The sequence below is a fragment of the Schistocerca americana genome, chromosome 6 (assembly GCF_021461395.2).
Source record: "Schistocerca americana isolate TAMUIC-IGC-003095 chromosome 6, iqSchAmer2.1, whole genome shotgun sequence".
Lineage (NCBI taxonomy): Eukaryota > Metazoa > Arthropoda > Insecta > Orthoptera > Acrididae > Schistocerca > Schistocerca americana.
This window is the reverse complement of record NC_060124.1, coordinates 386,347,330-386,635,687: the sequence shown is the minus strand read 5'-3', so window position 1 is coordinate 386,635,687 and position 288,358 is coordinate 386,347,330. Positions and strand designations below refer to the sequence as shown.

Below are 288,358 nucleotides of genomic sequence, written 5' to 3'. Positions count from 1 at the left end.
ACGGTCAGAATGGTTTTCTAATAAGTTATTTATTCTTTATTACGAGGATAACTCATAGTTGTGTGTATTGCCGACGTTACTGAGCTAGAGTTCACACGGTATACCGCAGCTCAAGCGAAAAGTCTGATGTCGACTGAAACCTGCCCTCTCTCTCGTCCAGGTGTCTTTATTTCCATTTTGCGGTGGATTAGCTGCGTATGTCTTCTGACATGCACAGACACTGCTATGAAATGGTTCAAATGCCTCTAAGCACTATGGGACTTAACATCTGAGATCATCAGTCCCCTAGACTTAGAACTAATTAAACCTAAGGACATCACATATCCCGAGACCGGATTCGAACCTGCGACCGTAGCAGCAGTGGGGTTCCAGAGTGGAGCACCTAGAACCTTCGGCCACAGCGGCCGGCCATTGCTATGAATGTATTTAATTTAATTAAATTGGGACCCACAGCATGGTATATGCTCGTATATACTCCAAATTCTGTTAACGAATGTGTGTACCTTTAAGAAGATATCTTTGTTCAGTAATACACTGAAGATGGTTCAAATGGCTCTGAGCACTATGGGACTTAACAGCTGTGGTCATTAGTCCCCTAGAACTTAGAACTACTTAAACCTAACTAACCTAACGCTGTGGTCATTAGTCCCCTAGAACTTAGAACTACTTAAACCTAACTAACCTAACGACATCACACACATCCATGCCCGAGGCAGGATTCGAACCTGTGACCGTAGCAATGGCGGGGTTCCGGACTGAGCGCCTAGAACCGCGAGACCACCGCGGCCGGCAATGCACTGAAGAGCCAAAGAAACTGGTATAGCCATGCGTATTCAAATACAGAGATACAGAAACAGGCAAAATACGGCGCTGATGTTGGCAACGCCTATGTAAGACAACAAGTGTCTGGCGCAGTTAGTTGTTAGATAGGTTACTGCTGAACATTGGCAGCTTATCACGATTTAAGTGAGTTTCAACGTGGTGTTATAGTCGGCACACGAGCGAGCATCTAAAAAAATGTTCAAATGTGTGTAAAATTTTATGGGACTTAACTGCTAAGGTCATCGGTCCATAAGCTTACACACTACTTAACCTAAATTATCCTAAGGACAAACACACACAACCATGCCCGAGGGAGGACTGTAGCCTGCGCCGGGACCAGTCCGAGCGAGCATCTCCGAGGTAGCGATGAAGAGAGGGTTTTCCCATTTGACCATTTCACGAGTGTACCGGGAATATCACGAATCAGGTAAAACATCTAATCTCTGACATCGCTGTGGCCGGAAAAAGCTCCTGCAAGAACGGTACCAAGGACCAATGAAGAGAATCGTTCAACGTGACAGAAGTGCAACAATTCCGCCAATTGCTGCAAATTTCAACGCCGTGCAATCGACAAGTGTCAGCGTACGAGCCATTCAACGAAATATCATCGATGTGGATTTTCGGAGCCGATAGCCCGCTGTTGATGACTGGACACATGTTGCTTGTTCGGATGAGTCTCGCTAAAATTGCATCGAGCGGATGGACGTGTACTGGTATGGAGACAACCTCATGAATCCATGGACCCCGCATGTCAGCAGGGAACTGTTCAAGCTGATGGAGGCTTTGTAGTAATGTGCCGAATGTGGAGTGATATGGGACCCTTGATAGGTCTAGATATGACTCTGTCAAGTGCAAGGATGTAAGCATCCTGTATGATCACCTGCATCCATTCATGTCCATTGTACATTCCGAAGGACTTGGGCAATTACAACAGGACAATGCGACACCCCAGAAGGTCAGAATTGCTACAGAGTGGCTTCAGGAACACTCTTATGAGTTTAAACACTGCCGCATTCCACCAAAATCCACAGCCATGAACATTATGGAGCTATCTTGGATGCCTTGCAAAGTGGTGTTCAGAACAGGTCTCCACTCCGTCGTACTCTTATGGATTTATGGACAGCCCTGCAGGATACATGGTGTCAGTTCACTCCAGCACTACTTCAGACATTACTTGAGGCCATGCCACGTCGTATTGCGGCACTTCTGCGTGCTCTCGGGGGACCTACACGATATTAGGCAGGTGTACCAGTTTCTTTGTCTCTTTAGTGCATTTTATATTGTCTTATGTGATTGAGCGGTCGTGCATGTAACTGAATAACTACTTATTTAGACATGCACGTAGGTAACTTGGCAGAGTTGCTAGTAGACGGTGCCTTAGTTGTCAAGCGTTGGTGGTAATCGCAAGGCAAGGTGTAGTTATCTGCTGCATCTCCGATACAAAATAAGTTTAAGTATTATCTTTCCTCGTGAGTTTTTGGATCGTCGTATGTGATGGTGGCAGAGTGCAAGATGTTTTAAACTGTTGTGTCGTTTGTTTTCTCGTGTAGGCCTAAACTGAATTTATTCTATATTTGACCTTGTTCTGTTGTTGTAAAAAGGATATTTTATGATTGATTATTTCAGGCTAGAGGAAATATATTGTTTTACTATAAGTAGTTTCTGTTTTGTTAATTGGAGTTTTTGATGCTAAATCAATTATTGTTGTGCCCTGTATCAGCACGTCCCGAGCCCGAACTCCGCTCGATCTTAAATCCCACGCTGGAACAAATTCCTTCTACAGTTGCGTCCGCGCCTCCGCAAACACCAGCCCAAACCCCGCACCATCCAAGCTGTGCGCTACAGTCTGCATGTCGTTGCACACAGCTGTCGACAGTCCGCTGTTGGCATCGTCTTTGCTTCTTTGCAGCGCTATCGATGGCAATTGACGCGATAATCAGTTGTGTGTTGGGATCTCCACAGACTGAGAGATGGATTTGCTTGCTCATCAGAACACGAGTCGTAACGCAATGTTAAAAGATTTGTTAAAGAGGTAAAAAGGACGTTATGTGGTGGTGTATGTATGAATGTATATTGTGCCGCCTAATACTTAAAACGACAGAATTTAAGATACTTGGCGCGTGTTGCAACTTAAAGTGCTTCATCAGAAATAACTCCGAAACTAAAATGAAGTGAACTCCTCCACGCCCTTTTTTCAGTGGTGACCGTCACCAAAGTCCTGCTGTCACCTTTGCAAAACTGTTGGTATTTCTATCAGGAAATCACAGGAAGTGCGCCTGTGATGATGTCCATACATCTGGGTGCTATCATCCGTCAAAATAATCAAGGCTGGCATACAGAACTGTGTATGGTATTGAGTGTTATAGGCTACGTTGCCTATTAGCGTATCATAAGAATAATTATGTGTCAACTGATTTTTGCAGTAGAAAGAACTTGGTAATGCTTGTGTGATTTGGCTGTGGAAGTGATTCCGATTTATCTACGAGAATAGCGTGTGAACAGTGGAACTCTGTGAAAATACAATTTTCTGAATAGAGTAGATATTACCAGAATCGTTTTTAATTGGTGTAGTAGCATCTGTTTGCTCAGACTCGTACTTTTGTACTATTTTGGTACATTTCAGCATTCCTACGAACGACAGGGCCGCGCAGGAACAGCCAAAGCTCAAGCTTCAGGATAGGTGGTTTGGAGTCCGGTTGTTAAATAAGTATTACAGTTGTGTCTAGGCAAGGCAGCCTAGACACAATGAGAGGAAGCCGAAAGGCACGCGCTTAAACTCACGCAGGCTGGCGTGAGGTCTAAAACAGGATACGTAATGAATGCTATAAAGAAAAGTACGTAGCTTCTGGAATACTTAACTTTAATCCATAATTGTAGAACATCGCTCTTGATGATACATGCTTCATGATATTAATTAGCTATTGAATACGGCGCCTTTCTAGGTCGTAGCAAATGTAACTGAAGGCTAGGCTAACTATCGTCTCGGCAATTGAGAGCGTAATTGTCAGTGATCCCCTTCTGGCAAAGTCTTCTGTACAACTGGGGCAGAGTGCCAGGACGTCTCTCTAGACCTGCCATGTGGTGGCGCTCGGTCTGCTATCACTGACAGTGGCGACACGCGGGTCCGGCGTATACTAATGGACCGCGGCCGATTTAAAAGCTACCACCTAGCAAGTGTGGTGTCTGGCGGTGACACCACAATTACCATCGCCTGCCTGGGCTACATCGAGAAGAACTGAAGCAGGATAAGACTGTAAAATACCGGCAGCAGACAGATTTTGTCTTATTCTTCCATCCGAGCCACGTAATACTGTTTCCAGTGATTTTTCGCTAGTATTAATGCTACTGGTTGATTGCTTCACCTATTGCACAATATGTTACGTTTATTTACTGTCAGGGTCAACTCCCAGTCCATGCAGCATTCATCAGTACTATGCATTTCAGTTACAATTTGCTGAAAGTCTTCTGGTGTTGCTACCTTCTTAATAGACAACTGCAACGACTACGGACAGCCTCATGAAGATTGTAAGCACCCCTATCGATACTGGTCTGATTTAATCAGGTGTACCCCTTATGCGTCACTGGCTCTCTGGAACATTCGGAGCTGGGCGCCGTTGTAGCACCTTTGTGAGAGGCAAAACAGTCATTGTTCAAGTTTCCCTTGGAATGTTCGCTCCAGAAACTAGGGACACACTGCAGATGTTGATAATTACATGAGTTTGGAAGTTTTCTGTCGAGTGGTAGGGCACAGTGAATGCTCAATCAGTTTATTCGCCAAAAGTGGTAGTAATTACACACGAAATCGATAGACAAATCAGTATCGTCATGCGTAATCAACAGCATCCATTGGTGGGTGATCTTATTACTTGAACAATTACTTAGGCAACCGCGAACTTTTATAACGTGTCAGCTTGGTTTGGAAAAACAATACACCAATGACAAAAAAAATTGTGAAAGTGTACCTCAGTTTAACTGTTATTAGGAACATGGTTGCATTTAACCATAGCTAGAAATAGTGTTACTTACGAAACCAATAAACGAAGTAAATAAAAGTTCTGACAAATAAAAAATGAAGCACCCAGAAGGGGAAAAGGAAACGAAATGAAACTTGACAGACTGAAAGGGTATGTGACATTATTTCCGTGATAACAAAATCGAGTCAAATTCGCAAAGAACTTGGCAGTCCCAGCATCAGGATGACGTTGCACCCTGTCTGGTCCGAATGCAGGCAGTGGTTCGGTTGGGAAGTGGGTCATAAAGCTACTGTATCCTCTCCTGAGGCAAGATGGTCCACAGAGGTTGTTACTGGTCCTTGATAACCGGGATGCTGGCACTTGGGCAGGGTTGACGTCCTATCTGGTCCCACATATCATCCGTCGGGGACAAATCGGGGGATCTTGCTGGCCCTGGAGTAGCTCGACATCATGGAAACAGTCCATAGAGACAGGTACCATGTGTGGACGAGCACTGTTCTGTTGAAAAATGACACCATCGGGAGGCAGAATGTCCGTCAAGTAGAGCTGTGCCATCTGACTTCCTTCAGTCAGTACCAGCCGCGATCTGAATCCATACCTGGTGGCTCCCCACAACAAGACGCCAGGAGTAACACTGCTACGTCTCTCGGAAACACTGGAGGAAAAGCACCTCTCTTCAGATAGCCACTATACTCGCCGACGATTATCATCTAGGGTAGTGCAGAACCGTGATTCGTCGCTGAACACAGTGAGATCCCAGTCATTAGCAGCTCATGCTTCCAGGTCGTGGCGGTACTCAAAACGAAACCGATTGTGGTGTGGTTTTATCGGCAGCGTACAGTAACTCCCTATTCCCGCTGTTGCATGTATCCGTCAGATGGTGGCTATGACACACAGTTACTGGGAGTCAGGGAGTCTGTTACTTGTTCCCCGACAGCAGGCATCAGACGTGAAAGGGTAATGACGCGCTACGTGCAAAACATGGCGATCCTCCCTTCTGGTGGCCAGATGTCGCCCACCGCAACGTTGACTTGAGTGTACTTGTCATGACGTTCTTATGCAGTCGAACATGGGGCCACTGTTACACCTGAATGCACCGCAAATCTCTATACTGTACGATTCGACCAGTCGGCGAAATGTAAACTCACAATGAGGCCCTTTTCAAACTCTGTCTGGTGCTGAGAACGTCATCTCAGGCGAGTACTGTAACCGCTCTTTACAGAGTGGTTATACAGAAACGAGTATTAGATTAAATTCTGTAGTACAAAATGAGCTAAGAGCCAAAAAACGGTAGTAGTATTTCGAAGTAATAGTTAGTTAAAATTTTACAAAGAGTAGATATTCGAAATAGAGTAACGCAAAGTAGTACAAAGGGAATCCAAGGAAGACATAACAGAGCTGCGTTTTTTTTAATGTAATACATAAACCAATGCGCAGTATTGTTAGCTCACTTGAGTTGTTGTTTTCAGCGGTGGCGAGTGTGTTCGCAGTTCTTCCGTGGTAGTCGGAATTTTGGGATTAGAAGCCTAATTAAATTGCATTCTTAGAACTGGATTAGACATTGGAGTGGTCGAGAATAGATTATTTTGGGATAAATTCAGAGACAGAGTCAATTGGAGGTGATTGGGTGTACGAACATTGATATTCAAGTGCATGGTGATTGTACGTGTTAAACGAAATGCTGCCATCGTATACTGACGATTGTGTAGAGATTTATTGGCAATGCGGAAACTTTTATGTTGAATTAGGACTTTATTCGCTGTATGCGAATTATTAAATAGTTTTGGGACCTAAAATAGTTTGGACATTTTCACCCTAGTATCTTTGCGCTCGTTGTCAAGGTGATTCCGCTAATAAACGAGAAGTGAAAAATAGTGCCCGTTAAAAGATTAAACTTGTGCAGAACAGACATTGAAAAGATTCGAACCCATAATTAATATCGCGTCGTGAAAACTGAGAAGCTTAGACATTGTAAGGCCCAGAGACGTATTTATAATTTATCGGACATTAATGGCAAAGGACAGTTTCATGGGAAAGCGTATCTTTGGTGATAGGTACACGAAGGAATGTAGTACTGACTGACTGTTATCATACCGAAACAATACACACTATGATCAACTTTCCTTTCATTGATCCCCCTGTGCTATCTCTAATTAATTTAAGAACTTCATTGTGTCAATAAAATAGAAATATACGAGACATTCCCAGTGTTTACTAAATTCAATAATCAGATAGTACATAGACAACGTGGTGTCGCCACCAGACACCACACTTGCTAGGTGGCAGCCTTTAAATCGGCCGCGGTCCGTTAGTATACGTCGGACCCGCGTGTCGCCACTATCAGTGATTGCAGACCGAGCGCCACCACACGGTAGGTCTAGTCTAGAGAGACTCCCTAGCACTCGCCCCAGTTGTACAACCGACTTTGCTAGCGATGGTTCACTGCCTACATACGCTGTCATTTGCAGAGACGACAGTTTAGCATAGCCTTCAGCTACGTAATTTACTACGACCTAGCAAGGCGCCATATTCAGTTACTATAAGTAATAGCTTCAGGAATGTATTCTGAACAGATAATGTTGTGAATCATGTACCATCAACAGCAACGTTCATCATTAATGGATTAAAGTTAAGTATAAAACTAATTACGTCCGCTTTCTGAATTCTCATTTGTCATGTTCCAGACCTCACGTGAGGTCTGCGTGAGCTAAAACGCGTGTATTTCGGCCTCCATTCGTAACACGGTGTTGGCTCTTCTGCTAACACAAAAGACAATAATATCTGTGAACATTCAAAGGTTGTTGAAGGAAGCTGATAAACCTTTTACAGACATACTTAACAGGATTCAACGAATGCATACAGACTGCTAAAGTAAATAAATCAAATTACTCACGGAAACAAATTAGGAAAAATGTACTGGAACTCAATTGATATCTTACTCCAGAGCAATAAGAAACAAAACTGTCTTTGGATCCGTCGTGGTTGAAAGTGTATGCGAAAACGTTATCAATTTTCAAATGCTAGTTCACACGACAAGATACACATCGTGATTCAGAGATGTTTTATGCCCGTCCCACATGGCAGGCAATAGTTCTTAACTAGCCGGAACAATATGTAACACAAACATTTGAGATCAACTCCGCTGCAGGGGGGGGGGGGGGGGGGAAACGATGGAGCGATATCTGTACAGTCGCGACGACTGTGGGTGTGCGTGCATAGTGCTCAGTATCTTCTTGTCCTTCGCAGAGGTGACTCAGCATCTGTATTTCTTCATGTCCCTTTATATACCCTACCAGGATAATACTCTCACGTAAAATATTTTTAAAGGCTTTAAAGAATCTTTAAAATAATTCTAGAAAAAAGTTTTCATGTCAGTGGATTGTCATATAAGTGGAAATCTCAGCGTTGTTAATCCTTCTTGATTTATTGTTATGCAAATGGTCACCTGAAGATGTGGCTTAGTGCCATGAGACAAAACTAAATACCAATAACACTAGCTGACTCTGATGTCTGTTCCACCTATCACGGAGCCTTGCAACTCTAATGTTGCTTCACGTTTTTCTTTGGTAGTGTTCTCCTTTAGAAGCAACTGTTTTACTTAAACTGAAGAAACGATGACTTTAACAGTGGTAAAAAGAATTGACGGCAACACGGTCAGGTTCTTTATGAAGTACCTTTCTTCTGTTAACCATCTCTTACCCACCTTCGATTGCGACAAGGAAGACTTTTCCAACAAAGAATCAGCGACATATATGGTGGGCGGATGGTTAAGAGCTTCCGACGTTATCTGATGGGTTATGTATACATATTGTGAACAACTACGTCCCTGCAGGCAACCTACCTAACTCAAAATCTGATTTGAGTACCCACTTTTGATTCCAGAGCCATTCCGTCACCGATCTCCCAAGTAACTTAAAACTTTTACATCAATAAAACAAGGATCGCACTTCAAACATTTTAGAAGGCGTCGTTACGCACACCAAACCCCAAATGGAAGAAATGGAGTTAAAAAACCACCGAATTTTCGCAAATTTCCAGTACCTAAGTTAGTTGAAGTAATTTTGTGTTCCTCTTTCTATCTACTCTCCCTTCTTTCCTCCTCGACCTTCCCATTTTCCTCCCCGCCTCCCTCCCCCCATATCTCCCCACTTTCTACACCTCCTACTCCCTTAGTATTTTAGGTTGCTTATACATCCTACTTTCTAGTCCATTTTTAAAAACTTTCTCATTTTTTATCTACACTTAAAGGGTATCAGAATTCATTGTTACCTTGGAGTTATCTTAACTGTTTGAAGTTTTTTAAAACAAGTCTTTAAACATTTCTACAAAAGAATACTTTTAAAATTTTAAATTTTTTTGACGTTTTTAATGTTAATTTAGGGCACACTGTCGGCAGATCTGTTCCTTGGCCGTAATATATGGACACAGTGGACACAGTGATCCGCCTTTAAGTCATTAATCACCCTTGTTTCAACAGTTTCTTTTACGTTAGCGTAGCTTACAGGCTTATTATTGAAAACTGTTACTTTTATAGTCTACGTATTGGTTTTTAAAAAAAGTATTTGTGTGTGGATATCCCAATATTCTTTGTTCTCATTCATCATTCATGTGTTACTTGGATAGACTACCGATCATTCGGTTGTTCCCGCACGTCATCTGTTGTGGACTGGCAAGACAGCCAATCCACAGTGACGGGTAGCCGAAAGGCACGCGTTTGAGCTCACGCAGACTGGCGTGAGGTCTGGAACAATTAAAGGAGTTGAGTCTAATAAATAAAGAACGTAGTTCATTGAATACTTAACTTTAATCCATACTTGGAGAACATCGCTCTTGTTGATACATTAATAGCAATCTCAATATAAACTGGTAATGGCGCCTTGCTAGGTCGTAGCAAATGACGTAGCTGAAGGCTATGCTAACTATCGTCTCGGCAAATGAGAGCGTATTTGTCAGTGAACCATTCCTAGCAACGTCGGCTGTACAACTGGGGCGAGTGCTAGAACGTCTCACTAGACCTGCCGTGTGGTGGCCCTCGGTCTGCAATCACTGACAGTGGCGACACGCGGGTCCGACGTGTACTAACGGACCGCGGCCGATTTAAAGGCTACCACCCAGCAAGTGTGGTGTCTGGCGGTGACACCACATCATCAGCCATTCATTGGTAACGCTGTTTACTTTCACGTCGTCAGTGAGAGACAGAACGCGGTCGCGTCCCCTGTTCCGCGACTGCATATGAGAAGAATTAAGTGTGTCCTTCATGTTCTGTTTTTCCATCAATAAGCTATCTTGTTGACTTATTTGATCTAGTCTACTTAGAATAGCCTTCCATCTTTCTGCAACCACTCCTTGACTTTTCAAGCTAGCCCCGTATTAGGTCTTAATAGTTTCTCATATATTTTCACCTTACTGATGGATCACTGTACTATAATTTGCTTAGCCCTCATCCATCGTATTAGATTGGAATCCATGAATCCAGCATTTCTTTCATAATTGACACTTGTGAGTTTTGTACAAATATTAATTACGACTGTATTGTAATTGTTGTAAGTTTGGTTATTTTATACATATAACGATTTGTGTCGACTGGACATCTTTGTGATGTTATCTTTGAGGCTACAAGTGCTTTGACTATTCATGCTATGTCCAGACCCATACGTCCAGTTTGCTGTTGTATGAAGGATGAAGGTTACTAACGTATGAAAATTGTTTTTCTTCTGCATTATTATTCATTAAATTGACAGTTAATGCCATTTTATCGTGGAACATGATTGACATATGACTGGCAGTAGTCAATCTTTTGTGCATTACCTTTTATACTTCGTTTAGTTGTGACGTTTTCCACACTGAGCTTTTGTTGTTATTTCTGTTTTCTAACGTTGACCTAGGTGCCAGATGATGGTCATGACCCAAACCGGTAGCAAATTAATAAATTGTTCTAATGTAACCCATTGTCATGAGTTTCCTGAATAATCTAATGATTTGGCTATGTGAGTACAAATATTTTCAGATTCTCATGTAAAATTTTTAACAGTTTTTTTAAGAACTTTAAAATAATTTAAAAAAAAATTAGTGGATGTCGCACGATGCTAATCCTTCTTGATTTATTGTTATGCAGATGTTCTTAGTGATATGAAACGGGTAATGATTTACAAATAAACAGTTAACTGTAGCTGAAGCAGTTTATTGATACCCGATATAATTGCGGTCCCAGTACACTTCCTTGTGGTACTCCTGAAATTACCTTTACGACCACCGATTTTATTCCGTTAAAGAGCGAAGTGTAGAATTCTATCTGCAAGGAAGTCTTGAACCTAAGCAGTGTGCTAGCTGTCAAAATCAGCTACTTATGTCGGAGCCTAAACGTCGACACTTCTGCCTGATCATTGAAGTGCCCCGCAGCAACTGATTAGTAAAGATTGGGCTGAACCTCGTGCTGGAGACGCCGTGGAGGAGGAGTTATGCGCCGACTGTCTCTCTCCCTCTCACCCTCCTCTCTCTCTCTCTCTCTCTCTCTCTCTCTCTCTCTCTCTCTCTCCCTCGCAATTAGCCAAGTTGTCAGGCCGGCGGCCCGCGGCGAGTTGCGGCGCGGTTCGCAGCTTTGTAAAGCGCCATTGGAATTCCGGACGGCTCAGACCGCGCTGCGCTCTCAGAAATGTGCTTCTCCCACTTTGCCCAAAGGCTGGCCGCCCTCTGGGACCCTTTAAGTGCGCACGCACTGCACCTCTGCTCCCAACTCGCCTTAGTAAAGGCCGCAACTGCCGATCCCGGCTCTCGGCGACCCGACACCGTACTCGAGCACTGGCGTGAATAAGATAATGGGAGCGGGAGCGTAGAGGAGCGATACCGTCAAGGTAGCTCTTGTTCTTCTCATAGCGTTAATCTGATTCAGCTCGAAAGGTAGATGCCACCCCTGTTTGAACTTGCTTGTGCACAGGTCCAATAATTTGTGTCCTTTTTTCATTTAAAACGAATGCTCTGGAATAGATCTTGTTTTCAGGAACGTTGCTGCAAGCTGCACTTATGCACAGCGTTCTCGCAATCTTTACTTTATTCAATATTTGATTCACGGGAACAATGCCTGGATCATATTAATAATTACATCCCATTCTTCATCAGTGACTTTACAATGAATGTTCTTTTGTGAGTTTTTCTTATGATTAAATTAAGTAATTTTTCCGACTCAGCGCAACCTCTTATTTATCGTGTGGTTAGAGTTGCTGGCGACCCAATCTTTTACGTTGATTTCACTGTCAGATAGCATTTTCTTATTCAAAGTGCGCGTGGCTCTTTTAGCCATCAGGATACATTCAATGTGCGCTTCACGCTACTTACAATAGTACACCACTTATGGCCAAATGGCGCTATCTAAAACCGGCGATGAGGCAACTAAGCTGCATCACGGGCCATAAACGACAGTCGTGAACGTCGGCTGTGGAGATGTGTACGGCCGAATAGACGTGCAACTGTTCGGCAACTGTCCGTCCAGATAAATCATGGAACATTTACCATTGTCTCCTCAACGACCATTCAGCGAACGTTGGTGCGTATTGGACTCTGTAGCAGACACCTGGTTTATGCACCCATGATGACTGCTATTCACTGGCAACAAAAGCCGGAATTTGCACGCCAATACCGTAAATGTACTCCACTGAGTGGCGACAGGTGGGTTTTTCAGATGAATCACTTTTATGTTCCATCATACAGATGGCCGTTGGCATGCATGATGTGAAATATCTGAAGCAAACACCCTGCAACAATCGAGAGAGCGCTATGGTCTAGGGAGTGGTTTCGTGGCATTCCCATGGGTGATCTCATCATTCTGGAAGGCGCACTGAATCAGCACGAGTATTCATCTATCCTTGTGGACCATGTCCACCCTGAAATGCAGTTTGTTTTTCTTCAGCACGATGGCATCTACCAGCAGGGCAATACAACGTGTCACGCAGCTCACAGTTTACACGCATTGTTCAGAGAACAGCAGGGTGAGTTTACCGTACTCTCCTGACAACTCCCCAGATTAGAGCCCAGTCTAAAATCTATGGGACCACCTCGATCGGGCTGCACACATCATGGATTCTCAATCGATATGGGTCCACGTAGGATATGGTGGCCGACGCCCAGGGATCATTTTCGTCCAAAGCACTGGGCGAGCACGTTTGTTTGTTCGGACGGAGAGACCGACAGTGTTGTCCACCTTTATGCCTGTCGGCGATGATGGAATCAAGACGCATGCCTTGCAATCTTCCACAAACGATTCTGCGGAAACTATTTGGTAAAAAAAATCATTTTTGCTTTATTTATAACTAATATTTCAGGTTTATGATGATGTGACCTTCATTTCGTTAATTGCGATATTTACATGGGAGTAAGACACTGCGAGAAATTCGAAAAAGTTTGCAATGAAAAATAGGGGTCGTTATGATTTTGCATTTGGTGCATATTACATAATATGTTGCCACGTAAGAAATGTAGCTAACGTATAGAACTTTTCTTTAGACATGGGTGAAGGACTCAATCTGTCACCAACCTCGAGGAAATTAATCTGATGTAGCACACTCATTTAGATCGCGCCACACCAGCAATAAGACCAGAGTGAAATGTTTACAACATTCCTCATATTTCATAAACCATCTGAGACATCGCAAAAAGATTTTGGCAAATGATTCCATACAAACATGAGAGTATTTTGCCATGTGTTTATTATGCAGAGACTATCTAACGTGTTTTCCACTAACTATAGACTTTCTTGATGAAAGAATTTAATATTTCAGGGCCATAGATAGCTGGCAACGACCTTGCCGCAGTGGATACACCCGGACTCTACCTATCGCAGCTCGCCACGGCACTGGATTCAGCATGGATCCACTTTCCTGTAGGTACCTTTCAGAACCTCAGTGACTTTCTTCCTGGATGTCTCGCGGTGATTCGCACTGCAAAGGATGATTATTTAGGTTTTTCAAATTACAGTGAAATGAAAACCCTTAGCTGCTTAGAGGCGTTGACACACGCCAACGGGAACAGATGAAAATGTATGCCCCGACTGGGATTCTAACCCGGGATCTCCTGCTTATATGGCGGATGCTCTAACCATCTAAGCCACCGATGACACAGAGAGCAGTGCGTTTTCAGGAATTTATCTCTGGCGTGCCTCCCGCGAAACCCACATTCTCAACGTATTGTCCCGCACTACATTCGTGGTGCCCCCACACATTATTCTCATGTCAACGCCTGTAAGCAGCTAAGGGTTTTTATTTCATTGTAATTTTATTCTAACGAGCTGCATGGTCACCGATGGTATGTATTTTTCGGAGATGTCCGAAAGAACAGATACCATCTTAGTATATATTTAGGTTTTTGACAGCTGATCTTATTAATGCAGTCCGCACCTTGTGGTCTTGCGGTAGTGTTCTCGCTTCCTGCGTATGGTGTCCCGAGTTCGATTAACGGCGGGATTAGGGATTTTCCATGCCTGGAGATGACCGGGTGTTGTCTTCATCATCATTATTCATCCCCATTACGGTCGGAGGAAGGCAATGGCAAACCACCTCGGCTACGACCTTGCCTAGTCGGCGGTGCGGGTCTCCCGCATCGTTCCCTACGCTCCTAGGAATATGGGACCTCATCCTCATCATATTAATGTGACTGGAGGGTGTAACTCATAACGTGTGACCTAAAAGCATGTTCCATGTTTTACGATGGACTGATGTCGGCGTTATAGACCAAAAATTATGTGCCTCAGTCTCACCACCTGTCTCGAAAAAGGAATGACTTGTGCTTTTTTTTCAATCGCTATCTACCCCTCTCTACTCCAGTGACCTGTTCGAACGGGGCACATGGAAACGCTGTGGATAAGCTAACAAGGAAAACTACAAGGTAAATGGCGTAGGTAATGGAGACGTAACATCGGTACAATGGATAAGATTGGAGGCAAAATTATTTATTCCTTAAAACATTGATGTAATGCATCTACAGAATGCTGTTGCCTGGTATGTTTCACAACAGACTCGTGTGCCCACGTGGTTCTTGGAGACACAATTTCTACGTACGTGGCCAAATTTTAGTAACATCAAACCACGCAGTCGCGAACAACTAACACCTTACAGAGGACACATTTGAATAGACAAAGGATAATGGCACGGGGACAACAAACTCTGATATTAACCCATGTGGATGGTTTCCACCGGACATAAAGTAAAGTAATGAGATAAAGAAAATTCACAAAGAGCAAAAATTACCAATATCCGGAAAAGATTAGAATGCAGTTGCAGGTACACAAACATTCACAATGAACCGAGGACGCTTCAACATATGCAACATCTTTGTCCTATGTTGTTCTTACGGATTGTAGTTCAGTATGCGTTAGGAATCAAACTGAAAGTCTGCAAAAGCCTTGCATTCCTTGCTGCGACCCAGCAAATCAATCTTTATAAGATGACACGCGAGACCAGAAGCTGAAAGCTCAGCTCTTGCTATGAGACAACGGGTCACGCGGTTGACTCAACTCACCCATCTTCGAAGAGACTTTGGCTACAGACCCTCTCACACACTCCAACGTCTCCCTAGGGACCCTGTGGCCAGGAAAACCCAGAGATGAGGGCTCCGCCACCAACCTAACACCGGTAACTTTCACACAAGGGGAGCAAACCTCTTTACCTACCTGAAAACTACAAGGGTTGGCCATTCTTCACCACTACCGCTGATTCTGTGAAGCAGACTAAGCCACTGTATAGCAAAATGAAACACACCCGCATTCATTCATTCACTCACGCATGCCAGAGAGTTCTGTATCATTGGGAAGCAAATAAAATGATAATGAAAGGGTACTACAGGATCCTTTCACTATAAGCATGGCGACACACGAACAGTTTACAGACTTAGCCGTTTCGAAAATGCTTTCATACTTGTCCCAAAAGCGAATGATCATGCCGTTTTGGACGTCAGATAAATCGCTGCTTTTCCGCATAACGACGTAGACTGCATTGTTTGCCGCATTCCTACCGACACGCTTTATACTGTATACCCTCCACTGCTACTACTGACACTGCCTTCTGTGAGTAGTTCCTTCACGTTGACATCGAACATAGTCGGTCGTCACATAAATGTGACTGAACACTAAAAATCTCCTGTGTAAAGAACCAACATGGATCCCGCAACTGAGGTCTTGTTAAACACAGCTCGCTCTGTTTGTTCACTAAATACAGAGCGTCACAGGCAAAAGTACCAATGTTGGAAGCCATGTTGACTAGTGAAATACGAATGTTGTCGTTTAGCTGGAAAAATGAGAGCTCATCGTATCTTACACGAGATTTGCAGGTACAGTCATGACTTGTTTGTAGTTAAAACTTAGAACTTCGCTCTTAATGGAACAAAATCGGCAGGTTTTGCTCCAGCAAACACGGAAAGACATTGCAGACAACGCACACAATATGCAGTGGTACAACAATCAAACGTATATCCATTATGAATCATGAATTTTGTCCTACTGCAAATAACACATAAACACTGATGACCGCCGGTTGTAAGTAAGTGAAAAACCAACAAACCTGAAGACAGCCACTGACAATCACAGTAATGACCTGTGTGCATTACGAAAATGGGCACAGGACACAGGGTTAAAGCTCAACCCATCCAAAAGCAAAGCGGTACTGGTCGATCATCTAGGCACATTAGCCCGAAATATCCAAGTCCCTACCATCTTTATCGCTAAATAGGATAAATATCAACTCCTCTCTCTCAACAAAGAGTCTAGGAGTAATAAAAGATGAAAATCTTTATGGAACTAAGCACGTAACTTCAAGGTGCAAGAAGGCATCTGAAGCTCTCCAAACCCTACAAAAATATCCTCTTGACCTTAATAGGAAATTTTTTACAAACACTTATACTTCCAATTATTGATCACAGCGAAGTTATCCTGCAAGGTTTTTTACAGGAAGGCTCATGTCGCCCGAAACCGTTTGGGAATGCCTGTGTTGTTTTATCTGTGATGTTGGACTCTTAGGTCATATTTCATCATCATATGCACAGCTGTTTTGACTGCGTGCAGAGAAGCGCACAGATTTCCATACCCTCTGTCTTCTCTGTCTTAACAACGTATACTTTACCTCAAATCTCTCCTCGACCTTTACGTTCTTGTGTAAGCAATATGGAAGAAACACCTATTTCCCTCAGAAAAAAATCCTTTCTGTCTCACTCCATCACTCAACCACTTTCTCGCAGTCCTTCTCAGAAACAGGAACCCGACCATGGAATAATCTCCCGCATTGTATTAGAGAACTGAACAACATATCCGGTTCTAGAAGACAGTTAATGAATGCCAAAGCAACAACAATGATTCCGACTGTCCCTGCACGGACTCGTTACCTCTGAAAATCCTTTTTTCCAACCAGAACTTCTATATTTGCTCGCTGTATCAGAAAACATCTACCTTGGGCACATATAAATTCTTTTCGTATCTGCCGCTGTCATTATTGTTATTATTGTAATTATTATTATTATTATTATTATTATTATTATTACTATTGTCACTATTAGTGTCATTAGCAGCAGTAATAGTAGTATTATTTACTGACATTATCATCATAGACACTCAGATCATTTTAATACTATTTGTTATACAAAAATTATGTAACTATGATCTAAAACCGGTGCAGTGTGTGTGAAACCATGGTCCGATGTGAGAGAGATCATATGAGATTAAATAAATGAATAAATAATTATCAAAGCACGAACAGTGGCAACTTAACCATTAATATAGAATTCCACAGATAATTCAATGCTATATAATTTTCAGGGCAGAAACCGACCTCAGGGAAGATCAGTTTGGATTTTGTAGAAATGTTGCAACACGTAAGGCTATAAAGCCTTACGACTTATCTTAGAAAATCGATTAAGGAAAGGCAAACCGACGTTTCTAGCATTTGTAGACTTAGAAAAAGCTTTTGACAACGTTGACTGGAATACTCTCTTTCAAATTCTGAAGGTGGCAGGGGTAAAGTACAGGGAGCGAAAGGCTATTTACAGTTTGTACAGAAACCAGATGGCAGTTATAAGAGTCGAGGGCATGAAAGGGAAACAGTGGTTGGGAAGGGAGTGAGACAGGATTGTAGCATATCCCCGATGTTATTCAAGCTGTATATTGAGCATTCAGTAAAGGAAACAAAAGAAAAATTCGGAGTAGAAATCCATGGAGAAGAGATAAACACTTTCAGGTTCGCCGATGACATTGTAATTCTGTCAGAGACAGCAAAGGACCTGAAAGAGCAACTGTACGGAATAGACATTGTCTTGAAAGGAGGATACAAATGAACATCAACAGAAGCAAAACGAGGATAATGGAATGTAGTCGAATTAAATCGGGTGATGCTGAGGGAATTACATTAGGAAATGAGACCCTTAAAGTAGTAAATGAATTTTGCTATTTGGGGAGCAAAATAACTGATGATGGTCGAAGTAGAGAGGATATAAAAAGTAGACTGGCAGTGGCAAGGAAAGTGTTTCTGAAGAAGATAAATTTGTTAACATCAAGTATAGCTTTAAGTGTCAGGAAGTCGTTTCTGAAAATATTTGTATGGAACGTAGCCATGTATCGAAGTGACGCGTGTAAGATAAATTGTTGAGACAGTAAGAGAATAGAAGCTTTCGAAATGTGGTGCTACAGAAGAATGCTGAAGATTTGATGAGTAGGTGTCGAATAGAATTGGGAACAAGAGAAATTTGTGGCACAACTTGACTAAAAGAAGGGATCGATCGGTTGGTAGAACATTTTCTGATGCATCAAGGGATGACCAATTTAAGACTGGAGGGCAGTGTGGAGGGTAAAAATCGTAGAGGGAGACCAAGAGATGAATACACTAAACCGCTTCGAAAGGAAGTAGGTTGCAGTAGGTACTGGGAGGTGAAGAAGCTTGCACAGGATAGAGTAGCCTGGAAAGCTGCACCAAACCAATCTCTGGACTGCAGGCCACAACAACAACATAATTTTCAGGACCCACAAGACCTCACCATGTTTTATCAGAATACAATACACTTATAAAAGACACTTCTCCACAAATTAAAGGCCTATAGCGGCCACACAGTTTCATGAACTGAAATTCTTGGCACTACAATAATGCTAGAACAGACTCAAAGCGTAACAAAATGGCACAAGTCGCTTTAAGGCAGTCTTCTCTCGCCATAACAGAAGCCCTTCTTCCGCAAACACTTCCTGGCCCCAACTGCCGTATCCTCTTGACGTTCGGAGGAAAAAGTCTGCTGTTGGGCCCAAATGGTGCCACCTGTTAACATCAGGCTGTCGCAATCCCACTGCTCTGACTCCCGACGGCACTGATGTGCTTACTCCAGGATGTGTTTGCTTTTGCCGGTGGATTTCTTCTGCCGTTCCGCCGCGGCAGCCTGACGCCAACTAATGCTTGCCCATCCTCTGTCACACGCAACATGTACAGAACTCGGTGCATGCCGGACCGACTCCGCCAAACAAGGTCGGCATCGCACCGATGCCTGGCTCTCACAGGCACATAATAGACTTGTCAGCTGCTGCCTACGGCGCCGCTTCCCAGCACCAGAGGTCATCGTGAAGATGTGATCGTGCAACTTGTCAACCCAAACTGCATTTCACTGCGGCAACTCCACGCACCGGTCACAAAAACAAGCTCTATCCATGAGCCTTGAAAGGCCTCCACTGCCGCACGAAGACTGCCCAAGCTGCTCAGCGGCTCGGCGCAGCCTCCCAGTACATTTTGTCACTACAGTTCTTCCAGCTTCCCTTAGATATCTCGCACCACCACTGCAAACTGTGTCCGCCAGTTCGCTGCAGTTGTGTAACTGCAGGGCCCGACTCATTGCTGGCTCTGACTGTTGGCTGAGGCGGTAATTCAGACGTGGTAAGAAATAGCTATTTCATGGTAAAGCATAGTTTCTATGGGCCATGATTCTTCCGCTGTTGGACTCTATCATGTTTCGGCTGATATATCTGCTTCATGAGGAATAACATAATCTGGTCACAGACATCCAAAATGTAAGTACAACTTCTGAATAAGAAATCCACTGCATATTTATTCCTTGTATACAACATGTAAATGGCTTTACTTCCATCAGTTTGTGCTCAAATGCTAGATATGTGCTTATTCAACAAAGTGCTACACTTCATGTCGGTTTTTAGTTTGTTGCGTGGTGAAACATTCTTTCTTCTTTCTCTAATGCCTGAGATATTTGATTTTTCACAAGAGGTCGCGATATAAAAAGTTATGGAAAAAAAATCTGCATAGTTTGAATGCCGCGATGAGAAACAAAAAGCTCCAATGACGCTGAACAGGAAAATTAGTCTTTCTAAATAGTATGCTGGAAGTTCAGAATAATTATGAGCCGGTATGGGTTTACACGATGATTCATCGTCGTATTTAAATTAAGGTGCCACGTCACCAGGCCAGTGAGGCGACCGAGAGCGTTATTGTTCAGTGATAGTTGTCCAATCAGTTTATCAAAACTCTTACGTAAGAATATACGCAAGAAAATGGAAATGATCGGCAAATAAGCCTCAGGGCGATTCTTCTTTGCAGTAATGGATAGATAACGAAAGAAGACATAACGTATCCTATTGTTGCATCTCCGCTCATTCCACCCTCAATCTCTTCTTGCGATCACTGGTAATCTCAAAAGTAAGGTTTCCTATTTTTTTATAAGTACATAGACCTGTTTATTTCTAAAATGGTTTACATCAGTTTACAGCTTGAACATATAGCTATTTTTTGACATAATCATTTCTGTCGATGCATTTTTGTAGACGCTGTGGCAGTTTTTGTATGCCCATGTCATACCAGGTCGTCGCCATGCTGTTCAGAAAGTTATGAACCTCTTCTTTCACCTCGTCGTCGGAGCTCAATCGCTTTCCTGCCAAATGTTCTTTTAACCTAGGGAACAGGTGATAGTCACTGGGTGCCAAGTCAGGACTATAAGGTGGGTGCGTGATTATATTCCACTGAAACTGTTGTAGGAGAGCAACGGTTTGCCGAGCGATGTGTGGGCGAGCGTTGTCATGAAGAATGTGTACGCCCTTGCTCAACATTCCTCTTCTCCGGTTCTGAATTGCCCGTTTGAGTTCTTTCAGAGTCTCACACTACTTGTCAGCGTTAATTGTGGTCCCAGTGGGCATAAAGTCGACCAACAATACCCATTTCCGATCCCAAAAAACCGTTGTCGTGACTTTACCGGCAGACTGTGTTTGTTTGAATTTTCGTGGCGAAGAAGGATGCCATCATTGGCATGATTGTTGCTTGGTATCAGGTGTAAGGTGGTATGCCCAGGTTTCGTCACCCGTGACAATTGAGTCCAGAAAGTTGTCCTGTTCGGCTGCAAGGCCGTGAAGAAATGCACGGGAAGCATCAACTCGTTCCCGCATGTGGTCCACAGTTAGCATGCGTGGCACCCACCTTCGCACACCTTCCGGTAGTTCAATGTTTCCGTTAAAATTCTGTGAGCGGTGCTTCGGGAAACCTCAGGAACCAACGTGCAGAGATCATCCAGGGTGATCCGCCGATCTTCACGCCTGCTTTGCTCAACCTTCAGCTCCTTTGTTCGTCGTGAATTTCGGTCCAACCAGCTACAAACTCTCTACACCACTTACGAACATTTTTGACATCCATGCACGACACCACACACTTTCGTCAATTGGTGAGGGATTTCAATCGGCGCAGTGCCCTTTGCGTTCAAAAACCGAATAACTACGCGCAATACGCACTTGGCGGTAACATCCAACGGGAGCTCCATTCTCAACGGCTGTCAAGCCAAGACTGAGCACCTCAGCCCGGCGTGCGCATGTTTATGTACAGCGCGTGAAGCACTCTTCATAACAGTCTGACCAACTGTCACTCGAACAGAGTTCTGTACATATAAAAAAATTAGGAGACCTTACTTTTAGGATTACCCTCATACAAGACAGGAATCGGGAAAGGCAAACGGCTTTGAAGTAAGTACAACAATTGCAATAATTAAAATTAAAATACGATGTATTTCATCTCAGTAACACGAATTCCCAAATATTTTAGTACAGTTCAAGCTCACATCAGAAAAAAAGGCGTAAATAAGGGGATAGAAAAATTGAAGAGATGGAGTTCTCTTGCTAAAAAATTGATAGTATGTATTTCAGAAGCATGGTTGAATAAATTACAGTCTTTAGCTGCGGTTGAACTACCTCATCACTTTGGTTTTACAATTCAGGCTGTCTTAGAAACAGAAAAAAAAGATAATATACACGTTCTCTTTATAAAAGTACATTCAAGTGTACGAAATTCTTTCAAACAGATGAACAGATGATATTAGATTTCATATTTATAAAACAGGTATGTCACCATCTTCAATTTTGATGTTTAAGATAGTACATCAATCACGTGAAAACTACCGACATCTGCCGAAAATTGACGAAGTTAAAGCATCTGTTGTATAATCATTTGCTTAAATTTCGATCCAATAAAATAAAATTCTGAATGGCAGTCTGAATCATCTTTTTTCTTCTTTGTTTTTTATATACATGTCTCTCTTTCCTTATATACTCATAATCTGCTGCTCGTCTGAGCGTTGAACTACTTTAGTTTTTCTTTTTCATTTGTACATGCCGTTAACGAGTTCAGTGGGAGATATGCATCGATAGCATTACATTGGCACGCATATGATGGCTTAGTCAGAATAAACTCGCTAGTTCGTCACATCGCTTAAACATTACGAAACATTCCGAGAAATTATTTATGTTTTTGTAGGGACAACAAAATTCGGATGCACACTATTATTTTGTGATCTACGTTTATGCTGCCAACGGCCTTGAGGCAGTGGTAACACCGGGTTCCGTCAGATCACCAAAGCTAAGCGCTGTCGGGCTCGGCTAGCACTTGGATGGGTGACCATCCGGTCTGCTGAGCGCTGTTGGCAAGCGGGGTGCACTCAGCTCTTGTGAGGAGCTACTCGATTAAAAAGTAGCGGTTCCTCCTGTCTCGTAAACTAACATACGGCCAGGAGAACGATGTGTTGACCACATGCCCCTCTAATCCGCATCCAGTGACGCCCGTGGGCTGACGATGACACGGCGGCCGGTCGGTACCGTTGGACCTTCAGGGCCCGTTAGGACGGTGTTTAGTTTACTTCTTTATGTTTATGCTGAGTAATGAACTCCATATTTTACAAGATTATCGATGTTGGACACTTTTATTATTATTTTTTTTTTCAAATGATAAACTTCTGAAACATAACTGCTGTCTCCTTGAACATTCTTGATAAGTTAGCTTAACCTTCAAATATTTCTCCCAAATAACGCTAGCTACGTTTCTTTGCACAAACGATGTGGCGAAGACTACTATGTACAGCATTTAGACTCGTTTCTGTGATTTAGATCTATGTCCGTACAACGAGTTCTCTTAGTCAAGGTATGTTTGTTAATGGCACATGTGAAAGAGGTCAGAAATTTTTCTTTTTTTTTTTTTTTTGTATATTTGTGGTAAGATTGTATGGGACCAAACTGCTGAGGGCATCGGCCCTAGGCTTACACACTACTTAATCTAACTTACGCTCAGGACAACACATACACCCATGCCCGAGGGAGGACTCGAATCTCCGACGGTGGCAGCCGCGCAAAGTTAGTAAAACACTCATTTACCTGATAAATACTTCCATTTGCTGAATATAAAAGCAAATATCGAGCGACAGGATAAAATTTGCAAATGCCATACATTGCTTTACGTCTTCACTTGAAATGCAAATACATTCGAAATTTTAAAAAAATTAATGACTGAGCTGTGGATTTAATACCATTGAACTAAACTGCCAACTACACTAACTTCTGAAGTGGAAGTATCATCGACACAAACGTATAGTATACCGAGCGAGGTGGCGCAGTGGTTAGACACTGGACTCGCATTCGGGAGGACGACGGTTCAATCCCGCGTCCGGCCATCCTGATTTAGGTTTTCCGTGATTTCCCTAAATCGCTCCAGGCAAATGCCGGGACGGTTCCTTTCAAAGGGCACGGCCGAGTTCCTTCCCCGTCCTTCCCTAATCCGATGAAACCGATGACCTCGCTGTCTGGTCTCCTCCTTCAAACAACCCACCCAACCCCAAACGCATAGTAAACACAAATAAATCACACACATTTATTTAGTAATAAATTACAAGTAAATCAGTAAGTTACGAGAAACATATATATCAGACAATAGCTTTCACAATTTACAACAAATTCAAATGACACTGATGTCGCAGATGCAGTGGACGGTGCAGCCTTCGCAATCAAATGGCGCCTATGGCCTTGCTGACAGCTGCCTTCACAAATACAATGACAAAGGCCGCGCGGGATTAGCCGAGAGGTCTCAGGCGCTGCAGTCATGGACTGTGCGGCTGGTCCCCGGCGGAGGTTAAGTAGTGTGTAAGCTTAGGGACTGATGACCTTAGCAGTTAAGTCCCATAAGATTTCAGACACATTTGAACATCATACAATGACAAAGATAAAGATTCAGGAGAAATCTAAAACACACATACAAAATCATTGCAAAACATGGCACTAACAGATGAAGCGGTCAACAACACCGCAATTCAAATCCAGAAAACTGCATTAAAAGGATCAAAACTTACTCGGCGAATCTTGCCGTAATAAAAGAACTGCAATCAATAAAACTGAGCAGCCAGTACATGAACTATATAATCTCTACTAAAGAACTAAGGCAGAAGCGCAGTGACAAGAAAATTATGATTCTTAAAATAACATCCTCAGAGATCTTTCTTCAAAACAGATCTTAAAATAATAAGGTTAAGCTACTTTAAAACATATTAGCTCTTATTCTGGTCTCACAATAACCAGCCGATCCAAACCAATCAGAATTTTGCAGGTTAGCTAGAAACTTTCGGCTACAGTTTCTTCAAAACAGAATCATGAAGAAACAATTCAATTCTCTTCTCCGAGAGTGGTGGTTAGAGAAAAATTATCGCTACTACAATAAAGGAGCCAGCAAATGAACAGTTTAAAACATTACACCAAATAAACCATGTAATGAAACACGAAGCGACCTTCCTGCCCTTCTTAAAACTAAGAGAAAGTTCCAGAGTATGCGGGCGCCTTGTGCCCACTGAATATACGAAACCTGATGGTAAGGTCAAGCATCGTAACATCAAGCAAATAAGTGAGGCGCTTGTCCCTGCGCGAATCAAACCTGTTTACATGCACACATGACGCTCACCACTTCATGCACTGAAGCGTTGCTTGTTTTCCGCCATAAAAATGCGTTAGTGGTGTATCGGGAAGAATCCATAATAAGCGTCCATAACCCTCAGCTAGTAGAGACAGTGCCTGGCAGCTTCGTCTGATTCGCCCGATAGCACACAAATAACACCTCAATGCATTCGCCAGCCATACACTACTGTTCCTATGGCCGGTCCCCACCAAGGTGCACTGAATCGATCTTCAAACAACTACTACGTGTCCATGAGCTGGAGCAGTAGCTCTTCGCTTGAAAGGGAAGGCACTGCTAGCCAAGCCCCTCGTAGACAAAACACTAGCGGACGGCTCACTCAGTGACTCTTCACTCATGAGCAGAACGCGGCAAGTGCTGTAATCCGATTTCCCAGAAACTTCGCTCAGTGGCAGAGGAGTCAAAATAAGCGAATACGTGTCTCGGCTTGCACGTAGATAGTCGACCGTGTCTGGGAAACCGACGGTCGAAGTTTTCAAAAATGGTTCAAATGGCTCTGAGCACTATGGGACTCAACATCTGTGGTCATCAGTTCCCTAGAACTTAGAACTACTTAAACCTAACTAACCTAAGGACATCACACACATCCATGTCCGAGGCAGGATTCGAACCTGCAACCGTAGCAGTCGCGCGGTTCTGGACTGAGCGCCTAGAACCGCTCGGCCACCGCCGCCGGCTCGAAGTTTTCCTTCAAATTTAGATGCCTCTTACCGCGCAGTAATCGTAACCGAAATAACAAAACAATGTCTAACATCGCGGCTTCACGATTTTGCGATCCTTGTTCGAAAACCGATTATTATTATTATTATTATTATTATTATATCGACTCGCTAAAGCAAGACATCGCAATTCAGATGTTCATCGGTTCCACGGAGTCAATGATGAGACAGGTAATCTGCTAGTTGACTGGAAGAAGGCCAGAGAACGATGGCGCAGCTACTTCAAGAAGATCTCAACAGAAGAGTTCCCCCATTCACCAATACCCACCGGCCATGCTATTGAAAGCTACGTAAGAGAAATTGCAGTTAAGAGGTCAAGACTGCTTTAAGGAAACTGAATCCTGGGAAAGCCACCGGCCCAGATGACTTTCCAGCAGTGTTATGGTGTTCCCATCATTGGAAGGTAGCCGAATAGTTAACGGAACTCTTCAACAAGATCATTTACGAGGGACAAACACCAAATGATTAGCAGCAGAGCATCACTGTGCCTATCTTAAAGAAGAAAGGAAATCCCAATGAGTGCACCAACTACCGTCCATTTCAACTTCTCTGCCATGCCATGAAAATCTTTGAGCGTGTATCGGACCTAAGCATCCGTGAGATCACACAGATTTTCAGAAACCAAGTTGGATTTGTGAAGAAATGTGGCACGACTGATGCTATTCATGCTGGAAGATTCTTAGTCGAGAAACATCATGAGAATGCCAAGCCGCTGCATCTAGCATTCCTGGATCTCGGAAAGGCGTTTGATCAGGTGTCACACAGTATCATCTGGCTAGCAATTCGACATGATGTGCCGGAGCAGCTTGTTAACTGGGTGCAGTTACTTTATGCATAGCCGAGAAGTAGCGTCCGTCCAACCTCAGGACTATCCAAGGACTTCCCGATCACAGTCGACGTCCATCAAGGTTCTGCATTATCATCACTTCTGTTAATTCTCGTAATGGACACTGTGGCAGCTGACCTGCACCGGCCATTACCATGGACCCTACTTTATGCTGACGACGTGATGCTGGCAGCAGAAAACAAGCTTGATCTGCAGAGCCTATCTCAAGAACGGAGTGACCGGTTGGCGCAACACGGTTTTGCCTTAATTTGAAGAAAACCGAGTGCATGACATCAGACGACACGAAATGGGATCCATCACGATCAATGGTGCAGACCTGACTCGTGTGAGTAAGTTTAAGTTCCTTAGTTCCACGATCACCTTTGACAGCCGACTCCCTGAAGAGGTCAACACCAGAACTCAGGCAGCCTGGATGAAGTGGCGAACAACAACCGGAGTCACTTGCAACCTCAGGATGAAAGATAATTTAAAATCAAAAAGCTATCGTGCTGTCATCCGACCAGTCGCCTTGTATGGTTGTGAGTGCTGCCCGACTACAGTTGAGACAGAACGCCTCCTAAGTGTAATGGAAACGAAGATGCTAAGGTGGACAGCAGGCCTCACTAAGTTAGATCACGTTTCTAATAACAGCAATAGGAAACAGCTTGGTGTTGCACCGATCCAAGACAAGATGCGTAAGAGTCGTCTTCGATGGTTTGGGCATGTTTTACAGGCCGGTGATGACGCTGTTGCCAAGGCGGGTTACACACTTGAAGTCGTCGGCAGTAGACCCAAAGGATGACCTAAGCAACATTGGGCTGATACAATTCATAAAAACCTTAAATGCGTGAAAATCCACCAAGATGCAGTCCGTGACAGAGCGAAATGGAGACAATGGACTCATGTAGCAGACCCCGCAGGCACGCGGGACAAACGCCGAAGGAATAGAAGTAGGTTTTTATTTTTCATTTATGTACCCTTGTGCGTACAAGGTAACAACACGAATGTTTCTTATCAAGTTAAGAGATACAGGGGCGTTATATCAACTGTAAAATTACAACTGGGTTTCATGTTAAGTGTCATACATGTGCTATGTAACATAATTTAGGTATTTCAAATTGTTACAAACTTTTTAAATTCTCATATGCTTATGCCATTCTTAGATGAATGCATGTATTAATTTTTGTACTTTATAATTCTATAGTTATGTTTGTTCTTCAGGAAGACTTGGTGCGTTCGCTCGGACGATACCGATCGTAGAAACATTCGAAACAGAAATTTAGAACACCACAAGCATTGCGCGAAGGCAGGTTTGCCGCAGTGACGTTTCTTCGTACGAATCTCACTCGAGAAAGAAACGTCGTTAACATTGCTGAAGTTTACTTGCGTTGGTTATAACTTCGCGGCTTTACTGATACATTTTTATCTTACGACAAACCTTTCTACAGCACAGGAGACACTATACGCAAATATAATATGCCTAACCATCAACCTTCCAGAGGGCGCGCCTTTTTTTTTGCATGATAAGGTGCATGGGATATTCAGTATCCCCACCTTCTATCGTAAGTCATAATTTCCTTAGCTATCGGTTAAATATTTATATTTATACAATGAAATACAAATAGAATTTCTTTTATAGCTCGTTGCGTCCCTCAGGATGCCCACACCAGTACCGCTTGATTCCCAGAGTTCTTTCACGAGGGTAATCCCAAAGGTAAGATCTCTTATTATTTTATAAGTATAGACCTCTGTTTGTGTGGCAGTTGGTCACAGTTATGAAGAGTGCTTCACGTGCTGTGTGTAAACATGCGCACGCCGCGCTGAGGCGCTCAGTCTTGGCTTGGCAGCCGTTGAGAATGGAGTTCTCGTTGGATGTTACCGCCAAGTGCGAATTGCGCGCAGTTATTCGGTTTTTGAACGCAAAGGGCACTGTGCCGACTGAAATCCATCGCCAACTGACGGAAGTGTAGGTGAGTCGTGCATGGATGTCAAAAATGTTCGTAAGCGGTGTAGAAAGTTTGGAGCTGGTCGGACCGAAATTCACGACGAACAAAGGAGCGGGAGACCGTCAATTTCTGAGGAGACAGTGTTTAAGGTTGAGCAAAGCATGAGTGAAGATCGGCGGATCACCTGGATGATCTCTGCACGTTGGTTCCTGAGTTTTCCCGAAGCACCTCTCACAGAATTTTAACGGAAACATTGAACTACCGGAAGGTGTGCACAAGATGGGTGCCACGCATGCTGACTGAGGACAACATGCGGCAGCGAGTCGATGCTTCCCGCGCATTTCTCCACCGCCTTGCAGCCGAACAGGACAACTTTCTGGACTCAGTTGTCAAGGGGGACGAAACCTGGGCATACCACTTTACACTTGAGTCCAAGCAAGGATCACTCCAGTGGCCGCATCTTTCTTCGCCAAAGCCGCGGAATGTGAAACACACACAGTCTTCGAGTAAAGTTATGACAGCCGGCCGAAGTGGCCGTGCGGTTAAAGGCGCTGCAGTCTGGAACCGCAGGACCGCTACGGTCGCAGGTTCGAATCCTGCCTCGGGCATGGATGTTTGTGATGTCCTTAGGTTAGTTAGGTTTAACTAGTTCTAAGTTCTAGGGGACTTATGACCTCAGCAGTTGAGTCCCATAGTGCTCAGAGCCATTTGAACCATTTTTAAAGTTATGACAAACGTTTTTTGAGATCGCAAAGGGGTATTGTTGTGCGACTTTATGCCCACTGGGACTACAGTTATCGCAGACAGGTGCCGTGAGACTCTGAAAAAACTCAAACGGGGGATTCAGAACCGGAGAAGGGGAATGTTGAGCAAGGGCGTACACATTCTCCATGACAACGCTCGCCCACACATCGCTCGACAAACCGTTGCTCTCTTGCATCAGTTTCAGTGGAGCATAATGACCCACCCACCCTATAGTCCTGACTTGGGGTCCATTGCTATCACCTGTCCCCTAAGTTGAGAGAACATTTGGCCGGAAAGCAATTCAGCTCCGACGACGAGGTGATAGCAGAGGTTCATAACTTTCTTAACAGCATGGCTGCGAGCCGGTATGTTATGGACATACAAAAACTGCCACAGCGTCTACAAAAATGCATCGACAGAAATGGTGATTATGTCGAAAAATAACGAAACGTTCAAGCTGTAAACTGATGTAAACCATTGTAGAAATAAACAGGTCTATATACTTATAAAAAAATAGGAGACCTTACTTTTGGGAGTACCCTCGTACATTTACATGTTGACCTTCCTTTATATCTGTCAAAAATAAAACGTCGAGTAGTACCATAATTTCACATCTATCTGCAACTTTCAAATGGTTCAAATGGCTCTGAGCACTATGGGACGTAACATCTGTGGTCATCAGTCCCCTAGAACTTAGAACTACTTAAACCTAACTACCCTAAGGACATCACACACATCCATGCCCGAGGCAGGATTCGAACCTGCGACCGTAGCAGTCCCGCGGTTCCGGACTGAGCGCCTAGAACCGCTAGACCACCGCGGCCGGCTATATCTGCAACTTTACAATCTCTTGTTCATTTGTACCTTGCTCTAAGAAAGTCAATATATTCGTTAGTATGGCATACTATTATATCTATCGTATCAGTTTCTACAACTTGAAGAACGTATCAATTTCATTAGAAACACTGAATAGCTTGTGAGACAGGGTGAAACTTATATAATATAAATTTGTTTTTTCTAGTAAATGCTCAATTTGTGAACTTTTTTCTTCCTGGCTCTCGCTTTCGTCTTTCTCTTCGGAGTTAGTAGGTAAAGCGTAAGTGAAAATGGCATGCATATTCAGAATTGTCAGAAAGAAACAAGTAATAACACGAACAAGTGTGCGGTATACGGAATGCCCCACGCCCGTTTTCCTTGTGGAGCAGCGCAGTACTGAGGGCTCTGAGCCAATGAAGGAGAGTAGAGGGAAGCAGGGAGGGAAGGAGGCTCAGGTAAACAAATACCTAGAGCAGCTACGTCGCTTTTACGCTATAGCTTTTTGACGCCATTCTCCATTTCATTCTAACCGCGAGACACGAAATAACGGATTACATATTTCAGTTGTTTTTCTCATCTACTGCTTCATCAAGGGAGATAATATTTGTCACATCTGTGGCATTTGATAAACCCTACGTGTCTCCTGGATCGTGAAACATGGCGAGCACCTAATGTAGCTCAGAATTTGATTAGCAAAGGGTCTGAAGCCGTATGATAAACTAGCTTATCAGAACAAATGTAGGAAAATTATGGGGTTGTTGCACAAGTTCGTAGCCCTTTTCCACAAATTTGATAAACACACAGATACGCTTAACAGAGACTTCAGTCATCAATTATATATTGTCCTTCACTATTTACAACAGCGTTCCAACGCTGGGGTAACTTTTCAATTACGCGACTGTAGAAATCACATGGTTTTCAGGCGAATTACTTTTCTAGTCGTGTTCGGGGCGCATTTTCAACCGGAAAGGAAGCTTCGTGAAGGTTATTCGATACAGAGGGAGAAGGTGAAAATCTGGGGGTGCAAGACCAGGTGAACAAGGTGGGTGCGGAACGACTTTGAAACCCATACACTTTATAGCGTTTTTTGTCAACCTAGCAGGACGCTGGTGCTTGTTATCGTGGAGGAGCATCAATTCACGCTGTCTTCCTGGTCGTTGTTCTTGGACAGTGTCCACAAGACGTCTCAGTTGTTGACAACAAATGTCAGTAATGATGTTTGCACCTCAGGGAACCATTTTGTAGTATACCACGCCGTTACTGTTCCATCAATGCGTAATATAATCTTTTGTGGATGCACACTATCTCTGTATGGAGAGTTGCCACTTTGTCTGGAATCAACTATTCCTTTTCTTTCCTTGTGTTAGCCGGCAGTAGTGACCGAGCGGTTCTAGGCGCTACAGTCTGGAACCGCGCGACCGCTACGGTCGCAGGTTCGAATCCTGCCTCGGGCATGGATGTGTGTGATGTCCTTAGGTTAGTTAGGTTTAAGTAGTTCTAAGTTCTAGGGGACTAATGACCACATCAGTTATGTCCCATAGTGCTCAGAGCCATTTGAACCATTTTTTTCCTTGTGTTAGCATAAAGACATCATTCCTCGTCACCAATTGACAATACAGGATGGGAATGGTTAGTTGGGAACACGAGCCAGTTGCCGAAGAGCAAGCAGAGGTGCACATGTGGTCACCCAGTGATTTTTGTGATTTTGACATGGATAACGCGGTATCCATACACCCGGTTTCGAGTAATCCCCACTGCACTTCCCCCCCCCCCCCCCCCCCACTGCATAAAATATAGCACGACGATGGAACGGTCAGAGTTCATCACATTTGCCAAGTCTCGTGTATATTGAAGTGGATTATCGTGTATTAATGCTTTTAAAAGATCTTCATCAGACTCAGAAGAGTCATTACTGCCAAAACAATACTCCTCAAAACTAGAAAACCATTTTCTTGACATGATCTGTCCAATGGCATTATCCCCATACATGGCGCAAATATTTACTGCTGCCCTCCGCTGCTGTCATCCCTCTACTAAACTGAAAAAGAAGAATATGACGAAATTATTCGTATTTCTCCACTTGACACTCCATTTGCAGCGTCGACAGCTCCACTCACTATCTCCAAATGACAAAATGACAATATAGAGCCGGCCGCTGTGTCCGAGCGGTTCTAGGCACTTCAGTCCAGAACTGCGCTGCTGCAACGGTCGCAGGTTCGAATCCTGCCTCGGGCATGGATGTGTGTGATGTCCTTAGGTTAGTTAGGTTTAAGTAGTTCTAAGGTCTAGGGGACTGATGACCTACGATGTTAAGCCCCATAGTGCTCAGAGCCATTTCAAACATTTTTTGACAATATATAAACTCAAATAGCAACATTGAAATACAAATAAAAATGAGAATGGATAAATAAACCCATAACAACCGGAATATCAACATGCAAAACAAAACGCTACGAACTTATACACCAACTTATTTTCAGATACGTACACGGCCTCACGTTTTGTATGTGCTGCATATAACGAAGCAGCCGGCGGTGTTTGTTCAGAAGTAATTGATCCCGACCCACTTTCTCACCAGTTCTACACATTTCTCAGGCAGTTTTACGAAGTTTTTCAACGCCAAAATTAACAAGTTTTATATCACTGCACTCACCTTTTCAAAAGTCCTGAATGCCATTAAAAAGATCGCGGTGCCATTAAAAGAATATACTTGGTTCATCTCCTGGTCGATTGAAGAGTTAATAGCTATGATCCGGTAACAGTCTGCCACTGGTAACTGGGTGGTCAGCGCGACGGAATGTCATACGTAACGGCCCGGGTTCAATTCCCGGCTGGGTCGGAGATTTTCTCCGCTCACGGACTGGGTGATGTGTTGTCCTTATCATCATAATGTCATCCCCATCGACACGCAAGTCGCCGAAGTGGCATCAACTCGAAAGACTTGCACCAGGCGAGCGCTGTACCCGACGGTACGTGAATCCCATCGAACAATAATGGGACATAATGGAGAAGTCAGTTCGTCCACAAAAACGTGCACTGGAAACATTATCGCAATTGTGTACGGCTATAGGGGCAGCATGGCTGAAAATTTCTGCAGGGCACTTCTAATGACTTGTTGAGTCCATGCCACCTATATATTGTTGCACTTGCAACCTTATTTTCTGGATGTATTCCAGTCTGTCCCCCTCTAGTATCACAGAAGTTATTCCCTGACGTCTTAACAGATGTCCTATTATTCTGTCCTTTCTTCTTCTCAGTGTTTTGCATATTCCTTTCCTCTCGGTTTCTGCGCAGAACCTCTTCATTTTTTGCCATATCAATCTACGTAATTTTCAACATTTCTTTTGTAGCACGACACCTCAAATGCTTCGATTCTCCTCTGTTCCAGTTTTCCGACGGTCCACGCACTATACCGGGCAAAACGAGTACCGACACGATGTTAGGAGGTATCCCGTGATTTTCGTCGCCTCTCTGTAATGTGTGGTTTTTGTAAAAACGCGTAACGTTGGCGTCATCGCCGTCATTTCTCCACTGTCTGTATGTGCATGTACGTCTCACGTGTTCAGTTGAGGAAATACTCGTGCTGACCAAAGAAAACTTAAACAAGTCCGTTTGTTGTAAACATCTATCTAATAAATGTACTTACAGATTTCTGCATTAGGACTGGAAAGGCATGATAACGGAGGAGAATGTCAGTGTAGAAAGGAGGAATATTGTTCATCAAATAGTGGCAGTGCAACAGAGTGGAAGGAAAATGTATTACCTGATTGGATCCACCAACACTACGTTCTGCATACGCTGGAACTGTACACATTTTCTAAAATGTTTGAGTGACATTTCAGCCATTTTATGTCTGCTCAGTCTTCCATCACGCGAGAAGAAGTAAAGACAAAATATTAGCACTGAATTACCTGGCCGCCAACTTGCTGCAATTGCAGTGAGTATTCTTTCACTTATAAATGTTCCCCCGTCAGAGGTTCGAATCCTCCCTTGGACATGGGTGTGTGTGTTGTCCTCAGCGTAAGTTAGTTTAAGTTAGATTAAGTAGTGTGTAACCCTAGGCGTCGATGACCTCAGCAGTTTCGTCCCACAGAACATAAGAAAAATTTCCAATTTACTTATAGATGTTATTATTATTCTGTTTGTATGGCTTTATACTTATTGTTTTTGTTATTATTACAGCGCTAGCAGAGCTACTGGTCTACTGAGAAGTGGAGGTGTTCCACACGTCATAGTGTAACCAAATATTGAGCCAGTTACACCAGGTCTCCTGCCGCTCAGTTTGCCGGTAATAAAGTATTTATATATAATACATGTATGAGCTTAAATATTTAGTAGGATTAGTGTCAATGTTATTTGTATTGTTGTAAAGATTAAATTTTATATAGAATTTTTAATTTGTGTTTCATGTCGATGGAGAGGGCCATAACGCGACGGCAGCCTCTTCGGTGCTGCCTGCAAGTAGAAAGCTGACCGCTGCTGTTCACCAGATGAAGGTCACAGCCCGGAAAAAAATTCCATCGGCATTTGTTATCGCCCTCCGATTTACAGAAGAAATGATAGCTTTAACTGTTGGTAGCAAATATAAAATTGTACGATCAGTGTTGTAAATGAAAAATGTATTGATGACTAGTTTGTTCTTTTCTTGACCTCTTAAGCTCAACATAAATGTCATTGTTTAGATTACATTGTAATAAAATGCATCACTGGTAGTGAAAAGTTATTTATTTATCCTTCAAGAAACTTGAAGTAACTGCATGTGTGCAAAAAGTAATATGAATTTATACCTGACTTTCTAAGGAGAAGACTGATTTCTTTTTCATGATCAAATCTTGTTGAAAATTTTTGAGTTACTGATGTTTGAAGAAAATCACCGATGAATAGTTAAAGGTAAGAGCAGACATAAAACACTAATTGTCAATTTGTAGAAAGCCATCTAACTTTTATCGAACTAGTGGTACGCTAATATTGAAATTTTTGTCTCTCTCTCTCTCCATTTCAGAGTTTTCAGAAGGTTAACGTAATTATTTCATTGAAGTAATTCAAGTTAGTTGTGGCGCGTTTCTCCGGAAAAGAAGTCTGAAACTGACAAGTGGAATTACTGTATGTACCTGACTAAAAGTTTCTTTAAGTAGGTGACGGATGACATTTTCTGATGTACGTTTCAAAACTAACGTAAGAAGATGTGTGGCGCCGCACGTGGCGACTGAGGCAGCATAAATTTTCGGGAGCGGAGCTCACGAGAAAGTAGAGAAAAAATGTTCGCATATGTGTGAAATCTTATGGGACTTAACTGCTAAAATCATCAGCCCCTAAGCTTACACACTACTTAACCTAAATTATCCTAAGGACAAACACACAGACCCATGCCCGAGGGAGGACTCGAACCTCCGCCTTGATCAACCGCACACTCCATGACTGCAGAAAGTGGAGAGAGACTACGGAAAGCAATAAGAGGCACTGACTGAAACACAAGTGAGTGGAGCGGAAGTGAATGCAATGTATTTTCAATTTGTGGTTCTGCCTTCAACTCAAATTTTCTTCTAATAACTTTTCTCTTAACATATTTGTAAATATATTCTGAGGTCTGACTATTTTCTGCCACAGTTAAGTTCGCAGATAGTAAAGTTAGATCCATATCAGTTTCTCGTACAACAAAAATGTTATTCTCCGTTTCAATTAAAGAATGTTCATTAACAACAGGTCTGGCTTTAGAAGTGATTTTCTCCATTATACTGCGCAAAGAAAGTTTTCTTTCTTTTAGATAATTCTGTTCTTAAAGAGATGCTATTTCTTTGCCGGCCGGGGTGGCCGAGCGGTTCTAGTCGCTACAGTCTGGAACCGAGCGACCGCTACGGTCCTAGGTTCGGATCCTTCCTCGGGCACGGATGTGTGTGATGTCCTTAGGTTAGTTAGGTTTAAGTAGTTCTAAGTTCTAGGGGACTGATGACCACAGAAGTTAAGTCCCATAGTGCTCAGAGCCATTTGTTATTTCTTTTCATTAGAGTTTCTAGTCTTCCTAATATTTCTAATAATATACTTCAAATGCCATTTTGATCTGTCTTTTTGTCCACTTGTACACAAATTAACTCGTCAAAATATCTTGAACTGCATCTCCCATCCCTCACACTGCACCATCTTTGCCTTCGAAATTGTCATTCATCTTTGCCTTTTTTAAGCAAAACTTCAACACAAAGTATTACGATTTTAATAATTATTGAATATTTAGCTTGCTGTTTCTTCCATATCCTCGTGCGAAGATTGTCAGATCTATTTTTATTTACTTTCATTTACTCGTGGTTCGAGTAGTACGCATCCTTTGCAGAATCCAAATCCAAATTCCTTCGAAGTCCAGTATCCATATTTCTGCGCACGGTATTGGATACATAACATTCATCAGTGTAAATTCTACATCTACATTTATACACCGCAAGCCACCCAACGGTGTGTGGCGGAGGGCACTTTACATGACACTGTCATTACCTCCATTTCCTGTTCCAGTCGCGTATGGTACGCGGGAAGAACGACTGCCGGAAAGCCTCCGTGCGCGTTCGAATCTCTCTAATTTTACATTCGTGATCTCCTCGGGCGGTATAAGTACGGGGAAGCAATATATTCGATACCTCATCCAGAAACGCACCCTCTCGAAACCTGGACAGCAAGCTACACCGCGATGTAGAGCGCCTCTCCTGCAGAGTCTGCCATTTGAGTTTGCTAAACATCTCCGTAACGCTATCACGCTTACCAAATAACGCTGTGACGAAACGCGCCGCTCTTCTTTGGATCTTCTCTATCTCCTCCGTTAACCCGATCTGGTTCGGATCCCACACTGATGAGCAATACTCAAATATGGGTCGAACGAGTGTTTTGTAAGCCACCTCCTTTGTTGATGGACTACATTTTCTAAGGACTCTCCTAATGAATCTCAACCTGATACCTATCTTACCAACAATCAATTTTATATGGTCATTCCACTTCAAATCGTTCCGTACGCATACTCCCAGATATTTTACAGAAGTAACTGCTACCAGTGTTTGTTCCGCTATCACATAATCATACAATAAAGGATCTTTCTTTCTATGTATTCGCAATACATTAAATTTGTCTATGTTAAGGGCCAGTTGCCACTCCCTGCATCAAGTGCCCATCCGCTGCAGATCTTCCTGCATTTCGCTACAATTTCCTAATGCTGCAACTTCTCTGTATACTACAGCAACTTCTCTGTATACTATATATGTAAATATATGATCAGTATGATTAATTCATCCAAATTTTATGCATCTTAAACTTATAGGCAGAGCGATTGCAACTGTTAATGCTAAATGTCTTGTTCTAGTAAAAATATGGGGGAATAGTCCTATAAAATTATCAAATAGTATTATATTAAAAGTTGAGATAAAGATGAATGTTGTTCCATTAAATGATTTTGGCCCTAGTAGTGTTTTAAATTTGTTGTGTAAAGTTAAGTTTAGTTTATTTCAGATAATATTAATTCGTGATGGTGTAAGTCAGAACATTTGGTTATTTGTGACACTTACATATGTTACGGCGAACAATAAGCACTAGCACGCTAGTAGTGAACAACAAGGAAGAGAAGGCTGTAAGAAGTAGTCAGCCAATCCCACGCTGACCGACCTCCGTTCCAGGGCGGCAACGCGACAGCAGTGACCCCTATGCGAAGAGGACATAATCGCTGCGCCCGACTGGTGATGGCCCACTTGAGTAGCAGCTTCAATATTAGCCACTTCGATAGCTATTCAAGACAGACTTTTGTCAGTTAGAGATCAGCAGTCACTGCAAAAACTGATTATTTTGTATGTCGCCCCAATGGTAATAAAACTCATTAATACTAGTTTTTTGATTGTTTGTCTAGCGAACCGGTTAGGCAGGATACCTAGACACAAGGGAAAACTATTAATACTCCAGTCAAAGCAGACTGTAATCCTCGCTGGAGCCCCCAGATTCGAAGCCGCCTACTGGTTTTAACGTTTAGAAAATGTTGCATAAAAACATTTAATATTTAGCAAGCAGTGTATATAGAAGGCCGAGTTTGGTGACATCAAACAATAGTAAAAAATTTCTCTTAGATTTTTAAGATGGTTCCAGTGACTAGAGGCGTTAAATGATATCCTATTTGAAGTCCAGGAAAGTAAACGATATGGCACGAACATATTATAGTATGTGTTATTTTATCAGAACGTTCTGTTTTTTATTATTCCACATAAAACTTTACACATAGTTTCATATTTCAACATGAAACGTTACACATATAAAACATAAAGGGTTTTCATTGTCCGCCTGCTGCACACACTCCAAAGAGCTCTGTAGGTCTTAACTTCGTCCACACTGAAAACAGTCTAAAACTGGCCTGAACTAAACTGACTCATTTCCCATGAAACAAACATAATGTATGATGTGAAATTGTTTCATGAACTTTCCAGAATATTCCATTAGTCAAACTAATACTAACAAGACTTCTTTTTACTGTCAGATTATTCATGAGATTTAGTTTACTGAACGCCTCCTGAAGACATGTAATTATCTGAAAACTGTTAATAATAATAGCTGATAACGAAGGTTACAAAATTTTCAAATCTAAAAATTTGAAACTTCTTGTTATGTTACAATATCGATTATATATCATCATCATCATCATCATCATTTAAGACTGATTACGCCTTTCAGCGTTCAGTCTGGAGCATAGCCCCCTTATAAAATTCCTCCATGATTCCCTATTCAGTGCTAACATTGGTGCCTCTTCTGATGTTAAACCTATTACTTCAAAATCATTCTGAACCGAATCCATGTACCTTCTCGTTGGTCTGCCCCGACTCCTCCTACCCTCTACTGCTGAACCCATGAGTCTCTTGGGTAACCTTGCATCTCCCATGCGTGTAACATGACCCCACCATCTAAGCCTGTTCGCCCTGACTGCTACATCTATAGAGTTCATTCCCAGTTTTTCTTTGACTTCCTCATTGTGGACACTCTCCTGCCATTGTTCCCATCTACTAGTACCTGCAATCATCCTAGCTACTTTCATATCCGTAACCTCAACCTTGTTGATAAGGTAACCTGAATCCACCCAGCTTTCGCTCCCATACAACAAAGTTGGTCGAAAGATTGAACGGTGCACAGATAACTTAGTCTTGGTACTGACTTCCTTCTTGCAGATGAGTGTAGGTCGTAGCTGAGCGCTCACTGCATTAGCTTTGCTACACCTCGCTTCCAGTTCTTTCACTATGTTGCCATCCTGTGAGAATACGCATCTTAAGTACTTGAAACCGTCCACCTGTTCTAACTTTGTTCCTCCTATTTGGCACTCAATACGTTTATATTTCCTTCCCACTGACATTACTTTCGTTTTGGAGATGCTAATCTTCATACCATAGTCCTTAAATTTCTGATCTAGCTCTGAAATATTACTTTACAAACTTTCAGTCGAATCTGCCATCACAACTAAGTCATCCGCATATTCAAGACTGCTTATTTTGTGTTCACATATCTTAATCTCACCCAGCCAGTCTATTGTTTTCAACATATGATCGATAAATAATATGAACAACAGTGGAGACAGGTTGCAGCCTTGTCTTACCCCTGAAACTACTCTGAACCATGAACTCAATTTACCGTCAACTCTAACTGCTGCCTGACTATCCATGTAATGACCTTTAATTGCTTGCAAAAGTTTGCCTCCTACTCCATAATCTCGTAGAACAGACAATAACTTCCTCCTAGGAACCCGGTCATATGCCTTTTCTAGATCTATAAAGCATAGATACAATTCCCTGTTCCACTCATAACACTTCTCTATTATTTGCCGTAAGCTAAAGATCCGGTCCTGACAACCTCTAAGAGGCCTAAACCCACACCGATTTTCATCCAATTGGTCCTCAACTAATACTCGCACTTTCCTTTCAACTATACCTGAGAAGATTTTACCCACAACGCTGATTAAAGAGATACCTCTGTAGTTGTTACAATCTTTTCTGTTTCCATGATTAAAGATTGGTGTGGTTACTGCTTTTGTCCAGTCTGATGGAACCTGTCCCGACTCCCAGGCCATTTCAATTATCCTGTGTAGCCATTTAAGACCTGACATTCCACTGTATTTGATGAGTTCCGACTTAATTTCATCCACCCCAGCTGCTTTATTGCACTGCAATCTATTGACCATTTTCTCCACTTCCTCAAATGTGATCCTGTTTCCATCATCATTCCCATCCCATTCTACCTCGAAATCTGAAACATTACTGATCGTATTTTCACCTACATTGAGCAACTCTTCAAAATATTCCCACCATCTGCCCAAGGCATCCACAGGATTCACCAGCAGTTTTCCTGACCTGTCCAAAATACTTGTCATTTCCTTCTTACCTCCCTTTCTAAGACTGCTAATTACACTCGAGAATGGTTTTCCAGCAGCTTGACCCATAGTCTCCAACCGGTTTCCAAAGTCTTCCCAAGATTTCTTCTTGGATGCTGCAATTATCTGTTTGGCTTTGTTTCTTTCTTCAACATAACCTTCTCTGTCTACATGAGTTCTAGTATGTAGCCATTTTTGATTATATATCTATACAAAAATAAATAAAATATAAGCTGAATCGTATGCTTTATTTGCATTTCAAACTAAATGCTTAAAATAACAAAAGTAATGTATATTTGTTTTTAGAGAATTTGCCGTTAATTGTTTACCAATTATTTTTCATATTGTAAGATCGACGTATGAGAACATATCCATAAATAAACGAAAAGCTATTTTTACGGAGAAATTGCACTCGACGAATGGAAATCTCTGAGAACTTCCACATTGATGAAATATATAGTTTACACATGAAAACGAATGCAAGTCTGGCCACAATTTAAGTGATCAAAAGTTCCGTCAGATCCAGATTTATTACCATCAGCAGATTCTTCTACTGTTCCTAGAGCTTGTTGAGTTCAGACTGCACAGCAGACGAGCGGTTCAGTTCCTAGATTTTAGTTTGATCAAGATGTCTTAACGTATTAACAGCATCTTGGAGACATTGGAGGCTAGCAACACAGTACGGATTCAACAGTTAGGGACTGATATGAAAGGACTGGGAACGAACATAAAAGGAATCAGTACGAATGATCTTAGGGTTGATGTGAGAGACTTCAATGACAGAATAAAAACTAGTGTGAAGTGTCCTGATGAGAAGTAAAGGGAGAGAATAAAAGAGCAAGGAATTTAAACGAGAAAGTAGAGGCTGATGTTGCTAGTTTACAAGGACAAATACGTAATTTAGAATAAAAGTGTGAATACAGCAGTAAAGAGTTTACAGTGAATATAAAAGTATAGGGTACATCGTTAAGGGAAGAGATTCATTCAGATTTTTATGGGAGAATTTCTAATGTTGAAGGTAAACTTGCCATATTTGGAGAAGGTGAGGTTGAATTTCAGTTAGCTGTTAATACACGAACCAAACAATTGCCAATTGATTCTCAGACCTTAAGGGAGGAATGTGAACAGAGCAAATCAAAATTGACAGAGAAGGCATGGCGCAGTACCTAGCCAGGAAGTGGCTACTCAGATTCAGGAACAGATTTCAAGTCATGTCGTGTTAACAGAAGGTTTTAAAAAGGATTTTGAGGCGCTGAAATTTAGTGCGTAAAAGGAATTACTAGAGAGTAGGGAAGACATTAACAAAACAATTAAACAAGTAGATGAACTGGGAAGTTTGTTTCATAAATATTGGTTAACGCTGAACAGAAGAGGAGGAGGAGGAGGAGATTAGTGTTTAACTTTCTGTCGGCAATGAGGTCATTAGAGAAGGAGCACAAATCAGATTAGGGAAGGATGGAAAAGCAAAGCGATCGTACCCTTTTCGAATGAACCATCCCAGCATTTGCCTTAAGAGATTTGGGGAAATCACAGGAAACCTGTATCAGGATGGCCAGACATGGGTTTGAACCGTCGTCCTCTAGAATGCAAGTGCAGTGTGTTCACCACTGCTCTATCCCGAATGCTGAACAGAGTTCAGCCAATAGAGGACATAGGATCATTGTTAATATTTAGGGACTGCCAGACTTAGATTAATAGGAGTAAACGGGAATTAACACAAGAATTAAATGAGACATTATCAAAGATGAAAGATAAATTAGGTGAAGGTGTTGTTAAAAATCAGTTACAATACAGGTCATTTACTTGAATATGAGGTGGATTTAGGTCATGAATATGGGCTAGAACCTTTGTCACATTATAAAAGGAAAAGAACCAATAACAGTCATAGAGATTCCAACTGGGAGAATATACATCATGAGTGGATGTCTGGTTTTGATTATACTGATTTCTTATCCCTCATAAAGTTTGAAGTGTTTAGAAATAAAGCAAACGGTGTTCATCCGTGTGCTTGGTGGGAGCAATTAGATTTTTCATTCCCAACTTGGCCTGCACGCCACAAGATTGAATTTGTATGTCATTACCTGGGTGGGGAACCTGTAGTATTCACATTTTTTTAGTTAGAAATTGTGAGTCTTATGAAGAGCTCAGGCTTTTGGGTTTGTCTACATATTTGCCTGTGACAGCACAAGAGAGTTAAGCATGATAATGCACGACTTTTGGCAATTTTGGGTTCAGCAGTACAGCCTAGTTCCTCGAATATTTGTTGCTGAAAATCAATGTAAAGTCCTGCTGAATTGATTTAAGTTTGTTTATAATACTTCCATGAAATTTACGTCATATCATTCTTGCTGGTTGAGTGAAAACTAGCTTTGAAGTTTTTCGAAGTTTATTTCAAGAGTTGGAGTACGACAATAGTGATGAAAATGGTTGTAGTAGAAATAGTTATCAGCTAGCTTCCCCTGATGCAAGGCCACAGAGAAGTGGGAACTGTGATCATGGGTGACACTTTTCGTGAGTCACAGATATGGTAACAGCAGGTGAAAGTATCAGGATGAAGGATCTGGTCGAAACAGGAATGACGATTGTATCAGAGGAAAAGAGGATTGGAATGGTCGGCCATTTAGCCTGAAAGAAGGTAGCAGGAAAATGGCAGAGGTGGTTGCTAGAATGCTAGAGATTCAGCTTGATGCACTCTCGAGGAGCCATCAGCTGATCCAAGGATTAATGAGCATATGGAGAGTCCGCCACCACGTGAATGAAAATGCTGTCAGCAGTTTGCATTAAACCATCGGGAATCTTCCAAATGGGAGCAGATTATATATAGTGTCCCACAAGGTACGACCTTAGGCCTCATACTTCTTCTGATGTCTGTTCGTGACCTGTCATCTGTAATATTAACAGATGCCAAGTTTGTTTCGTCTGCAGAGGATACAAACGTAGCAATATACAGCAAATGAAGTATAGTCTTAGGAAGAACGGTTACTGAAATTTTCGTGGACATTAATAAATGGCTTGTAGCCAGTTCCTTGTGATTAACCCTGACAAGCACGCTAGGTGCAGTTTGAAACTTGTGAGAAGTTTACCACCAATATATATTTGAAATATGACGACAAACAGATTGCAAAAGTTGAAAGTGATAAATTCCTGGGATTACAGCATCATACTAAATTCAAATGAAAGAAGTATACAACAGAGTTTCTGTAGCACCTAAGCAGCTCTCTAATTGCAATGCGAATGTCGTCAAACACAGGTGATACAGTAATGAAAAAGCTAGCATACTATGCTTACTTTCATTCCATATCACATAGGATTTTTTGTTGGGCAACACGCGAAGACAAGCTAAGGTTTCCCGTATCTAAAAACGTGTAATAAGAATTACTTGTGGTGTGATTTCGAGAACATCCTGCTGAGACCTACATGAGAACTAGGGGTACTAACTATTACTTCCCAAAGTATTTATTCTTCAGTTAAATTTGTTATTAAAATACATCTCTTTTTCAAACTAACTTCTTAATTCATGGAGTCAGTGCTAGAAAAAAGAATAATCTTCACAAAGATTTAAAGTCACATGAGAACTAGGGGTACTAACTATTACTTCCCAAAGTATTTATTCTTCAGTTAAATTTGTTATTAAAATACATCTCTTTTTCAAACTAACTTCTTAATTCATGGAGTCAGTGCTAGAAAAAAGAATAAACTTCACAAAGATTTAAAGTCACTTTAAAGTCACGTTGGTTCAGAAAGGTGTCCGTTATTCAGGAATACACATTTTCAGTAACTTTCCAGCAGCTATAAAAAGTTTAACTATTGATAACATTCAGTTTGAAAGGAGGTTGAAGGATTTATTGGTAGCCACCTCCTATTCCACTGATGAATTGCTCAGTAGAGTCAAATGAGATCAGATAATCCGATATTAGTATAATATGTCTTGTGCACAAAATTGTACGAGTATATGGTTATTGTAAAATGTGTTGTAAGATGATTTTTCTGTTTGATAATGAATAGGTACAACATCACAACTATTATCATATACACTTAAGTATATCGAAGATCTGCTTGCTTTGTGACAAATTGTCACAGAACATTCAGTTTGGTAGTGCTTTGAGCCAGACGCATACATCGAGAAATAAACATGCAGAATCTTTTACAAAATTTTATTTTATCAGTTAACTCTAATTAAAATGGCGACTTAAAGAGCAAAGCTTTATCGGTGATTACACAAATATCAGATATTAAAAGACTGAAACAACTTTGCCACAATATGATTTCAAAAACAGCTTGCTTAACGTAAATCACAGTTTAGTCATAATCCCTCTCACTGAGGGCAATAATCAATAGTCTTAACCAAGAGCAGAGCAGATCTATAAAATATATTTACTTTTAAAACAATGGAAAGGAGAAGCACTCAGAAATTCAAGGGGCCAGCTCATATATGTACATTTTTTAACCAAGACTAGACCAGTAATCACCAAGATTAGTACACAAAACTCAACAAAACTCAGCTGAAACGAAAATGTACAAACCAGGGAACTGTATGGGTACATAGTGTACCATTCACTACATTCTGAGTCGATACCGACTTGAAGAGAATGCTCTCAAACACCGTGAGACTCTTGAAAAAGGTTAATCGGTGGCAGAAATTAATGCCAAAGCTGAAACTTCCTGGCAGATTAAAACTGTGTGCCCGACCGAGACTCGATCTCGGGACCTTTGCCCTTCGCGGGCAAGTGCTCTACCATCTGAGCTACCGAAGCACGACTCACGCCCGGTACTCACAGCCTTACTTCTGCCAGTATCTCGTCTCCTACCTTCCAAACCTTACAGAAGCTCTCCTGCGAACCTTGCAGAATTAGCACTCCTGAAAGAAAGGATACAGCGGAGACATGGCTTAGCCACAGCCTGGGGGATGTTTCCAGAATGAGATTTTCACTCTGCAGCGGAGTGTGCGCTGATATGAAACTTCCTGGCAGATTAAAACTGTGTGCCCGACCGAGACTCGAACTCGGGACCTTTGCCTTTCGCGGGCAAGTGCTCTACCATCTGAGCTACCGAAGCACGACTCACGCCCGATACTCACAGCCTTACTTCTGCCAGTATCTCGTCTCCTACCAGGAGAGCTTCTGTAAAGTTTGGAAGGTAGGAGACGAGATACTGGCAGAAGTAAGGCTGTGAGTACCGGGCGAAAGGCAAAGGTCCCGAGTTCGAGTCTCGGTCGGGCACACAGTTTTAATCTGCCAGGAAGTTTCATATCAGCGCACACTCCGCTGCAGAGTGAAAATCTCATTCTGGAATGCCAAAGCTGGCAAATTTTTGTGTATCAAACTGTAACGCTCACCCTTTGTTCGTTTGCTCATTCCTTCCCTTGCCACGACGAAAATCTACAGGAAATACGGCGACATTCGGTCAGATTCACAGACAAAGCGAGCTGTACTGGTTGCGCCTGTTGTCCTTTAACGAAAACGAGCAGCTCACTCAAGCACATGTACACTCACAATCTCGATGGCGATTTAGCCGGGTCAGCAAGCATAATACCTTCCTGTTAATGCTTAATTTAGTAGACATGGAGGCAGGTTGACTTTGTTGGCGAAGCAGATGTAGTAGTGAAAGAGAGTTTGTTGGGTGCACTGTGACATTATTCTTCGGTATTTTCTAAACATCCTGGTAGAACTAAAGGTTTTTCGTTTCATTTTCGTTCTTCGTCAGGCCATACCGTATTCCGTTGATGTATAAAGTAGGAGTTGAGGCTGAGACTGAGAAAATACTGCAATAAGAGGTGACTGGACCAGCTGTGAGTTCTTATAATGATCCATTGTTAGTCATGTGTGAGAAGGGAGATGGTATTTAATTGGCGTTGGATTCCAGACAGATGGCATTCACTCTGAGACTCTGACACCGACAGCACTACAGATTGTCTCATTTGCACTGTATTAAGTGAGGTGAAGTGCTAAGACTGGAAAGATTACGTGCGGCCTGGAAATTAGCAAATACAGCAATCATCAAGAAATCGGGAGACAAAGACCTTACCAATCCTAAGTTATATAATCCAATCTGCTTGATCATCACCTCGTCTAAATTCCAGAGTAACTGATTACAATATCACAGACGACTGCTGTGCTCGGACTTCACCAATACAGATTCCCCGACAGTAAGTCGCTGATGCTGCAATTCATACGGCACTCTAATTAGCACACAATGTCATATACAAGTACGTAAATGCCACACTCATAGACATCGGCTGGTCATTTGATAATCTCTGGTGGCTTACAATGTTCGTAATACTAAAGAAACTGCAGTTGGCAGAAAATCTATGCAGTAGTCTACAAAATAACTATAATAATAGAGTAGTTGCAAGGCAGGGGGTAAAATCAAAGTGATCAAGAGAATCGCCAAGGGGTGTCCACAGTGTTCCATCAGTGCACCCATCTCTTGGGCTCCTTCCACTGAGCCCCTCCTGATAGTAATGGATGATTATACGCAGACTGACAGCATTTTCGCATACGCTGATGAACTGTCCTTTGCGTTGTGAGCCAACTCAAGAAGAGATCCGCAAACCAAAGCCAGTTGCATTCTAGATAGGATTGTTAGCTGGTGCTTGAGAAACAAGCTCAGTCTGTGTCAAGAGTCTACACATTACTGAGAGGAATGATAAAGACAGATCCGATTATAAAATTGGACAACACAAATACTCAAAGAAAACCCTTAACCTGATACTTAGGGATACAGATTGAAGAGCAGACACATAAAACAAGCAATTGAATGAAGCAGTTTAATGAAATTAAAAAATAAATAAAAAATAATTATTAATTACCTTTTTTTAAAAAAATAACATTTTTGATTTTATTTTTCTTTCCTTCTGTACGAACTTTGTTGTAGGACCTCTTATTTACGTGTGGTAATAAAAATTCATTTACACAGACTTAAGTACGTTTAAAATTATGTGAATTCATATTAACTGATTAAGAATATTTAGTTGAGAATTAAATCCTTTATATAACTCGGCCTCGGCACACATTTTCTAAATGCAGTGATTTTTTTAAAAAATATTTACTGAATTCTTTCCCAGCGTTAGCTATGGAACACAAGACTGTCTCTATTAGCAGAAAATGGTTAAATATTGCCAAGCCGACGTTTAATTATCATCGATAAAACACACTTCACCATACATTTAAGTTACTTGAAAGAACCAAAATTGTTAAATTCCAACGTTAACTATCCGCCTATGAATGCACAAATGTGAAACTAGTAAATAACTCCGTCAGTGTCAGGATCGATGTAAAAGAAAAAAAACATTTTCTTAATTCACTGCTAATTTTTATCTGCTCCCGATTTACGGGTTTGGTTAATTTTTCTTAGCGGAACAATTTTTTAAATGTGCCGCCGCTGCAAATTGTTCGGTCGCGGCACAGCCCAGTAACACCGCTAAAAACGCTGAAAATTCTTTAAAGAAATATTATAGATGACATGGGCAAGCTAATTTACATTAATAATACACACTTTTGATAAATTATAACAATAAGTCAACTTACATTAGTTTGTAATTTCTCCTCTAATGGCGGCTAAATCTAGATACAGACAGAAGAAGTCTACCCGTTCATAAAATGCTACGTCACAGCTTGCTCTCACTTTCAGCTCTACAGGGAGAGGACCAAGAATACACACTACGTGGTGGTTTTTATATTATTGCTGACCATTAACATCTCTTTGTAATCTTACAACATTATTTTCCTCTGTGGCTGAATTTTACATTTTTGTTATCGCAGATATTGACACATTTCGCAATTACATTATGAGTATAGAAATATTACAATCATAAATACATCGAGAATATTACTACAGAAAATATTACAATAATAACGAATGTCTTTTACACAAAATTAAATAATACTTTTTGTTAAATAATTACAGTATATACAAATTGCTTCATAGCAGCGTATATGGTACAATTAAATTTTTGTTTATTAGTAGTGTGAGTTTGCCAGGGAACGTTACAGCAGACAAAGTTGTACACCAACTTTCACGCATCAATACAACCACTAACGAACTTTCAGTGCAAGCTATACGAACGGATCACCTTGTTTGAAGCACAGTGGAGTACACACTCTGTCTCACAACGGTCAAACGTGTTGCTGGGCGAGGTGAAAAGCGTGTTCTGCTGAGACTATGGAGGGCTTTCAGCCCCACATCAGTGGAAACACTGTGCTTATTGCTCGTAATGTTTTCGATAGATCTAACAAACGTCAACGAGCTGCGACATTCTGGCTGAAAAGGGACAGACTAGACAAAATTATGTAAATTACGGGGACGATTTAAAGGACAAGGGCCAACTCAAACAGTGGCGAGTGAATGCTTGACACTGCTAATGGACAGACAGTCATAGAGTTTACTCCTTTTTCCCCCACATCCCGGAGCGGTAGAAAAAGTGCCATGAACACACCAGTCGAGACATGATGCACTTTTTAACACGACACGGTCCCTAGCGAGTGCACCTTCGCCGAATGCACCTCACTCAGAAACAAGATTTTCTTGAGGGGAACAACAAATCCTTGAGCATATGCTTCTACATTGCAAACTACACATGTGGACTCGACAGACGTATTTCACACATGACGACGCCTACGAAACCATAAGAAACTCACGAAAATGAAAAGACCTGAACATAGCCGCTGGCAACACATCACATACACTATACACCTGATACATAGAAACAAGACCGTACAGATGAACCAGAGACACAACTTCCCTAGATGAACCAGATCCATGGGAAGTATCCGACACTGAACAGAACGAAACGCTAAGTTTAAATTTAATGAACGATGTAGTCAAAGCAAACTGGGGCCCACAACACAGATTGACGGCTCCAGATCAAGTGACACCAAGATGTAAGAACTGTAAACTATTCCTAGCTACAACTGTGCCAGGGTTTGCACCAATAGTCACTTTAACACATTAAACCTGTAATAGCTATAATGTGGATGTAGTACCACCTGATCTCTAGACTGTAGCAAAATGAAATATTCAAGGGCTCAGCCGACCGGGGTGACTGAGCGGTTTTGGGCTCTACAGTCTGGAACCGCGTGACCGCTACGGTCGCAGGTTCGAATCCTGCCTTGGACATGGATGTGTGTGATGTCCTTACGTTAGTTAGATTTAAGTAATTTTAAGTTCTAGGGGACTGATGACTTCAGAAGTTAAGTCCCACCGTGCTCAGAGCCATTTGAACCAATTTTCAAGGGCTTAGATTAAACTGGAACAGAACAGTAATACAACAACCAGCGTTGAAGTTTGACTTAAGGCAGACACTCCACGTTCATCTGGAGATTCTTTCATGCCTTCTGTCAATCATTGGGAGTAGAATTCAGAATGTCATGCAGAGGCACGTTTCTCAAAATGTACTATCGTGGCCCTCGGATTTGGAACGGTAGTGGTGGTGTCATCTTTCCTATTCTACCCTATCTTCTTATCTTCTCCTCCTAACCAAATAAACTTAAGCTAAATTCTTCTAATTTCTCAGTCTAACGCTATTTCTGTTTTCAAGTTTTTATTTAATTGTAAAATCATAAGTATGCACTAGAACTCAATAAAAATGTCTTTTGTACAACTTTCAAAAAATACATAATGCAAGAAACAGACGGTTCATTACTTAGCTAAGTCATTAAAGACAAACGCAAATGTGAGCTTAAGCCTGGAAGCGACAGAAGAGATGCTCCGTAAAGAGCCCCTTCCACATAAATTCTGTTTGTGTTTACAATCTTACTCACAAAGCGTTTTCTTCTCTGTCAAAGCGTACAGATGTAACGTAGCCGAATTACATTTCTAAACTCTTTGTAAAAGTTGATTGACCCTGAGAATGCTCTAATCCACATCTCTTCTTAGGAACACGAAAATCTCTAATCACTTCAGTCTTCTCAGGATAAGCGAGAAATCCTGGTGCAATCATGAAATATCCATGAAATTTCAGCTGATGTCTACTAAAGTTTAACTTTTCTTAATTAATAGAGATTTCGTACTTTTTGAAGATGCTTGACTACCTATGAAAATGTCATTGTCCTTCCCCCAACTCTCCTCTACAATCAGCATTTCATCGACATAGGTTGCTATCTTTCTCTTCAAATCTCCTTCAAGAAGGGAACTGATATTCACCGCTGAAGAGAAACTTGCAAAATTGATAGCAATAGTTGTTACCTATAGCGTTGTAAGCTTTCGACATAACTTCGTCTGCCAGTACTGACTTGTAGACCAGTAGAAGAGAGAACCCTAATACCATGCCTTTTTTGCAACAGGTCATCTGATGTCAATGGTCATAACTCTCTGATCAAGAGCTGTGGCTGGCGATAGCTCTTCCGATGTGAAGGAGCAGGTGACGGTTTCCGTTGTGTGTTCTGTCTGTATTAGATCTCTTGTACTGGTTTCGTGTGGATCATCTGCGTTATGGTTATCATCAGTAAGGAGCTTATAAAACAGAAAATCCGCTGTATTTCTCCATCCCCGTGTGAAGATTTCGTGATACTGTGTAAGTGTGGCTAGCAGAAATGGTATTTTCACCCTCTGGGTTATTAACTTGTACAGTGCTCTCCAAAGTTATTGCTTAAGAGTACCTGAAAATACTTATCCGAGTGGCATCTATTGTTTGCTATTGTGAGACACTGTATTGTCGTTTCACCACCCCAAACTGTTCTATTCGCATTTGGCTCTCTCTAGCTGTTATTGCTTTCTGGTAATACCTAAGCTCAGATAATTCTAAGACTGATATTGGTGCTGATCTCTTCCCAGAAACTGAAATAGATGGAGAAACGAAGTATTATAATACTGCGAGTCATGTGCTTACTGTGAACGCAGTTATTCAGTCATGGAGTCTTAAGATCCAGTTGTTGTGTGGAGGGTCTTGAAATTCAGATTTTACTCGTTTGGTGTGATGACCAAGATTTATGGAGATCATCGAGTATTGGAATTTTTTATGAGTGTAAAAATGACTCATGTTCGTTTACCAGGTGGTCATTGTATCTACAAGAGTTCAGTTTCAAAACAGAGGCTATCTTGAAAAGATAAAGGCGTTGGTGACGTTTTTTGAGTCTCCTCTGGGATGAATCATGTAGCAGGCGGGGGTGATGAGCGTGAAGAGAACAGTTTCAGTGTCTTGCTGTTACAAAATGGTGCACTGAAAGTATAGCTAAATAAAAGATAAAGATCCAGCAAGGAACGAAGTTAAGGAGAGGTGGAGAGATAGAGACAATATTGCTATTTGGCAGTTTTATTCAGTGCAAGATGAATCTCTGTTTAAGAAAGAAGTGCAGATAACTTACAATGGATTGTTTGCACTCATCTCAAATTAGTCAACAAATTAATCTTTTATTCACGTTTGAGTTATGTACACACTGGTGCAATGGAATGTTGCCACAAATCTCATGAGCCATGTAATTTCTGAATATGGAGAAAAGGATTTAGAGGGTTTCGGCTTCATGTAATCTCCGTCTAAAGGCAAAACCTCCAATGGTGTTGCATTATGCTCCATTACTTCCAGTTATTCCATAAAAATTGAGAGAACTTGCTGCAGTTGATATCTAGTTGTCTTAGAAAAACTATTTATGGTTATTACTACGTTTTTGTTGCTGCTGAGTTGGTCTCTCAATTCCTTTTACTCACACCAGTAAGGAACGCCACAAGTATATAGGTTGTAAGAGAATTTCGGCGTCATTTTCTATGCAAAGTAGGTCATATTGACAAAGTGATAACAGAAAATAGTTCACAATTTAGATCAGAAATTGGGAAGCATGCTTTGTACAACAGAAGGAATCACGTGATTTACATCTCATATTACCACCTGGCAACTAATTCCCCTGCGTATGGTATGACACAGGGAATCTATGTCGACTATATTGGGATTTATATTTACGTCTGTTTGAAGAATTGTTCATACGTCTGTTTGAGGAATTGATCAGTGAATTGCCAAATGACTTGAATACTTTGCCACCTGTGTAAGTGTTTCATAACCACCTTCTGTCTTATAAGTTAAGAGAAACTACACCATTTCCGGGTTTCATCAGAGAAACTAACGCAGAAATGTTCAGCGGAACTGTTCATGACTGGGCAGATGATTCTAGTGAAGTTTTACAAACTGTCATGCAAACAAGATGCATTGATGGATAACTCCATTCAGGGTACAACATATGGAACACTCAAGTGCAATAGAAATAGAAACATAAAGAACCATGAGGTTGAAGTGAGTACTCAAGTGAAATTGTTGCGCGAATAATCGACTTTGGATGTGTAGTGAGGACAATCTGTCCTATCTAAAACTTCTAAGTGTTGTGAAAATTTATGTTTTGTATGATTAAAGATTAAAGTATGATTAAATTACAGGGTCCGAGCAGTTCATTTTTACATTACTTTGTCTTGTGTATGAACGAGAAGAGGTAACCATGGAGAAAAGTCTTGATCGAAAGGACACATCCAGTATGGAAAGTCAGACAACCTACCCAAAGTAGTGAGAGTTGCATAGTGTGTATGACGTAAAAGAGAGATGGTACAAGGTATTCACGTCATCCAAGATAATTTATTACTAAAATAAAATGTATTGTTGTTAGGATGATTACAATTGCTGTATTCATTTTGTCTTTTATGCATTGTTATACATGTAATGTAATCAATTTATGAATAAATCAGTTTAGATGACATAAATGCTATTGAGGAGGAGATGTATCGTAGGTTGCAGTATGTAAAAGAAAGAAATGAATTAGTGTAATTATTTTCTGCTATTTCTTTTTGCTGAACATGATTTATGAATCTTCATCCTAGGAACTGTCAGAACACAAGAGAGATGTATGTTGATTCTATGTCCATTGCTTACAAGAGGGCAGGGGCTATTTCATTTTTTACATGCAAAATAGTTTCTAAATGTCACTCTCAGAACAGGGAGATCAGTTTAAGAGCATGCATATTTCTCATCTTCCACTTTTATATACTGTGATCCTGTATGCACTAATTTGTGTCATCTGTTTCATATGTGTTGTACACAAATGAACAAGATTCTGACATAAGATCATAGTCCAGTGAAAGAATTATGGGCCCAGTACTATCATTGAACTTAGGGGCATGATTGTAGCTAATTTGGAGTAGTATGTAGTGTAGGGGAACAGTCAGGGTTGTACTTAGAGACTAATTTGTTGCATTAACATGAAACACGTACATGGGTAATGTACCAGTCTACTCTATACCTTGAGGTTTACCTATGGGCATTAAGGATGACCCATAGTCGTTAGATATGCGTGTTATGAGTCACTTATGATTTCATTTTGAATTTCAGTGGAAACATCTTATTCCTGATGTAAACTATCTCTGCTGATGTTATTTGTGATTTTGAATTAAGTTAGTAAATTATTGAGAGTTTTTTGGTTGATCAGTACATGTGATTTAAACATTTAGTTGTGCAGAATATGTTTTATGAAAAAATTATTCAGAGTTAATGATGGATATTTTTAAGTATAAAAGTAAAATATGAAGAGGCTCACCTATTGTGTCCACTTCTGTTCCATCAGGAAAAAGAAAGAGACTAGAGCAAGGAAAGAGATCTTCTACTTGGAAAATTATAACAGACACGGAAGTATGATGGTTCATCAGTTAGATAGTAAGTTAGTTTAGATATTCCATAGATCATTTGAACGATTGTTATATCGAAATAATGTGGAACAAATCAGTTTACAGGATGTGTATACATGATTAGTGGTATCATTAATGATCAGATTATTAGTTTTAGTCCTACTCATGCAAGGACACTTGCAAGGACACTTTTTTTAAAGTGGTACCAATTTTATGTAGAAATTCATCAATGGAGTAGAAGGAGTTGTCCAGGAGAAATAATTTTAAATTAGATTTAAAACTTGCATCACTACCTGTCAGACATTTTATGCTATTGGGAAGATGATCAAAATTTTTTGTTGCAGCATATTGATCTCCTCTCTCAGCCACTGACAGTTTTAACAATGGATTGTGAAGGTCATTTTACTCTCTAGTGTTGTAGGTATGTACATTACTATTCTTCTCGATTTGTGATGGATGATTAATAACGAATTTCACCAACGAATACATCTATTGTGATAGTGCAGTTAAAATCCCCACTACATACATTATATTCTTGAGTGAACACCACATATATTCTTACTGTCTCTATTTTGTGCGCTCAATACTTTTTTTCTAAGCGCTGAGGTCCCCCAGAAAATTGTTCCTTGATGTACTGAGTGGATATATGCCAAATATATCAGAAGATTGATACATTTGTTTCCAACATTAGTAATTATACAAAGAGCAAAAGTAGCTGAACTTAGTTGTTTGACAAGCTCAGTAATACGCTTCTTCCATTTCAAGTCTTCATGAATATGTACATCCAAAAGCTGGACACTCTACACTGTTTACTGACTCCTGCTGATGTGCTACGTCCATTGTCGATATGACGTTATTTGAGAGTCCAGGACAGAGGAGCATTAAATACACTGATACACGGTGCAAAAACCGTTTCTGTTGAGGACCACTTCCATTCCGAAATTAATCATCTGAATTATGTGTTCCGAAAGAATGGCTATGTGTCACGTGATATAAAGTCAGCGTTCTGCAAGAAAAGGAAACGTGGAAATGTAGAACATTCATGTGATGAACCACCGATTGCTTTCCTTCCCTTCTGCGGCGCTACATCTAGCAAAATAGGGAGACTCTTGAGCAGACGTGGTATCTGATATATTTACCGACCTCCTAAGAAGATAAAACAGATATCACGCCCTGTTAAGGACAATTTCGGCCTCAGGATTCTTTATTTACAACATACCTCACATGAGTGCGGAAGTAATCCGTTGATCCATCCGCGCCGTTTTCGATCGCTGTGCAGAACATCAACGGGATATTAAAAATTGAGAACTGCCAATCACAACCTTACCCACAAACATAAACTACTGTTTGAAGAAACAATGTTTTGTCCAAGATTTCCGCATATTGGGATTCTATAATTAAAGAGACTGTAGAAATAAGAATATGCGAGAAAAATCTTCAACCGTGACCGCGGATATAATCTTAGTGGTGCATGGAAGCGAGCTCTCGATGCAGAGAAAAACCAGAGATATTCGTTTCAATGTTTACAGCAGGAGTGGTGGCGCCACCAACACAGGCGGTGACACGATCTGAGACAGCATATCGTAACTACCGACCAATCAGGCCACCACAGCATCAATTTTGACAGCCAGTTGCTCATGTTCGAAGGCGATGGCGGAAATCGTCGAAAGCTCAAGCTTGAAATGACGCGGCAAGAAGTCCGAGCACGTTTTTCAAGTGTAGCTATTCCACCTCAAAATGTGAAACAAGACTATTAGCCTCATATGGCGAGAGGCAGCAACAAGTAATGCACCCAGGCTCATTTTCGAATATGATCGTTTTGAAGGTCGAGATACTATGAAGTGGATGCACTTTTGCATCGGTGCACTGACCTCAAAATCTCTGAAAACGGCGCACCCACCAGTAAAAGTTACTGTTACATTGTACTCCTTCCTCAGGTGCGTCGTTTCAGAGTTGCACTCGGGCATGACTTCATTTCTATGGATAACAATGCGCGACCGTATCCAACAGCGCAAGTGGAGGACCTCTTGAACACGAGGAGATTTGGCTAATTGACTAGCATCCCCGTTCCCCCGATTTAAATCCCATGGAACAGGTGTTGGATGCGTTGGGAGACGTAGCACGTCCACAGACAAGAACGACCATCCAGCAGTTACCAACCACATTGGTGGATGAGTGGGAAGCCCTTTCACAAAAACTCCCTAAAAACCTTGTTCCAGCATTGGAGCGCATTTTAGAGCGTGTATTACTACCTGTGGTGATAAGAGATCGTAATAAGAACCATTTGATGATGATGATGTTTGGTTTGTGGGGCGCTCAACTGCGCGGTCATCATCGCCTGTACAAAGTCTCAATTTTTACACACTCACATTTTTTGACAGTCCAATCTAGCCACTGTCACGAATGATGAGGATGATGATGAAATGATGAGGACAACACAAACACCGAGTTCCCGGGCAGAGAAAATTCCCAACCCGGCCGGGAATCTAGCCCGGGACCCCGTGATCCAGAGGTAGGAATGATAGCCACTAGACGACGAGCTGCGGAGAATAAGAACCACGTCAAGCCGTTTGTATCGTCGAGGGGCCCTCATATATCGCAGTTACTTAAGTGTAAATAGTGTATTTGAATATAAGTATAATTTCTGTTCGTCTCATTACGTATTTGTTTCAGTTAAATTTTTGTACTCCGCTCTTACACTTAGTTCTACGTATGGTCCAAGTATCGCCATGCTATGGTACTTGGCAAGATATATCCTGTGAAAGTTACTTTGGCCCTTAAGTTTTGCACGCCAGTATTTACAGTGTGCAACTGGTCTACGTGCAGAATTTCTATTAGTGACTGAGGAAGGTGTACTGATCAACGTTAAAATGGTATTTACGTCATTTGCAGGCTAATAATTATACATAATACAAGTCATATATTTTTAAGGTGGTTAGCACCTCCAAGTACGAGTGACAAGAACAAACCATTAATGATTATTTTCCCCCGGGCGGCAGGTCAGCTGTTCATGTATGGATATGTGGATGCAGAGCAGCTAGCCTCTACTGACTGGTGTAGCCCACTTAGTGGTTCAGTTGGGACCATGCATAAAACATCAGGTTATAATGTTTGTGATGTGTTTGGGGAAAGAGTATTCGTTGCAGAGAAAAAACAATCAACACACTGATGTGAATACATATTAAGGTAACACATACAAAAAATCCGCAGTTATATACATTGCATCCTCAACTTATTCTTGTTTTAGAGATCTGATAAAGACTGAGGCAAGTAGTGCTGGCTTTTAAGGTTTTACAACACCCTATCGTTTACAGCGCGATGCACTATCTAAGTGGCGCTGCTTGGAGACGCTTTGCGCCACCCTAGACTTGTAACGCGCCGGAGATGAGGTTTCTCATCTCGTGACGTGGCGAAGAGTTGAATTCGCCAGCTGCCTGTGCCTCCTCTAGCGGTGTTTACTTCTTTGAATCGCTGCGTCAAGAAATGGCGTACGTAGATGTCGACATGAAAGGTTCCCATTCTACCATCATATGCATGAGAGTGGAGTTGCAGACCATTCAATATTTTTCTGGGAGCACAAGTGTTTCATTTCCTTAGCTGTCTGATGGTGTGGTTATTCACTTGCGAATTGTGAAAGTGTCAAACAGAGTGGATCACATTCTGTCTACTGTAGTTTACAGCTAGTTCCCTGTTGCATGGACCAGCAAGTTGACTTCCACATGGGGTTGTGGTGAATCAGTGCACTTGAGTGTCCCATGTCAATCTGACATTACTTCTTCGGATATTTGTTCAGCCTTCCTTGCGAGGTTTCCATAATGATTGGTGGTTTGGGAAATTTGCCTGTTCTTTCTGCATGTGAGCTGCATGGAGGTTGAGTTACCAATAGTTCCTCTATCTGATGTTTGGTACTATCAGTTATCTATTGAAATCTTGGAGTTTTGTAGAATCAGATTCAGGTCTTACATTGGTAGCCCATATCAAAAATTTCGCGATTCGCTCAGTGAGTACTGATGGGGAATGTATTCTGCACGTCATTTGAAATGAAACAGTCAGTCTCGTTTTCTGTACCATTTAGAATCTCAAGCAACAGTAAATGAACGTGGCTGTCATAAATAAGACAGTCTGCACCACTGTTATTTAAATTTTCTGTCCGTTGGGGATGCCCCTGTTTGCAAGATCATGCAGTTTATGAGAGTTGTGGCTGAGAGAGCATTCAGTTTTTACTGTCTGTATTTTTATAAATGTTTTTAATGTTGTTGGCAGTGCTCCCTGTTTGGAATTTTGGTTGCACACATGTGTACTTACCTAATCTTGATGGTGTGTGTTGATCGGTGTCTGGCTTGAGTACAGCTGTCATGCATTTTGGCTTTACATTTCGATTACTGGTAATATGGAAGATAGGTTGTAAGGAAGAAATTATCGTGATTCATCTGCTTCGCTCAATGGGTATTCTGAGCTGTTAACTGCAAAATCCTGCACATAGAACTGAACTTGTTGTACCAATGGTAAATCAATGTTAGTGCTCTCACAACTAGCATTTCACTATAGACTTGTGTTCTGTTTTCAGAACTAACCAGTCTCAAGTGTAAGTGGCATGTCAGCATAAGATGGTGTTGCCCAATAATTGTAAGTGATGTTGTATCATGTGACAAACAGCTATTTCAATAGTTGTGACACAATATCCATTAACGTTATTAAAAATGAGGGCTCTAGGTCAAGAGTCGGGTTGGGTATAGGTTAGTGAGTGGCTGCTTGTGAGTTTACCAGTTAATAGTAACTATTACTATTCAAAAATATTCAAATGTGTGTGAAATCTTATGGGACTTAACCTAAATTATCCTAAGGACAAACACACACACCCATGCCCGAGGGAGGCCTCGAACCTCCGCCAGGACCAGCCGCAACTATTACAATTAATGTGGTTCTTGGTACATGGTAATATCTGCATTATGTAACTTTTCTACAGTGGAAGTTGTTCGTTAATTATAAAAGATGGTGAAATTTGAACTGTGCATTAACCAATACAACTAGGTGGTTGTTTTGTGGGAGGTAGCATACACTGATTATCTGGATGTTAGTAATTACCAACTGTAAGCTAACGAGTTGAATTGTGTTCTCTGCTGTGACATTTACCAGCAACTTGGATCTTGATCAAAGCGAGAAGGAAGTGATAACGTTTAATAGGTAAGGTTAGTTATTCAGATCCCTAATTCAGACCAAAATCACTTGTCTCTTACATTTTTCTTCCACCTTCAGTGACTCCTGTATTTGCACCGGCGCTGCTTATCGAATTATCGATGCTGTGTTGGTCAAACTGGGTACAGCACTGATTGGCTCGGTTCACCCTGAAAATGTTGGATAGTCGAATTTTTTGTTAGATTTCAAAGTCCAAAAGCTGATTGCTTGTAAGATTGAAAATTGAATGAAAAAGATTGTTTTAACACAACCAACTCCTACACTAAACTTAGTGCTCCACTCCCGAAACATATTGTGGGGGTGGGGGTGGGGCTAAAAGATAAATGATTGCTTAAGGTCATTTGCTTTGCAAAATGTCTAATTTATACTACTCTCAATTTCGAAAAATTTATTATGTATGTTATTTTAATACTGAAATTTAATCTCATAGGATTATGTGAGTTGTTCTTTACAATTTCGTTTTCATATAGGATTCGTATGCAGTTGGAACAATTATTTGACTAAGACTTGGTCCCGAATAGTTGCCATATTTTGCTTATTGTTGTTGTAATGTTAGTGAGCTCTACAAACAAGAAATTGGGAATCAAGAAAAATAATTATGTGCAGTTAATCTGAAGATTCATATTTTATTCTAGAGTTAGGTCTTTAATAATTTTATTAGCTTTACAAACCAATTAGGACGTGTTGATACCATCTGGAGTGTCCCCTTGGTCGTTCATCAAGAGCAGGTTGCAAATCTCCATTTGCTAAGAGCGAGTTCAAAATGGTTCAAATGGCTCTGAGCACTATGGGACTTAACATCTATGGTTATCAGTCCCCTGGAACTTAGAACTACTTGAACCTAACTAACCTAAGGACATCACACAACACCCAGTCATCACGAGGCTAAAAGCGAGTTGATCAAAGGTGTCTGTTAGTTGCCTCTTTCATTTCTTCATCACCTATTTTACCTTATTCAACATTCGTAGTGCCTATTTTGCTACTATCTTTGAAACATGGCACTAACCAGCTTCAGTATGTATCATTCCAAACATTTTCACAAACTCTTTCCTGAGTTACCACACTGAAAGTAAGTCTTTGGAAAAAGTGGTTGGCTGTTAGTCAGTAGCGTGTCTTGGTGGTAGAGAATGCCTTATACGTCTTCATCCGAAAGAAGCAACTATTACATTCATTATACAGTACCTCTGAGTATTAAGACGCATTGGGTTCAGAAGCCACATTTGAGATGGCATGTTATTCTGATGAAATTATCTATGACAGCTTTGAATAATCGTCAAATCATACAGGATACTGGGAAAGATCAAACCAAGCTGAAATGTAATTTACACTGTGAGGTTATTCAGGTGATTTATTTTTATTTGCCCATGCACTAGTATCCTTCTGTCCGTTATGTGCTGTGAAAGAGGCCCAGAGAGTTGTGAATTTTACTGCATCTCTTGTAGTATCATTTCGTTCTGGAATGCCTTTAATTGTGCAATGTTAAACACTGAAACAGTGCAAGACTGCTTTTGCAAGGATGGATTTGTATTACTTTTGCGATACTAGGATCTTCGTGTTGTAATGTGTAATGTGGATAGATCTAGCACTATGAAGTTATGAGTTGTGTAGACGTCCTCAATGGTGAGTACATCAATCACTGAAAAGATTTTTTGTGATCTCATTTATTAGAAATGCACTTTCTTTTATTCATGCTTTATTTAAATGTGCATAGTTAGAACACCACCAAGTTGTGAAGTAACTTCTGATGTGAAAATCTTTCGAATGGTTTAATTTATGGCCACTGAGCCATGATTTGACCTCGACAGTAATATTAAGTACAATACCTTTGCTTGGTAGCTACTTTTTAGGAGCTGAGTAAGGTAAGATGGTGTGTGTTGCTGTATCCTTGAGCGCTGGTATGATGCATACTGTGGCACTGTGTCACGTAACTGTTATCATTTTTACGTATAAGAAGTGCTGGAGCTTTATGAAATAATCTCTTAGATAGTTAATGAATTTCCGCCCTCTGAACTGATTGTCACACGACTGGGGAGACAGACCCAAAGCGCAGCTATTCACTATAAGTGAGAAGATAATACATAGTAGGACAATTTGTTGTGTTCATAAAGCTGTTCATGTATGTACTCGTTATTATTTTATTATATGCGTTCCCTTATTTCTTCCAGTAAAGTTAGAGTAAATAACAATGAATTCTGTTTGACTACTTTCAGATGTTTTTCGAATAATTTCGTGTTAGCAATTATGTAATTTTTTTGCATATCACAAGAATATTATGGCTTGCTCACCACTGCGTATGAGAATGGTTGAAGGAATTTCAAACACATACACACAACTTTCATTTTAGTTTTGCGAAACTCGTTTCAGTTGCGTCTGATTTGTTTGTTTGTTTGTGTGTGTGTGTGTGTGTGTGTGTGTGTGTGTGTGTGTGTGTGTGTGTAAGAGAGAGAGAGAAACAGAAAGAGAAAGATTACTCCAGCAAATGTTTATGTTAAGATAGCTTGTCCAGTTTGTTTGCTGATGCATAGCTTAACAGTTAAGGATTAGTCTGGCTGCTCACATTAGTAGTTCAGTTTTTGTCACACACATACACACTTTACAAAGTCTTCTTGTACATACTATAAAATGTTGTGGATGGATAGATCCGTCGTACCTACTAGGAACGATCAGGCTATGAGTGTATGTATTAGCCATGTCAATTTAAAGGCTTAAAGTTTTAATGTGTTGCCAGCAGAGTAATTAATATCATAACTTGCCCATGTCTGATGTGAGGTTTGTCTGTACACTGAAAATCGTTCTAACGGTCATCCACATTATTATCAGCTTCACAAAATATCAATGTACATGTCTGTTGACAGAAGATTACCTGCTGGAAGTATATCCCAGTACCCAAAGACATCAAGAAGTATCAAAAAACAGTCACATTAATGTTATATTTATTATTAAGTAATAACCATCATTGGCCACGACGCTACTTATTGTATAACGAATATATGCAAGCATGCACCATATTGCTTAGTGATATCACACTGTGAGAATTACATAAGCAGGCAGTGATGCCAGCTGTGTGTACATGGGGGTCCAATACTGAGTGAATAAAGCTGAATTAGAGATAATACCTTCACCTAGATAATCAGAGCTACTTGAGAACTTTTAACATGTTTCTAATACTTTGGCACTAAATTAATAAAGTTTGTCTCAATTCCTTTCCCTAAGATATTGTGTGTTGAATAGCGTGATCTTCAAATTGGTGTGCCAGGTTGTGTTATGGCATGTAAGGTTTTGTTTGGATATCATGGACAACACATGTATTCACACTTCACTCCATTTTTACCCATACTTCCCGGTAGAATTTAAAATTCCTTCTTCAGTCCTCCCACTCCATCCAAACCACTCCATGTGGTACATTCACTCTGATATCACTGAGTTCATGGGGCGAGCTCCTTTCTGGACAGCTGGACAAGATCGTACCATTGTCATTGGCAGATTTATAAATGGACAAAGATCGTGAGCTGTTATGTTTTTGATGCCTGAGGGTTAGGCTTAGTGATTATACTGAAGAAGCTCTTAATGAGCCAGTATATCTAACTTTCCTTCACCTTTTTTGCTGTCCTCTTTTCTTACACGTTTTAAGTGTAAGTCATTTGTGGCCCATCGAATCTTTCGATATGAACCTCATATTGTGAATGTTTGATTAAAACATTGTGAGGGTGAGGGGAATTAAGGGATAGTTACTGTTTGAAACAGACCAGAATGGATTCTTTTGAAAGGAATCTGTCGCCATCGACACTAAATGTTTACTGAAATGGTCTTCTTCTAAGAATTATTGCACTTACCTATTTGCAGAGTAGCTAATTCATCCATGGTGTTGTTAAAATCACAGAATGTCTACGAACGTGGTCGCTAAAATGACAACAAATATTTGTTTTCATATCATTTATTTACAGCGTATTGTGTATATAAATACATTTTCATGAAAGATATGTTTTTCTAACATGAGGGAAGTTACACATAATTTTTCTTAACAGGTTTTAATACATCTGAAACAATACAATAATGCTTGCAACACTTTTAAACATTTCAAATTCGTAAAACAAGTTTACGTCATTACTTACAACATTTATTTTCATTTCATTCTTGAGCATATTTACTTGCCTCTGGAATTATAGTTTTCATCGTCAGCTACAAAGCACAAATTTTTACACATTTAATATGCATCTCATAAAGTAAATATCTCTTGAACAATTGCAAATTATTTTGTTTTTCAGCTGATTGAAAATAGTTGATTGAGCTACTGTGAGGGAAAAGAATACAATCGAATCTTTGTTGTTTGCTTTTAGTGTATCTCTACATTTATGTTTGTCTGCAATCGACTATGAAAACTAATTTCGCACATGGAGAATTGTCTGATTATGTGTGTTATGAGTTCAAGCAACATTTCCATTCTAAGAAATAAAATTTATCAAAAAAATAATTTATTGGCTATATTCATTGTTCACATTAAGAATAACTTTGTAAGGAAGAAGGTACTGTATTTATGATATGTACAATGTTGATTAGAGGCTGAGTGTTTTTTTTCCTTTCGTTGATATGCGTTGTTACAGAATATCACAAAAGATTTGATGCTTTTCGCAATTCAAATTTATTTTCCATTTCTGGTAAAATCTTATAATACGCCTTTCGCACTTAAAATATTTATTAATTTTGTTGGAAACTACCGTCTACATTTTCGTTGCAGCTTTTGTTGTTGTTCGTCTTTTGTGTGGAAACATAAACAGTCCCTAAGAAGCATGAGTTTCGGCAATGTTTCTGGAACTGATCGGAAACGAAGTGGCTGATAGATTTTTATGCGCAGCGCGTAACTAAAAAACAATTACAGAAATTACTTTTTTAACGGAAGCGAATTACTGAAAGTCTTCAAAGTTTATATCTTCAAAGGATTACGTTATAGCTGCACTAGAACCAGTATGTTTTTCACAATATCATTTAATTATAACAGCAAAACCGATAACGATGTTTACTGCGTTATTTTGATTGATTTTCGATGTTTGTAAAAGCCTGTACAATGCTATAAGGAAATCTGTTCTATAGCCATTTTTACTTGTCAAATGAACATGTGCTGTATCATGTTTCAAATTAATGTCTCTAATTTCACAGATATATTTCGCAGTGTAATTGACTGACAAGAACCGCCGAAATGCGAGGAAAACTTGGCGTGTACATACGGCATTTGTGTATTCATACATAGGTAGTGAGCAAATACAGCAGGCAACAGAACTGTGGCCTGAATTTGTTGTTATTAGAGAAACATAAAAACACTGTCCAGTTCGTGCAATGATATGTTCTTTTACACTGTACTTGGGTTCAAGTTATTACTTGTTAAAGATGTATTTTGTAGTTGCTTCAAATGGTAGTCTTTTAGGGAACTTTGGAATCGTGTAGTTGTTCACCAGATAGAATATTACGGTGAATGGAGAAAGAGATAAAAATATACAGTTTGGTAAACGGCAGTTTTTCTGTCTCTTGGTATTCTGAAAGCGCCTGGATTCAAGATAACATAAATAACTCGTCATTCAGTGCTCAACACAAAGCGAAGCGTAAGTTATCAGACAGCCGAGAGAAGGTGTTGCTTTTATGATTCTGCATGTGCAAGTTTGGGGCGTTAATAAAAGACAGAGCTTTCTGCAAATAGAAACGGCAGAGATGGCCAACTGGCTAAGGCTACGGACTCGTAATATGAAGAAGTGGGTCTGAAATCAATGTTTTAGGCACCCAGGTCTAAATTTCCGAGGTTTCATTTGAGACAAATGCTGAGCCGATCCATCAAAAAAGCTGTGATCGCCGTTCGTTCCCACACTTGACCATTCGAATTTAGCACTCTGTCTCTATTCAACTGAACGCCCTGTAAACATTTTACCTTCATTTCTTTTTAAAATTACAGTGTGTTAATAGGAGACACCATTACTATTATGCTAAAAGACGTTGCGAGAAGAGCGTCTTCATTTCTTGTTTAACCTTGTGATACCCGACTTAGTAAACTTGAATGACAGTCTTTTAAGGCAGACAATACAAATATTCAGCAACCCACTACGTACGTTTTTCATAGAGATCGCGTATATAAAATCAGGCTCATACAGCTAAGTACAACCATTCATTCTGCAACGTTCCATCCGTGAATGGAATGGGAATAAACAACGGTTTTTATGGTCTGTCTAGATAGCTGTCGTTTTAAAGTGACCGGTTTCGATTCCACAGATTATATTGCATTGTTTGAAGGAGTAACGCGTCTAACTTATCGGCGAAATTTGTATTCTTTGTCAGCAAATAATGTTGCTAAGTTCTCAGGATATTATCTTGTGACGTAGCATGTAAACTTTGCTGATAAATTACAATACAGTAAAATCTATTTATGGTTCACAGGTAACCGAAACCAGTTGTAAACTTCAAATTCTTCCACGATGTGTCTCTCACACACGGAAAACTCAGCGGTTGTCTCATCCAGTCCCTTGCAAAAAAGAATGCTCAGTTAATTTGAAAGAAAAAAAAATGGTCACGGATTCATTAATTATGAGCAGCCTGTGTTAATGTTTAATGAGTTTATGTAATATTATTAATTTTACTCTGCGTTCTGGAGACCTTTTTCAAGTGGGGCTTGCCCCCTTGGTATCGACACAGATTTTCCAACAGAAGCCTTCCGCCCCTCACTCCCCCCCCCCCCCCCCCCCCCACCAAACCACCAAAAAGCAGCAGGATTGGTCAGCACTGCTACTCCCTGTCCCCTGCCCTCAATGTAAGGTTGGTTACACACGAGAAGTACTTTTTCTACTGAGTATGCACTTCGCTATGTGCCCTCAGCGACAATTAAACTACAGGAATATGCTTTGCGATACAGTTCGGTTAACATTTCTTAACAGAGCCCATTCGAATGCAGCTGAATCTGTCAGCTATTCGTTCGGAAGTCAACACCAACTTTAATTAACATGAACTGATTTTCATTGCCTTGATATCGGCCGCGCAAAGTGGCCACGCGGTTAGAGGCGCCATACCACGGACTGCGCGGGCCCTACCGCCTGAGGTTCGAGATCTCCCTCGGGCATGTGTGTGTGTGTGTGTGTGTTGTTCTTAGCATAAGTTAGTTTAAGTAGTGTGTAAGTCTACGGATCTATGATCTCAGCAGTGTGATTCCTTACGAATTCACACACATTTTAACTTTGAAATCAGTTTTTTGTAATACGACACCGGTAGAATTTCCGTCATTCCAAGAGGCTAGGGGAACTGAGATATAGTCGGATAGGTGGGGTAAAATCGTGAATCCTCATATTTCTCTTTGCGAGTTGGTAATATTGTTCTTTGACAGTTAGACCTTGAAAACAGCCGCTAGCTTCAGTGCCACCATGAGACTTGTTACTATCAGAAGCGTTGTTGTTGAGCAAAAAAATTTGTTAGAGTTTTATGGTTTTTTATCTCACTTTTTAATGTTCAGTAAGGAACTTAATCGTTTTATTACAAGCAGCCGGCCGGAGTGGCCGAGCGGTTCTAGGCGCTTCAGTCTGGAACCGCGCCACCGCTACGGTCGCAGGTTCGAATCCTGCTTCGGGCATGGATGTGTGTGACGCCCTTAGGTTAGTTAGGTTTAAGTAGTTCTAAGTTCTAGGGGACTGATGACCTAAGAATTTAAGTCCGATAGTGCTCAGAGCCATTTGAACCATTTCAAGCAGAAACTGGTAAATATAGTGAGTAATACTTTTAACAGACTTCACGAATGTTATGTTAAACGATTGTGCACGCTGTTTCTTATGCAGAAGGAATTTAACAAAAAAGTACAGCTGGAGTAAAACCTGAACTATCTTATATGACCTCCTCACACTAATTTATATATGTGTGACGTAAGAAGTTTATAACTTCTAAAAGCATGAAAATTGTGTACACATCTTAACAACTACAAATTAATAATAACTTATAGAAATTACAATTATTTGGCGCAAACTTTTAGATTTTATTTATAATTAATGATGTGATGAATTATCTCTTATTTAAGAGGAATATTTTCATTTGAGATAGGATTTGAGGGACTGTTAAGCACTTTCTGCGGTTAGTTCAGTTGTTTGGACTTGCATATGCTAGAGCAGCAATAATGTAACGTATCACGTCTGGATTAAAAAAGACGGGTATTTTCCAGTTTAATGAAAATCGTTTGGGAAGCATCAGTGACATTTCCACACGACGAAATCTGTCCAAAACCTACACACCTGCAAAACTGGAAAAATAGTTCAAATGGCTCTAAGCACTATGGGACTTAACATCTGAGGTCATCAGCCCCTAGACTTGGAACTACTTAAACCTAACTAACCTAAGGACGTCACACACATCCATGCCCGAAGCAGGATTCGAACCTGCGACCGTAGCAGCACCGCGCTTCCTGGTTGAAGCGCCTAGAGTCGCTCGGTGCAAAATTAGAAACTTACTTGCAGATACAGAAAAAATTAAGAAGTAAGGCTGAAAATCGCATGTGTATCGCACTTGCATTTGGCGAAGGCGAATTTGCGCCATCAGATACGACAGAAAGAATAATTCCAGATTCTCAGAATACAACAGCCAGTCACTGCTTCTTCTCCACAACTTGGTCCGCTAAGTGATGTTACTGTTTCTTCTTCTTCACAACGGGGTCTGTCGACTGATGTGGAAAAGTGGTCTTCAGTTGCTGTACCACAGGAGAGTTTAAAGCCAAAGCCTCGTAATAGTAGACTGTGTCATCGAGGTGAAGAGGAATATGCTCCATGCTCCGCACAAAAATGAACTAAATGCAGCAAAAGCACTTTCGCTGCAGATTCAAAGAAAATTGTTGGATGACCGCAGATATAGACCACCAAGAGAGCGTCAGAAGAGTCAGACGACGTATGAAGCAAACAGCTATTCTGAAGGTGAGAATGAAGTGTCGCGTTTACTTTGCTGAGCGACCTAATCGCTAACAAGAAAATCAAGTGGCTCGGTAGAGTGTTTGAAGTGAAAGACGTTGGCCCATGAGGGTGGCAGAAAGTGGAATGAAGATGACTTGCATTAGTAACTGTGTGTCTCACGCCTCAGATGGAAAATGTAATTAATATTGTCCCACAAAGTAACCGTTTATTGAAGCGTTGAATTATATTAAATGTAATTTAAAGCAACAGAAGTAAGCTGTTACAGTTTGCATGTGTCGTTCATGCCTTATATATCTTTCAATGCAATAAATTTCAAGTCCTAACAATGGAAAGTATCATTTTTATTTAACTTTCTCCTTAGTTATCCAATTACACTCCAGTCCCCCCCCGTGTACCTACCAACATCACCTGCTGTAATTACGTGAGCACGTAGCTGTCTGCGGAACGCTCAAGCTGATACTGACGGGGTAAGAACTGCCGTGCTTACCACCCTTTGTGTTTGCATCTTCCATCCTTCATGGTCGGTCACTATATCTCCTTTATGTTACTCCCTCGTTCCTCACTTACCGGTAGTTAGGACTGTTTAAGGCCCATACGATCTACCATTTCTAGATCAATATTACTTTCCCCTTGTTACTTGTATTTCCTATGGAGGACTGGCTTTACGACTAGAAATGCAGAATTGTGGACTGATGTTGTACCATGCTGTAACAAGGATATCTCACAATCAAATGTGTTTTTTATTCTTTATACAATTGTTCCATCAATTCACTGTTTATTTGTTACTGGTTTGTGGACTCCCCACTGACCTTCTACATATCACTCATTATGACTGAAACACTTGCCCTGTGTCGTCATCAGATACTACCAGGGTCAGGACACAGAAGATTTGCAGGTAAGAGTTGTTTTTTCTGCTTACAGAGAGGTGTGTTAAATTGCATAGATAATTCATTGTAGTTAAGCTCCCCTTCATTATCGATTTATACATCGCAAGCATTACAGATAGCCATTTTAAAAATGAAACCACTCTAATGGAAAATAAATGTGTTGTACAACAAGTGATTGCGGTCTTTCTGTGAAGATAATTTGACTATTTGCATGGGATTATAACGTAACGTAGACTGCAATATGAAGTAACCACTGCTAAGCACTTCACAGTGATTTACTGAATGTAGATGTAAATTTAGAGTGAAATTTGTTAAAGGGAGAGTAGGTGACTTTAGGAAAGACTAAAGTTCACACAGAAGACGCGTGCATGAGATTGTGATTTGGCCTAATCCTCAAAGGGTTTTCCACAGCATGATTAGAAGTTTTAGAAACATCAGGGCGGAAATAATAAAGTTAAAATATCCTACCGCAAGAATGCATTAGCTGCAGAACTGCATTTTGTGGAAGTGGATGGCGAGAAGATAAAACTCACGCGTAGAAGTGTATCTGAGACCGAGATCTTTGCTAGAAAGTTGCCACCAGTATTTGATACTTAATACAACGGCAGCGTGTACTCTTCTTCGTCCAAGCGTTCCCTCTTCAGAATGAAAGCACACACTCCTTCTAGGACTGTATTGCTTGATTAAGTTTTTATCGAATAGTACCTATAAAATAATGACTGTAAGAGACAAAAATTGTTTGTGCCAGATTCTTTTGTATACCAAAGTAGGCCAAGCCAGAAAGAAATATCCATCATCAGAAGAGTCAATCATGAGCTCACTGAATGCGCGAAACGAATTTAGAAAATTTTGACTAACGTTGCGCCTGCCTAGTGACGCAATTGCAGTTTATGTTTCTTCGTAGAACATGTCAAAAGAGAGATGTCGAAGGGATCGCTTTACTCATTAGGGAATATTCGCCCTAGAATCGCAATTAAAATTTGACAGAGATTATTACTACCTTGAAGTTACCTTTCTCTCAAAAAACTGAATGAAGTGCCGCGTTGGCAAACAGTTATCCCCTAGGAGACGATTTAAAGGGATAAAAGCAGAGATTGAAATCATCCATGCTGAAATGAAATTTCCCACCTCCAAACTCATGATTCAATAGAGGTTGGATTATTCTTCTTGTAAATGAAGCGTGTAATTCTGAAAGAGCACCGCTGAGCCATTTGTTTTTCAGATTTATCTCCCTATCCATTTTTAATCTCGTTAACTTCTACAGCATCTGATGCATTTATCTGATTCGTCTTCTCTCGTCTTCGTTTGGCAGTCCTTTTCTTTCAGCGCTACACGGCATGAGCAGAGGAATTCAAGGCACACCTGGAGATTCCACTCTGTGCAGAATTTCCTTTCATTTCTGTACGACAGTAGGCAAACGTAATACCGACATATTTCAGAATATAGTCTCATGTTCTGCCCCAGACGATTTGCTGGGTCATGAGTTCGGCCCATCGCATTCCCAGTCGCTGGTCTCGGTTTTTGAAACCGAGGCCACTACATCTAATTTACATTTGCAATTGTACTAGCTGGGATGCAACCACCAGTCAGATCTCACATTTGACAACACCAAGAATTGACCTAGACCTTGTAGATGACAATGAAACGGAAGCAAACTTTCGGAACTACAGCAGTTGCACTGGTAACTTGGAATCTAATCAGATAGGGCCGAATAACCACAACAATGAGAAGATTCGAAACTCTTCTTAGAAGGACTTACATATTGTGGTATATACGTTCACGCATATCATGCAATGGAGTAACTAGTTTAAAGGTTATTGATTAAGTTAATTACAAAATGAGTAACATATCACCTATAGCAATTGATGTGTAAGACATCAGAATATAATGTTGATAAAGCGAGAAGGGCTAGAACTGCCAATGGCGATTGAAACTTTACGACAAGGGACTCATTATCCTGAAACTTTTGGCAATATCGATTAGACGTTATGAATGAGTAGCGGTGCTTTACAGAGCGATGCAAAGCGTGTGCATCAACAAGGAACTTTGCCCTACATCTGTGTTCCACATACAGCTACAGCTTTACACCAAATGTCATGTGGAAGCAGGAAACATGTTATTTTATCTTACTATTATACGCCTAGTATATTGATTAATCTGGTAAATTCCTATCAAAGTGGCACGATATTTTGTTAAATCCTACCAGTATAGTCAGCATATTTTAGTCTGATGTGTAGCGCAGAAGATACAGAGAAAGGTAGATAGAGAAAGCGAGAAGAATCTCTTACTATTCAGATAGATCCCCATGAACTGTATCACATGCCCTCACTACACGAGAAACTTGGAATTCAATCCAGGATATTGCTGAGAACACTGAAGATCAAGAACTTTATGTTACAACTCTCCTCCCGATGCTGGTCAAATAGTGCCAGCGAAAATTTCATCTAGCAACAGGACTCGATCTTACGTACAAGTCGAGCGCTACCGCACAAGTAAGCATTAGTGACATCGGCCACGGTGGCTAGAGAATCTAAACGTCATCAGCAAAGAAGGAGTAGCACAGCTATCGACAGTTGTTGAGCGTTTCTAGCGTACACGTGTCCAGTGTAATATATATGGTTCCTATTCTATGTGCACCAGTGTTTCGATACCTCCATTCGTTTTTCGCGTAGAGGCCTGAAGATGACGCTAACGAAGCGTCGAAACTAGTTGCGTAAGCGATAAAAATTTTAGAGGAATTACAGCCGTCGGTATCCTTTTCATACGAGTTCCTGACATCGATCTGATCAAGTTCGACGACGTATTACCTTGAGCTGAAACTCCGCATTTCCTGAAACGACACAACAACATGAGAAAACGTCCGTCGAGTATATATTACTGGTCATGTCCTCGTAACGATTAAAGATACGAGAAGGGTAATCATACCGGTTAACGCTCCCTAGTAGTTAAAAAATGTACTTGATACGTATGGGCTTTAGAAAGTAAGTTACACGTCTCCTCCCACACTAAGACGATTGCACAAGTGTTGCGCATTGTAAATGCCCTGATTTGCCTGCAGACACACTTCTATTGTTGTACGGATAACAGGTGCATCAAATAGTACGTGAGTGAAATGGCTCTGCGACTGGAAAAAGACTCAATAAATATTGCGGGGGACAGTACGATTGTTGTGGGAAAGCGTGTACATTACAAAAAAGATTTACGTTGAAAGTGACAATATACGGACCAAATGTGATGTCTAGTACAGTCTTAATGAAATGGTGCCACCAATTTAACCAAGGCAGCATAGAAATTGGTACTGCTGATAAGTAAGGAAGGCCACCGATCACAGACGACAATGTCCAGCCAATCGAGGAACTGATTCGCAGCAATCTCGAGGAAAAGGAATTTTCCAACAGTGGTTCTCGATTTGCTCCTTGACTAAAGAGCGGTTTTCTACCATTGAGGCCTTAAAAGGTTGGCAGAACCTTCCGGCAATTGTTTACAGAGACTTGGAAAAATGGTTCAAATGGCTCTGAGCACTATGGGACTTAACTTCTGAGGTCATCAGTCCCCTAGAACTTAGAACTACTTAAACCTAACTAACCTAAGGACATCACACACATCCACGCCCGAGGCAGGATTCGAACCCGCGACCGTAGCGGTCGCGCGGTTCCAGACTGTAGCGCCTAGAACCGCTTGGCCACTCCGGCCGGCTTACAGAGACTTGGAGGATATGCTGAAACACAGCGTCGTCTTCTGCGTCGCTTTGAAGTGTAGTGCGTCATTCGATAACAGTTGATATGTCTGCTGTAAAATGTCTAATTTAATTTTTGAAGACCCCTCCCAAATTTTTTATTTTGCTTCTGGAGAAAAATTTATTTGATGTGATCAAGATAAATGTGATATGTTGTTTAAATAGAAAGCGAAACAGACTTTTTTTGGTTATTTATTGCTTTTTATTACCAGACCTACCAAAGTACTGTCATATAGTATACATAGTCGTATACTGTAATTACAAACCACGCAGCAAGTCAGTCAATCAAGCATTATCTCTCTCTTTTCGTTTCTGAAAATCGACTAAATAAACTGGTAAGTAAGGAAAGCACTTGTATGCAAAAACTTCGAATAACTCAGTGGGGTGGATTGTGGGACTGACAGGGCCATGTTTACTTGTCCAAACTGGTGCAGGACACAGGGAAAAATAGGACACATGAGCTGTGCAGTGTCCAGTAGGTATGATGTGCTGATACAAACCTGTGAAGGCACGGCGTGGAAATTACGCGGATTCGACCTTTACGCACGAGAGCAGCTGTTCAGCGGAAGCACACAGAGGCGGCAAATAAAGTGCTTCGCGACGGCAAATAACATCTGCAATCACTCTGGCGACCGTTCCAGGGGCGGGGTACGGCTGCGGATCAGAAGGTTACGTGTGGAAAACCCTGAGGCGGCTTCCAGCGTGCGTCAGTCGATAGGCTACTCGTACAGCGACGAAGCTTACAGCGTTTAAACTGGAGGTCGAACGAAAGCTGCAGTGCCAGCAAGACGCGAGTTTATGCGTACTGAATACAGCTGTGGACATGCAAAGGAGTTCTCAGCTGATGGAATATCAACACTGAGTCCTCTTCTTCGTGTGGTCAGGACACTCGTTACTGGATTTATATAGGGTGAATTACATCAGGCATAACATCACTTTTTTTCCATATAATCATAAATGAAGCACACACGCACAGCCGCCAAGCTAGGAAAGAAAGATAAGCGCAAGAACTTTAATTAGGCTATCTGCACAGATTTTTTTTTGTAAACTATATTTGCTATCCTGATTATGCATACATGAGATTTGAAAAGTCCACAGTGCCATTTGTTGGGCGTTTCTGTAGCTCAATGAAATATGCAAATATAAGTTTCTGTAAATTATCATTTCCTGATTTTCTTTAATGTTTATAAATGTAAAACCATTTGTCGTGGAAACGTAGCAAAGCAAGGAATACGTTTATATTGGAAAATATTTGTAAACAACACCATTTTTAGATTGGTTAATAGAGAATTGTAGAATTTTTGAAACAACCATATGTTTTGTGATGGTCATGCAGCAGTTGTAATGTGGATAGCAGGGAATGCATGCGGCCGTGTGATGGACATATGCTCAATTGTAGAAGGTCAATAACAAGAGGAATGTATGTATAGAGATGATACCATACCATTATTCGTGGTGATGAATTACGATAAAGGACGTGAGAAATTGTTCGTTGACGAAGCTGAAGGTACTGGCACTTCCTACGTATCAATATCTATGGTAACATGCTAAAGTAATGTCATATCTCGGTTTTGAAGACTGATTACTCAGTAACTTCACGCACGTTATAACTGACAATACAGTGTTTCAAATGAAGACATGCACGGAAAAATGGGCTGACTCTCGAATGTAAAAACTTAGAGGTAAGTTTTGCCATCTCTTGCTGGGTGCGGGAACTATCAGAACTGACTTTGGTCTTACCGATAAATAACACATTAGGGTGCTTAGGAGTGAGACCAGTATCAGTTTTGATAGTTCCCGTACCCAACACCAGATGCCAACACTTGTCTATAAGCTTTTACATTTGAGGGTTAGCCCGTTTCTCCGCGCGTGTCTTCAGATGAACTTGAACTATGTTTATGTCTGTATGAAATTTTTTTCCTGAACTATAATTGGGTCCTATGACTATTGTTATTTCAGTATTTTACCACAGGAAACATTAGTTAAAAGCAGTCACATAACTATTAGCACAAAATTACATAAAAAGTAATGTTGCACTGCCCCTGACAAATTGAATAATAGAATTTGGCTATATTTTCTGCAACTACGTTGCACATGATATTGTTTTAACCAATTATGATCATTGTACTACGACTGTGGAAGGGGAAGCAAAAAGAGTTGGCAAGACCTGGGTAGAATTGAGGCAAATGGCCAAAGACAGAGACGGATGGCGAGTTCTCCTGGATGCCCTATGCCCCCATAGGGGCCAAAGGAATTAAGTCAAGTAAGACTATGACTGTGAGCGTAAGACTGTGACTGTGATAGTGTTGACACGAATGTGGAAGTAAATATGTATATATTTTTTTGATCTTACAGCCACATTTTAGTTGGTGTGCTGTCACTGTGTTTTGAATAAATAGGCGTTGCAAGGACTTCTGATCATTTATATTATATCTTTATGAAATAGTTTTACAAAATTTATCATTTTACTCTGTGCGGAAACCATAGGTTTGCTAAATCGGTAGAAAGTTATTATTCCATTAGACTGTATTTTAAAATACTTTCTTCCTCACAGCTAATATTATGCATGGCACATTGTTATTGAGGTATCCACATCGGCTACGTTCGATTCAGTTAAAAATTGGCCTTGCCCGACACTAGCAGTAGAGAAAAACGTATTTAAAAATACAGCTTGGTGGAATAATGTCATCCTTCAAAATTTGTTTACTTTGCTTTTTATGTTTTTGTTACAATAATTGTGATAATTATGTGCCATTTTTGTGTCTTGTTGTGTGACCAAATAGCTTGAATGCATTCCGCAATTAACTTTTGCGTGAGAAATGGAATCTAACGTTAATCGCTGCACTGCAATAATTGAAATTTTCGACGCGTGAGCAGTAGCAATAGCTCAAGATATTTGATTTTGAGGTAGGTTGGCGTACTTTCACAAGGTCTTTCTTTTGTTGCGCTAACAATACGTTCCAATATAAATTTCAAAATTAATTCACATAGCACTTTTTACTCTGGTAAAGAGCTATTACGCCAGAAACTAATGCACAATCACCTTAACAGCTCATGCACCCACTTTGCTAACAACTATAATATACAGAAGAACGGAAAAGAACATTTAGAATAAGATGACGATTAGTTCTGGCAGCTCTGACGTTGACCTTGATAATAGAAGAACTACTGATGAAAAACCAAAACACCGTCATACGATTTGTTGGCATAGAAAAAGCATCGACTAAATAAGATATTCGAACAAAAGATGACGCATTATACATCGAAGAAGCAATGACGGAAATTAAAGAAAGGATCACTAAGAAAAAAATTCGTGAGATAGGATATCAGTTATAAGATTCGACGATGACGACGCCATTATTAGTGGAACTGAAGAACAATTAGGACCTGTTGAAGCAGTGAAAAATCTAATGAGTATATAATACAGATTCAAATTAAACCGAAGAAAGGCGAAAGTAACAAGGAGTAGCAGAAATGAGATTAGCGGTAGACTGAGTTTCAAAAGTAGTAGACGAAAGGAGAGAATTCTAGATAACTGAGCGCAGAGTAACACATGTTGGACGGAACAGGGAGAACGTAAAGAGCAAACTTCCATAGGAAAATACGGAATTTCTGGCCTAAATGCTGTCTACTGGTATGTAAGCCTTAGGTCTGACAATAAACGTCTGGAACACAGCGTGGTAATAAAATGAATCACGAACTGTGAGAACACCGGGAAATAAGACATATGGTATCACAGAAGGATGTTCAAGAGATAAGAGGAGATTCTCTGCTGAACTGGCAAGGAGAAATATATAAACATTGACAAAAAGAAGGGATAGAATGACAGGACACATACTGAGGAAGGAGCTGTGGAAGGTAAAAGCTGTAGTGGAAGACAGAGATTAGAATAAATCCAACAAATAAATATGGACGTTAGGCGTAAGTGCCACTCTGAGTTCTAGAGAAATTCGTGAATAGCTGCATTACACCAGCCAGATGATTGATGAATGATAAGAAACAAGGGAGAAAAATATGAGAATGCCGGTTTCATACTGAATGGCATGGCGGAGCTAATAAACGTAACTATACTCCTTATTTAAAATATGCATTTTTGATGGAAAAATGGAGAACAAATTCGCACGATTAATTAGGGAAAAAGAAATTGCCTCAGACTGCAATTAATACTCTTCATTTTATTGTAGAGTTCTAGCTTCATAATCATACCTAACACAAGAACATCGATTCGATGTGCGGTGCTCTTCTTAGGACCACATCTTGCTGGCATCAGTTGTCCTTAAAAATGTACAATTCTGCAACCAGTCGCTGAGAGTGCCACTTCGTATGTGGCGTGTCCGTGGTTTGAGAGTTCATGGTACACAGGATAGTTGACATCAGCAAGAAATGATCCTAAGATGAACACGACACACCGATTGGATGTAAATGTATCAGGTACATCTGATTACGAGCCTAGAAGCCTCGAGATAGATATTGGTATAGTAAAATAAAGAATAATTATGGTCTCATGAACTTTTTTCACGTTTTATCTTCTTGTTCCTTTTACAGCTAAAATATTTTATTGAATTTTGATTAAAGGAAAAATGGATCCGTCTGCTAATCTTTTTTTTTTCAGCAGAATTGGAGAGGATTTTGACAGTTTAGGCATTAAAAGCACAATAAATACTTTCGCTTCATTGGTATTTCTTTATTACAAGCTCATTTTTGTGGTATCTGCCCGATGTCAGATAACATCTGACATTCATCTAAAAATACGCTCCATGGATATGTAAAATCTAATAATAATGACGTCTATATGTTTGTGACAGGATTCATCTTCCGTCCTACTTCTGCAGTGCACAGAAAGTTGTGCGTTAATGTTACAGCTGTCAAGTGCTGAACGGCCACTCTTTCTAGTCATACTAGATGCTATTGTTATGGAATGAAAACAAGGAAACGGCAGTACAACGAATCTATTTATCTTTGAGTGTGAATGAGTCAGTGACAAACCTACACTGAAAATTACAGTGTCAATGTAATATTGACTCAAGTCTTTCCAGTACTTCAGTTGTTCCACACTGATTAGCAATGGATGTTAAATTGTTACGTTTCTGGCGTACTATCCTGTTTACGAACTCTCGATATAAATTTTTTGTCTGTGATATAACTAAAGACACTGTTTATATGGGGTCGGGATTTTACAGTGGCACTTTTGTAGATACTACTCGGTCACTTCTTATCGATTACCTAATTTAGCTGAAAACTGGTTTCCAATAAAATTCTACTGGTATTAAAAGTAATCTGTATGTATTTCATAGTACACATTCCTGTGTGCTAGTCGGTCACTATCCTTCGTTGACGTAATTAGCTGGAAACCGACTCCCAAAAAATTCCACCGGGGTTAAAGGTAATTTGTACGCATCGCCCCCCCCCCCCCCCCCCCCCAAGCGTTTATAATTATGGAACCCAGAAACTACAGGAAAACACGTGAACAAACATTGGTGGTCACGTTCAGATCGTATCATGTGACACGATACTCTATATTAAGTTCTTCTAGCTGCTCTTCTGATGATGGGCTAGCCCATAAACACGTAAATAAATAAAATTTAAAAAACAGGTGGCCTGTTGTTATTAGAGGACAAAAACTGGTGGAAAAGACGTGATGAGTATTCGTATAATGGTCGCAGTCCTCCTGCATGACTTCATGTTGCAGCTGTCACTACCGCCTGTTCAACAACTGATATTATCTACAGTACGTAGCAGATATTCACTCAGGTACCTAGTGTCCGATCGAATCGTCGGTTTCTCATTTACGCCTAGGTTTTTTCGTTAAAATTCTTTTTTTTAAATTTCTCTTTGCGTTGTTCTGAGGAAGAGAACACAAAAAACCGTCGACGATGAGGTCAAAGACTAAGCACAAATCGGATGGAACAAATATGGGAAAGGAAATTGGCTACGTCGTTGCGAAAGAATAATCCCCGTATTCTGCACAAGAATGTTAGAGAAACCCTGGAAAAGCCAGATCCTGAAGAGAGTTTTTGATCTTCCTCCCTCTAATGCACGATCAGAAATTCAATCAAAGTTCTACCTTGTTTAGTTTGGTAATAGAAATGGCCATCAGATGCAAGTGCCGGTAAATCAGAAACGGGGAACCCAGAGCCTCTTTATTGGTGGGATACGCTACCAGGTATAGGGCTCATAGTGTAATCGAAGTTTTAATCATGAGAGCGTCGAATAATGGGTTGACAAAAGTTGAAATATAATTTCTCTGTAGATTTTAGTTCTTTGAAGACGGAATAAAGCTACATAACAATCAATAATAGTATTTTACTTTGGTTAAAAGAATTAGGAAATTAGTCAGATTTCTGCCAAATACTTTTTTTGCTTCACTTTTGTGGTAGAAAAGTTACTTTGAAACTTTATTTCGCCTCGTTATTTCATTCCGAAGGTAGAATGCTAATTTTTCTTCGTATACATACTGAAACCATATAGTATTCTTCCTGAGGCTGTGCCTGATGATTTTTTTATGAGTTGTTTGTATTTTCTGATTTTCTGCATCACCTCACACTGGAAGTAGTTTCCGGTCTTTGTTAATACGCCATTGTTGTTTTTGCAGAATGACTGTTTCGAACGAGGAAGCAACTGTTACACGCAGAGTACGTTTACCACTTCCTCGGTGAACAGCTTTATCAACGTCGTACTCACATGTGTCTTCTTGGAACTTGATCTCTACCACTATTTTCTCCAAAAAAGAGTCTTTTCCTTTCACAGAGATAAATAAATTTTTTGAACTCACAGTCTGCTCATATACTTTAAAAACTTTACTTGACCTCGTTAAAGCGCTTGGTAATGACCACCTTAAAATTAAATGTTATGGGCCATTTTTTTGAGAAAGGGGTGTAATCGCACAAGTTTATTGATGAAATTATTATATGAAATTAGTATATAGAACGCATTTTTTGTAGGATATACTGGGAGAAGATATCGTTCATTACAGTTTTTCCTAATCCAAATGTTTAAAAGCTATTTAGAATTTAACATTGTAGCGCTGTGTTGTACAGCAGATTCTTATTCAGATAGTACAGACACAGTTATTAGTCATTACCTTCTGTGAACTCTGATAGTGAAACAAATTTCACTTTTTTTCTAAGCTTAAAATAAACTTCGCAGTTATGAGAAAGGATTTATGATGCCTGGCATGGATTTCGATATTATCTGACTAAATGTAGGTTTTGACACTTCTGAAAGGCGCACCAGTTCTCCATCAAAAGCAGTAGAAGTGATGCGTGTATATGTTTTACTGTACCTCAATGATAATCATCACTGAGGAATACGCTCTACCACAGATTTGACACAGTTCATTTCATATGCGAAATTCATTAAAAGTTGATTGAATTCGCTACAATAGATTCAAGAAATTGATGCACTTGAGTTGCTTGAATTGTCCCAGTTGTGTTTGGATAAAGTAATGTAACGTCTATCCAGGTACAAAATGTAGAACGTTCACTCGCTTGTAAACACAGTGAGAACTAGTACGAGTGTCTTTTGAACGTAGCAGTGGCCTCATTTACCAAGTGAGACGCAGCGATAAGAACACTCTTGAGTTTTTCCTAGTAGTTTTCAACAGGGAATAAATACATCTGTGTCTCGTATTACAAGAAGTTCTGCACACAGCACTTCCGCATAATTAAAACTGCACATCCACAGATATTAGGAAGTAAGAAGCTAGTTAATACACACGTTCCTGTCTGTTTTCGACAGCAGCAGGTCCCGGTGTGGAAGTTTATTCCCGGACACACTCCGCGCTTACTGTCGAACACTTTGCCGTTGACGTCACTGGTGGCTGGCGGAGGGTTGCGTCCGTAACCGCCAGTGGCCGTTTGTCGCGGCTGTTGCTCGGCGAATCCATCGGCGGCGCTCAGGGCAGGTGTTGGCGCTACCTGCAGCATGTCCCGCAAGGTGTCAGCACCAGCGCCATCGTCAGCCACACTGGAACACAACAGACAGACAGGACACTTTGAGTCCAACCTGCGATGAAATTTGCTTTACTGCTGCTAGAGCACAGTCGCAAAGCGCTATCATAATTAGCAGGCTATCAACACTGCAATGCACGAGTCCGCAGACATTACAAAAACAAGTCATTCTTGACACGTTTGTGTGGTGTGCGTACTGTCAGACCTTCCGTACACACACCATCAGATTATTTGACTTGTCGCTCTAACGAAGTAGGCGTGTGTTAGCAATATGTCCCGTGGTCTTATCGTGGCGTGTTTATCTTCTGCCGTTAGGTCAGAAGATAGAAATGCCACTTGCACGCTTAGAGTAGCAGATTGACGGTGACCAACTTTAAACAGAACTTGATTAATTTTCACACACATTTATTAAAATAATAAAAATCGTAGATATTACGTAACTTGATTCTGGATGCTGTTTATAATTGACAATCTGAAGTTCCTTTGGTCTTGGTATGTTAATCTTATTCCCACATATCTCTGATACTTGACAAAGTGTCTACACATTTCTCTTCACGGCTATGTACAGGAATGTGATAATTTTATTAGGCGCAGACTGAAACTTGACTACAGACTAATGCAGACTGGTGCAGATAAATGCAGACTAATGCAGACTGACTAATCGGAGGTCTGTACACTCATTATAATACCTCGAGCGTTCAGCTATCGCTGCGCGAGTGTAATCCGTGAGGAGAAAAGGTTCTACGTTAGCAGCAATCTCATTGGCTGCGTTACATATTAATACGCAGATCGGCGGAAGCAGAATTTGGTCCGTCTCTAAGACAGCGCCATCTCGTAGTGCGGAGATGAACGAGCGCTGCGCCTGCGCTGCTGTGCTTAGCAGGGCGCTCTCTAGTGGGAAATTTGTGTACGTGCTGACTAAGAGGAACTATGTATACAACAGTTTGACATCTGTGTGACAACTGACTTATTTTCGTGAAGACAGTGTCTCCAATTAGAGTACTTGGGTACTAAGAACATGCAATTGTTTAATTCACTGCGGAGGCTTCTTTTTGCATTGGCTGAACTTAACTTGAGGGGCAGTCAAATGAAAAGCGAACGCCCGCCACAATGGAACCGCATGCAGTGGTTCCATTGAAATGTGATATTAAGACATTTATCTCTCTGAGAAACGAGAGAATCAAGTCCTATTTCGTAGAACGCGGTCGGCTGCCGACAGGTCCACAACCGCATACGCCTTGCACTTCCTAGTCCGACTGAAACCGATGTTGATGGATGTATTTCACCAGGCCGCCAAAGCAATAAAAATCACATGCTAAGCGATTCGCACTGTTCTGGGTATATTTAAGAGTCTTCCAACCGAAACGCTGAAGTGGAGCCTTCGTCCGATTGGCAGTTTGGGAGCAGGAAATATCTTGCAACAGTATGATTCTGTCCGATTGACTTTATGGCATGTTGCAGTTTCTGCAAAGTATCTTTATAGCGCTAAGCATTGATTGGGATTCCACTCTCGGGGAAATCCACTACCAGAGGGCTCCTGTAGTTGAAGTAGGATGTCATCACGACCTTGTCGCAACTTGTGTTAACAAAAAGCACTCCGTCTTCAGGCCATAAGAGGCCCATCGGGACCATTCGACCGCCGTGTCATCCTCAGATTAGGATGTGGATAGGAGGGGCATGTGATCAGCACACTGTTCTCCCGGTCGTTATGATGGTCGTCTATGACAGGAGCCGCTACTGTTCTGTCGAGTAGCTCCTCAATGGGCATCACGAGGGTGAGTGCACCCCGAAAAATAGCAACACTGCATGGCGGCTCGGATGGTCACCCATCCAAGTGCCGGCCACGGGCGACAGCGCTTAACTTCGGTGATCAGACGGAAACCGGTGTATCCACTGCGGCAAGGCCGTTGCCCGCAACTTGTGTTAACAGCTTCTGATTTGTTTGGCGGGAGAAATGCGGGATGCTTCCACTGTTGGCTTGATCGTTTTGCCTTCTGGCTCGATATGGCGCCGCCACGTAAGATCACGATGACCTTCGATTGCAGGGGCCCCATGTCCGTTGAGTTCCTTGAGCATGGAACTACAATCGACGCGTAGTGCTATGAAGACACTTTGCTGAAACTTCTACACGCCATAAAATCAAAACGCCTAGGAAAGCTGTCGGGCGCAATCTTCAATTACTGCACTATAGCTGTTTCCAAAACTGCCAATCGGTCGACGCTTACGCTTCAGCGATGTGTTGAGAAATACTGCAACAACCTCCATATAGCCCGGATCATTCACCGTATGATTTTCATATCTTTAGTGATCTCAAGAAAAGACACTTGTGAAAGTCGACTTCAGACTGACAAGGAAGTGCAAGAGTGCGTGCGTTTGTGGATCTGTCAGCACCCGACGGCGTTCTGCGAAACACGAATTAATCGTCTGGTCTCCGAATGGGATAAATGTCTGATTACTTTTCAATAGAGCTGTTCTATAGACCTATTGTGGCGGCTATTCGAATTTCATTTGACTGCCTTCATGAATAAAGGAATATTATATGGCCAGAAAGGAGAAATTCCGATCTCTGCCACATTCGGGCAATGAAACAAATCATTGGCGACAAATGACAAATGTACCATGGCTGGGAGTCAAATTTGGGTCTTCTTCTTACTAGGCAGTTGCGCTAACCATCTACTCCACCTTAGAGCAGAGGTTAAAACAAAACTGCACTGACGACCCACTCAGGCTGACCCTCTCAGTCCAAATTCCCACTTGCCGCACACTACCATATTAGCGCCTCCTAGCCCATTTTATTCTTTTTGCTCGTCGCATCAAGCGATGTCCCAACAGGGTGAGGTGAAGAGTGCCCTGCACTGAATGATCATCTAGCTTTCATGGCGCATATGTATCTTTTAATATCCACGACACTATGTTCTAGCCACAAGATGTTAAAATGAACTAAGTGTACAAACTTCAAAAAATATTAACGATACTACGTATAAAAAATACTGTATCGCGTAAAAATGACGATAACTATTTCATTATTTCTGTAATAATTTAATTTCTATGTGAATTAAAACTATTATCAGAGAACTACATTCATAGACAACGACAATTGTAATCTTTTTTTGTTATCTGTGATAATTGTGGTTCAGTTGTTCTTCCTGTGCTAACCGATGAAATGTTCGGACGAGAGACGTGTCAGGTCTGTAAAGAGAAAACCTGTAACTATACAGGGTGAGTCACCTAACATTACCGCTGGATATATTTCGTAAACCACATCAAATACTGACGAATCGATTCCACAGACCGAACGTGAGGAGAGGGGCTAGTGTAATTGGTTAATACAAACCATAAAAAAATGCACGGAAGTATGTTTTTTAAAACAAACCTACGTTTTTTTTAAATGGAACCCCGTTAGTTTTGATAGCACATCTGAACATATAAACAAATACGTAATCAGTGCCGTTTGTTGCATTGCAAAATGTTAATTACATCCGGAGATATTGTAACCTAAAGTTGACGCATGAGTACCACTCCTCCGCTGTTCCATCGTGTGTATCGGAGAGCACCGAATTACGTAGGGATCCAAAGGGAACGGTGATGGACCTTAGGTACACAAGAAACTGGAACAGCACATTACGTCCACATGCTAACACCTTTTTATTGGTCTTTTTCACTGACGCACATGTACATTACCATGAGGGGTGAGGTACACGTACACACGTGGTTTCCGTTTTCAACTACGGAGTGGAATAGAGTGTGTCCCGACATGTCAGGCCAATAGATGTTCAATGTGGTGGCCATCATTTGCTGCACACAATTGCAATCTCTGGCGTAATGAATGTCGTAGACGCCGCAGTACATCTGGTGTAATGTCGCCGCAGGCTGCCACAATACGTTGTTTCATATCCTCTGGGGTTGTAGGCACATCACGGTACACATTCTCCTTTAACGTACCCCACAGAAAGAAGTCCAGAGGTGTAAGATCAGGAGAACGGGCTGGCCAATTTATGCGTCCTCCACGTCCTATGAAACGCCTGTCGCACGTGTACCTCATCCCTCATGGTAGTGTACATGTGCGTCAGTGAAAAAGACCAATAAAAAGATGTTAGCATGTGGACGTAATGTGCTGTTCCAGTCTCTTCTGTACCTAAGGTCCATCACCGTTCCCTTTGGATCCCTACGTAATTCGGTGCTCTCCCATACACACGATCGAACAGCGGAGGAGTGGTACTCAAGCGTCAACTTTAGGTTTCAATATCTCCGGATGTAATTAATATTTTACAATGCAACAAACGGCACTGATTACGTATTTGTTTATATGTTCAGATGTGCTAACAAAACTAACGGGGTTCCATTTTAAAAAAACGTAGGTTTGTTTTAAAAAACATACTTCCGTGCATTTTTTAATGGTTTGTATTAACCAATTAAACTATCCCCTCTCCTCACGTTCGGTCTGTGGAATCGATTCGTCAGTATTTGATGTGGTTTACGAAATATATGCAGCGGTCATGTTAGGTGACTCACCCTGTATTGTTAATTATTATTTGAAAAATAAAGTAGCTTTGTCTAGATGTGGATTTGTATTTATTTCAATTGTAATTAATGTTTTTAAGTGTTAATTTTCAGCTCCGCAATTAGGAGCGCAGCCATTAGCGCTAGTAACTTACAGCGGATTAATAGTAGATGGTATAAAAAATATAAAACATTTTTCATAGAGAATAATTTTAAATGCTAAAGAAGAGAGAACAAAAGGTTTAAAGACTTTTATCTGAATATATTAACTTGATATAAAAGGAATGGAGAATAACAATAGACAAATTGCCTATCGACTGTCTGCCGCCATATTAGCAAAAATATCTCCGCGGAAATTTTGAATCGAGAATTTTAACAAACATGAATGTTGTTAGATATAAATGAATAGAAATAAATGTGCACCTGTGGTGCCGAATATACTTTAAAAGACAGAATTCAACTCAGATAGAATCTTTAAAATTAGTGCTCATAGCACGTTACGTAATATCAATTTCTTATTTGCTGATGTATGAAGCCTAATTATTTCGGACGATTTACATGAAATATTTTAATAGGAGACATACGTCAGTGTTGTGCGCGGGTAGTATTTTGTGACTAAATGTTCCTTTTGCTAGAGAAAAGTGCTTCCATCTTAAGTAACAGTTGTGTAAAATCTGATAAATGATAATCAATTTAGTGCCACTCACACGACTTTACAGACAACATTTCTACACAACGTCAAGTGGAGACTTCTTTAGAAGAGTGACAAATATTAGCTGGGATAATCATTTTTGAGATCAAACGAATTCTTACGCTGACAATAGGTAACTTGTTTTATATATATATTTTTGTGATCTACCTGAAATACCATTTATAAGTAATTAAAGTCAAGAAATACTATAAACCGGTTCCGCCACAATCTATATGGGTGACGATTGTTCTTTCGGACATGTGTAAAGGTACAGACACCACTCGTATAAAAGAATATTACTTTTCCGGTTGTTTTTACGAAACCTTTTAGTAATTTCCTTTCTATCACATGAAAGAGAGGTGCAAATTGACACAAATGCTTGGAATGACATGGGGTTTTCTTAGAACCAAAAAAATACAAACGTTCACAAAATGTCCGACAGATGGCGCTTCATCTGATCAGAATAGCAATAATTAGCATAACAAAGTAAGACAAAGCAAAGATGATGTTCTATACAGGAAATGTTCAATATGTCCAGAAAATTGGAGTTTTTAAAATAACAGAATGGTCTTCGTGGTCAGGATTGTAATGTTCTACTTCAATTTGTCTTAGACAAAGGACCTCAAGTACAGTTTGCGCCACCTATAATAAGCATTGAGAGGGGAAGTTATGAAGAGTGATAATGTTTTGCATTGTTTTTCCAGTTTGTAATGATTACTGCTTGCATGTTAGTTAATGGTGCGCAGTCCAAAGTAAAAGCAGACGCCCAAGCTAACTATGGCTTCAGTCAGCAATATTGAAACAAATGTGCTAGCGCTGAACAAAGAATAATCTAAATGTCAGTGAAGATCATAATAATAAACAATCATTAACTGTACTGACGATAGGCTATGTAACAGGGCTGTTGATTATTGGAAAGTGGAACAAGCGCTGGTTCATTTGATGAATACAACATGTCCGGAGAAATTTATTGTCTGGCATTCTGATCGGAGGTGTTTGTTGGTAGGAGCAGGCTGTTGCAGAACTGCGGTGGAGTATAGGCGAACAGCAGCTCTTGTTCTGCCCTATATGGATAGGCACCGACCATTTGCATTTGTACAGTATATAGTCAGAAATATTGCGAAGTCGCAGAGAATCATTCTATTTCTTTGATAGGCAAAAAGAAGTGCTTTCGACTAGACACTATTTTTTTCTTGACACTTTCCAGGGGAAGAATGATGCTAAGGCCGTGTCAGTTCTGGGAAACGTTCAAGATTTTGTAAGTTCATTACACTACACCACGAGAGTACTGAGTCTTTGAGTCAATCGCATAAGGGTTTTTACATGAAACTCTAGTTTCCTACGTTAGTAGAGTAGTGCCTAAATGTCAGTCTAATTAAAACGTACAGACAGTAGAATGCATTGCAACGTAGTCTGATCGATAAAATTGAGATTTTAAAAAGTTTTTAAAAGAAAAATGTTACGCTTTTTACGATCACTGATCTGATTTATAAGTGAGAAAAAAAAGGGAACTGAAAGAGAGCGTTCATTTCAATACTCTTTATTTAAAGAAAGAAGAAAATGCCAAGTTATGTTCTATATTTATGTTTGCTGCGATACCCCCATTCTAATGCAGATTAAAAAATATTTTTACCATAGTAAGATTTCTACCAAAACGCTATAAATTATTCTCAGATTTAGTGTTTTCCAGCAATTTTCTCTTCGTCATTCTGATGCTTTCAGTTTAGTCTCACTGGGTTTAAATTCTCAAATTAATTTTATCTAACAGGAACTGCTCGCTAGGAGCATCACTGGTTTGCTAAAATGGAAAGAACAAAGAAGAAACAAGTAGCAATATTGAACAGGCAAGAATATTTTACGTTTCTCTAGCACCAAGAAACAAGTTAGCACGCAGTAGTCATTTCTTCATTTGATTTCACACTTTCTCGACTGTCAGATTCCGTGAAACTTCTTACGCAGCTCGTGTAGACTCATGATTAACACGATAGTAAAGCGCAAGACAAATATTTCATCCGCAGGAATTCGGACGCTTGGTCCAACCCTGAATAACGTCCTGAGGGCAGTGGGTACTCCACCACTTGCATGAGAAGTGTCACGAAACCTAAAACTCGGCGAAGTGACACACCAGAAGAAGAAATGTAGGGATACAGCCTTTCTGCCATACGTCCTCGCGGTGATGGTCAAAATTGGCCGTATGTTGCCCAAAAACGGCGTAAAGACGATTGACGAACCAAACAAACAGATCAAAAAGTAGGAAGTTGCGGAGACATGGCTTAGACACAGCCTGGGGGATGTTTCCAGAATGCAAGGATGCAGGAGAGCTTCTGTAAAGTTTGGAAAGTAGGAGACGAGGTACTGGCAGAAGTAAACTTGTGAGGATGGGGCATGAGTCGTGCTTGGGTAGCTCAGTTGGTAGAGCACTTGACCATGAAGGGCAAAGGTCCTGAGTTCGAGTCTCAGTTCGGCACACAGTTTTAATCTGCCTGGAAGTTTCATATCAGAGCACACTCCGCTGCAGAGTGAAAATCTCATTCCAGATCAGGGACCCCATTTGTAATTTTGGGAATACACCTTTGGACACCATTTCAGTAAATGTACTAATACTACCGTTCGCTCCTATACGTGTACCATTTGCAGAAAGACTGCACTGTGAATGAGCATTAATTTAAGTTAGAAACACGACTGGCTCCACAATTGAACCCTGTGGTACACAGTATTGATTACTTTAACTGCAAAGTCCTTTAAGGAACCATTTGCACTCGAGCGCAGACTATATTTAATTTACTTAACTTAGATCATATGTATCGATTTTTTAAGACAAGAGATAGCAGCCAGTAGGCATAGGCATCTTCACTCTTATGTCATTCGTTGTCCTAGAAGGACGTAATATTTTGTGTGGCTCCATAGGTAGCCATATTGATACTTATTTGCAGAAAAGAGGCGCAGAATTAATAAGTGTCTCTCATTTGTGAACTATCTGCAATTATTTACGTAAGTGTCATTCATATCGTAATGTACATGTTAAAATGAAAATATGTTTTATTTAATCGTATGCTTTTCTCTGTTTTAGTAGTTTTAGTCACTCCATTGTCATGATTGAAGCTGAAGTCAGATATCAGACTTTGTCTACAAAAAATGTATAATGAGCCCTGGCTACGTTCCGTACATCTTCGGACGTGCGAAGCTCGATAAATTCAAGGCGTAACTTGCATTTACTTTATTGTGTGACCTCAATGAACAATGCTACGTAAGATTTTATGAAAAATTAAGAAATTCAATTCCAATCTTAAAGGCGAAACAAAATTTAATCTTTCAATTACTTATCCAAACAAACAATAATAATAATTATTATATATTATCATCATTATTATTATATGTTATTATCTTATATTTATTTGTTACATTGCCCATCGCTATCGAAGTGGAATTTCTCTCGTAAAAGGAATACTGTTTCAGAGGTCCAAAGTGGGAGTATGGCCTTCACCTAGACTTTGAGTTCTTCTACGTCTGTCATTGCTCCCAAATATTCGAAGACAGACACTTTCAGCACAGACAAATGTCATTTTTCACTCTTATATGTCTATCACCTGTAGTGAGGATTAATGAAGCATGCTGAAAGACTGAAATGTGAATAAACACTAATTTATGATAGAAATAAGATTGGGTCCATAGTTGAACCCTGTGGTACGCAGTCTTGACTACTTAGTGCAGGGAGCCATCCAAACTGCAAGTCGAACCTCCATCATAAGACTGCTAGTGGGACCAAGAGCTAAACCTCGGCCCTGACCTTGACCTCGACCCTTGTGCTGACCTTGACCCCGCGCGAGACCCACCTGCGGGCAGCGTGCAGAGCGCGCAGGCGGCGGGCCCGCGGGCGGCGGCCGCGGCCCCCCGGCTCTCCATGACGCGCGCCCTCTGGGGCTTGTCTCCGCGCACGCTCTCCTCGTTGCTGCGCCAGTAGACGGTGGCCACCGTCGCCAGGCACTTGAGCTTCATCGAGCCGCCGTGCCGGAAGTGCGCCGCCTGCGACCGGAAGTGCAGTCCCAGCCGTGCCGACACCAGGCCTTCCGCGTCAGCCGGGCCCACCACCTCGGGACCCACCAGAACGCTGGAATTCGCCTGCGGAAAACAGTCGCGTCAAAGGCGTTCTCCTCAAAGTCCGAAGCAATTGATATGCTTGCATTAGGAGTGTCTTCCTAAGGTTTAGATCCCCTATGGGAAATTTTCCAAACAACTTACCGGGTGATCAAAAAGTCAGTATAAATTTCAAAATTTAATAAACCACGGAATAATGTAGATAGACAGGTAAAAATTGACACACATGGTTGGAATGACATGGGGTTTTATTAGAACCTGTGGTGTGCGTACTGTAAGACCTTCGGTACACACACCATCAAATTATTTGACTTGTCTCTCTAACGAAGTAGGCGAGTGTCAGCAATATGTCTCGTGGTCTTATCGTGGCGTGTTTATCTTCTGCCATTAGGTCAGACGATAGAAATGTCACTTGCACGCTTAGAGTAGCAGATTGATTGTGACCAACTTTAAACAGAACTTGATTAATTTTCACACACATTTATTAAAATAATAAAAAGGCATAGATATTACATAACTTGATTCTGGATGCTGTTTACAATTGACAATCTGAGGTTCCTTTGGTCTTGGTACATTAATCTTATTCCCACATATCTCTGATACTTGACAAAGTGTCTATACATTTATCTTCATGGCTATGCACAGGAATATGATAATCTTATTAGGCGCGGACTGAAACTTGACTATAGACAAATGCAGACTAATGCAGACTGACTAATCGGAGGTCTGTACACTCTTTATAATACCTCGCGCATTCAGGTATCACTGCGCGAGTCTGATCCACGAGGAGAAAAGGTTCTACGTTAGCAGCAATCACATTGGATACGTTACATATTAATACGCGGATCGGCGGAAGCAGAATTTGGTCTGTCTCTAAGACAGCGCCATCTTGTAGTGTGGAGATGGACGAGCGCTGCGCCTGCGCTGTTGTGCTTAGCGGGGCGCGCTCTATTGGGAAAGTTGTGTACACGCTGACTACGCGGAACCATGTACACAACAGAACCAAAAAATATTGCTAGACATGTGAAAAATCTCTTGCACGCATCGTTTGGTGATGATCGTGTGCTCAGCTGCTACTTTCGTCAGGCTTGGCCTCCCAAGCCCCAGACCTCAGTCCGTGAGATTATTGGCTTTGGGGTTACCTGAAGTCGCAAGTGTCTCGTGATCGACAGACATCTCTAGGGATGCTGAAAGACAACATCCGACACTAATGCCTCACCGTAACTCCGGACATGCTTTACAGTTCTGTTCACATTATTCCACGACTACAGCTATTGTTGAGGAATGATGGTGGACATATTGAACATTTCCTGTATAGAACATCATCTTTGCTTTGTCTTACTTTGTTATGCTAATTATTGCTATTCTGATCAGATGAAGCGCCATCTGACGGACATTTTGTGAACGTTTGTATTTTTTTGGTTCTAATAAAGCCCCATGTCATTCCAAGCATGTGTGTCAATTTGTACCTCTCTATCTACATTATTCCATGATTTATTCAGTTTTCAAATTTATACTGACTTTTTGGTCACCCAGTTAAGTCCAAAATAAGGCCGTGGCACAAAAGAATTACCTCCATCCCCCTCCCCCCGGAATCTAAGAGCGTCTAACACTGCCACGAGGCTGGATTAATGCTGGTAGCTTGCTTTAATTCTGTGTAGCTAAACGACTGGATATAGCTTATTAAGTAATCCAGGGATTACGATATTGCAGTGCCGGTGTTAATCCGAATTACGATCCAAAGTTCCTTGGTACATGCATGCGTGTCCAAATGAAAAGGCACTGCGGCGACTAGAGCTGCTATGAAATACATTATATGTATTCGCAGCTGCAAATATGGACTATCAGCTGTGTAATGGAATGACGACAATGAAAATTTGCGCCAAATCCGGACTCGAACCCAGATTGCCCGCTTTTCACTAGCGGTCGTCTTACCATTTGGCTATCCGAGCACAACCCACGGCCCACTGCCAAATCCAGATTCTGAAGGAACTTCGCATTGTAGTTCAGAATAAAATAGACACTGAAGTATCGTATCTATCCACCGACACCGGACAAGCAACTTTCAAGTAAAATGTCTCCCTTCTACAGGAACATACATAATGAACTATGATTAAAGGTCGTAGACACGTGGTTGACGACATATAAAAGTTTGACAGTAGGTCGTGCTCGAATAGCTAAATTGGAAGGCGATCGCTAGCGATAAGCGGCAAATCCAGGTTCGAGACCCGATCTGGCACAAATTTTCATTGTAGTCATTCCATTATATAGCTTATGGTTATCCATATTCGCAACTGCGAATACATTTCATGTAATCCAGGGATCGTAATCAACGAAGCAGAATCTTCAGAATAGGAAATAGGCACTGTACGTTGCCGCAAGGGTCAATGTTGGGTCCATATATATCTTCACTTGCAACTTCACCACAGATTTTCCTGCATATGCGTTAGACACATATAATGAAGACATCTCCTCCATCCCTTTTCTGTTCTCTCACTCTTTCACCTGTATCTGTCTATTTCCTCTTCTCCATTCTCCCTGTGCCACCATGTCCTCGTGCCTCTCTCTTTGTTCATTTCCTCCACCGCCTGTCTGACCATACAGTCCTTCCCCTCCTTTTGACCGTATACTCTTCCTCCTCCTCTCTCTTTCCTTCTTTGCATGTCTCTCTTTTTCACCTGGCCACGACTTCTCTAAGCCTTTCACCTGCCTCACGCATCTCCCCACTCTTCCTCGCTCTCTATTTCATCTACATCTACATCTACATCTATACTCCGCGAGCCACCTTACGGTGTGTGGCGGAGGGTACTTATTGTACCACTATCTGATCCCCCCTTCCCTGTTCCATTCACGAATTGTGCGTGGGAAGAACGACTGCTTGTAAGTCTCCGTATTTGCTCTAATTTCTCGGATCTTTTCGTTGTGATCATTACGCGAGATATATGTGGGCGGTAGTAATATGTTGCCCATCTCTTCCCGGAATGTGCTCTCTCGTAATTTCGATAATAAACCTCTCCGTATTGCGTAACGCCTTTCTTGAAGTGTCCGCCACTGGAGCTTGTTCAGCATCTCCGTAACGCTCTCGCGCTGACTAAATGTCCCCATGACGAATCGCGCTGCTTTTCGCTGGATCATGTCTATCTCTTCTATTAATCCAACCTGGTAAGGTTCCCATACTGATGAGCAATACCCAAGAATCGGACGAACAAGCGTTTTGTAAGCTACTTCTTTCGTCGATGAGTCACATTTTCTTAGAATTTTTCCTATGAATCTCAACCTGGCGCCTGCTTTTCCCACTATTTGTTTTATGTGATCATTCCACTTCAGATCGCTCCAGATAGTAACTCCTAAGTATTTTACGGTCGTTACCGCTTCCAATGATTTACCACCTATGGCATAATCGTACTGGAATGGATTTCTGCCCCTATGTATGCGCGTTATATTACATTTATCTACGTTTAGGGAAAGCTGCCAGCTGTCACACCATGCATTAATCCTCTGCAGGTCCTCCTGGAGTACGTACGAGTCTTCTGATGTTGCTACTTTCTTGTAGACAACCGTGTCATCTGCAAATAGCCTCACGGAGCTACCGATGTTGTCAACTAAGTCATTTATGTATATTGTAAACAATAAAGGTCCTATCACGCTTCCCTGCGGTACTCCCGAAATTACCTCTACATCTGCAGATTTTGAACCGTTAAGAATGACATGTTGTGTTCTTTCTTCTAGGAAATCCTGAATCCAATCACAAACCTGGTCCGATATTCCGTAAGCTCGTATTTTTTTCACTAAACGTAAGTGCGGAACCGTATCAAATGCCTTCCTGAAGTCCAGGAATACGGCATCAATCTGCTCGCCAGTGTCTACGGCACTGTGAATTTCTTGGGCAAATAGAGCGAGCTGAGTTTCACATGATCTCTGTTTGCGGAATCCATGTTGGTTATGATGAAGGAGATTTGTATTATCTAAGAACGTCATAAAACGAGAACACAAAACATGTTCCATTATTCCACAACAGATTGACGTAAGCGAAATAGGCCTATAATTATTCGCATCTGATTTATGACCCTTCTTTCTTCCAGTCGCTAGGTACTTTACGTTCTTCCAGCGATCTACGATAAATTGCTGATAGAAAGGGGGCAAGTTCTTTAGCATAATCACTGTAGAATCTTAAGGGTATCTCGTCTGGTCCGGATGCTTTTCCGCTACTAAGTGATAGCAGTTGTTTTTCAATTTCGATATCGTTTATTTCAATATTTTCCATTTTGGCGTCCGTGCGACGGCTGAAGTCAGGGACCGTGTTACGATTTTCCGCAGTGAAACAGTTTCGGAACACTGAATTCAGTATTTCTGCCTTTCTTCGGTCGTCCTCTGTTTCGGTGCCATCGTGGTCAACGAGTGACTGAATAGGGGATTTAGATCCGCTTACCGATTTTACATATGACCAAAACTTTTTAGGGTTCTTGTTTAGATTGTTTGCCAATGTTTTATGTTCGAATTCGTTGAATGCTTCTCTCATTGCTCTCTTTACGCTCTTTTTCGCTTCGTTCAGCTTTTCCTTATCAGCTATGATTCGACTACTCTTAAACCTATGATGAAGCTTTCTTTGTTTCCGTAGTACCTTTCGTACATGATTGTTAGACCACGGTGGATCTTTCCCCTCGCTTTGGACCTTAGTCAGTACGAACTTATCTAAGCCGTACTGGACGATGTTTCTGAATTTTTTCCATTTTTGTTCCACATCCTCTTCCTCAGAAATGAATGTTTGATGGTGGTCACTCAGATATTCTGCGATTTGTGCCCTATCACTCTTGTTAAGCAAATATATTTTCCTTCCTTTCTTGGCATTTCTTATTACACTTGTAGTCATTGATGCAACCACTGACTTATGATCACTGATACCCTCTTCTACATTCACGGAGTCGAGAAGTTCCGGTCTATTTGTTGCTATGAGGTCTAAAACGTTAGCTTCACGAGTTGGTTCTCTAACTATCTGCTCGAAGTAATTCTCGGACAAGGCAGTCAGGATAATGTCACAAGAGTCTCTGTCCCTGGCTCCAGTTCTGATTGTGTGACTATCCCATTCTATACCTGGTAGATTGAAGTCTCCCCCTATTACAATAGTATGATCACGAAACTTCTTCACGACGTTCTGCAGGTTCTCTCTGAGGCGCTCAACTACTACGGTTGCTGATGCAGGTGGTCTATAGAAGCATCCGACTATCATATCTGACCCCCTCTCCCTCTCTCTATGTACCGCAACCTGCCCTTAAGCATGTTCATCAAATAAGGCTTTTAGTCTTGCACTGTCCATGATAGAACTGTTTCAAATTTGCCAGACATTTCCTCTCCCTACCAACAACTGAACACTATTTTGGAGAAGACGGAGACTGCAAACGTTGAGAGAGACAGAGGGACCACAGATCTAAGCCTCGGGATAAACGGACGTTTTAAAACCTAACGATTTCTTGTCCTCTCTTTTCGGATGCGAATACTGGGGAGGGGGGGGGGGGCGGATGAAGGGGGGCGGGATGGGGGGAGGGGCGGCTGAAAGAGTGAGACATAGTTTCAGAAGAGGATTGTAAAATTATGAGAGAAAGACTTAGTTCCATATTTAATGGATTTTTCCTTGCCCCTGCCTCTAAGAATGATGGACTGATCTCACTCGTGATGTGTTTCTCAGGGCAGAGTACGTCGAGAGAGACTGGGGCACTGACAGACAAGAGATGTGGGCGCAGCTGCGGCGTTCGTTTGCCATCAGTAAGCCGCGATGTTTCCTGCTGTTCTTGGGAAGACGGAGATAAGTTATGATAGATCGCATTCCTGTTGTTTTCGTTTCTGCTTACTTGATTCAGTCAAATCAGACAGATGTTCTGGGGTAAACCCGGTATAGATGGTCATACGGGAAAGATGCCAGCCCCTTTAGCTCTTCGATGATCCGCTGTACAGCTCTGCCGGTCAAGTGGTAGCTAGTTAGTGACGTGGGTTTTTGTTAGAGCTCCAGATGACTCATTATTTCAAATAAAAATAAGCAATTTCTTTGAGTTTAGTTTTCAGTATATCATGAAATAATCTAATATAACTTGTCGATTTAATCGTAACTTACGCTGTAAGAAGCCTGATCGGGACGGACGACCATACCATAAACGGGTTATATATTACATTTTGATTCGATCGTTATTTTTTTACAGATCCCAAAAAAGTTCATTCGAAAAGCCGGTTCTTCTAGGGAATCATGGAAAGAAGAGGACCTTAAAATGCTATTAATAAAGTAGACAACGACGATTATTCTGTGAGAAAAGCTTCCATAGAGTTTAATATTTCCCGGGAATCTCTTGAGAGAAAACTGAAGACCGATTGGGATTCCAAAATTCCAATGAGTCCTGGTTCTTGTTTCGGTACACCTAATGACTTGTCCACCACATAAAAAAATGGTGGCCCACGTTTTCCTTTAACGAGAGACCGTGTACGAAGCCTAGCTTATGATTTTGCTGTGCATCTTGGCCTAAAACATAAATTTAATACTTAAAAAGGGAAATCAGGTTACGATTGGCTACAATTGTTATTATTTCTACATCCAGATCTAAGTGTGCGAAAATCTGAAAGCGTATATTTTGCCATAGTCCAGGAAATGAATTGTGATGAAGTCAAGGGATATTTCAACTTAATTTCAACCCTAATGGAAGAAAAATTATATGCTCAATAAATTGAGAAGTTTATTTAACATAGATGGTTTTGTAGCTGAAAAGGGATCAAAAACTACACTCCTGGAAATTGAAATAAGAACACCGTGAATTCATTGTCCCAGGAAGGGGAAACTTTATTGACACATTCCTGGGGTCAGATACATCACATGATCACACTGACAGAACCACAGGCACATAGACACAGGCAACAGAGCATGCACAATGTCGGCACTAGTACAGTGTATATCCACCTTTCGCAGCAATGCAGGCTGCTATTCTCCCATGGAGACGATCGTAGAGATGCTGGATGTAGTCCTGTGGAACGGCTTGCCATGCCATTTCCACCTGGCGCCTCAGTTGGACCAGCGTTCGTGCTGGACGTGCAGACCGCGTGAGACGACGCTTCATCCAGTCCCAAACATGCTCAATGGGGGACAGATCCGGAGATCTTGCTGGCCAGGGTAGTTGACTTACACCTTCTAGAGCACGTTGGGTGGCACGGGATACATGCGGACGTGCATTGTCCTGTTGGAACAGCAGGTTCCCTTGCCGGTCTACGAATGGTAGAACGATGGGTTCGATGACGGTTTGGATGTACCGTGCACTATTCAGTGTCCCCTCGACGATCAACAGTGGTGTACGGCCAGTGTAGGAGATCGCTCCCCACACCATGATGCCGGGCGTTGGCCCTGTGTGCCTCGGTCGTATGCAGTCCTGATTGTGGCGCTCACCTGCACGGCGCCAAACACGCATACGACCATCATTGGCACCAAGGCAGAAGCGACTCTCATCGCTGAAGGCGACACGTCTCCATTCGTCCCTCCATTCACGCCTGTCGCGACACCACTGGAGGCGGGCTGCACGATGTTGGGGCGTGCGCGGAAGACGGCCTAACGGTGTGCGGGACCGTAGCCCAGCTTCATGGAGACGGTTGCGAATGGTCCTCGCCGATACCCCAGGAGCAACAGTGTCCCTAATTTGCTGGGAAGTGGCGGTGCGGTCCCCTACGGCACTGCGTAGGATCCAACGGTCTTGGCGTGCATCCGTGGGTCGCTGCGGTCCGGTCCCAGGTCGACGGGCACGTGCACCTTCCGCCGACCACTGGCGACAACATCGATGTACTGTGGAGACCTCACGCCCCACGTGTTGAGCAATTCGGCGGTACGTCCACCCGGCCTCCCGCATGCCCACTATACGCCTTCGCTCAAAGTCCGTCAACTGCACATACGGTTCACGTCCACGCTGTCGCGGCATGCTACCAGTGTTAAAGACTGCGATGGAGCTCCGTATGCCACGGCAAACTGGCTGATACTGACGGCGGCGGTCCACAAATGCTGCGCAGCTAGCGCCATTCGACGGCCAACACCGCGGTTCCTGGTGTGTCCGCTGTGCCGTGCGTGTGATCATTGCTTGTACAGCCCTCTCACAGTGTCCGGAGCAAGTATGGTGGGTCTGACACACCGGTGTCATTGTGTTCTTTTTTCCATTTCCAGGAGTGTAGTTCCTGTGATTACTTCGTCAGAAAAAGGAGACACTATCACAGTACCCCAACCACAGTGCAGAAGCGATTTTTCTTCCTCCTTATGCTGCCATGAAGGGACTTAACAAAGACATGGAATGGAAAGACAAAATGCCATCGGGATGTGGTCATATCAAAGAAATCTGTCTACATTAATGATGAGATCTTTCTCGAATAGCTAAGGGATTATTTTGTGCCGTGAAAATCCCCGTGGAACACTTAGCCCGGTACAGATGCTGGAGTTTCCCGAGAGGAATAGTATCATTACAATGTGTGTTCTCAGCCATACTACCTATTGTCTGCGGCCGCTGGGTCGATCTGTCCTCAGATCTTGAAAGCTTCATATTTACAACGCCGCTGAAAAACGGCAAAGAAATCACCCACATCGGAAGCTAGGGGATTGCAATTTAGCGAGGTACTACAAAATTATTGGGGAAAAGTTGCAACACCAGTGAACGCCGACTCTGGATTCAAAGCAACGGGATTCTACCAGTGTAATCCCTAAGAAATTCCAGATTACGCTTTCAGAAGTGATCCAGATAGACTTACGGGAAATGAAAACATCAACGTATCTGGCCAGACACTCCATGGAAGAACTTAGGCATCCTTGCCATGTTCCTCTACTAGAGCAGATAGAGTCAAGTAGCCAGGAATCCAGTGAAAGAATTCTGTTACCAAAGCTGCAGTCCACTACTAGATCCACTAACTATACTTCAGCAGACAAATGTGGCCAAAAACCTCCTGAAAGAAGAACGTCAGCTCTACCAGGACTTTCTACAAGACCAGACGATAGGTCTGTTTGTCCTGTGATTTCAAATGAAACGAACCAAATCACCCCACAGAAATTCTGAAAAATATTTCACCTTTGCCAGCTAGACCTGAACCTCAAACAAACACACTTAGCTCAGCACATAGCCCCTGAGGAAGTCCGCCTCCTACAGTGGCCGATGTTTCGATTTTATGTATTGGCAATGTGGTCAACAGCCTATAAGAACTGTCGCGGAAGTCTATGCTTACACGCCCAAGCCAAGAAAAATTAAAGCTACAAACATGACGTCCAAAGACAATTGGACAACCCGAAACTTGACGCAAATGGAAAAAAACTAGGATTATTGGAAGAAATAGCGAGAAAGACTCGGATCAGCAATGTTAAAGATACTTCAGACAGTTCATAGTCGTCAGGTGACGTTCACTATAAGGGAGAGTCAAGTGACGAACGTCTTGAAATAGAAGACTAGTGCGTTGGATGCGGAGAAGAGTATTCAGAAACGGACAAAACCTGTGACTGGATTCAATCTGTCAGGTGCGAGCGTTGGTTACATGAGTCCTGAACTTCGTATGTTGAAGTGTGCCATCGAGGTGGTAATGCAGTTCAAAAAAAATTAATCTAAGCCTGTATAGTAAACATTCCTTTTCATAAAGTAGGCTTGGTGCTAGATTCAACTAACTGTATAATTCAGACAATTTCTAATTATTTTCTATACAAAATACTATATTCCAAACTGTTAATAAAATGAAATTTGGTATCTCTTTGTAAACGAGGTCGACTTTTGTCTTTTTTATGATTTTAAAAGCAGTTTATGGAAATTTTCAGCTTGTTCTTGGGTACTGATTTAACTGGCTTCCGAAGAAATCGTGGTCATCTATCCCGGATTTAACTTACATCCACATCTACATACCACTCCAGAAGCCACCGTACGGTGCGCGGCGAAGGATATGCTGTACCACTACCAGTTATTTCCTTCCTGTTCCACTCGCAAACGGAGAGAGGGAAAAACGTCTACATACATCGGTATGGGTTATAGTTTCTTTTATCTTCGTGGTTCTTAAGTTCCATGTACGTTGCAGTCAGCTACAAATGCCGGTTCTCTAAATTTTCTCAATAGCGTTAATCGGCAGTAGAATCGTTCTGCAGTCAGCTACAAATGCCGGTTCTCTAAATTTTCTCAATAGCGTTCATCGAAATGAATATCGCCTTCCCACCATGGAACCTACCGGTAACAAATCTGGCGTTCTATTCGCTGTGTCCTTCGCAGAAGAACCACACTTTCCCAAAATTCTTCCAATAAACCGAAGTGGACCAATCGCCTTCCGTACTAGAATCCCTACTTCCTTTCATATCGCTTCGCAACGTTACGCCTAGATATCTAACCGACGTGATCGAGGCAAGCAGCATACTGCCAGTGCCATATCAGAACTTTACGGGTTTGTTTTTCCAACTCATCTGCAATAACTAACATTTGTCTGCATTTACAGCCAGCTGCCATTCATCACACGAACTAGAAATTTTGTCTACGTCGTCTTATATCCTCCTATAGTCACTCAACGGCGACACCTCCCCGTACACCAGAGCATCGTCAGCAAACAGCAGCAGATTGCTGCTTACCTCGTCCGCCAGATCATTTATGCATATAGAAAATAATAGCGGTCCTATGACACTTCCCTGGGAATTACTGACTATACGCTTGTCTCTGATGAACTCTAAAAAAATGGTTCAAATGGCTCTGAGCACTATGGGACTCAACTGCTGAGGTCATTAGTCCCCTAGAACTTAGAACTAGTTAAACCTAACTAACCTAAGGACATCACAAACATCCATGCCCGAGGCAGGATTCGAACCTGCGACCGTAGCGGTCTTGCGGTTCCAGACTGCAGCGCCTTTAACCGTCTGATGAACTCTCGCCGTCGAGGATAACATACTGGTTTCTGTTAGTTAAGAAATCATTGGGCTAGTCACATATCTGGCAGTCTGTTCTCTATGCCCGTACCTTCGTTAACAGTCTGCAGTGGGGCACGACGTCAAACGCGTTTGAGTACATTATTACGTCTTGTAATGAATTTTGATCGATTTGAAGTATCACCGGGTGTCCATTTCCCGACAGGTCATACTCTTACCTCCCACTTTTACCAGTGTTTGCTACAGGCTTCGGTAGCTAGCAGAGAAGCAAGTTTCTGAAGTCACTCGAAGATGTAAAGGAGTGTAATAATTTTCCCTTTTTGTATGTAACGATTTACCCACTTTCCTCCCCACGTGAGCATATTTCCAATGGCTTACAAAGTTGTTGTGTTAAGGCGACCGTACCTTCCGCGTGATGCTTTGGTAATCATTCACTGCTTGTGATATATTCTTGGTTATTCAGGTGTTGCGAATAGTTGATCACGTCTTAAGGAGTAAAGGTAATTTCTGACACAGGCAAATCTCCCCTTACTGACGCTAAAAGAAACCACGAGTTTCCAACAAACGACCTTCTGGCACCTGTGCACTAGAATTTGTTTCCGTTCGATGATTGGTATCTCCGCCGCGATTTGATCGGTTATCCTAGTTTTTAAAGGCTGGAAGTGACTGGACTGGAGGTTGAGACGGTACAAACCCACGTTAACTAGATGAATAGGTCTAGTATGCAAGGATTGCTTTGTGGAGAGCGAGCGCACAACATGGTGCATGATTCGCGGAAGCGTGTGGCGCGCCCGCGCGTGATTTGCAACGGTTGGTGGGATGTCTCCGCCGCCGGGCGGCCACGTGGCCCACAGCTTGGGGCATTGTTTGGTTATTCGCGCATTACGCGAAACTATGTAACTTACGGCGAAGAGCGATGCGGCAGTGGATTTTGATCAGCAATATGCACCTTCAGAAAGAACGATCTTTATTTCAAGTCACGAGACGCAAAAGTTATAGTAACCTCAAAATCGGTTAATATCACGAATACTGAAAGATTAATAAAAATAGTAAATAACAACTTACAGGGATGATAGAGCACTCATTAAAAACGTTTTGTCATAGCGGATCGAGTGCCATAATCATATGCTAAGATTCATAAATAATTAAGCCCATAAAGAGCAATAAACAAAGTTTGATGTTTATAAAATTCAATAGAAAATTCATGACGTAAAGAACGGCACTATAATATATTTTGGGTGGCTTCAAATGGTTCAAATGCCTCTGAGCACTATGGGACTTAACTTCTAAGGTCATCAGTCCCCTAGAACGTAGAACTACTTAAACCTAACTAACCTAAGGACATCACACACATCCATGCCCGAGACAGGATTCGAACCTGCGACCGTAGCGGTCGCACGGTTCCAGACTGTAGCGCCTAGAACCGCTCGGGCACCCGGCCGGCTTTGGGTGGCATCACACATATTTTAAACTAGTTACGTTATACTACACACTTAACTTGCAATAGTTTTCATTGTTTGCAAATTATTATTAACATTTATCGCCCATAATTAATTAATTAATTATTATAGATATGAAGATTTTGAGCAGTGCAATGTGTAGATCGCTATAGATTACGTCTAAAAACCGTGCTATATGTAGCTCTATGTTAAAACTCTGTAGCACAATTGTAAACAAACAAATTTGCGCTAAGTGGCGAAATTTTGCAAAAACTAAAACTTGATTTACGGGCGATAGAAAAATCCTAGAAATTAATGTAACACGGAAAAATGAGACGTACGTTTTAGTGCGGCTACGATGGTGTACTTATTTCTGTCGAGGGATTAATGTATCAAAATTTGTAACCTTAATGGGTGAGATTGGTAGCCTACTTCCATAACCAGGGGGGTACACATCCGAGCCTATATAAATGAGAGGCCATCTTGGGCAGGGGTCAGTCATTGGTCAGTCGTTGATCAGTTGGGCAGCCGGTGGGTGGCGAGCAAGCCCCACTTTTGGGTGGCCCATGTGGTCGTTTGAGTAAGAATCTTTTTTTTTTTTTTTTTCGCGACGGTTTATTTTGACAATAAGTATTGTTTAATAGTGCAAGTGTGCATGCATATATTTGGGAACTGGAAGTGCTACGATTATTTGTGTGAGTACGAATTACGAGGCATACATTGGCGTAAGTGAACATGTGGCGATCTGTGATTTCGCGCCAAAACTGCTGGATCAAAGAGGACAGTGGGGCTTGTGGTTCTGTTCGAATTGAGTGAGTAATTTTCGTTTATAGCAGCCTCCATTACTGCTATTGGGGGCTCGGAGTCAAATTATTATTAAAGTAAAACTGTAAACCGTCTCACCAGTGCTGAATTCATTATGTGAAAGAAAAGGACAACGCCAATAAATAGTGATTGGACTGCGTCGTGAAAAACTGATTTTGCTATAATAATCGCCTAATTTTGTTCCCTAGCATAAACTGTAGTCATGAGTATTAATTCAAAAAGTATAACCAATGCGGGGGTGTGGAACAGTGTACTAATGCACCAAGTGTGAAAACAGTCCCCTGAGACTTACGTGAGAGCCAAAATTTACACTAACATTTTTTATCGAACATTTGTATATGCACATTCGTGAGAACGCTACAAGCGCACTTATTTACCGCCCCATGACAAGGTGAATGCCGAAGTTTGACATTCCGTTTATCCTACCCCATTGGAAGCTATTTGGAACACAATAGATACTCCACAACCGTTCTTTCTGTTGAGTTTTCCTATCAGTATGAGTATTAAGGACTATATCAGATAGCCTTTCATTTTTTTTAATAGGGACAGAACTTACATACTAAGAACATACCAGTGGTTTATAGTTTGTAACTGCATGTAGCTATTACTGGTCGCTCATGAGTTGATCAATACAGCACAGCTCTTGTAGTGATTTGAGTAGCTTGTGTTAGTTTGAGATGCACTTGAGGGTTGAACAGAATAGCCTGGTAGTCGGAATTCATGACATGGGTGTCGTGATGGTCGGTGGAGTGCAATGTGAGCAGGCATGTCATATACGAGGTGTGGCTAGAAAAAAACCGGACTAGTACTGGTGAAACAATAAAACGAATGCAATAAGGCTGAAAGTCGCGTGGCCTGTCACGTGACTCTCGCTCCACCTACTGCTCGAGTTTCATCTGCCTCCTGCACTCAGTCTGCCCGTGGCGTCTGTTTTAAGTAGTTGACGTTTTGTCTGTGCGTCGGAAAATGTTGAGTGTACAGAAAGAACAGCGTGTTAACATCAAATTTTGTTTCAAACTAGGAAAATCTGCAAGTGAAACGTTTGTAATGTTACAACAAGTGTACGGCGATGATTGTTTATCGCGAACACAAGTGTTTGAGTGGTTTAAACGATTTAAAGATGGCCGCGAAGACACCAGTGATGACACTCGCACTGGCAGACCATTGTCAGCAAAAACTGATGCAAACATTGAAAAAATCGGTAAACTTGTTCGACAAGATCGCCGTTTAACAATCAGAGCAGTGTCTGAGTTAACAGGAGTTGACAAGGAAAGTGTTAGGCAGATTCTTCATGAAAGTTTCAACATGAACAAAGTGTGTTCAAAAATGGTTCCAAAGTGTCTCACAATTGAACAGAAGGAACGCCGAAGAATGATTTGTTCTGACATCCTGGAAAACATTGAAAGTGATCCCACCTTCTTACAAAATGTTGTTACTTGCGATGAATCGTGGTTTTTTACCTACGATCCCGAAACTAAACGCCAATCGATGCATTGAAAAACTCCTGGTTCTCCACGACAAAAAAAAGCACGAATGTCAAAATCGAAATTCAAGGCAATGATGATTGTTTTTTTTTTGACATCAAAGGGATTGTGCACATTGATTGGGTACCAGAGGGACAAACAGTGAATCAGCATTACTACATTAGCGTCCTGGCTACCCTACGTGAGCGAGTACGGAGAAAACGGAACGATTTGTAGAGAAAAAAGTCATGGATCCTTCACCAAGACAATGCCCCAGCTCACAGTGCGTTGTCAGTGAAGACGTTTTTGGCAAAACACAACATTCCCATCTTAGATCATCCACCCTACTCACCTGATTTGGCCCCCTGCGACTTTTTTCTTTTCCCTAAAGTCAAGTCAGCTTTGAACGGAACTAGATTTGAGACTGTTGAAGCAGTAAAAGAAAAAGCGACGGAAGTAATGTATGGACTTACCGAAAATGATCTGCAGCATTGCTATGAACAGTGGAAAAATCGTATGGAGCGGTGTAGAGACCGAGGAGGAGAGTACATTGAAGGAGATAACATGAAATTGTAAATAATTGTAAATAAATGTTTTTTCCAGCATCAGTCCGGTTTTTTTCTAGCCGCACCTCGTATGTTCTTGTAAATCGTCTAATACGTCATAGTCCCTGAATATCGCGTTTTGCACCACTATTATAGGCATAATATATTTTTATTCGTAGGGGGTTTTTCGTCAGTCTTGTCCCGTCGTCTCTGCGTCGGAGCACAGCACGCATATTTGTAAATGTATTACATTGTCTGCTTCATAATTTTCTTATATTTTTGTCGCAGTAGTCTGAGGTGGCTTTGCAGTAGTTGTCTTTCTATCAAGTATATTATTTTCGTTGTGGCGTATGTCTACCTTATAAGCAAGCGGTAGCCTTTTAGAAGGCTACTCCGATGAAGGTGGATGACTGTAGCATCTCTTCGTCCGTGTAGTCGCCCTTGTATTTGTCATAATAACTTTTTCTTCGTCGTGACTTGTAGATAGCAGTTATTTAGTATGACCAGAAATTAGATAGTCTCTCAAGGTAGACTCCAAGATACCTGGCTTGTCTGTCAGAGATTGTGGGATGTCATGTGGTTCTAATCTTCTGTTTGCCGTATGTTGTTAGCACATTAGGGGCACATGTTTAAAAGGATCAAGACAAAAAAAAATACTGCCATCTTTTACATGTTTCGTACTTCGTGACCTTATGACTATTTGCGTTCCATAATGTGCATGCTTAGGAGCGGCGTGTGTACTCTACCGTGCTGATCTTGTGGTCTACTGTACCTGTTCGCCGTTGACGAACCACGTGAGCTCCGCGGGAGGTCTGGAACGGCCGGAAGTGCAGTTGAGGTGCACCGTGTCGCCCACGTGGTAGCGGGCCCGCGCGCCCGTGATCACTGGGCCATCCTCCGGCAGAGCTACGAACACACGTAACGCCAGCAATGAGTCACAGCATTTGAAATCGAGACACATGTATTGCAAGAGGCATGCCCCCACTATTCAAGGTTTTTATAAATGAGAGAAGCGATTTCATAAATTCACTGTAGCTACATTAACTGACTTATTTTCATTATCATAGAAAAACTAAAAAAAAAAAAAAATATGTACTGTTGCAGATGCAATTCATATTTCTGCCAGCAGTGAGCAGTTACTCAACACGGCGACAGACGCCGAGAAAGTCATTCATAAGATGTGCACGATGGGGGCGCGAATTGTCGTCCATGAAGACGAATGCGTCGCCAGTATGCTGCCGATATGGTTGCACTTCCGTTCGGAGGACGGCGTTCACGTATCGTAAAGCCGTTACGGCGCCTTCCATGACCACCAGCGGCGTGCATCTGCCCCACATAATGCCATCCCAAAACAGCAGGGAACCTCCACCTTGCTGCACTCGCTGGACGGTGTGTCTAAGGAGTTCAGATTGACCGGGTTGCCTCCAAACTGGTTTCCGACGATATTCTGGTTGAAGGCATATGGGACACTCATTGGTGAAGACAACGTGATGCGAATCCTGAGCGGTCCATGGTGTGGTGGTTGCAAAGATGGACCTCGCCATGGACGTCGGGAGTGAAGTTGCGCATCATGCAGCCTACTGCGCACAGTTTGAGTCGTAACACGACGACCTGTGGCTGCACGAAAGGCGTTTTTCAACATGGTGGCGTTGCTGTGAGGATTCCTCCGAGCCATAATACGTAGGTAGCGGTCATCCACTGCAGTAGTAGCCCTTGGGCTGCATGGGCGAGGCATGTCATCGAAAGTTCCTGTCTGTCTGCATCTCCTTCATGTCTGAACAACATCGGTTTTTGTCACCTTGTTGAGGGCCCTTCCTGGCACAAAGTAACAATGCGGGCGCGATCGAACCGCGGTATTGACCGTCTAGACATGGTTGAAATACAGACAACACGAGCCGTGTACCTCGTTCCTGCTGAAATTACTGGAACTGTTCGGCTGTCGGACTCCCTCCATCTAATAGGCGCTGCTCATGCATGGTTGGTTGCATCTTTGGGCGGGTTTAGTGACATCTCTGAACAGTCAGAGGGACTGTGTCTGTGATACAGTGTCTACAGTCAACGTCTATCTTCAGTAGTTCTGAGAAACGGGGTGATGCAAAACTTCTTTTGATATGTGTATATGTCATGTCACGCAAGACAGGTGTGCTCGGATCCAGTAGTTATCTGCAAGTAGTTTCTACTGTTTCTGAAAGGTGTCAGCTTTTTACGGACTATGAGATTATCGAATAGCTAATACTACCTATTTACGAAACAGAAGTGTATTTATTACGATTATTGCAAATTTTTTAAATATTGTTAATTTGTTTAGTATTAGTGTGAATGATGGTGTGAATGCGAAGTATTAAATGAATGAATATTATTATGTTTACTGACTGAGTATACGTTAGCGTGAGAACTGTTCAAAATGGCTCTGAGCACTATGGGACTTAACTTCTACGGTCATCAGTCCCCTAGAACTTAGAACTACTTAAACCTAACTAACCTAAGGACATCACACAACACCCAGTCATCACGAGGCAGAGAAAATCCTTGACCCCGCTGGGAATCGAACCCGGGAACCCGGGATGAGAACTGTGTACAGAGTGAGAGAATCATATTAAGAGGAAGTTGTGAAGCGCACTTAATTTATGGCACTGGGGAAACAAGTAAGACTTTATCATAACTTTTTATTTAAAGAAGGAGTTATATTGATATTTGTGGATTTTCTAAATTTTTTCATTTAGTAAATTGTTCATAAAAGCTATCAAGTTGTGACTGGTAAAAGTAAAGATACGGGACTGCGCGGTTAATAAATTGGATTCGTTACTATTTATATCAGGCAATCAGAGGTCAGTACATTCGCGCGTATCTTGTAGGCTAAGAGAAGTGCTTTGTGAAGTCTAAGTTCAGTTCCGATCTAAGCCGTTATAAAGTTCGGACACGGAGCTCTGAATAGACGTGAAAATTTTAATGAATAATGGCTAAAACTTAACTGTGAAGTGCCGCAAACTGGACGCCAACGTATGAAAAAGACGAACAATTGAAATTCCGATTTTAACATGTAAACTGGGACTTTTGAATAACGATAATCCGGGTGTTATACAAGGCTCGACCGCAAACTGAGCATTCGCAGTGGTCAGATTGTGTAATATCTAAGCGAGCATTCTGTCACAGAGAATCCGTTTGTTAATTCTTTTGGTTACGGGTTTGGTTACCCTAAGCTGGCTACTTCGAACGAGCGTTGCTGGGCATGAATGACGAAACTGTAATTTAAGATTAGTATGGGCTTGGAGGTGTTTTGCATCAAACATGTCACAACACACACTGAAGTTTTTCTCAAACTGCCTTTCCATAAAGCTCTCAGCTAACCTGATACTGAAAAACATTTTGATGCGACTGGTAGACATGTGTATTGCGGCTAGTTTCCGCTACAGCTTTATCTAGCCGACGAACATTACGCATTATTTTCAACAGGAAAGGCTTGTGAACATGACTGCAAAAGAAGAAATCACCGAAACGTGAGTGGGCACTGTCTGTAGGACGAGGAAATAACAGAGCCGTTGTTACTGTTCTAGCATGTCTAGGTAGATGTTTCCCGTTATCGTTTTCTCTACGAAGGAAAATTCTCCTATTATCCTATCGTGTATCAGGCCACTCCGAACATTACGGGGTTTAACGGATGTGTCCATGTCTGTTGTGTGAGTTTCCAGAGCTCCAGATACTAATGTTGTGGCGATTCACATGTCCAGAAATGTCGAACATTGCTTCATCTGAAAACAGGCACTTTTTTAGGTACTCAGACCAGCATGGATCATGAGAATGCGCATCTCAGAGTACGGTCGTAAGCAATGACTTATGCGGGATCAAATATAATGACGCGATGTGTGTGTATTAATTTGTCATAAGTTGAAACGTATTGACATGAAACAGTATTAATACAGGTCGCGGAACTGAGAGACAATTCATTTAAATGTGATTTTCGGTGTCTTTCAATATCGGTTTTTCCAAATGCGAGCTATTCGGCAACAACAGTAACAGTATATAAACTCTTACGAGTGCTGCACTACTTGAGGATGCAAGGTTATCTCTGATTCACTGTATGTAACGAGAAGAGTTGCTTATGATTTTACTTATGTACTGGATGGGACTATGGCGTCCTATAATTGTAGAAGTGTTCAGCTAGCTAGCAAATGGTTTTCTGTGAATGTTTAACAATGTAAAAAAACTGTTCTTCGACAAAATCTACTGAGATAATTAACGCTACAGGAAGACGGCATTCAGACAATTGGAACCCGGGAGGAATTGTCGTGGTTCCGAGCCTGCTTGCCGTCCGGCTTTATATGAGTAACCACTTACGTAACAATCAATGAAGAATTCACCTCGTGTCCTGCAATTCGCGTGATGCACGCCGAATTGATTTCTCGAGGCAGCGTTGCAATGCAGCTTGCACTCTGTCACACGTGACTGAGGCAAAGGGGCACACGTCCATTTCGAGGAACGTCGCTGACATTGCCGGTCTTTTCCAAGATTCTGAACCACCTCACTCTGCTTGTTTCTGTCGGTAGTGCCCTGCGATATTGGCGTCTACAATTCGGCTCTACCGTTGTCACAGATGTGTATTCTGCATCTCCCGATCTGTCGCTGTTTCGAGACAGTCCAAGTCAAATCTGCAACGAAGGACAAAGGAAAATTTTTTTAAGAAGTGCTATATATCTTACGACCAATTACGATTCTCTATACGTAATAGTTCCCAAGTTATACTTTTTTTGAAATGATAGCAGGACTTCATCGACACCACGTCTATAGAAAAGTCATAACGCAAGAAAACTGTGACAAATGCAGGAAGGGGTGTAGACGATTGATATTTACTGACGAGATTTAGAGTAGGGTAAAGGATATGCAAATGCAACATATTATTCCTCAGTATGCGGGAAGATCCGTTTTTGTATGGTTAAACGATTGTCGAACTACCACTAGTAACAATTGTACATGGTGAATCACCTGAATATTCCACCCCTTTTATTTTGTGAATGGTTCAAGATATCGAAACGAGTTTCTGCCAATGACATAAAGTACAGTGACATGTAAATCTGTTACATGGCTAATACTCCACCGAGATAATGAAGCGAGAGCGATGTTTTCAATGGAACGATAATATTTTAACGGCGTTCGATAGCTCTTGAAATTTGGAGTACAATGGTATAACGTCAATAAATGTTGGCGATAAAACTTTTCGCAAAAGTAAATGTCAGTACGGACGTTCTTGATTCCACTTCAATATACGTGTATAGTTATCTTTAGGCCTCCTCATGGATACGCTTGTTTTCGGCTTTCGAATAATCATTATTTTAAGTACATCACCTGTTCAGAAATTTCAAGAAAATCGGATTGACTTCAGTAATGAAATCACACTCCCAAATTCTATATGTGCCTACGGCTCTCGTTGTCCACATAAATCGAAAGTAATGGATCAAACGTGCAGGATGCCTCGCAGAAATTCGCGTGGACCGTACCGTCAAACCAGTGAGTCTGAATGAAGACACTTTATTGGCATGAGAGAATGTGGTGCTTCCATACGGGAAAATGCTGCTGGTGAGGGAAGAAGTGTTTCGGCACTCCAACGTGTGTGTGCAGAATGGTTCACGGAGGGCTGTAGAGAACGACGAGATGGGTCATGGGTCAATGGGTCAGGTCGCACCACACAACAAAGATCCCCCCCCCCCCCCCCACGAGAAGTTTGACACCACATCCAGCTGGCATTGCAGGACAGATCTGCGTCCTCCTTGGTTCTGGCACAACGGTGGAACACATTGCACACTATCAGGGGTGACAATCCGTCGCCGTTTATTGCGCCATGGGTTACGTGCACGTCGTCCGCTTCTCCGCCCATTTTTTGGCGAATGTGTAAAAACATAGTAGACGGCAATCTACATCTACATCTACATTTATACTCCGCAAGCCACCCAACGGTGTGTGGCGGAGGGCACTTTACGTGCCACTGTCATTACCTCCCTTTCCTGTTCCAGTCGCGTATGGTTCGCGGGAAGAACGACTGTCTGAAAGCCTCCGTGCGCGCTCTAATCTCTCTAATTTTACATTCGTGATCTCCTCGGGAGGTATAAGTAGGGGGAAGCAATATATTCGATACCTCATCCAGAAACGCACCCTCTCGAAACCTGGCGAGCAAGCTACACCGCGATGCAGAGCGCCTCTCTTGCAGAGTCTGCCACTTGAGTTTGTTAAACATCTCCGTAACGCTATCACGGTTGCCAAATAACCCTGTGACGAAACGCGCCGCTCTTCTTTGGAGGAATGGCATCAAACAGTGTTTTTGGACGAATCCAAATTCTGTTTGTTCGAAAACGCTGGCTGCATTTTGGTTCGCCGCAGACAGAGGGAGCGGCATCACAGTGACTGCGTTGACACAAGAGATACAGTGTCAACTCAAGCCTTTATGGTGTGGGTTGCTGTTGGGTATAACCACAAATCACAGTTGATGCGTGTCCAGGGCAATGTGACCTGGGTGAATGACACCCTGCGACACGTATCAATACCCTTTCTGCAGTACACGCGCCAATTTTTAGGAGGACAATGCACGAATACGTCGCCTTCTTGGTGCCACAAGATGTCAGCGTTTTGCCCTAGCTCGCCAGATCATCTGACTTATCGCCAATCGAAAATGTTTGCGATATGGTGAAACGATGTGCTGTGACCCAATACCAAGCACCACAGATGAGCTAGGTGAATGCAGCATGGATGGCTGTACCACAGGACGCCATTCGCGCCTTATACGCGTCAATGCCATCACGCATGGAACATGCTGTCGGAGCCCGTGGGGAACCCTGTGCCTATTAGGCAACAGGGCACATGCTGAAAATGGTTCAATTGGTTCTAAGCACTATGGGACTTAACATCTGAGGTCATCAGTCCCCTAGACTTAGAACTACTTAAACCTAAAAAACATCGCACACATCCATGCTCGAGGCAGAATTCGAACCTGCTACCGTAGCAGCAGTGCTGTTCCGGACTGAAGCGCCTAGAACCGCTCGGCACACATGGTGAACCGAGTAGACTGAAATGCTAATGATTTCTACAGAACATACTAATGTATTGTCTTGTGAATAAGAACGTGCTATGTGTAGTCGTTCAAGTTGTTTTATTATTTCTGAACATGAGTATATATCGCCATACATACGCTGCAAGCCACCATGCGGTGCATGGCGGAAGGTGCATTGTACCAATAACATAGTCCGCGTCACGTAGGAAAACGCTTCCACGCAGAGAGGAGGAGCAATAGGCATGCATGGAGGTGAGGGACGAGATTTGCGTAAGCGTGGCTGCAGAGAGCTGTCAAAGTTGCGTCAGCTGCTCTTATAGCCATAGTCCACGTGACGTCGGAAGGCGAGAGCAGCTGACTTCAAGATGTCAAGTACAGTTCTTCTCAAAAAGATTAATGCCAACGAGAAGGTCATCAGAAATAGTTACAATATAGCGCGTTTCGGACTGTATTACAAGTAAAAATGTAGTACACATAAAAATTAACCTCAAATACAACCTGAGATCATTATATTTGCTTGACATCTCTGTCTACTTCATAGAGTTTTTTAAAGAAATATGTAAATTTATAACGCGGGTGTGTGGGTGTGTTTCACTGTCGTTAAATGGAAATCACGGTGTGAAAGAATCAATAACTGGCAGTAAAGACGAATGCAAAAGACTAAAGTGTAAATGGTCAGCATTTCTCTGTAAATTAACTCGCTCGACATTACAATGGGAGACCCCATTTATGATTCACGGAGCAAACAAACAAGTAGCCACATTCTTCGAATAAATCGAAGGAATTCCGAAAACCACCGATATCGCGACAGCTGACCCTTATGTTATTTTAAGACACTTTCCAATTCATGCTTTGAAAATGACACAGTGTTACCTTTCTAAATATCCGAGGTTTTGACGAACTTATCCGACCGCATTCTTGAGAGTTGTTAGAGTACAGCACACTCTGGGAAACGCTGAAATTTCATGTCTAACTAGGTAGCTGCTTCTTTTTGGGCCATATTTTGAAACATGTAGTTATGTCACTCATAAAAGCGGCATACCCTCGCATCCGTGGTGAAGGGGTAGCGTCTTGGAGTAATAGTCAAAACGTCGTCAGTCCTGCGTTCGAAACACCCCACCGCTTACATTTTGATTAATCATCAACATAAGTGACCGAAGACTTCAGGAATAAGAAGTCATCATAATTCTGCCAATGGCTTTGTCAAAGAGGGCGGAGGAGCGGACAGAAGAACAAGACGCTCTCCCTCTAAAGACGGAAGAATCAGCATGAGGATGCAGAAGGTAATAGAAATCACTGCATTAAAGACACATAACGTGTATCCACAGGACATATGGCTTGTAACTGAAAAAGTATTCATAATGACCTCTCCATTGGCAAAAGATACCATAATAGTCCCGTATTCGGATCTCCAGGAGGAGACTGCCAAGATGGAGGTGACTTGAGAAAAAAGTTGAATAACCAATGAAAGGATAACGTTCTACGAGAGAGGAAGTGGAATGTCACAAGCTTGAAAGTGGTAGGGAAGTTAGAAATGTGAAAAGGGGAAATGCAGAGTCTCAGGTTAGTCATAGCAGAGGTCAGTGAAGTGAAATGGAAAGAAGACAAGGATTTCTGATCAGATGAGGATAGGGTAATATCAACAGCACCAGAAAATGGTATAACGGGAGTAGGATTCGTTATCAATAGGAAGGTAGGGCAGAGAGTGTGTTATTGTGAACAGCCCAGTGATAGGGTTGTTCTTATCTGAATCGGTAGCAAACCAATAACGACAACGGTAGTTAAGATAAAGAGAGAGAGAAAATGTATGAGGATAATAAAAGAGTAATCAGTATAAAAAGGAGATGAAAATCTAATAGTCATGGGCGACTGGAATGCAACTGTAGGTAATGGAGTAGAGGAAACGGTTACAGGAGGATGAGGGCTTGGGACAAGGAATGAGAAAGAAGACAGACTAATTGAGTTCTGTAACAAATTTTGGCTACTTCAGTAGCCTGTTGAAGAATCATAAGAGGAGGAGGTATTCTTGGAAAAGTCCGGGTGATACCTGGGGATTTCAGTTACGGGATTGTGGATTGTAAGGCATACCCAGGAGCATATATAGACTCAGAGCACAATGTAGTGGTGACGAAGAGTTGGCTGAAGTTAAAGAGATTAGTGGGGAACAATCAATATGCAAAGAAGTGGGATGACGAGATACGCTTGAAGTTCTCTAAGGCTACAGAAACAGCAATAAGGAGTAGCTCTGTAGGCAGTACAGTTGAAGAGAAATGGACATCTCCAAAAACGGCAATCACAGAAGTTGGAAACGAAATCATAGGTACAAAGGAGGAAACTGCGAAGAAATCATGGGTAACGGAAGAAATACTTCAGTTGATCGTGAAAGAAAGGAAGTCCAAAAATGTCCAGTATAATTCAGGAGCACAGAAACACAAGTCGCTGAGGAATAAAATAAATAGGAAGTGCAGGGAAACTAAGACAAAATGGCTGCATGAAAAACGTGAAGGAATCGAAAAAGAAATGATTGTCGGAAGGACGGACTCAGCATATAGGAGATTCAAAATAACCTTCGCTGAAATTAAAAGCAAGGATGGTAACATTAAAGAGCGCAAAAGATATTCCACTGTTAAATGCAGCGGATCGAGCGGACAGGTGGAAAAAGTACATTGTAGGCCTATATGAGGGACGAAGATTTCTCTGATGTAATAGAAGTCGATTTAGAAGAGAGGGGATCCAGTATTAGAATCATAATTTAAGAGAGATTTCGAGGATTTAAAATCAAATAAGGGAGAAGGGATGGACAACATTCCATCAGAATGTCTAAAACCATAGGGGAAAGTGGCAACAGAACGACTATTCACTTTGGTATGAGTCTGGCGAAATACCACCTGACTTTCGCAAAAATATCATCTACACAATCTCGAAGATTGCAAGAGCTGACAAGTGCAAGAATTATCGCACAATCAGATTAACTTCTCGTGCATCCAAGCTGCTGACAGCAATAATATACAGAAGAATGGAAAAGAAAATTGAGGATGTGTTAGATGACGAACGGTTATGCTTGAGGAAAGGTAAAGGCACCAGAGACGCAATACTGACGTTGCGGTTGATAATGGAAGCAAGAGCAAAGAAAAATCAAGATACGTTCATAGGATTTGTCGTCCTGGAAAAAGCGTTCGACAATGTAAAATAACATAAAGATGTTCGAAATTCCGAAAAAAGTAGGGGTAAGCTATAGGGAGAGACGGGTCATATACAATATGTACAACAGCCAAGAGCGAATAATAAGAGTGGACGACCAAGAACGAAGTGCTCGGATTAAAAAGGGTGTAAGATAAGGATGTGGCCTTTCATCCATACTGTTCAATCTGTTCGTCGAAGAAGCAATGATGAATGGCAAGAACTGCCTAATGTTACGGAATATGGGGTGAAAGTAAATCGAGGAAAGACGAAAGTAATGAGGAGTAGCAAAAATGAGAACGGCGAGAAACTTAACAGTAGGATTGATGGTCACGAAGTAGGTGAAGTTAAGGAATTCTACTACCTAGGCAGCAAAATAACCAATGACGGGCGGAGCAAGAAGAACATCAAAAGCAGATCAGGTTTGGCAAAAAGGACATTCGTGGCTAAGAGAAGTCTACTAGTATGAAACACAGACCCTAATTTGAGGAAGAAATTTCTGAGAATATACTTTTGGAGCACTAACGAACGAATGTTGAAAATCAGGTGGGCTGATAAGGAATAAGGAGGTTCTGCGCGGAATCGGAGAGGAAAGAGATATGTCAAAAACAATGACAAGGAGAAGGGACAGGAAGATAGGACATCTGTTAAGACATCAGGGAACGACTTCCGTGATACTAGAGGGCGCTGTAGTGGGCAAAAACTGTAGACGAAGGCAGAGACTGGGATACATCCAGCAAATAATTGAGGACGTAGCTTGTGTAAGTGCTACTCTGAGATGAAGAGAAGGAGAGAAATTCCTGGCGGGCTGCATCAAACCAGTCCGAAGACTGATGGCTTTAAAAAAAAAAGTGAATGTCCTCACACTTCCTAGGATACAAATTCCCGATCAATAAAGGCTCTATTTATGCAGGTGAAAAGTTGACGAAAAATTAATTTTGCTACACCATGAATCTTTAAAACCAAGAACCATTACTACGTACAGTACGTTATCATCACTCCTACCTGAATATGTGTCCCAGACATTTATTGTAAAATTACGACAATAGGTTTAAGGCTTGTATCCATCCTCAGCTCCCAATCACAGTCTTCCTCCAAAAGTGCGTCGCACCTAGTCTTCCCACGCTGAAAGAAAGATTTTGTCTATTGCTTATTGCGCAAACTGCAATCCTGCATGTTTATACTTTTCTGCCACATAGCCTTCAACACGTACCCAAATTAATTTAATAGGATTGTACAGACAGTGGTATGGAGGGAAACGCAAAACTGTGTGACCATATTCAAGTACAAGTAAGTCAGGTTCGTACGTTGCCATTTGTACAAATTAACGAGCTGCAGTAGTTCGGCACGAGTGTGGTTGACTCTGTCTCGAATATTTTTACTTTTAAGCCAGGGCACACAGTATCCGCTTTCCTGGCGTCTGTGCTTGGTGTTTTCTCTGTAGCAGGTGAGTGGTAACTAAAATTGTCCATTACAATGACCGACTTCGGAATAACGTATGGCAAAAGCTATTCAGTAAACCACAACTTCAAAGTGACAGCATTCATTTACGAATGATAGTCACTGCTATGCTTTCTTCCACCTAAATACAAGTTTACTTCAGGAATAAAATCGGAAGAAGAGCCAGCACGCCGACTAATTATGCGAGAAACTTTTCCTATTGGAACTTAACAATAGCCAGTACCGTCATTCATTTTACAGCCGGTTTTCCTGGAATGATTTTGATTCAAACATGTTGCATCAAGGTAATGCACTGTTGACTACTTTATTCTTTTATTTTGCGCATCATTCTCAGCTATATGGCTTGTGCTGCAGCTACGTTACTTCTTCCCATTGAAAACTATCTTCCGTTATTACTTTTATCATATTTTAAACCCAAGTCTTCTAAAATTGTTTGCGTTGACGAAGCGCGACCTTGGAAGAAAATTTTTTATGCATAATTATAACAACATTTTTTGATGTCGGACGTTCACCGTTTATTCACGTTTAAAACACAGAGAGGCGTAAGAAATCTTCGTCAAAACCATCCATTTGTGTAATAGGTTTCTTGTGATTCAGATGTTTTCCAGACGACATGAAACCAACTTTTCCTGGCGTTTCTACAGCTCTCACACTTTCGTTTAAAAGCCTCTGTACATTTCTCTTGCCCGTCACAACATGATTCTGCAGTCCAGTCTTGTTTCTTCAAAATGCCAACAACAGGATTCCTGCTTTCAGATTCAAATCTGAAAAGTTATAAATGTTGTAAATAGCGCCCCTCACCTGCTTGTGAAGCACTTAACTATATTGCCGTCTCCTGACGTATTTATTTCACAACCACACTAACACACATGTAGATAGACATTCACAGGTCTACGACTACAATAAAATAACATCGACAGTTGAGTGGATAATTCGGTCACTCTTTGAATGATACTATATTTTCACCAAGTACGGAAACAGCGCAGGCTGAAGGAGAGAGACTCTTGACATGTAGCAGTAATTCGTGGCTAGACGCCCGGAAAGCAAATCAATTGGATCGTTCACCAGCAGTTTATAGAGTAAGATATGCAGACGGGCGGAGCCGCTCCTGTGTGATGCGGACTATGGCCGTTATCTTTCCTCTTACTCTTCCAAATAGAGCAAGGGAAAAACGATTATTTCTACAACTCCGTAGGAACCCTAATTTCGCTTATCTTCGCGTTCTTCCGCGCATTGTACGTTGGCAGAAGTTGAATCGCTCTGATGTCAGCCACAAATGCCATTTCTCTACATTTGCTCAATAGTGTTCCACGAAAAGGATGTCGTCGTCTGTCCGGGGATTCCCATTTGAATTCATGGACCATTTCCGTAATAACAGCCTGTCGATACAACCTGCGGGTAACAAATCAACAACCACGCCTCTGATCTTCTTAGACGTCTCCCTTTATTCCAACCTAATGGGGATCCCAAACACTCGAGTAGTACCCAAGAATGGAAAGCACTAGCATTCTATACACAGTCTCCTCAATAGATAAACTACACTTTCTTAAAATTCTGCCAATAAACCGAAATCGACCATTCGCTTTCCCTTCTTACGTGCTCGTTCCATTTCTTATCACCTTGCAACATTACGCCTAGATATTTAATCGAAGTGACTGTGTCACGAAATACGTCAAAATACTGTATTGTAACATTACGGGAATCTTTTACTACTCGACTATGTTAAGTTACATTTTTCTACATTTAAAGTATGCTGCCATTCATCTCCCTAAACAAAGATTCGAGGCCATCCTTTATCCTCCTACAGTCACTCAACGACAACACTTCCCCGTACAATGCAGCGCCATCAGCAAATTTTCGCAGACTGTGTATCCGTCAGATCGTTTATGCGTACGTAGAATATGGGAGGTCCCATCACGTTTCTCTGAACATAACCGACGACACCGTTGTCTCTGATGAACACTCGCCTCTAAGGTGTCTTCGAACAACTCGCATTTGTGAGAACCTATTCCTCGGACCTTCCTTAACAGTCTGCATTGCGGTACTGTGTCGAAAGCTTTGCAGAAATCTAGGAATATCGAATATACCTGTTGCCTTTCGTCCATGGTTGGCAGAAGATAATTCTGGAAAACGGAAAGCTGAGCTTCGCACGAACTGTGCTTTATAAATACGTACATTTCTCAAGGAAATTTATTAAACTGTAACTTAGAATACGCTGAAGAATTCTGTAGCAATCAATGTTGAGGATATCGGTCTGCAATTAACTTTATTCTTTTTTAGCAGTCAGCTGCATTTTTTTCCAGTCGCTTTGGACTTGGGCTGGGCGGGGGGATTCGCGATAAATCCAAGCAAAGTAAGGGACCAATATCGAAGGAAAACTATTTATTCCGGAAATGTCAGATGTACAACTTGTACAACTTTCAGTACTAAATCAAGTAAGGGCAAATGTTCATAGTAAAAGCTATTTCGTAATTAAGAAATAAATTAATGTATTATCTAGTTATTTGTTAAAGCGCAGATTCAGTAAAATTTTGTATAAAAACAAACATTTAACAAAGATAGAGTCTTTGTAAAAGGTATTTCATTTTTTGTAGAGAGTATTTACGCACCTGATCCTTTGTAAAAGAATAGTTTTTAATAATTAATTCAAACACGTAAAAAATCTAACACAGTAGGGTGAAAAACGGCAATTCTTTTAAATTATAATGGGGTGTCAGAGCCCACTTAGTCAGATAGTGGCCGTCAGTTCAGTACCTGTAACCAGTTCTATATTAAAGTTCGACAGCACGCAATGTTTAAAAGTTTTTTTTTATGTTTTGGCGCAAACGGCAAGAATAAACAGGAAATCAACTGGATATAGTTGTCTAGTTGTTGCGTCACGCTACAGGTACAAAGGAAGGCAGAATTTGAGTGACACTTCTCACACTTCAGTATCTTTTAAAAAATGCGTTTTGTTGCACGCCACCGTTCGGTATTTTTGTCTCTCGAGGATGTACATTGGCATTTTGTTCCAATCAGATCATCCACTGTTTATCAAACTTCAGTTTGTGTTAATCATAATTTTTCAGTCTACGATCATCTTCTAAGTGTTTGGTGAATAACTCCTCGCTGGCAGTCAGCGGATAATATCTCTAAGCTTGAGAAAGCCCAGATTTTCATTACCGATTTCTATCTAGTGCTTCGAATTGCAATGTAAAGACATTCAAGAGAAAGGACGAACAAAACCTATCAGATGTTCAGTGTTTTGAGCTTAGTCCACAATGATCCTAGACGAGAAACGAGTTACAGAGGGATACCCTGTTAACTTGTATGCGTATTTTCTAGTTGTATGACAATCCTGAACATATACTGCAGTTCGCATTAATTAACGTTGTAGGTTCCCACGCGATTTTATTCAATGCCATACATTTCCTACCGACAAGATAGTGCGTCAGTCTCCTAGTAAATTTCTTGTTTGTATGTCATCCGTGCTCTAAGTGTGTTCAAGTCTCCCGTCACGAATCTCTCTACTGTGGCAACATCTTCATCTCAACTTCTAATTATTTGGTCGATATGTTCCAGTGTGAGTATAATCCCTGTTGTCCTATCACATATACTGTCATATAATCCATTCTTCGTGTCAGTATCTTTCACATATTCCTCCCCACAACAGCTCTTCACAGAACCTTATTTCTTATCAGCCAAGTTCATTCTCTATATCTCTATATAGCACCGCATCTAAAATGCTTCGGTTCTCTTCTTTTGCGGTTTTCCTGCTATTCATAATTCATTTCCATATAGTCCTTTGAACCAAAGTTAAATTCTCGAATATTTCTTTTTCAAATTAAAGTCGATGTCTGATTCTAGTAGACTTATGATGGTCAAGAAAACCTTCTATGACTGTGATAAATTTTTCTTATGTCTTTCCAGCTTCTAACGTCTTGTGTTATTTCGTATCCAAGGTAAAACTACAGGGCTTTCCACAATGTTCTTTCCTTGTCGATTCTGCGGAGAACTTCCGAATTTCTTGTCAGTCAATCTAATTTTCAATAACCTTCTATAGCAACACATCTCAAACGCTTTGACTCTCTTCTTTCCTCACTCTCTCCATCTCAAGAATGGTCAAAAGTATCCCCTGAGTTTTTTAGTATGTAAACCAGACTCTGGCGATATTAGTACAACACACAATGAGGAGAAATGCGGCTTAACATGTTGCAAATGATGCCTACATTTTGCCAGTGCTTTGTTCGGGAAGACTATGGAGCAGACGGCAAGGCGACTGGAACCTTTAGGGAGACATCACGTCGGAGCCGTGTAGAATGCTGGAGGGCGCACCGGCTCGCTTGAGACTCAGGTCACGTATGGCGCCAAGAATGGGAGTTTCCTGACCGAATTTCCGAACGGAAGACAACAAGCCTATTCTGCGGAGCTGCAGCAGGTGGTTCGTGCTTCAGATGGCGCCTCCGGAGGTAGAACATCCCTTATACTCCTAACGTGCTGAAGGAGTCTTTACGTATATTGCTCAAGGTACTTTGACTTCACAGTCCATAAATATAAAATAAGGAGGAAGATGAAGGAGAACAGTGTTTCGGACACTTACAGCAAATAAAAGGAAAAGTCTATATTAATCTGTACAAAATACATACGAAACTTCTTAGTTTTTGCGTTATTAATGAAATAACAGTTTCAAAATTCTCAACCCAGAAACTGATAGAAAATACCGAAAAACTCCTATTCTCTCTGCACTTGCAAGGTATTTCTTCAGATCCCGTTCTGTAGCACGATTTCAAACATTTATGTGTACTGCGAAATGAGTTTGCAAGTTCCCATAACAATTTCATGCTGCCTCTATTCAGTGGGAATATCTGCTACGAGAACATACGGTCCGAGATAGCACCACAGGTCTTTCTCCAATAGACGGAGGTCGGTGAGACTGTGCAGACTACGGAACTTGTGCCACGTACACGCCCATGGTCGCTGTAGAGGTTATCAGGTAAATTTCAAAGAATGTTACTAAAGTTTGCTGCAGCGACATCAATCATAAGCCACTTGCATCCTATTACTTTAAGCTGCTCGACGTTTAGATAGAGAGTGGTCTGAATAACACCAACGAGTACATAGATTTTGTGAACCTACCACACAGTCACCTACAATTCTAGTCCAAATATTACTTTTAAACTGGTAATGGTGTCTAGATTGAATTTATCATGAGAATTTTTATACGGCAGCAAATAATGGTTGCCAAAATGTCCTATTTCATCTCTACAAAATATTCTCTAATCTATAAACAATACTGGATATATAATAGAACGTAGATAAATAAGAAAACTGCAAGTGGTACAAAACTCTAGGAGCGTCTAAAAGATGTCTATGAGTTTGAGTCGTTTTTATGTCTGATTTCCAAAATTTCTTTAACCATGCTTCTCAGAAACCGTCAGCACTCATGATAACAGTGTAGTTTAATGAATTTTATATCAACCTTCCAGTGTATGTTAAGATACTATCGATATGTCTGGATAGCATAACAGTAGACACATCTCATGTTCAGTAGGCCATTTTTCTTCCATCCGACGTAATGCACATCTAGCACCTAGTCATGACAGTCCCGCTAGTTTATGTTATACATTGCGACAGCAGCGCTCCAAGCGACAGAAGGCCACGTTTCTGAATACAATTTTCGGATCACTGTGATTAGTATCGTTTATACTGGTTTTTAACATGATTTTTCTAATAGGAAACGTATGTATTGTCATAAAAGAAGTAAATATGTAAAAAGTGAAACCGAATTTGTCTGTAGTTTCTTAATGATCCTGGGAGGTATCAAACGGTTCGATATAGGACAGTTCAATTACGATTCGCTTCTAGCCTGTAGATACGTGCTGAAGAATTTCGTCTACTTTTAAGAACAAAAAGAAAAAACTGCCAGTAAACAATAATATTTGACCTTTGCAGAAAGAGGCCTTATATCTAATCAACAACGTGAAGTTATGTTCACTACAGTTCCAGTCAAATTAGTGAAAGTGGAATGTAGGAAACTTGTATAGAACGCAATACATTCATTATTTAACGAATCAAAAACCACTACAACTGTAGTTGCAACGAAAACCACACAGAGGTGACAATAAAACGTCAAAAGCAATAAAAGAAATTCGGAACACAGAAGAATACAATCCCACAAATGTTGCTAAACTTGATCCAAAAGCGGCAGGTTTTTCAGCACATTCGCTTTTGAAGGAAAGCTAATTACATTTACAAAAATATTCACCTATTAGAAAGACTATTGAAGTGTAATGTAGTGCGAATCATTAGACTCCATACAAAACTGCTGCGTTTCAAGGAAACTACCCATTAGAATAAGAATAAGCAACGATAGAAATAAATGATTCTTGTACGTGAAATTTGTGTTTAAATTTTGTTACTTTCAGCGGAGTAAGCTGTAAGAGCACTGAAAGACCTGAGACGAAACGAGGCCCCGGGAGTAGACAACATTCCATTAGAACTACTGACGGCTTTCGGAGAGCCAGTCCTGACAAAACTCTACCATCTGGTCAGCAAGATGTACGAGACAGGCGAAATCCCCTCAGATTTCAAGAAGAATATAATAATTCCAATCCCAAAGAAAGCAGGTGTTGACAGATGTGAAAATTACCGAACTATCAGTTTAATAAGTCACAGCTGCAAAATATTAACGCGAATTATTTACAGACGAATGGAAAAACTGGTAGAAGCCGACCTCGGGGAAGATCAGTTTGGATTCCGTAGAAATGTTGGAACACGTGAGGCAATACTGACCTTACGACTTATCTTAGAAGAAAGATTAAGGGTAGGCAAACCTACGTTTCTAGCATTTGTAGACTTAGAGAAAGCTTTTGACAATGTTGACTGGAATACTCTCTTTCAAATTCTAAAGGTGGCAGGGGTAAAATACGGGGAGCGAAAGGCTATTTACAATTTGTACAGAAACCAGATGGCAGTAATAAGAGTCGAGGGACATGAACGGGAAGCAGTGGTTGGGAAGAGAGTGAGACAGGGTTGTAGCCTCTCCCCGATGTTATTCAATCTGTATATTGAGCAAGCAGCAAAGGAAACAAAAGAAAAATTTGGAGTTGGTATTAAAATCCAGGGAGAAGAAATAAAAACTTTGAGGTACGCCGATGACATTGTAATTCTGTCAGAGACAGCAAAGGACTTGGAAGAGCAGTTGAACGGAATGGACAGTGTCTTGAAAGGAGGATATAAGATGAACATCAACAAAAGCAAAACAAGGATAAGGGAATGTAGCCAAATTAAGTCGGGTGATGCTGAGGGAATTAGATTAGGAAATGAGACACTTGAAGTAGTAAAGGAGTTTTGCTATTTGGGGAGCAAAATAACTGATGATGGTCGAAGTAGAGAGGATATAAAATGTAGACTCGCAATGGCAAGGAAAGCGTTTCTGAAGAAGAGAAATTTTTTAACATCGAGTATAGATTTAAGTGTCAGGAAGTCGTTTCTGAAAGTATTTGTATGGAGTGTAGCCATGTATGGAAGTGAAACATGGACAATAAATAGTTTGGACAAGAAGAGAATTGAAGCTTTCGAAATGTGGTGCTACAGAAGAATGTTGAAGATTAGGTAGGTAGATCACGTAACTAATGAGGAGGTATTGAATAGGATTGGGGAGAAGAGAAGTTTGTGGCACAACTTGACTAGAAGAAGGGATCGGTTGGTAGGACATGTCCTGAGGCATCAAGGGATCACAAATTTAGCATTGGAGGGCAGCGTGGAGGGTAAAAATCGTAGAGGGAGACCAAGAGATGAATACACTAAGCAGATTCAGAAGGATGTAGGTTGCAGTAGGTACTTGGAGATGAAGGAGCTTGCACAGGATAGATTAGCGTGGAGAACTGCATCAAACCAGTCTCAGGACTGAAGACCACAACAACAACAACAACAAGCTATAATTAAACATATACTCGAAAATATTTCTGCATGAATAACTGATAGCTTATGTCACGGCATCAGTGTGAATTCGGTTTTATTATATTTATTTTACGATCATCCATGCCTCTTGATAATTTATTAACGCTAGGAGCGCAAAAATGTTGCAACTCTTTCGGTAATGTTGTAGAAAAATTATTTAAAAGAAACATTAATTCTACGTCTAGCTTCGTCGCCGCTAAGTGCGCTAGTGTTGTTCCAGCTGTCACACGATACCAACTTTCACAGCAGTGAGTGTCGCGACCGTATAATTAATGTTACGTAGACTGTGGTAATACTGTCAGCGCCCGCATAATATTTTATAAACTCGGGGAGTATTGTGGTCTACATTATCTTTCATAAACCTCTTAAATTGGCTTATTTAGCATGAGGCTTGAAGATTTAGTTGACGTTATGCCTGTGCAGGAGGCGGCTAATCTTCACTGTCGCTGAACCACAGAGTGGCAAAGACTCAAAATACTCAGACCTTTTACTCTCTTCCATGCTGGTTTTTTGCTTTCTGATACTTCCTGAAATTGCTTTCCTCGTGTGTTTGCAGTTGCAGTTAATCTCACGGGAAACTTATCGTACGGGGTTCAGATCATCAACCACGGCTCTATGAAAATAGTTCGCAAGAACAGGGCGCTTTTTGGCTGGGTGGTGATGGATGAGCATGCAGATGCTGGTCTGTATGAGAGGTCTCTCTGATAAACTCTGGCTGAGACAACCACTGAGTTTCGGCGGACCATGTCGCTAAGGAAAGCCGGAGGACTATCTCTAACAGCATCCATCGCAAATTTGGTATAGGCATGGGTACTACTGAACTGATTCAAGAACTCTCCCTGTCTTTCACGCACATTTGGTGAGACAATTGATGTGCAGTCCACACAGTGGTAAAAACAACTCAGCTTTCTTTGATGCATGTCTAAGGCGATATCCTCACACTTCTCTAGGAACAATACCTTTGATTGGAGCTGAAGGGTTGCCTATAGAGACACCCTGCGCCTGATTCTGCGTCATACAAAAATGAGGAGAAATCAAGATGTGCTTGAATACATGCGCCCCCCCCCCCCCTCTGCCAAAAAAGGACAGTGAGAGAAGATCTATCGAGTGTTTGAACAACACTGGATTTACATTGAAGGTGTCGGTCACTACGCTGTCCAGTGAAATCGCCGAGAGCTGAACCTTCACTGGAAAATGGACATAAAATTGCAGTTTAGGATAGATACATCATAATAAAGCTGACTTTTCCGAGATCGAGTAATTAAATAAGCTATACAGCTTTTTAATTTTTTAAGCTGGACCATGCTGTCCCTAAATTAAAGTAAAAAGTAGTTCCCATTTCCCGCTTTTGGCAGTAGTTTTGTGGCGATCTCCCGTGCTTGTAAGGCAAATGACGGAATCGGAAATTACCTTTCAAATATTCCACGCTGCCAGCTCGCCTGGTATTGAGCGCCAAAGGTCTCGACTCTACAACATTTATTTTGTCAGAGAAGTAAGTTATAAATTAAACAATACCTTACCTCGCCATTGACTATGTGTTCTCGATAAGAGAGTGAGACGGAAATTACATGTCATCACTCCCTATGTAAAGTAGTAGTTTTGGATCAGGTTAATTTTAATGCAACGGCTTTCAGATTGTCATTATTGGTGATCGACAAGGTGGTAGTGACGGAGAGGCTCTTTGATTTGGAGAAGGACGCAAGGACTGCAGAGATATCTTCCAGGGAGGTAGTTCACCATTACAAGGCTGGCCATGTAATGGCTACCTAGCAGATCTGGAGATTTCTCTTAAAACTTTCTTATAAGGCAGACGTAGCTTTTTGTAAGAACGGCCGTTTATGGTGACAACAGAGAATATAGTTCTTGCCCTGACATTCTGTTGTTCTCCTGCTGGGACCGAGTATTTAAATATGATCCAGCAAGGTAGCTCAGCCTCACTTTTGCTGTGTCCTAGAGCATCCGCGTAATCAATGACCTCACAGACGACCTCGAGATGGGCACCATGATCGCAGAAGTCTGGCTCTAAGGCCTTACGTACTTGTAGGAATGGTGATATCCATTGAAAATCGAGTTGGACGTTTGCTGCTCGCAAGACATAAATGATCTACATGGTTCCTCACGGTCGCAAGACAACCGCCGAACCTCCGTCTGTGTAACATAGCGAGTTGCTGCAGCCAAAGAAACACGGCATCATGTTCCACTCTTGTAACTCATTGCAATTACTTCTCTCGTTCACTGTACTCAACCCCATAGTCGTATAGTGCATTACTTGATATTACTTTGTAACTTTTGTTTTTAATTAATGCTTGACCACATATGAAACTTTATACCGAATACTAACGCACGTTTCCCTTTCGCTTTAAGTGCTTAATATTCGTTTTCGTGTTTACGATAAAATGTTAAATGCAGAATTCTTTTCAGTCAGATGAGTCAAATTTGGTATCCTCCCAACGTTATCATTGTGATACGGTCATTCCTGTTAACCTACATCCCCTTGACGATACTGCACTAACAGCTGTTCAGATTGGCTGCTTGATTCACGCATGCCAGTAGGATCAAGTCAGATGCTTCCAAGACTACGCAGTACAGCGTCACCTTCTTTATGCTCTACTTGTTAGACAGAGTGGTGGGACAGGTAAGGTGTACCCCGCAATGTGTCACTACCCGTGCATCCCCTCTGTCTAGAGAGTGAAGAGCGTACAGGGTTAGCCTAAATGATCCAGCGGGTCTCAAAACACTGTTTACTTACAAATGTACGATGTGCAAAGACGGATGATACATGACAAGATAGATACTCTTACCACTTTTCTGGTAGGCTCCACAAATGTTCTCTTGATCACCCGGCACACATGCAACAGGTAATCTAGTTTCGTCCACGTGTTAACTAGCATGTTTCTTCCAATATCCGTCACAGTAGCAGCGATGCATTTCTGCAGTTCTTACAGCGTTGTTGGCATTGGGGAGGGGGAGAGGGGGGGAGGCTACGTAAACTTTATTATTACCATATGGCGTGAGATATGGCGACCTGTGGGACCATGGCGACAGAGGAACATCATCCAGACAAGTGCTCCCTACCCGGCGACGTGGCAACTCTACTGAGGAAGGTGCGGACAGTTGTCCTCAAGTTAGGTGGAGTGCCGACCTATTGAAAGATGAAAGTTGAGTAGCTAGCAGTTATCTGTGTTAACAACCATAAGCCATGGTGGATTGTTTCCAGTCGATCCATCGCTGCTTGTGTCTCTTCGGTTTACTGCCACGCCGTGTGGCGCTTCGGGGCCAGGAGGTAAGCTAAGCGGTGGAGAGGGTTGTTTGGGGAAGAGACCAAACAGCGAGGTCATCGGTCTCATCAGATTAGGGAAGGATGGGGAAGGAAGGCGGCCGTGCCCTTTCAAAGGAACCATCCCGGCATTTGCCTGGAGCGATTTAGGGAAATCACGGAAAACCTAAATCAGGGTGGCCGGACGCGGGATTGTACCGTCGTCCTCCCGAATGCGAGTCCAGTGTGCTAGCCACTGCGCCACTTCGCTCGGTAAGCGGTGGAGAGTTGGCATATGGGGAGTGCACCGAGTCTGGCAAGGCCATTTACGAGGAAGTGTACTCTACTGGGCGCCGGTGGTAGCCTCGCGAGCTGTGGAAGCCGGAAGCCGATTTTTAGTTATACGTTGGAGCCTTCATCTATCCACTGAAACCATATTTGCAAAGAATGAAGTCGGTCTTCTGGAAACGAAGATATTCCTGTTGCGAACTCGGCATCCAAGCATTGTAATTACCTCGTTCTGCATTTGTATTGCCACGTGGCTGAGAGCAGCCTTGAGATCGCATTTTAAGTGAATACCTTCACTTGCTTTGGCTGCTACTATGTGTAAAGTGACATTGTTTATGTTTGTTTCAGAACGGTTTGTCTTAAATTCGTGCACTGAGAAGCTTAGATTATTTGCAGATAACGCTGTCATTTACCGTCTTAAGAAGTCGTCATATGATCAAAAGAAATTGCAAAACGATTTAGATAAGATACTTCTATGGTGCGAATAGAGGCAACTGACTAACAAAAAGTGGAAGTCATCGTGATGAGTACCAAAAGGAATCCGCTACATTTCGGTTACACGATAAATCACACAAATCTAAAGGCTGCAAATTCAACTAAATACTTGGCGGTTAGAGTTACGAATAACTTAATTTGTGGGCAAAGCAAACCAAAGACTTCGATTCATTGGCAGAACACTGAGAAAATGGAACAGGTCTACTAAAGAGACTGCCTATAGTACGCTTGTTCGTCTTCTTCTAGAGCACTGCTGTGCGGTGTGGGATCCACGTCAATAGGATCGACGAAGGACGCCGAGAAGTTCAAAGAAGGGCAGCTCGTTCTGTACTGTCGCGAAATAGGGGAGAGAGCGCCACGGATATGATACGTGAATAGGGGTGGCAGTCATTGAAAAAAAGGCGTTGCGGTAGGGTTTTCTCATGAAATTTCAGTCAGCAGCTTTCTCCTCATGGTGTGAAAATACTTGCTGGCACCCGGCTACATTGGGAGGATTGATCATTATAACAAAATTATAGGTAAATCAGAGCTCTCACAGTAATATTTAAGTGTTCATTTTTCCCTCGCGCTATTCAAAAATAGAACGATAGAGAAATAACTTGGAAGTTGGACGTTCAAATTTTTGGAAAGTTGTCTACTGATGCTGCTGTTGCGTGCATACACACGCACTGAGTGTGAGGGTAATCGTGTACAACCTGGTGTGGAGAGAAGCAGCGCGCCAGGATAGGTCGCAGCCTACCCTGAACGTGATACTAGCGTCGGAGGAGAGTTTGGTAGTAATCGAGGATTTTATGTAATTTGCTTTTTTTCTGAACGTAGTTGTTGCTTGCTTGCGCACTGGAGGGATTTTGTCAGATTTGTGTAAGCATACATTGAGAGTAACATTCGTATCTTTGTTGCAACCAGATACGCCGTTATCGACTATCGACATTGTGGAATGATTAAAATTTTCGAACTGTTGAAGGCAAAGAAAAGTATGAGTAAAGTTTGTCAATGTGTGAATGTTCATTTTCAGAAAACAGAGAATTACTTCCTTTTATTTATTAACTTTTTTTTAAACCGCTGAAAGTTTGATGAGCAACTCCCTCCTAATCGTTTAGTTTCTATACATATAGTTGCATCAGCAGTCGTAGCCATGCATTGCACTCTGCATGGATAGCAGTATTTCTTTTGAATTATTTTAGCATGTTGCTGGTCATGCAACTGTAGCGGTAAGACAAGTTGTCTGCTGCGCACAGGAACATTGCAGTATTAATTGTTGGGAGACGTTAGTAAATATTTTAAAATTTGCAGTCAAACACCAGAGAATTGATTTTTCATGATTGTAGGAACAGCAATTAATTTCCGTTTTTCTTCTCTATAAAAATACTGACATGTCCGTTAGTAGGAAGCTCCAGAACATGTTTGAATACTGACATATCGGAATAAGGATTTTCATAATACAAGTTGTACGGCTACATACCAGATTTCATGAAAACGATAATAAAGTTTCTCTAAATTGCCTTGCGAGTTTAGAAGAAAGTATAGCTAACGATAATATTTTCAGAGATTGAGCTTTACACATTTCCATACGTCTTTCGCGAAGGTAATAATAATTATTACGATTATGATATTTAAAACAAACAACTTTCAAGCTTGAAGGAGATTCGATGAACCCTCTGCCAAGCACTTAATTATAATTTGCAGAATAACCATGTAGTTGCAGATATAAATGTAGACATATCTTGCCAAGTTCTAGTACTGTCCATGTGGACTGCTAAGTTTAATCTATGGTAACGTCACTAGACGGTTATTCCGCTGGATGTACATGATCTGTTATTTACGTATTCGTGCGCACACTGCTGGAATTTTGGTAAACTGTAAGCTATTGAAGCTTAATTTGCCTTGTTTTCAGTTCTGAAATTTTACTTATAGTATGCTGCGCAGCATTGTAGATCTCAGTGATGTACGTAAATTTGTGACCTAGTCAATATTTTACTGAAAATTACGTATTTAAGGTTTTCGTAATTTTCTTGTGCTGTCTAGTCATCAGATGAATTGCATTTTATCGTGTTTGTCAGCTTGTTCATGTTATTGATGTTTCAAGGTAGTAAGACACAAATATTTCGGGAAATTGCTTAAATTTCTATCACTCAAATGTAGTGGCCTGGTGCAAGGTCCTGGAAAAGAAAGTTTAGTATTCATGCTGTAGCTGAAATTTGGCTTACCCCGCCACGCGGGATTAGCCGAGCGGTCTCAGGCGCTACAGTCATGGACTGTGCGGCTGGTCCTGGTGGAGGTTCGAGTCCTCCCTCGGGCATGGGTGTGTGTGTGTTTGTCCTTACGATAATTTAGGTTAAGTAGTGTGTAAGCTTAGGAACTGATGACCTTAGATTTTACAAACATTTTAACATTTTTTTTTGGCTTCCTGTCAGGAAGGTCGCAGTTCGTAGTAATAGACGGCAAATCATCGAGTAAAACTGAAGTGATATCAGGTGTTCCCCAGGGAAGCGTCCTGGGACCTCTGTGTTCCTGATCTATATAAATGAACTGGGTGACAACCTGAGCAGTTCTCTTAGGTTGTTCGCAGATGATGCTGTAATTTACATTCTAGTAAGGTCATCCTAAGACCAGTATCAGTTACAAAGCGATTTAGAAAAGATTGCTGTATGGTGTGGCAGGTGGCAGTTGACGCTAAATAACGAAAAGTGTGAGGTGATCGACATGAGTTCCAAAAGAAACCCGTTGGAATTCGATTACTCGATAAATAGTACAATTCTCAAGGCTGTGAATCCAACTAAGTACCTGCGTGTTAATATTACGAACAACTTCAGTTGGAAAGACCACATAGATAATATTGTGGCGAAGGCGAGCCAAAGGTTGCGTTTCATTGGCAGGACACTTAGAAGATGCAACAAGTCCACTAAAGAGACAGGTTACACTACACTCGTTCGTCCTCTGTTAGAATATTGCTGCGCTGTGTGGGATCCTTACCACGTGGGATTGACGGAGGACATCGAAAGGGTGCAAAAAAGGGCAGCTCGTTTTGTATTATCACGTAATATGGGAGAGAGTGTGGCATATATGATACGCGAGTTGGGATGGAAGTCATTAAAGCAAAGACGTTTTTCGTCGCGCGAGGTCTATTTACGAAATTTCAGTAACCAACTTTCTCTTCCGAATGCGAAAATATTTTGTTGAGCCCAACCTACATTGGTAGGAATGATAATCAAAATAAAATAAGAGAAATCAGAGCTCGAACAGAAAGGTTTAGGTGTTCGTTTTTCCCGCGCGCTATTCGGGAGTGGAATGGTAGAGAGATAGTATGATTGTGGTTCGATGAACCCTCTGCCAAGCACTTAAATGTGAATTGCAGAGTAATCATGTAGATGTAGATGTAGATGTAGATGTAGATGAAGTTAACGCGAGTTTTCCCTCTTGTATCTCGACTAATAAGTTTTTGTATCCTATGTTTGTCTCCTACCCTAGATGTTAATCTACGTTCTTGGGTGGGGCTGCCTTAATCGCCCACAATTGGGTTCCCTGAGAGGGTCGCGCTGGCCAGACCACCCATCTGCGTTACGGAAGGAACACCTAGACATCGGGCGACACACCTTGCTGTGTATAGCCATTCTAGACGGACTCCGTCTATATACTGCGCCTGTTCCAACTAGTCCATACAAGTAATTGGCAAATTTAAGTTGTTCACTGTGGTTGGAAACTAGCATTAGGACTTTAATATTTCATGTAATAACTTCATATTCCAAGAAGCAGCTTGTTGTACTGTTTGATGTTCTTTCATCTGGCCTGCTACGGTGTTGATTGATAGTTTTACAGGTCTAGTCACCCTTTAATTACATATTATTCTGACTCTTATTACTCTAAGGGGAGACTGCTGATAAATACTAATTACTCTTGTAATTTTGATCCAGTTCATTTTTTTGAAGGGAGCTTTTTTTTAGTTCAGCTAGTCTTGTCTAAGGGGTTGATTGCTCGTGGTAAATGTAATAGACTTTTTCAAAGAAAAAAATTAAGATACAGTTTTTTTCTGAGCGCTAGCCAGCCTATGAACCTCTATTTTGATGTTATAATTAGAGTCACATTCCATAGTCTTGAGACTTGTAAAGCGAATTCTGGATTAATTGACTGTTTAAATCAACCTTTTTTATTTGATTAACAGTTTAATGAAACTGTTATTTTCAGGTGAATTTATAGTTGTGTTTGAAGTGAAAGGATGAATGCTGTTGAACAACTTTGGGGTGAAGTCCTTCCATGTGAGTATTTTGATAGAAATTCCTTGGGGCTTAATTTGCTCATTTGAAACGATAATTACACCTTCTCCAGGTATTCAGAACCTGTTACCGTCTGGTCGACGGAGAAAAAGGGGCCATTTACTGTAATATATCTGGCTCTACAGCCACCATATTCGGCTACAAGAAGCTCTTCTTAGATCAGTTGAGAAGGCAGTAGTGGGAATATGACATAATGTGGTGTGTGTAACGACGACAGATGGTTTGCTCTGTACGGGTATCATGAGAAAGACCACCTAAATTGCGGTCCTTCTGCGAGATTGGCTGCTGCGTTCGGAAGGTGTGGACAAAAACTAAACAGTGTATTTACTTGCACTTCATGTTAAAGCATCTCTCAATAGCGTGCTATCCATTCCATTATTTCGCAAGTAAAATTACCAGCAGAATAATAAACAATTGTTAAACGAAAAGACAGACGAAGCACTTCGGAGATATTCGGATCGCGCCTAACTTGAATGGCGGTCGATGTGTTTCGGCTGTAAGATCAGAGCTGGTTTGGCAGTCTCGGAGGACGGACATGGTTTCTGCCACGGTATCAGTTAAGACATAATTTGCAATGTCTAGTTTGATAATGCGAGAGCTGGACTGACAGTCTTGGAGAACAGACATGTTATCTGCCGCGGTCGACATCAGGTTAAGACTTTATTAGCAATTTCTGGCTATTTGGCCTTCTAACTAGGTTCTAACTAGGAAGAGTGTCATAGTAATAACGGAAGTATTTTACTGAAGAAGGGAAATTATATGTGACTCTAAAGTGGAATGTAATTGCGCAGTTTCTCGCATTTCGCTAATAAAAATCAATTAGCATCCTATGTATACAAAATAACTGAAAATTTAATTATTCACATCATATCAGTTCCTCGCTAAGAGTTTATTACAACGTCAAGATAACGGATTCAGAACCTACGTGCTTTATTCTGCGCAGGGGACAACAACTGTAGAAAACTGCAGGCTGGTGAACATTAATTAGAACTTATGCATGCCACTTAGGGCGGTGGAAGCAAATAGGTACCTCGCGTGTACTGAAGTCTTGTACAAATGAGGTCAGTAACACGCCATCTGTGGTAACACAGAGGAGGTAAGAAGGAGAGAAATTTTCAGGGGAAGGGGTTTCTTATAGCCACGTATATATCACTCTTTCTCCCTTTATCTTTTTTAACTTGCCGTAACGCCTGTATCTTGGAAATGGCGAAGAAGACATTCGCTTTTGGCGCATCCCTTTCCGGCTCCACACGGGCATTAGTCAATTCGATATCACACACTCAACATTGTGACGGTTTACGTTTCCCAAAAGATGAAAAGCAACCTCTTTGTTGAATATCAATATCCCCGCAAAGTCATTATCTCCTGTAGCTTGTCGCATTCGGTTACAGAACTCAAATCGCTAGCCATAATCATCTGAAGTTACAAACGGTAGGTCTTGAAATACTAACGCCGCCGTAGAACGTTACACACTGTTTTCTGCTGTATATTCAGTTCTCATCTTGCACGAACGTGTGATTTTTGTTGCCTGAGCACAAAACTGTCTCCCGTATTCCATTATTTCCTCTGAGACACGCGGTCGTCCCATGCTTTTCTCTTTACACAGACAACCAGTATCACGAAGTTGGCGAAACCAGTGCAAGACGCTCTGATGAGCAAATGCAACTTTTCCGTATTTGCCTACGAACGCACACCGAACGGTCGTAACCGACAAACACTTCGCATATTCTAATGCACATAAACTCCTTCTGCGTTACCACACTGTGACAAGAGGGCGAGTGCATGCTATAACACAACAAAACTTAGAAGTCAAAACTGTTAAAACTTTGGTTAATGGCTGTTAACACATATAGTTTCTCAAGTCACAGCTACGAGATCTGTGGGCAGGTAATCGCAGTATATATAGGGTGTTCCGATACTATTCGTTGAGGTTAATCAGAAGGTAAAGGACATCGAAACAAATATGTTTCGACAAGGAATACATAGTCTCTGAAGGCAATTTGTAATGTTAGGGAACATTTGGTCAGTGGTTCTGACGTAAGCTGTTGGGCCAGTGTCGCTGACTGGGAATGTGTGCTGATATTCAAATATCCACAGATCGCATGTTTGTGCACATGTGAATCCAACGGGTACTCGACCTTATACTCATCAGTAATGATTCAGTGTTAACGCCAGGCTGAAACTGTTCTGCTAGTTTTGCTGTTATTGGCTTTCGTATGTATATGTATTGTAATGTGAACGTCCTCTGAACTGAACAATGCAAGTGGTATGCTTATGTAAACGCTATCTGATGAAATAAGTCGCCAAATCAATGCGATATTGAGTAACTGTATGGCAGATAACTCTTACGAAAAATAATTAGTAAACGTGAAGGTGTATGATGAAGAAGCTATCCTGTAAAATACTGTATTTCGCAGTACAGTGAACAATGGTACAGTCGTGGACAAAACGAGTGAGACCCCTCGCCTTTTCGTTATGCTGACCCGCACAGCTTTAAAGTCTGCTACACAGTATAACAGGCAAGGCGACGAAGTGCTACCAACATACTATGCACAGGAGGCGTGAAATTGAAAAACTCGAACTTTGTCAGACTGTTTTCAATCATGTGTAAGACTACATTAATGCTGACTAGTTCATATGGTTCAAATGGCTCTGAGCACTAAGCGACTTAACATCTGAGGTCATCGGTCCCCTATAACTTAGAACAACTTAAATCTAACCAAGCGCTGCAGTCTGGAACCGCAAGACCGCTACGGTCGCAGGTTCGAATCCTGCCTCGGGCATGGATGTTTGTGATGTCCTTAGGTTAGTTAGGTTTAACTAGTTCTAAGTTCTAGGGGACTAATGACCTCAGCAGTTGAGTCCCATAGTGCTCAGAGCCAAATCTAACCAACCTAAGGACATCACGCAGATCCATGCTCGACGCAGGATACGAACCTACGACCGTAGCAGTCGCGCGGTTCCAGACTGAAGCGACTAGAACCTCTCGGCTACAGTGGTCGGCAATGCTGATTAGTGTGTTAAGCACAACACGTAAATATAAGATATAATTGAAAGAAGGAACGCTAATTAATATGAACTGAGTTAATAAAAATAAATTTCAGCCTATCGAGGTAACCTGTTTTAGTAAGACAAAGTACCCCAGATCGTTACGAATTAGCAAAATAATATGCGCATTCGGCGGCAGCTCAAATGGTTCAAATGGCTCTGAGCACTATGGGACTTAACATCTATGGTCATCAGTCCCCTAGAACTTAGAACTACTTAAACCTAACTAAACTAAGGACAACACACAACACCCAGTCATCACGAGGCAGAGAAAATCCCTGACCCCGCCGGGAATCGAACCCGGGAACCCGGGTTCGGCGGCGGAACGGTCTGTGCCAACGTTCAGACCAGTCATACTAGATTACTGTATCTCACCAACCATAAAAGTGTGCAAATTTAGCAATACGTGAAGAATCATAACGAAATTCAGTTAAAAATATTTCAGAGCCACGCTTAAGTCAATTCAACTATTGACAGAAGCGGAAAAAGTAGGCAGTAACAAGTATGAAATTCTACAAGAGTTTCATATTGACATCCACAGGGAGCCGGTACAGAATAAAGGTAACAATAAAACGTATTGGGCGAGCGAGAATGTCTTACAATTGCTTTACTGATAGTCTATCTGCCTCCATCGAAATTAGAACAGAAAACAAATCAGACCTCCCTTGCAGTAACAAACACCTTTCACTACACTAGCAGACAACCTAGGCAAACAGCCCTCTGCCGGCCGGTGTGGTCGAGCGATTCTAGGCGCTTCAGTCTGGGACCGCGCGACCACTACGGTCGCAGGTTCGAATCCTGCCTCGGGCATAGATGTCTGTGATGTGCTTAGGTTAGTTAGGTTTAAGTAGTTCTACGGGACTGATGACCTCAGATGTTAAGTCCCATAGCGATCAGAGCCATTTGAACCAAACAGCACTCTATTATTACAGATTATTGAAAACAGTCTGACAAATTTCGGATAGTTTTTCAATTTCACGCCCGTGCATAGAACGTTGGTAGCACTTCGTCGCCTTGCCTGTTATGCTGTGTAGTAGACTGTAAAGCTGTGCGGATCAGCATAACGAAGAGGCGAGGGGTCTCGCTCGGTTTGTCCACGACTGTACAACGCGTGACGTCACAGCCAGCATTCTCGGTGATAGGTTTATTGGACCATACATTCCGCCTCAGCGAACGGAGATATCACATCTTCGCGGAACATGTGTTGCCAGAACTGCTGAAGGAGATGGATATGAATGTTAGACAAATGATGTACTTACTGCTCGATGGGGCGCCAGCCCGTGTCAGCATTGCTGTGAGGAGTCAACTGAGAGCCACCTTCGGAAATCAATGGATCGGCCACATGGCCCCGTGGCTTGCCCATCCAGATCACCTCATCTCACGTGTCTGGATTTCTTCCTTTGGGAGAGTATGAAGCAGCTGATGTATGAAAAAACCGTTTGGAGACTGATGGACTTGAGGTTAGAATTGCCGTCCGTCATCGTAGCTGAGTGGACAGCGCGCCGACTTCCCATGCCGGGTGCCGTGATGGTGGTGGAGGAGGGGCGGGGGGGGGGGGGGGGGGGAGAGCGGCGGTTCGATTCCCGGCTGGGTTGGAGATTTTCTCCGCTCAGGACTGGGTGTTTCTGTCGTCATTGTCATTTCATCCTTACCGACGCACAAGTCGCAGAAGTGGCAAGAAGACTTGCACCTACCAGCTGGGAGGCCCTTGACACAAGACGTTTCATTTTTTGCCACAATTGCCGTCACTGCTGGTACCATGGTAGACATGCCAGTAATTTTCGAACAGACATGACAACGTTCCGACGATGTACTGCGTGCATATAGGCCAACGGTCACATATTCGACTAGTTCCTGTGAATGCCACTGATATAGTTAGCACGCTAAACACCTTCTGCATAAGTCGTCCCTATCGTCAGAAATTACCGTCAGGGACATTATGTATCACAAATATATGTATTTTGATGTTCTCTATCTTCTGTATTAATTTGAATGAATAATTTCGGCACGCTCTGTATAACCCTCGCATATGTAACCGTAAGGTCCGCAGCAAAAGCGCTACACTTTAGTAGGGATCCCCATCCCTACGCAGCTCTGACAATAATAACTATGCAGAGCAGACTTAGATGCCAAGAAGCGCCCATTTCGTCAGTACATAGAAAAGTAGTAGCGCGCCCCATCTGGCGCAACACTTGGGGCGTGGGACAACAGGCGACCACTACATGAACATTAGCGGTTGGGGATGAAAAGTAAAATTGTGGGAATAGAGATATAAATGAGCCAGAATCATAGTGTAACGCAAAAATACAGAGATAATACATGAAAAAAACTTCTTACTTAATGAAATAGGCTGTATGTAGGCAATAAAAACAAGGGAGTGAGTGATGGCAACACACTGCATGCAGCACAGAAATCTTCAGTGCTCATGAGGATAATGAAACGTGAACTATAAATCTATTTAAAAAGTAAGAGTAGCCAGATCAGGAGCTAGCTCTGAGTCAACAAACATATGATACATACGCACATATATCATAAAACCTGGTGAGCTGAGGTGTTAGCACTCAAATATAAAATAGGCATAAAACTCACAAGCATCAAGATGTATAGGCTTATATGCTAAACCGAATGGATATATGTCAATGATATACGAATAAAATATTGTGTAAACTTACGTAATCATAGCCAGATATTTAAAAAATACGAAAACACAGGCGTTAAAAAATGTAAAAACCTATGTACAGCGCATGGCTATGTACCACTCAGATACAAAAGATAACAGCCAATAAACACGACAAGACGTGGTGGTGTGCAAATTTGTGCGCCATCGTCATTTATACCGTGTGTTACTGTACACTAGGTTGTGGTAGCTTTACACACGTGGGCATAGACTCAGCTGTGTCCGCAGCTCGTGGTCGTGCGGCAGCGTTCTCGCTTCCCACGCCCGGGTTCCCGGGTTCGATTCCCGGCGGGGTCAGGGATTTTCTCTGCCTCGTGATGACTGGGTGTTGTGTGATGTCCGTAGGTTAGTTAGGTTTAAGTAGTTCTAAGTTCTAGGGGACTGATGACCATGGCTGTTAAGTCCCATAGTGCTCAGAGCCATTTGAACCATTTGAAGACTCAGCTGTGCGCTACTTTAGAGACTCATTGTTGGGAGTGGACCCATTTTTGAGCATACTTTGCTCATTTAACGTACAGTTTGGGTTATGATGCGGATTATAAAGGATTTCCCTGTCTTCTAGAAGACCTAGGACACGTCCTCTGTGTTGAAGGAGGAGAATATCGATATTTTTGCTGTTATTAGGGATCAAATGGTTAAAGGTTTTACGATGATTGCTTAGGGGAAATTTAGAATTACCTACATCCTGATGCTCATTAAATCTAGTGGAAAACGCACGTCCAGTTTGGCTGACACACTGACAACCACAATCGTCACATTTGATTTCGAAAACACCTGAATGCGTGCCACGAGTCTTTCGGTGTCTAAAATTTACGCCCGGCTGACTTGGCACTGTACACAGCAGGGGTAATACTACTCTATTTGCCTAGCTTTTCTACATCAACATCTACATCCATACTCTGTAAGCCACCTGACGGTGTGTGGCGGAGGGTACCTTGAGTACCTCTATCGGTTCCCCCTTCTATTCCAGTCTCGTATTGTTCGTGGAAAGAAGGATTGTCGGTATGCTTCTGTGTGGGCTCTAATCTCTCTGATTTTATCCTCATGGTCTCTTCGCGAGATATACGTAGGAGGGAGCAATATACTGCTTGACTCTTCGGTGAAGGTATGTTCTCGAAACTTTAACAAAAGCCCGTACCGAGCTACTGAGCGTCTGTCTTGCACAGTCTTCCACTGGAGTTTATCTATCATCTCCGTAACGCTTTCGTGATTACTAAACGATCCTGTAACGAAGCGCACTGCTCTCCGTTGGATCTTCTCTATCTCTTCTATCAACCCTATCTAGTACGGATCCCACACTGCTGAGCAGTATTCAAGCACTGGGCGAACAAGCGTACTGTAACCTACTTCCTTTTTTTTTCGTATTGCATTTCCTTAGGATTCTTCCAATGAATCTCAGTCTGGCATCTGCTTTACCGACGATCAACTTTATATGATCATTCCATTTTAGCTTTTCGAATATGGAGTCCTAAAATGGGGCTTTATGTGCCAAAATTAAATGTACCTAGCTCATATAATTGTAAGTAATGCGCCATGAGTTTGCGATCCCCAGTTCTGCCTGTACCTCCCCCCCCCTCCCCCCCCCCTAGCCACGTGCTGAGTCGTTGCGGCACTGGCGTGACTCTTGCCCTCTTGCAGGCGCATCATCATGCCGATGTGACGTACTTTCATGTGAGTGGTCGTCTGGTTACTAGAACTATATCGGCAACATCAAACTAGGACACAGCGCTGCTGCTGCAGTGGGTATCGCTGGACAAGGCTTCGAGTTCGGTGCGCGGCCTCACGTGACGACCTCGCCGACCATGTTTACTTTCGATATTGCAGTACCTGTCAAAGTCGCCGGCTTGATGGCGGCGCAGAAATACGATATCGCAATGCAGGTGTTATTCTGAATTGCGATGCAAAATTCCTTTGCACATGCATGTACAAATGTCTCACGTGTACAGGAATATACATAATGGATATGCGACTACAGTTGTAGATTCATGGTTGACACATATGAAAGTTTGGGGTGTGGCCGTGAGTGGTGCACAAGCAACCGCTTGCGATAAGCGGCAAATCCGGTTTCGAGTCCCAATCCGGTACAAATTTTCGTTGCCATCAATCCGTTCTACAGCAGATGGTTGTCCATATTCGCAACTGCGAAAACATTTAGTGCGTTATGTATTATCGGCGTTGCTGATCCATGGAGTTACAGCTGACTGCGTTGCTCCATGGAGTATGGGGCTATTGTCATCTGCTACGGAGTGGCAGCCGTGCTGAAGCGATGGTGAAGAAGGACATTACTGTCAACTTGGAGCACGAGAGCAGCTGGCTGGGGTGGAGGTGGGTAGGTGGGGGGGGGGGGGGGGGTTGGCGAAGCAGGAAGCGTGGAGCAGAGCACCATACTTTTTACCGCTCTACTACATTACGTAAACATTTCAGGTACACATTCTAGATCTTTAGCTAAATCGTATTTCTTCAAATGTGTGTGAAATCTTACGGGACTTAACTGCTAAGGTCATCAGTCCTTAAGCTTACACACTACTTAACCTAAATTATCCTAAGGACAAACACACACACCCATGCCCGAGGGAGGACTCGAACCTCCTCCGGCATCAGTGACACAGTCCCTGGCTGCAGCACTTCAGCTCGGCTAATCCCGCACGGCAATCGTATTTGTTCACATCATTATCGCACTCAAACAAATCGTCCCTGAGAAGCATTTTCCTCTCATAAACGCCGCACACGCTACTACTAATAATAGCCGCAATTTTTGGCACTTCGTTTACCTGCTCACACTCACTGACGATGTTGCCGTTAGTGAAAAACTGAGATTAGAGACAGGGCTACCATTTTTCGGTTGGTCAGGGAACTATCAGTTACTATGAATAGAGCACATACCACGTTTGACATGGAAAGAGTCATTTCCTCATTAAATGTTTCCCACCTTTATTTTTTTTGTACAGCGGAAGTCTTCAGTTCGGTTCAATCTCACGTCCGGCCATCCTGATTTAGGTTTTCCGTGATTTCCCTAAATCGCTCCAGGCAAATGCCGGGCTGTTTGGTCTGTTCCCCCAAACAACCCCTCCCCCTCCCCCCCCCCCCCTCCCCCCAATCCTTCGCCTCCATCTACATCCATACCCCGCAAGCCACCTGACGGTGGAAGACAGGAGGGACATAGGGCCGGAAAGTTAAATAAAACAAATTTGCCAAATCTTGAGTATAGTGGCCCCCGTACTAGAAGGAAATAACGTTACTAAGAAGAAGTAATGCAGCAGTATGACGCTTTTGTGTTAGTTAAGTCGTGATTCTACACGCTCCAGTCATATCAATGTTACTACAGCCTATGTTCACGTCAACGTGCACAATAACCACGCACAGACGACAGCCGGCAGCAGTAGTAGGGGGGGGGGGGGGGGGGGTACAGCAGAAAAAGCGGTCGGGGAGTCGTGGAAAACAAAGCAGTCGTTGTGGTAATGCAGACACGGAGAGATTTATCTGACAGACGAAAGGGCATGATAATTGAATTTCAGGCCAAGGGCAGAAGCATTTCCGAATTGGCTGAGTATGTACAATTTTCATGTGCCGCTGTAATTAAAGTATAGCGTGTGTGGCCAAATGGTGCTATCCAAAATCGTTGTCGAGGCAACTGTTGTCGTATGTGACAGGGATGGACGACGACTGCAGAGCTGTGTATGGGCGTATGGAGTTGTAGCTATTCTGGCCTACCAACAGTGTCTCCTCAACGAGCGTTCAGCGAGTGTTTCTGCGTTTGGGTCTCCACAGCAGGCGCCTTGTTCATGCACCCATGCTGACAGTTGTTGATTGGTGATGAAGGCTGGAAATCGGACTTCAGTATCGTAACTGCACGTCCACTGAGGGACGAGAGGTGGCCTTTTCAGATGGATCATGATGCTCCATCGGACAGGTGGCCGTTGGCGTCTACGACATAAAACGTCTGAATGCAAACACCCTGCCATCGTTAGAAGGATCCAGGCCGAATGGGTATCTCGTCATTCTGAAAGGCACAATGGATCAACGCAAGTAAGCGTCTACCTTTCGGGACCACGTTCACCCCTATATGCAGTTTGTTTTTCCTCGGCGTGATCCTATCTACCAGCAGGACAGTGCAAAGTGTCACACAGCTCCCAGTGTACGAGTGTGGTTCGAAGAGCGCTAGGTTGAGTTTGTCGTACTTATATGGGCATCAAACTTCCGGGATTTAAACCCAATCGAGAATCTGTAGGAATACCTCTATCGGATTGTTCGCCCCTTGGATCCTTAGCTGAGAAACCTGGCACAGTTAGCCACGGCAGTGGAGTCGGCATGGCAATGCATTCCTGTCGGTATGTTCGAGAACCTCTTTGGCTCTCTTCTGGTTGTCTCGTATCATTCCGTACTGCAGATGGGGTTATTACGGCTTTGGTCAGGTGGTCACATTAATGTGACTTGACTCGTAATGAAGTAAAAATTATAAAGGTAAGTAAACAGAATGAAAGATAATTCTGTTAATACACGCAAAGCAAATACAGCTACCCCCGAAAAAGAAATAAATTGAAATGGTCAACACTGTGAAACAGACCCTGTTTCCTGTACTTTATTATGAAACCGGGGAGTAAAATTGTTATACATGTTGTGCAGGAGCTCCAGAATTAACTTGGTTATGTAATATACCAGTCAAGATGACTTTTAATAATATCTGAAGAAAAGTTATTGAGACCCTGAATCCTCACCCAAGATTATGGTGAGTGTGAGATTAATTATACGGTCTCAGAATGGGTTTCTGCATTCTGTCACAAATCGCCAATAAGATCCAGTTCTCATAAAATAAGCCGGCCGCTGTGGCCGAGCGGTTCTAGGCGCTTCGTCTGGAACAGCGCTGCTGCAACGATCGCAGGTTCGGATCCCGCCTCGGGCATGGATGTGTGTGATGTCCTTAGGTTAGTTAGGTTTCAGTAGTTCTAAGTCTAGGGAACTGATGACCTCAGATGTTGAGTCCCATAGTACTTACAAGGGAACCTCCCCATCACACCCCCCTCAGATTTAGTTATAAGTTGGCACAGTGGATAGGCCTTGATAAGCTGAACACAGATCAATTGAGAAAACAGGAAGAAGTTGTGTGGAACTGTGAAAAAGTAAGCAAAATATAGAAACTGAGTAGTCCATGGGCCACATAGGCAACACCATGGACAACGGGAGCTCAGGAGCGCCGTGGTCACGTGGTAGCGTGAGCAGCTGTAGAACGAGTGGTCCTTTGTTCAAGTCTTCCCTCGAGTGAAAATTTTACTTTCTATATTTTTGCATAGTTATTATCTGTCCGTTCGTTCATTGACGTCTCTGTTCACTGTAATAGGTTTAGTGTCTGTGTTTTGCGACTGCATACAGAATTAACTCTCTGGATCGCGCTTAATTTATCCACGTAACTTACGCCTTTCGGCAGACTGCTATCATCGGATAAAAACACACAAAACACAATGGAAAATCGATAGAATGTTTCACATGATATAATATTTAAATGTACCGCTATAAGAGCATATTCATGGTACGTTTAGGTACTATTTGATGTGATACACTGTACTGATTTTTCTCTTGTGTTTTGATCCGACGTTGGCAGTGTGCCGAAACGCCAGATCTATGCGGATGAATAAAGTGCAATATAGAAAGCTAATTTTGTATAAATGGTCCTCATTTCCTTTATTCAACTGTGATGGCTTGATTAATTGGAATAAAACTCTACAATATTCAAACTCCCCTTGTTTCTGGCGAACCACAAATTAACAGTGAACCGAATAATTCAGTTGCCATGGAGATGGAGGTTAATTGCACGCAGATCTGAATTAATTAATAGCCACACGTGTTAGTATTGCTTTCTTCATGACATCGAAGTACAAAATTACAGTGATATGTCTTCTTTCGCAGCAGGAACCGCTCAGCATCACATCATTGTGCCGTTCTTCCAGTATATTCAACTATTCTCTTTCTTTTTTTAGTGAACGTGTACGCGAGCTGCATTTCGCCGGACTCTTCAATAATAAATCTTCCAATATTGCCGGGTCTCACTGTTAACACAAAACTAAGACTACCGGAAAAAGAACCCGATAAAGAACCAAACAGTATTGAGTGTAGGCTTCAGGGCGAAGAGTAAAGTGCGTGTTACTGTTGTGTACAGCAGGCGTCGTCAATGAATGGACAAAGTTTCATTCCGGACAAGACACACAGTTCATACCGTTTACATTTACAGTATTGTGCAGATGTTTTCAGTGTAATGCAAATACAGATCTGCAGAGATAAATGGGAGTAAGAAATCATAGTATATGAAATAACTCCACAACGAGCCACCGGAGGCCACAGGTCCCACTTAACGCAATACTCACAGAATATCACCAAATACCTCCGAAATTTTGTCGTTGGATTTCAAGTTCATCTATTATAACAGAGTTTGTAAAAAAGTGCTGAAGGTAGGTTATCAAAGATTACGCTAGACCAAAAAGCATATAAAAATTTACGTAGCACGACGTCAGCATTTTCAGGAAAATTTTTATATTACTAACAGTAAAGTCTTTTGTTGTATGACTTTGTAAGTGTATGACTTTGTAAGCTTTCTAGCTTACTTTTGGTATTCGATGAGAATGACATGAATTCTCTTTTCATTCGATGAGTAATTCGTCATACTTGTACACTGGATACTTTTTCGGTCGATCTACATCTACATCTATGCTCTGCAAACCACTGTGAGGTGCACGGCAGAGGGTACATCCCATTGTATCAGTTATTGTGGTTTCTTCCTGCTCCATTCGTGTACGGAGCGTGGGAAGAATGATTGTTTGAATGTCTCTGTGTGTGCAGTAATTATTGTAATCCTATCCTCACGATTCCAGCGTGAGCAATACGTACAGGGTTGTAATATGTACCTAGAGTAATCATTTAAAGCCGGTTCGTGAAACTTTGTTAACAGACTTTCCCGGGATAGTTTAGGTCTGTCTTCAGGAGTCTGCCATTTCAGTTCCTTCAGTATCTCTGTGACACTCTCCCATGTATTAAAGAAACATGTAATCATTCGTGCTGCCTTTCTCTGTATATATTCAGTACCCCTGTTAGTCCTATCTGGTACAGTTCAGGCACACTTGGGCAATAATCTAGGATGGGTCGCACAACTGATTTTTAAGCACTCTCTTTTGTAGACTGATTGCAGTTCCCCAGTATTCTACCAATGATCCGAAATCTACCACCTGCTTTACCTGCGACTGAGCCTATGTGATTATTCCATTGCATATCCCTACAAAGTGTTACACTCTGGTATTTGTATGATTTGGCCCATTCCAACAGTGACTCACTGATATTATAGTCATAAGATGCTACATTTTTTCGTTTTGTGAAGGGGAAAACTATACATTTCTAAACTTTTAGAGCACGTTGCCAGTCTCTGCACCATGTTGACATCTGATCAAGACCTGACTGAATATTTGTGCAGCTTCTCTCAGATAGTACTCCATTATAAACAACTTCATCATCTGCAAAAAGCCTGATTTTACTATTAATATGGTCTGTAAGGTCATTAATATATAACATGAACAGCGATGATTCCAACAGATTTCCATGGGGCAGACCCGAAGTTACTTCTACATCTAACGATGACTCTCCATCCAAGATAACATGCTGTGTTCTCCTTCTACCAGAACGTCCTCAATCCAATCACAGATTTCACTTGATGCCCCATGTGGTCGTACTTTTGACAATAAATGTAGATGGGGTACTGAGTCAATGCTTTTCGGAAATCAAGGAACACTGCATCTACCTGATTTCCTTGATCGAAAGTTTTCAGTACGTCATATGAAAAAAGTGTGAGTTGGGTTTCCCATGATCAATGTTTTCGAAAACCATACAGGTTGGCATTGGGGAGGTCACTCGACATGTTACGCCACAGAGATTATGAGCTTAACCAATGTGATCTTTATCGTTGCTTGTGTAGCACTCAAGAGTTTTAAGTGAGAGAATCTGCTGTTAGTCACGGTGCTGAGCGGTCTGGAAATGACCAGCAGGACACGGGGACGCAAGCACAGAGGATGTTGATTTTTGTAAATATGGTTTTGTAAAGATGGAGTTTGAAGTGTGAAGAAAGTCAGATAATGTTGTCGCTGCATTTCTTACTCTTGCGTAATTTGTGATGAGTTTGAGAAAGATAAATTTTCGATGTCATTTTCTTTATTCACTGTTTCGGGTCGGCTAGGTCAACTACCGAAACGAGATTATACAAAATATCTGTTCACATGGCTTGGATTCAGTGTTATAGATTCACCACTCCTTTACCATTCCGTTAAAGAAATACATCGCAGAGTAATATTTCTTTCATAAGAAGTAATTTTTTTAAAGATCGTTGTAATAGATAAAAGTCGGTTTCGTCATTAAATTTTCAAATGATAGTTTCTTCTACACCAAACATTAATTTCACTTTCTCCCGTCATTCCCTTACTAGACTTTTGTGTTGCAATCGTGTGTTACCGCATTGCCTTTAGCGGAACACAATTAACACATTTGCTCAAAGCTTAAAGTGATGTGCTTCGCATACTTGTTTTTCCTTGCACCCCACTTGGGCAATGTTTTCTTTATCTTTTTTGCTGCTGCGTTCCATTTTAACATTCAGTAGTTTAACATGGCTGTTAGGGCATAGTAAGGTTATTTACACTCACGTATTGCATTTCGAAACTATCATAAGGGCCAGTTCAGTTAAAGTTTTGTTCAGATCGAATTTTCTCTGTCATGCTTGCTCATAACAGTGTAGTGTTTCACGTTAGCCTGTGTGTCATTTAAACGTCGGAATTTCATTTGGTCAGTTCTGATACGTAAATTTCCAGGCTGCTTCAAAATGGTTCAAATGGCTCTGAGCACTATGGGACTTAACATCTATGGTCATCAGTCCCCTAGAACTTAGAACTACTTAAACCTAACTAACCTAAGGACATCACACAACACCCAGTCATCACGAGGCAGAGAAAATCCCTGACCCCGCCGGGAATCGAACCCGGGAACCCGGGCGCGGGAAGCGAGAACGCTACCACACGACCATGAGCTGCGGACTCAGGCTGTTTCAACTCACGCATTTTGAGAATTTGTTCTTTCAAAGTTCAGTTTGAAGCTTTATTCAGAATTTTTACTCTTTGTTACTTTTGTGTGCTCTAACTGAGAGACACGTACTATGATGTCACGCATCGTTCGTAGCATTGTTCGCTGCACTGCAAAATACAGTATTTCACAGGATAGCGATGGCATCTCCCAGCAGGATAACTGTCTGTGTCACAAGGTCAGAATCGTACTATAGTAGTTTGCGGGGCATGAAGTGTACTCTTGTCGATATCTTGGTCACCAGATTTGGATCACGTCTGAGACGCTTCCGTGTGGCAGCTCTGCGCCCACAAACCACCGAACTGTAATTTACGGAAATTGAGTGACCTGTGCTTAGACGGCTGGTTCCACATATGTTCGGAAACATACAGGGACTTTTCGAATCCATTCCACTCATAATCGCTGCTGATGGCGTGGCAAAAGTGATCGTAACGTTTTGGTTCATCTTGGTATGTACATTAAAACGTTTTATACGGATGGAAACTTGCTGGAAAACAACAACCAGAGAACAGTCATACCACCCAGAGTTCGCTCATGGTGTGCGGTACTTTTAATCTGCCAGTAATAACGATCCATTTTTTTGTATGGTTCACGGTTCGAGTAATCAATATATGTGAAAAACTGCGGGCTGTAATACGTATATGCTAGATTCCATGTTCAGTATTTCATGTTTAATTCATTATATTTCTTGAGACTGTGCAACAGTACCCAACTGTGGGCAGAGCCGGAGCGGCTGATGTAATTTTAGTTCAAATGGTTTAAATGATTCTACGCACTGTGGGACTTAACATCTGAGGTCATCAGTCTCCTAGACTTAGAACTACTTAATGCTAACTGACCTAAGGACATCACACACATCCATGCCCGAGGCAGGATTCGAACCTGCGACCGTAGCAGCAGCGCGGTTCCGTACTGAAGCGCCTAAAACTGCTCGGCCACAGCGGCTGGCTGTAATTTTAGTGACTTGGCTCTGGCCACATAGCAGCTTTGTGTCGAACTGTGTGTCAGTTTCTCATTAGCTGAGAAGAGTCGTGTCATACATTCCTGGAAATGGAAAAAAGAACACATTGACACCGGTGTGTCAGACCCACCACACTTGCTCCGGACACTGCGAGAGGGCTGTACAAGCAATGATCACACGCACGGCACAGCGGACACACCAGGAACCGCGGTGTTGGCCGTCGAATGGCGCTAGCTGCGCAGCATTTGTGCACCGCCGCCGTCAGTGTCAGCCAGTTTGCCGTGGCATACGGAGCTCCATCGCAGTCTTTAACACTGGTAGCATGCCGCGACAGCGTGGACGTGAACCGTATGTGCAGTTGACGGACTTTGAGCGAGGGCGTATAGGGGGCATGCGGGAGGCCGGGTGGACGTACCGCCGAATTGCTCAACACGTGGGGCGTGAGGTCTCCACAGTACATCGATGTTGTTGCCAGTGGTTGGCGGAAGGTTCACGTGCCCGTCGACCTGGGACCGGACCGCAGCGACGCACGGATGCACGCCAAGACCGTAGGATCCTACGCAGTGCCGTAGGGGACCGCACCGCCACTTCCCAGCAAATTAGGGACACTGTTGCTCCTGGGGTATCGGCGAGGACCATTCGCAACCGTCTCCATGAAGCTGGGCTACGGTCCCGCACACCGTTAGGCCGTCTTCCGCTCACGCCCCAACATCATGCAGCCCGCCTCCAGTGGTGTCGTGACAGGCGTGAATGGAGGGACGAATGGAGACGTGCCGTCTTCAGCGATGAGAGTCGCTTCTGCCTTGGTGCCAATGATGGTCGTATGCGTGTTTGGCGCCGTGCAGGTGAGCGCCACAATCAGGACTGCATACGACCGAGGCACACAGGGCCAACACCCAGCATCATGGTGTGGGGAGCGATCTCCTACACCGGCCGTACACCACTGGTGATCGTCGAGGGGACACTGAATAGTGCACGGTACATCCAAACCGTCATCGAACCCATCGTTCTACCATTCCTAGACCGGCAGGGGAACTTGCTGTTCCAACAGGACAATGCACGTCCGCATGTATCCCGTGCCACCCAACGTGCTCTAGAAGGTGTAAGTCAACTACCCTGGCCAGCAAGATCTCCAGATCTGTCCCCCATTGAGCATGTTTGGGACTGGATGAAGCGTCGTCTCACGCGGTCTGCACGTCCAGCACGAACGCTGGTCCAACTGAGGCGCCAGGTGGAAATGGCATGGCAAGCCGTTCCACAGGACTACATCCAGCATCTCTACGATCGTCTCCATGGGAGAATAGCAGCCTGCATTGCTGCGAAAGGTGGATATACACTGTACTAGTGCCGACATTGTGCATGCTCTGTTGCCTGTGTCTATGTGCCTGTGGTTCTGTCAGTGTGATCATGTGATGTATCTGACCCCAGGAATGTGTCAATAAAGTTTCCCCTTCCTGGGACAATGAATTCACGGTGTTCTTATTTCAATTTCCAGGAGTGTATAAGGAAACGAAACGAATCCCGGCACCCGATTTGCTGAGAGTAGTTTTGGCGTTGGGAAGCTCTAAGAGCTCAGTTGCACTGTGGTGGCACTCAAGTGGGGGCGTCCGACTCGAATGAACATGTGTAGAACACGGTCATTAGAAATGTTAGAAAATTTACTAAACTACTGTGAAATTTTAAAATATACCAAGTTAAACGCAATTCAATCACGATACTATCGGGAGAACCGGTCGGGCTGTAATTTGCTATTTAACCGAAGTGTTGGATTACTGTGTATTGTGCAACACATGTGTAGAGTGAAGTGTAGCGTACATCTAGAGTTGTACATAGCCGTGAACGTGTGGCATCCCAATAGTTATTTGGTGACGTTATTCAACATGGAATATTTAGTGCCTTTCCAGATCCACCATGGTACGACTTTTTACACCTTGCAGCAGTGTCAGCGTCATGAGCCAGTGACCTGCGCTGTCTGCAGTGATTTCAGGTATGAACTTACACAGAGACACGATATGCGAAGTGTGACCGATGTGAAAACTTCCGAACAGCATCTCGCGTGTGCTGTTAATCTAGCAAACTTAAGGTGAGGGCTGCAATGTTCAAATGGTTGAGTTTGCTTGCTTCAGTTACTATATCAAGCAACTTTCTAAATGGCTGAAACGGTGGTTAGTTGAAAAGAAACGGTGGTTTCTATTTCATGAAATGAATCAGTCAACCAATTCAGTAGGTTTCTAAAAGCCCATCGGAGAAACGCCGCTCATAACTAACATCTATAGCCATTGCTTCTCGGAGAAAATGTTAACAGAAGAAATGCTGCATTATTAAGCCAGAAATGGCAACTATCTTCTTGGAATATTAGAAAGTCAAAGAAAAAGGTTTTTCTTATTTAACCGAGACTACATTTCACGAACAAATGTAGTAATTCAGTAGAAATGAGCAAGTAAACATACCCATGAGAGGATGACAGCTTAATACGGAGAACGTTCCTATTATACCTGAGTAAAGTTGTCAACAAGAGACTGGGAGGATTCCTGCGAAATACGCGTTGCAATATACAGAGGTAATATTCCGAGAAGTTCATATACGGCTGCATTCTCGCTTACTCTACTTCAATCCTGCAAGTAACTTGACAAACGAGTCTAGCGTCGCTCAAGGAAGTTTGATAACTATAATCCGAATTTCTGCCGCAGAGGTGTCTCAATATCTATTTGTTTTATAACAGTGCTGAGGGATTTCATCACTGTATCGCAACAAAACTACACTAGTGGCACTTCTTTATAGTTTGCTAGTCAGCTGTTAAAAAGAAGAAATAATCGCCTCAATTTTCGTGACAAATATACAGAATATAAGGTACAACACGAAATTGGCTAGGTACAGAAAAATGAATTTCCTTGAAATTTTACTTCGTAAGCCTGCGCAGTGTATGTAATACAGGATACACTGCATGCCATATATGAGTAGTTATACTTCTGCTATGTATGTAAGGAACTATTTTATGAGGTGACGGATTTCTTATGTCAGCCAACTTAGGAAGATAAGGCGAGTTCTCAGCTGAGTGTGTCATTTTAAATCAGCGCACTTAAAGGAATACACCAACAGCGAGAATGCAATTAAGGTACATCACATTTGCCTTTTACTGCCCTCCCACGTCGATACTTATAAGGGTGGTCTTATCCAGCAGTGCTGATCGACAACGAATGCACAACTGATGATGTTAGTTGAAGCCAAGGGAATGAAAACAGTAAATATCGATCCGTCTCCAACCACTTCATATCGGAGTAGTACTTATTATTTGGATTGGACGAACCTACCACCACTAGGATTCGAACCTGCTAACTTCTGAGTCGAGCAACATAGCACAATGGTATATGAGTGACCATGACTACAGAGATGGTACATTTACAGTCACTAGGGCAATATTTCATTCTGAAATCAGAGGCATCTCATAACCACCGAGCGAGGTGGCGCAGTGGTTAGCACACTGGACTCGCATTCGGGAGGACGACGGTTCAATCCCGTCTCCGACCATCCTGATTTAGGTTTTCCGTGATTTCCCTAAATCGTTTCAGGCAAATGCCGGGATGGTTCCTTTGAAAGGGCACGGCCGATTTCCTTCCCAATCCTTCCCTAACCCGAGCTTGCGCTCCGTCTCTAATGACCTCGTTGTCGACGGGACGTTAAACACTAACCACCACCACCACCACCACCGCATCTCACAACCACACATTCGCAGTTATCTCAAACAACCGGTTTGCATACTCACATTATGGACGATATTGTTTCTGCTATGGCTTACTCTCACCCGCAAGTTTTCGCTACTAATTATGATACACCACGCTGACCTGCCTGGATTCCACGAGGAATGTAAAAAACAAATGGGAGTGGCCGGCAGATGTTAAGTTTAAACAGTTTGCGGAACTTTGTGATAGCAGACAGACAGCACGACATCGCTTGCACGGTGTGGGCCGCCAGTAACCGCAGCGAACGTAGAGGAGGTGGACAGAAATATGCAAAACACCACCAAAAAACACATTACCCAGCCTATCACAACGTCAGGAACGGGTTGTCATTCAAAGCACATTCCATTTGCAGGATAAATGCTCGTCCTGTAAGGCTTCCAATGGAATCATATACCATACTTCCTGCAAAATAGCTCCAAATTCAAGTAACAATAATGGAAGTGGGAAACGATAACGGACACTTTCCTCTAAAGCAGAGCATTAAGGGTCAGTAATATTGTGATATGATGACTGTGGTGGCCATAAGAGATGCGACCATTCATCATTGATTACACAAAACCCAGTCCTCACGATATGCGCTGTGTGAACATGGACCCTGATGTCAATGAAGACAGCATCACCGTTGGGGAAGACACATCGTACCATGGGATGGACCTGATGAGCTAAAATGTTCACATAATTCTCGACAGTGATAACGTCCTTACCGAGTATCCTTGGGGTCCTTGGAATATCGCGATGTGGTTACCCGAATCATCAGTGAGCATCTGTCATGATTCACTCATGGGATGTGAACTCAGCCAGAAGTTGGAACAGTGTGAAATAGGTCTCATCCGACCACGTAATATTCTTCCATTCCTCAATAGTCCAGCTTTTACGTCTTTGGCACTCCAGTACGGGCATGTGCTATAACGATGAGCGGTTTTGAATTCCGGCTCACCCTGCAATTACTTGCTTATGGAATTTCCTTCGTGTTGCTTTGGTACTGACAATGTTCGTGATTGTGACATTGAATTCTGCACTGACTGTGCTGGATTAGCCGAGTGATCTGGGGCACTGCAGTCATGGACTGTGCGGCTGGTCCCGGGGAGGTTCGAGTCCTCGCTCGGGTATGGGTGTGTGTGTTTGTCCTCAGGATAATTTAAGTTAAGTAGCGTGTAAGCTTAGGGACTGATGACCTTAGCAGTTAAGTCCCATAAGATTCCACACACATTTTAACATTTTTTTTTTCTGCAGTGATTTTTGCAGTTGTCGTCGTCTCGTTAATCGACACAATCCACCGCAACGACCGTCTCACGATCTTTCAACAAACATTTTCCTCCGCTTTGTAACTTACCGGATATTGTTTTTCCACTTTCTCCTGTATGCGGTGTAAATCTTGCATATGGTGCATCTTGAGACATCAAACATTTCATCTCCCTTGGTTAAGAAGCACCCATCATACTACCACCAACAATTTGCCTACTTTCCAATCCACTTAGCTCCTGCATAGTGGACTCACACCGACAGAAAACAGTGTCTCCAAGACTGACACTTGTAAGGTACTGAGGACATTGGACAGTTGCCGCTCGGTGGTCGAATACAACAGCGAAAAATGCATACGTGACTAGTATGTGGACATATGTTCAAGCTCGAATTTCTCACGGGTTTCCATACTTTTGTCTAGCTATGTACGCTTGCGAGCGGTGCTGCTACTCACCGACGACGACCATGTCCCCGTGGTCCGTGACGGTCTGGAAGGAGGGCGCCTCCCCGGACACCTCGCAGCGGTAGCGGCCGGAGCTGCCCAGTCCCACCGTCTTGTACACCACCTGGCTGGCGTTGGAGCTCTCCATCTGCGGACACCATGCCACCATCACGCCACCTCCCCAACACCTCTCGACTAACTGCACTGAAGACAGTAATCTAGACAAAAACTACACTCCTGGCCGTTAAAATTGCTACACCAAGAAGAAATGCAGATGATAAACGGGTAGTCATTGGACAAATATATTGTACTAGAACTGATATGTGATTACATTTGCACGCTATTTGGGTGCATAGAACCTGAGAAATCAGTACCCAGAACAACCACCTCTGGCCGTAATAGCGGCCTTGATACGCCTGGCCATTGAGTCAAACAGAGCTTGGATGGTACAGCTACCCATGCAGCTTCAACACGATACCACAGTTCATCAAGAGTACTGACTGGCGTATTGTGACGAGCCAGTTGCTCGGCCACCATTGACCAGACGTTTTAAATTGGTGAGAGATCTGGAGAATGTGTTGGCCAGGGCAGCAGTCGGACATTTTCTGTATCCAGAAAGGCCCGTACAGGACCTGCAACATTCGGTCGTGCATTATCCTGCTGAAATGTAGGGTTTCGCAGGGATCGAATGAAGGGTAGAGCCACGGGTCGTAAGATATGTGAAATGTAACGTCCACTGTTCAAAGTGCCGTCAATGCGAACAAGAGGTGACCGAGACGTGTAACCAGTGGCACCCCATACCATCAAGCCGGGTGATACGCCAGTATGGCGATGACGAATACACGCTTCCAATGTGCATTCACCGCGATGTCGCCATACAAAAATGCTGTAAACAGAACCTGGATTCATCCGAAAAAATGACGTTTTGCCATTCGTGCACCCAGGTTCGTCGTACAAGAAAATTTCTCTCTCAAATTAAGTCCTATGATCAATATTAGTAGTCTTCTCTCGGCAATGAATGACCTTTTTGGCAGTGCTAGACCGCAAGGGTTATTTTGCTGCCTATTTAGCAGAGTTCCTTAACTTCGTGATCTCAAATTCTGAAATTAAGTTTCTCACTGTTCGCATTTCTACTACAACTCATTACTTTCGTACTCTTTTATTTACTCTCAATCCATATTCTGTTCTCGTCAGAACATTCAATTTAACACACGCTATAATTCTCCTTCACTTTCGCCGAGGATAGGAATGTCATCAGCTAATCTTATCTAGGTACAGTTCGTGAGGTACAGTTCGTGGCCTAGCCGTTTTAGTGTAAATTATATATATGTATATATATATATATATATATATATATATATATATATATATATATATATATATATATATATAGTTTTCTAAGAGAACCTCAATAATGTCTTACAGCTGGGACGTGAATATCCTTATAAAAACCAACCTCATCCTTTGTTTGTTTAGGGCTAGAACCCCAGTGGGCGAACTTGGCATTTCTTTTAATTCCTTCTGATTATGTTACATACGCTGTATGCAGAGCGTTGGAGCGTCGGGAATATCCATTGTGGGATAAGGCACAGAGGTGAAGGAATGTACAGGACGTCAAATATCTTTGATGAAAATAGTGGTCTTAAGTCATGGGGATGTTTTTCATCGTTAGAGTGTGGCTCCATTAATGCGTTTAAGAAAATTCTAAGTGTGAAAGTAAACACATTTTAACAGTACAATGGAAAACCAACCAAACCTACAAATTTCACATTTTTGTTTACTTGATCACTAGTTATGGCCAGAACCCATTTTCAGATCATCCAGATAGTCAAACTTATATTTCCAAAAAAAAAAAAAAAAAATGGTCAAAAGTATGTACGTATTATGAAGCGCAAATGAACAGTCACAGCGCATATCTCTATGTACATCAGATTCGGATAAAATTCCGTGCTTTCGATTACTGCTTGACTTTAAAGAAAATGGCAAAGCTCCCATTTTCATACCCATGGGACAGCATCGGGTTAACAAGGTGATATCATGATGAAATCATGGAGATAGCGCATTTACATTTGCGCTAGCTGACCAACATCACTTTTAGCTCAGGGAGTCATATCACACACTGAACTAGAGATGGTTCAAATGGCTCTGAGCACTATGGGACTCAACTGCTGTGGTCATAAGTCCCCTAGAACTTAGAACTACTTAAACCTAACTAACCTAAGGACATCACACACGTCCATGCCCGAGGCAGGATTCGAACCTGCGACCGTAGCGGTCGTGCGGTTCCAGACTTTAACCGCTCGGCCACTCCGGCCGGCCTGAACTAGAGAATGAGCATTCATGCTCTTTTCTCTTTCTTTATCAAGTGCCTGCGTTTAGGCATTAATAAGCGCATATTCGTTGTGTCTGTTGAAGTTTTTGCAAACATGAGCCAGACCTCTCTTCTCTTTTAACATTTATATTGTATTTCATTATCAGATTGTGCATGGCCACCACTGATTTTTCAGAATTCATCTCTTTAATTTAATGTTGACGCTCAGTACATCGCTCTGCAACAGTATGTTGACTCTCCCACGAAACCACACACACACACACACACACACACACACACACACACACACACAAACAAACATAAAAGAAACTTTATAAATCCTTCGTACTCTCAGATAGAGGTTACATTTAACTGGTCACAACATTTCTCTCTATATGGTGTCTAATCAATCAGATGTAATCTCGGCATAAAATTGGCTACGTCACCATTCATGACAGACTTAGCAATGACAATGATGGAGGCAGTTATCGAAAGCATCAGATTTTATATGAATTTTTCGCGAGTAGTAAGCCGAGATTTTAAGTCCAGTCGTGGTCTACGTTCTGCACGCATATAGCTGGTATGACGAACACTCAGTCATCCTGTCACACCACTAGAGGCCCATTCAATCAATCGATCTTACACATATAGAAAATTTAAAAGAATTGGCCGTGAACGCAAAAATGTTCTAAATATTTTATTTTAATAGTAACCTGTTTCATTCTTAAAGATCGCCATCGGACATTACATTTCTCCATAGGTGATGTGCACAGAGACTGGATGGAGCCGAGCATATGTCAGGAGTCGAATGCTCGGCTTAGTTCGTGTGCAGAGACGCTTTGTAGAGCATGAACATGTGCCATGATACACATGCTTTGTGGAGCGTTCAGCGAATGTGTCTTTTGAAATGTGTTCATGCTCCGATCGGCGTCTCTGCATACCACCTGAGGAGGCATGTAATGGTCCTATGATGATCTTAAAGATTGATGCAGGTCACCATTTAAATAAAATATTTAAAAAGTATTTGTGTACAAGACTAAATACTTAATTTAAATTTCATACAGATCACTGCGTTTACAATAAGTTATCAAATATCATAAAAAAGTCTGGGATTTTTGGAGCAGTGGGTTAAATATAACAGTCGGTATGCCCTCAATTTCAAAATTCTACAAGATCCAATAATTGATATATAAGTTCCCTTGAATGAGACACGCTGCAGAAGTATGACTTGCCCGTGGCATTAGGGATTTGATATGCTATTGCTGTATTGTGGTAGTACGTGTGGATTTAGTAACCTATGGAATCCAGCGGATCGATATTCACTTTGTAATGTTCAAAGATATTTGACGTCCTGTACATTCCTTCACCTCTGTGCCTTATCCCACAATGGATATTCCCGACGCTCCAACGCTCTGCATACAGCGTATGTAACATAATCAGAAGGAATTAAAAGAAATGCCAAGTTCTAGCCCTAAACATACAAAGGATGAGGTTGGTTTTTATAAGGATATTCACGTCCCAGCTGTAACACATGATTGAGGTTCTCTTAGAAAACTATATATATATATATATATATATATATATATATATATATATATATATATATATTATAATTTACACTAAAACGGCTAGGCCACGAACTGTACCTCACGAACTGTACCTAGATAAGCTGATGACATTCCTATCCTCGGCGAAAGTGAAGAAGAATTATAGCGTGTGTTAAATTGAATGTTCTGACGAGAGCAGAATATGGATTGAGAGTAAATAAAAGAGTACTGTTGGCACTATACACGATGGGAGATACTGTTACCAGGCTTTCGAAAAGTACAAAGCTTCATCTGATTGTCATATGGTAGAGAGAGATTCATCACCCCAAATCTCTCACTTCCAGTCATCCATGTCAAATGGCTCTGCTTTTTGCTCCAGAGGAAATAGATAAGATACAAAGCAGTAGTAAGTGGGTACACTGAGTGCAATAGGGGTCTTTCGTGAATGAGCTTTCTTTGATGAATTTTTTAATTAATTTTCAGCAAGTGAGGAAATCAAATGAAGTAAAACTGACAAAATAATAAAAGGATCTTCGATTTAAGATGAAATATAATTTCCTTTCTTTATGATTACAAAATCAAATAACTTACATAATTATCAATTAATTTTCAATTTGGATTTTCAATCAAAAGTTGGGTAATCTGTACTAACAGCTCCAATAATACTGAAACACATAGCCAACTGAGTGTGGTTAGGATGTACCCATCCATCACTAATATTTGTATTAATTTCTCTCACTTTGCTAGGCACATTCAAATTATTTTTAGATTTCTCATTCACAAGGAATGAGTGGAATTTATAACTTTCATTTTATTCAGTATTTATTAAAGAATAACTTGTATTAAGCTATTTCTAAAACAACCATTCGAAAGAACCACTGAGATCAATCCAATTATTATTTTCATCTCATATAGCTATTTATAAATTTGGAATAGGTTCAAAAATTTGAATCTATACAGGATCATTTGATTCATGAATTATGAGACCACCAGATTCTATATTTGGTTTGAATGAAACAATAATATTAGTTTCTCAATGAAAATTATCAGTATGGTTTACAAATATTCCCATAGCTAAATTAAAATTTATGTTAATTAATTTGAATGGAATAATTTTAGGAACATCACTAGCAACCGTTAGATCAATACTGAGATTATTCATGTATGGTATTTGATGGTTTCATTCTTGAAAATCAAGATATAGGTAGAGAATATTTTACTAGAGGAAGACATAAAGGAATAGATTTTTTTTATTTTGCTCAAACTTACTCAAAAATACCAAAACAATTACACAGAGATAATACCAATTTTTAAAATATTTCCAGACAAGATGACACAAATTTGAAGCATATTTACCATGAGTTTCTTGGTGGTGATTTAAAATTTGGTAATGTTAAAGATATGTGTAGTAAATGTTGAAATGATCAGTTTGGACTTTTTGCAACAGATATCACTAGAAAACCGGATGAAGGTATGTTCAGAGATAAAATAAAAAAAATTAACTACATAAGGAGGAGGATCGACCCTCTTGACTTCAATAATATAAACATAAAATGTTAAACATTACAAATAATTTTAGTTAATGTTTCTTCAGCTTTAATAAATGCTTTCAAAATATGAATCAGAATGAAAAAAGCTAAACGAAATAGAAAAAAATTGATGAAATGAAAGAGCAATTCAAGTCTTAGGGGAAACAATCAAGATCAGAACTTTAAAAAAATCAACCTTTTATTAACACTATCGAATGAGTAAAACAAGGAATCAAAGATTTCAGTGCCAATGTACCAAAAACTATTGAAGAAAATAGAGGGGATGAATTGGGTAAGTAAGCCTCTGAAATACCGGTGGATTCCAATGTGCAGTTGGACCCATTTGCTGGTCTGTATGGCTGAACATTTTCGTCCTTTCTCCTTTCATTCCATTACCAGTCGTTTCTTCGCAGTTACCTTCTTTGTACCTTTGTCATTCCACCTTCTGTGATTGCGCTTTTTAGAGGTGAGTATTCCTCTCCAATTGAACTGCTTATTTTGATATTCCTGGAGAACTTCAAGCGTACCTCTTCATTCCTTAGTGTTCTCCTATCCCACTTCTTTGCTCACTGATTCTTGCTGACTAGTCTCTTAAGCTTCAGCCTACTGTTCACCACCGCTAAATTGTAATCAGAGCCTATGTATCTCCTGGATATGCCTTACAATAAAGTATATGGTTCCAGAATCTCTGTTGACCATGATGTACTGTAACTTAAGCCTTCCTGTATCACCCGTCCTTTTCCACATATACCTCCGCCTCTTGTGATTCTCTAACGGATTATTCGATATCACTATCTGAAAGTTATTGCAGAACTCAGTCTTTCGTCTCTCTCATTCCTAGTACCAGGCTCAAGTTGTCGCATAAACCTTGCTTCTGCTCCTTCCCCTTGAACTGTATTCCAGTCCCCATGACTATTAGATTTTCATTTCCGTTTACGTACTGAACTACCCATTCAGTATCCTCATAAACAGTATTTTCTATTCATCTTCAACTTGAGATGTCGGCATGTGTACCTGACTTATTGTTGTAGGTGTTGAGCAACTCTATCACTGAACTCTTCGCAAAAACACAGTCTCTGCGCTATCTTAATATTCATAAGGAATCCTACTCCCGTTATACCATTTTCTGCTGCTGTTGATATTATCCTATACTCAACTGGCCATAAATCCTTGTCTGCTATCAATTTCTCTTCACTGGGCCACAATATATCTAGATTTAGCATTTGCATTTCCCTTTTCAGATTTTTCTAGCTTCTCTACCACACTCAAACTTCTAACATAACGTGCCTCGACTCGTAGAAGATTAGTCTTTCGTTGGTTATTAAATCTTTTTCTCATGGTCACATCCCCTTGGGAGTCCTCTCCCTGAGATCCGAATGGAGGACTATTCTGCAAATCTTTTGCTAGTGGAAAGATCATCATGACACTTTTTCAATTACAGGCCACATGTCCTGTTGATTCACATTGCGTGTCTTTAAAGCAGTGCCTTCCATTGACTTCCGCATCCCCATGCAGTTGATCATTGCTCATCCTTATTTCCTTAGGAGCAATTTCCCACCCCGAAATCAAGAGAGTGCCCTGAGCCTCTGTCCGCTCCTCCACTCTGTTGGAGAAGGCCGTTGGCAGAATGAGGGTGACTTCTCATGCTGGAAGTTCTTGGCCGCCAATGCTGATTCAAAATATGAGCGACGGCAGCGTTGGCAGGGTTCGAAGCCAGGACCAAGAAAGTTTTTATTACTAATCAAAGGCTCTACTTCCCTACCATTTTTTATTTCATTTTTTACGCCTAGATCGCGGGTGCAGTTAAAATAGCCCAAAGAACTAAAAATACAACGTCTTAGAATAATATTGAAATAAATACATCCGCCCCTTAAGTTAACAACAGTGCGAACACACACACACACACACACACACACACACACACACAAACCAAATCTTAACAGTTTATTACATTTGTGACTACGATATGAACAATACATGAAATCATCTATAACTAGTGGAAACAAACTATCTGTTCAAAAAATACTTTTTGGAGTCCGTATATTCCGTCTTTTAAAGAACCAAAAGCTGATATATTAGTGGGGGCTGATTTATTGGTTTTAATTATATGCCATTAGAAGGTAGACATAGTAATTCGAATGTTGAATCGTAAGGCAGTTCGTTGAAATCAGACATAGAAGAGGAACTTAACAGCTTACTGAATTGAGAGAATTTTGGCTCTACAAATACTTCACTTTACAGACATCAGAGAAATAAAATGTTAGCGGTACATTCAGCTGTGTATTGCGTATTTGTTCAAGTACCAGCGCGAGTTGAGGGAAAACGTAAAACTTCGTTGACTTTTCGACAGTAGCAGTTTATTTTGAGCGAAACAGTTAACGCTATACTTCCCAATGTTAATGCTGTCTAGTTTTATTTATTGGCGCAGCGTAAACGCATGGATTGACAACTGGAGCGTGTCATGGATAACTGTCATTCACAAACGGACCGTGTCACCCACAATGTTGACTGCACAGCTCTCACTGATTGTCTGATTACTGTTAACCAAGCGAGTGCTGTTTGCTATTAGAAAATATTTTTCCTGTCAGACTTTTACTGATTGCTCTGTGTGAGTAACACAAGTGTTTGGAACACCATTCCACTATGTGTTCTGAAGATGATATGATAAAAAATGGTTCAAATGGCTCTGAGCACTATGGAACTTAACAGCTGAGGTCATCAGTCACCTAGAACTTAGAACTACTTAAACCTAACTAACCTAAGGATATCACACACATCCATGCCGAGGCAGGATTCGAACCTGCGACCGTGGCGGTCGCGCGGTTCCAGACTGAAGCGCCTAGAACCGCTCGGTCACTCCTGCCGGCATGATATAATCATTTCGTTTGGTTGTTACAACGACGTACCGTTGTTTACGGAAGTAATTTAGGAGCACCGATTTGAAGTCATATTACAAGAAAGTAAACAATGGATACCACCCAGGCTATTGAGTACCTGGTAGATCAACAGGGTGCAAAACTTATAATTAGAAGATGGAAAAGAAAGTGAGGTTGTGGCATCTACTTTTGGCCTTGGATTGGGCAGTTGTTGCTTATTTTGGAATATCGGCAATGAGTAACGGTATGGAGACACTGATGGAAATGGGAAAATTGAATTTACATCAAAAATAGGTTTTCAGTGTTAGCAAAACTTTCTGACTTAACGAACAAAAAAATTTAGGTCTTTTTTTGTAATTGTTGTGTGCTGCCTAGGCCGTATCAGGTAATCTTGAGATTTAACATTAAAGTGAAATGTAAACCCAACGAATTATGACAAATAATTAAGCACAGATGTTATAATTAACCAGATACGTACATCTTTTCCTTTCAAAATAAATGTAAAAACCACACAATTCCGCTCTTAAGCTCAGTGCTTAGAACCGTTAAATAAATAATATACAGTACAAATATTTTGATTTCGTCATGGTCATGCGCTGTTGTGCACCGCTCTGTCCTTCAGGATCACATGCGGCACGGGAAAGACTTTCCACGATGGATAAAACGTTAACAGGGCGCAATCAACTCAAACAAATTGCATACTGGGATTATAAGTCGATATTGATGCAGCTCTCAAATCTTAAAACGGGCGAGGGACTGAATACGCTACTACTGAACACTTCGACTATACCGCACCGCACCAAACAGCAGTACGGTGGGGTAGACAAGAGGTAAATTAACAACCATTGCAAGGCAACCTTAGCAAAGGCAGTAAGAAAATACTTGTGGCTTCAAGCTCTTGGGAGGGCCACACCAAACCACAGAATGACGTCCCAAGATAAATTATGAAAATACTATCGGCGATTACCCTTTGGTCTCTGTTATCCACAATATTCTCGCTGATCATAATGGTGGGGCTTGTTCACTTGATTTCCTTTGGGTTTCTGGCCGTGTGTATCCTGGCTGATGAATTTGCTCTGGGGAGGGGGGGGGGGGGGGAGGGGCGCCTGCTTCCAATCTCTGTGACACATCTGGGGATGATTTGGGGTTTTACATCAAATCACGTTCTGTTCAGTAGTGGGCCGACTCTTGGGAAGCTACCCCAATGTCTAGTAAATTTCGCGCAATCAAGGATACTCTCACCATATGGCGTTCTGTCCTTCGCCTCTCCTCGAGGGAATCTACCACCTTCTGCTCTCTTCGTGTTGGTCCCACGGTTTTTACTCCTAAATGAGCCACCCCTGCCTTTCTATTGTGGCCCCCCTGCATGCGATCCATATTTTGCTGGACAGCCCCCATCTTTTGACCCTTTACACTAAATATGTATTGTCTCAGGTGTTAATGGACTACTCTCTCATGGTTACGTCTGACCTCGGTTTCCTTCGTGAAAATAGTTTGTCCTCTAAGGTTTAAATCCTTGAATTTTCCTCTAGAATGGGAATCCCTCAGTTAGCGGTAGCGTTGGTTATGGAGACCTTGGCCTAACCTCTACACCAATCAGGTTCTCCACGCCTTTTATCTGTTCTTTTGTGCAGTTTTGTTTGCCCTTTTCTTGTGTCTTTTTCCACTGGTGTTGTCCTTTTTGTGTCATGATTACGGTAGGATGTGGGAATGGTGCAGGGGCACCCCTGCTTTCCCCGTTTCCCTCCACGCTCCTCCTTTTGTTTCCTCTTCATGCTACCCTGACGTTCCTTTTCCCTCTTCGTCTGCTCGTTTTCCCTTCCCCTTGACTGGACTATGCCATTTGTGTTGTTCCTCCCTTGATTTCTGACACCTGTGATCATGGGACTGATGATCTCGCTGTTTGATCCCCTCCCCTCCAAATCAAACGACCAGTTCTCTTAAGCTGGCCATTTTGATTAGTTACTTGATAAAATAAAATTCTGTGAAAGGTCGTATATCTGTATGTCTGGGTGTGTGCTACGAGCTCCTCCCATAATCGAATAGACTATCCTATCTTGTAATTTTGTGACAGCTGGAATTTCCATGCCAAAACTAAAAAAAATTCATAACTCTTTTTTATGCTGTATGAATGGTTGCACAGCCTCCTAAGTTATTACAGTTACTCGTTGGAGCTAATGATTCAAATAAATTAGTTTAGATGAACGCATGGTTGACTCAGAAAATCCACAGCCGAGTTTCTTCCCCAATGGACTATACCTCCCGTCACTGGTGACGTCAATCGTCCTCAGCACCTTCGAACAAGCAGTATCACTTCAGTGACCACATATTTGTGACGAAGGATCACCATTTCTTCCATTCACAGGATTTCGTAACATGGTGACTAACTTGAATGATGTGGAAAATGCAACCTTGAACAGGCAGTAGAGTATAGTGTAAAACGCAAGCCGTGCTCAAAAACACGTTTTGGCAAAAGTGGAAGGAGTTTTAGAAGATGATGCAAAGAGAATTCAGGAATTACCAAAGCAGAAAAATCTACGTACGGTGCTCGCTTCAGAAACCTGTGCCACGACAGTTGAAGCATACAAAATGAATTGAAAATGTTTCACGTTGAAGCAAAAATTAAAGTATATGATGCCAAAAGGAGAAATCTCGCTTCGCTACTAAATGAACAGATCGAGTGCAAAATTAGTGGCTGTAGGCTATCTTTCAGAGTGTCCTTTAGCCAAAGAAAACAAAAGAAAAATGTTAAGTAAGCCTACAGATTCAGTGCGCTAACACGAGTCACAAGAGGATCGTGATTTAAGTTACTCGCAAGATAATGTATTTGATATAAACTCTTTGAAAAACCTCTGCGCATTTTTTGTAAAATCTCTCTCATAATCATAAAGTGTCAGCTTCATTATTATTCTATTATGAAGTTGGTTTCCTGCTGGATTTAAACAACGTCAGTAATATTAGATTTTGGCGTTTTGTTGGAAACTTGATACCGAATGCTTTCAGTCTGAAACGGGTCTGCAACATATCTGTAAAATGCAAGTGAGACTGGATTCTAAGTTACGACATTCACTCAGCAGACGTATGACCAACAGGTTTCTGTCCCAGAGATCGTTCTGTTTCCTGTTATCAGCTTGTTGTGGTAGCAATATTTTGTAGTAATGTCATGAACGGTGCTAATCATGAGTCGCCTATGTTCACCATTCTCTCCAAACAATTTTTTGGAAGCTTTTTGCGTTCATTATTAGTTTTCCATTACGATACGTATAAAATCTTGAAAGTTCTGCGTGAAATATTGCTTGTGATATTTTTCATATGAAAAGCACGACACAGGCGAAAGCAAAATCGCACCATACTTAATTTAATGCGTTCTTCAATCCATGGCCTCTTTTGCTTTCGAAGTTTCTTAGTTCATCTAAACCAAGAGATTTATTCATAAATAGAAAGCAGATGAAGCAGGTGACAGAAAACGAGCCTGGGAAAGTCGGACTTTTCTAACGAATATTCGCCTGAAAATGCGCTGCGTTGTATGCTTGCCTTTATAAGTTGTCAGCAGCCCAAATGAGAGTGCTGACGAGTTCCTTTTTACCTTCTGTGCCTTGCCCTTTATATTTCTTTTTCTTGATGTCTCGTCTTTTCACTTGCTCACGTTTATTTTATTTCTGATACAGGTTAAAACGATATACTGAACATGGCTTTGATTTCTTTCGAAATTAATGTCCCTCCTTGCTGAAATCACCGGCTGATTCCCCTGAACCGAATTTCAGGAAAGGCGCCCATGGAGATAAGGTTGTTTTTTATGGAGTACTTCCCTCTACATAAGAAACGCAAAATAGGGGTCGTGAAGAAGGATCACCTAAAGATCAGCGGATATCAGTTTCCGGCATTTGAAATACATCCACATAGTCTCAAAAGGACATAGAATTTCTTGCAGACGATGGAACCATTATTTCATAACTTTCGCAGATTACCAAATTAACATATGGAAAAACGGGTTTCTTTTGTACGTGAATTGTTCAGTAGACTCAGAGACTTGGAAAGGATTGTGAACTACAGTTTCACGTTGCAATTGAAGTGGTGAGGATACGTAACTGGACAGATAAGCAGAAGAGACATATCTTCTTCACACACATACTCGCCAAGCCAGGGTACGGTGCGTAGCGGAGGGTACTCTGTACCACTACTGGTCGCAGATAGAGCGAGGGAAAATTGATTTTCTATACTCATGCTCTTAAGTTAAGGATAATGCTGATACATAGTGAAACAACACTCTTGCGGGCGGTTTGCAGGTTTACGGAGTACTGCAGGCAGCCTTGCTCGGGACGTTACCGCAGTCACTGGAAAGGTTGTGTGCAGACACAGTCTACAGACGACTGAACAGACATGGTTTATTCGTCCGGAGACCTGCAAAGTGCATTCCACTGGCCTCTGATCACAGGAGAGCCCGTAAAGCCTGGTTGACAGTGGTCCCAGGTTATGTTCACGGACGAGTCCAGGTATAGTGTGAACAATGATTTTCGCCGGGTTTTCATCTGACGTGAACCAGGAACCAGATACCAACCCCTTAATGTCCTTGAAAGGAACCTGTATAAAGGTCGTGGTTTGATGGTGCGGGGTGGGATTATGATTGTTGCATGTACACCCCTGCATGTCTTTGACAGAGGAACTGTAACAGGTCAGGTGCATCGGGACGTCATTTTGCACCAGTATGTCCGCCTTTTCAGGGGTGCAGTGGATCCCACCTTCCTCCTGATGGACGATAACACACGGCCCCACCGAGCTACCATCTTGGAGAAATATCTTGAAACGGAAGATATCAGGCGAATGGTGTGGCCTGCCTGTTCTCCAGACCTAAACCCCATCGAGCACGTCTGGTATGCTCTCGGTCTACGTATCACTGCACGTCTTCAAACCCATAGGACAGTTCAGGGGCTCCGACAGGCACTGGTGTAAAAATGGGAGGCTATACCCCAGCAGCTGCTCGACCACCTGATCGAGAGTATGGCAACCTGTTGTGCGGCCTGTGTACCTGTGCTTGGTGATCATATCCCACAATGATGCCGGGTTACATGCGCTGGAAACAGCGGCGTTTTGTAGCACATGTGCTTTCTCAACTTATCACCAATACCGTGGACTTACAGACCTGTGTCGTGTGTGTTCGCTATGTGTCTGTGCTATTAGCACGAGTTTTGTGTAGTGCCATGTTGTGTGTCACCACATTCTACAATTATCCTTAATTTATGAGCATTAGTGTATATGGCTTCGTATGGGCCCTAATTTCTCGTATCTTATTTTCGTGGTATTTACGGGAAACGTAGGTGGGCGGTAATAGCATCGTTCTGCTGTCATCTTCAAATGCTGCGTCTCTAACTTTCGTCAATAGTGTTCATCGAAATAAACATTGCCTTCCCTCCAAGGATTCCTATCGGAGTTCACGAAGCACCTCCGTAGCACTTGCGTATTAGTCAAACCTACCGGTAACAAATTTAGCAGCCCGCCTCTGAACTGCTTCGATGTCTTCCATTAATCCGACCTGGTGAGGTTCCCAGACACTCGAGAAGCTCTGAACAATAGGTCACACTAGCATCTCATATGCGGTCTCCTTTACATATGAACCTAGTTCTCCAAAAATTCTTCCCATAAACTGAAGTCAACCTTTCACCTTCCGTGCCACAGTCCTCACGTGCTCGAGCCATATCGTATCGCTCTGCAACGCTACGCTCAGATACTTAATGACGTGACTGTGTCAAACACGACACTACTAATGCTGTATACGAATACGCTTTGTTTTGCCTACTCAACCTCGTTAACTTACATTTTTCTACATTTAGAGCCAGCTGACGTTCATCACACAAACTATAAATTTTATCTAAGTCATCTTGTACCATCCTGCTGTCACTTGTCTTCGACATCTTACCTTATATCACAGCATCATCACCAAACTACAGCAGACTGCTGGTCACCCTGTTCGTTATAGTGTTTGAGTATGTAGAAAATAATAGCGGTCCTATCACGATTCCCTAGTGCAATTCTGACGAAGCCCTTGTCTCTGGTGAACACTCGCCGTCAAGCACAACATGCTGGGTTCCGTAACTTAAGTCGTCTTCCAATCACTCAAATATCTGGAAACTCATTCCGTACTCTCGTACCTTCGTTAACATTCAATAGGGCACTGTGTCAAATGATTTTCGAAAATCTAGGAATATGGAATTTGCCTGTTGTTCTTTATCCACAGTTCACAGTATATCATGTGAAAAAAGAGCAGGCTATTGCACAGATGACGTTCATAATAAGAAGATCAAACATACTGCAAGATCTACTATGCGTTGTGTGGTCTCACTTCGCTTTGTGTTTGGTAGGGTCTCTAGAACAACGTGCGGTTAGATAACAAACTGATGCACTTGTTTCTCTGTTATCAAAGGCATGTGGCACAACTGGGCCGTACGGCGTCGTCGTGCCATCATTGCAGAATCGGCTTCACCCAAGAAACACGTGTACGGTATTTTGACATTGAAATTACGCAGATTTATGTTGTTATTGTTATGATCTTTGGTCCGAAGACTGGTTTGGTGGATATTTCCACGCTAGTCTGTCTTCTGGAAACCTCTTCATAAAGCTAGTTGAGTCGGGATTAAGGAAAGGAAAACGAAACATCCAACCAAATGAGAAATACGCAATAATATTTTCACCAGAAGAGGCACAAAATGGTTCAAATGGCTCTGAGCACTATGGGACTTAACTTCTGAGGTCATCAGTCCCCTAGAACTTCTAACTACTTAAACCTAACTAACCTAAGGACATCACACACAACCATGCCCGAGGCAGGATTCGAACTTGCGACCGTAGCGGCCGCGTGGTTCCAGACTGTAGCGCCTAGAACCGCTCAGCCACTCTGGCCGGCATTTGGCCGATTGCCTCCTTCGCTTAAGAAATATAAAATTATATCTCTGTTCAAACCAGGCAAGAACCTAACATCACCCCAAAGTTTCAAATGCACAGCCCTTTTAGGCGTTAAATTACAGGCTACTAGAAAGACCTGAATATAGCAAGTCTTGCGATTCACCTGCTTATCCTAGTTACTGCATACTGTCATTCAGCATAGTCGACGCTGCATCTATGAGCTATTTGCATTCAAGAGAGGACAATGAACAATTTTTCCCGCTGCTCATGACTCTGTATGCAAAAAGAACTCCGTCCGAACAGGCCTCGGAAGGCCCAGCTGTACCGACTGGCCGCCGTGTCATCCTCAGATCACAGGCGTCACTGGATGCTGATATGGAGGTGCATGTGGTCAGCACATGGCTCTCCCTGCCATATGTCAGTTTACGAGACCGGAGCCGCTACTTCTCAATCATATAGCTCCCCAGTTTGCCTCACAAGCGCTGAGTGCACCCCGCTTGCCAACAGCGCTCGGCAGATCGGATGGTCACCCATCCAAGTGTTAGCCCAGCCCAACAGTACTTAACTTCGGTGATATGACTGGAACCGGTGTTACCACTGCGGCAAGGCCGTTGGCACTAAAAAAAATCCCCTGTTAAAAGTCATCAAGACTTAGTTAAATACGTAAATATGCTTCGCAGTGCTGTTTTCCATATTCATGCATACATCCGTAGCTGGATCCCCAAGCCGATAAATGTCTTGCCAAATGACTGTGTCCTGTCGAGAAGCTATATTTCATTTTGGAGAATGGTATCGACCGCTTGATGTGCCTCCCTAGCATCATTTATTTTTGTAATCGCTCCAAAATGACTTTCATTTGAACGCTGATCAATCATCAGGAACATGTACATCAATTGATTAATTAAAACTTATAACCATATGGATCTGAATCAATGCGATTGTGTCGAAGGATAAATAAAGATTTTCAGAAAAAACAGCAACTAGTTTCATTTTGTGATTGTATAATTTTCATTTTACCATTACTGGTTTCAAGCCTGGAGACTCATTATCAGAAGGTTATTAGTAGTTGTTTATAGCATCGTGGGAGTCGTAACTTTGGTGTGACGAGACAGAAAATGAGGAACAAGTATGCACTGTATTTGGAGAAATATCTGGAATTATTTACATCAAAACTCAACTTGATGGAAAAAATCACATGGATTCCAATAACTGTAATGTCATAAAGTCAACTTTACGATGTAAATAATACTCTCAACATTTAGTGCTTACATGTTTCGATTTTTCTTTTTTACCACAGCTAAACGTTACCTTTGATACAGGGGATGACAGTTACAGAAAGGACATGAAGTAACAATTTTGCTTGCTAGCAGGTCACTGTTATCTAGAAGTAGGGTTTTTGAATATTAATGGAAGGGTCGTGGGTCCTTGTGAGATCTCGACTATTGCTTGAACACGAAAGAAAAACTACCAGTGGTGGTGGTAAGGGATACTTGTATAAGGAGTCGCCCTCATTCTGCCAGCCGGTTTTAGGTGCTTCAGTCTGGAACCGCGCGACCGAAGTTCTAGGGGACTGATGACCTCGGAAGTTAAGTCTCATAGTGCTCAGAGCCATTAGAACAATTTTTTTCGTTCTGTCAACGTCCTCGTGAAAGAGGGCGGGAGTTCAGGGCACAATGTTACTCATGGGAAAGGCCACTGCTCCTACCTGGAGAATAAACAGCAATGAAAAACAGGCATGAGGATGCATAAGACAATGGAAACCACACGTAATGTGAAAATTCCAAAAGTGGGATCAAAATTCAGATGTTGGCGTGTTACATTGTTGTCGTTAGTGGAAATGAGGAAGTTATGTAGGCCTGTTGAACAAAATTAACAATCTAATAAGTAGAGAACACGAATTGTAACCGGAGAAAGAGGGACACGGTGAGGAGTAACTGAAATGAGATTAACGATAAACATAACGTCAAAATTGGTGACCAAGAAGCAGATTATATTGAAGAATTCTGATATCCTGGAAGCAAAATATCACATGGCGGACGAAGTGAGGAACACACGAATAGCATGGGAAAAGAGAGCTTTTCTGGTCAAGAGAAATATGCTGGTACCAAAGATAGGCCTTAATTTGTGAAATAAATTGTTGATAATACACGTTTGGAGCACAAAATTGTGAATCATGGACCGTGGAAAACCGGAAAGGAAGAGATTCGAAGAATTTGAGAAATGGTGCTATAGGTGTTGAAAGTTAGGTGGACTGATAAGGAATGAACAGGTTCTGCGCAGAATCGCCGAAATACTGATAAGAAGAAGGGAACAAGGTAACAGAGAGTTTTGAGACATCAGGGAACACCGCTGTTGGTACTGGAGGTATTTGTAGGTGTAAAAATCGTACAGGAAGACAGAAACTGGAATACACTCAGCAGATAACTGAGAACATAGAGTAAAAGTGGACGGTAAGATGTAAAGACTGGCACAAAAGATTGATTCCTGGCGCAGTGAGTGTACCAATTAGAAGCCTGGTATTTCTAATAAAAAAAGTATATCCACGGGACATGTGACCTGTAAATGCAAAAGTGAAATGATGGTTTCTACATTGACAAAAAATTCCGGATCAGCCTCTATTCGGATCTTCGAGAGAGGACTGAAAAGTAGGAGGTAACAATTAGGACTGCATAACCAACGAAATGGTAGCACTTTGAAAGGCGGAGCGTGGAATGTTGTAAGGGATCCGTGATTCCACGAACACAGATATTGGTATCCGATAGCCAGATCGATAGCAGACAAGAGTCGATTGTCGAGCACTGCAGGAGGCAGTGAGATTAGTGTGAAGTGAAAGCAGTACTGGGAAGACTGGCAAGAAAAGAAAAAAAATGGCTGTATAGCTGAGTACGGTGTCAATGACGGATGTGCCGAGTGAGGAGTAAATTGTAATTTCACTGGAGTGGGACAAATGAGCGTGACTCCTTATAGTCGTGGGGTTGACCCTCATCAATACCGATTCGCGAGTGATATAAAACCAAAAGTGTCAAGTGCCGAATTACGTGTTTCGCGTCAACCGCGTCGGGTAGGAACAACCATGGATTGTAGTGAGAATTGTTCTAAATGTCAACCATCATCATTGTGTGTGACGAAGTACTTAAAATTAGTAACCAATAATAGATATAACCGTAATTAAACGAGTAAGGCGACGTAGCAATTGCCTTAGAAATTGCGTGTTGATAGAATATAAATATCAGTGTGTATATAGCAACCTTTATGGTCTTTAATAATAGAAAAACTTTCAATCATTAACTATTCCGTCTGCCCCGAAGCCACAGCAGAAAAAACGATGGCCTTTCCTCCATTAAGCACACGGTCATATATAATAATAATTAACTGTTTGGCGGCTTCGGTAAATCACACAAAACCCAGTAAAGGATGTAACAGGGGTGTTTCAATGTCAGAAGCTTAAATGTAGTAGGGATGCTAGGAAATCTGCAAAAGAAATGTGGATAAAGCGGGAACCAATTAAGTGAAATGAAAATAAAATTTTCTGGTGAGTTGAATACGAGTGTATATATATTCGGTAACAGGAATGAGTTTTGCGAAAAATTTCAGTTATATCGAATACATTGTCGAAAAATTATAAGAGGAGGAGGTTTACTTGGGGAAGGCGCGGAGATACATCAGAATCAGAAGTACGACGCTAGATATTGGTGTGTAAGCAGTAGCCAGCAGCATATATAAACTCAAATCACAATTCAGGACTGATGAAGAGCGGGCTGTAGTTCAAGAGATTCGTCAGGAAGAATCAGCGTGGAATGAATTGGATACTGAGCGTTTTCAGTATACCCTCTATGGATGACGAAGTGATTAAAGGTGAATATTTATTTTGGAATAAATATGAAACCAGTAGCTTTTTGGATTTTTTTATACGATTTATTGTACCATTAGCAAGTTTTCGAGACACTGCAGGCTCATCATCAATGTGGATGTTATGGGAACATTGTGTTATGGACCAAGAGAAGCTAGATGTTGGGATGATGATGGTGACTAAAATGACGGAAATTTGGTTATCGGTTACGAAACACTTATGGAACGGAAAGGTTGTTGTTATGTTTAAATACACACAGTGCATTGCATCGTGTATCCACACCAAATCCGTACCCATATTGAACATTATCAGGTAATATATAGAGTATGCACAGCATTTAGCTGCACTTGGTTTTACATTTATTCAGAGGAGGTAAACACTGAATGATGTTACGAAGAATATGAATATGACAGATATCATAGTTTACAACATTCTGCTCTTTAGTATAAGATGCATTATATTACAGTAGAAATGTTATAAGTACAGATAAATTATTTAAATGAAACCTGCTAACTGCGATTATGTTGGCAATACACATGTAATATAAAATAAAATATCTACTAAACATAAATCTGCTAAGTAATTAAAGATTTAATGAGTAACAGATTGCCATAGTTATTACATTACTAGGAAATACAGTATACCGTGAAATATTAATATGTCTTATTATTGTCGTTTCTCGTGTTTTGGTAACAGCAAGTCTTGGAAATTCTGGAAGAAAAAGTTCTGCATTGATTCACTTTGTTCATTAAGAAATTTTTGAGGCGATTTTGGATTGTGACTGTAAGTCATTAATTGTCCAATAGAAGACCCATGTGTAAAAAATTGTTTTAAAAAATTCAAAAGTTCTTCAGAATGTGTTGCTTACGTGTTGGGCATGATCAGATTTCTACAGACGAAGTCATCCTCGAAATATGTTACTTAGCTATGTGATGCTGGTGACACAGCATAGAAGCGAGAACATATTCGTGGAGTCTCTGGCAGAAATAAAACAAACATTTGTGACACATTGCGTAACTGGTCACCAAAAACAGTTGTGACATTTTCAGGCACCATTATCTCAAACCAAACTGTCGACTTTACTTAACTTCCAACCCATTAACAAATTTGACAGTGTGGCTTCGGATAATGGCGCCCGGCCGTGTGACGACTGTTTTTAGTAACAATTTTATGGCACAGTTACTCAGTGTGTCACAAATGTCTGTTTTATTTCTGCCAGTCACTTCGTGGATGTTCTCGTTTTTATGCTGTGGCACCAGCATCATGTAACTACATTTAATATATTTCTACGATGACTTTGTTTACAGAAGTCTGATTATGCCCAGCATTTAAGTAACATGATCTCAAGAACTTCTAAAATCTTTTTAATTAAAAAAATGTTTATGCCTTTTTCCATTCAATATTGTACTGACGTAATTTTACACATTTTATGGTGCACTATATTTTCACGCATTACATGTACAATACGGTAGCTGAAAATGGCTGAAGACCGAAATGATTGTACAGCAGAAGTACAGTATAACAAACGATCTATACAGTCAAACAGCTGAACTTTCATTTAGAAACAAGGAGTTCTTAGAAAGCAGGCTATCACGGGCATTCCTCCTCAAAAGAAGGCTATCTGTTTCAGTGGCCTCAGTTTGAGGGAGAAATTTCTTACAATGTATTTTTGCCACACACCATTGCATGAAAGTGGATTATGGACTGTGGAAAACTAGAAGACAAGAGAATCGTACTTTTAAGATGTATTGCAACAGACAGACGATGGGAATTACTTGGAATGGTAAGAAAGCAATGAGGAGTTCCTCTATAGAGTCGGAGAGACATCTAGTTTATTAACTTCGAACACTACAGACGAGCCTGCTGGGGCGCTACTGCATGTCCATACGCAAAGGACGGAACATAACGTATTTTATTCAAGTGGTACTTGCAAATTAATCTGAAGTGGCCTGACATACCAGCTACTCAGTGGAAGGAAGACTTTTTCATATTTTAGAAAACTAAATCCTTCTTAAGAGTAAACAGGAATGGTAATAATGATAAGTATTCTCGTTGAGTGTTTCTTTTAGTTTGGGAAAGTAATACATTGTCGAACAGCAAAGAAAGTTACTGACAATTAATTAAGGAGACGAATAATCTGAGTTGGCCTTTCAGTTGTAGGGATGATTACAACACAACTTTTGAGAACACTTGATGAGAGATGATCCTATTTAGGAAATTGTGGCTGTCAGGACTTACAGAAGGTCTATGACTATATTCATGGACACAAGTTATTTATTTATTTATGGTATTTGAAAATTTCGTCTATTCTCTTCTGTCGATATATATATATATATATATATATATATATATATATATATATATATATATATATATATGAGTTCCATCAATACTACTCTTCACAAAGGAACTACGTTTTCTCATTTTGTCTGGATAGTCATCCTCCGGAATGCCGAGGCATAACTCTGGATTCACAGGGGCTGTACTGCTGTGCTACCCAAGATGACGAATTCTGGAGATGGTTGTCACTTTCTCAGAAAATCCTTCCTGGTCTTCCTTGAGATTCATTATTTGCCTACTTTCGGAAGGTCGTTGAAAGTGGATGTACGTTCTTGTATTTTCAGCAAGTAGCTGAGATTTGAACCATGTCCTGACAAGCAACATATAGCTTCCTTGGTCGGAAGGACGTATGATATTCGTACTCTTTATTTAATACTAGGAACATGTAAGCTTCTCTTTCTGTCCTGCCCCAGATTTCTTACTATTATCTACCAACACATGCCCTGATTTCCCTACTCGATGTGGCTCATTGGCCCAATATCTTCTTTATTTTATCATATTCACCCTTTTTGAGTCAATATTGTTCACCTCTTTCCCTTAGGGCAAGCTCCAGAGGCAGTAAACCTAGTGTTACCAGCAATATCTCAGTCGGTGTTGTTCAACACGCGTCTGTCTGGCACAGGAATGCACTTCTATTAAGAATGCGTCATGCTACGTTGTTATTGTAGCCTCTAACGTTTGTCATATTCTGGAGCTGATTCAATAATGGCTCTATACCAACATCCCGGAAATGTGGTCCACAAACAGAGCCCGGTGGGCAGCTTTTGTGATATTTTTGACAATTTCCTTTCCAAAAGTGGTGACAGCCAGCAGGAGCCATTGCCACTCTTGCCAATATTCACGCAAACAGTGGTGCTAACATGCTACATGCTGAATCCCAAGCACAGCCATTCGACAAACCAGCACATCAATCAATCACCGTCTGGTAATGAACTGAACTACAGAACCCAAATGAAAACTGCTTAGCAGTTTATATTTGTGCCAAAGAAATAATTAAAAGCTAGCAAAGTGACCCTGGAGTAATTGTTAACACAATGGAGATATCACAGTACAGCTTCTAATAATTGTGGTGGCTGGTGGCAAAATGTGTCCTAATAGGTAAAATGTAACAGCACTCAATTTAGACATGGCCAAAAGACAGTCCCTATTTTATGAAAGTGAAATTATACTGATATGCTCCATTTACATTCCTGACACTGTAGCCTACAGTCATGTTACCTGTAAATTCCGCACTCGAGTGCGACAGTTATTTTACATTTAGATGCAATTAACATGAAATAGCTGGACAAAATCAACGAAATCAACAATGCATGAAATGGAGGCAAGCATGACTAAACGGGGACTTAATTAATTGCAACACTACAATACAGCAGCGAGAAGTGAGCGTTGAACAGATCTGAGAAGAGGGTTTCAGCAGCTGCCGAGATTTTTTGAGTTCTGAAATGTGATAACAAGCGAGGGGTTGGAAGTGGTATGGTGTCAGGACATGAAAGCAATTATTTGATTTCAACGCTGGACCTCCCCGTTCTGACCTCCATCGCAGAGGCGTCAAAAGAAAGGTTTAAATGTGGGTAATAGGGGGTGACACAGCCACGGTGGTGTTGGGCAGAATCACGGAGAAATTTTGTGCCAGTGTGACATCATTAATCCACCTTAAGCGTCACTTGAAGTTCTGAGCTCTGGCCCTATTTTCGCACGTGTCGATATCCTGCCCGACTGCAGGCTCTGATTTCGGCTCTGGAGGAAGAATGGCCTGGCATTCCTCAACGGACATTCAGATACCCGTGAATGGTGCACACACCTCACATTAATGTCCACTACCAGGGGTCCGTATACTTTTCATTTGTTAATGTATTTTTTTGCTATTTAATCCCTGTGATTCTATTTTTGTCGCATATTCCAGATCATCCCGATTTTCGATTATCCGACGACCATTGGTCCCACCTGGTGCAAATAAACGAGGGAAGAATGAGTTGAGCCATCTGACAATACCATAATTGAACAGATGTTGTATAAATGTAAGTGCCAACTGAATGTAGCGGCATCCCACACCAGAGGAAATAATTTTCTTTGAAGAAAGAGCAGATTTATAAGAGTAAATGTTGATGCTGATGATGACGTTCATGCTAGTGATAACGATGAACAACGTGTTATTAATTGGTGATATTTTGTATATCATGATGAGTCAATCTTTTTTGTCTCATCACCAGTAATTCCGCCACCCCGCGTGTGTACAGAATCTATCTCCCGTGGGAAAACAGCTTCAAACATCTGATTACTTTAAAAATGGGTTAATGTGTTAAATATTTGACGTTAAGCTGGCAGAATCTTTGAGGATCAAGACGCAAAATCCTGGGTATGTTGGCTTCATTAGTTTCGAATTATTCACCCACAAACTAACGAGAAAGTCAAAAGCAAATCTCATTGTTTATGCCGTCATATCTTCTGAACTGTTTGCATACAATTATATAATTTTTCACGCATATTCTGCGGTATATGTGGAAACTGCCTGCAAAACTAGTAGAAGAAAAGGAGTACACTACTGGCCGTTAAAATTGCTACACCAAGAAGAAATGCAGATGATAAACGGGTATTCATTGGACAGATATATTTTACTAGATTTGACATGTGATTACATTTTCACGCAATTTAGGTGCATAGATCCTGAAAAATCAGTACCCAGAACAACCACCTCTGGCCGTAATAACGGCCTTGATACGCCTGGGCATTGCGTCACACAGAGCTTGGATGGCGTGTACAGGTGCAGCTGCCCATGCAGCTTCAACACGATACCACAGTTCATCAAGAGTAGGGACTGGCGTATTGTGACGAGCCAGTTGCTCGGCCACCATTGACCAGATGTTTTCAATTGGTAAGAGATCTGGAGAATGAGCTGGCCAGGGCAGCAGTCGAACATTTTCTGTATCCAGAAAGGCCCGTACAGGACCTGCAACATGCAGTCGTGCATTATCCTGCTGAAATGTAGGGTTTCGCAGGAATCGAATGAAGGGTAGAGCCACGGGTCGTAACACAACTGAAATGTAACGTCCACTGTTCAAAGTGCCGTCAATGCGAACAAGAGGTGACCGAGTCGTGTACCAATGGCACCCCACACCATAGGGTGATACGCCGGTATGGCGATGACGAATACACGCTTCCAATGTGCGTTCACCGCGATGTTGCCAAACACAGATGCGACCATCATGATGCTGTAAACAGAACCTAGATTTATCCGAAAAAATGACGTTTTGCCTTTCGTGCATCCAGGTTCGTCGTTGAGTACACCATCGCAGGCCCTCCTGTCTGTGATGCAGTGTCAAGGGTAACCGCAGCCATGGTCTCCGAGCTGATAGTCCATGCTGCTGCAAATGTCGTTTAACTGTTCGTGCCGGCCGGAGTTCCCGTGCGGTTCTAGGCGCTACAGTCTGGAACCGCGAGACCGCTACGGTCGCAGGTTCGAATCCTGCCTCGGGCATGGATGTGTGTGATGTACGTAGGTTAGTTAGGTATACGTATTTCTAAGTTCTAGGGGACTGATGACCTCAGTAGTTAAATCTCATAGTGCGCAGAGCCATATGAACCATTTTTGAACTGTTCGTGCAGATGGTTGTTGCCTTGCAAGCGTCCTTATCTGTTGACTCAGGGATCGAGACGTGGCTGCACGATCCGTTACAGCCATACGGGTAAGGTGCCTGTCATCTCGACTGCTAGTGACACGAGGCCGTTGGGATCCAGCACTGCGTTCCGTATTACCCTCTTGAACCCACCGATTCCATATTGTGCTAACAGTCATTGGATCTCGACCAACGCGAGCAGCAATGTCGCGATACGATAAACCGCAATCGCGATAGGCCTCAATCCGACCTATATAAAAGTCGGAAAGTTGATGGTACGCATTTCTTCTCCTTACACGAGGCATCACAACAACGTTTCACCAGGCAACGCCGGTCAACTGCTGTTTGTGTATGAGAAATCGGTTGGAAACTTTCCTCATGTCAGCACGTTGTAGGTGTTGCCATCGCCACCAACCTTGTGTGAATGCTCTGAAAAGCGAATCATTTTCATATCACAGCATCTTCTTCCTGTTGGTTAAATTTCGCGTCTGTAGCACGTCATCTTCGTGGTGTAGCAATTTTAATGTCCAGTAGTGTAAATTAAAATCCTTTGCCTCATGCTGAAGTTCTGCTGTGTTAACAGTGAATATGTAGTAGCCAATTAACATTTGTTTACTTTTATTATTTGGTGGTGGATATCTGCGAGAAAAGGCTTCGAATCGGTTTGAAATGATGTGTAAAGTTTGTTGAATGTCGCTGAGTGTTGTCATTCTCAAATTCTGGATGGGTATAGTCGGGATAATTTGCGCACCGTGAGCTACGCTGTCTAAAGACATACAAGGTGTTTGTTTTAACTTGAGACTACAAAATATTTAGAAAACGTCGCGTCGTTCGAAAAAAAAAAAAAAATTCTGGGTGAAAGGTTCATATTACTAAATGGGGCATCTGTCTTTGTTACAAGTGGCCGCTTCCTAACTACCTGAGTGTGCGGGAACCCTCCTCCCCCCCCCCCCCCCCCATTTTACTGCACATTTGGATTTTATCCCGAACCCCGAAAAATACGCACGGTTTACTCAAACCTTTGTTTCTCATTCTTGTCGATTACAGCGTCATGTACCACGAATCGAAAGCAGTTGTTTAAATCGTACGTGTTTTTTTGTGTAGGATCCGAATACGCAGTAATATGCTGGGGGAGGGGTTATCTGAAAGTACGTAGCTGAACCCGCTCACACAGGAGGGGTGGTTATGAAGTAGCCAGTTGTAGCTCTACCAGATGTTCCCTATACTAATGATATGAGGTGAGTTCTATAAGTACTGCAACACATTTTGTTTATGAAAGCTAACTGGTTTTATTCAGGTTTCCAATAACGATGCTATTCTACATTGCTTGGGGTTTGCCGCTCGGGGTTAGCCGAGCGGTCTGATGCGCTGCAGTCGTGGACTGTGCGGCTGGTCCCGGCGGAGGTTCGAGTCCTCCCTCTGGCGTGTGTGTGTTTGTCCTTAGGATAATTTAGGTTACGTAGTGTGTAAGCTTACGTAGTGATGATCTTACCAATTAAGTTGCGTAAGATTTCACACACATTTGAACATGTGTAATAGCCTTGTGCCACCTTAGTGGAAGGGCCTATATGCCTGCATGGTACCACTCAAGTAGTCGACGTCAGAGTCAACTTCCAATTGCATAAATAACGTCCTCATCAACTACTTACTGCTTCCTACGGAGTGCATGCTCCAATGGGCCCAACAGATGGAAGTCGGAAGGTGCGAGATCCAGACTGTAAGGTGGATAAGAAAGAGTAGTTCAACGGAGTCGTGTGTGCCGGCTACTGTGGCCGAGCGGTTCTAGGCGCTTCAGTCCGGATCCGCGATGCTGCTATGGTCGCAGGTTCGAATCATGCCTCGGGCATGGATGTGTGGGATGTCCTTAGGTGAATTAGGTTTAAGTAGTTCCAAGTCTAGGGGACTGAGGACCTCAGATGATAAGTCCCATAGTGCTGAGAGCCATGTTTATTTGGAGGACGTGTGAGCTCCTTTCGGATGTGCAGACTTGTGTGGGGACCTGTTTACGCGACCTTGTTCCGATGATGACAGACGCCTCGCACAACGACTCACCGTGCCTTTGTTTACTTCAATGTTTCCGTAGACATTCTGCAGACGCCTGTGAATATCTTCGATGCTCTGATTTTCCAACAAAAGCAATTCAGAGACAGTTCTCTGCTTGGAACGGACCTCCGTTACAGGCGCCATTTTGAAGGCTACGTATAGCGCCGCCACCTGTCGGGAATCATGTAACTATAAGAGATGAAGAGGAACATTCCACGTTATCCAAAACATATTCTGCATATTTTCAAACGGAAATGGCCGGAAAAGAGATTAAAACTGTGTGCCGGACCGAGACTCGAACTCGTGAACTTGGAGCAGGGAATGCGAATACATAGAAAGTAGGATCCTTTATTGTATGATTATATGATAGCGGAACAAACGCTGGTAGCAGTTACGTCTGTAAAATATCTGGGAGTATGCGTGCGGAACGATTTGAAGTGGAATGATCATATAAAATTAATTATTGGTAAGTCGGGTGCCAGGTTGAGATTCATTGGGAGAGTCCTTAGAAAATGTAGTCCATCAACAAAGGAGGTGGCTTACAAAACACTCGTTCGACCTATACTTGAGTATTGCTCATCAGTGTGGGATACGTACAAGGTCGGGTTGACAGAGGAGATAGAGAAGATCCAAAGAAGAGCGGCGCGTTTCGTCACAGGGTTATTTGGTAAGCGTGATAGCGTTACGGAGGTGTTTAGCAAACTCAAGTGGCAGACTCTGCAAGAGAGGCGCTCTGCATCGCGGTGTAGCTTGCTGTCCAGGTTTCGAGAGGGTGCGTTTCTAGATGAGGTATCGAATATATTGCTTCCCCCTACTTATACCTCCAGAGGAGATCACGAATGTAATGTTAGAGAGATTCGAGCGCTCACGGAGGCTTCCCGGCAGTCTTTCTTTCCGCGAATCATACGCGACTGGAACAGGAAAGGGAGGTAATGAAGCGGCACGTAAAGTGCCCAGCGTCACACACCGTTGGGTGGCTTGCGGAGTATAGATGTAGATGTAGATGATGATGTAGACCTTTGCCTTTTGCGGGCAAGTGCTCTACAAACTGAGCTACCCAAGCACGACTCACGCCCCGTCCTCACAGCTTTACTTCTGCCAGTACCTCGTCTCCTACCTTCCAAACTTTACAGAAGCTCTCCTGCGAACCTTGCAGAACTAGCACTCCTGAAAGAAAAGATATTGCGGAGACATGGCTTAGCCACAGCCTTGGGGATGTTTCCAGAATGAGATTTCCACACTGCAGCGGAGTGTGCGCTGATATGAAACTTCCTGGCGGATTAAAACTGTGTGCCGTACCGAGACTCGAACTCGGGACCGAGTTCGAGTCTCGGTCCCGAGATCGAGTCTCGGTCCAGCACACAGTTTTAATCTGCGAGGAAGTTTCATATCAGCGCACACTCCTCTGCAGAGTGGAAATCTCATTCTGGAGATGTTACATTGCTTACTGAACGTATCTCGTATTAACTTTTCAACTAGAACATATTTTCCGTACAATGCGTCTAAGTTAAAACACAGTATACACAATTTCTAATTTTAATACTTGTTCAGTTAAACCTTCAGAGTGACAGCCTCATAATGAGTAAATTAGGACAGCATTTTAAATTTTTTAAACCGGTCGATGTTGTTGTTGTGGTGGTCTTCAGTCCTGAGACTGGTTTGATGCAGCTCTCCATGCTACTCTATCCTGTGCAAGCTTCTTCATCTCCCAGTACCTACTGCAACCTACATCCTTCTGAATCTGCTTAGTGTATTCATCTCTTGGTCTCCCTCTACGATTTTTACCCTCCACGCTGCCCTCCAATACAAAATTGGTGATCCCATGATGCCTCAGAACATGTCCTGTCAACCGATCCCTTCTTCTGGTCAAGTTGTGGCACAAACTTCTCTTCTTCCCAATCCTATTCAATACCTCTTCATTAGTTATATGATCTTCAGCATTCTCCTGTAGCACCACATTTCGAAGGCTTCTATTCTCTTCTTGTCCAAACTAGTTATTGTCCATGTTTCACTTCCATACATGGCTACACTCCATTCAAATTACTTCAGAAACGACTTCCTGACAAATCTATATTCGATGTTAACAAATTTCTCTTCTTCAGAAACGCTTTCCTTGCCATTGCCAGTCTACATTTTATATCCTCTCTACTTCGACCATCGTCAGTTATTTTGCTCCCCAAATAGCAAAACTCCTTTACTACTGTAAGTGTCTCATTTCCTAATCTAATTCCTTCAGCATCATCCGACTTAATTCGACTACATTGCATTATCCTCGTTTTGCTTTTGTTGATGTTCATCTTATATCCTCCTTTCAAGACACTATCCATTCCGTACGGGTCAATAATTAAATTAAAAACCGAAAATTAAATTTTTGTTGGATCTGTAAGCCATACGATAGGCAGCTTGTCGATTTTAGCTGTTCACTGATGTAGATCCTTAAAATATTGGTGACCTCAAGTGATTGATAACTTGACGCAGTACCATCTGCTAGAGGACTGCATCGCTGCGTAGGCTCTGTGACTCGGGGCGCAGCTCGTGCTGCCGCTCGCCGCTCTATAGGTGAGCCCTGCGGGCTGAGGGCTGAGCACTGCGTCACGGCCCGCCAGGCAGCGCCGGCGGCTTTGATCGAAGCCCAGTGGTCCGTGCAACAGGTGCGCCCCCGCGCCAGCAGTGCAGCGCCGTACGTTTGCCGTGGCCAAACAGGGCGCGGGACCCGGCCGTGGCAGCGGCGGCGCCGGCGGCTGGCTGCTACCTGCTACTCTGGTGAGCTGCTGCGACCGCCGCGCCGCACTGCAGCGCCGAGTGTTTGTAATTGCCGCGGCGCGGGAGCGTGCAAGCGCCGCCACCAACAGCAGCCCAATTACTGCCCTTCGGCTAATTCGCTGTGTTGGCTGAGTTTCCATTTCCGGCGAATTAAAAGCCAAGAGACCTCGAATTAATTTCTGGTTTGACTCGCATAATTTGAAGTTTCAACAAGTGATGTTAAACTGAAAGGGGATGCGGAAATAACTACATTGCTAGCCATTAAAGTAGCAGTACAACGAAGTCAGCATGAAAGAAACGTCAAAAGCTTAGGAACTTAGGAAAGTAAATGGTTCATATGACTCTAAGCACTATGGGACTTAACTGCTGTGGTCATCAGTCCCCTAGAACTTAGATTTAAACCTAACTAACCTAAAGACATCACACACATCCATGCCCGAGGCAGGATTCGAACCTGCGACCGTAGCGGTCACGCGGTTACAGACTGAAGCGCCTAGAACTGCACGGCCACATCGGCCGGCTAGGAAAGTAAGGTAAGCATGTCGTCCCGCGCTAAAATCATTGCGCAACAAGAACGACGCATTATCAGAAGAGAGTATTTGTTTCGGCATTCCTGCAGACACAGTTCTATTGCGGTAAGGGCAACATCTACATCTAAATCTACATCACTATTCTGCGATTCACACGTAAGTGCCTGGCAGATGGTTGTTCCAAGCACCTTCAGATTTCTCTCCACCGTTTCACTCTCTAACAGTGCTTGGGAAAAATGAACACTTAAATCTTCTTGTGCGAGCCCTCATTTCCATTATTTTATTCCTCCCTACATAAGATGGCGACAATCATCCTGAAACCGGGGGGGTCAGCCGAGAACCGCTAGATGTACATCTGGTAATCGGGGGCTCAAGGATGCAACAATTTGAAAAAATTAACAAGGCATAGTGCTCATATTTAGAGGAGAAAGTTAATGACTGAAATTCCGTGAAAGGATCTTGCCACATCGCAAAACGGTTTTAACGACCGCCACATCAATTCACTTATTATATCCGCACCATTTTTTGCCCAATTCCGCGATAATACAAAACGATCTATCGTTCATAGGAGTTTTTCGGTGCTCTCCGTCAATCCTATCTGGTAAGGATCCCATACCGCACAGCAGTGCTCTAGTAGACCTGATGCATCTTCTGAGTGTTCTCCCAATAAAACGCAGTCTTCAGTCTGCGTTCTCCACAGTATTATCAACGTGATAGTTCCACTTTATGTTCTTCGTGATCTTAATTCCTAGGTACATTCCGTTCAACTGTTCCTCCAGGTCCTTTGGTGTCTCTGATAGAATTACAATGTCATCGGCGAACCTCGAAGTTTTTATTGCTTTTCCATGGATTTTAATTCCTACTCCGATTTTTTCTTTTGTTTCCTTTACTTCTTGCTCAATATACTGCTTGAATAACGTCGGGGATAGGCTACAACCCCGTCTCACTCCCTTCCCAACCACTGCTTCCCTTTCATGCCCCTCGACTCTTATAATCGCCATCTGGTTTCTGTACAAACTGTAAATAGTCTTTCTCTCCCTGTATTTTACCCCTGCCACCTTCAGAATTTGAAAGAGAATATTCCAGTCAACATTGTCAAAAGCTTTCTCTAAGTCTACAAATGCCAGAAACGTAGGTTTGCCTTTCCTTAATTTATCTTCTAAGATAAGCCGTAGGGTCAGTATTGCCTCACGTGTTCCAAGATTTCTACGGAATCCAAACTGATCTTCCCCGAGGTCGGTTTCTACCAGTTTTTCCATTCGTCTGTTAAGAATTCGTGTTAGTATTATGCAGCCGTGACATATTAAATTGATAGTTCAGTAATTTCCACATCTGTCAACACCTGCTTTCTTTGGGATTGGAATTATTATATTCTTCTTGAAGTCTGAGGGTATTTCGTCTGTCTCATACGTCTTGCTCACCAGGTGGTAGAGTTTTGTCACGGCTGGCTCTCCCAAGGCTGTCAATAGTTCTAACGGAATACTTTCTACTCCCGGGGCTTTGTTTATGACTTAGGTCTTTCTTTTCTGTCAAACTCTCCCATTTCATCTTCAATGAAGTGATAAACATTCTAAAAAGCAATCTTGTGTGTACATGTATGCGACAAAGCGATGGGACCTAGATAAATTGAATGAAACAGAGATTGTTGCAAGTTTCAGAGGGAGCATTGGGAAACGACTGACAAAAAGATGGGAAAAAATACAATGGAAGACGAATGCGTAGCTACAGGAGACGAAATTGTGAAGACAGCAGAGGATCAAACAGGTGAAAGTCAAGGCTTCACAGATATCGTTGGACAACCCGGGAGATACTTAATTTAACTGATCAAAGACAAAGTATCAAAATGCAGTAAATGAAGGAGATGGAGGGAAATACAAACGTCTACAAATCAGACTGACAGAAAGTTCAAAATGGCTAAGCAGAAATGGCTCTAGGACAAATGTAAGGATATAGAAGCATTTGTCACTAGTGGAGAGACAAATACTGGCTACTGGCAATTTGAAGAGACCTTTAGCGAAAAGAGAAGCAGCTGTATGGATATCAAGAGCTCACATGGAAAACCAGTCCTAAGCAAAGAATGGAAAGCTGAAAGGTGAAAGCAGTATACAGAGAGTCTGTACAAGGGAGAGGAACTTACATGCAGTATTATAGATACAGAAGATGACATGGACGAAGATGAAATCGAAGCATGATACTGCGAGAAGAATTTGACAGAGCACTGGAAGGCCCCTGAGAGTAGACGACATTCCGTCAGACCTACTGAGATGCTTGGAAGAGCTAGCCATGACTAAACTCATCCATTTGGTCTGTAAGACACATGACGTAGTATCATTGCCACAGATACTACTACAACGCCGCGCCAACACAAGGTTGGCAGCCGGTCGTCTGCTGAGCACAGCGCACTCTAGGGGGCTGTGCAGCTCGACGGAACTGGAGTGTGCCTCGTTCACTTCTTAGCTCGATTTCAGCTTAGGCAGAAGCACTTCCATAATCGGCTTTCAGCCAGTTTTGTAATGTTTGCATTGATTCTCTGAGGAAGGCCCATCAGGCTTAATCCCTGAGAATATGTTGCATTAGTTCATGGTATTCCATGTTACGAGATTGTCAGTTCATAGCCGCAGCTGCAGTCCTACAAACTACTGAAGATAAGTAATTTTCATTGTACTATGTGTTTCTTGAATAATAATCCTTCTCTCTAACAGTGTGCCGTACCGCATATTATTGCAACCTCGACTCCTTCAGCTCCTATCAACTCGGCCTGCTACTTATTTGCATTTAGTAACGAGCTGAAAACACCCACGCGTTTTGTGCCTCTAAACAGTGAGACACAATACATGAGACAGACGACGTACCCTAAGATTTCAAGAAGAATGTAGTAATTCCAATTCCAAAGAAAGCAGTTGCTGACAGGCGTGTATAGTATCTAACTATCAGTTTTATAAGTCATAGCTGCAAAAAACTAACACGTTTTCTTTACAGGAGAATGGAAAAATTGGTAGCTGACCTCGGGGACACCATTTTAGACTCCGAAGAAATGTAGGCATATGTGAGGCAATAATGACTCTGCGACTTCTTTTTGAAGATAAGTTAAGCGATGGCAAACCTACATTTATACCTTTTTAGACTTGGAGAAAGCTTTTGACAATGTTGACTGTAATACTCTCTTTGAAATTCTGAAGGTAGGAGGTGTAAAATCCTGGGAGCGAAAGGCTGTTCACAGCTTGTTCAGAAACAAGACGGCAGTTATGAATGGAAGGTCATGAAAAGGAAGCAGTGCTTGAGAAGTGACTGAGATACGGTTGTAGCTTATGCCTGACGTTATTCAATCAGCACATTAAGAAAGCAATAATGGAAACCAAAGAGAAATTTGGAGAAGGAAATAAAGTCCAGGGAGAAGAAATGAAAACTTTGTGGTTTGACGATGACATTGTATTTCAGTCCGAGACATAGAAGAGGAACGGAACCGAATCGTCAGTGTGTTGAAAGGCGTGCATCAGACCAACAAAAGCAAAATAAGGATAATGAAATATAAACGATAGATGATGCTGACAGAAATAGATTAGGGAACGAGGCACTTAAAGTAGCAGATGAGTTTGCTATTAGGGCAGAAAAATAACTGATGATGGCCGAAGTATGCGCGAAATGGTAAGAAAAGCGTTTCTAAACGAAATAAATTTGTTAACGTCGAATGTAGATTTAAGTATTAGGAAGTCTTTCCTGAAAGTAATTGTGTTGTTCAACGCCATGTATGGAAGTGATACATGGGCAGTAAACAGTCTAGTCACGAAGAGAATAGAAACTTTTGAAATATAGTGCTACGGAAGAATGCCGAAGATTAGATGAGTAGATTACATAACTAACAGAATCGGCGACAAAAAATTTGTGGCACATTTTGATTAGAATAATGGATAGTTTGACAGGACACATTCTGACACATCAAGGGATCATCAATTCAGTACTGGAGGGAAGTGTGTGTGATACAAATCGTAGAGGGAGGGATGAATGAAATAAGCAGATTAAGAAGGATTTAGGTTGCAGCAGTTATTCGGAGATGAAGAGGCTTGCACAGGATAGAGTAGCACGGAGACCTGCATCAGACCAGTCTTCGAATTGAAGACACAGCATCAACAAGAACAGCAATGATGGTAAAGTGAGAGAGCTGAGCAAATAACCAACACCGAAAAACACCGCACTTTGTAAAATCAAGAATGAATACATTACCAAGAGTGAGTAATGCCAAATACGACTCCGTGTCGTTTTTGGCATTAATAAATAAACATTTTCTCGCCGAAAGGAAAGTTTCAACGTGACATTACCTGTCCTATTCTCCATTGTGGTCACTTATGGAGTGTTTCCTCTTCTGAAAACTGTGAATGCAACCAAATGAGCCTTCCGGGATTAGCCGAGCTGTCTCAGGCGCTGCAGTCATGGACTGCGCGGCTGGTCCCGGCGGAGGTTCGAGTCCTCCCTCGGGCATGGTTGTGTGTGTTTGTCCTTAGGATAATTTAGGTTAGGTAGTATGTAAGCTTAGGGACTGATGACCTTAGCAGTTAAGTCCAATAAGATTTCACACACATTTGAACATTTTGCAACCAAATGATTCAAAATCTGACTCCACATCGGTCCTGAAGGCTATTTGTGACACGCTCAACACCACGTCGAATCCACAATCGCGCATGTAGTTATAACATGCACTGTTATACGGTTTGTCTGATAGGAAGTGTAAGCTGTATTCTTGAGCAAGCCCATTTCCTGATAATAAAAAGAATCCGCGTAGAGACAAAATTTCTGTCGTCCTCCCATTAAAGTAATATACGTAATTAACAGAAACAGCAAAGTTTCTTTTAGAACAAGATCTTTTTTCTACGTGATCCTCTTATTTTCGTTATTTTGCGAGAAACAGTATATTCATAGACAGACTTTCGAGTTATAAGCGTGTTATATTTCACGTAAGCATGATGTTGGTTAGTTGGTTCGTTGATTTGTGGCGAGGGGATGAAACAGCTAGGTCATCGGTACCATCGGATCTGGGAAGGACGTCAGCCGTGCCCTTTCAAAGGAACCATCCCGACATTTGCCTAAAGCGATTTAGGGAAATCGCGGAAAACGTAGGGTGGCCGGACGGGGGTTTGAACCGTCGTCTTCCCGCATGCGAGTCCAGTCTGCTAACCATTGCGCCACCTCACTCGGTAAAGCATAGTGTATTTCACATATTAGCACTAAGATTAGGTTACACTGAGTGCCGTACAATGCCACTTACAAGCTTGTTTGTGTATTACTGTAGGAACAAACAATGTCTGTGGAATAGTGAAAGTGTACAATCATATCGGTGAACTGTTTCGTGCACATTCGTGCCACTAGGTTTTGCAATGCCTACATCTATGTGCACCGTCACTCCAAAACAACGACAACAGCAGTTTGTATCGGACAAGAGCTGTTACGAAACTCTAGCGATAGTGACAGCGCCTGTTGCACCACTGCAGTGTCAACTACGGAGGAAAAAGACCGCCCAAGTTATTTTGAATCAAAGCAATAGTACTTTTCGGAGTGACAACAGGTTATTTGTACCTAGTTAGATTTTCGGTCTATCAACTTTACTTTGCAATATTGCGTTTCTTTTTTTGCAAGTAGGTAATATTAAATTTTTATTAAGATAAAAGTGGTACTGTTCTCTATATGGTAGGCTGTAACAATGTTTAGCCCAAGTAGTAACAATCGGAATGTTAAACTACTGCTACAGAGGTGGATTCGCATTTTATAGGGCAAAGAAATTTTGCCATGTACCAGACAAAGTATACATAGCAAAAATTTAAATTTTTATTGTTTTTTAACAGTCGAAGATGGAGTGGTCAGAAGAAAACCATAGAAAAAGATTTGTTGGAAGACCAGTCAGAGAGACAAATGACAACTATTCAGTTACAATAAGTACATTAGGTGATAGACTCAAAACTTCACTGGAAAACAAAGAAGTCGTCAAGAAAACTGTATTAGATGATAATAGTAATTTTTCAGAATATTCAGTGATGAACAGAAAAAGTATAGTGTACATAATAAATTAGGCTTTAACTAAGGATGAGTTCATAAATCTATTATAAAAATATGGAGAGTAACTGAAAATAAAGCATCGCTTCAATAAAACAAAAGTCAAAGCGAGTAAAAGGTTCTACTGTGATTTTTATAAGACATGAACATAATACTGAGGACAGCTGAATTCACGAGTTTGAAGGGAGAAACAGGATTCAGCAAGGAACAAGTTGACAGATAGTTTGACAGATTAGATGATCTGATGGACAAGTTCAAGATTATAATCGTTTACGATCCAAGTAAAACATTTCTCACAATAGAAACGACTTTTACGCGACACAGTTTCATGTCCGGTACAGGTTCTGGCAATTTAAAAGACCAAAATGTAAAGGGTGGAAAAATATGTAGAACGGAGATAAAATAACTTACATCTTTGTTACATCGAGTTTTATAATTGTTTCGTATCATGGTATTGTTTAGAGTGCAGTGTGTTCCCGTAAATCCTTCAGAGAGTCATGGACTGTGCGGCTGGTCCCGGCGGAGGTTCGAATCCTCCCTCGGGCATCCGTGTGTGTCTTTGTCAAAAATGGTTCAAATGGCTCTGAGCACTATGGGACTTAACATCTATGGTCAGCAGTCCTCTAGAACTTAGAACTACTTAAACCTAACTAACTTAAGGACATCACACACATCCATGCCCGAGGCAGGATTCGAACCTGCGACCGTAGCAGTCGCACGGCTCCGGACTGAGCGCCTAGAACCGCTAGACCACCGCGGCCGGCTGTGTGTTTGTCCTTAGGATAATTTAGGTTAAGTAGTGTGTGGGCTTAGGGACTGATAACCTTAGTAGATAAGTCCCGTAAGATTTCATATACATTTGAACATTTTTGAAATACTTCAGAAAACATTATGATTTCGAAAAAGCTTGCGTGACTGGTACCACCTGCCCTTCCGTAACTCATCCTTAGTCTTTCATACAGTTTCTTTGTTAGTCATTTCATTATTACCAACATTTATTCTCTATTTACACGCAGTGAGATCGATATAGGCACTAGGTATTGGAAAGACACGTACAAAAATGCATATTCCAACGGTCTGAAGATGATTAGTTACTCACTCGAAGCAACTTATGACTTGTAAATGAACGTCATAAGCTGTGTTTCTAAATTTTAAAACATTCACCCATAAGTTTACACGTCATATCAAATGAGTTAATACATAGTGTTGTGTCACAGAAGTACATTCTCGAAATCGGAGCTCTATCATAGCGGACTCTCTTTTCAAGAAACTAACCACCTTTACTTACCACCAGATAGTAGGGGAAGGCGGGGCATGACGGGGAGGTGGGGTAAGACGGGGAAGGGCTATAAGCTACAGTTAGAGTGCTACCATCTGTGGATACCTACGTCAACATCATCTATACACAGGTCTCAGTGTGTTGACAATGCTGAACCTTAGTTTCGCGGCGATTTCTGCGAGCTTTGGAAGGTACGTACAATTGTTATACTGATTTGCAATGTTTTACACATTTCGAGGTCCTAAAACATGTGTTTCGTGAACATTTGTCCAGACTGTAAATATTGCACTGAATAGTACGTCTTATTAACAGTAAACTGCTGCGTCAGAAGTCAATGTTCACTAAATAGTGTTCATGTAGGCGTAACATAACCTGACAGCATGGTAGGGGGCAAGACCGGGTGGGGCAAGATGGGGAGCTTCCCCGTCTTGTCCCGCCCATTTGTCCAACCATTACGTTCTTATCGTCTCATGTGTTTACCTCGCTGTGGGTTTTGAACACGTACATTATACGTTGAATACAATTGTAAATAGAATGGTATTCGTTATTCCAACGTTTCATAATTAATTACAAAGTATGCCTTGGGCTATATGGTGAATACAAATACACAAAACGTGCAAAGTCAGTATTCTTGCTATGCTTTAACGACTGACTATTGGGAAATATGGTATTTACTGTACAATATAGATTACCAGGAATGAACTGACTTAATAGTACGTTCCACGTGTTTTATTTCCGATGGTTCGCAAGTATCGGCGACAAACGTCTAGGCAAGATTGGTCATTGGAGTCAATGGAAGGCGCTGTAAATGCTGTTATAGAAGGCCATATGGGTTCTTTCAGGGCTGCTCGGCAGTTCAACGTGCCACGGACAACGATTGAACGACATGTGGAAAAGAAACGTGCTAATCCTGGCTACACAGTTGTGAAAAGGTTAGGACCAATCACTACTGTGTTTACCCCAGAACAAGAGGCAGAACTTGAAGACTACTTAACACAGATGGAAGGACAGTATTTTGGCCCAACATTTAAAGAACTTTGTGAACTTGCTTTTCAGCTAGCTGAACGAAACAACATCAAACATCCATTTAATACTGCAGCCAAATCTGCTGGAAGAGATTGGTTACACCCAAGTTTACGGCAGGCAGAATTTTCAATTGGATGAGACTGGTTTAACAGTCATTCCAAAAGGTCACACAAAGGTGGTTGCTTTTAAACGGCGCAGACAGGTGGGAGCAGTTACTTCAGCAGAAAGAGGCCAGACTGTGACTGCAGAAATCTGTGTTTTAGCGTCGGGTGCTACGTACCACCTATGTTAATTTACCCTCGAAAACGAATGCAACAAGCGTTTGAGAGTAGCCTAGCCCCTGGTGCCTGGGCAGAAGTCCAAGAAACTGGTTGGATGACGAAAGAACTATTTTTCACTTGGTTTAAGAAGTTAATTGCATTTACTGGAGCGTCTAAGGAAAGACCAATACTTCTCATATTGGACGGCCACAAAACGCATACCAAGAATTTAGAACTGATAGATGTGGTCCGCAAAAATGGGGTTGTCTTGCTGTGTTTGCCACCACACTGCTCACACCGTCTTCAACCATTGGACGTGGCATTTATGAAACCTCTCAGTAAATTTTACGAAGATGAAGTAAGATCCTGGCTTCGCACTCATCTTGGAAAAGTTGTTACGGTGCATCAGATCGCAAGTTTATTCGGCAAAGCCTTCATTCATTCAGCTACAATGTCCACTGCGGTGAACGGGTTTCGGAAAACAGGCATTTGGCCTGTAAATAGAAATTTGTTTCAAGAAAGTGATTACCTTCCCTGTTCGACTACAGACATTAATCAAGCTCACTCATCTGAAGTTACAGAAACGGAAGACCAAATACCAGAGATGGTGTCAAGACGTAAAACACCTGAACAATTAACAAATGACGATCAAGCCTCTGTTTCGTCTAACTTTCAGGTTACCAGCCCTGAAATGGTGTTAGCTATTCCAAAGGTGGATAAAAAAACCAAAAGCAAACCATGTAACAGGCCTGGAAAACCCGTTGTTATAACCGAATCTCCTTGTAGGAGTGAACTATCTGAAGAAATTAAACGGAAAGGAGTCCCAAAACGTGCTGCATGTAAATGAAAACTCTTCCCAAAGACGTTTAATAAACCTGGGATACCACCAGAAGGACATAATGACAACGAAAAAATGACGAACGTTACTGACGTCTTAACCACCCCTTCATGCTCAAGGGATAATAAACTGAGGTCGAATGACAACGAGGAAGAGAGTGAAGAATGTTTATAGTGCTGTGACTTCTCTGAAGGAGGCAGGATACGGTGTATTAGCTGCGGACGCTGGGCCCACGACACTTGTGCAGGGATACAAAGTGATGTTACCGAGGCTGTCAACACTTGTATACTATGTAAAAGTAAGAGGCCTAAATGAAACGTAATACCTGATTCTGCAATTCGCAAAACCATGTTTAGAAACCTTATCGTCACATGATTTCGTTATTCCAGTCTTTATTTAAGCTTTAGAGATGAATTAATGCTAGTTCCGCATCTTACCCCGCATATGGGGCAAGACAGGGAATTGGGAGCTTATGTTTCAAATCGAGATATTTCTAACTAAATGTTCAAAATGGTTCAAATGGCTCTGAGCACTATGGGACTCAACTGCTGTGATCATCAGTCCCCTAGAACTCAGAACTACTTAAACCTAACTAACCTAAGGACATCACACACATCCATGCCCGAGGCAGGATTCGAACCTGCGACCGTAGCAGTCGCACGGTTCCGGACTGCGCGCCTAGAACCGCGAGACCACCGCGGCCGGCCTAACTAAATGTAACAGGTTTGCAGGTTTCTTTGCATGCTATGGTAATTCAATGGTTAAGTAAACAAATGATAATCAAACCAACTTGAATTTGTTTGTTTTTGTCCCTTTTGTCAGGGTTTAAAGTTAGCTCCCCCATCTTGTCCCGCCTTCCCCTATAACCGTTTTTCGGTAGTGGCATTAGAAGGATACATTAAAAGCAGAAGGAAAAATTGATGTTACTAGATAAAATGTGAGGATAATAGACTCCAATATTTCTAAGGAAAATAAAAAAAAAAAAAATTCGCCGCGCGGGATTAGCCGAGCGGTCTAAGGCGCTGCAGTCGTGGACTGTGCGGCTGGCCCCGACGGAGGTTCGAGTCCTCCCTGGGGCATGGGTGTCGGTGTTTGTCCTTAGGATAATTTAGGTTAAGTAGTGTGTAAGCTTAGGGACTGATGACCTTAGCAGTTAAGTCCCATAAGGTTTCACACACATTTGAACAGTTTTGAACGTTTATCGAAAGAAATATTCAACAAATTGCGTGATTTATTTGAAGGTGACGGTAAAGGTTGAAGGGAGGACAGAGATGAGAGTGGGTGGCGGAACATACTGGGACAGTCAGAAACCAATCACAATTTATACAGATGAGAGCCAGTGAACAAAGATTCTCTAGGAAATATACATAAACCAGAGTGGGGAGAAGACGGAGCAGTGAGGCATCAGCTATGAGCGTGAGTATTTGTATTGAATTACGATTCCACTGAAATAATTTGGAACTTCAGAAGGATTAAAGAGGAATACATGGATGACATGTATCATGGTACAGAAACTTGGTAATATAGATCGCACACACAGGCCAATAATGGAATATTTCAGGTAACATAGAAAAAATAGCATAATAATTAGAGATGGGACAAGTAGTTGGCTAATGGGAACGGAATAAGGCACGAAGGTAAAGCGATACTTGGTGAAGCCTCTAAGAAAACGGTGGCCCTACATGCAAAGTGCAGTTTCTAAAGTATACAAGGAAATAAACTTAGGTAATCCTCACGTAGCATGTCAATTTACAATAAGTGGTAGGATTAAAAGACAACAAAAACTTTTTCCAGAATTGTCGCGTTTATGTGTTCTTTCCTCAGGGAACGTATTTCATAATCCTCGGCTATCTGCGTTCTGACAGAACTGCCGACGAGACAGAGGTACGAAACATTAGTCTGGACGTTGGAAACAAATATGTCTTTACGAGCTGTAAGATGATCATTAGTATCTATCTTCATATCCTCTTAGAAACGCATAATTTGCGCACAGTAACAGCACTACACGATTTGTTTTATTGAAGGTTAGTTTGAAGCAACAGTATAAACAACAAACAGAGATTACCGTATTCTGAACAGAAACTAACGCATTTCTCTTTAGGTGTACTGTAAACTGTCATCAGGCAAGTGCGCCGGCGTGTCGGCGGTTAGCGACATGACTGTTTATTATCCGACAGTGATTTGGATTTCCCGTCCCCAGCCTGTGTATCGATATGTGAAAAGGTCAAACATATTCAGACTTCATACGACGGCCACAGCATGTTACTGCGGAGGGCGCTGCTGTCGCTGTGGACATGTTACGTGCCTCCGCGTGCTGCCGCACTTGTCCGACAGTTCTCACTAGGCAAGTTCCCCATCGCACCTCCTTCGGATTTAGTGGCAATATGGCTCAGTAGAGAGGCCGCCAAAATCTGAACACAGATCAAATATGAAAACTGAAAGAAGGTTTACGGAACTGTGAAAAAAGAAATAGAAATTGTGCAACATTGAGGAAACAAACAGCCATGCCGTCATTGTCATGTGGTCACGATATTGGACTGTCACGGAGGTCCATGTTCAAATCTTGCTTCTGCTCTTTACCTTTAACGTATCTGAAACTTCCTGGCAGATTAAAACTGTTTGCCGGACCGAGACTCGAAGTCGGGACCTTTGCCCTTCGCGGGCAAGTGCTCAACCACTTCGCTGGAGAGTGAAAATTTCATTCTGGAAATATCCCCTAGGCTGTGGCTAAGCCAGGTCTTCGCAGTATCCTTTCTTCCGGGAGTGCTAGTTCTGTAGGTTTCGCAGAAGAGCTTCTGTGAAGTTTGGAAGGTAGGAGACGAGGTACTGGTGGAATTGAAGTTGTGAGGTCGAGTCGTGAGCAGTGCTTGGGTAGCTCAGATGGTAGAGCACTTGCCCGAGAAGGGCAAAGGTCCCGAGTTCTAGTCTCGGTCTGACACGCAGTTTTAATCTGCCATGATGTTTAATATCAGTGCACACCCCGCTGCAGAGTGAAAATCTCATTCTGCATAGCGTATCTGTTCGCTATCATCAGATTTGTGTGTGAGTCGTGGTATAAAGTCCGTTTGCAACAGCGAGGTGTAAGGAAGGATTCTCTAGATGGACGTACCTTCTATTTGTTCTAGACAAGTACCACATGTTATGACTCTTGGGTTCAGATTTGGAAGTTTCGACTCTTGAATTCCTTCATTGTAACTTAGTTCACATTAGTTTATTTGTTATTTTCATTTCTGTAAGAGGTCTAAGCGATATATCGCGTGCTCTCACAATTCATCACATTAACTTGCGACGGTAATATATTCTTACCACATGACTCATATTCTGTAACCAACGTACAGTATGACAACTGCTACAAATATAGAAGGGGAACAGACACGTTAGTGGCCGGACGGAAAGCTCATAATTTTGTGACAAAGAAAAGAAAAATCTGGCATTTGGGAGCGCACCTTATTCCTGTTTTCATGCTTGAGCTGTGTTTAATTTTTAACGGGCTATACACTGGCCCACCCTACCCTTAAACGTGATGGGGTGCGATGGCGGATTTCCCTTATCAGTGTCATCTGAAGCCCTGACACTCGCCATTGATAGTAGAGTCACTGACCTTTGCTGTGTTTAAGTATTTCGATTCGGATTACTCCCTGGACTTTCACTACTCTGTGGAGTTTGCTTCTGGATAACAATTCGCTACGTAAACTCTGGTGTCATCGACTATTGGAACTGCCTGTGTGTGTGCTCATAAACAATGCTCTACCTACAACGAGTAGGATAAAAAACACTGTCTCATTTGGATTAGCTGAAAGCATCTGAGGAGCTGCTGTCATACAAAACTTTTAAATAATCTATTATTTATTAAAGCTTTGTGACGACACAGTTCATAACCGAACTCAATACTGTAAGCTCATACCTGTCATAATACTGGAAATTGTTATCAGAGCCAAAACAATGATATGTACCATTAACTTCCATTCACTTTCGAAACCTTCATCTTAAGCTTCATCATTACTTCACCTGAGTGTTTCATTTCCTGGGTGTAGCCAGTTTGCCCTAAGTTTCTTTTCAGAACAAATTATTTATTGTGTCACTTGTTATCATAATACGGCATTCAGTTCGTACACTAAACGCGGTAACAAAGCTAGTTACAGTAGGCCCCAGCAAGAAAACACATTGCAAGCCGTTATATACGTACAATACAGATCCTTCTAGATAATACAGCAATACCAACTTACATTGTCACCATGCATACAAACCTTTTATTTTTTTGAATTTTCCCACAGAAATTACATTAAGAAGAAGACTATTATTTTTTATTTGACGTCATCTGATTACGACCATCGGGCCTTCTCTTACATCAGACCCAGGTTCCGCGCATACAATATCTCTTTTACCTCATAGTTACCTAAGAAACAACAATTTAATAAAGACAAATACTATTAAAATGATGTGAGTATCTATAAACAAAATGCGTCTAAATAATACCGGTTATGAACTAATAACGTACTTCAACTACTGCTGTTTCTGCCACTAATAATAATAATAATAATAATAATAATGATATTAATAATGGCAATTATAATGACAGTAATAATTATAGTGGCAGATACAAAAAGGAATCTATAGAGGTACAAAATAAACGTTTTCTGATGTAACGAATTCAGTGTCGAGGAAATTTAAGGAGGCTGCACCAGCTAAGAATACTGGGAAATGAGGAAGATGTGGTTGGAAAGACGTACAGGGTAACGAAAACTTACAATTCTAGTCATTACTGTTGCTTCAGTAGATATGTCGTTAACTGTCTTCTGAAGCTGGAGATATTATTCAGTTCTCTAATATAATGCTGGAGGTTATTAACCCTCGCATTACCAAGCGGGGTATTCTGACTACCCCAGGCTGATTTTTTCCCTATAATAATGTTATCTGAAGGGCCACATGCCTGTGGTTTCATGACTTTGTACTAAAATGATTGACGTTGAATTCACACTCACGACTGACTAATTTTATTGGCTTTGTCATTGTTATTCAACTCATTTATTGGTAGGATTGTGAGACTACCCCGCTTGATATGAAACGTCTTATTTTCTTATTTGCAGAAAAAGAAGATTTTGGGAAATATATCTGTCATTCATCTTCTTTATGGGTTTTGCCATACATCCAATGTTTGTTATTGTTGCTGGTTACTATTGTTGAGTTGAATTTGACGTTCACTGTTGAGCTGACATTACACGAGTCAGTATTTCATCTGCAAGTAAGGATGTCCAAAGGGATTCCTAGCGAAGAGATCATAGAAATTCTATAGAATTCTGATGTCAATGACGATGAAAATGAATGGGACATTGATAATGAACTAAATGAATATATGGAACCTCTTGCCCAACTCCATATCAGAACATCAGATGAAGCTGATGATGAAATATCAGAAGACACTACACATTCACGTGAACAAGTAGAAGAAGAAGAAGAAGAAGAAGAAGAAGAAGAAGAAGGAGAAGAGGATGAAGAATAGTAATAATAATAATAATAAGAAGACGAAGACACTGGACATTTGTTTGTTTCTAGAAGTGGACTACAATTTTCTAGTGAACCACCAAAAGGTGGGCGGCGTCGACGTCGCAACATTTTGAACGCAACACCTGGCCCAGTGAATGATGGAAAAACAATCAAAACAATAACAGAGTCATTTTTATTATTTATCTCACCGGAAATTGTGAGCATCATTGTAGAAGAAACGAACAGGGAAGCCAAACGAGCAATTTATTTGTGGAATGCAGCTCATTCTACGAACGAAACGGCATGGAGAGATATACATGCAACTGAAGTGTACGCTGTATTAGAAATTCTAATAGGAGCTGGTCGAACTCATGGACATCGCACAAGTGCTTCCGATCTGTGGGGATGTAATGTTGCCTTTCGTCAAACATTCTTTTCTGCTGCCATGCCAAGAAAGCGATTTTTGCCTATACTGAAATTCTTGCGATTTGACAACAGACACAAGAGCACAGAGAATTGAAGAAACAAAGGACAAGCTACAAGTCATCAGGGTAGTGGTCGACAAATTTCAATCTAACTTGTGCAAGAACTTCTATCCTTACGAATACGTGACTACTGATGAACGATTAGCAACGTACCGAGGAAACTGCCCTTTTAGGGTTTATATGAAGAGCAAGCCTGGCAAGTATGGCATTAAAATTTGGGTTTGTGCTGATGTGAAATGATATTACATATTACGGATCCAAATTTACACAGGAATTGTGGGCAATACTCGGGAAGTGAATCAAGGACTGAGAGTTGCTTTGGATTTGATGGAACCAATTCTGAATAATGTTCAGGGTGTAACAACTGATAATTTTTGCACCAGTTTTCCATTGGCTGCTGAACTACTAAAACGAAACACGACATTGGTTGGTACCTTGCGTTCCAATAATAAAGAGATTCCGAAGGAATTCTTGCCAAACAGAAAGAGAGAAGGTCACTCTTCAATGTTTGGTTTCACGAATGACTTGACCCTAGTTTCATATGTTCCAAAGAAGGGAAAGGCAGTAATACTACTATTTACTCAGCATAATGAGAGACAATGAGTGGTGAAGAAAGTGAACACAAACCCGAAATCATACTGCACCACAACAAAACCAAAGGTGCTGTAGATAATGGGGACAAAATGACAAGAGAATACAGTTGTGTTAGAGCAGGGCTTCCCAACCTGTGGTCCGCGGACCCCTTAGGGGTCCGCCGGCTCTTTCTAGGGGGTCCGCGCCCACCTGTCACCAAATCGTGTAAAATTATGAGTAAAATTATTGAACAAAAATGTGAAAATCAAATTCATCACTGCTTTTTTCGTGTGAAAAATATGTGTACTTTTACTTCAGGTCGTATCCCCAAGCAGCCTTTGCGGTTCCTAAATGAGAACGCATACACAGTTTAGTGCCGGAGAATGCGGCTTCTCTCATCGACTGTTTCGCAACAATACGGGGGTCGTTTGTGCGCCGGCTCACGGCGGTAGATGCGCTGAAACCTTTTACGCATGCGCGGAGCGAGCTTTGTCGACCAATCACAGCGCTCGCTGGTACGTATGCGGCCCCAGGCATAATTAATTGTTAAACTTGTTTTGTCAGTGCATTACCTATTTCATAAGTCGATTTTTGACCAGTTTATTACTTCTAACATGGATCGGTGGCTGAAGACAGGATCATTAAAGAATGGTGCAGTTTCTCCATCGTCTTCACAACAAGGGAAGTTTCCAGTTGAAATGAATGAGGAGGGAGGACGATCAAAGAAAGACTTTACATACATTTGAACATTTTTCTTCGGATTTCACGAAAAATCACACACACACACACACACACACACACACACACACAGACACACACGCACGCACGCACGCACGCACACGACTATTACGAAATATGCATGCTCCTTACACAACACTAGCCAAATAGTGGAAGTGAACAGACCATAAACGGCAGCTTGTCAACAGCGAACAGTTTGGACGTGACATTGATTGTTCTTGGACGAAGACAGCTCCATCGTGTGAAATTTCAATTACCAAGTAATTTTAATCAGGCTTTAGTGTGTTGATCAAAGGGAGTAAATCCACTAGTAAGTGTCTGGATGTGCTCTTGACTCACTAGGGTCCGCCATGGATTTTCCGCTGAAGAAGGGGTCCGCCAGCTGAAAAGGTTGGGAAGCCCTGTGTTAGAGGAACGAGGCGGTAGCCACTAAGGATCTTCATGGAAACGATAGATATTGCAGCACTGAATGCATATATTCTGTACACTCAAAGATTTCCTGAATGGCAGAAGAGTAACCGAAGCAGACGTAAACTCTTCACGACTGAACTGGCATTTGGACTCAGCAAAGGCAACATGGAAGAAAGAGCCAAAAATATCAACGGTCTTCATAAAGATGTACAAGATGCGCTGAGAGCTTGTGGTATTGCAATTCCTACAGCAGTGATCCAGACCCAGTGTTCCAAGTTACCAACGCCACAACGATGTCAAGACTGCAGGAGAAACGAAGATCGGAAAACAAGATTCTGTTGTGTAAGGTGCAAGAAAGCTGTTTGTAATATACACAGAGAAGAAACTATCACTGTGAAGTGCATTCAGTGCAAAAATGTACTTCACTAAAAAGTTGATAAAAGTCTTGTGTTATTTTACTGCAGTGACTGTTGAGGTACATAGATTATTAATTTTCTGTTCGTTGAGTACTGAATTTAGTGAAAGATATAATTTTTTTTTGTAATTTGTATCTGTGATCTGATTAAATACTTCTAATAACCTGAAAAGTTGTTTTTCAGTGCTAAATAAACCCATTCAATGGACATAACGAAATATGAGAACAAATATTACAATAAAACACAAAACTTTTTGGGGTAGTCCAAATACTCCGCTTGGTAAAACAGAGATGTGAAAAAGCTTGGTAACGGGAGGGTTAAAGAAATAGTTCAAATGGCTCCAAGCACTACGGGACTTAACATCTGAGGTCATCAGTAGAATAGGCTAAGAACTACTTAAACCTAACTAACCTAAGGACATCACACACATCCACGCCCGAGGCAGGATTCTAACCTGCGATTCTAGCAGCAGCGCGGTTCCGGACTGAACCGCCTAGAACCGCCTAGAACCGGCCACAGTGACCGGCTGGAGGTTATTCCAGAGTCGGGTTCCTGTTACTGAGAAGGACTTCGAGAAAGTGGCTGAGCGATGGAGTCGGAAAGAAAGGATTTTGCTCTAATGGGTTCGGGTGTTTCTGCCGTTTTTCATACAAGAGCGTTAAGGTAGATACGACGGTCAACATCGACAGAGTGTACGGAAATCCTTAAGCTTGTTTGCACGCACCGGAATAGCTATGTATATGATCGTAAAATACTATCAAAGAGTTCAACATCACAGATGTAACGAACCAATCCCAGGCGCCATGAAGTTTACTGACATAGCATCGCTGTAACCAATAATTGGAAGTATTAGTGTTTCTGCACGTTCCTTTTTAAGGTCAAGAGGGAGCAGCTTTTTATATTTTCGTAGGACGTGGAGAGAGGATGATGACATCTTCCAGACTGCTGTTTCGTGCACAGCCCAATTTAGATTTTCATCTGTTATTACCACTGGACTCTTCGTGAAAGAGAGAAGTTGATATTTGTCCCATTGTTTGCACAGCGTACCAAGAACAACAATCATTGGTAATTGTCTTTTTCCTCGGAAAGAGAGAGAGAAATGTATTATGCTCTGCTGCCTGCATATTAGTAGACTGTACTTATACATTGCTAACAGCTTTAACTGCCAGATCTCAGTTGATACTTTTCTTGATTACTAGTTTCATCGAAGTTATATTACCTTTTCATATCACCGAATAGGTGAACTAGTGTAATACGTTGCTATCTCGCCATTTAAAACATGGACGTAAGTTCACCTCTTACCTATATGTTTTCGAAGGCCAGATTTGCAATGTGTCACAAGTAGGTGCTTCATAATTCACGTATCCGATACTCTGAAGCTGGCAATATAACTTTGCTGAAAGAGTAATCAGGACATGTATCAGCTACGATCTTTTACTTTGGAAGTTTTTTTTTACATTGGTATATGGTTCGCCCTCCTTCTGAAGTGGCAGGTAATTACAGCTAATACCTTTGCTTATTTTAAAACAGCTGATCTGAATCATGTATGTGGAATATCGAGAGATTTTACGCCCATCTGCAACTGGCGTAATACATTTACTTCACCTTTAGTGTAACATTCATATCGACTGCATTTTGAACGCTGAAGATGTTTGGTATGTTATAATTTGTGGCTCTTTCCCTCTGAATATGCGTAGTTCCCAGACATTTAGTTTCAGCTATGCACTAACGTAGTGCCGCATTCGCCAGATTTCTGTGGCCTTGGAGTTTTTCTTCAAGTAGTTCAATTCACAGCCGCACAGCTGAACCACCATTGACAAGGATAAATTCATGTTTTCACATGAACATTGCATTAAAAAAAAGGTTAATAGATTTAAATATATTTACTCGATAATCAATTGGTTTGGGCGCTACGGCAATTACTTTTAGCCTGCTTAATTTCAATTACTAAAACGGAGTTCGCAGCATTATCTATCAGCCATTATGCTTAAGAAGCTTCTAAGAAAGATCATTGCAACTATCTCAGTTCCATCATTGAATACCTTCTACCTATAGTTAGTGTTATGGGTGAAACTTTTCAACTCTTTGAAGAGAGTCATTTTAAGGCCTTTGTTTATTTTACGCGATGCAAGGAGACTGTCATCTATCTTAAGAAAAGCAAGTCTTGTGCCGTTAATGCAAGTAGCGACGGTAGATTTATTTGGGGTACTGTACATAAATCTATTCATATGTTTCTTAAATCGAGTTCGGAAGCTGGGTCACTTTGACCCATATATAATTCGAGAGACTCTTTGCATATCTATTACGAGGGCTAGTTGGAAAGCTTGTCTCTGTTAGTTTTTATATTTCGTGTCAGCCTATTACAAAATTATTGCTGTAGGGAATCACAGCTCTTACATTGTGTGTTTTCACTAAATTACCAATTTTTTGCGAAATGACATCAAAATATGGAATGTACCCTCTACAGATGTCTGTTTGCTCTTATTATTGCTTTTATCTATCCCTTTCATGACATTCTTGGGCAAATTGTCTGTGTGTCCAGATTGGAAACTATTTGCATCTGTTATCTGTTTAATGTTTCCGATTTCTGTATGATGCGTTGCATTGCTGAGTGACACATAAGATCTACTTTGTAGCAAAATGAAGCGTCAGATAAGCAACTGGCTACATCAAAGAAAGGAAATACTCAAGTAAATCACTGACACATCGGAGAATGAGGGTACAGGCCCTCGAACCCGTAGTGAAAGACAATGAAAGTAACTGTCACAGATAACTGTTTCAATTCGTCTTTTATATTATCAACAATCGCTGCTTCAAAACCACAGTCTAGCACGAACAAAATGAAGAACAGTAATAAGGGGTCCAGTAATGCCACGTCTTTCGCGCTAACAATAAGAAGTCAACGGTGATATTTGAGACTTGCATTTTTCGGGCGAAATATCCCATACAGCCCACTAAAGGTCCTCTTCGTGATGTTACTGTATGCATGTGATGTACGAACGCAGGATCAATGCGATAACCGATTTGTCAGACTGAGACAACGGACGGAAGGGGGTACAGGTGCTGGCTACCACTAATCACATTTCACAGCGTGCTGATCTGGTGCTAGACATGCTATTAACTGATATGGGCCACACAGCACTAAAAGCATATTCCACGAATTACTCGTTTGACATGTTTATCATACAATGCGCTGGACTTCAGCTGCAACTTGGGTGCAGAGGTCATCTACGTCGAAATCCATACTCCGCAAGCCACCTTATGATGTATGTCAAAGGGAGCTTGGTATATTAATGTATTTTCCGTCTTTTACTGCTCCATTTGAGAAATGTAAGCAGGAAAAATGCTTGTCGCTAAGCTTCCATATCAGCTTGAATTTCTATGAGAGTAAGGTTATAATCATCTCACGAGATGTTAGTGGGAGGAAGCAAAACAGTGCTTGCCTCTTTGTGGAAAGTGCGTTATCGGAAGTTTAAAAGTAATCATCTCCAAGATGCACAAAGTGTCTCTAGGAGCAGCAACCACAGTCGATTTTGTGCAATTTTGGATGTTCATAATGGAAGAGTCTACATGCACACGAATTTGCAATACTGTGCCGCTATCAAGTTCACGCGTCACTTATACTTTTCTGAAGCAGAGATGCTAATGGACTACGTTTTAACAAGAGTTTGTGATTGCAAGGGAAGCGACCACATGATTTTTATTGACTTATGTGTGTTACTATTTATTATACGGTTTTGACACAGTTGGGAATGCAGAAAGACAACGTAGGTTCTATTCAATTATAAAGATTCCGAACAATTAGTAATAAAATGGTATTCATTGAATATTAAGAAATACTCAGCTTCAATGACTCTTCGTCTTGTGTAAGGGCTCTGAGCACTATGGGACTTAACATCTGAGATCATCAGTCCCCTAGACTTAGAACTACTTAAACCTAACTAACCTATGGACATCAGACACATCCATGCCTGAGGCAGGATTCGAACCTGCGACCGTAGCAGCAGCGCGGTTCCGGACTGAAGCGCCTACAACCGCTCGGCCACAACGGCCGGCCATCTTGTGTAATGTGCAGCAAAATCAGACGTTTGAAATTGTTACAAGTTCTCTAAAATAAAGTCCTGCCTCTGTGCCTCTGCGTGATGCACACGTAGAGTCCAAAGCTGGCCTACGATGCTTACGGAGCCTAAGTCTCGGAGACGATGGACGAACTCTGCAACTCATATACTCTTCTGTAACTGGAGACTACACACGACTCGGCAAACTGAAGAGAACTGTCCACCGTAGTTCAGTGCTCCTGTATTTAACTAGGCATCGACCAATCACGATCCACACACGTGATGCAAATGGGTTGGCAGCTGCAGCCTCTGACTGACCTCGGTATAGTTCGTACTGCCAACCCATGCTGCTGCTGTCCTAAGAGTGTTTCGAGCACGGCTTATTGATTGTGGTGCGGTACTCTCTGGAGACGTGAGTACAGTCACCACTGTTTAGAATGCGTGGATGAATGTTTGTTAATATATTCCATGCTATGAAGATATTTGTGTGTTGATATCCTTCTCTCCCTTTTCCTACTCTCGAATTCCAGTCACCCATGACTATTAAATTTTCGTCTCACTTCACTACCTGAATAATTTCTTTTATCTCATCATACATATCTTTTACAGAGTTTCAGGGAGAGCATAAGGGAAAAATTGACAGGAATGGGGGAAAGAAATACAGTAGAAGATGAATGGGTAGCTCTGAGGGATGAAGTAGAGATGACAGCAGAGGATCAAGTAGGTAAAAATACGAGGGCTAGTAGAAATCCTTGGGTTACAGAAGAAATATTGAGTTTAATTGATGAAAGGAGAAAATGTAAAAATGCAGTAAATGAAGCAGGCAAAAAAGGAATACAAACGTCTCAAAAACGAGATCGATAGGAAGCACAAAATGGCTAAGCAGGGATAGCTAGAGGACAAATGTAAGGATGTAGAGGCTTATCTCACTAGGGGTAAGACAGATACTGCCTACAGGAAAACTAAAGAGACCTTTGGAGAAAAGAGAGCCACTTGTAAGAATATCAAGAGCACAGATGGAACCCCAGTTCTAAGCAAAGAAGGGAAAGCAGAAAGGTGGAAGGAGTATATTTTATTTTTTATTTTTTTTGTCATCAGTCTACTGACTGCTTTGATGCGGCCCGCCACGAATTCCTTTCCTGTGCTAACCTCTTCATCTCAGAGTAGCACTTGCAACCTACGTCCTCAATTATTTGCTTGACGTATTCCAATCTCTGTCTTCCTCTACAGTTTTTGCCCTCTAAAGCTCCCTCTAGAACCATGGAAGTCATTCCCTCATGTCTTAGCAGATGTCCTATCATCCTGTCCCTTCTCCTTATCAGTGTTTTGCACATATTCCTTTCCTCTCCGATTCTGCATAGAACCTCCTCATTCCTTACCTTATCAGTCCACCTAATTTTCAACATTCATCTACAGCACCACATCTCAAATTCTTCGATTCTCTTCTGTTCTGGTTTTCCCACAGTCCATGTTTCACTACCATACAATGCTGTACTCCAGACGTACATCCTCAGAAATTTCTTCCTCAAATTAAGGCCGGTATTTGATATTAGTAGACTTCTCTTGGCCAGAAATGCCTTTTTTGCCATAGCGAGTCTGCTTTTGATGTCCTTGCTCCGTCCGTCATTGGTTATTTTACTGCCTAGGTAGCAGAATTCCTTAACTTCATTGACTTCGTGACCATCAATCCTGATGTTAAGTTTCTCGCTGTTCTCATTTCTACTACTTCTCATTACCTTCGTCTTTCTCCGATTTACTCTCAAACCATACTGTGTACTCATTAGACTGTTCATTCCGTTCAGCAGATCATTTAATTCTTCTTCACTTTCACTCAGCATAGCAATGTCATCAGCGAATCATATCACTGATATCTTTTCACCTTGTATTTTAATTCCACTCCTGAACCTTTCTTTTATTTCCATCATTGCTTCCTCGATGTACAGATTCAAGAGTAAGGGCGAAAGGCTACATCCTTGTCTTACACCCTTCTTAATACGAGCACTTCGTTCTTGATCGTCCACTCTTATTATTCCCTCTTGGTTGTTGTACATATTGTATATGACCCGTCTCTCCCCATAGCTTACCCCTACTTTTTTCAGAATCTCGAACAGCTTGCACCATTTTATATTGTCGAACGCTCTTTCCAGGTCGACAAATCCTATGAAAGTGTCCTGATTTTTCTTTAGCCTTGCTTGCATTATTAGCCGTAACGTCAGAATTGCCTCTCTCGTCCCTTTACTTTTCCTGAAGCCAAACTGATCGTCACCTAGCGCATTCTCAATTTTCTTTTCCATTCTTCTGTATATTATTCTTGTAAGCAGCTTCGATGCATGAGCTGTTAAGCTGATTGTGCGCTAATTCTTGCACTTGTCAGCTCTAGCCGTCTTCGGAATTGTGTGGATGATGCTTTTCCGAAAGTCAGATGGTATGTCGCCAGACTCATATATTCTACACACCAACGTGAATAGTCGTTTTGTTGCCACTTCCCCCGAATGATTTTAGAAATTCTGATGGCATGTTATCCATCCCTTCTGCCTTATTTGACCGTAAGTCCTCCAAATCTCTTTTAAATTCCGATTCTAATACTGGATCCCCTATCTCTTCTAAATCGACTCCTGTTTCTTCTTCTATCACATCAGACAAATCTTCACCCTCATAGAGGCTTTCAACGTATTCTTTCCACCTATCCGCTCTCTCCTCTGCATTTAACAGTGGAATTCCCGTTGCACTCTTAATGTTACCACCGTTGCTTTTAATGTCACCAAAGGTTGTTTTGACTTTCCTGTATGCTGAGTCTGTCCTTCCGACAATCATATCTTTTTCGAATTCTTCACATTTTTCCTGCAGCCATTTCGTCTTAGCGTCCCTGCACTTCCTATTTATTTCATTCCTCAGCGACTTGTATTTCTGTATTCCTGATTTTCCCGGAACATGTTTGTACTTCCTCCTTTCATCAATCAACTGAAGTATTTCTTCTGTTACCCACGGTTTCTTCGCAGCTACCTTCTTTGTACCTATGTTTTCCTTCCCAACTTCTGTGATGGCCCTTTTTAGAGATGTCCATTCCTCTTCAACTGTACTACCTACTGCGCTATTCCTTATTGCTGTATCTATAGCGTTAGAGAACTTCAAACGTATCTCGTCATTTCTTAGTACTTCCGTATCCCACTTCTTTGCGTGTTGATTCTTCCTGACTAATGTCTTGAACTTCAGCCTACTCTTCATCACTACTATATTGTGATCTGAGTCTATATCTGCTCCTGGGTACGCCTTACAGTCCAGTATCTGATTTCGGAATCTCTGTTTGACCATGATGTAATCTAATTGAAATCTTCCCGTATCTCTCGGCATTTTCCAAGTATACCTCCTCCTCTTGCGATTCTTGAACAGGGTATTCGCTATTACTAGCTGAAACTTGTTACAAAACTCAATTAGTCTTTCTCCTCTTTTATTCCTTGTCCCAAGCCCATATTCTCCTGTAACCTTTTCTTCTACTCCCTCCCCTACAACTGCATTCCAGTCGACCATGACTATTATATTTTCGTCCCCCTTTACATACTGCATTACCCTTTCAATATCCTCATACACTTTCTCTATCTGTTCATCTTCAGCTTGCGACGTCGGCATGTATACCTGAACTATCGTTGTCGGTGTTGGTCTGCTGCCGATTCTGATTAGAACAACCCGGTCACTGAACTGTTCACAGTAACACACCCTCTGCCCTACCTTCCTATTCATAACGAATCCTGCAGCTGTTATACCATTTTCTGCAGCTGTTGATATTACCCGATACTCATTTGACCAGAAATCCTTGTCTTCCTTCCACATCACTTCACTGACCCCTACTATATCTAGATTGAGCCTTTGCATTTCCCTTTTCAGATTTTCTAGTTTCTCTACCACGTTCAACCTTCTGACATTCCACGCCCCGACTCGTAGAACGTTATCCTTTCGTTGATTATTCAATCTTTTTCTCATGGTAACCTCCCCCTTGGCAGTCCTCTCCCAGAGATCCGAATGGGGGACTATTCCGGAATCTTTTGCCAATGGAGAGATCATCATGACACTTCTTCAATTACAGGCCACATGTCCTGTGGATACACGTTACGTGTCTTTAATGCAGTGGTTTCCATTGCCTTCTGCATCCTCATGTTGTTGATCACTGCTGATTCTTCCGCCTTTAGGGGCAATTTCCCACCCCTAGGACAAGAGAGTGCCCTGAACCTCTATCCACCCTCTTTGAAAAGGCCGTTGGCAGAATGAGGCTGACTTCTTACGCCGGAAGTCTTCGGCCGCCAATGCTGATTATTTATCAAAATTTAGGCAGTGGCGGGGATCGAACCCAGGACCGAAGACGTTTTGATTATGAATCAAAGACGCTACCCCTAGACCACGGGTACAGGAGTATATAGAGGGCCTATACAAGGGCGATGTACTTCAGGACAATGTCATGGAAAAGGATGTAAATGAAGATGAAATGGGAGATACGATACTGCGTGGAGAGTTTGACAGAACACGAATGGAAAAACTGGTAGAAGCCGACCTCGTGAAAGATCAGATTGGATTCGGTACAAATGTTGGAACACGTGAGGCTATATTGACCCTACGACGTACCTTAGAGAATAGATTAAGGAAAGACAAACCTGCATTTCTAGCATTTGTAGACTTGGAGAAAGCTTTTGACAATGTTGACTGGAATACTCTCTTTCAAATTTTAAAGGTGGCAGGGGTAAAATACAGGGAGCGAAAGGATATTTACAATTTGTACAGAAACCAAATGGCAGTTATAAGAGTAGAGGGGCATGAAAGGGAAGCAGTGGTTGGGAAGAGAGTGAGACAGGGTTGTAGCCTCTCCCCGATGTTATTCAATCTGTATATTGAGCAAGCAGTAAAGGAAACAAGAGAAAAATTCGGAGTAGGTATTAAAATCCATGGAAAAGAAATAAAAACTTTGAGGTTCGCCGATGACATTGTAATTCTGTTAGAGACAGCAAAGGACTTGGAAGAGCAGTTGAACGGAATGGATAGTGTCTTGGAGGATATGAGATGAACATCAACAAAAGCAAAACAATGGAATGTAGTCGAATTAAGTCGGGTGATGCTGAGGAAATTAGATTAGGAAATGAGACACTTAACGTAGTAAAGGAGTTTTGCTATTTGGGGAGCAAAATAAGAGATGATGGTCGAAGTAGGGAAGATATAAAATGTAGACTGGCAATGGCAAGGAAAGCGTTCTGAAGAAGAGAAATTTGTTAACATCGAGTATAGATTGAAGTATCAGGAAATCGTTTCTGAAAGTATTTGTATGGTGTGTAGACATGTATGGAAGTGAAACATGGACGATAAATAGTTTGGACAAGAAGAGAATAGAAGCTTTCGAAATATGGTGCTACAGAAGAATGCTGAAGATTAGATGGGTAGATCACGTAACTAATGAGGGGGTATTGAACAGAATTGGGGAGAGGAGGAGTTTGTGGCACAGCTTGACAAGAAGAAGGGATAGGTTGGTAGGACATGTTCTGAGGTATCAAGGGATCACAAATTTAGCATTGGATGGCAGCGTTGAGGGTAAAAATCATAGAGGGAGACTAAGAGATGAATACACTAAGCAGATCCAGAAGGATGTAGGTTGCAGTAAGTACTGGGAGATGAAGAAGCTTGCACAGGATAGAGTTGCATGGAGAGCTGCATCAAACCAGTCTCAGGACTGAAGAACACAACAACAACCCCTGATAATCAAGGCAAGTACCAGGTGGCTATAATTAAGCTGACAGTGTTCCAGGTGTTGCAGTGAGAGCTGTATGCATCGCAGGACGTTGAAACATCGTAGGTATATTCATTAATCGGTGCGATCGTGGAGTATGATGGAAAACTAATGCACTACTGGCCATTAAAATTACTACACCAAGAAGAAACGCAGATCATAAACGGGTATTCATTGGAAAATATATTATACTAGAAGATGATAAACGGGTATTCACTGGAAAATATATTATACTAGAAATGACATGTGATTACATTTCCACGCAATTTGTGTGAATAGATCCTGAGAAATCAGTACCAAGAACAACCACCTCTGTCCGTAATAACGGCCTTGATACGCCTGGGCATTGAGTCAAACAGAGGTTGGATGGCGTGTATAGGTACAGCTGCCCATGCAGCTTCAACACGATACCACAGTTCATCAAGAGTAGTGACTAGCGTATTGTGAAGAGCCAGTTGCTCGGCCACCATTGACCAGACGTTTCCAATTGGTGAGAGAACCCAAGAATGTGCTGGCCAGCTGTCGAACATTTTCTGTATCCAGAAAGGCCCGTACAGGACCTGCAACATGCGGTCGTGCATCATCCTGCTGAAATGTAGGGTTTCGCAGGGATCAAATGAAGCGTCGTAACACATCTGAAATGTAACGTCCACTATTCAAAGTGATGTCATTGCGAACAAGGGGTGACCGACTCGTGTAACCAATGGCACCCGATACCATCACGCCAGGTGATACGCCAGTATGGCGATGACGAATACACGCTTCCAATGTGTGTTCACCGCGATGTTGCCAAACACGGATGCGACCATCATGATGCTGTAAACAGAACCTCTATTCATCCGAAAAAATTACGTTTTGCCATTCGTGCACCCAGGTTGTCGTTGAGTTTACTATCGCAGGCGCTCCTGTCTGTAATGCAGCGTCAAGGGTAATCGCAGCCATGGTCTTCGGGTTGATAGTCCATGCTGCTGCAAACTTCGTCGAGCCCGCATCTCGTGGTCGTGCGGTAGCGTTCTCGCTTCCCACGCCCGGGTTCCCGGGTTCGATTCCCGGCGGGGTCAGGGATTTTCTCTGCCTCGTGATGGCTGGGTGTTGTGTGCTGTCCTTAGGTTAGTTAGGTTTAAGTAGTTCTAAGTTCTAGGGGACTGATGACCATAGCTGTTAAGTCCCATAGTGCTCAGAGCCATTTGAACCAAACTTCGTCGAACTGTTCGTGCAGATAGTTGTTGTCTTGCAAACGTCCCCATCTGTTGACTCAGGGATCGGGACGTGGCAGCACGATCCGTTACAGCCATGCGGATAAGATGCCTGTCATCTCGACTGCTAGTGATACGAGGCCGTTGGGATCCAGCACGGCGTTCCGTATTACCCTCCTGAACCCACCGAATCCATATTCTGCTAACAGTCATTGGATCTCGACCAACGCGAGCAGCAATGTCGCGATACGATAAACCGCAATCGCGATAGGCTACAATCCGAGCTTTATCAAAGTCGGAAACGTGATGGTACGCATTTCTCCTCCATACACGAGGCATCACAACAACGTTTCACCAGGCAACGTCGGTCAACTGCTGTTTGTGTATGAGAAATCGCTTGGAAACTTTCCTCATGTCAGCACGTTGTAGGTGTCGCCTCCGGTGGCAACCTTGTGTGAATGCTCTGAAAAGCGAATGATTTGCGTATCACTGCATCTTCTTCCTGTCGGTTAGATTTCGCGTCTGTAGCACATCTTCGTTTTGTGGCAATTTTAATAGCCATCAGTGTAGTTCCACGTTCTGTCAGGAAGTGAAAATATGCCGCTGTAAGCATTCAGAATGTGGTATGGGTGCAGAAAAAAGGGGAGGAATTATGAACCATATGATAACAGTAGTTCCGACACGTTTATTACGATATGGTGACAAGTTACAGCATGCGTTCTACATTGTCTCCTGACTCAGTAACATGTTGCATTCGTGACACGGTATAGTCGACAATTACTAAATAGCAGCTTATCCGGTGTACTTAGAGAAATATTTGGTCGTATGCTATCATTCGGATCAGGAAGAGACTGGATACATTCCTGCTAGGCACAAATCTGAGATCCCACAATCAGAAATCACAGGGATTTAGGTCGGGAGATCTGGAAGACGACACATTTTGAAACTGCCCAGAGATGATGATGTCGTAATCGACGGTTTCTCGAAGCAAATATTTCGCCTGGCAAGCGACATTTGGTGTTGCCCCACCTTGCATGAAAATAGTGATATGGACACAGTTGCGTTCTTGCAAAGCTGCAACCATGTCTTGCACGAGGAGGTCCTTACAACGTGCAGAGGTCACTGCACATTTAAGAGGCCAGCAAGGTGACATCTTCTCGAAGAAAAACAGAAAGAAAGAGCTGGTGAAATCACATCACACAGTCGGATAATGTGAGCGCAATGGATGTTCCCGCACAACATCTGGCGGTGCAGAACCCCATATGTGGCAGTTCTGTGCATTCGCAGCATCGCACAGAGTAAAATATTCTTCCCCTATCGAAAGACTATTCTCTGGTCACATGTCACTCATTTCCACGCATGCCAAAACACCAAGGACAAGACACGCCGTTGCAGCTAAACCCGCGGTCTAAGGGTAGCAGTACAAATATAAACATCCTCGGTATTGGGTTCGAGCCCCGCGGCCGCTTACATTTTGAAAAAATAAAAAAGAAATCAGCATTGGCGGCCAAAGACTTCCGGGGTAAGAAGTCACCCTCATTCTGCCTTGTCAAAGAGGGGGAAAGAGCGGACAGTGATTCAGGGCATTCATGCCTTTGGGGTGGGAAACTGTCCTAAAAGACGGAAGAATCCATGACATGAGGATGCTGATGGCAATGGAAACCACTGCATCAAAGACACGTAATGTATGTCCGTGGGACATGTGGCCTGTAATTGAAAAAGTGTCATCCTGATCTCGCTACTGGCAAAAGATTCCGGACTAGTCCCCCCTTCGCACCTGGAGGAGGCAGCCAAAGAGGATATGAGAATGAGAAAAAGATTGAATAATCAACGAAAGGATAACGTTCTTACGAGTCGGGGCAAGGAATGTAAGGTTCAAAAATGGTTCAAATGGCTCTGAGCACTATGGGACTCAACTGCTGTGGTCATAAGTCCCCTAGAACTTAGAACTACTTAAACCTAACTAACCTAAGGACATCACACACATCCATGCCCGAGGCAAACCTGCGACCGTAGCGGTCGTGCGGTTCCAGACTGTTGCGCCTTTAACCGCTCGGCCACTCCGGCCGGCGGCAAGGACTGTAAGGAGTATGAACGTCGTAAGGGAGCTAGATGATCCGAAAATGGAAATACTAAGGTTCAATCTGGAAAGAAGACAATGATTTCCGGTAAGACAGTGTAGACTAATATCAACAACACCAGGAAATGGTATGACGGGTGTAGGATTCGTTACGCATAGGAAGGTAGAGTGGAGAGTGAGTTACTGTCAAAGTTCAGTGATAGGTTGTTCCCATCAGAATCGACACCAACCATCATCGACAACGATAGTTCCGGTATACATGCATGGGATCTGGACTGAGGTTGTAGGGGAAGGCGTAGAAGAAAGGTTTAAAGGAGAACATGGGCTTGGTACTACGAATAAGAGAAGAGAAAAACTAACTGAGTGCTGGAATAAATTCCAACAAGTAGTAGTGAATACTGTGTTCAACAACAACAAGAGGAAGAGGTATACTAGAAAAAAGGCAGGAGATACGTGAAGATTTCACTTATATTACAACATGTTCAGTCAGAGAGTCCGAAACCAGATATTGGATTATAAGGTGTACCCATGAGCAAATATAGACACACATCACAAGTTAGCTGTGATGAAGAGTAATCTGAAGTTAAAGAGAGTAGTTAGAAGAGTTAGTGCGCAAAGAAGTGGGCTACGTAAGTACTAACGAATGAAGAGATACGCTTGAAGTTTTCTGAGACTGGTGATATGGCAATAAGGAATAGCTTAGTAGGCAGTTTAGATGAACATGAATGGGAATATCTAAAAAGTGCAACAACAGAAGCTGGAAAGGAAACGGTAGGTACAAAGAAGGTAACCGCGAAGAATCCATGATAACAGAAACACTTCAATTTATCTTTGAAAGAAAGAATTACAAAAATGTTCATCCTTAGAAATGGTATAAACGGAAGCAAAGGCGAAATTGCTGAACGAAAAATGTGAAAAAATCTAAACAAGAAAGTCTGAAAAACTGACTCAGCATACAGAAAAGTGAAAACAGCTTTCGGTGAATCTAATAGCAAGGGATGTAACATTAAGAGTGCAAAGGGAATCCGACTGTTAAATGCAGGGGAGAGGGTGGATAGGTGGAAAGATTACATTGAAGGCCTCTGTGGGGGACGACTTGTCTGATGACGTGATAGAAGAAGAAACCGGAGTCGATAGAGAAAAGATAATTGATCCAGTATTAGAATCAGAATTTAAAGAGCTTTGAATACTTAAGATCAAATAAGACAGGTGGGTAGAATAACATTATATGAGCATTTCTAAAATCGTTGGGGGAAGTGGCAACAAAACGACTATTCACGTTTCTGTGCAGAATGCATGAGTCTGGCGATATGCCAGTTGACTTTCGTAAAAACATCATTCACCATTTAAAAAGATTTCAAGAGCTGACAAGTGACGATCTGTTCCATGACGAAGAGTTAGGCATTAGGAAACTTAAGCAGTTCTGACACTGCGGTTGATAATGGAAGCAAGGCTATAGAAAAATCAAGACACGTTTATAGGCACTGCCGGCTTGAAAAAAGCGTTCTAAAATGTAAAATGGTGCAGGATGTTCGAAATTCTGGGAAAATTAGGAGTAATATACAAAAACCAAGAGGGAGCAATAAAAGTGGACGACCAAGAACGAAGTGCGCGAATTGAAAAGGGGTGTAAGACAGGGATGCGGTCTTTCGCCTCTACTGTTCACTCTGTACATTGAATAAGCAATGACGGAAATAAAGGAAAGGCTGAAGAGGCGGATTAAAAATCAAGGTAAAAGGATATCAGTGTTAAGATTCTCTGACGACATTGCCATCCTCAGTGAAAGTGAAAAAGAATTAATGGATTTGCTGAAAGAAATGGTCTAATGAGTACAGAATATAATTTTAGGGTAAATCGAAGAAAGACGAAAGTAATGAGAAGTAGTAGAAACGAGAACAGTGAGAAACTTAACATCAGAGTTGATGATTACGAAGTAGATGAAGTTAAGGAATTCTGCTACGTAGGCAGAAAACATAGCCCTTAATTTGAGGAAGAAATTTCTTAGAATGTACGTTTGCAGCACAGTGAAGGGTGGACTGTGGGAAAACCGGAAAAGAAGAGAACCGAAGCATTTGAGCTACAGAAGAACGTTGATAATTAGTTGGAATAATACGGTAAGGAATGAGGAGGCTGGAAAACAATTGGCGATTAAATGAATATATGTTGTTGTTGTTGTGGTCTTCAGTCCTGAGACTGGTTTGATGCAGCTCTCCATGCTACTCTATCCTGTGCAAGCTTCTTCATCTCCCAGTACCTACTGCAACCTACATCCTTCTGAATCTGCTTAGTGTATTCATTTCTTGGTCTCCCCCTACGATTTTTACTCTCCACGCTTCCCTCCAATACTAAATTGGTGATCCCTTGATGCCTCAGAACATGTCCTACCAACCTATCCCTTCTTCTGGTCAAGTTGTGCCACAAACTCCTCTTCTCCCCAATCCTATTCAGTACCTCCTCATTAGTTGTGTGATCTACCCCTCTAATCTTCAGCATTCTTCTGTAGCACCACATTTCGAAATCTTCTATTCTCTTCTTGTCCAAACTATTTACCGTCCATGTTTCACTTCCATACATGGCTACACTCCATACAAATACTTTCAGAAATGACTTCCTGACACTTAAGTCTACACTCGATGTTAACAAATTTCTCTTCTTCAGAAATGCTTTCCTTGCCATTACCAGTCTACATTTTATATCCTCTCTACTTCGACCATCATCAGTTATTTTTCTCCCCAAATAGCAAAACTCCTTTACTACTTTAAGTGTCTCATTTCCTAATGTAATACCCTCAACATCACCCGACTTAATTCGCCTACATTCCATTGTCCTCGTTTTGCTTTTGTTGATGTTCATCTTATATCCTCCCTTCAAAACACCATCCATTTCGTTCAACTGCTCTTCCAAGTCCTTTGCTGTCTCTGACAGAATTACAATGTCATCGGCGAACCTCAAAGTTTTTAATTCTTCTCCATGGATTGTAATACCTACTCCGAATTTTTCTTTGTTTCCTTTACTGCTTGCTCAATATATAGATTGAATAACATCGGGGAGAGGCTACAACCCTGTCTTAATCCCTTCCCAACCACTGCTTCCCTTTCATGTCCCTCGACTCTTATAACTGCCATCTGGTTTCTGTACAAATTGTAAATAGCCTTTCGCTCCCTGTATTTTACCCCTGCCACCTTTAGAATTAGAAAGAGAGTATTCCAGTCAACATTGTCAAAAGCTTTTTCTAAGTCTACAAATGCTAGAAACGTAGGTTTGCCTTTCCTTAATCTTTCTTCTAAGATAAGTCGTAAGGTCAGTATTGCCTCACGTGTTCCAGTATTTCTACGGAATCCAAACTGATCTTCCCCGAGGTCGGCTTCTACTAGTTTTTCCATTCGTCTGTAATGAATTCGTGTTAGTATTTTGCAGCTGTGGCTTGTTAAACTGATTGTTCGGTAATTCTCACATCTGTCAACACCTGCTTTCTTTGGGATTGGAATTATTATATTCTTCTTGAACTCTGAGGGTATTTCGCCTGTTTCATACATCTTGCTCACCAGATGGTAGAGTTTCGTCAGAACTGGCTCTCCCAAGGACGTCAGTAGTTCCAATGGAATGTTGTCTACTCCGGGGGCCTTGTTTCGACTCAGGTCTTTCAGTGCTCTGTCAAACTCTTCACGCAGTATCGTATCTCCCATTTCATCTTCATCTACATCCTCTTCCATTTCCATAAAATTGCCCTCAAGTACATCGCCCTTGTATAGACCCTCTGTATACTCCTTCCACCTTTCTGCTTTCCCTTCTTTACTTAGAACTGGGTTTCCATCTGAGCTCTTGATGTGCATACAAGTGGTTCTCTTATCTCCAAAGGTCTCTTTAATTTTCCTGTAGGCAGTATCTATCTTACCCCTAGTGAGATAAGCCTCTACATCCTTACATTTGTCCTCTAGCCATCCCTGCTTAGCCATTTTGCACTTCCTGTCGATCTCATTTTTGAGACGTTTGTATTCCTTTTTGCCTGCTTCATTTACTGCATTTTTATATTTTCTCCTTTCATCAATTAAATTCAATATTTCTTCTGTTACCCAAGTATTTCTACTAGCCCTCGTCTTTTTACCTACTTGATCCTCTGCTGCCTTCACTACTTCATCCCTCAAAGCTACCCATTCTTCTTCTAATGTATTTCTTTCCCCCATTCCTGTCAATTGTTCCCTTATGCTCTCCCTGAAACTCTGTACAACCTCTGGTTCTTTCAGTTTATCCAGGTCCTATCTCCTTAAATTCCCATCTTTTTGCAGTTTCTTCAGTTTTAATCTACAGGTCATAACCAATAGATTGTGGTCAGAGTCCGCATCTGCCCCTGGAAATGTCTTACAATTTAAAACCTGGTTCCTAAATCTCTGTCTTACCATTATATAATCTATCTGATACCTTTTAGTATCTCCAGGGTTCTTCCATGTATACAACCTTCTATCATGATTCTTAAACCAAGTGTTATCTATGATTAAGCTGTGCTCTGTCCAAAATTCTATCAGGCGGCTTCCTCATTCATTTCTTAGCCCCAATCCATATTCACCTACTACGTTTCCTTCTCTCCCTTTTCCTACACTCGAATTCCAGTCACCCATGACTATTAAATTTTCGTCTCCCTTCACTATCTGAATAATTTCTTTTATTTCATCATACATTTCTTCAATTTCTTCATCATCTGCAGAGCTAGTTGGCATATAAACTTGTACTACTGTAGTAGATGTGGGCTTCGTATCTATCTTGCCCACAATAATGCGTTCACTAAGCTGTTTGTAGTAGCTTACCCGCGTTCCTATTTTCCTATTCATTATAAAACCTACTCCTGCATTACCCCTATTTGACTTTGTGTTTATAACCCTGTAGTCACCAGACCAGAAGTCTTGTTCCTCCTGCCAACGAACTTCACTAATTCCCACTATATCTAACTTTAACCTATCCATTTCCCTTTTCAAATTTTCTAACGTACCTGCCCGATTAAGGGACCTGACATTCCACGCTCCGATCCGTAGAACGCCAGTTTCCTTTCTCCTGATAACGACATCCTCTTGAGTAGTCCCCGCGCGGAGATCCGAATGGGGGACTATTTTACCTCCGGAATATTTTACCCAAGAGGACGCCATCATCATTTAATCATACAGTAAAGCTGCATGCCCTCTGGAAAAATTAAGGCCGTAGTTTCCCCTTGCTTTCAGCCGTTCGCAGTACCAGCACAGCAAGGCCATTTTGGTTAGTGTTAAAAGGGCAGATCAGTCAATTATCCAGACTGTTGCCCTTGCAACTACTGAAAAGGCTGCTGCCCCTCTTCAGGAACCACACGTTTGTCTGGCCTCTCAACAGATACCCCTCCGTTATGGTTGTACCTACGGTACGGCTATCTGTATCACTGAGGCACGCAAGCCTCCCCACCAACGGCAAGGTCCATGGTTCCTGGGGGGGGGGGGGGGGGGGGGGTGAATATGTGTATAAAACTGAAAAGAAGAAGGGACGGTATGATAGGACATCTGTTAAGACATCTGGGAATAACTTCCCTGATACTTGATGGAGCTGTAGAACGTAAAAACCGTAGAGGGAGGCATATGGCGAGCCGCGCGGGGTATCCACGCTGTCCGAGGCGTCTCACCACGGTTCGCGTGGCTCCCCCTGTCGGAGGTTCGAGTCCTCCCTCGTGCATGGGTGTGAGTGTGTGTAGTCCTTAGCGTAAGTTAAAGTTAGATTAAGTAAAGTGTAAGCCAAGGTACAGATGACCTCAGCAGTTTGGTCCCATAGGAACTTACCAAAAAATTTCCAAAATTTGCTTATGGCGGCCAGCCCCTTAGGATGTGGCTGCCAAAGAGGGAAATAAGTCCAGTGGGCACTCTGCATGCATAAAAGGTAGAGCTGTCCGAGATGTGGAACGGATCATTCTCGATTCCAGAAAGAGCACAGGATTCAGCCTGGTTACGTACTGCTAGCTGAAGTGGTAAAGACCGCCAGTCTTGCTTGCGAGAAGAAGGCAGAGCTCACTATTTGTAGCATTATCGACGTGATCGATTGCAGACTTTTGGCACAGAGCCGACTGGAGGGCCTCCATTTGAGTCTCAGATGGCTCTGCGACCATGTAGGCTACTTGTTCCTTCACTTGCACCATAGCGTGATGATGTATTGGGTTCCGCTAAATAGGTTAGGGGTCCGTTATACACAGGTGGCAGCAGTATTAATAGCGAGGACTGTATCGAGTAAACAGGGCGGCTTTTTTTTTTAGGGACGGTTCAGGTTGGGAAAGAAAAAAAGATAGGTTTCAGTCTCAAATATTACAGACCAAATACAGGACTAGGTTAGATCTAAGAACCTTAGGTGTTATAGTAGTGAATTGTCGTAGCTCTTTAGGGAAATCACCAGAGCTCCAACTGCTAAGAGAAAACACCGAAGGTGAAAACCTTATAGGTTCCGAAATCTGGCTAAGGCCAGAAGTGTGTTGAGTCGAAAGTTTTGCAAAGGTCTTGTCGGTGTTCAGAAAGGTTAGATTAAATGTAGTTGGTGGCGGTGTGTTTGTTGCTGTTACCGTCTCTAACGACCTCGCTGTTGACGGGAAGTTAAACTCTGATCTTTCTTCCTTTGTTGCTGAAAGAAATAGTTTATCTTGTAGCTAAATTGAAGTAGGTAGTTCCTGTGAGTTATTATGGGTGGAGGTTATACTTCACAAGCAGAATGAAATAATAATTGGTTTCTTTTACAGGCCCCCTGACTCAGACGATACAGTTGCTGAAAGGTGAAAAAGGAGCTGAGTATCATCTCAAATAGGGACCCCACTCACACAGCTATAATAGATAGTGATGACTTCAATCTACCCTCGGTACGTTGGCAAAAATAGATGTTCAAAGCCGTTGTCAGTTATAAGTATAGTTCCTTCCTTTAAAGTGTCAGCATGTCTGGCCTAATGATGTCCATAGTACGTAAAATGGATATGGAGGAGGCGAGAGAAATGAAACAAGAGGAATTCAGCTGCATCGGGACTTTATGTGGAGTCAGCGGCGACGAGTGAGAACATGTGCCGGATCAGTATTCGAGCCCGCACTCTCCTGCTTGCTAGGCAGTTGCGTTAACCCCTCCTGCACCCAGACGCATTGTTTATCGCAACTGCGCGGACTATCTCGGCACGTCCAATCTAGCGCGACCTATCCGCAGTCTCCATCCATGTCCTTCTCGCTCGCGACTTTGAGATTTCCGATATCCAAAAGAACAGACACCACGCATTCATATAACTGATTCGCCTCGATTGATATGGATTCAGCATCTTCAGTGCGAATGCACAATCAAATTAAACCTCCTGCGGGAATCTCAAAATAGCGAGCTAGTGGACACGGATAGGGCTGTGGACACCTGGTGTAGGTGGGAGTGTGGGTTGGCTGAAGGGCGTCCCGAGATAGGCCACGTTATAGCGATAAACACTGGATCTGGGTGGCGCAGTTATTAACCAACTGCCTGGCAAGTAGGACATCCCAGGCTCGTATCCCAACCTGGCACGCGTTCTCAGTCGTTGCCGCTGACTGAAGTTCCGATGCAGCTGGCATAATGAACCTCCCCTTTTCTTTCCTCCCCCCCCCCTCCTCCCTTCCCTCCACCTTTACTTTACGTATATGTTTCACAGCTACGGATTCGCTTATTGTCTACTCTTTCAGACATGTCCGAAAGAACAGACACCTGGTATTCACATAAAAGATACCCACAGTAGCCAGTTGTTTTTTTAAATTTTTTTGCCGAAGCTGATTAATGTGACTGTACCACGAATGCATTGACACTAATTATGCACTTGTGATTCATGATCGGATCGCTGTGATACATTATTAAGAAAATACATGAACACACTTTACACCATTGTGTACTGCGTACAAGCAGAGGAACATTTTGGAGATGATGATTGTATGGCAATGCGTCCTCTCGTAAAGCCGCGTCTGTGAGAGAATGGTTTGTGGACATAACATTCCTCTAATGGACTAGCCTGCCCAGAGTCCCGAGCTCAACCCAAAAAGTGGTTCAAATGGCTCTGAGCACTATGGGACTCAGCTACTAAGGTCATTAGTCCCCTTGAACTTAGAACTAGTTAAACCTAACTAACCTAAGGACATCACAAACATCCATGCCCGAGGCAGGATTCGAACCTGCGACCGTAGTGGTCTTGCGGTTCCAGACTGTAGCGCCTTTAACCGCACGGCCACTTCGGCCGGCAGCTCAACCCAGTGGAGTGCCATTTAGATAAGGCAGAACGCTCCAGATCAACGTCACTACTGTGGTGTCACCGCCAGACATCACACTTGCTACGTGGTAACCTTTAAATCGGCCGCGGTCCGTTAGTATACGTCGGACCCGCGTGTCGCCTCTATCAGTGATTGCAGACCGAGCGCCGCCACACGGCAGCTCTAGTCTAGAGAGACTCCCTAGCACTCGCCGCAGTTGTACAGCTGACTTTGATAGCGATGGTTCACTGTCTACATACGCTCTCATTTGCAGAGACTACAGTTTAGCATAGCCTTCAGCTACGTCATTTGCTACGACCTAGCAAGGCACCATATTCAGTTACTATGAGTCATATCTTCAAGAATGTCTTCTGAACAGATAATATTGTGACTCATGTACCATGACGTCCATCATTAATGGATTAAAGCTACCAAACTAATTACGTCCGCTTTCTGAATTCTAATTCCTGGTCATGTTCCAGACCTCACGTCAGTATAGTCCTTCCCTCCTCACGCCAGCCTGAGTGAGCTAAAACGCGTGCACTTCGGCCTCCACTCGTAACACGGTGTTGGCTCTTCTGCTAACACAAAAACTACCTTCTCTGATGTCGGCCCCTGAAGAAGAATAGGATGCCATTCCTCCAAAATTACTCAGACGCATCGCTGAAAGCGTCCCCAGTAGTTTACAAGGCGTCATAAAAGTGAAGGGTGGACTCGCACCACATTAATGTCCACTAATAGGTGTTCAGGTATTTTGATCAGATAGCGTAGATGGGTTCCAACGCTGGTTTCAATAAGCTTTATGTTCCTAATACTATATGGAAATGATTACGTTAACAATGATCTTCATCATCTACGTCACGGGATAGGTCTGCACAGCTGTTCCACTATACAGGGTGATTCAAAAAGAATACCACAACTTTAGGAATTTAAAACTCTGCAACGACAAAAGGCAGAGCAAGCACTATCTGTCGGCGAATTAAGAGAGCTATAAAGTTTCATTTAGTTGTACATTTGTTCGCTTGAGGCGCTGTTGACTAGGCGTCAGCGTCAGTTGATGCTAAGATGGCGACCGCTCAACAGAAAGCTTTTTGTGTTATTGAGTACGGCAGAGGTGAATCGACGACAGTTGTTCAGCGTGCATTTCGAACGAAGTATGGTGTTAAACCTCCTGATAGGTGGTGTATTAAACGTTGGTATAAACAGTTTACAGAGAATGGGTGTTTGTGCAAAGGGAAAAGTTCTGGGCGGCCGAGAACGAGTGATGAAACTGTAGCACGCATCCAGCAAGCATTTGTTCGCAGCCCAGGAAAATCGACTCGCAGAGCTAGCAGAGAGCTGCAAATTCCGCAATCAACTGTATGGAGAGTCCTACGAAAAAGGTTAGTTATGAAACCTTATCGTCTGAAATTGGTTCAAGCACTGTCTGCAGCTGATAAGATTAAAAGAATCGATTTCTGTGATTTTATCCTTGCTCAAATGGAAACAGATGAATCTTTAGTTTCAAAGATTGTGTTTAGTGATGAAGCAACTTTCCACACTAACGGGAAAGTCAACCGTCACAATGTCTGTATATGGTGCACTGAGAATCCACGGGAAACAACTCAGTAAGAACGTGACTCGCCTAAGGTGAACGTTTTCTGTGCCATTTCAGCCAATAAAGTTTTTGGTCCCTTTTTCTTCGAAGGTGCTACTGTAACTGGACTACTGTATCTGGAGATGTTAGAGAATTGGCTGTTCCCTCAGCTCGAACAAGAAGCACAACAATTCATATTTCAGCAGGATGGAGCGCCACCACATTGGCACTTATCTGTCCGTAACTACCTGAACGTCAACTACCCGAGGCGATGGATCGGCCGCCAGGCAGCCCGTGACAGAGCACTTCATCACTGGCCTCCAAGAAGCCCTGATCTTACCCCCTGCGATTTTTTCTTATGGGGGTATGTTAAGGATATGGTGTTTCGGCCACCTCTCCCAGCCACCATTGATGATTTGAAACGAGAAATAAAAGCAGCTATCCAAACTGTTACGCCTGATATGCTACAGAGAGTGTGGAACGAGTTGGAGTATCGGGTTGATATTGCTCGAGTGTCTGGAGGGGGCCATATTGAACATCTCTGAACTTGTTTTTGAGTGAAAATAAACCTTTTTAAATACTCTTTGTAATGATGTATAACAGAAGGTTATATTATGTTTCTTTCATTAAATACACATTTTTAAAGTTGTGGTATTCTTTTTGAATCACCCTGTATAAGGCCACCTCTGCTTTGCCCTGGCCAAAGATCTTTCGTGTATCGTTCTGATGTGAACGGCTAGTTTTAGTAACCGATCATTGCCAATTCAAAGAATATGGTGAGTTCTGTCTACCTGTATTCTTGATGATTACCTTTGTGGTTACATCTGCTACAGTGATCGATTCCTCTCAGAAACCGTTCCTGTGTCTTGAACTCATTTCATACCTTTGGTCATAGTGATCCATAAATTGCTCTCACACAAAGGAAGTGATACTGCCGTGTCGTTTTTGAACTTCCTCTGGGTGACTGTACGACAAATTTTCTCCTGATCGTCTCTCACATCCTTGAGACAGCAGATAACTTTCTCTAGGTTTTGGCGCCACAAAGACTGGTCCATTAAGTTTCGGGTGCGCAGCCGCAAGAATTCTCCTTCTTCTTCTTCTGTTTCGGCCGTATAATGTTTAACCATCTTCAGAGTGAGCCGCAAGACTGCCGCTCCAGTGCTCACTTCGACCCTTTATACTCGTGTACCGCGCAACTGCGCATGCGGCCACAGATACAAATGCGCCACAGACATTGGTCGGCGGCAGAGACGTGCACAATGCGCGAGTTACATCTATGACTCCTCATTCGATCTGTGTTGGCATGTCGATATATCATCAGTGAAGCTCACAATGATATATCGACATGCCAACACAGATCGACTGCGGAGTCGTAGATGTTACACGCGCATTGTGTACGTCTCTGCCCTTCGACCATAAATATAATAGACTGGCTCTGACGTCATTTTCGTGGCTCCAACATCTCTGGGCTAAAGTCACGTGAATGTTGGAAAAACATGGTTGTTTCGTGTTGCGCTTATGGCTGTACTCAGCGTTTTGTCGGGGGAAATGGCATTACATTTCACGTGTAAGTGTTTCTATGGTAGTGCAGAAGCGTTTATTGAAATCTGCGGACGTGACTTTTATATGTTTTTTTACTCTTGAAATAGAGTATCACGTAAATTAAAGTGTTGAAAGTGATGCCTGTAAAGTCAGACTCATATTACATTTTGGAAAGTATCTGTGATAATTCGGTTACAGAAGTAAGTATTACTGTTTCTCGTTCCTACTCATAGGTTCCCTAAGGACGAAAACCGAAGGCAGCTTTGGATACAGGCCCTGAACGGAAAAACTTTAAGCCATCTGCACATACGCGCCTTTTTGTATATACAAGTGAAATTATAATAAGGTAAGAACACTTATAGTCGACACATGAAGAGAATTTTTTTCTGCCTTCTAATACTATTAAATAAATATAGGCTCCAAAATTATTTTCTGAAACTCCAAAGTCTCACCTTTCATCTAAAATATCATTTCTTTTAAAACTGATAGTTTAATCTTTTGTAAAAATAGTAGTAACTGACCCTTAAAATGGAAACCTAAAATTGATACTCTATATTGGACCTGCTCCGAAAGTCGACAGTTTTGGCACCTATAGTTGACATAATTTCCATATCCCATTTTCTTTTATAAGTGACTAGAGCTCCAAACGCGGCGAATCCAATGTTTAATGTTTTGACACGAGCACAGTCTTACTGTTTAAAAGAATTTTAACGGCATTTTACTTTAATTGATAGTTTATAGTAATTTCGTCCCGCTAGCCACCAGATGCATTTGTTAGATTTTATAAATGGTACTGTGAACAAATTCAGGTCAAATGTAGTTATGATATAATTTCTCGCAAATAAAAATGTTAATTTTGTTGGAAGCGTTTGGCAGTCAACTGAGAAATGTGGGTAAAATACGATACAAACATAGGATGGCAGACAGCTGATTTGAAATCCCGCCATGTTTTGCCAACAGTCACGTGGTTTATGTTGGAGCCACACCAGCCCTATAGCTTCTGCACAACAATGCCATTCTACTACTATCTATGGTCGAAGTCTCTGCCACCGACCAACGTCTCTGGCGCATTTGCATCTGTGGCCGCATGCGCAGTTGCGCGGTACACGAGTATAAAGGGACGAAGCGAGCACTGGAGCGGCAATCTTGTGGCTCACTCTGAAGATGGCTGAACGTTATACTGCTGAAATATTAGAAGAAGAAGAAGGAGAATTCTTGCGGCTGCACACCCGAAACTTAATGGAACAACTTTCTCTAGATTTGTCAGTCGGAGATAAGGGTGTGGCACTCACGTCTACGGTGACCCCAGCGAGCGGGAAGAGCTGGGCTGGCGGCGCGTCCCGGGGCACGTATCGGTAGAACTCGCGGCCGTCCTTGTACCACTTGACCGAGTAGAGCGCCTCGCCCTCTAGGTCGAACAGGCACTGGTGCGTCACGCTCTGGTTGCGGACCACGTACGACGGGATGCGTGCCTCCAGCAGCTTCAGGCCCCACGCGCCTGCAACACAAAAACAGTGCGAACTAAAGAATAGTTTCACACACTCCACGATTTCTTAAATGACATCCACCCAATTTCAACTTCATCTTTGAGGTAGAGAGATGGTCTACAGAACGTCTGACAGTACTTCCGGACGCAGAGTGTATAGAGAATCTACAAGTACAAATAAGTACTTAGGTGCCACGTTGAAGAGCACTAAAACCAGAAATAAGCAGTGCTCAGTGTTCTGTCATAATGTGCCTTCCGTATCTTTGACATAAACAGCCATTTGCCATCTGCAATAAAATATGGTAGGATAATTTTAACTACCATCTCACCGCTAAACGCATCAGTACTCCCCTTTTGATTTTTGTTGTCACATAAGTATACCTGCTTTAGTGTCAATTAACAGTGGAAGGAAGCACGGTAACTATGGTAAACACCGGGTGGTTATAATTAAAGTGCAGCTAATCACGGAGATCCAGTGTGGGCTGTAATTATCATACGGTAGCGAAACGTTGTAATGCACACGTGCGTTCCCTTCACGTATTTAAGCCAAGTATTACGCACATTTATGAGGTCGTGAATGCTCAGTAGCAGGCAGGCTACATGTACATTTGACAATTAAGGGTATGCAAGGAACATTAGTGATGAAACCATAGGAGGCAATAGGCAATGTTGTGCAACCTAAATAGCGATAAGATCCGATTATTCGAGAGTAGGATCTTACACTCTGAGACAGTATTCCGTGACAAACTTCCATCACCATGTCCGAAAACGTGACGTCGGATCCGCCTAGCAACAGCGATCTGAACGCCCATTGGCTGAAGTTTGGTTATATATAGGGCGAGTCAAAAGTCCTCGGACACCTTCATAAGTTGGAAGATTAAACGGAAAATTGAAATGTGATGATAGGAACATAGGTTTGATGTGGGGCTGCAACTTTAGGAGTGAACGTCATTCAGGCCCGCCATCTTGAAATCCGCTATTTTGAATTCAAGTAATTTTTTTAAATGGGAAGGGGGGGTGTATGACACTTCAGATAACGCTCGTTTGAGCTCTGGAATTTAGTGGTGTAATTCGTTTTTGTCTATCTTGTACAGTTTAGAGGTTATTAATGGTCAAAGTTGGGAAATCACCTTCATACCGACTGCTACAACACATGTTCTACGTGTTGTCCATCCCGTACAATGCAGAACTGTAGTCGCCGCAACCACATTAATAACTTCTAACCTGTACAAGATAGACAAAAACAAATTACACCACTCAATTCCAGAGCTCAAGTGAGTGTTATTTGATGTGTCATACACCCACCTTCCCATTTTAAAAAAAGTGACTTGAATTCAAAATGGCGCATTTCAAGATGGCGGCCATGAATGCCATTCACTCCAAAAGTTGTGGCCCCACGTCAAGCCTATGTTCCCATCATCAAATTTCTACAGGGTGTTTCAAAAATGACCGGTATATTTGAAACGGCAATAAAAACTAAACGAGCAGCGATAGAAATACACCGTTTGTTGCAATATGCTTGGGACAACAGTACATTTTCAGGCGGACAAACTTTCGAAATTACAGTAGTTACAATTTTCAACAACAGATGGCGCTGCGAGTGATGTGAAAGATATAGGAGACAACGCAGTCTGTGGGTGCGCCATTCTGTATGTCGTCTTTCTGCTGTAAGCGTGTGCTGTTCACAACGTGCAAGTGTGGTGTAGACAACATGGTTTATTCCTTAGAACAGAGGATTTTTCTGGTGTTGGAATTCCACCGCCTAGAACACAGTGTTGTTGCAACAAGACGAAGTTTTCAACGGAGGTTTAATGTAACCAAAGGACCGAAAAGCGATACAATAAAGGATCTGTTTGAAAAATTTCAACGGACTGGGAACGTGACGGATGAACGTGCTGGAAAGGTAGGGCGACCGCGTACGACAAACACAGAGGGCAACGCGCAGCTAGTGCAGCAGGTGATCCAACAGCGGCCTCGGGTTTCCGTTCGCCGTGTTGCAGCTGCGGTCCAAATGACGCCAACGTCCACGTATCGTCTCATGCGCCAGAGTTTACACCTCTATCCATACAAAATTCAAACGCGGCAACCTCTCAGCGCCGCTACCATTGCTGCACGAGAGACATTCGCTAACGATATAGTGCACAGGATTGATGACGGCGATATGCATGTGGGCAGCATTTGGTTTACTGACGAAGCTTATTTTTACCTGGACGGCTTCGTCAATAAACAGAACTGGCGCATATGGGGAACCGATAAGCCCCATGTTGCAGTCCCATCGTCCCTGCATCCTCAAAAGGTACTGGTCTGGGCCGCCATTTCTTCCAAAGGAATCATTGGCCCATTTTTGAGATCCGAAACGATTACTGCATCACGCTATTTGGACATTCTTCGTGAATTTGTGGCGGGACAAACTGCCTTAGACGACACTGCGAACACCTCGTGGTTTATGCAAGATGGTGCCCGGCCACATCGCACGGCCGACGTCTTTAATTTCCTGAATGAATATTTCGATGATCGTGTGATTGCTTTGGGCTATCCGAAACATACAGGAGGCGGCGTGGATTGGCCTCCCTATTCGCCAGACATGAACCCCTGTGACTTCTTTCTGTGGGGACACTTGAAAGACCAGGTGTACCGCCAGAATCCAGAAACAATTGAGCAGCTGAAGCAGTACATCTCATCTGCATGTGAAGCCATTACGCCAGACACGTTGTCAAAGGTTTCGGGTAATTTCATTCAGAGACTACGCCATATTATTGCTACGCATGGTGGATATGTGGAAAATATCGTACTATAGAGTTTCCCAGACCGCAGCGCCATCTGTTGTTGAAAATTGTAACTACTGTAATTTCGAAAGTTTGTCCGCCTGAAAATGTACTGTTGTCCCAAGCATATTGCAACAAACGGTGTATTTCTATCGCTGCTCGTTTAGTTTTTATTGCCGTTTCAAATATACCGGTCATTTTTGAAACACCCTGTATTTTGCCTTTAATCTTCCAACTTCTGAAGGTGTCCAAGGACTTTTGACTCGCCCTATATATATATATATATATATATATATATATATATATATATATATACGTGTGTGTGTGTGTGTGTGTGTGTGTGTGTGTGTGTGTGTGTGTGTGTGTGTGTGTGTGTGTGTGTGTGTGTAGAAAGGTGGGGTTTCTCTTGTCCGCCGGGAAGAGAGGGCGAGTTAGTAGCGAGGCGCCACTCAAAACGCACGGTCGACTAACTGGGGCAGTGCTAAAGAACGGTCGCGAGTAAATAGTTCAGCTGTTAAACAAGATATAAAGTGTAGGTATTAGTTATCAGTGAACGCCACGTGTCGTGGGCAGTGTGTATCACGATTATGGAAAATCAGTAAGGTGTTAATGTGTTATAAAGGGTTGAATAACGGCGTAGCACAGAGCCACCATGTTGCAAATTCGGTTATGTGTGTGTGGAAGTATTTTCTTTATTAAAACGAGTATAGTACAAATCGTTGTTGACATTTAAAAACTGGCATCCCGAAACACTCCACTTCAGCAGGATCACCTACATTGAATCTGGCGCCTGAGCGCTACTACTGTGCGACGAGGGACGGCCTATCGAAGCAGCAAGAAACCAGGTTAGTGATACAGAAACCAGAGAAGTAAAGCAGAGTCGCTTCCTCCTCGCTACAATGCCACACAGGGTATTGAAATGTGGTGGATATAATGTCCTAACTTACGCTAGGGTCAACACACACACACCCATGCCCGAGAGAGGACTCGAACCTCCCACAGGGTGGAGCCACTGTGGCAAGGCGCCCAAGACCGCGCAGCTACCCCGCACGGCAGCGTTCTCGATCCGAGGCTTTTGCTATCTGGTGGAGACGGCATGCAAGCCGATTGACGCAATGATGCGTCTACGGGTCGTTACCGGACTTCTGCCGTATGTTGACATAACGTTTGGTGTGGTTTGCAGGTTGCAGTGTCGTCGGTTACATGTCTTTGGAATGGTAAATCGATCAAGGTGTCCCGAAATTCGTTGGCATCACGGTATTCCGTCCACACAATACAACGCTTCCCCCCCGCACGGGGTCCCAGGTTCGATTCTCGATGGGGTCAGGGATTTTTTCTGCCACGACATGACTGTATGTTTTCTGTCCTTCATCATAATTTCACCATCATTGACTCGCAAGTCGCCGAAGTGATGTCAACTAAAAAGGACTTGCAAATCTGCTGTCGAACTCCCCGGCATGGGGCCTCCCTGCCAACTATGGCATACGATGATATCATTTCATTTCATTGAAAGAACAAGACACAAACCCGGCCTACAAAGGGCAAAAAGTCCGAATTGCTTGTGCAATGGACAACTGATGTGTATTTCCATTCAATACGGGCGAAATTTACTGCACAGCAACAGCTCCCAGAAGACTATTCCGTGGAATAAATACACATCCAGTTTGTGGAGTTATTGTTGACTTGACAAGAGATACACACGATCCAGTCATATTAACGTGCCCACCGCCCGTGGTCGACATCAACGTGCAATAACCACTGACAGATAGCAGGTGGCAGCACTAGCAATGGAGGAGAGTGTAGAGAGGGCAGTCGTTGTCGTAATGCGAAAAAGGAGCGATTTACTCGAGGTCCAAAAGGCCATGATCATTGACCTACAGGCCAAGTATGGAAGCATCTCCGAAACGGCTAAGTTCGTAAACTGTCCGCCTGCCGCAGTGGTTAAGGTACACCGTGTATGTCAAAATGGCGCTATCCACTACTGGCGCCCAGGCAGCTGTGGCGCACCACAGGCCATAGGTCACAGGCACGAACGACGCCTGCGGAGATGCGTACGGGCCAACAGACGTGCAACTCTGAGCAACTCGCCGCCCAAGGGGTTACCAACAGTATCTCCTCAACGACCGTTAAGTATATACTGCTACATTCCTGATGGTGTTCGGCTACGTCTTTGCTCTGCCACAGTTGTACATAACGTTCATGCTCCGACACTTCGGTGCTCGTGGGTCTCCCAGTTCCAGCAAAGTAGACTTCATCACATTCACACACGGGTTTAACAGCATAACCAGCGGCCACCAGGGAACCGCCGTGCGGCCTCAAGGCTTCACTGCAGGGAAGCGCTATCCCGTGGATACTAGATGCTGATTTGCTATTGTAAGATGGTTATAATTCCGCGCCTTACAAGAACTCATCCACATATTTGCCGTGATCTACAAACACTATTAGGTATCATGTGATAGGTTGTACATCGTTTTTATGAATATATAAAGGAGACTGACATTGTCATGTACACCTTGTAAATAATTGTTAACGCTTATTGCATGAAAGGTAACGGAGTGTCTTTATTATAAAAACGGCGTAATGAATGATTGCCTGTACTAGTAGAGGGGAAGTGGCAACAAAACGACTATTCACGTTGGTGTGTAGAATATATGAGTCTGGCGACATACCTTCTGACTTTCGGAAAAGCATCATCCACACAATTCCGAAGACGGCAAGAGCTGACAAGTGCGAGAATTATCGCACAATCAGCTCAACAGCTCATGCATCGAAGCTGCTTACAAGAATAATATACAGAAGAATGGAAAAGAAAATTGAGAATGCGCTAGGTGACGATCAGTTTGGCTTCAGGAAAAGTAAAGGGACGAGAGAGGCAATTCTGACGTTACGGCTAATAATGCAAGCAAGGCTAAAGAAAAATCAGGACACTTTCATAGGATTTGTCGACCTGGAAAGAGCGTTCGACAATATAAAATGGTGCAAGCTGTTCGAGATTCTGAAAAAAGTAGGGGTAAGCTATAGGGAGAGACGTGTCATATACAATATGTACAACAACCAAGAGGGAATAATAAGAGTGGACGATCAAGAACGAAGTGCTCGTATTAAGAAGGGTGTAAGATAAGGCTGTAGCCTTTCGCCCCTACACTTCAATCTGTACATCGAGGAAGCAATGATGGAAATAAAAGAAAGGTTCAGGAGTGGAATTAAAATACAAGGTGAAAAGATATCAATAATACGATTCGCTGATGACATTGCTATCCTGAGTGAAAGTGAAGAAGTATTAAATGATCTGCTGAACGGAATGAACAGTCTAATGAGTACACAGTATGGTTTGAGAGTAAATCGGAGAAAGACGAAGGTAATGAGAAGTAGTAGAAATGAGAACAGCGAGAAACTTAACATCAGGATTGATGGTCACGAAGTTAATGAAGTTAAGGAATTTTGCTACCTAGGCAGTAAAATAACCAATGACGGACGGAGCAAGGAGGACATCAAAAGCAGACTCGCTATGGCAAAAAAGGCATTTCTGGCCAAGAGAAGTCTACTAATATCAAATACCGGCCTTAATTTGAGGAAGAAATTTCTGAGGATGTACGTCTGGAGTACAGCATTGTATGGTAGTGAAACATGGACTGTGGGAAAACCGGAACAGAAGAGAATCGAAGCATTTGAGATGTGGTGCTATAGACGAATATTGAAAATTAGGTGGACTGATAAGGTAAGGAATGAGGAGGTTCTACGCAGAATCGGAGAGGAAAGGAATATGTGGAAAACACTGATACGGAGAAGGTACAGGATGATAGGACATCTGCTAAGACATGAGGGAATGTCTTCCATGGTACTAGAGGGAGCTGTAGAGGGCAAAAACTGTAGAGGAAGACAGAGATTGGAATACGTCAAGCAAATAATTGAGGACGTAGGTTGCAAGTGCTACTCTGAAAAAAAAGAAAAAACTAAAAAAACTAGTAGAGGTTGGAACGCCAGTGGATATGAAACGGCAGTTGGAACTCAAGCCCTGGGTGGAAGGCCCACACTGGTGTGTTGGTCCTGCTTAAACACAGGAAATAGCAAGACGGACGTCATGGCACCTAAGCGCTGGAGCACAGTAGAGTCGCGACCGGCCGAGTGTGACCAAACCGGAAATCTTGGACGCAGGCGAGAGGAACGAAGAAGTGGCACATCGGAAACCACGCAGGCTGGGTTTTTTCCAAGGATTTTTACTCAGAAGCGTACCATAGCACGAGTATAGGTTTTTCCTCGCAAAATTTCCGCGCTGGACGACAAAAGATTAAAATATAGTTGGACGGCGTTCGGAAGAGTCTGTAGAGAGGGAAAATATTCCGTGGTTTTGGATATATAATTCGTTTTCGGAAATACGATGGTGGGGAGCCGAGCCTTGATGAAAAGCCAGCGCTGAAGAGACGTGGTCTCCCGTTTGAGCGCCCGTGTGTGACAGTCGCTCGATATCAGCTTTTGTTGGTACAGACAGACTTGCTGTCTTTGCTGTCGGCAGAGCTTATAGTTAGAACAGTTAGGAACTGTACTGTTGTGAACCTATACGATTCTGGACTTCACCTCCGGGTTGGAAGTCGTCGTTTAGTAATTGAGAGGACTTCTTCTGCCTACACTTACGTTGAGACGTTATCTGACTTCCGTCCTTGTGGTTGGGAGTTCGCGTTTATCTGTAGAACAGAGAGAGGAGAAGACAGTATTAGAATATATCAGTCACAGGACCGCCTTCTGCCGTCCTAGTATTTGAAAGAGTTGATTTATGGCTGAAGTTCTTCTATCGTCGTAGACGAGTACGAGAACCATCAATTCGACGCACCGGACGCAGTTGACACAGTGATATCGCAAATTGCTTCGGCTTATTATTGCTATAAAAGCCAAACATCACGTTAGTTTATTTCCACTGAGGTTCCACACCACTGTAGATCATCTTTGAATGTAGTGTCTTCTAGTGTTCGGTATGTAGATGATGTCAGTCAATTCTCGTTTTTGATATTAGACCGCGCAGTCATAGTAAGTGGCGGAGTTGGGCAACTGATTAGTAATTCTACTTAGAAAATGTAAACTTTGTAATATAAAGGTTCTTTTTATCTACAATAACAACGTTTATCATTTAGTAGGATTAGTTGTCTTCATCATTCATTTATGTTTAGATTGTAATTTATAGAATTAAGAGATCCTACGATCTGTTGCACGGGGTAGTCAGACAGGGCTAAATATTCATTTTAGCATTTATTATTTTCTGTTGAGAAAATTCATTTTACACCCGCCTGGACTATCTCTCTGCATCTGGTCTCTGGTTCGTGAACCAATACTGACGGCTGTTCATCAGCGCCACAGGCTGGAATTTCCACGTCAACCCCGCAGTTGGACGGCCAAGGAGTAGTGACAGGGGGCCTTTTCAGATGAATCACGTGTTAAGCTCCATCTGATAGAATGCTTTTGGCATGTATGGTCCTGCAACAATCGCCAGACGTGTCCAGGCCAGAGAAGGAACGTTGTGACCTGGAGAATATTTTTGTAGCATTACTTGGTGATCTCGTCAGTGTGGAAGCACAATGGATCAACGTAAGTATGCACCTATCCTTGGGGACCATGTCCATCATCACATGTAACTTGTTTTTCCTCGGCAGGGTATTGCCTGTACCACTCTAGTATGTGACTGGTAGGTAAACTCTTGTTGGTGACTGGAAAGCAGTAGCAAATCGGCAGCTAGTATCTATGGGGCAGCGTTTCCTGCAGCGAAGCGCTGAGACCACAAGGCAGTTCCCTCACGGCCGCTCCTAAACGCAGATCAAGCGGAGCTGCTAGCTGCGTAACACGCGCGGTTCGCCAGACTGGAATCATTGGCAGCCAGGCCGTTAAGTACCTTGCAGGATTTTTCTGTTCATGCTGATTATTTCAATAGCCTCTTTTGTTTCTCATTTTGCATCTACGGCTCCCAGGCAAACATACGTGGTTCTAGAAAATTGCTAGAACGGCCGTATTTCCGATACTGTTCCACTACGGCTGTCTTATTGTTCTGTCACAGTTGTACATAACTTTCATGCTCCGACACTTCTACATCTACATCTACATGACTACTCTGCAATTCACATGTAAGTGCTTGGCAGAGTGTTCATCGAACCACAATCATACTATCTCTCTACCATTCCACTCCCGAACAGCGCGCGGGAAAAACGAACACCTAAACCTTTCTGTTCGAGCTCTGATTTCTCTTATTTTATTTTGATGATCGTTCCTACCTATGTAGGTTGGGCTCAACAAAATATTTTCGCATTCGGAAGAGAAAGTTGGTGACTGAAATTTCGTAAATAGATCTCGCCGCGACGAAAAACGTCTTTGCTTTAATGACTTCCATCCCAACTCGCGTATCATATCTGTCACACTTTCTCCCCTCTTTCGTGATATTACAAAACGAGCTGCCCTTTTTTGCACCCTTTCGATGTCCCCCGTCAATCCCACCTGGTAAGGATCCCACACCGCACAGCAATATTCTAACAGAGGACGAACGAGTGTAGTGGAAGCTGTGTCTTTAGTGGACTTGTTGCATCTTCTAAGTGTCCTGCCAATGAAACGCAACCTTTGGCTCGCCTTCCCCACAATGTTTTCTATGTGGTCTTGAGTGCTAATGGATCTCCCAGTTCCAGCAAAGTAGACTTCGCAGCATCCATACTCGGGTTTAACAGCATAGCCAGCGGCCAGGAGAAAACGCCATGAGGCCTTAAGGATTCACTGCAGGAAAACGCTACCCCGTGGATGCTAGCTGCTGATTTGCTATCGTCTACCAGTCACCAACGAGAGTACCTACCAGTCATTTACTAGAATGACAGAGGCCTGTCGATGCGCTATTACCTACCAGTTACCTATTGCCTTTCAATCAGCCACCGAAGTAGAACAGGCAATGGCCTACGATACAGCCACCCCCTCCATAGCAACCTCTCTTCAAACTGTCCAATGTGTGATTGCCTTTCTTGTAAAAATGAAATGAGCATTTGGCATTGCTGGCCGGGAGGTCCCACCCGGGGGAGTTCGGCCGCCTAGTGCGAGTCTTATTTTAGTTGGCGCCACATTCAGCGACTTGCGTGCCGGTGATGAGGATGAAGTGATGATGAGGACAACGCAACTCCCAGTCCACGAGCGGAGAAAATTTCCTGCCCGGCCAGGAATCGAACCCGGGCCCGGTGCGTGGGAGGCAAGCAGGTTACCACTCAGCTAAACATGGAGAATTCCCTTCTTGTGACTTAGTTCGTTACAAGGATAGGAGCAGCAATACACCTTTTTTAAATGGCACCCTATATATAATATTCGGTTTCCATTTCCTCTCCTCTAGACCGATTCATAATGTTTCACAGTTTAATAAAAACAGGACACAAAACTGACTTACTGTACCGTATTAGAACACAGCGTGGTACCTGGGCTAACGTAACTCGTCAGTTTTCCGAATTTGATAGTAAACAAATATTCCAGCCGGCCGAGGTGGCCGAGTGGTTCTAGGCGCTACAGTCTGGAACCGCGAGACCGCTACGGTCGCAGGTTCGAATCCTGCGTCGGGCTTGGATGTGTGTGACGTCTTTAGGTTAGTTAGGTTTAAGTAGTTAAAAGTCCTATGGGACTGATGACCTTAGAAGTTAAGTCCCATAGTGCTCAGAGCCATTTGAACCATTTTTTTTTTGAACAAATACTCCCACAAATGAAATGGATGCCAGTCATATAGTCAGTCTTCATTTGACGGTCTGTGTGAGTATAATGTTCGAAGAAGAGGCATAAATGCTACTCAAATACGGACAATGTAAGTTAAAAGTACCACATTACTGCCCTACATGTATCGGTATTGCGAATAATAATAATAAAGTATTGCAGTTACTATTCTGGTAATATATACTCTCCAAAAAGAGAAACATTTCAGAAAATACGCGAAATGTTTCCTGAAACAGCTTCTGGAGCTCTGTACACTTTGTCTTTCATTGAAATTTCTTGTAACAAAATGACTATTTCCTTGAGTGGTTGTGTCATCATACTATATACGGCGTCGTCACAGACACGTAACGGGTAGAGCGCAGGACGTGACTGAAGGTCTATAAGACGGGAAACCCAACCTCCACGAAGCTTGGACCTTGACGATAGTGGGATGATTTGCGTGCCTCAGCGATACAGATAGCCTTACCGCAAGTTCAGCCACAATGGGGGGGTGGGGGATATCTGATGAGAGATCGGACAAACATGTCCCTGAAGAGAGGCAGCAACGCTCTGGATGATTGACTACTCTCAATTTATAACATAAACCTGCACTGGTATTGCCAACGGCTCAAATCAAGGGGAAACTACAGCCGTAATTCTTCCCGGGAGCAGGCACCTCTGCTATATGGATAAATGATGATGCCATCCTTTTGGGTAAAATATTCCGAAGGTAAAAAACCGCCCATTCAGATCTCCGCGTGGAGACGGTTTAGGAAGATGTCATCAGGAGGAACAAAACTCGCGTTCTACAGATCGGAGCGTTGTATGATAGATCCCTCAAACGTACAGGTAGGCTACAAAATTTAAAAAAGTGAAGTAGATAGGTTGATGTTAGATATAGTGGCAATTAGTGAAATTCGGTGGCAGGACGAACAGGACTTCTGGTAAGATGAATACAGGGCTATAATTACAAAACCGATAGGTGTATTTCACGAGCAGGTTTAATAATGAATATGTAAATAAGAAAGCAGGTAATCTACTAGGAGCAGCATAGTGGATGCATCGTTGTAGCTAAGACAGACACAAGGCCAACAACCACCATAGTAGTGATGTATAAATTTTGTATGCCAACTAGCTCAACAGATGAAGAGATTGAAGATATTTATGATGAAATAAAAATATTCGGTTTTTTAAGGGAGACGAAAATGTAATTGTGATGGGGGACTGGAATTCGATAGTAGGAAAAAGGAGCGAAGGAAAAATTGTACGTGAATATGGACTGGGGGGAAAGGAATGAAAGAGGAGACCGTCTAGTAGGATTTTGCAGGAAGCATAATCTAATTATTTGTAACACTTGGTTCAAAAATCATGAAAGAAATTTGTATACCTGGAAGAGACCTAGAGACACAGAATGGTTTCAGACTGACTGGTAAGACAGAGATTTCGGAACCAGATTTTAAATTGTAAAGCAATTCCAGGGGCAGATGTGGACTCTGACAGTAATTTATTAGTTATGAACTGTAGATTAAAACTAAAGAAATTACAAAAAGGTGGCAAATTAAGGAGATGGGACGTGAATAGATTGAACGAAACAGAGGGAGTGTTAGGCAATAATTGACTGGAACAGGGAAAGGAATACAGTAGAAGACGAATTGGTAGCTTTGAGAGACGAAATAGTGTAAGCAACATGGGATCAAGCAGGTAAAATGACAAGGTCTAATAGAAATCCCTAGACAACGCAGGAACATTGAATTTAATTGAGAAAATGCAACGAATGCAGCAGGCGAAAGGAAATACAAACGTCTAGAAAATAAGACTGGTAGAAAGTGAAAAATGGCTAAGCAGGAACAATTAGAGGACAAATGTAGGGATTTAGAAGCATATTTCACTAGGGCAAAGGTAAATACCGCCTACAGGAAAATTAAAGGTACCTTTGAAGAAAACAGAATCAGCGTTATGAGTATCAGGAGCTCAGCTTTCCCTTCTTTGCTTAGGACTGGGTCTCCCACAGTCCTAAGCAAGGAAGAGAAAGCTGGAAGGTGGAAGCAGTATATGGAGGGTCTCTACATGGAACTTGAGGGCAATGTTATACAATGGACGAGGACGTAGACGAAGATGCGAGAAGAATGGGGCACTGAGACAGCTAAGTCAAAACAAGGATCCGGAAGTAGACATCATTCCTACAGAACTGCTGACTACCTTGGGAGAGCCAGCCATGCAAAATTCTTCCATCTCGTGAGCAAGATATATGAAACAGGTGAAGTACCTTAGACTTCAAGAAGAATTAAATAATTTCAATTCCAAAGAAAGCAGGAGTTGACAGGTGGAAGTATTACCGAATTACTAGTTTAATAAATCGTGGTGGCAAAATGCTATCACGAATTATTTACAGAAGCATGGAAAAACTGGCAGGAGCCGACCTCATGGAAGATCAGTTTGGATTCTGGAGAAATGTAGGAACAGACGAGGCAATACTGACCCTACGACTTATCCCAGAAGACAGGTTAAGGGAAGGCCAACCTACGTTTATGTAGAATTAGTTTTTGACGATGCTTACTGGAGTACTCTGTTTGAAGTACTGAAGGTAGCAGGGATAAAATACATGGTGCGAAAGGCTATTTACAACTTGTTTAGTAACGGGGCGAGAGATAAGAGTCGAGGGGCATAAAAGAGAATGTGTGGTTGACAAGTAAGTGAGACAGGGTTTTAAAATATCGCCAATGTTATTCAGTCTATACGCTGAGCAAGCAGTAAGGGGAAAAGAAAGAGAACTTGGAGTGTAAATTAAACTTCAAAGAGAAGAAATAAAAACTTTTAGGTTTTCCGATGACATTGTAATTCTGTCAGAGATAGGGAAGGATTTGGATGAGGAGCTGAACGGAATGGAGCAGTGTCTTCAAAGGAACATTTAAGATGAACATCAACAAAACCCGAACAAGAATGACGGAATGTAGTCGAATTAAAGCAAGCGTAGCTGTGGGATTAGTTTAGGAATCGAGACACTTAAAGTAGTAAATGAGTTTTGTTATTTGGGGTGCAGAATAGCTTATGATTGTCGAAGCAGAGACCATATAAAATGTGGACTGTCAAACGTAAGAAAAGCGTTTCTGAAGAAAAGAAATTTGTTAACATCGGATATGAATTTAAGTATTAGGCAATCTTTCCTGAAAGTACGTATATGTATGCAATGTCGGTATGTATGGAAGTGAAACATGGTTGATAAACAGTTTAGACAAGAAGGGAGTATGGAAGCTTCTGAGATGTGGTGCTACAGAAGAATGCCGTGCGTTGGGTGGGTAGACCACGTAACTAATGAGGAAGTACTGAATAGAGCTGGGCAGAAACGAAATTTGTGGCACAAACTGACTATAAGAAGGGATCGATTGACACGACAAATTCTAAGAGACAGAGAAATCACCAGTTTAGTACTGGAGGGAAGTGTGGGTGATAAAAATTGTAGAGAGCAACCAAGAGATGAATCAGTAAGCAGGTTCAGGAGGATGTAAGTTGCAGTAATTATTCAGAGATGAAGAGGCTTGCACAGGATAGAGTAGCATGGAGAGCCGCATCAAACCAGTCTTCAAACTGAAGATCACAACAACAACAACAAGATGGAAAACTTTCCCAATGCGTGAAAGTGAGAGAGAGAGAGAGGCCGAAATATGAATGAGCTGAGCTCGAACAGGTGAACAGAGTCGGTGATATACCTTCGGATGTACTGGAAAATGCGAGAGGTATGGGAGCAAGGTTATTTCAAATGACGTAGAAAATATTCGTAATGTGTGACTCATCATCAGATTTCCGCATGTAATATATGTGAAGAGATGTAGCAAGTGTTGGAAAGTTATTGCACAATAGTGGAACATTCGAAAAGACACCGAAAACATCGTAAATATTGTTCTATCGAAGAATGTTTACAAAATATGAAAAGAGTGATTCAAAATGAAATCATAATAGAAAGAGTATGTGAGGAATGAATTCTGTCGAAATCTCTTAGGAGACAATGTGATTCGTTGGTGGGATATTTTCTGTTTGATGTGACTATAGGTAGCCTGGTCCCGGGAGGTGAGGAAAAAATTGTAGGTCCAGGAAAGGCTTGAGTGTATATACTCGTAAAAATTTGCAGTGTTGATGTATGTCCGATTTACGTAGAAACGAAAAGGTTAGTATGAGGCGGGAAAAGATGCAGGATGGTGTCAAATCTGTTAATAGAAGATTGATTTTTATTTTTAAAGAAAAGAGACATCTCTAACTTTTCCGTCTTTTCCTACTACTACGGCCGTAAGTTTACAATGGCTACTGTTTTCTTTCTTCCAAAGTTTTCCATTACTCATTACTCACTTTCATGTTTCCTATGTGTTATAGAAAGATCATATTTTTGTGAAACTGAATTCTTGGCCCTAGACAAACCTTTAATGTAGGTAAGTTTCCAGTGTGTTCTTCCTCTGCGTTTTTCTCTGCTCTTGATGTTGCGAAATGTTGCTCCCTAGTCTACGTTCTTGGTAACGTTTTGTATTCACACGTTATAAAACCCATTCTTACATGTCCGTAGTGAAATGATACTACACTGAACCATACTTAACGTCAAGGCTCCTGTAAATCAGATTCTCTTTGTGTATTTAGAAGAATCACCGTTGTAACCAAGATGTACTACACCAGAACCACGCATGCACAAACACACAACATTCGCGCCAAGGTCGTACCGGTGATCCTCCCAAAAATACATACTACCGCGAGTATTTGCATGGTAGAGCGCGAAGTTCACACGCTAGTATCACAGTACGAAAAGACGCATAGACATTGAACCTGTTGCTTTATGTGAACATTGCAGCGGTTTCGCGAAAGAAATTTGATCCCTTTAGGTGAACATTACTTACACAAAAGCGATATTAGAGGTAATATGAATCAAAATAGTGTTTACTTCAGTGTTGATGAGATATCTTCGTTACATACCTCAATATTATAAAGAAATTTCGTCGTCAGTGATAATTTTTTTACTGTCCAGTTTACTTTCATCGTGTTACGGAGCTGCAAGGGCATATCAAACTGATTTTAGGAGTTTGGTATGGGAGACTTTATTGCCTAGTAGCGCAGTTGCTGAAACATTTCTAGTTTTAACACACGGACGTCATAAATTTCGTCTTACTCGTGTCGTAAAATTAACAACTATGCTGCTATACGACAACTGCAGTAGCGCTGAAAGACGTCGTTAAGTCCTTGAAAAATCGAAGTCTATCTGTGCAGCGTTGTGGAAGTATATATAGGCATATAAAGTACTGTGACTGAAAGGCATATTATTACTAGCGTATTTTAACCTAAAAGTCCAAAGCGTTGTTTGGGCCGTTTAGACCGCCTCAAGCACCTGATCCTACAATGGCTTTATCAACTGATAAAGTTGTCCCAACATTTTACAAGCATAAATAACATAATAATAATCTTTCTTCACGACTCACTACTAGAAAACAGAAATCTCAGAAATTTGTGTCATTAGGAGGCAGTAAGAGATTTACTCTGTAAACGAGTGATTCGCACAGAGGATTCATTTATTTTACTCATGACAGGTTACTCGTTACATTGGCTCTAACGTGCGACTTCAGAAACCGTTCTGCTGTGGTTGCCTTATATATTAGTAGAACATTTCATGTTTTTATTCGAATACAAAGATAAGAGATTTAAATTTCGTAATTTAAGGAAATAGGCTACAGAGAAACTAGTATCCTGTCGTCTCCACACATTCTTCATCTTTCCTTTACCAGACGCTGTCATTAAAACGTTGCGCTTCTGTTAGTTGCGAAGTATTCTTTTGTTTGTGGAGCTCTAATTATTAGTCTAACAGATGGCGAGATGAAAGAAAAAACTTTCAGCATGCATGTGGTGCACAAAAGCAAACGATTCTCGATGGAAAAAAAGGTCGTTCAGCTTTGATGAATGGACAGATTACCTACGAACGATGTGAAGCATCCGTTGGAACAAGCGCTGCATCATTCCCCGTCTCTCTCTCTCTCTCTCTCTCTCTCTCTCTCTCTGTGTGTGTGTGTGTGTGTGTGTGTGTGTGTGTGGATGGTTATGTGTGTGCACATGTGTCTCTTTCTCTTTCGTCCATCTTTTACCTTTTCGCATGTTTTTCCTTTTTATATGCGTTATGTTCATTCCGTCGTTTCCTCGTCGCAGAAGCTGCAATTTCTACAGCATTACGGAACTTCGTGTTTTATCTGGAAGGAGTCTGAAAGTCATCTTTGAGAAGTGCTCGAGACGGTCTCTGTCTAGCCCCATGGGAAATCACCGACATAGTACATACGCCACCCCCCCTCCCCCCGCCCTCCCGCATGTTAAACAAGAGACGCAAGAAAAGTTTGTTAATCATAATGAAACCAGTTGCAGGGACGTTGTTTGATCCGCCTTAAGGTGGGTATACAATGAAAAATATAACAAAAGAGATCTTGTGCGACGTCAGCCGAAAAAAAAAATTGGTAGGCCAGTTAAGTCCTAAACATTCTTCTTGTTGTTGACTTTTGAGATCTACTGAAGATGAAAGGTGCCTCTTGCTAGCTCTTTCGTTTCCTCAATATTTTGTCTTTTTAGATATCTATAATAATGAATTTGCAACTACCTGTGGTATACGAAGTGAATCCGCTTACCTACGTATCGATTATGGCGTGTTCAGAAAATCTTTGCTTAACCACTTCATCGGAAACAGTAATCTCTATTTTATCTGGATGTCGAAGTCCAGCTGTTTGATGGTTCAAATGGCTCTGAGCACTATGGGACTCAACTGCTGAGGTCATTAGTCCCCTAGAACTTAGAACTAGTTAAACCTAACTAACCTAAGGACATCACAAACATCCATGCCCGAGGCAGGATTCGAACCTACGACCGTAGCGGTCTCGCGGTTCCAGACTGCAGCGCCTTTAACCGCATGGCCACTTCGGCCGGCCCAGCTGTTTGAACATGTCGGCCAAAGGTGCTCATATTTCATTTCTTACCTAATTCCAGCAGGGCTGCCATGAAAGGTCTCGAGAATTCAAAGTTAAACTACTTTTTGAAACTGCAACCCACATCAACCAATTCGTAACACATTAATATCAAGTTCAACGCCAGAAATAATTAAGGAGTTCCTTTATAACGTACAGAACGGTGGATGAGTGACGATCTACATTCCTGCCAAATTAACAATATAAATGTAGACCAGATGTGGTTTGAATTCAAAGAATGTAGAATGGCAATGGCAAGGAAAGCGTTTCTGAAGAAGAAAAATTTGTTAACATCGTGTATAGATTTAAATGTCAGGAAGTCGTTTCTGGAAGTATTTGTATGGAGTGTAGCCATGTATGGAAGTGAAACGTATCGACAGAAAATGAAAGATTTGTTGTGGTCTTCAGTCCTGAGATTGTTTTGATGCAGCCCTCTATGCTACTCTATCCTGTGCAAGCTTCTTCATCTCCCAATACCTACTGCAGCCTACATCCTTCTGAATCTGCTTAGTGTATTCATCTCTTGGTCTCCCTCTACGATTTTTACCCTCCACGCTACCCTCCAATACTAAATTGGTGATCCCTCGATGTCTCAGAACATGTCCTACCAACCGATCCCTTCTTCTAGTTAAGTTGTGCCACAAGCTCTTCTTCTCCCCAATTCTATTCAATAACTCCTCACTAGTTATGTGATCTACCCATCTAATCTTCAGCATTCTTCTGTAGCACCACATTTCGAAAGCTTCTATTCTCTTCTTGTCTAAACTATTTATCGTCCACGTTTCACATCCATACATGGCTACACTCCATACAAATACTTCCAGAAACGACTTCCTGACATTTAAATCTATACTCGATGTTAACAAATTTTTCTTATTCAGAAACGCTTTCCTTGCTAGTGCCATTCTACATTTTACATCCTCTCTACTTCGAACATCATCAGTTATTCTGCTCCCCAAATAGCAAAACTCCTTTACTACTTTAAGTGCCTCATTTCCTAATCTAATTCCAGCAGCATCACCCGACTTAATTCGACTACATTCCATTATCCTCGTTTTGCTTTTGTTGATGTTCATCTTATACCCTCCTTTCAAGACACTGTCCATTCCGTTCAACTGCTCTTCCAAGTCCTTTGCTGTCTCTGACAGAATTACAATGTCATTATAGAAGCTCGAAATTTAGCGAGGACTTCAATGAGAGATGCTTATAATAGTTTCTACACAAAAACTTTGTCTCGAAACCTAGAAGAAAATCTGAAGGTATTCTGGTAGTAGGTAAAGTATGCTAGCTGCAAGAGACAATCAATCAATCCTTTCTCTGAGCTATAGCAGTGGAAATGTTATCGACGAAAGTGCTGCCAAAGCAGAGTTACTAAACACAGCCTTCCGAAATTCCGTCACCCAAGATAACGAAGTAAATATTCCAGAATTCAAATCGAGATCAGCTGCCAACATGAGTAACTTAGAAGTAGATATCCTCGGAGTAGTTAAGCAACTTAAATCACTTAATAAAAGCAAGTTTTCCAGTCTTGACTGTATATAAATTAGGTTTCTTTCAGAGTATGCTGATGCAATTGCTCCATACTTAATAGATATATGTAACCGCTCGCTCGACGATAGATCCGTTCCCAAAGACTGGAAAGTTGCTCAGGTCACACCAATATTCTAGAAAGATAGTAGGAGTCATCCACTAAATTACAGGCCATATCATTAACTTCGATATGCAGCAGGATTCTGGAATATATTTTGTGATCGAACATTATGAATTACCTCTAAGAGAACGTCTATTGACACATAGTCAACACCGATTTAGAAAACTTCATTCTTGTGAAACACAACTAGCTCTTTACTCACACGGAGTGCTCGGTACTATTGACAAGGGATTTCAGATTGATTCCGTATTTCTAGATTTCCAGAAGGCTTTTGACACTGCACCACACAAGCGGCTTGTGGTGAAATTGCGTGCTTATGGAATAACGTCTGAGTTATGAGACTGGAGTCGTGATTTACTGTCAGAGAGGTCACAGTTCGGAGTAATTAACGGAAAGTCATCTAATAAAATAAGTGATTTCTGAAGTTCCCCAAGGTACGGTTATAGGCCTCAGCTATTCCTTATATATAAACAAGGAGACAATCTGAGTAGCCGTCTTAGTTTGTTTGCACATAACTATATCGTTTATTGTCTAGTAAAGACATCAGAAGGTCAAAATAAATTTAAAAAGGATTTATAAAATATACCTGTATGGTTCGAAAATTGGCAATTGATCCTAAATAACGAAAAGTGCGAGGTCATCAACATGAATGCTTTTTAAGGAATCCGTTAAACGTCGTTTACACGATAAATCAATCAGATCTGAAGGCAGGTATTTCAGCTAAATACCGAGGAATTACAGTTACGAAAAAAGTAAATTGGAAAGAATACATAGAAAATTTTGTGGGGAAGGCAAACCAAAGACTGCGTTTTATGGCAGAACTCTTAGAAAATGTAACAGATGTACCAAAGAGACTGCCTACACTACGCTTCTCCGTCCTCTTTTGGAGTATCACTGCGCTCTGTGGGATCCTTACCTGACAGAATAAACTGAGAAAGTTCTGAGGAGCGAAGCATGTTTTGTACTCTCATGAAATAGGGGAGAGAATGCCACTGACACAATACTGGATTTGGGTTGGACATCATTAAAACATAAGCGTTTTCGTTGCAGCGGAATTTTCTCACGTAGTTTCCATCACCAAATTTCTTCTCCGAATGTGAAAATATTTTGTTAACGCTGACCAACACATGGAGAAACGTTCATCATAGTAAGATAAGGGCAATCAGACCTCGCATTGAAAGATGAAGGTGTTCGTTTTCTCCGCGCGTTGTTCGAGATTGGAATACTAGAGAATTATTGTGAAGTTGGTTCGGTGAACCTCTGCCTGGTACTTAAGTGTGATTTGTAGAATATCCCTGTACATGTAGATGTAGCCTAATTACAACATGGCGGACTGTGCAGAAGAATCTACCGGCACGTCGAAATTTAATACTCTTAGATCAGATCTCTACATCCAGGTAGTATAGAGATCCTGATGGGAAATCTTGTCTTTGGTAAGCCGTTGCCCTTGGCCAATCGCATGCCGTGGCGGTGGAATTTGCCGTGCGCTTTTTATTCGAAAGAGTCAGTTATTACAGTGGCACTGATTTCGCTGCGGAGTCGGATTCTGTTTCTTGGAGTGGTAAGGCGTGCTCTGTTTTGGAACTACATTCTGATGGAGCGTACAATTCTGATGAATTTATGTTTGTCTGATGTAGAGCCATGCGCAAGAACAGCGGAAAGACAATTCCAAGTTATTTTATTGTTCTGAATTTTGTGCTGAAGTTTGAGGTGAGTTAGGTCGTGACGTAATATATTTTCGCGTGCTGGCGTTCAGTTGCGTGTATTCAAATGCAGTTGTATAGGCTGAGAGAAGATGCGAATTTATCACGCATAGAAAAACTCGTTATTGCCTTATTTCTAAGTTCATTTTGTCCTATGTCTATTCAACTGCTCCGTACTAAGTTATGTGAGAGAGGGATCAGTTTGCTAGATAATATCGGATTGTGCTTCCGACTACGTAAGCCTTCTTTCGTGTGATTGAATGTTCATACGGTTCACATTGTAAACTTGTAATTTGTGTTAATGTTTTGAAGAGCAATATACTCTTTTTAAACAGCGCGTGTTGCCCAATGATTTCTAGTTAGCTCATTTCCTTAATGCATGTTGTGCTTACACGCACTGAACAAAGGGTGATCATCGCCAAAAAGTTATACGAATCAAGGCCGGTAGCGGATGAATTTTGTCTGATTATCTCTACAAGATAGTGTTTTCAGCTATGCATTAAAGTAAGTTGGCATGAGTTTCTGTTGGTGAACATCAGCCTGTCACATGTGGTGACATCGCTGCACGGAATCATATTGATTTCATGTGTGACATTACGGAAGTGCTATGAACTGTTTCTTAATCACATGCTCAGCTGTTGCATTTACTGTGATTAGATGAGTACACACTTGGAGAAACAGCCTTATTGCACTGCGGAACGGTGCAAGTGTGAAAGTAACACAAATTCGTAGTACCTGTTGCTTTCATGAATCTGTTTACTTACGTTTTTTATCACATACTGAGATATGTAGATCACTTATTACCAGTTGCGCTCAGTTATACAAGTGTGAAAATATGTGTGTACTGTACAATTTTTAAAACACAGTGTCAGATAGATTTACTAATCTTGTTCGAGTCTCACATAATTATTCATCAAAGTTGAATACAACTTTTTCTCATACTTCCGAGTTGTAATACGAAGTATTCACAATTATAAGTTCTCTTCGCCTTCAGCAGAGCAAGAACATAATCACAGCGATAATGCAATGATAATGTTCGGTTTTCTTACACAAGGAGCAACGTTTTTGATTCCTACACATAGCCCAACAATCAGATCGAAGGCACCTATTCAGTCACTCATCGACCAGTATAGTATGGAAATGGAAGACAGCAAAAGGAATTCTGGAGTTTTAAATTTCACATTTGAAAAATCAATCACGCAGGGAGATCGTACAAAGATACCATCGTATGACCGTCGTATAATCTTCGATATGGAGGACATAGAAATAGGCACCCCTTGCGCTGAGAAACAACGAAAAGAGTTAGAAACAACTAAGTCACAAGGTCCGGATGGAATAACAGCTAGGTTTTACAAAGAGCACTCTTCGAAATTGTTCTTTTACTTAGCTTGCATTTATCTCGAATCTCTCCGCCAGCGCGAAGTCCCAGGGGACTGGAAAAAAAAGAGGCAGGTGATTCCTTTATACAGGATGGTCAGAAACAGTCTGAAAAGCTTGTAAGGCTGTTACAGGCTAGATTGTGCTGAGAAACAAATGCAAAGAAAAAAATCAATGCGCTGCGCCTTTTCTGATTTAATTAGCATTGACATTAGCCAATTACGTCGTTGTGAGTGCAAATTCCAGCGTTTGTACTCTCGAAAATGCGGTAATTCATAGACATTTGTGGGTTCGAGAGTTACAAATTGGTTAAATGCACATAACCAGTTAAAATTTGCCTTTTTCGGAACTGGTAAATGTAAACTACGTGACAAAAATCTAAGTTTGTTTGGTTTAAGGAAACCATTCGAAGAACACGTTTAACAACAATAATAGATCGGATACGCCGGAACGTATCAAATTAGTTTCTTATCAATTAGTTCTCAGCACAACCTACCTAGTACATCCGTTACAAGCTTTCCAGACTGTTTCTGGCCACCCTGTGTAGGTAGGGTAAGGGAACGGATATGCATCATTTTTCTGCAGAATTGTGAACACATTCTAAATTCTACTATAATAAATTTATCCGTCTCCGTAGCTGACTGGTCAGCGTAGTTGGTTGCCATGCAGAGGACCCTGTGCCGATTCCCGGTATTGCCACGGAATTTTCCTTGGTGGGAGAACTGATACGGGGCACATACAGCCTCATGATGCCAACTGAAGATTGAACGAGAACAAGCTCGAAGGTCTGATAAGTCGGCAGAACGTCCTGGCAAGCGTTGTGCTGACCACATCTCACTCCATAACGCATCCGAGGCCCACGAGAAAGACAGACCACGGCGCGTACGTCACGAAGGTGAGCCTGAGCTCGCTCGCTCGTTCAACTCAGGAGAGAAAATGCGTTTCTAAACCTGTTAACTTGCAACTAGGCATTTATTGCATCTTCTACTGGAATGTCGTATTATGAAGTCTTACTGATTACTATTCGTACAACAACATTTAAGGTCAATTCTCGATATAAACTGTATAACGGCTTGTTTGTAGCATTTAGTTTCTTCCACGTAACAGTCTTCATTTCATACAAGATGTGGTACCTTATGCAACTGATAATCATTTTGACATGATTTTAATTTTATTGTACCGTCGTACAGCCGTAGAAAATTACTGGTGGGCCGACGCACTCTAGGACAAATAACAGTAAGATTCCATAACAATGGATTCCAGTAGAGGATGCAATCCTCATTTGTACACATACAGCCAGTTACGAGATTACGTGTGTAGAAATGCTATTATTCTGCTGAGCTGAGAGAGCGAGCGAGCAAGCTCGGCCTGCCTTCGTGACGTACGCCTTTGGCCTGTCTTTCTCGTGGGCCTCGTACCGCATCCGCATGACGCCGCAAAGCGGAGGATGACACGGCGGCCGGTAGACATCCCTTGGGCCTTCATAACCTGGAAGAGGATCTCATTAATATAATAAATTTACTACGGATAGAAAAGCTTCTTTCTGCAACAAATACGTGCAGAGTCAGGAAACATGGCTTGTGCGAAACTCTCCTTTTGCCGCACGATATCCTGCGAGAAACGGATGACTGATAACAGTTGGATTCCATGTTCCTAGATTTTCGGAAAGCATTTGACAGACTGCCGCACTGTATACTATTAACGAAGGTTCGGGTATACGAAATAGGCTCACAGATATGTGAGTGGCTTCAAGGCTTCTTAAGTAATAGAACCGAGTACGTTGTCCTGATCGCGGAATGTTCTTTGGAGACAAGGTTACCGTCAGGAGTGTCCAATGGAAATGAGGTAGGGCCAAGCTTCTTCTCCCTTTACATAAAAGATCTGGCGGATAGGGCGAGCATCAATTAGTGACTGATCGTCGATGACGCTGCAGTCTATGGGAAAGATCACTGAGTGACATACCGTAGGAGGATACAGGATGACTTAGAGATGATTTCTATTTTGCTTGATGAATGGCTGCTTGCTCTAAATGTGGAAGAAAGTAAGTTAAGGCAGATGAGGTAGAAAAACACTCCCTAAGACATATGAATATAGCACGAAGCGTTCCTCCTTCTCTGCTAAAGACTGAGATATTCCAACAACAAATTTTCTCAGTGAGTCGCGATATCAAAAGACTATGAATACTAAGAAATTCTGTGTAACTTGAATACCGCGACTAGAAAGAGAAAGGCCCAATGAAGATGAATGAAAGTCGGTCTCTTTTAGACGAAATACCACAATACCCTTAATGATCATAAGGCAGCATGCTTTTGTGAAATAATTCAGATTCAAAGAGGTATCCTTTCTGAAAAACACCGCAATTTCTTGAACGATTATAGCCCAGCATGCTTCTGTGAAACAATTCAGCGTCAAAAGTAAACCGTGAGGTGGGATACATCAGACCATTCAAATGATTCACGACGTCGTTATTCGGTATAGATGATCGATCAGTTCAACAAAATTCGTACGTAAAAATGTACGCGAGAATGAGCAAACGATCTGCGAATATTTCTCAGGGCGGTTCTGCTTTGTAGCAAGTAATAAATAAGGAAAGAACACGTAAAGTGTCTGGTCGTTATACAACCAAACAATCCATCCTCAATCTTCTCAACGTGGGCAGTGAAACAGTAGAGAAAGACAAATACAATTATATTCATAGCTCAGGAGGCGAAGAAGGTAAGGCAATTTTACAGAAATCCAGTCTGTATCGAGATTACAATATAATCTATTTCGATCCACTACAGGACACTGCCACCTACATGCTCACAGGTTGAATACAGATAGAAAAGAGGCGCGGATATGCGAAAGAAAGAAAAAAATAAGAAGTTGGCTAGTTTCATATGTAAAGAAATTGATACTTGTAATGGTGTAGTTCGTTACTCACAGTCTCTGGCCACTATGTAATACAGTTATTGCCCTGCAATTTACGTTCTTACGTAATACATAAAAGAAAATTTACAAAATACTAAATGAATGTACAGTTACATATACGAATACATATTCGAATGCTTTATTCGTATCAATGTCTTAAGTATTATTAGCGTTCTGTTTGACAGTCGCATCGGTAAAATACCTAGGCATGACGTTCCAGACGGCATGAAGTGGAACCATCGCAAGGATCACTTGTAGGGAAGGCGAATGGTCGACTTAGGTTTATTGACGAAAGTACAGTACACTTGTGCGACACATTCTGTGTAAGTAGGCTGTTTAGGTTTTTATATTGGTAACGCCACATAGCGCTCTGTATGAAAATCACTGACTGTGCCGTGTGCAGTCTGTGGCTGGTCGGCATTGTTGCAATAGTCGCTATTGTAATGTTGGGCAGTTGGCTGTTAAACAGCGCGTAGCGTTGCGCAGTTGGAGGTGAGCCGCCAGCAGTGGTGGATGTGGGGAGAGAGATGGCGGAGTTTAGAGAGAGGACGATCTGGACGTGTGTCCATCAGAAAGAGTAAATTTGTAATATTGTATATCATGGACTGACATATATATTATGACTTTTGAACACTATTAAGGTAAATACATTGTTTGTTCTCTATCAAAATCTTTCTTTTGCTAACTCTGCCTATCAGTAGTTAGTGCCTTCAGTAGTTTGAATCTTCTAGTTAGCTGGCAGTAATGGCGCTCGCTATATTGAGTAGTTCGAGGAACGAAGATTTTTGTGAAGTAAGTGATTTGTGAAACGTATAGGTTAATTTAGTCAGGGCCATTCTCTTGTAGGGATTATTGGAAGTCAGACTGCGTTGCGCTAAAAAATATTGTGTGTCAGTTTAAGCACAGTCATGTATAATTTATCTAAGGGGACGTTTCATCTGGAGTACTGCTCGAGTGTTGGGCATCTCCATCAAATCGGATTAGAGGAAGACATCTAAGCAATTTAGACGCGTGCGCTATATTTCTTACCAGCAGGTTCGATCAAAACGCGAGTATTAACAAAATGCTCCGCGAAATCAAACGCGAATCGCTCGAGGAAAGACAACATTCTTTTCATGAAACACTCTTGACAACGTTTAGAGGACTGGAATTTGCAGCTGTCTGCAGAATGATTCTACTGCCACCAACGTACATATCGTGTTAGGACTACAAAGACCAGATAGGAGAAATCAGGACTCGTACGGATAAACCAAGATAATAAGATTCCGGTTTTATTAACGGATTCACAAACAAAACCACCATTAACGAAAGAGATAATCATAAACTGAGGAGCCAAAGAAAATGATATACCTGCCTAATATCATGCAGGGCCACCGCGAGCACGCAGAAGTGCCGCAGCACAACGTGGCATGGACTCGACTAGTATATGAAGTAGTGCTGGAGGGAAATGACACCATGAAACCTGCAAGCAGATCTTTTCTGAACAGCACGTTGCAAGGTGTCTCAGATATGCTCAATAATGTTCATGTCTGAGGAGTTTGGTGGCCAGCGGAAGTGTTTAAACTCAGAAAAGTGTTCTTGGAGCCACTCTGAAGCAATTCTGGGCATGTGAGTGTCACATTGTTTCCTGCTGGAATTGCGCAAGTCCGCCGGAATGCACAATGGACATGAGTGGATGCAGGTGATCAGACAGGATGCTTGCGTGCGTGTCACCTGTAGAATCGTATCGAGACGTATCAGCAGTCCCATATATCTCCAACTGCACACGCACCACACCATTACAGATCCTCCACCAACTTGAAGAGTCTCCTGCTGACATGCAGGGTCCATGGAGTCATGAGGTTATCTCCATAACCGTGCACGTCCATTCGCTCGATGTAATTTGAAACGAGACTCGTAGGTTCTCTCCATACTCGTACAGGTCCATCTGCTCGATGGAATTTGAAACGAGACTCGTCCGACCAGGCAACGTGTTTCCAGTCATCAACAGTCGGTGTTGATGGACGCAGGGTACGCGAGTGGGCCTTGAGTTCCGAAAGCCCATATCGATGATGTTTCGTTGAATGGTTCGCACGTCGACATCGTATTGATGAAGTTTCGTTGAACAGTTCACACGCTGACACTTATTGATGGCCCAGCACTAAAGTCATCAGCAATTTGCGGAAGGCTTGCACTTCTGCCACGTTGAACGACTCTCTTCAGTCGACGTTGGTCCCGTTCTTGCAGGATCTTTCTCGGCCGCAGTGATGTCACATATTTGATGTTTTACCGGACTCCTGATATTCACGGTACAGTCGTGAAATGGTCGCACGGGAATATCCAGACTTCATCGCTACCTCGGAAATACTGTGTCGCATCGCTCGTGCATCGACTTTAAATCTTGATAACCTACCACTGCAACAGTAACCACTGATGTAAGAACTGCGCCAGGCACTTCTTGTCTTATACAGGGTGTTACAAAAAGGCACGGCCAAACTTTCAGGAAACATTCCTCACACACAAATAAAGAAAAGTTGTTATGTGGACATGTATCTGGAAACGCTTAATTTCCATGTCAGAGCTCATTTTAGTTTCGTCAGTATGTACTGTACTTCCTCGATTCACCGCCAGTTGGCCCAATTAAAGTAAGGTAATGTTGACTTCGGTGCTTGTGTTGACATGCGACTCATTGGTCTACAGTACTAGCATCAAGCACATCAGTACGTAGAATCAACAGGTTAGTGTTCATCACGAACGTGGTTTTGCAGTCAGTGCAATGTTTACAAATGCGGAGTTGGCAGATGCCCATTTGATGTATGGATTAGCACGGGGCAATAGCCGTGGCGTGGTACGTTTGTTTTGAGACAGATTTCCAGAACGATTTCCAGGAAGACGTTCGAAGCAATTGATCGGCGTCTTAGGGAGCATGGAACATTCAAGCCTATGACTCGCGACTGGGGAAAACCTAGAACGACGAGGACACCTGCAATGTACGAGGCAATTCTTCGTGCAGTTGATAACCCTGATGTCAGCGTCAGAGAAGTTGCAGCTGTACAAGGTAACGTTGACCACGTCACTGTATGGATAGTGCTACGGGAGATCCAGTTGTTTCCGTACCATGTACAGCGTGTGCAGGCACCATCAGCAGCTGATTGGCCTCCACGGGTACACTTCTGCGAATGGTTCATCCAACATTGTGTCAATCCTCATTTCAGTGCAAATGTTCTCTTTACGGATGAAGCTTCATTCCAACGTGATCAAATTGCAAATTTTCACAATCAACATGTGTGGGCTGATGAGAATCCGCACGCAATTGTGCAACCACGTCATCAACACAAATTTTCTGTGAACGTTTGGGCAGGCATTGTTGGTGATGTTTTGAATGGGCCCCATGTTCTTCCACCTACGCTCAATGGAGCACGTTATCATGATTTCATATGTGATACTCTACCTGTGCTGCTAGAACATGTGCCTTTACAAGTACGACACAACATGTGGTTCATGCACGATGGAGCTCCTGCACATTTCAGTCGAAGTGTTCGTACGCTTCTCAACAACAGATTCGGTGAGCGATGGATTGGTAGAGGCGGACCAATTCCATGGCCTCCACGCTCTCCTGACCTCAACCCTCTTGACTTTCATTTCTGGGGGCATTTCAAAGCTCTTGTCTACGCAACCCCGGTACCAAATGTAGAGACTCTTCGTGCTCGTATTGTGGACGGCTGTGATACAATACACCATTCTCCAGGGCTGCATCAGCGCATCAGGGACTCCATGCGACGGAGGGTGGATGCACGTATCCTCGCTAACGGAGGACATTTTGAACATTTCCTGTAACAAAGTGTTTGAAGTCACTCTGGTACGTTCTGTTGCTGTGTGTTTCCATTCCATGATTAATGTAATTTGAAGAGAAGTAATAAAATGAGCTCTAACATGGAAAGTAAGTTTTTCCGGACACATGTCCACATAACATATTTTCTTTGTGTGTGAGGAATGTTTCCTGAAAGTTTGGCCGTACCTTTTTGTAACACCCTGTATAAGCGTTGCCGATCGCAGCGCCGTATTCTGCCTGTTTACACATGTCTGTATTTAAATACGCATGGATATACCAGTTTCTTTGGCGCTTCAGTGTATTAAGTGCCAATTTAGAGGCACAACCTGTAATGATTTTGGCCATTAAAGTAATTACTATCCAGCGTCTGCTTCCGTGCTGCACAGAAGTCGTGTGCTTGTGACACACTAAATCTCTGAGGCATGTATTCACTAGGATACTTCCACGCTAATACAGGTACAGTTTACGGAATCGTAGACAAACTTACCCTCCATGGCAGCTTACATTGTGATCGATCAATATACCGTGCTACTAGTATTAGTCTCTGTGAATTTCTAGGTGTTTATTTTATGAAGAATGAAGCGATAGCACGCTATTGCTGATGGCAGTTTGTCATAATGTTAAAGCGTTTGGTGGCCGCCTTCGCACATTTCGATGAAATTATACAAGTTGTTTCAAAATGATTCAGTAGATTACACAAGGTACCTTTTACATGAATTAAGATAGAAATTTCGGTTGAATTATGGTTTACGCATAGGACTACAGAGATTCTGTTACCAAACGACGATCCGTTTTTTAAGCGGTGATCAAATAGTTTCAGTCTGAGGGCGTTGCTGCAGCGTAAATGCAACTTAGCTCGACCACGGTACCGGTATGTAAGCACCGACATGTACGCAAGGGATTAGTGTGGAATTTATGTCTTTCCGACGTGCGTGGGCTAAACGTGGAAACGTGATCCATGGTGACGTTATTACCAAATGCTTCGAAACAGAACCAACGTGTTGCTATTCATTTCTTGGCTGTCGGGGAAAAAAAACCTGGTAGATAACCATCGGAGAAAGAAGAATGTGTAAGCGCCAGCATGTCTGTCGAAATCCGCTGTTGTGGAATGATGCGCCAAGGTGTGCTGCTCCTTCATGATAACGCATGTCCCCACGTCGTAAATGTATCGCAGAAGTTACACCACCTGAAATGCGACACTCAAACAACTGCCCTGTAGTTCTGATCTCTCTCCATGCGATTATTACGACTTCGGTCCCTTAAAAAAGGCCCTTCGTTTCGAAGATCATTGTCGGACAAGGACGTGTAGAAGGCAGGTACTACGGATGTCTTCAACCTTGTGTGTCGTTGGGATGATTGCCTCAACGCTCATGGGGATTTTGCCTGATGGGAACAATGTTTCTGGAAAGCACGGCTTTCAGCGTTATATCTTTGACTGCCCCTTATATAAGGATATATCTTTTACTTGAGTGAACATGCAACCGTCGGATACTACACTGCTGGCCACCGTAAATGCAACACCCTGAAGGAAGCATCCGAATCAAGTGAAATTTACACCATGGGTTTGCAGCGATGAGATATGCAACTGATTAGAATTTCAGCACAGATGCACATCACGCGCGCCTGTGGCGCCACTTCATAGCGCCATTTAAGGCTTGGCGATTTCGACGAGTGTACGTTCGGCATGTGTGTTTACCTTGTGGTTGTTTCACAAGACGATCAGTTATGCCTCGTAGACAACAGCGAACATCGTTTGATCAAGTATCCGAGTTCGACAGAGGAAGGATAGTGGCTTACCGAGATTGTGGATTATCATACAGAGAAATCGCTAGTCGTGTTGGACGAAACCAAACAACTGTAATGCGGATATGTGACCGTTGGATGCAGGAGGGTACGACGGACCGACGTGGTCGATCGCATTCACCTCGGTGCACCACTGCACGTGCTGATAGGCAAATTGTGCGCATGGCAGTGACGGATCGCTCAGTGACATCCCGAACCATAGCACAGCACATTGCGTCTGTAACGCATCATCCAGTGTCTGCGCGTACCATTCGACGCCGTTTACAGCAGAGTGATCTGTCCGCAAGACGTCCATTGCTTCGTCTACCATTGACGCAGAACCACAGACGTCTCCGTCGCCAATGGTGTGATGACAGACGGATGTGGACGGCAGAATGGAATGACGTTGTCTTTACTGACGAGGCACGCTTCTGTCTGCAGCACCACGATGGTCGGATTCGAGTGTGGAGACACCGTGGAGAGATGATGCTGGACAGCTGCATTATGCACCGCCACACTGGTCTTGCACCGGGTGTTATGGTATGGGGCGGCATTGGATATTACTCTCGCACGCCTCTAGTACGCATTGCCGGTACTTTAAATAGCCGGCGCTACATATCCGAGGTGCTGGAGCCAGTTGTCCTTCCTTACCTTCAGGGCTCGGCCACAGCCATATTTCAACAGGATAATGCGCGACCACACGTGGGACGCATTGTCCAAAGGTTCTTCGTCAATAACCAGATTGAAGTGCTTCCCTGGCCGGCTCGCTCTCCGGATCTTTCGCCGATAGAAAACATGTGGTCCATGGTTGCTCAACGAGTGACCCAGATTACATTCCCAGCTGCCACACCAGATGATCTTTGGCAACGTGTGGAAGCTGCTTGGGCTGCTGTACCCCAGGAACACATCCAACGTCTCTTTGACTCAATGCCGAGACGTGTGGCAGCGGTGATCTCCAACAATGGCGGCTACTCTGGCTGCTGATTCTGGCAGGAACCACATGTCACAGACGTCTGTAAACGTAATCATTTGATACTTGGTCAACATGTTATCTACAAAATAAATTTTGTTGTGCTACCTCTTGTCTTTCTTGGTGTTGCATTTACGGTGGCCAGCAGTGTATTTAGAATTACATTTAGGACAATTGTTTCTTCCACAAATAGTTCAATGTGCTCTCTAACGGACGACGACGACTACTCAGACTTTAGTCAAACTCGTCCGATACTTTTGTGCGCTTGTCTGGAGCTACTGTATTCCCCGCCGCTACAAGTCACTAAAGAATGAAATGAATGGGAAGTGCAGGGCAACTAACGATAAACGCAACATGAAAAATGTGAAGAAATTGGAGAAGAAATGGTTGTCGGAAAGAGTACTCAATATATAGAAAAGTCAAAACAACTTTCGGTGTAATTAAAAGCAAGTGCGGTAACATTAATGGGGCAGTGGAATTCCACTGCTATATGGAGAGGAGAGAGCGGATAGTTGGAAACAGTACATTGAAGGCCTCTACGACTCTTCAAGCTGGTGGAGGCTCTGTAATGGTGTGGGGCGTGTGCAGTTGGGGTGATATGGGACATCTGATACGTCTAGATACGATTCTACAGGCGACACGTACGTAAGCATCCTGTCTGATCACCTGCATCCATTCATGTCCATTGTGCATTCTGACGGACTTGGGAAATCCCTTGTATAAGGGGCAGTCAAAGATATAACACTGAAGGCCATACTTTACAGAAACATGGTGTGATAGAAGAAAGAGGAGTCGACGGTGAAGAGATAGGGAATGCAGTTTTAAAGTCAGAATTTAAAAGAGTTTTGGTCGACTTAGGATTAAATAAAGCGGAGGGCCATAGATAACATTCCATCAGATTTCCTAGAAACGCTGAGCTTAGTGGCAACAAAGCGATTACTCGCGTTGATGTATGGAATGTATGAGACTGTCGATATACCATCAGACTCTCCGAAAAACATCATCCTCACAATTTCGAAGATAGCAAGAGCCGACAAGTGCGAGAATTGCCGTACAATCACTTAACAGCTAAAGAATCCAAGTTGCTGACAAGAATAATATAGCGAAGAATGGAAAAGGAAATTTAGGATCTATTAGATGACAATCAGTTCGGCTTTAGAGAAGGTGAAGGCAGCAGGGAGGCAGTTGTGACGTTGTACTTGATGATGGATGCAAGACTGAAGGATGAACAAGATTCGTTCATAGGATAGGTCAACTTGGAAGAAATGTTCGACAATGTCAAATGGCTCAAGATGTCAGAAATTCAAATAGATATTAGGGTAAGCTATAGGGAAAGAACGGTAATATACAATGTTTACAAGAACCAAGAGGGAACAATAAGAGTGGAAGACTAAGAACGACGTACTTGGATTAGGAAAGCGTGTAACACAGCGGTGTAGTCTTTCGCCCCACAGTTCACTCAAAACATTGAAGAAGCAATGTTGGAAATAAAAAAAAGGTTCAAGAGTGGAAACCATGTTGAAACGGTACTTACGATAAGATTTGCTGACAAAACTGAAGAAGAACTACACGATGTGTTGAATGGAATGAAGAGTCTAATGAGAAGAGAATACGGGTTGAGAGTAAATCGACAGAAGTACTAGAAATGAGAACAGGAAGAAATTTGACATCAGAACTGAGGATTATGAAGCAGACGAAGTTACGAAATTCTGCTACCGAGGCAGATATCCCTAGATGGACGGAGCAAGAAAGACATAAGAAGCAGACTAGTAAAGGATAAGAGGACATTCGTGGCCAGGAGATGTGTTCTGGTATCAAATGTCGGCCTTAATTTTTGTGAGTCTACGTTTGGGGCATAGAATTTTGGAATATCTATAATGTCAGCAATTATTGATAGTGTGCGTTTGGAGCACAAAATTTTGGAGTATCAAAAATGTCAGTAATTAGCAAAAAAGTGTTACTGGTTAGTCTCCTTTATGCTATTTTAAGTTGAGCTGCCCACTTGATTCGAGAACATTTTCGACAGAAGTACCAGAAATGAGAACAGGAAGAAATTTGACATCAGAACTGAGGATTACGAAGCAAACGAAGTTACGAAATTCTGCTACCGAGGCAGATATCCCAAGATGGCGAAAAGATTAACAGGACTTGGAAGAAGCAACAGTAGACAGTGACTGTCTCGATCAAAGAACTCTATTGGTGCCAAAGTTTAGTACAGAGTTGAGGCTGAACACTTTAAACCTGTATTTTAGAAACATGTGACATTGCAGGTTTTAAAAAGGAACACTGAGAGAACGTGAAGAAATTGGATAACTTGAACAGTGATGTTAAAGATGAAATATAGATGACCGGTTAGGTTCGAAAGAAAACTTGCTAGATTACCTTGGTGAAGGAGACTGTGCCGGCCGGTGTGGCCGAGTGGTTCTAGGAGCTTCAGTCTGGAACCGCGCGACCGCTACGATCGCAGGTTCGAATCCTGCCTCGGGCGTGGATGTGTGTGATGTCCTTAGATTAGTTAGGTTTAAGTAGTTCTAAGTTCTAGGGGACTGATGACCTCAGATGTTAAGTCCCATAGTGCTCAGTGCCATTTGAACCATTTTTTGAAGGAGACTGTGAGTACCAGAAGAAGTGGAGCAGCTTGTAATATCAGAAAATATTAAGATTTAGGAACAAATGGCCTTGGGTAGACCATGTGAGAAGAAGGTAACAAGTATTTAGTGGTTTTAGGATGTGTACAAATTTGAAATCCACATAGATGTTAAGAGGAATTATAGAATCAGAGTAGCATATAAACAGATAATAAAATAAAATGTTTCATACCGTAAGAGTCTCTGCTATAAATATAATAATAGCGACTTTGAAGTATATACTTACAATTTTGTTTTACGTTCTCAACTTCTTTCTGTTAAATTTGACTTATTACAACCACTTGCTGCCGTGTCAAGTCCTAGTAAAATTTTGTTTTGGATAAGATGGTTCTTCTTAGCTGTTAAAACTGTGTACCGCGGAAATAGTATGAAATAAATTTGTGTAGAATAAGAGCAATGCGTCGGAACAATGATGAAATGTTTAACAGCAATGTCTTACTGTAGATGTGTTTTCGGTAAGAATGCTGCGATGCAGAATTTATTGTGAAAAAAACTGCGAAAGTTAATAGTTATCAATAAACAGTTATTCATTATCAAAAGGTACCGCCATCACTTGGAATAAATGAGATAAAATTTCAGTGGGGCCATCTGTCAAGCATACTCAACGACTCCACTCAATGGCGATTTAATGTAATCTGCAACATCACCAGGTTTGGGTCTTGTCATGGTCCCCAAATTCTCCTGACCTTCGTTGCTGGAAGGATTCCTATTCTCCATGACAATAATCGAACTCCAGTGGGAATTATTTAAAAGCTTTGTCTCTCTTCTCGTTGATGAAGAATTCTTTGACACACGAAATATTTTGACATGCTTTGCTGTCTGATGGTACTAAGACTTAAAAACTAGATAAGCTCGTGAAGGAACTTGATTAACATTGTTCGTTGTGTATAATAAAAGCATTTTAGATTCGCCAGGTTTAATGAATTGGTCCACAGCTTGTACACAGGGTTAACATAGAGCCTAGCACGAGAACAATTAATTACTTATGTACTGATCTGACATGGATGAAAGAAAGTAAATATGTAAATAAATAGTTCAGCTCTCTTCATTTATTCCCGATCTACTTAACCAGTATTTTTGCAAACGTATCTGGAAAAATATTAGCATACGAGCTGAAGGTCGTTCCACTTACGTGTTTGACCAGGATGCTCTAAATGAAAGATAAGAATAATAGCTGCAAACACCCGCCTTTCTTTCAGGAGTGCTAGTTCTGCAAAGTTCGTAGGAGAGCTTCTGTAGTATTTGGAAGGTACGAGACGAGGTACTGGCAGAAGTAAAGCTGTGGGTTCGGGGCGTGAGTCACGCTTCGGTAGCCCAGATGGGAGAGCACTTGCCCGGGAAAGGCAAAGTTCCCGAGGTCGAGTCTCGGTCCGGCACACAGCTTTAATCTGCTAGGAAGTTTCAGCGCACACTCCACTGCAGAGTAAAAATCTCAATCTGCTTAATAAATGTTTCCGACAACCATTTCTTTCTCTATTTAATCACATATTTTCTGTCTGTTTCTTCCATTAGCTTCCCTATATTTTCTATTCATTCCTCCGGGGTCGTTACTAAGCGAGAATGGTAGACTCCCTGAAACCATAGGGAGGGGGGGGGGGGGGGGTTCTGGTCGAGAGGCACTAAAAATGACTGAAGGTCAGAATTTTTTTCATATAAAAATTGTTTTTATTAAATGGGGTTTACCAACTAATTATATGTACATTGATGTATGAGAGAAATTATGTCACAAGAAATTAAAAATAGAGGCCGCAGCCTTTTCAAAGTATGCGCCTCATGACACGTTTAGGTTTGTACGAAGTGTTGCACAGACATTCATGAAATCTACAAAAATAGAAAATTCTCAAATTAGAATGAATGTGCTAGAATACCAGGGTACGGCTATGAAAAATGCCTCAAAAACGGCAGCTATTTGAGAAACATGTCAATTTCTTGGCGCACTCTTCTAAATTCAAACGATTAAAAAAGGATTAAAAATTCGTGTACAAAGAAACGCTCTTGCTAAGGCCCCCTAATTTTAAATAAAAAATCAAATGAATCAGTTAATCTGTCGGGCATCTATACCGCTGCGAGCGCTGAAAAATATTGCCTCCAGAAAAACACTTTTAAAGTTTGAGGTACTAAAAAAAAGTTGTTTCAAAACTGCCGGTTAATCTGCGATCCTTAGCCAAAAGACGCATCCTTCCTCTTCCCTAAACGTGCTGATGTTCCGAATTTGGTGCTGTATTTTTTTTTTTTTTCAGTCTTGGCTGTTTAACACAGAGACATTCTTTGCTCCGCGGCGGCCACAAGTTTACTGTCAGATTACTCAGCAAAGATTTTGCTGTTCGTCCCTATGCCGATTCCTAAGGCGTTCGCGATCTTCAGAACAGATGACTAACCTGCGCTAAATATACCTGCAACTATGTAATTACCAACACGTTCATGGTCTTCAGAATAAATAACCTTCCCTGAATACACCTACAGCCATATCAGCTGCAATTTCAACAAATTTTGCCCACAATGAAAATGTTTCTGAACCAGTGAACGCATTGAAGCCTCTCGTTGTCCGGGCACTGGCACCGGTGCATCTTTTAAGCAAATCTTCACTGGACAAAAATTCGCACATTGGTCGAATCTTTCCTTGAACTAATTCATCGAGCCCCTACAGCTGCCTATTTTTCAGTCGGCACACGGTTCCATCTTCACGCTGTAAATTCTAAAATACTTTCACAATCAAAACAGTCCTTTTTCTGGTGTAATATGTATACTTTACACATGCAAATTATTCCATGGATCCCGATCTGGCCCCCCGCTTAAACTTACTTTCTTATGAGATAAAAAAGACGTAATGTAGCATAACAAATTTGTACACCACTGGCCATTAAAATTGCTACATCAAGATGAATTGCAGATGATAAACGGGTATTCATTGGACAAATATATTTTACTAGAACTGACATGTGATTACATTTTCACGCAATTTGGGTGCATAGATCCTGAGAAATCAGTACCCAGAACAACCAGCTCTGGCCGTAATAACGGCCTTGATACGCCTGGGCATTGAGTCAGACAGAGCTTCGATGGCGTGTACAGGTACAGCTGCCCATGCAGGTTCAACACGATTCCACAGTTTATCAAGAGTAGTGACTGGCGTATTGTGACGAGCCAGTTGCTCGGCCACCATTGACCAGACGTTTTTCAGTTGGTGAGAAATCTGGTGAATGTGCTGGCGAGGGCAGCAGTCGAACATTTTCTGTATCCAGAAAGGTCCGTACAGGATCTGCAGCGCGGTCGTGTATTATCCTGCTGAAATGTAGGTTTTTGCAGGGATCGAATGAAAGGTAGAGCCACGGGTCGTAACACATCTGAAATGTAACGTCCACTGTTCAAAGTGCCGTAAATTCGAACAAGAGGTGACCGAGACGTGTAACCAGTGGCACCCCATACCATCACGCCGGGTGCTACGCCAGTATCGCGATGACGAATACACGCTTCCAATATGCGTTCACCGCGATGTCGCCAAACACGGATGCGACTATCATGATGCTGTACACAGAACCTGGATTTATTCGAAAAAATGACGTTTTGCCATTTCATCGTTGCGTACACCATCGCAGGCGCTCCTGTCTGTGATGCAGCGTCAAGGGTAACCGCAGCCATGGTCTCCGAGCTGATAGTCCATGCTGCTGCAAACGTCGTCGAACTGTTCGTGCAGATGGTTGTTGTCTTGCAAACGTCCCCATCTGTTGACTCAGGGATCGAGACGTGGCTGCACGATCCGTTTCAGCCATGCGGATAAGATGCCTGTCATCTCGACTGCTAGTGATACGAGGCAGTTGGGATCCAGCACGGCGTTCCGTATCACCCTCCTGAATCCACCGTTTTCATATTCTGCTAACAGTCATTGGATCTCGACCAACGCGAGTAGCAATGTCGCGATACGGTAAACCGCAATCGCGATAGGCTACAATCTGACCTTTATCAAAGTCGGAAACGTGATGGTACGCATTTCACCTCTTTAGAAGAGGCATCACAACAACGTTTCACCAGGCAACGCCGGTCAATCGGTCAACTGCTGTTGGTATATGAGAAATCGGTTGGAAACTTTCCTCATGTCAGCACATTGTAGGTGTCGCCTCCGGCTCCAACCTTGTGTTCAAATGGCTCTGAGCACTATGGGACTCAACTGCTGAGGTCATAAGTCCCATAGAACTTAGAACTACTTAAACCTAACTAACCTAAGGACATCACAAACATCCATGCCCGAGGCAGGATCCGAACCTGCGACCGTAGCGGTCGCGCTGTTCCAGACTGTACCGCCTAGAACCGCTCGGCCACACTGGCCGGCCCAGCCTTGTGTGAATGCTCTGAAAAGCTAATCATTTTCATATCACAGCATCTTCTCCTGTCGGTTAAATTTCGCGTCTGTAGCACGTCATCTTCGTAGTGTAGCAATTTTAATGGCCAATAGTGTATTTTCACAATCAAAACAATCCTTTTTGTGGCGTAATATTTATGCTTCAGTGATTCAAATTATTCCAACGATCTCGATCTTGGCCTTCGCTTAAACTTACTTTCTTATGAGATAAGATAAGACGTAGTGTAGCATAACAAATATGTATGTTGTAGTGTATGAGCCGAGTTATTAGATTCCCGTCAGAGGGAGAGGAACTCATAAGGTAACAATTCATGCGATGGACGGTCAACTTTTTATAAAGTTGGCAAGAGGCCTTGTCTGGTGGACCAAAAGGTACAATTTCAAGCCGGTTCGCTAAGCACTGCACACGCGTCGTCGAGAATCTGGCACTCGTCGAGTATCTGCGGTCGCTGCATACAAAGGGACATCTCGTCTTGCGGGATGGGAGGTCGTATCTTTTAAATAATGTACGGTAATACGACAGACGACGCGCTCCCAACGGCGCCGTCTGCGCGGGGAGTCGCGTTTAGTATGCCTCATTTCCGGTGCTGCACCGTAAACTCTTACGCGTTCCGCCGCGGCGGGGGGTTTCTGGGTAGCGGCAGAGGGGGTGGAACGCCGGGGGCAGTTTCGCGGCGAATAAAGGTATCATTTTGCAGGCGCCTGCCGTAAAAGCTGGAGCGCCGAGCAGCAGCTGCCGCGATTTACATAGCGGCTGCACACGCAGCGAAATCCCGTTCTGCAGAGCAAATACCGCGCGGAGCTGCTAGCACGGCGCGAGGCGAGCACAGGGCAAGAGCATGTAGGGTGCGACCTCCTCCACAGCGGGCTTAGCACATTCTGCCCGCTCAGGTTCTGCGCACTCTGCCTCTTCCACAAACCACACCGTGTCACACATTGGGTATGTGCCGAGACACAAGGGTCCTCGCTTAATTTCTCTTTAGATTAAGACCTACTCTGGTGAAATGTGACATCACTATTGTTTCATAATTCGTCAGTTTGATAGGTGTTCATATCACGAGAAATTTCCGTTTCTTTAGTACGTTTACCAGTATCTTTGAATGCATGAACTGACTGATACGTATTCTTTGGCTACCAGACGCTCTGTTATTGAGTAGAGGTCAGGGGAGCGAATGAATCAGTTGCAGAGAGAGAGAGAGAGTCGTTTCTGGGTGAGAAAATTTGATAGCAGACGAGCCATAGAGAGAATGAGTTTTGAGGCGCTCCCTGGTGTAACTGAATACAGAGGATGGATTTTTGAGATCGTTTTATAAAGAGACGACACTTTTGGAAGAATACGACATTGTGGTGCCTGTGTTGTTCAGAAGTACGATGAAATGTTCCTTCTGACATGCATGCAAGTCTGGAGGAACAGGCACTGCGGCGACTACAGCCGTTATTAAATATATGAAATGTATTCGCAGTTGTGGATATGGGCGACTGTCAGCTGTATAACGGAATGACGAAAATGAAGATCTGTGGCGGACCGGAGCTCGAACCAGGATTTCCCGCTTATCGCGAGAGCTCGGTTTACCATTGGCCTATGCGAGCAATCCTCACGGCCAGACCCAAACTTCCATATGATTGGAAGCAGTTAATGCCATAAATTATCTATAGTAGCACTGGCACACCTGTAACGCTGCAGGTAGCATTAAGTTTCCTTGTAGATTAAGTAGCTTAGAACCACATAGCGGTAAGGTTAGATTAATAATAAAAATAATAATAAAATCACCTGTAGTGTAGAATAGAAAGCTGCACTAATGTAGTCAGGTAGTGGGTTAATATGTATAATGCAATGAACTGAATAAAGATTTTTAAAAAAATTATCTGGGAGTACGTATTAAGAGTGATTTAAAATGGAATGATCATATAAAGTTGATCGTCGGTAAAGCAAATGCCAGACTGAGATTCATTGAAAGAATCCTAAGGAAATGCAATCCGAAAACAAAGGAAGTAGGTTACAATACGCTTGTTCGCCCGCTGCTTGAATACTGCTCAGCAGTGTGGGATCCGTACCAGATAGGGTTGATAGAAGAGATAGAGAAGATCCAGCGGAGAGCAGCGCGCTTCGTTACAGGATCATTTAGTAATCGCGAAAGTGTTACGGAGATGATAGATAAACTCCAGTGGAAGACTCGGTACGGGCTTTTGTTGAAGTTTCGAGAACATACCTTCACCGAAGAGTCAAGCAGTATATTGCTCCCTCCTACGTATATCTCGCGAAGAGACCATGAGGATAAAATCAGAGAGATTAGAGCCCACACAGAGGCATAGCGACAATCCTTCTTTCCACGAACAATACGAGACTGGAATAGAAGGGAGAACCGATAGAGGTACTCAAGGTACCCTCCGCCACACACCGTCAGGTGGCTTGCGGAGTATGGATGTAGATGTAGATGTAGATGACGCCAACCACGTCTCTACAACCTGCACTCCTACATCCATTATGTACGAGGGTTACTCTAAAAGACATGCACACTATTTTTTTTCTAATCCATCTTTTATTCTACAAGTTTGAAAGTTTTACAGTATGGAGATACATCCTTTAGGAACAATATTTTCATTTCTCCACATAATTTCCATCCCTATCAACTGCCTTACGCCATCTTGGAACCAGCGCCTGTATACCCGCATATTCTGGACCAAACTGTTGGAGCCACTGTTTGGCAGCGTGCGCAAGGGAGTCATCATCTTCAAACCTTGTTCCACGAAGAGAGTCTTTCAGTTTCACAAAGAGATGACAGTCACATGGAGCCAGGTCAGGACTGTAAGGCGTGTGCTTCAGTGTTGTCCATCCGAGTTTTGTGATCGCTTCCATGGTTTTTTGACTGACATGTGTCCGTCCATTATCGTGCAACAGTAAAACATCCTGCTTTTGCCGATGTGGTCGAACACGACTCAGTCGAGCTTGTAGTTTCTTCAGTGTCGTCAAATACGCATCAGAATTTGTGGTGGTTCCACCTGGCATGATGTCCACAAGCAAGAGTCCTTCGGAATCGAAAAGCACCGTAGCCGTAATTTTTCCAGCAGAAGGTGTGGTTTTGAATTTTTTTTTCTTGGGTGAATTTGCATGATGCCACTCCACTGATTGCCTCTTCGTCTCTGTTGAAAAATGATGGAGCCATGTTTCATCACCTGTCACAATTCTTCCAAGAAGTTCATCTCCACCATTCTCGTACTGTTCCAAAAGTTCGCTGCATACCGTTTTTCTTGTATCTTTGTGAGCCACTGTCAACATCCTGGGAACCCACCTGGCCCAAACCTTTTTTAACACCAACTCTTTCAGTATTCTGGAAACACTTTCTTCCCCTATACCAACGTAGTGTGACAATTCGTTCACTGTGATGCGCCTGTCAGCAGTCACCAATTCGTTAACTCTGTGCACATTGCCTGGTGTGTGTGCAGTACGAGGCCTGCCGCTGCGAGGACAATCTCAATATTGCTGTGCCCGCTTTCATCACGTAACCTGCTTGCCGACCGACTAACTGTACTGAGCTCGACAGCAGCATCTCCATACACATTTTTCAACCTCTTGTGGATGTTTCCCACTGTCTCGTTTTCACAGCACAGGAATTCTATGACAGAACGTTGATTCTGACGAACGTCAAGTGTAGCAGCCATCTTGAAGACATGCTGTGACGGTGCCACTCACGGAAACAGGTTGAACTAAGTTTGAAAACAACCGGGAAGGATGTATCTATACACTGTGAAACTTTCTCACATGCAGAATGAAAACTGTATTTTTACAAAAATAGTGTACATATCTTTTGGAGTGACCCTCGTATACTCTTGTACAGGGGAGACATTTTAATTGAAGTTTTTGTATGTCCTTCTGATTAAAGGTCTGAGGACCTTCGGCCGTTCACTTAGGTAATAAAATGGAACACCTACAGCCGTCGTTTCGATGTTATTTATTATACAGCTACGATTTACGTTGATTCAATGCAACTTGAACTCGTGTAGGCTGGTTGGAGGCACAACATCGTTGTTACAGTCTACGGAAACCAGGTGATAGATTTTGGCCATGATGGAATGGTGTATACGATTGGAGTTAACCCCCCCTCAGCAGCAGTTAAGGCCTGAAGATGGTGTACTGAACCATCGAAAGGACGACTATAGGTGTTCCATTTTAACATATTAATTGAAAATCGCTTGCTTAGTGTCGGCGGATAAATGTATGCATATCCAAAGGAACATTGCGTCGGACTTCTGAAGAACACAGGCACTACAATATCGTATTTATCCGTCGACAAGCCGGAGGGCTTGGCCGAGCGGTTGTAGGCGCTTCAGTCTGGAACCGCGTGACTGCTACGGTCGCAGATCCGAATCCTGCCTCGTGCATGGATGTGTGTGATGTCCTTAGGTTAGTTAGGTTGAAGTAGTTCTAAGAGTAGGGGACTGATGACCTCAGATGTTAAGTCCCATAGTGCTCAGAGGCATGTGAACCATATTTATCCCTCGACACCACGCAAGCGACTTTCAATTAAAATGCTTCCCCTGTACGGGAATATACATAGTGGATGTACGAGTGCAGGTTTTAGATATGTGGTTGACGACATGTGTTTAATGACCTATGGAAGTTTGGGGCTCACCGTGGAGCGTGCTCGGATAGCCTAACGATTAGCCGGCACGATACTTCAGCGTGTTCGGTCAGAGAGCTGCCTGGTCTCTCTAATAAAAAAACTGAGTGAAGGGATCAACAACGGCCTTCAACGGATGTCATGTGACGTCCGCTACGACCAAAAATAACGAACAAAATGAAAGAAAAATGGGTTAGGCGACCGCTCCAAACAAGCTGGAAATCCGGGTTCGAGTCCCGGTCCGGCAAAAATTTTCATTGTTGCCATTCCAGCTGATGGTCGTCCATATTCTCAACTACGAATACACTTCATGTACTTGTGGAAGAAAACGACATACATTGAGTTTTGTTTGCTGCCAGAAATAGCCGAGTAATTATTGTACAGCTTATGTTGTTTTTCACAATATCTACGTTTTGGTAACCAGGGCAAATTATCCGTCATGTGTTCAGAAACTTAATAAATATTCTTCAACCTCCCCCTTCAGTTAAAGTATTTCATTATAAAATCAAAGAGTAAATTTTATGTAATTTAAATAGTATTTGTGAGAGTTAATTTTTATGTTGTATGGCAATAGTAAGGAAGCATTTGTTGTTCATATTAGTACAAGTCACTTCTGTGTTCTTGAAAGGAATTCAGTATAATTTCAAAATACTGTGTTATTCATCTGCAAACATTTCATAAAGTTTATCGTCACAATCGGAATGAATAGTAGAACTTAACTGCATTGTCATACCTTGCACTATTGCGTGGACAGCTAGCTCCATTTTTGGAAAGATTACAAAATTGAAATTTGCAAAATCTTCCTGAAATACGGCAATCAGGGAAGCAGTGATTTATTTCGGGTTCATACACTTCACTACTTCATATTTCACCAGTATGCAGACAGATAAAAGCTCAGTTATCCCCTGCAAGGTAGAAAACAATTACAGGTCCAAGACGAACTTTTTGAGGTTAAATTAGGAACTGTTATCATTTGAAAAGTTTTCAGATTATTCAGTTGGTTCGTTTTTCTAAGAGAGCACAGCCTTAATGCGCAAGTTAGCCATTGTGTTTGATTTGAAACTACCTGGCAAATTAAAACTGTGTGCCCGACCGAGTCTCGAACTTGGGGCCTTTGCCTTTCGCAGGCAAGTGCTCTGGCAACTGAGCTGCCCAAACGCGACTCACACCTTTAATTCCTCCAGTATCTCGTCTCTTACCCTCCAAACTTCACAGAAGCTCCCCTGGGAACCTTGCAGAAGTAGCATTCTTCGAAGAAAGGATATTGTGGAGACATGGCTTACCTACAGCCTGGGGAACGTTTCCAGAATGAAATGAAGTTCCATATCAGCGCACACACCGCTGCAGAGTGAAAATTTCACTCTTGATCGTGTGTGATTGTTTTATGAGGAGACCATTCTATGTATTATCTATAATTACTCTTTATATTTAATTTCATTTATAGGTCATGGGACTCAGTTTAGCGTAACTGGAATCATACAAATTAAAAATAATTCACGCATTCACGCATTAGTGTTCGTATTCAAAACGATATTCTAGATCAGAATACATAGGAATTTAAACCTTTATTTTTATTTCGGTAGCGAGAGGTTTTGTCACACGCGGTTTCCAACTATCAAGTTTCAAGATGATATTGTTAGAAAAATATAAACCTGCTCATTTGTTTTACAGTAACCGCTTTACCTGTCAGAGTACACGCCGTAGTATGAAGTTCACCGGTCGTACCCAAGAAGGGATATTTCGTCATGTAATGTTTCCTGATTTACGTTTCCCCGAGTAACCTCTTGTTTAACCTTTTGAGAATGGCAACATTACAGGTACGGCGACGGCCATATCATCGGGCCAAGCCTGCGACAGTACTGATACGTTTCCGCCGGCCGCGGTGGCCGTGCGGTTCTAGGCGCTGCAGGGCGGGACCGCGGGACTGCTACGGTCGCAGGTTCGAATCCTGCCTCGGGCATGGATGTGTGTGATGTCCTTAGCTTAGTTAAGTTTAAGTAGTTCTAAGTTCTAGGGGACTGATGACCACAGATGTTAATTCCCATAGTGCTCAGAGCCATTTGAACCATTTGATACGTTTCCGCATTTCTGTTATGTGTATCTGCCACCGCATCCGTACGATTGCCCCTTCTGTTACAAAATGGTGCTGAAATCTTTGCGAACATCTGCGTCTACCTGCATTTTGAGGCAGCCTTGTTTATATTAGATCTACGGTAACTAAATGCTATACTTGCACTTGTTTTTTCATGTTTGGTGAGAATGGCGCGTTTGAAAAAAATGGTTCAAATGGCTCTGAGCACTATGGGACTCAACTGCTGAGGTCATTAGTCCCCTAGAACTTAGAACTAGTTAAACCTAACTAACCTAAGGACAACACAAACATCCATGCCCGAGGCAGGATTCGAACCTGCGACCGTAGCGGTCTTGCGGTTCCAGACTGCAGCGCCTTTAACCGCACGGCCACTTCGGCCGGCGCGTTTGAAAAGTTTGAGTGACGATGATCCTATCCGAACTATATACGGAGTGCTCTAAAATTCCTTTACAAACTTCTTGGACTTGCAGAAGCAACTCAACAGACAATATCTTGAACTGGAACGCATGTTTGGAAACGCACCGTTTCTGTGCTACAGCCATTTGAAATCATCTTTGCTACGTAGGTATGCAACAGTATAATCAAGGTAGGTGCTGGTTATGTCGAATCGGCTGATATCATTTGACGTCTATCGTCTCTCTCTCTGACCTGGTTCGATTCTCACTGTGTCTGTGAGTGTTAAAGAAACATACACCGACATAATCCTTCTTTATACTTTCTAAATCCTATTCGGCCACTCAATGCATCTCAAAACGTTTACACCACTGAAACATAGCATTACAAGAACTGTAAATTCACTTTGTGAACATAACCAAAAGCTTTACTGTAGTCTACGAATAAAATGTGAATTTTAAATTTATACTTTTGCCATGCGTTGTTAAAAAATAAAAGGAGAGGTACTCTATCGTGGAAAAGCTAAGCGATGCACAAAATAGGGAGACGAACTATTTGTGAGAAGATAGGAGGATGTCTTTCAGCCAAAAGATTTGAGGACCAAAAGCCAGTGATGTTATGGTGTAATGATTAAAGGCACTGCCATTAAGATTTACTCTTCTGTTGTATATTCTGAACACAACAATCATACATAGCCAACATCCAAAACGTTTTTTGTGACTTGCGAGGAGATGGTCGTACTTTGCTGGTTTGAACTACAAAACACCTGTTGGCAGTAATTGTCAGATTAATTGCGGTTGTGTGTGTGTGTGTGTGTTTTGTGGGTCTGTTTGTGTGTGTGAGCGTGTGTGTGAAAAAGAGAGAGAGAGAGAGAGAAGGGGAGATAGATAGATAGATAGATAGATAGATAGAGAGAGAGAGAGAGAGAGAGAGAGAGAGAATACTGACAGGGAAGAAGAGAGAGAGTGAGTGTGGGAGAGGAGAGGTGAAGGGAGTGGCAGACAGATGTGACTGAATTGCTCACACATGATAGACAATATTCCTTCTACACTGGTGATGGTTCAAATGGCCCTAAGCACTATGCCACTTAACATCTGAGCTCATAAGTCCCCTAGACTTAGTACTAATTAAACCTAACTTAAGTTAAGGACATCACACACATCCATGCCCGAGGCAGGATTAGAACCTCCGACCGTAGCAGGATTCGAACCTCCGACCGTAGCATGCACACCGATGAGCCAACACGTTATGATCACTACCCACCGCGTGGTTGAATGCCTCTTGGTGGTGTTGCGGGTACGTGACACACTAAGGAAAGAATGTAAGCTGAAGAGAGACGAATGGGCAGTCATTATACACTACTGGCCATTAAAACTGCTACACCAAGAAGACATGCAGATGATAAACGGGTATTCATTGGACAAATATATTATACTAGAACTGACATATGATTACATTTTCACGCAGTCTGGTTGCATAGATCCTGAAAAATCAGTACCCGAAACAACGACCTCTGACCGTAATAACGGCCTTGATACGCCTGGGTATTGCGTCAAACAGAGCTTGGATGGCATGTAGAGGTGCAGCTGCCCATGCAGCTTCAACACGATACCACAGTTCATCAAGAGTAGTGACTGGCGTGTTGTGACGAGCCAGTTGCTTGGACACCATTGACCAGACGTTTTCAGTTGGTGAGAGATCTGGAGAATGTGCTGACCAGGGCAGCAGTCGAACATTTTCTGTATCCAGAAAGGGACTGCAACATGCGGTCTTGCATTATCCTGCTGAAATGTAGGGTTTTGCAGGGATTGAATGACGGGTAGAGCCACGGGTCGTAACACATCTGAATTGTAACGTCCACTGTTCAAAGTGCCGTCAATGCGAATAAGATGTGAGCGAAACGTGTAACCATAGCCACCCCACCCCATTACGCCGGATGACACGCCAGTATGGCGATGACGTATTCACGCTTCCAATGTGCTTTCACCTCGATGTCGCCAAACACGGATGCGACCATCATGATGCTGTAAACAGAACCTGGATTCATCCGAAAAAATGACGTTTTGCCATTCGTGCACCCAGGTTTGTCGTTGAGTACACCAGCGCAGGCGTTCAGTCTGTGATGTAGCGTCAAGGGTATCCGCAGCCATGGTCTCCGAGCTGATAGTCCATGCTGCTGCAAACGTCGTCGAACTGTTCGTGCAGATGGTTGTATTGCAAACGTCCCCATCTGTTGACTCAGGGATTGAGACGTGGCTGCACGATCCGTTACAGCAATGCGGATAAGATGCTTGTCGTCTCGTCTGCTAGTGATACGAGGCCGTTGGGATCCAGCACGGCGTTCCGTATTATCCTCCTGAACCCACCGATTGCATATTCTGCTAACAGTCATTGGCTCTCGACCACTGCTAGCAGCATTGACGCGATACGATAAACCGCAATCGCGATAGGGTACAATCCGCCCTTTATCAAAGTCGGAAACGTGATGGTACGCATTTCTCCTCCTTACACAAGGCATCACAACAACGTTTCACCAGCCAACGCCGGTCAACTGCTATTTGTGTATGAGAAATCAGTTGGAAGCTTTCCTCATGTCAGCACGTTGTAGGTGTCGTCACCGTCGCCAACCTTGTGTGAATGTTATGAAAAGCTAATCATTTGCATATCACAGCATCTTCTTCCTGTCGGTTAAGTTTCGCGTCTGCAGCACGTCATCTTCGTGGTGTAGCAAATTTAATGGCCAGTAGTGTATGTAAGAAGAGAAGGCGGTATTTCCTAGAAATAGCTGAATTTGTTAATCACGCACAAGTCGAACAAATTCTCAGACAACACACGGCAGAGCAAAGGAAAATCTCGCAAGAGAGGCAGTTCTCCTAAAATATGCCTACGCTGCAGCCGGAGAACTTGTGGTTTGCAATGCAAACGCCGCCCGCTGCTCTGGTGGCTACCTGAAATAGCGAAACTTGGCGGGGAAAGACTAGGAGCGCCGCGGATCGACAGTTGTGAATAATTTATGACGGCCGCTGGCGCGCGACCTGCAGCAGGCATTTCTCAGCTTTCGATTTACTCCGAGGGTTTCTCACCAGCGGAAACATGCTCGCCCGGTGTTCTCGTGTTGGTGATGGCAGGAGGCTGCAGGACTTGTACCGCAAAACCTGTCAGAACAAGGTGTCGCGGAGAACGAATGCACCCTTATCTGGCAGCAATTCCCGTGCGACCACCCTGATTTATCTTAACCACGGTGACTCAAGCATAAAGCATAAATGGTTCCTTAAAGGCGCGCATGATCTCTTTCCTTCCACATCACTGTCAACGACGAGCTTATACTCCTTCCGTGATGACTTCAATTTTTTCTTTATTGTTATTTCGTCCCCCTCGCCCTATATTGGTTGGGAATGGTCTGTCAGCGGTACAATACTCCGCTCTTCAGCCAATGGCATTCTTAGAAATATAACAGAAATGAGAAAAAATGTATGAGAACTGTTTTTCGTTTTTAACTTTAAAAAATTAAAGGCAGCTAAAAGACAAAAAATACGGGTTGGGTCAAAAAGAAGTTTACAAATTTGGAATGATATAGAAATTTATTGAGATAACTAACAGAATTGGTATGTGGATCATTTTGTAGAAAACAACGCCAAGTTTCACATAAAAGCGGCAAGTGTTATTTTGGTTCGATGTGACTATCATTTCTGATGCAACAAACATTCCACCCGTAATCGTTTCTTCCTACACTCGACGCGGAAAATCGCTCGTAATTTGTGCAACGGCTGGGTGGATTCTGTTTTTCAGGTCGACTTAACTGTTTGGTAGAGGAGGAACATACACACGGTCTTTAATGAAACTCCAGAGAAATAAATCCAATGGTGTCATTTCTTGTGAGGGGATGGCAATGTGAATGGTTCTTTACGGCTAGTCCACCCACCTGGGAAGCGATTACTGAGGAAACTTCAAACTTCAGTGAGAAAATGAGGCGGTTCCCCGTCTTGCTGGTAGTAAACTGTCCCATATCGGTCGTCTTCATCGATCTATAGATTTAAAAAAGTTGTTACAGATTCGTTTCATGGAACCAGAACACACAGCGAGCATGCTCCGCACCAGTGAAAGAAGCCATTTTTACTGTGCAGTACGCTAGCGCTCCTGGTGGCTTGGTGGGGTACTGATGCACTATGCGAATCAAATGTGTGTGAATTACAAAGGGACCAAACTGCTGAGGTCATCGGTCCCTAGACTTACACACTACTTAAACTAACGTAAATTAACTTACGCTAAGGACAACACACACCCAATCGAGGGAGGACTCGAGCCTCCGGTGGGAGGGGCCGCTTAGTCAGCGACATGGCGCCTCAAACCGCACGGCCACTCTGCGAGGCTATGCGAATCAAACTTGAGGTTGTTTGTTACAAAATGACGCATCTACCGATTCTGTAAGTTATCTCATTAAATTTCAAAATCATCATAAAATTTCTAAAGTCCTTTTCGATTCGCCCTGTATATGCAATTTGAAAAACACAGTTGGAATGTGGTGATGTTCTTCTATGAAAAAGTGCTGGCATACTGCCCAAAATCGGAAGGACCTTCGCTGTGTGAGAAGTATTATAGAAGATAAGAATATGTTTCATAGGGGTGAGTGGTGTTATTCAAAAGGTAAGGGTGTGGTTAGGTATGAAACTATGGAGATAGCAGATAGGACTTGAGGTGGATAATGGGAATATAGAGGTTGGGGGGACAGAGGGTGAGGAGTAGTGTGGAGTGTGAGTAGGGCAGTGGTTACGTGAGGAAAGGGCTCGGAATGGATGGAGAGGGAAAAGACAAGAGGAGCCTTGATTTGGACGAAGAGATAAAATTGGTAGAAGGAGTAGGAATCGGGGTGGGTCTCATTGTATGAGAGAGGGAGTTGGTTGGAGTTGCATTTAGGAAATGATATGGAGTGTGTGTAGGTGTAGGAACAGAGGGATGTATTTGTGAAGTGGCAGGAGCATACTAACGTTGGTGATCAGATGGGAGACATTGGGGTTATTAGAATGTAGTTTACGGATAGTATAGGAGATGTGGAGGTGTTCGATGTCGGCTAGGAGGGGTGGACTTTGTGTCAGGTGACTTAGGTGTTGAGATGACGTTAAGTCCTAATGTTCCTGCATTTTCCCAGAAGAAACGACGTCAGTCATGTGCCAACCATGTAGTAATGCTCGCTGTGCTATACATAAAATACCGTAATAGTTCAAGGTATTTTACTTTGCTGAATATGTTCCATTGCAATACAATGAAGGCGATAGGGAAGAAACGTTACCTAGGAGTGAAGTGTGCCAAGCTTCATCTGAAAATAATTAGCGATTCAGTGAAACTGCACCAATTAGGTAAGAGTAAGACTCTTTACATTCTATATACAAAGAAAGATTACGCATTGAGCTTCTTTCCATAGATGGCACTTCAATGATCCTCTATTTGTGAGAAGGTCGCTGAACAGTGCGTGTGCCCATTTCGGTTCTGGCCGCTCGCTGAACTTCCGTGTTCTTCATTTTTCCATAGCGATGGCCTCCCTGGCGTCTCACGAGGGGGCAGCCCTGCGGCTGTATGAAGGGATTACTAGCACGCGTGGCTCCACATTCACATCCACATCTTTTAAAGAACTGAAAGCTCAAGCCGTTAGTTTTTTTACAACAAATGCTTAACAAATTGTATGGTTAGTAAGTTACACGTTTTTATATTATCAGTTCACACTGTTTATGAAATTTAATAATGAGCGTTACAGGTAAATGAAAATATGAAACCTCTTAAAATCTACATATTTTTCATTCACTCTTAAGGTTTGGCGTTCATGAAAAACGCACACTATTTAACAGATGCAGCAAATCCACAATATTGAAGATGCGGCAGTGATATTTTGTAGCACGTTTTACATTCACTGAATATCAAGTTCCTTGGATATATATATATATATATATATATATATATATATATATATATATAAAACTTTATTATGGAATTTAAAAATTTTATTTTAAAAATAATATATGTACTTTCTTCTCAGAAATTATTCAAGAGATTTCTATAAAATTTTCTCTGTTAAATCTATTTGCATGTCGTAAGCTTCTCCCTTAAGGTTTCTGAATATATGGAATGGGAGAATTTTAGTAATTTCTTAATTATAATTCTATGAGAATAATATGAAATTCATGCAAAATTCAAAGCACTATGCTCCATATTTCAGCTTAACTCGGAATTTAATAATTCACTTTTGAGGCAAGATTTACTGAATGCATAGAAATAAGTCTATAAAATTTCATAATTCAAACGTTGATAGAGTCTGAAAAAGAGGTACGTAATCTTTAAAAACATAATTTTTGGGAAATGCAGTTCTAAGTACAGCCCAATGCTTTATCTTATGTCACCTCTTCAAAAGGCCCCAGATCGATACTCAAGGTCCTCTTTCACTCCAAGATTCTCTTCCGGTTTCTTGTTTTTTAGTATTCTTTCATTTACCAGGTCTTCAACTGAGTTTCCAGCTGCAGAGAGGCCTCAAGGTGTCTTCACTTCTTGACGTTTGCTCCAATACCTTCATATTCCTTACTCTCCCAACATTAAATACAAGGAGTGCATCGTAAGTTGCAGTTCTGACAACAGCAGCAGATACAAAAGCGGTTTTCGCGCATCGTTCCAATATGAGTGAAATTAGAGACTGGAATCCGGGTTTTGCTATGAACATACATTCTTTAGAATTTCAGCACCGGAGAGAAACCCGTAAGTGGGGATTGACAACATTCAGGATCAAATTTGGAAGCCTCTCCATGTGAATGTAGGGGTTGTTATATCTTTGAACCTGTAGATATTGTGAATTGCATCTCGAATTCTCCATCCAGGGCTCTTGGTCGACTCGTGTACACTTTGGTCTTGAGGTAGCCCCACATGAAAAAATAACAAATGGATAGATCTGGCGATCAAGGGGGCCAGGGAACGTTACCGAATCGCGAGATCACACGGTTGCCAAACAATTCTCGCACATATGCCACTGATTGCCGTGCCGTGATTGTGATGCCACTCCGTCCTGTTGAAATCAGGCTTCTTGAATGATTGGAAAGTCATTCAATGCAGGTGTAACGAAAGTTCGTAACATCTCCACGTATCCATTTAACAGAATACTTCGAAACTGCGTAACTCACTGTCCATTGTTGGATGATTTGCAGTGAACTGGGAGTGCGAAATACGACTGCTAATGTGAGGGACCCAGAAATAGACAATCTGTAATTGCAGTTCGACATACGACCAACAACCACCTGCGGAAGTACTTTGAAATCTTGTGTGTTCGTCCGCGAGCAATTTCTGAATCCCATTCAAGAAAATCGTGGCCGTGTCCTTATTATATTTAGAAGCTCGTAATCTCTTTCCTTCCAGTGGAGATGAAGACCGTGCCCATGTCTTTGTGATCGTTAAAAGGACTTATTCTCTTTTCCACCAGTGGAGATTCGTTTACTGGTTTTCTATATTGTTTGAAAGTGTTCAAAAAGAAAAAAAAATCTTTCGCCCCAACAAGCAGAGAATCGTGTTCGCATCTGTGTTTCAAAAGTTCAGAGGAGAAACTCAAGGAAAGCAGAAATTTCAGTCATATGTTGCGCTGTTGTATAGCTTTCGCTATATAACAGAAGCAAAGCTGCATCCCTTGCTGCGTTTTACTCTGTCCATAAACAACTGAAAGCGATAGGTTCTGGACTGGCCAGGTGACAATGAAGTCGTTCTCACAACTTAATTTTAAACCATTATAATTCCGACAATTTGTACGTAGTATATTTAAAATATACTGAAGAGCCAAAGAAACTGGTACACCTGCCTAATATAGTGTAGGGCACCCGCGAGCACGCAGAAATACCGCAATACGACGTGGCATGGATTCGACTAATGTCTGAAGCAGTGCTGCAGGGAACTGACCCCATGAATCCTGCAGGGCTGTCCACAGACCCGTAAGAGTACAAGGGGGTGAAGATCTCTTTTGAACGGCACGTTGCAGGGCAGCCCAGATATGATCAATAATATTCAAGTCTCGGGAGTTTGGTGGACAGCGGAGGTGTTTAAACTCAGAAGAGTGTTCCTGGAGCCACTCTGTAGCAATTCTGAGTGTGTGGGGTGTCGCATTGTTTCCTGCTGGAATTGCCCAAGTCCATAGGAATGCACAATGGACACGAAAGGATGCAGGTGATCAGACAGGATGCTTAAGTACGTGTTACCTGTTAGAGTCCTATCTAGACGTATCAGCAGTCCCATATCTCTCCAACTGCACACGCACCACACCATTACAGGGCCTCCACCACCTTGAACAGTCCCCTGCTGACATTCTGTAACTATGGATTCATGAGGTTGTCTCCATTCCCGTACACGTCCATCCACTCGATATAATTTGAAACGAGAGTCGTCCAACAAGGCAACATGTTTCCAGTCATCAACAGTCAAATGCTGGTGTTGATGGGTCCAGGCGAAGCGTAAAGCTTTGTGTAATCAGTCATTAAGGGTACAGGAGTGGGGCTTCGGCTCCGAAAGCCCATATCGATGTTACGCTGAATGGTTCGGAGGCTCACACTTGTTGATGGCCGAGCAATGAAATCTGTAGCAATTTTCGGAAGGGTTGTACTTTTGTCATGTTGAATTATTCTCTTCAGTCGTCGTTGGTTGAGGTTTTACCGGATTCCTGGTATTCACGGTACACTCGTGAAATGGTCGTACGGGAAAATCCCCACTTCATCGTTACCTCGGAGATGATGCGTCCTATCGTTTGTACGCCGACTGTAACTCCACGTTCAAATTCACGTAAATCTTGATAAACTGCCACTGTAGCAGCTGTAACCGATCGAATAACTGCGTCACACACTTGTTGTCTTACGCAGGCGTTGCCGACCGCAGCACTGTCGTCTGACTGTTTACATGTCTGTGCATTTCAATACTCATGGCTAAACCAGTTTATTTGGCGCTTCAGTGTAAGTACAAGAAACATTACTTGTAGATCAGTGTATCTATTAGTCAATACCGGATCAAAAGTCCTACAGCAGCTTCCTAAGATTAGAGTGCACACACAGATATATGTAAGGAGGCAACTTCAGTTGATACGTAAGGGGCAATAAAAACGTTTCCATTTGAGGACGCAGCTGCAGTGTATATGCAACGTAGTGCCACTGCCGTACGGGTATATACACACATAAAAAAAAGTTTTTCATCAGCCTGGCTCCCAGGACTCCTGTAGACAGACGTTGACTGTGGATATTGTATCACAGACAGAGTCTCTTTGACTGTTCAGAGATGTCACTAAAACCCAACCAAACATGCATGAGCAGCACCTATTTCACGGAGGGACTCCGACAGCCGGTCAGTTCAAGTCATTCCACGAGGAAAGAGATACACGGCACGTGCTGTCTGAAGTTCAACCATGCCTAGATAGTCAATACCGCGGTTCGATCGCGTCCGTATTGTTACTTTGTGCCGGGAAGGGCTCTCAACAAGGGAAGTGTCCAGGCGTCTCGAAGTGAATCAAAACGATGTTGTTCGGACATGGAGAGGGTACAGAAAGACAGGAACTATCGATGACATATCTCGCTCAGGCCGCCCAAGGGCTACTACTGCAGTGGATGACCGCTACCTACGGATTACGGCTCGGAGGAAACCTTACAGCAACGCCACCATGTTGAATAATGCTTTTCGTGCAGCCGTAGGACGTCGTGTTACGACTCAAACTGTGCGCAATAGGCTGCATGATACGCAACTTCACTCCCGACGCCCATGGCGAGGTACATATTTGCAACCACGACGCTATGCAGTGCGTGCGGTACAGTTGGGCCCAACAACATGCCGAATGGACCGCTCAGGATGGGCATCACGTTCTCATCACCTATGAGTGTCGCATATGCCTTCAGGCGGGCAATCGTCGGAGACGTCTTTGGAGGGCACCCGGTCAGGCTGAACGCCTTAGACACACTGTCCAGCGAGTGCAGCAAAGTGGAGGTTTCCTGCCGTTTTGGGGTGGCGCTATGTAGGGCTGACGTACGCCGAAGGTGGTCATGGAGGCGCCGTAATGGCTGTAAGATATGTGAATGCCATCCTTTGACCGAAAGTCCAACCATATCGGCAGTATATTGGCGTGGCATTGGTCTTCATGGACGACAATTTGCCCCTATCGTGTACATTTTGTGTATGTCTTCCTTGGGGATAACGACACCGCTCGACTAGAGTGGCCAGCATGTTCTCCAGACATGAAACCTATCCAACATGCCTGGGATAGATTGAAAAGGGCTGTTTATGGACGACGTGTCCCATCAACGACTCTGACGGATCTACGCCGAATCGCCGTTCAGGAGTGGGACAATCTGAACCAACAGTGCCTTGATGAGCTTGTGAATAGTAAGGCGTGACGAATATAGGCTTGCATCAGTGCAGGAGTACGTGCTACTCGGTATTAGAGGTACCAGTGTGTACAGCAATCTGGACCACACCTCTGAAGATCTAGCTCTATTGTGGTATAACATGCAGTGTGTGGTTTTTTTAAGCCATAGAAAGGGCAGAAATGATATTTATGTTTCCAGAATGAGATTTTCACTCTGCAGCGGAGTGTGCGCTGATATGAAACTTCCTGGCAGATTAAAACTGTGTGCCCGACCGAGACTCGAACTCGGGACCTTTGCCTTTCGCGGGCAAGTGCTCTACTAACTGAGCTACCGAAGCACGACTCACGCCCGGTACTCACAGCTTTATTTATTTTATTTATGTTGACCCCTATTCCAATTTTCTGTACATGTTTCGGAACTCTCGGATCCGAGGTGATGCAAAAATTTTTTTAATGTGTGTGTTTGCGTCGACATGTAGGCAAAGGATTTGTGCGGAATTTATATCTCTACAATGCGCGTGCCTTGAATGCAAAAACGTAAACTATGATTACGATATCAAATGCGTCCAAACAGGACCAACGTGCTGTTATTATTTTCTTGGTTGCCGAAGGAAGAATGTGTATGAGACAGCATGTCGAAAAACACAGTTGTGGAATGTTGCGCAAAGTTCCCTGCAGGTCGGTACAGACACCGGTTGAATTGGAAGGCCATGCCTAGGGAGAGAAACTCGAGCAGCCGCCCTATAGTCCTGATCTCTCCTCATGCCGTTATCATGCCTTTCGTTACCGTCACAGCAGGACACGGTGTTTTACCAAATGAGTTTTTTTTCAGAGTGGTGGTAGTGAGGATGATTACCTCAATACTCATGGTGATTTTGCCTGATTGGCATTCCGATCCTGGACTGTATGGAATTCGAACGCAAGCTTGTCGATCGTCTCTGCTACATGGTAGTCAGAAGCAATATGAAATGCTTGTAAGATGTAGCAGGGTACGTTGTTCCGAGAAATAACTGTTAAGAAAAAAATTCGGTACATTGCGCTGTTTCTGAGTAAATTAGCGTTGAAGGTAGCCAGTTGGGCCGTTGAGCGCGCAAATTCAAGTGGCATGCCAGACACAAATTCTCATAGTGTAGATGATGGCGTTAGAGACTGCTCGGGCTCTGGTTCCGATTTGATCCTTACTATCGTTCCATGTCCAATTTCTGTATCGGTCTGACTATTTAACTTCAATGATAACTAACTCAAATACGGCGTAATGTATGGAACTATTTTCTTAACAACTATTTTTCAGCACATCCTAACCTCCAGCACATTTACAGCCGCTTCAGACTCTTTCTGACTTTGTGTACAAAGACAGAAAGAGAAATATGGCCATGAGGCCATGTAGGTATGTTTTATTTGAAGGCATCTGTTACTTTGAGCGAGAAAAATCCGGGAGTGTTCCAGTGGCGAACATCGGTACATATGTTTCCGTGTAGGGAGGCCTCGGGGGTTCCCCCAACGCTGATTGTTGAGCGCGCAGAGGAAGAACCGTCAGTGCTTGCGCGGCTGCGCCTCTCGGCGATGCAAACCGAAAGCAATAATTCCCGGCGGGCGAGAGGAGAAAAGGAATTTCTTGTTACGCGTACAGCGCCTGCTCCGTGTTGAGGTCCGCGGCGAGCCTTAGTGATGCATTACCGCTTGCCACGCAATAATTCGTCGCGCCCGCACGCCGCTCCGCGCCGCCCTCCCTGATTGCATAATACATGTATGGAAATGCGCGGCGGGGCGTGAGGAATTTTTATTGTTATTATTGTTATTTTTCCTTCCTTCCCCTCCCGCGTGGCGCCGGTTCCATCTCGAGTGCAAGGTGCTCTCACTCGGTGACGGCACCGCATCTAGACTGCTCCCAGGATTGCGGCAGGATTCGCGACGGAGGATGAATTAAGGATACCGCATTAACATCGGCCCGTCCGCTCTCGGCTGCCGAGGTGGAATTATTCAGATCCGTGCCGCAGAAACCTGCGACCCCGCACCCGTCTGCGATACGCCTTAATCACAGCTGACGCAGGCGACACCTGGATGGGGAACTGAGGCGACAACTCACACACAGGACCAGGGGTACCAACTGCGTGCGATATAGCACCGTTTTGTGTAGTAAACTCGTACTCCTCTGCAAAATCAATAATTCCCTGGTACATTATAGTGTTCTCGTTTCTTCCACGTAGCTGCTGATTTTAATGCATGAAGGCTGTATTACATTTACAAGATCAGTGACTTAATAACTCTTGAAGACTGGAGAGCCTCTGGTTCACAGCCTAAATTTACACACTATTTATTTTAAAATTAGATTGTACGCAACACATTGGTCATAAAACATCTTTAAGATTTTCTTGCCTCCAGACACAGTAAATACATGCACTGCCGAAAAAAAGAATAAGTACACCCAGAGACGACAACATCAATTTTGATCCGACGATGGCATACGCCTCCTGGTAGATAGTAGATGAACTGTTAATGGTTTCAGTGTCGTCCGCTATTAGGCAGTGTAGTGGCGTAGCCCTTTATTAGGGAATGCTCCCAGCTAGAAAACTCAGTGTGGTGCAAACGTGTAAAGCCAGGAGGAAACTGTGCCACGGAGACGCACTCGTGCATCCTACAGCCAAACGAGTGAGTTTGAAAGAGCTTAAATTGTGGCCTTCCGAGGGGTGAGATGGTCCCTTCGGAGAACTGCCACACACGAGGGACGTGCTGTGTCAGTTGTGCAAAGGTGCTGGTATCATTGGTCGCATGAAAGCTGTCACAACTGCACTGCTAAGTGCTTTTCCGTGTCATCACATTAACCTTTTGTCCCCCCCCCCCAACCACTCCCCCTCCCCCAACAACTTCCGCCCTCGCTGTTACAGGTACACTTTCAGATCTGACTTAACCTATTCTTCCGTTAAGTGCTTTTCCATGTCACCCCAATTTCCTTTTGATTGACAGGCACTCTTATCAATCTGATTGACTACTCAGTTAAATTGATCAATTAATTAACCTCTCTGGTGAGTAAGTGCCACGCCCCCCCTCCCCCAGGAAAATGGCGGGAAGGTCACATTCCAACAGGATAATGCAGCACACCACCGTTATCTCTACTAGGCACAGAAAATCGCGGGAACATAGGTCACTTGGGCTACCTCCACTAACCTAAGTCACCTGACCGCTACTTCCTCCTATGAACTGGCGCCAAGTTTCATTTTTGGCAGTAAGAAAGGTCACTTTGGGTTTCGCTACCAACCTAAGAAATTGGCCAGAAGATAGGTCACTTGTAGTAACCTAAGTCATCCGATCGCCATCTCGTCCAAGTCTCAATTGCAACAGGATAAAGTATCACACCACAGTTATCTCTACTAAGCAAAGAAAATAGCGGGAAGATAGGTCACTTGGCCTACCTCCACTAACCTAGGTCACCCGACCACCACCTCTTCACACGAACTGGCACCAAGTTTGAATTTGGGCGGTAATCGAAGGTCAATTGACATATTTCTACTGAGCTAAGAAAATGGCTCAAAAGAAAGTACACTTGTACTAACATCAGTCGCCCGACCGCCATCTCCTCCTAAGGATTTGTGAGAAAAAGGACTTGGACATAAGTCTTTATTATTTAATCAACTTCATGCAGGTGTGTTCACCACGAGGTCAGGACTCCAACTGACTTAGGACACAATGCCACCACCAGAGGGCGCTCTCATGATGTCAGACGATGACACAGGTACCGTAATCCAAGATGGCGGCACCCAGTGTGTTCACCATGAGATCCGGACTACAACTGACTTAGTACATATTGCCACCGCCAGAGGTCGCTGTCGTGATGTCAGGTGATGACGCAAGTACCGTTATTCAAGATGGCGGCATACAATGTGTACACCACAAGGCCTAGTACTCAGTACCACCAGCAGAGTGTGCTGTCGTCCGTTTCGTGATGTAATCCAAGATGGTGGGGGCAAATGGGGGGAAAACGCCTCTGGACAAAAGTCTTTATGTACCAGGCAGTTTCTGCACCACTAGATCAAGACTCCAACAGACCTAGTGCACAGCACTGACACCAGACGGTGCTGTCTTCCCTCATGTGGCATAACCCAAGACGGTGGTCTGGAGGGGGAAAATGGCACAAACATATGACTCGGCCTGCTCTGGGTTGCTGTATAGAGTAAGGAAGGACTGCACTCTAT

At 42.3% G+C, this 288,358-nt stretch overlaps 1 protein-coding gene across 1 annotated transcript; it reads right to left on the bottom strand.

The window, feature by feature from the left end:
• Positions 1–63,349: 63,349 nt before the first annotated feature.
• LOC124620160 lies at positions 63,350–257,444 on the bottom strand. The gene is made up of 7 exons (XM_047146830.1): positions 257,438–257,444; positions 227,880–228,085; positions 154,301–154,436; positions 105,921–106,054; positions 89,768–90,018; positions 80,535–80,724; positions 63,350–63,400 (listed from the first exon to the last, which is right to left on the bottom strand). The coding sequence occupies exons 1-7, from the start codon at positions 257,442–257,444 to the stop codon at positions 63,350–63,352; spliced, it is 975 nt and encodes a 324-aa protein (XP_047002786.1).
• Positions 257,445–288,358: the final 30,914 nt, after the last annotated feature.

Bases quoted from the DNA above. Each gene is read 5' to 3' on its own strand.
- LOC124620160 (XM_047146830.1), bottom strand. The intron at 154,437-227,879 runs GTGAGTGCCACA...TGGTGTCCGCAG, and splicing joins TCGCTGGGGTCACCGTAGAC to ATGGAGAGCTCCAACGCCAG. The intron at 63,401-80,534 runs GTGTGTCCGGGA...TGTGCTTTGTAG, and splicing joins TGTTCGACAGTAAGCGCGGA to CTGACGATGAAAACTATAAT.